The sequence below is a fragment of the Capra hircus genome, chromosome 5, assembly GCF_001704415.2.
Source record: "Capra hircus breed San Clemente chromosome 5, ASM170441v1, whole genome shotgun sequence".
In the NCBI taxonomy this organism is placed as follows: domain Eukaryota; kingdom Metazoa; phylum Chordata; class Mammalia; order Artiodactyla; family Bovidae; genus Capra; species Capra hircus.
The window spans coordinates 17,553,899-17,842,256 of record NC_030812.1 but is presented as its reverse complement, the minus strand read 5'-3'; the positions used below and the strand labels follow the sequence as shown (position 1 = coordinate 17,842,256).

Sequence of the window (288,358 nt, the reverse complement as noted above, 5' to 3'; positions counted from 1 at the left end):
CAGGATTTGAAACAGCTCAACTGTAAAGTTGTACCACAAGCTAAAAATAATATGTACTGATATCAAGGATTTGTAAGGGATTCAGTTCAGTTCAGTCACTCAGTTGTGTCTGACTCTTTGCGACCCCATAAATCACAGCATGCCAGGCCTCTCTGTCCATAACCAACTTCTAGAGTGTACTCAAGTTCATGCCCATCGAGTTGGTGATGCCATCCAGCCATCTCATCCTCTATCGTCCCCTTCTCCTCCTGCCCCCAATCCCTCCGAGCATCAGGGTCTTTTCCAATGAGTCAATTCTTTGCATGAGGTGGCCAAAGTATTAGAGTTTCAGCTTTAGCATCAGGCCTTCCAATAAACACTCAGGGCTGATCTCCTTTATTTTTTATTTTTTTAATTTTTATTTTTACTTTATTTTACTTTACAATACTGTATTGGTTCTGCCATACACTGACATGAATCCACCACGGGTGTACATGAGTTCCCAATCCTGAACCGCCCTCCCACCTCCCAACCCACATCATCTCTCTGGATCACCCCTATGCACCAGGCCCAAGCATCCTGTATCCTGTATCAAACATAGACTGGCGATTCGTTTCTTACATGATAGTGTACATGTTTCAAAGCCATTCTCCCAAATCATCCCACCCTCTCCCTCTCCCACAGAGTCAAAAAGTCTGTTCTATACATCTGTGTCTCTTTTGCTGTCTCATATACAGGGTTATCATTACCATCTTGTTAAATTCCATATATATGTGTTAGCATACTGTATTGGTGTTTTTCTTTCTGGCTTACTTCACTCTGTGTAATCGGCTCCAGTTTCATCCATCTCATTAGAACTGATTCAAATGTATTCTTTTTAATGGCTGAGTAATACTCCATTGTGTATATGAACCACAGCTTTCTTATCCATTCATCTGCTGATGGACATCTAGGTTGCTTCCATGTTCTGGCTATTATAAACAGTGCTGCAATGAATATTGGGGTACATGTGTCTCTTTCAATTCTGGTTTCCTCGGTGTGTATGCCCAGCAGTGGGATTGCTGGGTCATATGGCAGTTCTATTTGCAATTTTTTTAAGGAATCTCCACACTGTTCTCCATAGTGGCTGTACTAGTTTGCATTCCCACCAACAGTGCAAGAGGGTTCCCTTTTCTCTACCCCCTCTCCAGCATTTATTGCTTGCAAACTTTTAGGATGGACTGGTTGGACCTCCTTGCAGTCCTAGGGACTCTCAAGAGTCTTCTCCAACACCACAGTTCAAAAGCAACAATTCTTTGGCACTCAGCTTTCTTCACAGTCCAACTCTCACATCCATACATGACCACTGAAAAAACCATAGCCTTGACTAGATGGACCTTAGTTGACAAAGTAATGTCTATGGTTGGTCATAACTTTCCTTCCAAGGAGTAAGCGTCTTTTAATTTCATAGCTGCAATCACCATCTACAGTGTTTTTGTAGCCCCCCAAAATAAAGTCTGACACTGTTTCCACTGTTTCCCCATCTCTTTCCCATGAAGTGATGGGACCGGATGCCATGATCATCGTTTTCTGAATGTTGAGCTTTAAGCCAACTTTTCTACTCTCCTCTTTCACTCACATCAAGAGGCTTTTTAGCTCCTTTTCACTTTCTGCCATAAGGGTGGTGTCATCTGCATATCTGAGGTGATTGATATTTCTCCTGGCAATCTTGATTCCAGCTTGTGCTTCTTCCAGTCCAGCGTTTCCCATGATGTACTCTGCATAGAAGTTAAATAAGCAGGGTGACATTATACAGCCTTGACGTACTCCTTTTCCTATTTGGAACCAGTCTGTTGTTCCATGCCCAGTTGTAACTGTTGCTTCCTGACCTGCATACAGATTTCTCAAGAGGCAGGTCAGGTGGTCTGGTATTCCCATCTCTTTCAGAATTTTCCACAGTTTATTGTGATCCGCACAGTCAAAGGCTTTGGCATAGTCAATAAAGTGGAAATAGATGTTTTTTTCTGGAACTCTCTTGCTTTTTCCATGATCCAGCAGATTTTGGCGATTTGATCTCTGGTTCCTCTGCCTTTTCTAAAACCAGCTTGGACATCTGGAAGTTCATGGTTCACGTATTGCTGAAGTGTGGCTTGGAGAATTTTGAGCATTACTTTAGTAGTGTGTAATAGATTCGATTTGGTTAAACACAAATTTTTTATATGGGAAAGAACTGGATGGAATCAGACAGACTAAAATCAGATAGACTATTGGTCGTTAAAATCTCATTATTACAGAAAATTGCCATACTAGATTACTTTGCGTTATTTTAGACAGTTTGGAAACATGAAACTTATCTTCAAATATATCTCAATTAAAGATCAGTTCAGTTCAGTTGCTCAGTCCTGTCCGACTCTGAGATACCATGGACTGCAGCACTCCAGGCTTCCCTGTCCATCAGCTACTCCCAGAGCTTGCTCAAACTCGGACTGAGTGGTTTGATTTCCATGCTGTCCAAGGGACTCTCAAGAGTCTTCATCAGCACCACAGTTCAAAAGCTTCAATCTTCAGTGCTCAACTCTCTTTATCATCCAACTCTTACATCCATACACAACTACTCGCTAAACCATAGCTTTGACAAGACAGACCTTTGTTGGCAAAGTAATGTCTCACCTTTTTAATATGCTGTCTAGGTTGGTCTTAGCTTTTCTTCCAAGGAGCAAGCAAGAGTGTTTTAGTTTCATGGCTACAATCACCATCTTCAGTGATTTTGGAGCCCCCCCCAAATACAGTCTGTCACTGTTTCTATCGTTTCCCCATCTATTTGACAAGAATTAATGGGACCAGCGGCCATGATCTTCATTTTTTTGAATGTTGAGTTTTGAGCAAGCTTTTTACTCTCCTCTTTCATTTTCATCAGGAGGCTCTTTAGTTCCTCTTTGCTTTCAGCCATAAAGGTGGTGTCATCTGCGTATCTGAGGTTATTGATATTTCTCTTGATAATCTTGATTTCCAGCTCGTGCTTCATCCAGCCCAGAATTTCACATGATGTACTCTGCATATAAAAATAAGCAGGGTGACAATATGTAGACTTGACATACTCCTTTCCCAATTTGGAACCAGTCCATTGTTCTATGTCTGGTTCTAACTGTTGCTTCTTGACCTGCATACAGATTTCTTAGGTGGCAGGAAAGGTAGTGTGGTATTCTCATCTCTTTAAAAATTTTCCACAGTTTGTTGTGATCCACACAGTAAAAGACTTTGACATAGTCGATACAGCAGCAGTAGATGTTTTTCTGGAACTCTCTTGCTTTTTCTGTGATCCAACGGATGTTGGCAATTTGATCCCTGAATCTTCTGCCTTTTATAAATCCAGCTTGAACATCTAGAAGTTTAGTTCAGGTACTGTTGAAGCCTCACTTGGAGAATTTTGAGCATTACTTTACTAGCGTGTGAGATGAGTGCAATTATGCGATGGTTTGAACATTCTTTAACATTGCCTTTCTTTGGGATTGGAATGAAAACCGACTTTTCCAGTCCTGTGTCCACTGCTGAGTTTTCCAAATTTGCTAGCATATTGAGTGCAGCACTTTCATAGCATCATCCTTCAGGATTTGAAAAAGATCAGCTGGAATTCCATCATCTGCACTAACTTCACTTCACATTCCAAGATGTCTGCCTCTAGGTGAATGATCACACCAGTGTGGTTATCTGGGTCTTGAAGATCTTTTTTGTATAGTTCTTCTGTGTATTCTTACCACCTTGTCTTAACATCTTCTGCTTCTGTTAGGTCCATACTGTTTCTGTCCTTTATTGTATACTTCTTTGCATGAAATGTTCCCTTGGTATCTCTAATTTTCTTGAAGAAATTCTAGTCTTTCCCATTTTATTGCTTTCCTTTATTTCTTTGCATTGATCACTTAAGAAGACTTTCTTGTGCCTCTTGCTGTTCTTTGGAACTCTACATTCAGATGGGTATATTTCCTTTTCTTCTTTGCCTATTGCTTCTCTTCTTTTCTTGGCTATTTGTAAGGCCTCCTCAGACAACCATTTTGCCTTTTTGTGTTTCTTTTTCTTGGGGACGTTTTTGATCACAGACTCCTGTACAATGTCACAAACCTCCATCCATAGTTCTTCAGGCACTCTGTCTATCAGATCTAATCGCTTGAATCTATTGACTAAAATAGATTCAACCGTATAATCATAACAGATTTGATTTAGGTCATACCTGAATGGTCTAGTGGTTTTCCCTACTTTCTTCAATTTAAGTCTGAATTTGGTGATGAGTTTATGATCTGAGCCACAATCAGTTCCCAGTCTTGTTTTTGCAGACTATATAGAGCTTCTCCATCTTCAGCTGCAAAGAATATGATCAATCTGATTTTAGTATTGACCATCTGGTGATGTCCATGTGTAGAGTTATCTCTTTTGTGGTTGGAAGAGGGTGTTTGCTATGACCAATGTGTTCTCTTGGCAAAACTCTCTTACCCTTTGTCCTGCTTCATTTTTCATGCCAAGGCCAAATTTGCCTATTACTCCAGGTATCTGTTGACTTCCTACTTTTGCGTTCCAGCCCCCTATGATGAAAGGATATCTTTTCTTGGTGTTAGTTCTTATAAATCATGTAGATCTTCATAGAACTGTTCAACTTCAGCTTCTTCAGCCTTACTGGTCAGGGCATAGACCTGGACTACTGTGATACTGAATGGTTTGTCTTGGAAATGAACACAGATCATTCTGTCATTTTTGAGATTTCACCCGCTGCTGTTGCTGCTAAGTCGCTTCAGTCGTGTCTGACTGTGTGCGACCCCATAGACAGCAGCCCACCAGGCTCCCCCATCCCTGGGATTCTCCAGGCGAGAACAATGGAGTGGATTGCCATTTCCTTCTCCAATGAATGAAAGTGAAAAGTGAAAGTGAAGTTGCTCAGTCGTGACCGACTCTTTGAGACCCCATGGACTGCAGCCTACCAGGCTCCATCCATGGGATTTTCCAGGCAAGAGTACTGGAGTGGGTTTCCTTTGCTTTCTCCTAGATTTCACTTAAATATTGAATTTTTGACTTTTTTGTTGACTATGAAGGCTACTGCATTTCTTCTAAGGGATTCTTGCACACAGGAGTAGATATAATGGTCATCTGAAATAAATTCACCCCATCTGGTCCATTTTAGTCCACTGATTCCTAAAATATTGATGTTCACTCTTGCCATATCCTGTTTGACCACTTCCCATTTACGCTGATTCATGGATCTAACATTCCAGCTTCCTATGCAATATTGTTCTTTACAGCATTAGACTTTATTTCTATCACCAGGGATACCCATAACTGGCATTGTTTTTCTTTAGCTCCATCTCTTTATTCTTTCTGGAGTTATTTCTCCACTCTTCTCCAGGAACATATTGGGCACCAATCGACCTGGGGAGTTCATCTCTCAGTATCATATCTTTTTGCCTTTTCATACTGTTCTTGGAGTTCTACAAAACAGCTAATTATCTAATTAATTTATTATGTTTAACTAGTTTTGCCTCTTAAACTGCATGGTATCCTTAAAGAGTGTTCTATTTTCAGCCATTCTTTAAAAAAAAAAAAAATTCAATTAGGACTTCTGAGTGAGTGTAGCCAAAACTTTCTTTTGTTCCTCTTGGTCCTTGACCAATATCCTGAATTTACACAACATGATGCATACTGACTGGTGACTGGCCTTTTGCTGACTCAGCTCCAATTAATAGTAAATACAGTTGGAGAATCTGTAACAAATAGTGGAACACACAGACATTATTTTATTCCTTTGTCCCTTGACCCTTTAAGCTGAGAAAAGTGCCAACAGAAATATAGCAGAGCACAAGCATTCACTGCTTGATATGCATGGGCTTTTCTTGTGTGATCTTTTCTGAATGGCACAAAGGGAATTGCTTGAGATATTTAGGCAAAATATGCATGCTCAAGCACTGGAGTCTCCTTGTATCCTGAAAATTATATTTTGTTTTGTTTTTAAAGATGATTAGCTCCTTAAAGGATAAAAGGACATATTAAACATCATTAAGTGAAGTTTACAAGTTAAATATGTTAAAAGAATATCTGGAAGCCAAGCACACAGGCTTGGAAAAGGACTCATCATATAGCTTAGGTCCATGTGAACATAAAACTTGTAAAGAAAATTCTCCTCCTCTCTATTAAAAAAAATAATGAAACCAAAGTAGGGGATGACAGGCTAATGGTGGAAGTTGAGACAGGAAATGAGGTTAACTCTCAGGAATTAAGGTCAAAGAATGAAGATGGAGCTTCTCTGGTTGAAACTCTCTTCAAGCAGAGGGAGCATCAAAGGAAAATTAGAGAGGTCTCTCCAACATGGAACCCCAACTCCAAAGGAAGATAAAGCATTGCCTCCAGGAAATATGCAACTTAGACTCAGGCCTCCCTGGGCCTGGCACCTGGAATCTGTGGCAAGAGATGGTGGTGGTAATGACAACATTTTTTTTAATCAGTGGGACAGTTGGTAGCTGTGGAGGATTTCCAGTGGCACGTGATAGAATTACTAGTGGCAGGACCACCAGCCAACAGTTTTGAAAGATAAAGAGCATTGGAGTCTGGAAAAGTGCCCCTGGCCCCCCACAGTGCGTAGTAGCACTGACAACTTAATTTACGATCACAGGGCTGTAACAGTGTTTATGGAGACTAACAATGATCAGTTCTCTAAATGTTGCTTGATTCTGATGATTAATCTTAATCTAAAGTAAGCAGATAAAGCCTTAAAATTTTTTTTAATTGGAGTATAGTTGCTTTACAATGTTGTGTTGGTTTCTGCTGTACAAAGAAAAAAATATGTATATATATATACATATATATATATATATCTCCCCACCCTCTTGAGGCTTCATCCCACCACCTACATCCCACCCCTCTATGTCATCACAGAGCATGGAGCTGAGTTCCCTGTGTTATACAGCAGCTCCCCACTGGTTATCTATTTTATATATGGTAGTGTATATACGTAAATGATATTCTCTCAATTCATCCCACTTCTCCTTGCCCTCCATACCTGTAAGTTTGCTCTCTACATCTGTGTCTCTATTCCTGCCCTGAAAATAAGTTTGTCAGTACCATTTTTTTATTCCATCTATATGAGTTAATATATGATATTTGTTTGTTTTCTTTTTTTTAAATTTTTATTTATTTATTTATTATTTTACTTTACAATACTGTATTGGTTCTGCCATACACTGACATGAATCCACCACGGGTGTACATGAGTTCCCAACCCTGAACCCCTCTCCCACCTCCCTCCCCATATCATCTCTCTGGGTCATCCCAATGCACTAGCCCCAAGCATCCTGTATCCTGCATCGAACCTAGACTGGCAATTCATTTCTTACATGATAGTATACATGTTTCAATGCCATTCTCCCACATCATCCCACCCTCTCCCTCTCCCACAGAGTCAAAAAGTCTGTTCTATACATCTGTGTCTCTTTTGCTGTCTCGCATACAGGGTTATCATTACCATCTTGCTAAATTCCATATATATGTGTTAGTATACTGTATTGGTGTTTTTCTTTCTGGTTTACTTCACTCTGTATAATCAGCTCCAGTTTCATCCACCTCATTAGAACTGATTCAAATGTATTCTTTTTAATGGCTGAGTAATACTCCATTGTGTATATGTACCAGAGCTTCCTCATCCATTCATCTGCTGATGGACATCTAGGTTGCTTCCATGTCCTGGCTATTATAAACAGTGCTGCGATGAACATTGGGGTACATGTGTCTCTTTCAATTCTGGTTTCCTCGGTGTGTATGCCCAGCAGTGGGATTGCTGAGTCATAGGCAGTTCTATTTGTAGTTTTTTAAGGAATCTCCACACTGTTCTCCATAGTGGCTGTACTAGTTTGCATTACTTACCTCACTCTGTATGACAGACTCTGGATTCATCCACATCACTACAATTGACTCAGTTGCATTCCTTTTTATGGCTGAGTACTATTCCATTGTACCACATCTGTATCCATTCATCAGTTGATGGACATCATGTCCTGGCTATTGTAAATAAACTCTTAATCCAACTTAAACAGACAAGTTCCATCACAAGTTTAGATTCCTGGGCTGCTAAGCATGCATTTCACATAGTTAACTAGATAAAGCTATAGACAAAGCACACCAGATTGGTTGGGAGAAGAGGCCCTAAAATCAGGCTAGGTTTGGATCTTATTCTGCCATTCATTAGCTGTTTGACTTTACTTGCTAAATTTCTCTGTGCCTCAACTTCCTTATCTATATCCTGCAAACAATAGTGATAATGTCTTCAAGGGATTGGTAGAATGATTAACACCTATAAAAGACTTAAACCAATTCCTGGTACTAAGTAAAAATTAAATAAATACTGGTAATTATTATTACATGCCTTATCAAGGAGAGTTTATAAGGCCTTCCTTTCTGACCCTGTCCCCATTAAACTAAGACCCTAATAAAAGTACTAAGGAATGGGGGACAGGACCATATGTGATTCAGTGATAAATTCTCAATAGTTTTGCCTTTGTGTGGCTTGTTTGAGTGTGTGGGGGGGGTAAGAGAGATACCTCTGTTCTTTCCTTCTCCTGGCTGTGGCCTGGGAAACGAGTAGATAAGAACGCCATATTTTGCATTGTAGAAGAAAAAGATAGATGATAGAATTACCTTGGTAATGTCCTAGCTCCTGGGTGAGTGGTATGTTTGCCTTTCCCTTTGTTCTGACTTTCAGAGTTGCTGCTTTAATGAAACAGTTCAGATTGAATACATTTATTCTGGAATAAACATTACTAAATTTGGAAGGAAGGCAGTTTGAAACTAATGGAAAGTGACAAGAGCAAAATGCAGAATTAAAATTACCAGTACTTATTACATAGGGAAAAGAGGAAGTCTGAAATCAATGCTACTTCATAATATAATACTGATGTGTAATTATTTCTAATTTTATGCATACTTAATCAAATACTCATGGGCTAGATGAGTCTCTATTAATTATTAAGAGAGTACACACAAATGAAAATTTTATTAACTGAGATCAAATCTTATAAAGAATCACAAGGTACCTGAGTGAGATAATTTGATTTCCTAAAAACAAAAAGAATTCAATGAAAACTAAATGTGAGGGCTTGGTAAATAACTTACAGCATGAAATGACTATAATGCAACCACTAAAATATGCTGTAGCTCAATATTTTTGAAATCTAAATATGTCCATGATATATATTCTGTGATTAAAGCTAATGGCTTTATAACATTAAACAATTTTAAATATTTAAATTTAAAGGATAGGGCAAGATTTTGTGTCTCCCTGTAATTCTATGTGTATGTCTACTAAACATTTTGGAAAGAAATATATAAAAAATGTTAATACTGTTCATCTTTGGATGACAGGATAAACAATATTTCTCTTTGAAATTATTTGTCATTATTACCATAATTTAAAGTTGTGTAAACATATATTTGAATGCTTGGCAAAACCATCAAGCTCAATGGAATAATTTAAATATAATACCATAAAAAATAGTAGGTAGAACAGTCAGGTTTGACTGGCTAAAAAATTCCTTTTGAAAGTGCCTGAAAACAGTGGGAAAACTGTTGAGTTCAGGGTAATGCTCTAGTCCTTGGTCTGCCATGAATAGTTTATCAAGAGCCTGAAAAATTACTTTCATTCCACTCTAAGCTTTCTGCAGTGTAGGAGACCTGGGTTTGATCTCTGGGTTGGGAAGATACCCTAGAGAAGGGAATGGTAACCCACTCCAGTATTCTTGCCTGGAAAACCCCATGGAACAGAGGAGCCTGATGGGCTACAGACCATGGGGTTGTAGAGAGTCAGACACGACTGAATGATTAACATAACATAAATATATATTTATTATGAGTTTAAAGAGAAAAAGCTAGAAGGCAATTTCCATTTTTAAAGTAGTTTGGTTGAAAAAGTTAAGCTTACTCATATATTTTAAAATCTGATTCTGCATCCATATAAATCATTTTTGAAGAGCAGTTGAAATAGTGACCAAAAGAGATGGCAAATCTTAGGGGAATAAGTTTGCTATTTTAATATGCAAACTTGAATCAAATTATATTTTCAAGAATAATGAGAATATGAGAACATTTTTGCATAGCACACTAACCAACATAACAAGCACAACAGAAAATAAAAGAATCTCCATTTATAAGGAAGTTAGTTAATTACCAAAATCCTATACTGTTGAAGATATATTTGCTATTTACAAAGATATTTTATCTAAATAAGAGGAAGGGCTCAGTTTTGACACATATTTTCCACAGTCAAAAGTGGGATGCTTTTGTGGAAGAAAATAAAAAATCATTTCTTTGGAGATAGGGTCCTTTGTAATTTGGGTGCGTTGTAGAAACATGGGTCACCATTTTGGGTACCCTAGATCACAAGCTCTGCGAAGTCAGTAACTTTAATGTTTTTTGTTAATAGCCTTATCACCAATTTCTGGAGTATAATAAGGGATGAATAAATATTTGTTGGATAAATACCTGGCATGGTTTTCCTGCCCACATAATGGCAGTGCTAGAAAGAGAAACAAAATGACAATGTCATTCAATTTAACCCAGCCTAGTTTCATAACCAGGAGTAAACAGAGGTTCACTCACAGAGCAAAGTTAACCAGACAGATATTTAAAAATATTTATTAATCAAGTAAAAATTCTGTGAGCCTTATAGCATTATGCTGATACACAATGCATTACTCTAATATGGAAATCTTAGGCTAACCCAAACCAGACTCTCTAAAATGGAGGAATAGCTGAAATCCAGGAGACTTAAGATTTGAAATAACTCAAAATATCATGTTTTGATCATTGCATTGTACTGCTTCTTTTTCTGAGGAGAATGTAAGTAATCTTCCCAACAACTAAATTATAATAACAAATGTGGTAAGATAACATTAGACTAAAACACTACCTTGCTCTTCTGTTCTTCTTCTTCTTTTTTTTTTTTTTTTTTTCTGTTTAAGTCACGAAGTTGTGTCCTTGGGATCCCATGGACTGTAACCTACCAGGCTCCATGTTGCTCTTCTAGATGGCCCTAAATTAATTAGAGTAATAAGAGAACTTCTCTGATGCACTTTTAATCAAAGACTTGATGATCCAGACCACCTCTTGATAGACTGCACAAAAGTTCTGTGAGACTCACAGGAAGTTAGCATGCAACCTAACCAGGATCTGGTCTCAAGCTGTGTCCTATGGCATCAAGAGGTCATAGAGTCCTGCTGGGTTTAGAATGGACTCAAGATTTTATGGTCATGCCTTCTGAGAATATTTTCTGTATTTTATTCTATATATGTTGTAAAGGTACAAATTCATCAAAAGTCATAACTGCACCTTATTTTGGTTAGACATTTGTCAATGTCACTTTGACAATACATTTTTTTAAATTGTGGTAAAAAATATACAAGCTAGTCTTTTAACAGATTTTTAAGTATATAATACAGTACTATTAACAATGAACACCATGGTGTACAGAGGATCTCTAGGACTTTTTCATCTTGCAGGACTGAAATTTTATACCTACTCAACAGCAACTTCCATTTCTTCTTCCCTCAGCTCCTGACAGCCACATTCTACTTCCTGCTTCTATGAGTTTGAGTACTTTAGATAATTCATGTAAGTGGAACCATGAAACATGTGTGTATAATTTATACCACATCTGTAATGATGTGTATATGTAAAATTATACCAGAATTCTGCCGGGGTCCAGCCCCGGTGGATCCAGGGTAATTCGAAGGGGAGACGGAGTAGGCATCCTAGGAAAAAACTTATTTAATTACAGATACAGAGAGAGATTAGAAACGGATAGTGTAATAGGAAATATTAGTGGAGAAAAAGAGGCTGAATAACTTGGTTTACATGGGATACCAATAAAATTCCAAGACAAGGAATTTGCACCATTTACATTGGGCCACCGGTGCCACTTGAATATCGGAAGGTGCCCCTCCTTGGGCTCCTTCTCACGTGGAACTTAAAAGCCAGGGCAAGTAAGCAGACGTGGTGAGCACCCACGCTCCAGATGGGAATTCAGCCAGAAAAACGGGGAGCAAGAAAGAACGACACGGGGGAATCAGTCTTTCCAGAAACTGATCCGATTTCTTTATTTTTTAGGTTTGCTTATATACCCTTTGTTACACATAGAGACAAATGGAAATTTTAAAGTCATGCAGGGGTCAGCAGTCCTGATCTTTATCAAAATCAGGTGCTTCACATAAATGTATAAAAAAAGGTCTTAGGGGTTTTACATCATCTTATGGCCATGAGGCCTGCTTACATTTTATGATCCTTTCTTTCTGATAACCAAAAAACTTATTTTCCCGGGGTGATTTTTCTTAAACCAGGTACCACACTCTGAAGGTACCAGATAAAGTTGCATTCCTATAGGGTGAGGGTGTAGTGAGTTACAACTAAGAAAGGAATTTATTTAACCTAAGGTTAACATGATTAATCTTAAAGATTAATACTTATTTCTCCTATATGCTAGTTATATTCATTATAAGAGCAGGGAATATGGAGATTTAGCAGCAAACATCAGCTCAACAAATGAAAACCCTTTACTAATGTTCCCCTTAAGATCTATTTAGTTTTAAGAAAGTGATAAAGTTACATTTTTGCATAGCAAGGACACAGTCATTTATAACAAAGTATAGTGATCTATAACAAAAGAGAAAATTCATTAACTCAAAAGGTCTAGTATTGCTAACATCAAAAACTACTCTGTTTCCTTTTCTATATTCCAAATACATTAATATATTCCCAGGTGCCTAAGGATATGGAGGCCTGGCTGCAATCATTGACTCAACAATGAGAAAAACCCTATGCTAATTAAGAATTTCAAAATACTCCAAACTCTCTGTGCTGTTTTTGGTTGAGAGGTAGTAAACAATCATGTGTGTAGTGGCAGGAGTGTGGATAATCCTGTCACACAAGCTAGTCTGCCAGCAGACAGGTTTGACCTGAGACACCCTTGTCACCCCAGGAATTTTTATTGACTGCAGCTGCAAGTTTACTCCTTTTCTGAGAGAACAGGTGGGGAACAGCCCCCCATAAAGTCAGAGGTGTAGGTGAGAGCATGAAACAGTAAAGTAGGTAGACTCTGGTTTTGGGGGTAGATGCTTGGGAACAGGGGGTTTCCTGAGGCTTGATCCCGCCTTTGCGTATGCCGAAGCCTCCTTCCTCATGACCTTTGCCATGGGCGGAGTTCCTCACACTGGCTCCCGGCAGAATTCAAATCAAAATAAGTGAGAAAAGTGGGAGAAAAGTGTTAGCTGGGACTGTAGAAAAGCTAACCAACAAGATACCAAGTAGGAATGCCTTAATTACTCATCTGTATATCCCATAGAGCAGCTGAAGTGAAGAAACAGCACCCAGATGCTAGGAAAGCCAATTATAGTCATCATTCAAAAAACCAGAAAAATGAAGATGTTCCAAACGATATGAATAAGGTTAAATTATGTGCCATTGAAAGGTCCCCTGGAGGCAGACCCATTCATAAAAGGAAAAGAGAAGACTCACCATGGGATCTACTGTCTTTAATATCCTATGCACTTAAGCAGAAATTTGCATTCCAAGAAAGATTCCTTTGAGAAAGAAAATAATTTTGGGGAGTCTTCTCCATTTTCTAGTCCAGAAACATCAAGGGTGCACTTATAATTTTGGACATCATATCTCAAGTCAGAAGTAAGCTGGACTAAAGGAAGAACCAACAAACCCAGCAGGCGTAGGCCAAGCCATGAGCAACAGGGCCTGTGTCTCTTCCTCGAAGGCAGGACTGCAGAAGTATACCTGCACGCCTCTCCCTGTACATGAAAGGGTCACATCTCCTGCTAATGAAGTTAAATGTAGTCCATACCCTGGGCTATGTTAGTGCAAAGGTCTGAAGGATCTTAACCTGGCTCTGGTTTTATAAGATCCAACTGTTAATGGGCTACTGATGATGGCTACGTGTGTGGATCTTTTTCATTTTTTCCCACATATGTTGGGCTTCCCTTGTGGCTCAACTGGTAAAGAATATGCCTGAAATGTGAGAAACCTGGGTTGGGAAGATCCCCTGGAGAAGGGAATGGCTACCCACTCCAGTATTCTGGCCTGGAGAATTCCATGGACTGTATAGCCCATGGGGTTGCAAAGAGTTGGACACGACTGAGTGACTTTCACTTCACTTCGCTTCATATCCCATAAATCCCTGCTCTAGTCAATCTATGACTAGAATAAATGTATACTTATTTACTTACTCAAAAAATCATAAATAATTTAGTCATAAAAGCAGTTCATTTGTTTTTTTTTTATAACTCACCTGTGCGGAAGACTAATTCACAGATTTTAATAATCACAGTCTTAAAGCAGAAGTTTATTTATTACAGGTGATGTAGTGGATAAATACAGTAGGTCAAGGCATAACTATCAAATAACTGAAAATTATTATGACTAACACAAGCAAGAAAATTAAATTTATTAAATTAACACAAAGATGTGCAAAACATATTAAACCATCATCCTGCCTTCACAAAGTCTGGGAATGAAGGCTGTTTTGGGTCTTCAGCATCAAAAACTAGAAATATTCTCTTGCCTATTGATTTTAGCTACAGCAAGCACTCATAACCCTCAGTCTCTATGTGGCTCTCTTCAAGTGTCATACTTCAAGAAAAAGAACTGGATTTGCCTAACATAGATCAGACATTCCTGCCTTTGGTAAACTGGCCAAGTAAGTGTTTCAGGTCACAGGGTGGTGACATTGACAGAACCATGAGGTAAAAACTGAGCCATTGGCCCAATCTGTATCACTGCAATGGCTTATCCTCCTGGTCAGAGCATGTTCTCTTGGAGTAGAAGAGGATGCTGACACTTGAAGAGTCTTCTCAGAATATGGCTTGGCCACAGTTGGGTTTGCTCTAAGACTAAACCAGGTGAATTTATATCTCTTAAATTGATTTGAATAAACAGAATATAGTTTGCTAAATCCTACAGCCCTGACCTATGACTCAGATTTAAAATACCATTCCCTCCTCTTCCCGCTTCCTCCAGTTTCTGTTATAGAAACAGTGGCCATGTTTTCTTTGTTTCATTTTTCTCAAGGTTACTTCATGGAGAGCTGTCTCCTTATTGACTTACGCAGTCCTGTGTTTAGCTCAGTAGATGTGAAAGGACTACATCTTGTTGGCTCATTGCTCATGCTAGCAATTATTAGCCCATATTGTGACAAACATTTCCTAAACAATGCATGATTGTATCTATCTCTTTTAACCCAAAATGGTATATTTTAAACTTGAACACAGCCTAACAGCTCATAATTCTTAATTTTTTAACTTCTATTAAATAGAAATATCAGAAAAGATATATGGCCAGATGTTTTAGTTATCTGTTAGTTCATAGCATATTATTCCAAAAGCTAGCAGCATCAAAAACAAACATTATCTCACTCTCTCTGTGGCTTAAGAATTCAAGTGCAGCTTAGTTGGGTGCCTCTGGATCAAGGATTTTCATAATGTCATAGTTAGGGTGGCAGATAAGACTGTGATTCTACTTGATGGCTCCACGTGGAGAGGATCTGCTTCAAACCTGCCTCAGTATCATTACTGATCGAATTTAATTTTCATGGGCTACTGAACTAATGGCCTCAGTTTTTTTACTAGCTGATGGGTAGAGGCCTCCCTCTTTCTCTTGCCATATGAGACTCTCCATAGAGCAGCCCAAACATGCCATTTGGCTTCTGTCAGCAAGCGAGAGTGTAAGAAAGATCACCAAGATAGGAACCATAATTTCTTTGCAACCTTATCTTATAAATGACATCTCATCATCTTTATGAGAATCACTTAGATCCAATCTAAACTTAAGAGGAAATATTTATATAAGTTTGCAGATCCCAAGAAGCAAGAATCATTGGCATTGGAAGGTGAAGTGTTAACCACAGGACCACTAGGGAAGTTTCCCAGGAGCAAGAATCATTGGGAGCCCTCTTAGAGTCTGCTTATGACACCAGGGAAAACCAGACCTGTGATTCTTGAAATTTGAATTACAGGTACATTCTGACATTTAGCAAACAGAAGGAAAATCAGAAAATAGTGCACAACAAAGTAACATTAAAACTAAGGATAGACTTTGGATAAAAATGAAAAGCATTTACTAATATGGTTTTACAAACCAGGAGAGAAAGGGGTTTGATTTCTGAGACATATTTTCAGTCACAAGCATGAGAAATTTTACACCAAACATTCACTAGGCCACAGATTTCTGTACAAGTGTTAAGAATGTGCCTAGTTATACTCTACAAGGGCTCTTCCCTGGTGGCTCTTCCCTGGTGGCTCAGATGGTAAAGCGTCTGCCTACAATGTGGGAGACCTGGGTTCGATCCCTGGGTTGGGAAGATCTCCCAGAGAAGGAAATGGCAACACACTCCAGTACTCTTGCCTGGAAAATCTTATGGACAGAGGGGCCTGGTAGGCTACCATCCATGGGGTCTCTAAGAGTCGGACACAACTGAGTGACTTCACTCACTCACCCTCTACAAGAATAACTGTGCATCATGACTTGTGGTTACCAATACAAATAGTTAAGTAAAGATATTGACAATTCAGAAATGACCTTGGTCAACACAGGAAAAAATGTGAAAAAGTATTAAATAATTTTAACAAAGAAAAGCTCATTAGAAAGTGCAATAATTTAAAAAAACTTACAATAACACCAAAGCAAAATATTTTTTAGGCAAAGGAGTTTAAGACCAATGGCTCTAAAAGAGACTAGCCAATTATACCTCTTCATAATGAAAAACAAGGAGGATAACCAAATTCCTTAACAATTAAGAATGTTATATTTAGATATACTAATCTTCTTAATTAGCGCGGTTGGCTGAGACCCGGCGCACTAAGCGCGGCCGAGAGGAGTTACCCCATGTCCGAGGTCAGGGGTGGCGGCCGAGAGTGCCAGGCTGTGACGGCACAGGAACGGCTGAGAGGAGCTACCCAAGTCTGAGGTCAGGGGCGGCGACCGGGAGGTGCTACCCTGTGTCCAAGGCCAGGGCTGCCGGGAGAAGCCACCTCATGCCCGAGGCCAGGGGCGCGTGCAGGAGGAGCCACCCCGAGCCCAAGGCCAGGGGCGGCTGGGAGGAGCAACCTGAGGAGCGGCAGCTGCGTGGGCACAGGAGAGCCTAGAGGAGCTATCCGACGCTGAAGGTCAGGAAGGGTGGCGGTAAGGAGATACCCCTCGTCTAAGGTAAGGAGCAGCGGCTGTGCTTTGCTGGAATGGCCGTGAAGAGATAACCCATGCCCAAGGGAAGAGAAACCCAAATAAGATGGTAGTGTTGCAAGAGGGCATCAGAGGGCACACACACTGAAACCATACTCACACAAAACTAGTTAATCTAATCACACTAGGACCACAGCCTTGTCTAACTCAATGAAACCAAGCCATGTCTGCGGGGCAACCCAAGAAGGGTGGGTCATGATAGAGAGGTCTGACAGAATGTGGTCCACTGGAGAAGGGAATGGCAAACCACTTCAGTACTCTTGCCTTAAGAATCCCATGAACAGTATGAAAAGGCAAAATGATAGGATACTGAAAGAGGAACTCCCCAGGTCAGTAGGTGCCCAATAGGCTACTGGAGATCAGTGGAGAAATAACTCCAGAAAGAATGAAGGAATGGAGCCAAAGCAAAAACAATACCCAGCTGTGGATGTGACTGGTGATAGAAGCAAGGTCTGATGCTGTAAAGAGCAATATTGCATAGGAACCTGGAATGTCAAGTCCATGAATCAAGGCAAATTGGAAGTGGTCAAACAAGAGATGGCAAGGGTGAACGTCGACATTCTAGGAATCAGTGAACTAAAATGGATTGGAATGGGTGAATTTAACTCAGACAGCCATATATCTACTACTGAGGACAGGAATCCCTCAGAAGAAATGAAGTAGCCATCATGGTCAACAAAAGAGTCTGAAATGCAGTACTTGGATGCAGTCTCAAAAATGACAGAATGATCTCTGTTCATCTCCAAGGCAAACCATTCAATATCACAGTAATCCAAGTCTATTCCCCAATCAGTAATGCGGAAGAAGCTGAAGTTGAACTGTTCTATGAAGACCTACAAGACCTTTTAGAACTAACACCCAAAGAAGATGTCCTTTTCATTATAGGGGACTGGAATGCAAAAGTAGGAACTCAAGAAACACCTGGAGTAACAGGCAAATTTGGCCTTGGAATGCGGAATGAAGCAGGGCACAGACTAATAGAGTTTTGCCAAGAAAACGCACTGGTCATAGCAAACACCCTCTTCCAACAACACAAGAGTAGACTTTACACATGGACATCACCAGATGATCAACATCAAAATCAGACTGATTATATTATTTGCAGCCAAATATGGAGAAGCTCTATACAGACAACAAAAACAAGACCAGGAGCTGACTGTGGCTCAGATCATGAACTCCTTATTACCAAATTCAGACTCAAATTGAAGAAAGTAGGGAAACCACTAGACCATTCAGGTATGACCTCAATCAAATCCCTTATGATTATACAGTGGAAGTGAGGAATAGATTTAAGGGACTAGATCTGATAGACAGAGTGCCTGATGAACTATGGAATGAGGTTCGTGACATTGTCCAGGAGACAGGGATCAAGACCATCCCCATGGAAAAGAAATGCAAAAAAGCAAAATGGCTGACTGGGGACGCCTTACAAATAGCTGTGAAAAGAAAAGAGGTGAAAAGCAAACAAGAAAAGGAAAGATACAAGCATCTGAATGCAGAGTTCCAGCGAATAGCAAGAAGAGATAAGAAAGCCTTCTTCAGTTATCAATGAAAAGAAATAAAGGAAAAGAACAGAATGGAAAATACTAGAGATCTCTTCAAGAAAATTAGAGATTCCAAGGGAACATTTCATGCAAAGATGGGCTCGATAAAGGACAGAAATGGTATGGACCTTCCAGGAGCAGAAGATATTAAGAAGAGGTGGCCTGAATACACAGAAGAACTGTGCAAAAAAGATCTTCATGACCCAGATAATCATGATGGTGTGATCAATCATCTAGAGCCAGACATCTTGGAATGTGAAGTCAAGTGGGCCTTAGAAACATCACTATGAACAAAGCTAGTGGAGGTATTGGAATTCCATTTGAGCTGTTTCAAATCCTGAAAGATGATGATGTGAAAGTGCTGCACTCAATATAACAGCAAATTTGGACAGCTCAGCAGTGGCCACAGGACTGGAAAAGGTCAGTTTTCATTCCAATCCCAAAGAAAGGCAATGCCAAAGAATGCTCACACTACTGCACAATTGCACTCATCTCACATGCTAGTAAAGTAATGCTCATAATTCTCCAAGCCAGGCTTCAGCAATGTGTGAACCGTGAACTTTCTGATGTTCAAGCTGGTTTTAGAAAAGGCAGAGGAACCAGAGATCAAATTGCCAACATCCAGTGGATCATGGAAAAAGCAAGAGAGTTCCAGAAAAACATCTATTTCTGCTTTATTGACTATGCCAAAGCCTTTGACTGTGTGGATCACAATAAACTGTGGAAAATTCTGCAAGAGAAGGGAATACCAGACCACCTGACCTGCCTCTTGAGAAATCTGTATGCAGGCCAGGAAGCAACAGTTCGAACTGGACATGGAACAACAGACTGGTTCCAAATAGGAAAAGGAGTACGTCAAGGCTGTATAATGTCACCCTGCTTATTTAACTTCTATGCAGGGTACATCATGAGAAACGCTGGACTGGAAGAAACACAAGCTGAATTCAAGATTGCCAGGAGAAATATCAATAACCTCAGATATGCAGATGACACCACCCTTATGGCAGAAAGAGAAGAGGAACTAAAAAGCCTCTTGATGAAAGTGAAAGTGGAGAGTGAAAAAGTTGGCTTAAAGCTCAACATTCAGAACGTGAAGATCATGGCATCCGGTCCCATCACTCCATGGGAAATAGATGGGTAAACAGTAGAAACAGTGTAAGACTTTATGTTCTTGGGCTCCAAAATCACTGCAGATGGTGACTGCAGCCATAAAATTAAAAGACGCTTACTCCTTGGAAGAAGAGTTATGACCAACCTAGATAGTATATTAAAAAGCAGAGACATTACTTTGCCGACTAAAGTCGACCTAGTCAAGGCTATGGTTTTCCCAGTGGTTATGTATGGATGTGAGAGTTGGACTGTGAAGAAAGCTGAGCACCGAAGAATTGATGCTTTTGAACTGTGGTATTGGAGAAGACTCTTGAGAGTCCCTTGAACTGCAAGGAGATCCAACCAGTCCATTCTGAAGGAGATCAGCCGTGGGATTTCTTCGGAAGGAATGATGCTAAAGCTGAAACTAGTACCTCGGCCACCTCATGCGAAGAGTTGACTCATTGGAAAAGACTCTGATGCTGGGAGGGATTGGGGTCAGGAGGAGAAGGGGATGACCGATAATGAGATGGCTGGATGGCATCACTGACTCGATGGACGTGAATCTGAGTGAAGTCCGGGAGTTGGTGATGGACAGGGAGGCCTTGCGTGCTGCAATTCATGGGGTCGCAAAGAGTCGGACACGACTGAGCGACTGAACTGAACTGAACTAAATCTTCTTAAATAAATACTCTGATCTACATACTCAGAATGATAGTTATTTTGGGTGGGGGAGTAGCTGAAAAGTAAATAGAGTAAGAAAATTAACAGACATTGGTAGAACAACTTAATACATCCAATTTGGAGATGTTGAAATCAACACATTCTATTTAAGAATTGGCAGATACTCTTTACAACTAGCTACTCTGAAGGTTCACGCCCCTGCACCCAGATGGCAGGAAATTCTCTTAAATGTTTTATTTCAAGGGGAAGAATGGCTATGAAGTAACTCATTGGTACCCTATTTGGAAATGTGGGGAAAAAATTTTAAATAAACCCTTTCAAATCAATTTATCAGGAAGTTTATAGGAACATAATGATTAAAAGATTTTATGCCCACCCTCACTGCTGCTATTCAACATAGTTCTGGAAGTTTTGGCCACAGCAATAAGAGCAGAAAAAGAAATAAAAGGAATCCAAATTGGAAAAGAAGATGTAAATCTTTCACTGTTTGCAGATGACATCATCCTCTACATAGAAAACCCTAAAGACTCCACCAGAAAATTACTAGAGCTAATCAATGAATATAGTAAAGTTGCAGGATATAAAATCAACACACAGAAATCCCTTGCATTCCTATACACTAATAATGAGAAAGCAGAAAAAGAAATTAAGGAAACAATTCCATTCACCATTGCAATGAAAAGAATAAAATACTTGGGAATATATCTACCTAAAGAAACTAAAGACCTATATATAGAAAACTATAAAACACTGGTGAAAGAAATCAAAGAGGACACTAATAGATGGAGAAATATACCATGTTCATGGATGGATCGGAAGAATCAATATAGTGAAAATGAGTATATTACCCAAAGCAATCTACAGATTCAATGCAATCCCTATCAAGCTACCAACGGTATTTTTCACAGAGCTAGAATAAATAATTTCACAATTTGTATGGAAATACAAAAAACTGTGAATAGCCAAAGCAATCTTGAGAAAGAAGAATGGAACTGGAGGAATCAACCTGCCTGAATTCAGGCTCTACTACAAAGCCACAGTCATCAAGACAGTATGGTACTGGCACAAAGACAAACATATAGATCAGTGGAACAAAGTAGAAAGCCCAGAGATAAATCCACATACCTATGGACACCTTAATCTTTGACAAAGGAGGCAAGAATATAAAATGGATTAAAGACAGTCTTTTTAACAAATGGTGCAGGGAAAACTGGTCAACCACTTGTAAAAGAATGAAACTAGAACACTTCCTAATACCATACACAAAAATAAACTCAAAATGGATTAAAAATCTAAATGTAAGACCAGAAACTAAAATCCTAGAGGAGAACATAGGCAAAACACTCTCAGACATAAATCACAGCAGGATCCTCTATGAGCTACCTCCCAGAATACTGGAAATAAAAGCAAAAATAAACAAATGGGATCTAATTAAAATTAAAAGCTTCTGCACAACAAAGGAAAATATAAGAAAGGTGAAAAGACAGACTTCTAAATGGGAGAAAATAATAGCAAATGAAGCAACTGACAAACAACTAATCTGAAAAATATACAAGCAACTTATGCAGCTCAATTCCAGAAAAATAAACAACCCAATCAAAAAATGGGCCAAAGAACTAAATAGACATTTCTCCAAAGAAGACACAAGGATGGCTAACAAACACATGAAAAGATGCTCAACATCTCTCATTATCAGAGAAATGCAAATCAAGACCACAATGAGGTACCATTTCACACCAGTCAGAATTGCTGTGATTCAAAAGTCTACAAGCAATAAATGCTGGAGAGGGTATGGAGAAAAGGGAACCCTCTTACACTGTTGGTGGGAATGCAAACTAGTACAGCCACTATGGAGAACAGTGTGGAGATTCCTTAAAAAATTGCAAATAGAACTGCCTTATGACCCAGCAATCCCACTGCTGGGCATACACATCGAGGAGACCAGAATTGAAAGAGACACATGTACCCCAATATTCATTGCAGCACTGTTTATAATAGCCAGGACATGGAAGCAACTTAGATGTCCATCAGCAGATGAATGGATAAGAAATCTGTGGTACATATACCCAATGGAGTATTACTCAGCCATTAAAAAGAATACATTTGAATCCGTTCTAATGAGGTGGATGAAACTGGAGCCGATTATACAGAGCAAAGTCAGCCAGAAAGAAAAACACCAATACAGTATATTAACACATATATATGGAATTTAGCAAGATGGTAATGATAACACTATATGCGAGACAGCAAAAGAGACACAGATGTAAAGAACAGACTTTTTGACTCTGTGGGAGAGGGAAAGGGTGGGATGATTTGGGAGAATGGCATTGAAACATGTATACTATCATGTAAGAAATGAATCGCCAGTCTAGGTTCGATGCAGGATACAGGATGCTTAGGGCTGGTGCAATGGGATGACCCAGAGAGATGATATGGGGAGGGTGGTGGGAGGGAGGTTTAGGATTGGGAACTCATGTACACCTGTGGTGGATTCATGTCAATGTATGGCAAATAAATAAATAAATAAAACATTTTTTTAAATGTCAACAAACCAGTGGCCCCAATATACCTAGCAATTCACCACGGTTTATAGAAGGTCGACAGTGGGAAGAACATTGTGCACCACAGGCAGCCAGTGAACCAGAGTTTACATAATTATTTTGTTTTACAATAATATTTTTTTAGTTATTATTTGGAAAAATGTTGACGGGCATAAACAAGAAAATATAAAATCACAAAAACATAGTTAACATTGTGGTATGTTTTCTATTAAAATTTATATGTGTTTTTACATATTAATAAGTGTATGTAAATTTTAAATATTGGTATGTAATTTTTAAAAATTACTTTTCACCTTTCTTTTTCCCACCTATGATGTCATGGTTTTTTTTCTTATGTTACTACAATTTTATCCTTATAAAAATGTCCTTTCAGTCTTTATTCTAAAGACTTTTAGAATATATTTAGTATTCTATTTGTCATTGTAACAAATTAATTAGTTGATTTAATTAGATCATTAACAAAATTTAATATAGTAAAGTAATTAAATATATATTATATTCTTAATTTACATAACAATGTAATTCATTAAATCTCATCATATAATAGATATTAAGCTATTTCCACCCTAAATATTTATTTTGTCTATTTTTGACATTCATGTACTGGTAAATATCTAAAGCAAAAATGTGCTGGTCATTTACAATGACACACACAATCTGTGCTTTTAGAATTCTTTCTTTAGTGAGAACAAAAAGCAGTATAAATAACTGTTTTGATGCGATAAAAGGTAAAGGATAAATATAAATTTCAATGCAAGCATAGGTGATACAGAACTACCTGCCTTCTGCCTGCCTGTCAAGGTCTCACCGAGCTCTCACTTGCTTGAGTCTTCAAGGAGAAATATGAGCTTGTTAGCAGGAGACATAAGAGATGTGGATTTGATCCCTAGGTTGGGAAGATCCCCTGGAGGAGGGCTCAGCAGCCCACTCCAGTATTCTTGACTGGAGAATCTCCATGGACAGAGGAGCCTGGCTGTGGGTGTGCTATAGTCCATGGGGTCGCACAGACTCTGGCATGACTGAAGCGACTTAGCACACACACGCAGAGAGACCATGAGCTTAAAGAAAGATGCAAGCATGGCATTTGAACAGTGATTAACTGTTTTCTTCATGAAACATTCTCCTCTCTTGATTTCCATGACTTAAAATTCTTCCTCTTTTCCTCCTGTCTCTTGTTGGAGGAGGAATATATGTATTATCCATTTGTCTTGCTTCCAGTGGATGGACTTCACTAACATAAACTCCTGGCCGCTTGCCCCACACGTTAACCACTCCTCCCTGTGAAGACTGCAGATTGCGTTATGGTTAAAAGTCACTGGTCAACATTGTATGTCAATCATCTGCTATCACTGAGGATTTGGATGTCTTTTCTTTTCTTTAGCAGACTAGTAGGAGGCAGAGAAGCTTAAGTTATGTTTTCAATACCAAATTAACTCCCGGAAGAACTTTCCAAAGACATAGATGGGAGGTAAGAGAGGAGCTAGGGGATACCAGGACTTTCTAGTCAGTCCATTTAGCTCTCATCTGACTTCAGGAGTTCAAGAGCAATCCAGATAGTATTTAATTTGGTACAGCCATTATGGAAAACAGTGTGGAGATTCCTCAAATAACTGAAAACAGAACTACCATATGAAGCAATCCCACTATTTGGAATATATCTGAGGAAAACAGAATCACTAATTTGAAAAGGTACATGCACCTCAATGTTTGTAGCCATGTTACTTACAATAGCTAAGATATGGAAGCAACCTCAGTGTCCATTAACCAGACAAATGGATAAAGAAGATGTGGTGTATATATATATATAGCTTAGCTGTAAAAAAAGAATAAAATTTTGCCATTTGCGACAACATGATGGACCTGGAGGGGATTATGTTTAGTGAAATAAGTCACAGAAAAAGATAAATTCTGTATGTTATCATTTATGTGTGGAATCTAAAAAATAAAACAAATTAATAAAGATAAAACAGAAACAGACTTACAGATACAGAGAATAAACTAGTGGGGAGAAGGAAGATATGAGGGGCAAGATAGGGGTATGGGATTAAGAGGTACAAACTACTAGATATTTTTTTAAAAGCCAGTATTATGATCTCCACTTTCTAACACTCTTCTCAGTTGCTTCTGAAGTGGACAAACAAAAGGGGGTACTGTGTTATTGACTACCTGAAATCCCAGTAATTTGTATCCCATTTGTAATTATTTTCTGTGTGCCATGAGAATTGGTGGTTGGTTAGATATGGAAGGTGAGAGAGAACTAGATGCTAAGAGAACCTTTGCAAGAGAAGTGGCAGAAAGCAGTGAATATCATAATTCTGTTCTCTGAGCTTAAGGCATCTGTGGGACTTCAAATGGAGACATCAAGTAAGAAGTTAAAAGAAGAGTTACAGCCTTGTTACACAAGGTGCCAAAAATTCATTCCAGAATACACATTTCACAAGTTAAGAAAGTTGGTTTACAGATTACTAAAGGCAACACAATGTAGTAAGAAATAGCCATAGTCTCATAAAAAGACCACCATATCCTAGAAGAAAAATTTAGGAATTAGAAATATTTAAAGCATTTCATTAATTTGAAAATCTGTGTGATGTGAGGAAAACCAGCAGTGACAATGTTTGCTGATATCTGTTTCTTTAAAATGAGACTGATATTCAGTCCCATTTCCCTCCTCTGCCCTAATCTCCACAGCAGTACTGAAAATGTCAGTGACTTGGAAGCCTACATAAAATATTACCAGGCGAGGTAAAGGAAATGTTCCAGATTATAATTTAATCTGTGAACTCTGACAGTGGGAAGCATGCCAACTTTTAAAGGATAATTTATGAGTCAAAAGCAAGCAGGAAAGTAACGAACAAGTATGTGAAAGTATTAGCTACTAAGATAAAATATATCTTCCAAGAGAAGTGTATTTGCAGTGGGTGACAACCTTCCTTATCATTTTTATCTTAATAAATATGTATATGTTCATAGCACTTTGTCATGTAGCTAGTTCAGTAAAAGCTACACACAGTGTGTCATATAAAACAGTTATATGTCAACCCAGGCTTCTGTAAGTTTTCAAACCTTAAAGGCCAGTTTGCTATTTCACTGTGCTGACAAACTTGTGTTCTTTACAAATACTATAAAGAAAATCTTCAGGATTTTAAAGGAGGGAATGAGAAATCACATCCAATTGGGGGACCAAAGAAGATTTTAGAGAGGAGTTGGAACTTGAACTAGACCATCAAGAATTCTGACAGATGAGTCTGTGGCAGAAAGAAAGGGACTGGAAATATAAATGTTTCTCAAAGTACATTAAACACTGTAATGCAAAATTGATATTTTGAAATTAGTTATTTCTCTTTTCTTGCTACCTTAACACAAGGCATTTAAAGCAGCCTGAACTCTTTGGAACCAGTAACCCAAATGAAAATCAGCCCCAGATCCATCTGGGGAATTCATGGCAATCAAGGGCCCCATCAGTTCCTCTGTATCATGCTTCTCTTCTCATCCTTATTTTCAATATGGTTCTGACTCAGCCCTGGTTCTTATATGAAGCTACATGTTTCACCTATTGGATCTGAGAATCTATATTCAATATCCCTGACTTTAGTTATTGATTCTCTTTAATTGGTTTTTGACATTTCAGTTCAGTTCAGTTCAGTCACTCAGTTATGTCCGACTCCTGTGAACTCATAGACTGCAGCACACCAGGCTTCCCTGTCCATCACCAACTCCCAGAGCTTGCTCAAACCCATGTACATATTTTGACATATACACCAATGGTAAAGAACCTGCCTGCCAATGCAAGAGATGTAAGAAACATGGGTTCAATCCCTGGATCAGGAAGATCCCCTGGAGGAGAGCATGGCAACCCACTCCAGTATTCTTGCCTGGAGAACCCCATGAACAGAGGAGCCTGGCAGGATGCAGTCCATAGGATCACAAAGAGTTGGACATGACTGAAGCGACTTTGCAGCAGTCGCAACCCTGTTACACTTCCACTCTAGACTGTCTCAGGCAGGATGGTTCACCTTTGTTTTGGGATCCACTCCCAGGGCCAAGATTGGTTGGTAGCCATGGGATCCGCTCTCAGTGCTAAGATTGGTTGGTAGCCAGAGTAGCTTAACACAAATCCACGTGAAGGATTTGGATAGTGTCAACTGTCACATGGAAGTGACTTTTGTTTCATTGTTATTATTTTTCTGGTAACATAAAAAACATATGTTCATTGGAGGAAAGTATAAAAAAAGAAAAGAAAAATCAGCTGCAGTTCTACTCTTCAAGATAAACACTATTAACCTGTTGATCTATTTCTTTCTAGTACTTTTTCTATATGTTTGTTTATATACATATTTTTAAAACTAAATTTGTTTCATAGCACATACACAGTTTGTGTTTGCCTTTACATACTTACCATTTTATCATGATCATTTTCCAGTATCATTAGATAGTTTTAGCTCAAAAAAATGTTTTTTCATGGCTGTATATTTCAACATAAAACAATAACAAAATGAAACTATAATATTAGGCATTTATGTTTTTTTTTTTAATGAGAAACACTGCTATCCAGTGGGCTATGTAGTGCAAGTCACAATCAAGGGACTAAAGGTATAAATCTAAATGTACTAAAAATAACACAAATTCTATACTTGAATCTTGGAAAAGATCCTTAGGGAATCAATACAGAAGTCACTGAAAATTTCTGTAACACTCTCTAATCATTTCAGTCTATGCAAACATCCTGTTTTTTCTTAAAGTTTTACCCACTAAATACATACAGCCAGAGTATTACTGTGATATTCTAATGGTGATTTTCTATTTAGCTCATTTTAACTTCATCTATTATTTGGAATTTTTCTGTAAGAAAGACAAAAACTATTAAGGAAATCAAATGCAAAGTTTAAAAGCCTCTTGTAGAAATTTCAGATTATAACATAAATAAGTACTGTAAATGTAATGTACAACAAAATAAATATAATTAACTCTGTATATTATATAGGAAGCTTATTAAAAGAGTAAGTCCTAAGAGTTCCCATCATCACAAAGAAATAGTTTTTCTCTGTTCCTTTCAAAAAAAAAAAAAAGCTATCTACAGTGCGATATTCATAATGTTATTTACAATAACCAACATATGAAAACAATCTTAGTGTCTATTGGTGAATGACTGGAAAAAGAAGTTGTGATAAACATTATTGCAATGGAATATTACTTGGCAGTATAGTCAGGAAATCCTACCACTTGCAAAAACATGGATGAAACTTGAAGGCATTATGCTAGTGAAGTAAGTCAAACAGAGAAGGACAAATACTGTACAATTTCACTTATACATGGAATCTAAAAAAAATTAAAAACAAACCCAAACTCATAGGAAAAGAGATCAAACTTGAGGTTATTGGAGGCAGAGAGTGTGAGGCGGGGGAACTGGAGGAAGGTGATCAAAAGGCACAGACTTCCAGCTGCAGATACAATGAACAACGTGATGACTATAGCTAGCACTTCTGTATGATACAAAAGTTTTTAAGTGAGAAAATCCTAAGAAGGAAATTTTCTCATCACAAAAGGAAAATGTTTTCCTCTTTTCTTTTGATTCTATGTATATAAGAAGTTAAATGTTAGCTGAACCTATTGTAATCATTTCACAATATATGTAAATCAAACCACCATGCCCAACACCTTAAAATTATACAGTGATATATGTCTATTTCTCAATAAAAGTGAAAAATAAAATTACATAAAATTACATTTGGTTAGTAGCATACTCTGGAATTTCTGGAGTCAGATAGGGTAAAAGAAAAAGATTTTCAGAGATGTCAAAACTTAGAATTGGCTCACTAGTCCTCCTCAGGGACTGAAATACTAAACACAAAATGTTTTAGTATGTTAAGATGAGAGTTTACTGGATGAGCCAATTTTCATACCAAAATAAAGATCAAGTTAAGCAATCAAACACAAAGAAACTTGAATCCTGAGTCCTGACACTTTTGAAATCTAAGAAAATAAATCAGCAAGTACTAAGTATGGTTGACATGATAAAATCAACCATGTAGGATTTAAGAAGAAATATCTATATATGTGTGTGTATATATATACATATATATTTCAAAGACACCCAACTACTATTAGAAAAGTAATAAGAGAGAGAAGGAAACATTTGTTATTAATTATTCTAATTAGGGCTCTTATACCAAAGAATCTAGGCAATAGATTTCAGTTAGCTCTGCCCCTCAGGAACAGGGAATTTAAACTCTTCAAACCTCAGATATATCCTTCACAAGGCTGGAATAATGATAGTAACCTACCTTATGGAGTGCTTGTGAGGACTAAATGATGTAATAAAAATTATGCTCTGAGATCTAAGACTGAGGATTGAATTAAGTTCTCAACAAAAGGTTGATAATGATAATGATTCATTTCTTCAGTCCAGTTTCATAATTCGTCCAATACAATGCAGTGAAGGGCAGAGAATCTAGGAGTTAAGAACTCTCAAGTTTGTATCATTTTTTAACTAGCAGAGTTGCATCAGTGAAGTCATTTGGACTGAATTTTCTCATTTTAGTACGTTTTTAATCCCTCAGTGTTCAGACATACTGCGCCTCTTTATGCAGTATAAAATTAATGAATAATCAGTTATCTCTGGAAAGCAAAATACATGCCACGTGACAACAATCTCACTTTTTCCCATAAGTAACAGAAAAAGTTTAGTTGAAAAAAAAAAACACCGGTAAACTATTAAGAAAAAAATATATCATTTTTCAAGTATTTGAACATTACTTGCCACACTTAGGTTGATTGAGTCATACAGATTTGAACAGTTTACATGTATGGTAGAAGTTAAAATCTGTTTTGACATTTTATTGGCCTACTGTTTGAGAATTTTTAGAGTAATTCCTCATAAAATCTGATAGGAAACAATCGTTTTAAAGAACTGCCTCTTGAAACCTTGCCCTTTTTTATCCTAATGAAAACACTGTACCTCCCTGATTGTTTAGTTTTCACCAACTTACTTGAACAGGCACACTTGCTTCCAGAAACACTTGAAAATATTGACTTTAATCACACATTAATTGAGGAAAAATTCAACTGAGAAAGTGACTCAAGAAAATGAACAAAATGTAGAGAGTTATCTCAAACAATCCTAGAGAAAAAAAGTTCTTTTAATACAAATTAAATTAATTTTGAAAGTTGTGTATATGTGTATGCTCAGCTGTGTCCAGCTCTCTGCAGCCTCATGGACTGTAGCCCTCCAGGTTCCTCTGTCCATGGAACTCTCCAGGCAAGAATACAAGAGCAGGTTGCCATTTGCTCCAGGGGCTCTTTCTGACTCAGGGAACAAACCCACGTCTCTTGCATCTCCTGCATTGGCAGATGGATTCTTTACCACTTCCCTGGTGACTCAGATGGTAAAGGATCTGCCAGCAATGCAGGAGACCTGAGTTCAATCCCTGGGTCAGGAAGATCTCCTCCAGAAGGGGATGGTTACCCACTCTGGTGTTCTTGCCTGGAGAATTCTATGGACCAGAGGAACCTGGCAGGTCAGCCCATGGGGTTGCAAAAAGTCAGATTAGATTGAGCAACTAACACTTTCACTTCTTCTTTACTACTAGGGCTACCTGGGAAGATTGAAAGTTAATAGACAATAAATGGAAGACACACCACAGTTTTTGGTTTGAGATTTTTAAAATGTACATTTAGTTGGAGATGGTGGTGGTGGTTTAGTTGCCAAGTTGTGTCCAATTCTTGTGACCCCATGGACTGTAGCCTGCCAGGCTCCTCTGTCCATGGGATTATCCAGGCAAGAATACTGGAGTGGGTTGTCATTTTCTTCTCCAGGGGATCTTCTTGACCCAGGAATCAAACCCAGATTTCCTGCACTGCAGACAGATTCTTTACCAACTGAGCTACAAGGGAGGCCCAGCTGAGGATATAGAATAAGATATATAGGCAAAAGATCATCTAATTTCTTAGGAAAATATTTAAAGAAACATGCAAATCTTATGGTATTTCCCCTTCAAGTTTGAATTACCTTCCATGGGAAAGCAGTGTGAGTTTATTTTTATTTGGGAAATTTTAAATTACTCTGGTACTACTAGAGTCAAAGTAAAAGAAAACTGAAAAGTAGAAAGTAATCATTCTCATCATAAAACACTTTCTTTTTGTATCATTTTAAAAATTATGCTATACCTGTAAATATTATTTTACAGAGTTGGGTGAATGTTTCTGTTAACACTTCTAATTTTCTGATTTTTATGTCAGTGAGACTATATTATTTTTAATTAAAATTTATGTGTAAGTAACTAAGGAATAACATAATTATTTCATTAAGTAAGATATACACCAAATTGTGGATGAAAAAAAGTAATTCATCTTACATGAAAAATTTTCTAAGTTACACAGGAAAATTTTCTTGTTGAGAGAAGGCTGGCATTAGAATAAATTACTGAGGTTGGCTAGAGATTATAAATCTTTGGAAATATTTATATGTCAAATAAACAATGATGTAATGTGCATATTCTTCACTTTGCATATATGTCAATATAGATAAATAAATAAACATGTACTTATTTATTATTCATATGTTTCTCACTTCATTTAAGCTTTTGCTCAGAAATGAGCATCTTGAAAAGATTTACCCAAATCATTCTATTTAAAATAGTCCCATTACTTTACATTACTTTTGTTTGTAGCACTTTATGGCTATCTAATATTAATATTTTATATTTATATAAATATATATTTATTTTATATAAATATATATTTTATATTTATTTATACACTTATTTTGGAGAAGGAAACGGCAACACACTCCAGTATTCTTGCCTGGGAATTCCATGGATGGAGGAGCCTGGAGGCTACAGCCCATGGATTCGCAAAGAGTCGGACACGACTGAGCAACTAGCACACAAATACACTTATTTTTTCCCCCTCTCAATAATATAAGTTCCATGTTAGTAGAGACTTTGTTTTGGGCTTCTCTGGTGGCTCAGCTGTAAAGAATCTGCCTGCGATGCAGGAGCCGCTGGAGATGAAGTTTCTGTTGCTAGGTAAGAAAGATCCCCTGGAGGAGGGCATGGCAACCCATTCCAGTATTCTTGCCTGGAGGATCCCATGGAATGAGGAGCCTGATGGGCTACAGTCCATAAGGTAGCAAAGAGTTAGAGGCAACTGAAGCATCTTAGCATGCAGGCACAAGGACTTTATTTACTAGTGTATCCCAGAATCTATTAAAGTGACTGGAATACAAACGTGATCAGTAAAAATATATTTGACTAAATGAATGAAAAACTGTCTTCCCTAGTAAAGGTTGTTGTTGAGAGCCAGGATGCTCACATTCTCCAGCAAAATATTTTGCCTTGTAAATAGCTGGCTTATAATAGATAACTAATGAATTTTATTTTAATGCTATAAAAATCCTTAGAGGAGAAAGATAATATGGCACTATGTGGGAAATATTTAGAGTTCTCATTTCCTAAGATGTCACTTATCTAATATAGGCATGTCGTATAACCTAATGTAATGTTCAGATTTCTCCTATGAGGTCAGATAAATTCATTTTCCAAATGATGAACTACATGAGCAAAACTATACATATTGATATTTCTCAGTGCTTGACTTTGCCTCTTATTGAAATTCCTTTTCAGTGGAACTATCTGCTTCTGGTCTCTATCCACTCCTCAACAACACCACTACTTCAAGAGCTCGGGAAGGCTAAACAACATTTCATGATCTAACTTGGATTATCAAATTTTAATCTCTGTGCAACCCTCTTTTTAGTTTCCATTTTATATTACGGATCTGATCAATTCCTTAGCTTACATTTCTCTCTCTCTCTAAACTTAGAGGTTAATATTAACTATATTAATAGGCATCAATATTAACTTATTAACTATTAATATACAGGCATGAAGTTCCCTTTCATGTCTTACTTCTTATATTTTATATGATATATTATCTCTTCAAATTCTAACTAGCATAATTAGATAATTGGGGATAATACATTCAAATTACTTTTATTTAAAATATATGTTTCTAAAAATAATTTTAACTTTAAAACAGAAGGCATTTGATCATAGATTAAACTCAGAACATGATCTGCTCATTAAGAGCCAATGTTTATTTACACATAAACACTTTCTAAATTAAATAATTACTTGGTTATTATAGCAAAGCTAAATTAGAATTAATTTTACTTACTGTTGGGTTGGATTCCCTGGTGGTTCAGTGGTAAAGAATCCACCTGCCAACACAGGAGACTCGGGTGTGATCCCCAGGTCGGGAAGATTCCCTGGAGGAAAAATTGCAGCCTACTCCAATATTCTTGCTTGGGAAATCCCTTGGACAGAGGAGCCTTGTGGTTACAGTCCATAGGGTTGCAAAAGAGTTGGACTCAATTTAGCAACTAAACAACAATTGGATTACTCTTCTAATAATTTTTATTTGTCTAAATTATATTACAGCATTACATGTTCTAGTAATCTAAATTTTTCTTTCAAGCAGAGACCTATTTACTATCATATACACTGCTTTTTTCATACTACTAGATTTATTATCTGTTGTTAATGTGTCGCAACTAGTATTACCTGCCAAGTGAAAAAAATAAGAAAACAGAGATTCAGGGAAATAAATTATTCAAACACTGGCAACATCTTTTATTTTCCTCTTAGTTACACAACTGTGAAAAACAGATCCTATATATAAGTGAAGTACGAAATTATGTTATCTTTATATTTTTAAACAATATCAATCACACCTTGTCTCTTTTTGCATCTGTTTTAACACTAAAATCAACACTTTCTCACATCATTACAGTCTATTTTTCTAATAGCTTTAATTTTCCAACAGTTTTTCCAGTTATCTACCACTGCATACCAGAAAAACTTAAAGCTTGTGGCTTAAAGCACCAACTGCTTTATTGTATCTCAAAATTCTGTAGGTTGACTGGGCTCAGCTGAGAAGTTCTAATGTACTACATCATGCTGACTGGGGCCACAGTCATGCTGAAACTGCACATCTCATATTGGACTAGAACACAGGTACCAGGACTCAAATCCAGGCAAAACTCAGTCTAAGACTTGAACCCATGAGCTGGGACTCAAACCAGCCAGAACCATTGTCTTTTATTTGAGATCACACACCTGGTCTCAGAACATAATAAATGTTCTTTATGTCTAAAGATGTTCTTTATATCCTAAGATGTTCTTTATGTCTTGGGCTTCCCTTATGGCTCAGCTGGTAAAGAATATGCCTGCAATGTGAGAGACCTGGGTTCGATCCCTGAGTTGGGAAGATCCCCTGGAGAAGGAAAAGGCTGCCCACTCCAGTATTCTGGCCTGGAGAATTCCATGGACTGTATAGACCATCGGGTCACAAACAGTTGGATACAACTGAGGGACTTTCATTTTCACTTTCTTTTATGTCTCATTGAAGAATGAATTCAGAGAGAGGCAAAGTGACAGATGAGTAGAGCATTTATTTAGAGAGGAACACACTCCACAAACACCTTGTGGGCCATCTCAGAAGACAAAAGGCCCCCAAATATATTAGTTTTTATGGGCTGGATAATTTCATAGGCTAATGACTTGGAGGATTATTCCAACTGTATTGGGGAAAGGGAGGAGATTTCTAGGAACTGGGCCACTGCCAGTTTGGGGCCTCTTATGGACTGTGAAGAAGGCTGAGCACGAAAGAATTGATGCTTTTGAACTGTGGTATTGGAGAAGACTCTTGAGAGTCCTTGGACTGCAAGGAGATCCAACCAGTCCATTCTGAAGGAGATCAGCCCTGGGATTTCTTTGGAAGGAATGATACTAAAGCTGAAACTCCAATACTTTGGCCACCTCATGTGAAGAGCTGACACATTGGAAAAGACTCTGATGCTGGGAGGGATTGGGGGCAGGAGGAGAAGGGGATGACAGAGGATGAGATGGCTGGATGGCATCACGGACTCGATGGACATGAGTCTGAGTGAACTCCGAGAGCTGGTGATGGACAGGGAGGCCTGGCGCGCTGCGATTCATGGGATCACAAAGAGTCGGACACGACTGAGCAACTGAACTGAACTGATGGTTGGCTTAGGAACTGTCATGGCACTGGTGTGTCACTTAGGATACTAATGCGTTACAATGAGGGTATAATGAGGCTCAAGTTCTACTGGAAGTTGACTCTTCCACCATCTTGGGTCTAGTTAGTTCTAACCAGTTCTTGTCATGCCCTATGGCTATGTCATTCTTTTAAGGTTGTGCCCTGTCCCCTTCTCTCCTGTTTCAATCTGGGGGCTCACTTGGGCTGGAATGTGCCAGGAGGCTCACTCACATGGCTGACAATTGATCCAGGTTATCAGAAACACCATTTTTAACAGTGAAGATTAATACTCCACTATAAGAGAAAAATCTCTAGATGGTGGAATTGCATGTGATTTTTATTTTCTTTTCTTTCCCCTTATCTGTAATGTCTAATTACCTTGTGCACATATATTGCTTTTGTGGCAGGACATTACTCAGTAATCATTATTCATAATAGTAAAAAGTATCTTTCTAAATCAGATTAGCATTGTATATACCAGCAAAAAGTAAATAGTACAGTATTTAAAGAGGTAAATCACAGGAACTTTATATATAGTTTAGAAGATTTAACAGAAGTTTTTAAAGAGTGCTCTGTCCTTTAAGTAGCATGAACTCTGTAAAAGTTAAAATGTTAATTCCTATCTTATAATTAAATAATATTTAAAGCATATCTTTTTTTCCTTCCTTCTCCTTCTCTTTCCCTTCCACCCACCTAAGTATAGAGTAGGAAGACATTTCAGTGCTTTTTAAATTTTTCTGCTAATTTTTACATTGAAAAGAACAAAGTTAAGAATATCCTTAATAATCAGGTTTAGGGACAGATGGCCATACAAAAATAACCAAGTTTGCCAAAATGATGGCAAAAATGCCACATTTCTCTGAACATTGTCACTGAGCAACAGGAATAAAATTCAAGGTTTTTATGCCCCCTTCCTCAGAGCTGAAGGGTGTGGTGAAATAACAGTATGAAATCAGTTAGTATTTTCCCTATTTATTTCATTTGGATTAGTTAAACTATAGACTTACATGAATAATTTGACCTCTCTCTTAGTAGTCTAGTCTTTAAAAACCCACCAGAGAAGTTCCCTGGTGGTTCAGTGGCTAAGACTGCACTCTCCCAATGCAAGGGGCCTGGGTTTCAACTAGATCCCCACATGCTGCAACTAAGTGTTCACAAGCCACAACTAAAAGATCGTGCCAGTGCAACTATGACCTGGCATAGTTGAACAAAGAAATTTTTTTTCCAAAAACAAAAACCAACCCCACTCCCACTAGGCTGTTACTCTCTTTTCCTCAGTGCTATCAAAATTGTTGTTGCTATTGTTGTTCACTAGCTTTGTTCGTAGTGATGCTTCCTAAGGCTCACTTGACTTTGCATTCCAGGATGTCTGGCTCTAGCTGAGTGATCACACCATCGTGGTTATCTGGGTCATGACGATCTTTTTTGTATAGTTCTTCTGTGTATTCTTGCCACCTCTTCTTAACATCTTCTGCTTCTGTTGAGTGAAGTCGCTCAGTCGTGTCCAACTCTTTGCGACCCCATGGACTATAACCTACCAGGCTCTTCTGTCCATGGGATTTAGGCAAGAGTAAATTTACTCCAGGCAAGGTACTGGAGTGGGTTGCCATTTCCTTCTCCGGGGGATCTTACCAACCCAGCGATCAAACCGGGCCTCCCGCATTGCAGGCAGAGGCTTTACCATCTGAGCCACCAGGGAAGCCTGCTGCTTCCTTCTGTTCGGCCCATAACATTTCTTTTTTTTTTTTTTTTAATTTTTATTTTTACTTTATTTTACTTTACAATACTGTATTGGTTTTGCCATACATTGACATGAATCCACCACGGGTGTACATGCGTTCCCAAACATGAACCCCCCTCCCACCTCCCTCCCCATAACATCTCTCTGGGTCATCACCATGCACCAGCCCCAGGCATGCTGTATCTTGCACGGGACATAGACTGGCGATTCTATTCTTACATGATAGTATACATGTTTCAATGCCATTCTCCCAAATCATCCCATCCTCTCCCTCTCCCTCTGAGTCCAAAAGTCCGCTATACACATCTGTGTCTTTTTTGCTGTCTCGCATACACGGTCGTCATTGCCATCTTTCTAAATTCCATATATATGTGTTAGTATACTGCATTGGTGTTTTTCTTTCTGGCTTACTTCACTCTGTATAATCGGCTCCAGTTTCATCCATCTCATCAGAACTGATTCAACTGTATTCTTTTTAATAGCTGAATAATACTCCATTGTGTATATGTACCACAGCTTTCTTATCCATTCATCTGCTGATGGACATCTAGGTTGTTTCCATGTCCTGGCTATTATAAACAGTGCTGGGATGAACATTGGGGTACATGTGTCTCTTTCAATTCTGGTTTCCTCGGTGTGTATGCCCAGCAGTGGGATTGCTGGGTCATAGGTCCATAACATTTCTGTCCTTTATTGTGCTCATCTTTGCATGAAATGTTCCCTTAGTATCTCTAATTTTCTTGAAGAGACATCTAGTCTTTCCCATTCTATTGTTTTCCTCCATTTCTTTGCACAGATCACTTAGGAAGGCTTTCTTATCTCTTCTTGCTATTCTTTGGAACTCTGTATTAAAATGAGTATATCTTTCATTTTCTCTATATTGTGGAATGTGAAGTCAAGTGGGCCTTAGGAAGCATCACTACAAACAAAGCTAGTGGAGGTGATGGAATTCCAATTGAGCTATTCAAATTCTAAAAGATGATGCTGTGAAAGCGCTGCACTCAATATGCCAGCAAATTTGGAAAACTCAGCAGTGGCCACAGGACTGGAAAAGGTCAGTTTTCATTCCAATCCCAAAGAAAGGCAATGCCAAAGAATGTTCAAACTACTGCACAATTGCACTCATCTCACATGCTAGTAAAGTAATGCTCAAAATTCTCCAAGCCAGGCTTCAACAGTATGTGAACCATGAACTTCTAGATGTTCAAGCTGTATTTAGAAAAGGCAGAGGAGCCAGAGATCAAGTTGCCAACATCCGCTGGATCATGGAAAAAGCGAGAGAGTTCCAGAAAAACATCTACTTCTGCTTTGTTGACTATGCCAAAGCCTTTGACTGTGTGGATCACAACAATCTGTGGAAAATTCTTCAAGAGATGGGAATACCAGGCCACCTTACCCACTTCCTGCAAAATATTTATGCAGGTCAAGAAACAACAGTTAGAACTGCACATAGAACAACAGACTGTTTCCAAATCAGGAAAGAAGTACATCAAAGCTGGATGTTGTCACCCTGCTTATTTAACTTATATGTAGAGTACATCATGTGAAATCCTGGGATGGATGAAGCACAAGCTGGAATCAAGATTGCAGGGAGAAATATACATAACCTCAGATATGCAGATGACACCACTCTTATGAGAGAAAGTGAAGAACTAAAGAGCCTCTTGATGAAAGTGAAAGAGGAGAGTGAAAAAGTTGGCTTAAAGTTCAACATTCAGAAAACTAAGATCATGGCATCTGGTCACATCACTTCATGTCAATAGATGGGGAAACAATGGAAACAGTGACAGACTACTTCTTTGGGCTCCAAAATCACTGCAGATGGTGACTGCAGCCATGAAATTAAAAGATGGTTATTCCTTGGAAGGAAAGTTACTACCAACCTAAACAGCATATTAAAAAGCAGAGACATTGCTTTGCCTACAAAGGTCCATCTAGTTAAAGCTATGGTTTTCCCAGTAGTCATGTATGGCTGTGAGAGTTGGACTATAAAGAAAGCTGAGTGTCAAAGAATTGATGCTTTTGAAATGTGGTGTTGGAGAAGACTCTTGAAAGTCCCTTGGACTGCAAAGAGATCAACCCAGTCAATCTTGCAGGAAATCAGTCCTAAATATTCATTGAAAGGACTAAGGCTGAAGCTAAAGCTCCAATACGTTGGCTACCTGATGTAAAGAGCTGACTCATTGGAAAAGACCCTGATGCTGGGAAAGATTGAAGGCAGGAGGAAAAAGGGATGACAGAGGATCAGATGGTTGGATGGCATCACTGATTTGATGGACATGAATTTGAGCAAGCTCTGGGAGTTGGTGATGGACAGGGGAGCCTGGCATGCTGCTGTCGATGGGGTCACCAAGAGTCAGACATGACTGAGCAACTGAACTGAACTGATTGTTTTTCAGTCGCTAAGTCAAGACCAACTATTTGTGACCCCATGGACTGCAGCACATGAGGCTTTTCTGTCCTCCACGAGTTCCTGGAGTTTGCTTAAAGTCATGTTCATTGAGTCAGTGATGCTGTCTACCCGTCTCATCCTCTGTTGCCCTCTTCTCCTTTTGCCATCAATATTTCCCAGCAATCAGGGTCTTTTCTAATGAGTCAGCTCTTCGCATCAGGTGGCTAAAGTATTGAAACTTCAGCTTCAGCCTCAGTCCATCCAAAGAAATCCCAGGGCTGATCTCCTTCAGAATGAACTGGTTGGATCTCCTTGCAGTCCAAGGGACTCTCAAGAGTCTTCTCTAGCCCCACAGTTCAGAAGCACCAATTCTTTGGTGCTAAGCCTTTTTTCAGAGAAGGCAATGGCAACCCACTCCAGTATTCTTGCCTGGAAAATATCATGGATGGAGGAGCCTGGTAGGCTGCAGTCCATGGGGTCACGAAGAGTCGGACACGACTGATCGACTTCACTTTCACTTTTCACTTTCCTGCATTGGAGAAGGAAATGCCAACCCACTCATGTGTTCTAGCCTGGAGAATCCCAGGGATGGTGGATCCTGGTGGGCTGCTGTCTATGGGGTCTCACAGAGTCGGACACAACTGAAGCGACTTAGCAGCAGCAGCAGCCTTTTTTATGGTCCAACTCTCACATCTGTACATGACTACTGGAAAAAGCACAGCTTTGACTATATAGGCTTTTGTCAGAGAAGTGATGTCTCTAATTTTTATATGCAATATAGGTTTGTCATAGCTTTTCTTCCAAGAAGAAAGTGCTTTTTAATCTCATGGCTGTAGTCACTGAACATAGTGATTTTGGAGTCCAAGAAAAGAAAAATCTGGCAATGCTTCCACTTTTTCCCCTTCTATTTGCCATGAAGTGATGGGACCAGATGCCATGATTTTAGTTTTTTGAAGGTTGAGTTTTAAGCCAGTCTTTTCACTCTCCTCTTTCACCTTCTCATGAGGCTCTTTAAGTTCTCTTTTGGTTTCTGCCATTAGAGTACTTTCATCTGCATGTCTGAGGTTATTGATATTTCTTCTGGCAATCTTGATTCCAACTTATGATTCATCTAGTCCAGCATTTCCCATAATGTACTCCTCATATAAGTTAAATAAGCAGAGTGACAATATATAGCATTGCCGTACTCCTTTCCCAATTGTGAAACAGTGTTTCCATATAAGGTTCTACCTGTTGCTTTTTGACCCACCTACAGGTTTCTTGAGAGTCAGGGAAGGTGGTCTGGTACCCTCATCTCTTTAAGAATTTCCCATAGTTTGTTGTGATCCACAGTCAAAGGTTTTAGCATAGTCAATGAAGTAGAAGTGTAGATATTTTTCTGGAACCCCCTTGCCTTCTCCATGATCCAAGGAATGTTGGCAATTTGATCTGTTTCCTCTGCCTCTTTGAAACCCAGCTTGTACATCTGGAAGTTTTTGGTTCACATGCTGCTGAAGTCTAGCTCTAAAGATTTTTAGTATAACCTTGCTAGCATGTGAAATGAGTACAATTGTAAGGCTTCTTAAATTACTCCATCTTTCAGCTTCCTCAGCTATAAAATAATGAATTACATCCTTGGATGTTTTCTAACTTTGAAATGATTTTACTCCAGATATGAGAAAGTGACAGTAGCTGTGACTTCCTAACAGGTCTTGGTTCTTACTCTTCACTCTGCTCACATCCTCTCTCAGTACCCCATACACAGTTCAACTCAGTGTCCTTTGTTAATTTCTATTAAGCTAAACCAGAGAAGGCGATGGCACCCTACTCCAGTACTCTTGCCTGGAAAATCCCATGGACGGAGGAGCCTGGTAGGCTGCAGTCCATGGGGTCGCTAAGAGTCGGACACGACTGAGCAACTTCACTTTCACTTTTCACTTTCATGCATTGGAGAAGGAAATGGCAACCCACTCCAGTGTTCTTGCCTGGAGAATCCCAGGGATGGGGAAGCCTGGTGGGCTGCCGTCTATGGGGTCGCACAGAGTCGGACACGACTGAAGCGACGTAGCAGCAGCAGCAGCATTAAGCTAAACAAATTTTTTTATTTAAGTGATAAATTAGTTCAGTCAGTGGTTAATTGAGAACTTTGAATTTACTAAAATATTTCTTTAATCCCAGTAATCAGTAATTTTAAATCTCCAATGAAATATGGGCTTCTATCCTTTTGATTTTGGTCAAAGGACTTCCAAATACTCAGGAAAGGCAACTACAGGCATTTAAAAGAGAAATTACTCATTTTAAAATCAGAAACTGGTAGGAACTTCTGAGAACCAAGAGAACAGTCTTTTGGAGAAATCATAGGAACTATAAGATTAAAATGTTATTTTTTTTAAGTACTATTGTGTCTTTTAGTTCATGTTGGTAAAATTAAAATCTCTAAATCTTTTTATTCATTCACACATTAACATTCACTGTATTAAGTACTAAAATTTATATTAAGTACTAGAATATGGAAGTAAGACATCCTCATTACATATGTGAAACTTAAAACTTCTTCATTTATAGAAGGGGAGCATCTTCAGAAAAGATCAATTAGCAACTTGTCTGTTTCTATAATGAAAACATCTCCAAAATGTGCTAATAGATTTACAAAGCCGTTTAAAAAGGATGTTAGTGAAAAAAGGTAGAGATGAGAGCCATTTAGCTTGTCCTGAGGAGGTATTTTCTATATTTAGAGTATTGTCAATGAATACAGACAATGTATTCATTGTCTGTAAAAATGATCTTTGGAGGGGTAGAGGTGAAAGGAGAGAGTTTATGTAGACAAGCTGACAAAGGAACGTTTCTTTGCAATTCTGTATTAAATTTCAGTTTCTCTATTGAACTAACTGCCTTTATTACTGAGGTCTCCAGTTCCTTCACTGCATCTGTACTTTGTTATGTGACTTGATTGCAAAAGATGGCTAAGCTTTATGACACCAGCTACACCTCAGCAAAGTGTGTGTCCATTATTCCTTGACAGGGCTCCTTCCCAAATCCCTGCCATAACGTTTGGTTGGATGAGTCGTAGACATCAAAGATCCCTACCCCCATGTTTTAAAATCTCTTCCTTAAAGTTTAGTTCCCAGGTAGTCCATCTCCCCTTGATCCTTTTCCTTTGATCCTATGCTGGCTCCAAACGGCCATCCAGAGTTGAGGATCTCCCAGACTGTTTTATAGTCCTATAGGGAGGTATTAGCCTCTTATCACAGAATCTTTCCCAGAGAATTTGCCAATCCAATCATAACATTCTTTTCTTCCCCTCAAAATCTCCACCCTAGTATAGGGATCACATTGTGTATCCATTAAGAAACCATTACATAGCCTCTCGCTGAAGCTAAAGTGATGAGAGTGTGAGAAGTAATCTTTACTGAAAATAACAAGATTATAGGAAATCCAGTATTTGAGAAAATCTTAGCCATTGCCTTGTTGAACCAAACAGAGGAAAAGACAGATGCAGAGTACCCAACTTGGGTAATAAAAAGCTGCTGTCAAACTTTTACAGAAAGGAGACAATCTTAATTTTATCTTTGTCTATATCTCTGAGATAAATATTGCTGAGCAGCAAATGATGCTAACTCTCTGTTATAAAGTCTGAATGATAAACAGGGACATTGAGAGTACTGAGCAATTTTATTTAAAGCCCTGATATACAGGAAGTGGCTATTCCAATTCAGACAAGATTCAACACAGATATGAAAGATGGAGAAATGAATGGAATAATTGAGTAATTTTAAAAGAGATTTGATCTCTTTAATCTGTTTTAATCTCTTTAGAGATCTTCTTTGGCCACATATGCCTAAGGATTTTACCAGAGAATTAAAAATGGAGGTTCCAAAGGACTTCATTGTTTAGAGCAGGTTGTATTTATAGTTATTCCAGAGGATGAGATGGTTGGATGGTATCACCAATTCAATGGACATGAATTTGGGCAAATTCTGCCAGATGGTGAGGGACAAGGAAGCCTGGTATGCTGCAGTCCATGGAATCTCAAAGAGTTGGACACGACTTGGCAACTGAACAACAACAACATAGTAACTTACATACTTTTTCAAGTCTTAGTGTGTATTTGTTTAGTTTCAAGATATTCTTACTTTTTAAAATAAAATCCCAAGCAAAATAAGTCTACACTAAAGGCAGTTAGGTAATCTGATAAAAACAAAAGAATGACTAACATTCACGAGTTCGGAATACCTGGAGAAGCAGAGCCCTCTAAGAAGAGTATTTTAATACAACTGATTCTTGCTGAGTTGTGCCGCAAGCTTTCATGGACCCTGCTATCAGTTGGTCAATAGGAGTAAATTTTGTACAGTAATTTGGGTTGTTAGTGAGCTAAAATGTTTATGTAACTCCATTGTCACTGAGAAGATTTCTGGTTCTCTAAACAAAACTGTAGGACAGGAATTATACGTAGCAATAAAAATTAGCACCACTTAATATAATTCTAAAAGAAATAGATTCAGAACACAGATTTTAAAAGTGCCTTAGTTAAAATATTAACTAAATCAATAGTGGAACTGAGAACTTAATGCATCCTAAAAGTTATTCTAGACTTAAGGTGTATTTGTTTTCTCCTGATTTCAGATGTATGAGCCACTCTTACTCAACTCCTTAAGACCCACTTCAAATATCACCTCTTTGCTGAAGCTGTCTTTGTTCTCTCTCTGCAAATACATGCCCTTGCTCCAGCTGTACTCACTGTTCTCTACATGGACTCTTAGAACACTTTGTACATAGCTCTGTCATAATTTATTGTTAGAGTGAGTTGTTGTTACATATTCCTTTCCCACTAGCTGTGAAATTATCTAAGGCATGGACAGCATTTTATTAGTATGTTTATCTCAGTACTTAATACAGTGTCTAAAACTGAGTGGTCACTAATTAAATATGAAGTTTGGTGGAATGGTGGATCTGCAGCCAGTTACACTAAAAAGTGACCGTGGATAACACTAGCAGCTGCCACAGATAACATTTGTTAGCCATAAAAATTCTACACGTGCATCATTCCCCATGCACATCTGTATCTTCAAAATTCTCTGTGGATTATATTCAGCCAAAAGACAAAATGCCTACTGACTTAAAATAAACAGACTTCTCTTCTGTTAAGGGCTCTTTAAGCAAGTCACAGAATTTGATGCCTTTATACAGCTATGGAAATAAATTATAAAATGTAATATTAAATGGATGGTATGTCTGGATCAAGCTTTTAAATTGTATTTTATTTAAAAGTGCTATGATTCATCAGGAAACAGATCAACCACTAAGAAACAAACAAATGGAAAAAAAACGTGAGCAGCTACTGAAGCACCATATATGATGGGTCATGTTCTTCAGAGTACCTGATAAAGGGTTTTAAAGGGCTGCTGACTGATGACTAAAGGAGTTCATCTTTATTACCCTTGTAAGACTAAAAGAATATATTGCTGTTAAATAGTGGCCAGCTGACAACAGGGAGTCTTGAAGTCTTCTACTGACTTTATTTTGAAGTACCCTAACTAAAGTTGCTTACAAAAACCTAGCTCACTTGTGGTAAAGTTCCAATAATCATGAACACATGGTGATCATTAGACTCACTAGAAATAAAGTTTTCCTTTTTGTGCGTGTGTTTGTAACCATTTGTTTATAGCACTATTAATGTAGTATTTTTATTGGTGTGTGTTTAGATGGAAACTATGAACATTTTGGTTAGGTACAAAAGATAAAGAATTACTTTGTAATTTCACTGATCTTTTCAGTCTAGCCCACACACAAGAGGGAACACTATCACAGATATCCTCAGCTAATGAAAGGATTACAGTGTAGAGGAGGTACTGGCTTAATACTGAAGTCTAATTTTAAATATCCTGTCATGTTGGTAATTAAACAATTATTCCTACTAGGAAAACAAGGGCATCCCTCATTCACCAGCAAGACATTAAGGATAGCATCAATATCAATCAATACCAGAAGGCTTTTTCCTTTTTTTGTAACAACTGAGAAGCAGATTTTAAAATGTATACAGAAATGTAAGAACTCAGCATATCCAGCACAGTCATGAGAAAGGAGACTAAAGTTGGAAAGCTTATATTACCTGATCTCAAAACAAAATATAAAGCTACAATTATTTGAGGGCTTCTCTGGAGGCTCAGTGGCAAAGAATCTGCCTGCCAATGCAGGAGACTCAGGTTCGATCCTTTGGTCAGGAAGATCTTCTGGAGAAGGAAATGGCAACCTACTCCAGTATTATTGCCTGGGAAATCCCGTGGACAGAGGAACCTGGTGGGCCACAGTTCATGGCACTGAAAAAGAGTTGGATACAACCTAGAGACTAAACAGCAACAACAATCATTTGAATAGTTTTGTACTGGCATATGGATCAACAGATAGATAAATGGCAAAACAGAGACTGCAGAAACTGACTTACACTTTCAGTCAGTTTTTTGGTTTTTGACAAAGGCTCCAAAGCAATCTGTAAGAAATGAAAATCTTTTCAGCAAATGGTGTTAGAAAAAATAGATATCCATATGAAAAGAATATACAAAACTTTAACTCACACTGTTTGCAAAAATTAATTTGAGATGGATCATAGACCTAAAATGTAAAAGAAAACATTATAAAAATTTTATAAGGAAATATAACAAAATACATTTGTGACCTGGGGGTAGACAAAGATTTCTCAGAAAAGGCAATAATAACCATAAAACAAAAAATGACAGCTTAGAACTAATCAAGACAATAATTTCTACTCATAAAAACATATCATGAAGAAAATAGACAAGATGCAGAATGTGAAAAAGTATTTGTAAAACTTACGTCTCCTAATGAACGGGTATCCTTTTATAACCATATCAAGAGTGTGGTGGTTTTCTTTGCAGTTAATTGATAGGAATTTAATGAGAAACAGTAGCCAGGCCAGCCTAGGTCCAAGGAAGTCCAGGTGGTTGAGCCCATGCATAGCCTCTATCCTTGTCACCATGGCCACTTTTTCTCTGAGTTCACTGAGGAACCACTGAGGTGGTTGGGGAAACAGGCATCTAGCCAAGAAGCAAGACTTCAGTGGAGAGAGCAAGTCAAGAGACTGAACTGTTTAGATTGCTTCATTTCCTCCATTAGAATATCAAGAGCTTGAAGCACTTGTCTCACAGAGCCCTCCTGTAGTTCAGAAACACTCCCTACCCAATAACATAAAAGCAGCCAAGCCTGCTGCTCTTCAAAGGCAGAAGGGAGAAATGACATAGGGAAAGGAAAACAAAAAAAAAAAGTCTTTTTTTTCTGGTTCCAGGGGAGAAAAGGAGGAGACAAAAAGAAAGTTAAGCATGAACTGAGTGTATGACAACATCCTCTGGTCCTCATCTTCTGACTTAGTTTAAGAAAGAAGACCAGGTGATTTAAAAAAGTGAAGGCAACATGGGGGTAGGGAAAGGACAGTGAGGCTATTCTTCAATCTCTTAAGTTATGGAAAGACTTTACCTTGTGTATGCCAAAGATGGAGAAGCTCTATGCAGTCAGCAAAAACAAGACCAGGAGCTGATTGTGGTTCAGATCATGAACTCCTTATTGCCAAATTCAGACTCAAATTGAAGAAAGTGGGGAAAACCACTAGACCATTCAGGTATGACCTAAATCAAATCCCTTATGATTATACAGAGGAAGTGAGAAATAGATTTAAGGGACTAGATCTCATAGATAGAGTGCCTGATGAACTATGGATGGAGGTTCGTGACATTGAATAGGAGACAAGGATCAAGACCATCCCCATGGAAAAGAAATACAAAAAAGCAAAATGGCTGTCTGAGGAGGCCTTACAAATAGCTGTGAAAAGAGAGGTGAAAAGCAAAGGAGAAAAGGAAAGATATAAGCATCTGAATGCAGAGTTCCAAAGAATAACAAGGAGAGATAAGAAAGCCTTCTTCAGCGATCAGTGCAAAGAAATAGAGGAAAACAACAGAATGGGAAACTAAAGATCTCTTCAAGAAAACCAGAGATATAAAAGGAACATTTCATGCAAAGATGGGCTTGATAAAGGACAGAAATGTTATGGACCTAACAGAAGCAGAAGATATTAAGAAGAGGTGGCAAGAATACACGGAAGAACTGTACAAAAAAGATCTTCACAACCAATATGATCACATGATCATGGTGTGATCACTCATCTAGAGCCAGACATCCTGGAATGTGAAGTCAAGTGGGCCTTAGAAAGCATCACTACAAACAAAGCTAGTGGAGGTGATGGAATTCCAGTTGAGCTATTTCAAATCCTGGAATATGATGCTGTGAAACTGCTACACTCAATATGCCAGCAAATTTGGAAAACTCAGCAGTGGCCACAGGACTGGAAAAGGTCAGTTTTCATTCCAATCCCAAAGAAAGGCAATGCCAAAGAATGTTCAAACTACTGCACAATTGCACTCATCTCACATGCTAGTAAAGTAATGCTCAAAATTCTGCAAGCCAGGCTTCAGCAATACGTGAACCATGAACTTCCAGATGTTCAAGCTGGTTTTAGAAAAGGCAGAGGAACCAGAGATCAAATCCCCAACATCTGCTGGATCATGAAAAAAGCAAGAGAGTTCCAGAAAAACATCTACTTCTGCTTTGTTGACTATGCCAAAGCCTTTGACAGTGTGGATCACAATAAACTGTGGAAAATTCTGAAAGAGATGGGAATACCAGACCACCTGACCTGGCTCTTGAGAAACCTATATGCAGGTCAGGAAGCAACAGTTAGAACTGGACATGGAACAACAGACTGGTTCCACACAGGAAAAGGAGTGCATCAAGGCTGTATATTGTCACCCTGCTAATTTAACTTCTATGCAGAACACATCATGAGAAAGGCTGGGCTGGAAGAAGCACAAGCTGAAATCAAGATTGCTGGGAGAAATATCAATAACCTCAGATATGCCGATGACACCACCCTTACGGCAGAAAGTGAAGAGGAACTAAAGAATCTCTTGATGAAAGTGAAAGAGGAGAGTGAAAAAGTTGGCTTAAAGCTCAACATTCAGAAAACTAAGATCATGGCATTTGGTCCCATCACTTCATGGGAAATAGATGGGGAAACGGTGGAAACAGTAGCAGACTTTATTTTTTGGGCTCCAAAATCACTGCAGATGGTGATTGCAGCCATGAAATTAAAAGACACTTACTCCTTGGAAGGAAAGTTATGACCAACCTAGATAGCATATTGAAAAGCAAGAGACATTACTTTGCCAACAAAGGTCCATCTAGTCAAGGCTATGGTTTTAGCTGTGGTCATGTATGGATGTGAGAGTTGGACTATCAAGAAAGCTGAGAGCCAAATAATTGATGCTTTTGTAGTGTGGTGTTGGAGAAGACTCTTGAGAGTCCCTTGGACTGCAAGGAGGTACAACCAGTCCATCCTAAAGGAGATCAGTCCTGGGTGTTCTTTGGAAGGACTGAAGCTAAAGCTGAAACTCCAATCCTTTGGCCACCGCATGCGAAGAGTTGACTCATTGGAAAAATCCTGATGCTGGGAGGGATTGGGGGCAGAAGGAGAAGGGGATGACAGAGGATGAGATGGTTGGATGGTATCACTGACTTGGACATGAGTTTGGGTGAACTCTGGGAGTTGGTGATGGACAGGGACGCCTGGCGTGCTGCAGTTCATGGGGTCACAAAGAGTCAGACACGACTGAGCGACTGAACTGAACTGAACTGAATGCTCTTGTGGGAAATGGCAACCCACTCTGGTGTTCTTGCCTAGAAAATTCCATGGACAGAGGATGGTGGGCTACAGTCCATGGGGTTGCAAAGTGTCAGACACGACTGAGCAACTAACATTTTTATCAGCTTCTCTGGTGGCTCAGTGGTAAAGAATCCGCCTGCAATGCAGGAGACTCAGGAGATGCAAATTCGATCCTTGGGTTGGGAAAATCGTCTGGAGGAAGGCATGGCAACCCATTCCAGTATTCTTGCCTGGAAAATCCCATAGAGAAACCATAAAGTTACAGTTCAGAGGGTCGCAAATTGTCAGACATGAAGAGACTTAGCCCAATCCTCTTGTACTACTCTGGGGCTGGGCCATACTTACTTGATGTTCTATGAGATAGGTGAGATAGGGGTCTTAGAAATCAACTTTCTCAAACCTTTCCACCTTGAGTGACATGGGTGAGCATTGACAGAGGGCTTGCCACCGAGCCAGTTGGAAGGAGCACAGTAATTCCTGGCAGAGGCTTAGGATTGAGAGAGAGAGGACATGGAAGCACCTCTTAATTCTGCAGCCAGAAGGATATGAAGTCGCTAGACAATGCCATTCAAAATCCAGCCAAGACAAGAGGTGCCAGTTTACAAGTTATAATATATTAGTTACAGACCAGAATTGGAGACTGCTCTGAGACCAAAGGTAGCCAGGCATGCCCCACAGTTATTCTAAGTCTTCTTTTTCTACACAATTTTGGGAATTCCTTACACTTTTCCTTGGTTAGAATATTTGTTTCCTGAATCCCATTTGTTTTCATTCTCAAAATTTTCTGGAGCCTAGTAGTTTCCAGAAGAGGTATGTTTGGGAGGAAAAGTTTCTGAGAAATTGGGCATCAGAAAATGTCTTTATTATATACTTATCCCTCAATTAACAGTTTTCATTTATTTCTGAAGACCCTGTTGCTAAGTAAACAGTTATTAAATGAAAAACTAGTCCCATTAATTTAATGGGGAAAGCAATGATACATTCCTTCCCAATACAAAATGCACGTATTTTTTTCACATATAGAAAAATATATCAATTGAGCAATAAGAATGTTTCAATTCAGCTCAGTTCGGTCGCTCAGTCATGTTCGACTCTGCGACCCTATGGACTGCAGCATGCCAGGCCTCCCTGTCTATCACCAACTCCCAGAGTTTACCCACACTTACATCCATTGAGTTGGTGATGCCATCCAACCAACTCATCCTCTGTCATCCCCTTGTCTTCCCACCTTCAATCTTTCCCAGCATCAGGGTCTTTTCCAATGAGTCAGTTCTTTACATCAGGTGGCCAAAGTATTGGAATTTCAGCTTCAACATCAGTCCTTCCAATGAACACTCAGGACTGATCTCCTTTAGGAAGGGACTGGTTGGATTTCCTTGCAGTCCAAGGGACTCTCAAGAGTCTTCTCCAACACCACACTTCAAAAGCATCAATTCTTCGGTGCTCAGCTTTCTTTATAGTTCAACCCTCACATCCATACATGACTGCTGGAAAAACCATAGCTTTGACTAGACAGATGTTTGTTGGCAAAGTAATGTCTCTGCTTTTTAATATGCTGTCTAGGTTAGTCATAACTTTCCTTTCAAGGAGTAAGTGTCTTTTAATTTCATGGCTGCAATCACCATCTGCAGTGATTTTGGAGCCCCAAAAAATAGTCTGACACTGTTTCCCCATCTATTTGCCATGAAGTATTGGGACTGGATGCCATGATCTTAGTTTTATGAATATTGAGCTTTAAGCCAACTTTTTCACTTTCCTCTTTCACTTTCTTCAAGTGGCTCTTTAGTTCTTCTTTACTTTATGCTATGAGGTTGGTGTCATCTGCATATCTGAGGTTATTGATATTTCTCCCAGCAATCTTGATTCCAGCTTGTACTTCTTCCAGTCCAGCATTTCTCATGATGTACTCTGAGTATAAGTTAAATATGCAGGGTGACAATATAAAATGTTTATATAAAAATATTAAAATGTTTATATAACTAAATATAATAACTTGAAAGTGAATAAATGCAAAATGTAGTATAATACACATTTATTGTGCTCACCAAGACATGAAAAGTAGATTTGACAGTGGTTGGTGGCTGGTGGAAGAAAGTACAAGGAAGTAATTCTTCAAGACTTTGGTAAAATAAAGCTATGTATAAGAGCACTTTGAAATACATAAACATAATATAACATAATATACATGCTCTGCAGGGTCATAGAAAATCTCCTATTTGTCCTTCTTGGTTGCTTATTTATATTTAAGAATGAAGCCCTAAAATGCTGACAGGGGTGAGATGTGTTGATTGGGGGATTATGGCCATGTGGTAATTGTAGATGTTTGTTTTAGGATCCTCAAACTATAGAATCTGTGGCACTTTTAGACTGGTTTGTTTCCTCAGAAAGTACTCCTCCAATCTTTGACTAAGGAATGCATATGATAAATGGCATAGGTTTAGCTGTCAGTATTATTTGAGTTAAATATAGGAAGAGGGTTGGGATGTCATAGCTCACTCTGTATGCTTTCAATTAATCATCAAGTCTTTAGTATATGTCTCTAAGTATAGTGCCAGTTGGATTCAGTTTCTCCAGAAAGCAAATTTCTTTTCAAATACCAGGATGCAGGAAAGTAGACACTAGCAAAAGATAAGGATGGGATCAAGATGCCTAACTACCTGTTAAAGAGACTTCCAGCCTTTCTATTTTCCTCGGTAACTAATGTCTATGATTCCTGAATCTTTATGATGCTATGACACTCTTTTGTGTCATGTGACATCTCTCTTAGAAAAAGATTTCTTCTTTGATTAAATCAGTTACCAATTCATCCATCAGATTTCCATCTTCAAAAATTTGTCGATGTATAATATTTTATGTTCCATTATCTCCCATTCCTTTTCCCCGTTCTAATTCACACATTGTTATTACTTTACAGTAGTTTTGGAAACAGAGAGGGCAAACATGAATTCATCTGTAATCTTTAAGAAGAAATTTCCTTCTCACTCTTTTTCGCAGACTCGGTAACAATTTGCTCATATCAAATGACTTTGAGTTAAAATTCCAGTAGAGACTGAAGAGTAAATGTGATGGACTAAAGTGACAAAAATTAGAACCTATGAAGTGTTCTAGTTGACCTGAAAGTGAGATTTGGGATAACATGTTATTAGGAGTTCCATTATTAGTAAATGATACCATACTGATTAACATGTAGAAGGAAAAACTTCAGATGCAAGTAGGTAAAAAAAAAAGTGAAAGTCGCTCAATCATGTCTGACTCTTTGCAACCCCATGGACTGTAGCCCACCAGGCTCCATTGTCCATGGAATTCTTCAGGCAAGAATACTGGAGTGGGTAGCCATTCTCCTCCAGGGGGTCGCCCCAACCCAAGAACTGTACCTGGGTATCCTGCATTCAATTTAGGCTCTGCCATTTATTAGCTGTGGGACCTAGAGAAAGTTGCCTTGGTTTCCTCCTTTATTAAGTGAGGATAACTAATGCCTTCTTGATTTTTTTTTAATAATATCAAATGCTTAACTGAATACCTCACTCAAACACAGTTCTCTATGGTAGTTATTAAATTTGGCTACCCATCATAATATTTTGTACTCCTGAAGAGTTTTACATTTTATAGTACCATTATTCTCATTGTTTTATAGAGGATATATATGGTACATACAGTACATACACACTATATTAGTGTGAGTATATTATGCAGTATACAGTACAGGTGACCAATTTGAAGAGGCACTAGCAACAAGAAACAAAGAAGGACTGGAATCTAAAGTTTCATCTTTGAAGCCACCTTTTCCTATCCTTTTCTACGTGCCAACCACATTGTAAAGATATTTCTATAGTGCTAGCTGATCTATGCCAAAAGACAAAACACAATAAAATTCATAGTTGAGATAAACTTTTGAGTGCTATGAAGTGCTGATGTTATAAACAGACACTTCACCTGGCTTTTCCATTGACTGTATTCTCTTCCTCTCTGTGATCTTCTCTGGGCTTTTAGCCTAAGGGTATCTTCATAACTACAGGCAAACTTCCGCAAGAATCCTTGACCAGGAATAACATGTGTAGTATCATGTTCAGGTATTTTCTTGAGGTCCCTCTGGGTGTCAAATCTAGCAAAGAAACCCTGAAACAAGAAACCTGCTGGCCCTTCATTAAAATCAACTATGCTGAAGTTCTAAATCTAAAACTTGAACACCAAAAGGAAAATTATACATATTAAAACCACTTTTCATCATTATCCAAACTAGTTAAATTCCCTGTAATCCACGGAATAGAACTGTAGTATCTATGCCTGACATCTATCTATACCATCATGGAGTTACTAAAATAATTCTCTTATGCAAAACCCTGTTTTAAATGCATGTAAGAATTACAGATTTTAAAATTAAAAAAAATAAAAAATAAAAAATAAAGGTTCCTCTTTTTCTTTTTTAATTAAATTAAATAAATCAATTGATTTGGGGCTGTGCTCGGTCTTTGCGGCTGCATGGGCTTTTCTCTAGTTGAAGTGAGTCCCATCTACGTTGCAGCTACACTACAGTCTAGTGCAGGCTTCTCATTGCGGTGGCTTCTCGTATTTCACGTTTCGAGGGTGAAGCCTTGTTTCAGGGCTTCACCCTGAAATCTAGGGTGCCCAGGCTTCAGTAGTTGTGGTGTGTGGGCTCAGCAGTTGCAGTTCCTGGACTCTAAAATGCTGGTTCAATACTAATAGCTGTGGCTCACGAGCTTAGTTGCTCCATAGCCTAGGATCTTTCAGGACGAGGGAGCAAACCTGTGTCTCCTGCATTAGTACACAGATTATTTACCACTGAGCCACGAGGGAGACACCCTCAAAACATTAAAAAAAAAAAACTCTAGGTTTAGCATGACGACAGGATTAAAAGGTTAAAATAATTTTTTTCAAATAAATTATACTGAAAATTTCAGTGAGAGGAAGAGAGAGGAGCTCTGCACATGCATGAAATGCTACCTAAATTAATAATATTGCATGCAAACACAAGCACTTTTTGTCCTATTTTAACAACTTTCGATAGTTTGACTCATCTGTACTTATTTTGACACCTTCAATTAATATCCAGATTTATGGCCTGAAAATTTCTTCTGGGCATAGAGAAACCTTCTTTTGTCTATTTGAAGACAGGGTAATAGATTTTCCACCTCATTATCTTTAATTATATAGTTTGTCTTCTCAGTTATTTGCAGGAAGAAAATGATTACAAGGCAGTTACTTATAAGAGAGTCTTTAAAGACTTCAAGGAAAGGGATCAGGTTTGAGACTGAGTTTAGTATCTTTTAAGGCCAGAAATAGACTGAAGATTTTTTTTCTAGCACATTAAACTATAATTTTTAAAATTTCATAGGTGAAAACTAAGTTGGTATCTTATAGATATGGGGGTCCAGTATAATCACATGAATTTTTCAAAAATGGGGAATTTTCTTGGCTGTGATGAGAAAGATGCAACAGGCAGGAGGATCAGTGAAATGAAACATGGGGAGGACTTAATAGCAACATTACTGGCTTTGAGGATGGAGGAAGGGGAGCACAAGTCAAGGAATTAAGTGACCTCTAAAATCTGGAAAAACAAAGAAATTAATTCTCCTCTAGAATCTCCAGACAGGAACATAGCTCTGCCAACACCTTGATTTTAGCCCATTGAGACACAGGCTTCTGTTTGATTTCTGATCCACAGAACTGCAAGACAATAAATTTCTGTAGTTTTACATTATTATGTTGGTGGTAATATGTTATGGCAGCAATAGAAAACTAACAAACAATCTTTAATACATTTTATAATCTATGCACTTCTTTAGTGTTCCAACTGTGTTGAAATAGAAATTGTCTTGGTAAAAAGATTTTCAATACAAGAAAGAGTAAGTAATTGAACATTTTCAAAATATGACAGGTCTAGGAGTCAACAGCTTTATACACAAAGTCTTTGCTCACAAGAAGGCATACAGTTATATTCATGACAAGTAAGTTCTAAAACTCAAAAGTAACCAAGTTCTGGGGAGTTAATGTACCGTTTGAAGACTATAGTTAAAAGTATTATATTGCATACTGGAAAGTTGCTAAGAAAGTAGATTTTAAAGGTTCTCATGACAAGAAAAATTTGTAACTATGTGAACTGATGGATGTTAACTAAATTTATTGTGGTAATCATTTCACAACATATTCAGATATCAAATCATTATATTGTACATCTTTGTTGTTGCTGTTGTTCAGTTGCCAACTTGTGCCCAACACTTTGAGACCACATGAACTGCAGCACATCAGGCTTCTCTGTCCTTCACTATCTACCAGAGTTTGCTCAAACTCATGTCCATTCAGTCAGTGATGTCATCCAATTAAAATGTCCATCCTCGGTCCCACCCTCACTCTCCTGCCCTCAATCTCTCCCAGCATCAGGGTCTTTTCCAATGAGTCAGCTCTTTGCATCAGGTGGCCAAAGTATTGGAGCTTTAGCTTCAGCATCAGTCCTTCCAGTGAAATTTAGGGTCGGTTTCCTTTAGGATTGACCGGTTTGATCTACTTGTTTTCCAAGGGACTGTCAAGGGTCTTCTCCAGCACCACCATTCAAAAGCATCAGTTTTTCAGTGCTCAACCTTCTTTACATTCTTGCTCTCATATCCATATATGACTACTGGAAAAACCATAGCGTTGATTACATGGACATTTGTCGGCAAAGAGATGTCTCTGCTTTTTAGTATACTGTCTAGGTTTGTCACAGCTTTTCTTCCAATGAGCAAGTATATTTTAATTGTATACCTTAAACTAATACAATGTTATACATCCATTATATCTCAATAAGCCTGGAAAAATATAAAAATTCAAAACAAAAAGTGTTTTCATAATGTAAAAGATTTAATCTTATATAACTTGTAAAACAATATGCAATATCTCTTGTCACAAAGGAACTACTAGATTAATTTCCTTTACTAATTCTAAGATTCTATATTAGTCATGGCTAAGTCCCAAGTGATGGAATATTTTTATCAAGGCTTAAATAAATGATTTAATTAAAGCTGTTTGTGACATGTAGTAGATACCTCTCAATTTCAGGACTTTTGTGTATGAATAAAATGAAATATCAAGATTCACAAATATCGAAGAAACCCATCAACATCTGGAAATTAAAATCATGGGAAGAGATAGTATAATGACAACAAAGGAATGAAAAATTAATCTGCTGGGAATGTTTGCTTTCTGGAAACCAAAGGCAATTTTCCTCCAAAGTGAGAAATGTTTTGAATTAAATACAAAAACAGCATTGAACAAAACAACCTAACATAACCAAAGTGAAACACCTGTAAACTTAATAAACAATATTTTTATCATAATATTACACTTGTTAGCATATTAGAATTCCAGAATAAGGCACCAAGCATTTTTAGATCTCCAGTGTACACAGCACTCTGCTAGGTATTGTGGTTGATTTAGAAAATCTAGTCTCTGACGTTAAGGAAGGAGTCAAGATAAGAGCAAGCAAAATGACAGAGAATTACTACATGGCTATCATTAAGAAGTATATGATATTAAAATGATGTAGAAGACTGATAAGAGTAAAACAAGAGACAGGGAAAATGAGATATGCAGCCATACCCAGAAGTAAATTGGGTTGCCAGGTGCATGATGCAAATGGCTATGTGCTGAGAAAGCCACTGTTAGAGAAAAAAATATTTTCCCTGCCAGCGCTCTACATACATGTGTGTGTGCTAATTCGCTTCAGTCATGTCCAACTCTTTGCAACCCTATGGACCGTAGAATGCCAGGCTTCTTTGTCCATGGGGGATTCTCCAGGCAAGAATACTGGAGTGGGCTGTCATGCCCTCCTCCAAGGGTTCTTCTCGACCCAGGGATTGAACCCACGTCTCTTAGGTCTCCTGCATTTGTAAGCGGGTTCTTTACCTATAGCACCACCTAAGAAGCCCTCCCAGCCCTCTAAGGCGACTTAAGCTTTTACCATTAATCTGACCCAGAACATACTTATTGAATACCACACACCAAGTTGCATGGGTGCTGGTGCAAGTATTTTCTTTTCTTCCTCATTTTTTCAGTTTTGGGTCATTTTAAAGATGATTGTTTCCTGGAAGAGTAACATAGAAAGTCATCAACAGATGCTAACACAAAATTATTACTTGTAAGTCCCTTCCCTTCCTCATCCCTAACTTCACTGAAGAATTAAAATCAGCTTTTAGGTATGTTCCAACTATCCATTTTCTATGTTATTGCTAGATATAGTCTGAAATCATAACTATCATCATATTCTCATATTTACTATTAAGTGACCAGGCCCTAAAGTATTCAGGCCTGAAAAAGGCCCTAATAGCTGAAGTGAAACTAAGAAAAGTTTAGACAGTGCTGGGGAAGAATTCAGAAAATGACTAGCACTCGATCACTTTTATGATTCTGGTAAAAGAGATAACAGGTAATAACACAAAGGATAATGAGTGGATGAACATATTTTTAAAGTATCAATTTTGGTAGAAAGATAAGAGTTGTATTTGATATTAGCATGACTGATCTACAGAAAATTATTGAGAGTTTGGAACTTAGGGTAAACATTTAGCCATTAATCCATACAAAGCTGATAGTTCATCATGAGAAAGGAGGAGTTTCTGAAAATAATAAATGTTAAGGGAAAGGAGGAAAAACTATGACATTAATTCCTGGGAATTTCTAAAGGATTATAGGGGAAAAAAGGAATCAGAGAAAGAGTATTCAAGGAAAAAATGATAGAAGAAATGAATGCTATAATTTTGCAATAGGGCTTAAAAAATTCTATTTTATTTGCAGTCAGAGTTTATGTATGGGATGTTGTAACTAAAATAAAGTGTTCTGTGAAATTCTTTCTGATTCTCCTTTGGGTCAGGTAGGTTTTGATATTAAGCAGGCTAAATGGTTCCAATTCTTCTTTTCTGAGAATTAAATAAACCAGAGCAGCTTTTTGGACTGTTTATAAAAGAAGAAAATGAGCTGCCAAGATACAGTTAATAATATTGTATATCTTTGAATTTGTCATGGAGGAACTTTTAACAAGCCTTAGCATGACATCTTATTTTGGCATAACCCAGCCAGATAACTTCCCAAATTTCTTATTCTTAAAACGGCTCATTAGTGTGAGCTGGTAGCCAATATACAGCAATAGCACAGAAACATTGCTTATTCAGCCACAGAGTTGCTTTAAGTGATTTTACCTACTGACTCATTAAAATGAACCATGATAATCCAATCTTTTTATTTACAATGAAGTAGCTAAAGGCTAAAGGTGTTTTAGCCTCATGACTATACATAGAATTGACTGCAAAAACAAAACAAAACAATCATTTTGTGATGTTATCCATAAACCCTGCAAGAAAAGACAGAAATCAAGGAATGAAAAAGCAAAAGAAGAAAGTTTACATAGTCCTTCAATTCTTAATTTGCCATTATCAACGTGTTTCAGAGGTTGGAATGCCCAGGGAAGGCATATACTGCCATCCTCTTGTCCATGCTCACCATCATTGATCACTCTCCTCCTTTCTGCTGAACAGGGATGAACTGGCATAGAATTCTAGGTAGCCACTATCAACTGATCTGAGCTAGCATACTACTTGAAAACAAATTGCCATGCTCACAGCATTCAAAAGTTATCCAGGAAAAGACTGAAAGTGATTCAGTTCAGTTCGTGTCTGACTTTTTGCGACTCCATGGACTGCAGCATGCCAGGTCTCCCTGTCCATCACCAACTCCTGGAGTTTATTCAGACTCATGTCCAATGAGTCAGTGATGCCATCCAACCATCTCATCCTCTGTCATCCCCTTTTCCTCCCGCCTCAACCTTTCCCAGCATCAGGGTCTTGGCAAATGAGTCAGCTCTTTGCATCAGGTGGCCAAAGTATTGGAGTTTCAGCTTCAACATCAGTCCTTCCAATGAATATTCAGGACTGATTTCCTTTAGGATGGGCTGGTTGGATCTCCTTGAAGTTTAAGGGACTCTCAAGAGTCTTCTCCAACACCACAGTTCAAAAGCATCAATCCTTCAGCACTCAGCTTTCTTTATAGTCCAACTCTCACATCCATACACAACTACCAGAAAAACCATAGCTTTGACTAGACAGACTTTGTTGGCAAAGTAACATCTCTGCTTTTTAATATGCTGTCTAGTTGGGTCATAACTTTTCTTCCAAGGAGTAGGCCTCTTTTAATTTCATGGCTGCAGTCACCATCTGCAGTGATTCTGGAGCCCCCCCCCCCCCAAATAAAGTTTGTCACTGTTTCCATTGTTTCCCCATCTATTTGCCATGAAGTGATGGGACTAGATACCATGATCTTAGTTTTCTGAATGCTGTGTTTTAAGCCAACTTTTTTTACTCTCTTTCACTTTCATCAAGGGGGATTCTTTTAATGCATTTTGGGGATAGTATATGATCATAGTTTCATGAATCTTTAATCAAGAAGAAGGGCTCACTATTATCTCTCCTAGCTATCTATCATCTACTCATTCACCCATCCTTCAATCAATCAGTCTTTTTGTCCACATCCCCTTAGCAGAGGCTCCTGTGAATTATTGCTTTAGAAGAGCTTAAAATTGTCATTTTGAGTTTCACTCAAATTATTAATTATATTACATGAACTCTATTTAGATGTGAAGAATTCCTAATTACACTTGTGATGGTCTTATATTGGCCTTATTGCGATTTTTTTTTTAAAGAGAAATCTCTGCTTTATTTCATCTAATCTGCAGCATCCTCTAGGGCCAATTCTTTCAATTCCTAAGACATAAGAAAAGCACAGCTGCCATGTATGCACTTGTATTTACCTGGAATGTTGCAAACATGTGATTTGCAGTAACAGGAGTTAGGAAGACAATAGGCAAGTCACTTAAAAATATGCCATGAGCCAAAGCTAAGCGATCACTTACTCTTCTTAGGGGAGAAAGAAAGCCTTGATAGAAGAGGTGATGTTTTCCAGAAAAATAAGGTTAGAGGTCCTTCAGCAGAAGGCGGAAAAAAGGAGGGGCTTGATAGTTGCTGTCAAAAGTATTCAGAGGACCCATGGGATACAGAGGCGAATAATGAAATGAATCTCATATGTAAGAACAGATGTGAAATAACTTTAGGTCCCAAGATAAAGTGTTTGGATTTTTATGCAGTAAATGAGTCAGTAGAGATTTGTTAAACTGGGTAGTAAACACATAATCAGATTTGGAGTGGAGTAACCTTATTCTTTTTATCAAATTTGTTTTTTCTTCTTTTATTATTATCAGAAAAGAATATTTATGTTTAAAATTATAAATATAGATAAGTATAATAAAATCACAGAAAATAAAAATCAGCTACAATCCCATCCACTCAGAGATGAATCTCTGTTAAAATTTTGTCAGCTAATATAAAGTACTTTTCCCCATGAATTAGGATGAATATAAATATCCATGTGATATATTTAATAGTAATTATACTATTATTAAATATAATTATATCTTTTAAATATAATCATATTTATATCTAAATATAATTATGCCTTTTAATGAATATTATACATAGCTTTTTTTAGTCTACTTTTGTCCACCTAATACTATACTGTAAACATCTTACCACTAAAATAACATTATTTTCAATTTTTCAATACCATAACCAATACTGAAATGGTGGTTCTCTGTATTTATATTCTTTAATTAGTGAATTTTTTGCTTTATTGACTATACCAAAGCCTTTGACTGTGTGGATCACAATAAACTGTGGAAAATTCTGAAAGAGATGGGAGTACCAGACCACCTGACCTGCCTCTTGAGAAACCTATATGCAGGTCAGGAAGCAACAGTTAGAACTGGACATGGAACAACAGACTGGTTCCACATAGGAAAAGGAGTACGTCAAGGCTGTATATTGTCACCCTGCTTATTTAACTTCTATGCAGAGCACATCATGAGAAACGCTGGGCTGGAAGAAGCACAAGCTGGAATCAAGATTGCCGGGAGAAATATCAATCACCTCAGAAATGCAGATGACACCACCCTTATGGCAGAAAATGAAGAGGAACTAAAAAGCCTCTTGATGAAAGTGAAAGAGGAGAGTGAAAAAGTTGGCTTAAAGCTCAACATTCAGAAAACAAAGATCATGGCATCTGGTCCCATCACTTCATGGCAGATAGACGGGGAAACAGTAGAAACAGTGCCTGACTTTATTTTTTGGGGCTTGAAAATCACTGCAGATGGTGACTGCAGCTATGAAATTAAAAGACGCTTACTCCTTGGAAGGAAAGTTATGACCAGAGACATTACTTTTCCAACAAAGGTCTGTCTAGTCAAGGCTATGGTTTTTCCAGTAGTCATGTATGTATGTGAGAGTTGGACTGTGAAGAAGGCTGAGCGCTGAAGTATTGATGCTTTTGAACTGTGGTGTTGGAGAAGACTCTTGAGAGTCCCTTGGACAGCACAGAGATCCAACCAGTCCATTCTCAAGGTAAACAGTCCTGAATAGTCATTGGAAGGACTGATGCTGAAGCTGAAAGTCCAATAGTTTGGCCACCTCATGCAAAGAGTTGACTCATTGGGAAAGATTCTGATGCTGGGAGGGATTGGGGGCAGGAGGAGAAGGGAATGACCGAGGATGAGATGGCTGGATGGCATCACCAACTCAATGGACATGAGTTTGGGTAAACTCCGGGAGTTGGTGATGGACAGGGAGGCCTGGCGCACTGCAATTCATGGGGTCGCAAAGAGTCGGACACAACTGAGCGACTGAACTTAACTGAAGAGCAGTCTTATTCAACCACTCAAAACTATTTGTTGAATGCCTTCTATTTGTCTCTAAAAACTAGGATATGAAGGTATATGGTTTAGCAAATGATCCCTGGTCCCTGATCAATTAGCCTCAATCACTTCTTTCTGAGTATTTGACCAATTTATCATGATAAAAGTTTTTAAAATACCCTGTACTTTTCATTTGGTTCTGAAGACATCTTTGTTCAATAGCAACATAACTTTAGCAACATATCATTCAAGCTAGTTTATATCTACTGATGGTTTCATCCATTTTAACATTAAATTTATTAATTGCCATATCAAAGAATAATTTTTATAACCTTATGACAATACTCTTGAATATATCTTATAAGATTGGAATACTGTCCTCTTCTTGAGTAAATCATGTTATATATTAACAAAAAACACTTATTTCACCTGACATACTACATAAAGCAGATGTGCTTGCTGGTAGATTTTTGAAAAGATGAATTGAACATTTGTATTTGTTAATATTTACACTGTATTATCCAGGAGAGACAAATATAAGCAGAGAAAATGCATCATGTTTGAAAAGGAAGGGACTCTGAAAGAAACAGATCTTGATTTTGAACCCCTTTTCTATTCATTCCCAAGGTGTTTAAGATAAAATTTCCGCAAATTGCTTACTGTTGTTATAACAAATTACCACAAAAACTTCATGGTTTAAAACAAATAAATGTATTCTTTCAAAGTTCTGGAGGTCAAAAGTCTAAAAGAAAGGTATTCTAAGGCTACATAACTTCTGGATGTTTCTGAGGAGAACCTCCTTCCTTGCGCATTCCAGTTTCCAAAGGCTGCCTGCTCATGGTCCCTTCCTCCACTCAAAGCGCACCACAACAACCTCTTGCATTGTTAGTCTCATTTCTGCTGCTGACATTCTTGCCTCCCTCTCATAAGGACACTGATTATATTGGATCCATCCAGATAAACTAGGCTAAACTTCCACCTAAAGATGCTTAATTTAATCACATCTATAAAATCCCTCTTGACCATATAAAGTGACATCTTTATACATTCCAGGGATTAGGTTATGGGAATCTTTGGGGTGCCATTACTCAGCCTACCACAAACACTATACTAGGGAATTCTAACTAATTGGAGAAGACACGCAGCTAATCCACACGCTTATTTACTCATCTTTAACCTGCTGCTTTCATAGAAAACAGTTCATTGTATGGATACACATTTGGGCAAGTACAAGTTCCTTGAACCTTATGTGTCCTTCACTGATAAATAGAACCAATGCCTACTTACTCAGAGATGTCCTGAGAACTAAAGGACATAGTGTGCAAAGAGCTATTTCCATTCTATCATGTAAGAGTATGTGGGTACTGTGCTAAAAAGTAACTCTTGTGGGCAAAAGGGATAAACTTGGTGCTTTTGCTGCATATTTGCAGCACACTGAAATTTTATTCCAATCACCCTGAAATTACTTGAATTAACTTGTGTACTTGAAAAGAGAAAGATAAATAAAGTAAATAATATATGCCATTCTACCCAATGGATACATGAAAGAGTGACTATAGGCTACTTGATTCTGCTCTTACTTAGGTTCTATTTTCTCATGTCTTCCATAGCATGAGTCTCTTGGGATCAACTCTTTAAATATATGTACTCTTTCAGATATTACTGCAGTTATTCATTAAATGTTTGTTTTTACACTACGAAGTAAATTTGAAGTTTAACACAATACTTAATGTAGTCAGTGTTCAATGTATGACAAGTATTATTATCATGCAAATAAATACTTGTTTTTAAAAAAAGTGCTCACCAATAAACTGGCAACATGTAAGGAGAGAGAATAGACTAGTGGAAAGAACAAATTTCAAAGTTGGATACATCTGAGTTCAAATCCTAAATTTTCCACTAGCTATTTCTTTGGATATTTTACTTAACCTCTTTAAACCTCAGTCCTATCATTTTAAAAAGAGAAATTGTAATCTAATCTCTTTTAGATGTGAGGATCAAATGAGGACTATACTTAGACACCTAGAATAGTTTCTGTCAGTAAACGATAATTATTATAGCCTAAATAAATATTTTCTTAATTTAAGTATATTTAGCAAACAACTTTCTGAATAATAAATATAGATATCATAGATGGAAACAACAGAATTATTTAAATTCCATCTAATCACCTAGATTTCTAAAGTATATGAGTTTAAAGGATCTATGGCCCATTAATAGTTTATTACTAAGCGAATTTTGAGTACTTGTACTGGTGAGGCTATTTAAGGCACAATCACTAATGTACCTTAAGTGAAGGGGTTTACAAGAATACAAACAAATACTAGTAGCACAGTTCTTAATGTTAGCAACAGCACAGTCAACCCACATTCTAGATCTTCTGAGACTGGGAGATGCAATCAGTTCAGTTCAGTTCAGTTCAGTCGCTCAGTCCTGTCCGACTCTTTGTGACCCCATGAACTGCAGCATGTCAGGCCTCCCTGTCCATCACCAACTCCCGGAGTTCATTCAGACTCACGTCCATTGAGTCAGTGATGCCATCCAGCAATCTCATCCTCAGTCGTCTCCTTCTGCTCCTGCCCCCAATCCCTCCCAGCATCAGAGTCTTTTCTAATGAGTCAACTCTTTGCATGAGGTGGCCAAAGTACTGGAGTTTCAGCTTCAGCATCATTCCTTCCAAAAAAATCCCAGGGCTGATCTCCTTCAGAATGGACTGGTTGGATCTCCTTGTAGTCTAAGGGACTCTCAAGAGTCTTCTCCAACACAGTTCAAAAGCATCAATTCTTCAGCGCTCAGCCTTCTTCACAGTCCAACTCTCACATCCATACATGACCACTGGAAAAACCATAGCCTTGACTAGACAGACCTTAGTCGGCAAAGTAATGTCTCTGCTTTTGAATATGCTATCTAGGTTGGTCATAACTTTTCTTCCAAGGAGTAAGCGTCTTTTAATTTCATGGCTGCAGTCACCATCTGCAGTGATTTTGGAGCCCCAAAAAATAAAGTCTGACACTGTTTCCACTGTTTCCCCATCTATTTCCCATGAAGTGATATGCAATTGGCTCTACCAATAAGGTATTTGGTGTTCCTTTCTTCAATTACTGTGGCTTGATTGACTCAACTTCTCTATTTCCACAAAACATTTAATTTGGAAACTACTCAAGCCACCACATAGCTGCTTGGGTTTCCTCTTACTGAATCACCTTAAAATTATCTCTGATTCACAACAGCCAAGACATGGAAGTAACCTAAATGTCCATTGACACATGAATGGGTAAAGAAAATGTGGTACATATATACAATGGAATACTACTCAGCCATAAAAATAGAATGAAATAATGTCAATGTCCAATCCCTAAACTGTCTGTAAGCCTCAAGGCATCAGTAGGAACTGCTTGTTCCTTTCCCACTTGCTGATACATGGAATCTTGGGCCTACATTTCTATATCTCATCATTCCAGCTATGCCTTAAAATAGCAAGTAAAATGTCTCCCTCACAGGCCCTATCCTTTGACCTACACCTCATTCAGCCTTGGCTCCTTTAGATTTTCAAAGATTTGCTTCTCAGGAGTGTTCCTACATGGGACCCCACATATAAACTAAATTGGAAGGAGGATAACTAAGGACAAAGGAATAAATATCAAAAGAAACACACCAAAAAGAAGTGAGCACTGTGCAGAGGAGAGAATTATTAAACAAATATACTTTACAGGATCATAATATGGTTACCTGAGTCCCTAAAATCTTCACAACCTCCCACAGTTACCCTTGGATATTCTGATCCTAGGGACATATATTCTAGGAAGGCAATGTCCTAAGCTGTGGGCTCTGAAGACTTAGCCTGCATGGTAATTAATTTACTTTTTTCATTTTTAATAATTCTCTGGCCTATAATCAAGTATTTCCTCTTTTACAGATCTTTATATTTATGCACTCTTCAAATTTTCACTTTGTCTGGTGTTCAGTTTTGTTTGAAAAGAAATGCAAAGAATTTTTGGAACCCATGTAGATTCATGAAAGAAGAGTTTTTAGGCAGAGAGAATGGGAAGTGTAAAGGCCCTGGGGTGGGAGTTCAGCAAGAAAGCTGGCTGAGATGGAATGAAATGGGTGAAGTGGAGAGAGACAGGAGATTAAGCCAGGAGGAGGGTCATGTAGGACTTTTAAAAGCACATTAATCAGACTTTTTTTTTTGGCAGATTTTTGAGAGAGGATACAAAACTCAGAAAATGTGAAGAACAATTCCTTTATTCCCACCTGTTGAGCAGGTTTACCAGTTCCAATTTGTCTTTGATTAATGTCAGACTGACTTTGGGAAAACAAAATGTTGGTTTCAAAAAGGTTTTTCTTGATTACAAAGCACTGAAAATGTGTTTAAATATTAAAAAAAAAAACTATCAGTGAATTTTATTTAATTTCATGTAACAGGAAATCCAATGCAATGGGTTTAAGAACAAAAGGAAAATAACTACTTCATCTTGACTGGGGACCAAATGATGTCACCTGGACCCAGATTCTGTTTGCTTCTGTTAATTCATTGTGCTCCTTTCCTGTCAGATTTCATGCCCTTCATGCTCTAACTCCAGACTTAGATGGTCTTTCAATCAAAACTAATGGAAAAGAGCAAGAGATTTTAGGAAGTTCCAGCATCTTACTAATTTTGACACATATAATTCCTGAACTTATGGCTACAAATAGCAATGGTACAGGGGATGAAATGTACTTCTTTCAGGGTGGCTCAATTTCTCCCCTCCAGCAGAGCATCCTTGAACGAATCTCCAAATGGCAGTACCAGAAATAGGGCGAACTGATGTTGAACAGCAGGCACAACCAAGGAAATGTCCATTCTTTTGTGTAGTCCATATTCCCATTCGATCATATTCAGAAAAGCCCTGCCTACATAATAAACCTGTGCTGCTGCTGCTGCTACTGCTGCTAAGTCACTTCAGTCATGTCCAACTTTTAGCGACCCCATGGACTGCAGCCTACCAGGCTCCTCCGTCCACTCTCCTCTACCTTCCCAAAGTATTAATAATACCACTTAAAGTCTCATTCATTTACAGCTACAGCTAGAAGTCAAAAATATGTTTAGTGCACAGTCTTCTCAATCAGGCCACTCTGATTCCTTTGTGCCCAGAGAACTAATGCTAAATAGTACATTTAATGGTACGGGGAGGGAGGTGGGAGGGGGGTTCAGGATGGGGAACACGTGTACACCTGTGGCGGATGCATGTTGATGTATGGCAGAACCAATACAATGCTGTAAAGTAAAATAAATAAATACATACATGTATCATTAAAAAAAGAAAAGAATAATAAAACACACTTTTCCCCATAGGTTATCATTGGAGAAAGGGAATGACAAAAAGCAGTTTCTGGTACATAACTTACATTGCATCTTATGTGAAGGATAAGGTAAGGACCCCTCAGCCTAGAAATGAAATGCAGTTTCTTGGTCAATGAGTCTGGCTGTTCTAGACCTGCTCTCTGGAATTATCTTTGTTCCATTGTTGAGGAGAAAATGGTTAATCACAGGTCAATAAACCACTTCTCTCCCAGCAGAGATAACAGGAAAAAATGATTTTCACTGGATCTCCTTACACACAGCAATTCCCTACCTATATAATGTTTTAGTAGGATATTTCTGATCCGTTTTTCTTATTGTGCACAAATCTGAAACTTGTAGACTTTAACCTATATCTGGTATTTACTTATATTTTTTGATATAAAATTGTTGAGAATAAAGTAACATTTATGATTTGTATGTGTCTGCTTTGACAACTCAATCTATTGAGTAAACACAACTGTTTTCCATGACCACATCTGAGATGCCTCTTGTAATTCTTTATCAATGTACTTTAACTTCAGGTTCTGGAGTCTGAGGATTATTTTAAGGTTTGAGCAACCTCAACCTCTTGTTTGTAGGGCCTGAAATTTCTCTAATAATAAAATTTATTTAAAATCTTGGTATACTTTTAACTATTTCCATTCACTCTATATGATGGGGTAGTAAGCAAAGAGATATCAAGAAGAATCATTCTTTCAAACAGGAAATCACCCTTGGATTTCCTGTCTTTTAGAAATTGACCATGGCCACCTTTGTGGCTTGAATTTTGTCCCTCTAAAAATACACTGAAATTAGAAATCTCTGTACCTAAGAATGTGACCTTATTTTCAAATATGTTTGTTGCAAACATAATTAGTTAGGATGAGGTCACACTAAAGTGGGTCCTTAATCCAATACTATAGATTAAGAGGAAAGGAGACAAAGACACACAGACACACAGTCACAAGAGAAGAGAGAGAGGGGAGAGAGAGAATGCCACGCCGTATGAATGCTGGCAGAGATTAAAATGATACATCCACAGCCAAAGCACATAAAAAAGGACTGCTAACAACTGCCAGGAGCTAGGAGGAAGTTATGAAACAGATTTTCCTTCAGTGCTTCCATAAGAATCAACTCTGTCAACACTGTGATTTCAAATTTCTAGTCTCTCGAACTGGGAGACAATCCATTCTGTTGGCCAAGTTTGTGCATCTTGTTACAGCCCCAGGAACCTAATACAGCCACAATGCACTGCCAATCCCTTTGGCCTTGAGCTGAATGTCCCTTTTCTTAGTATCTGTGCCTCTGGATTGCATCTTCTCAACGGGAGTAATTTGTTCCCACCTCAGGCAATGTTTGGTTAAATGGAAGAATGTGAAAGGGGCCTGAGATATTAGATTACAATTTCATCTATCATTCTTGGTAAGTCTCCCAGCTCTGATTTTGCTTGAGTCAATTTTAGTTTGGGGCAGAGAACCTGGAGTGTTGACCCTTGCCAATCCTCCTACTGTAGCAGCAGCTATCTCAGGCTTCAGAGTGCATGTAGACAAGGTCCTTTTACTAAAATAATTCTCTGATCTGGTTGCAGAAAGAACGGATACACCTTAAGACTTTCTTGTTCTAGTTGATTTTTCAAAACAAAGACTCTTATCATGTTGACTTTTCAAAACAAAAATTCTCTTACCTGTTGCCTTGTTCAGCACAAGACACTCAGTTTAGCCAGTTGTCTTACACTTAAAACTGCTAACTTCCAAGATTTGGATGGAGAGACCCATGCTGCCCTTTAGGTGACTTCATGAGTTTGGCCAGACTACACAGAAGGTCTAGTCCCTGTTCCAAAGTTGGCACAACGACTCAGATATAGCCTAAGTTGTTTCCACTTTATTGTCTTTTCAGATGCATTTTGACCAGGTCTCCAACAAGATCTCTGACCCAGTTTCCTGTCTCTGTGATCTGCCTACTCTGTCCTGACTCCGTTCTTAATAGGACCTCTTGTTATGGTGGGAAGGTGGCTGCTACAAATATAAACTCAGATTCTCTCATTTTAAGCCAATAAAAGCCTCAGTTGGAGAATTTCGAGCATTACTTTGCTAGCGTGTGATGAGTGCAATTGTTCTGTAGTTTGAACATTCTTTAGCATTGCCTTTCTTTGGGACTAGAATGAAAACTGACCTTTTCCAGTCCTGTGGCCACTGTTAGTTTTCCAAATTTGCTGGCATATTGAGTGCAGCACTTTCACAGCATCATCTTTTAGGATCTGAAGTAGTTCATCTGAAATTCCATCATGTCCACTAGCTTCGCACTTCAGGATTTCTGGCTCTAGGTTAGTGATCACATCATTGTGGTTATCTGGGTCATTAAGATCTTTTTTGTACAGTTCTTCTGTGTATTCTTGTCATCTCTTCTTAATATCTTCTGCTTCTATTAGGTTCATACTGTTTCTGTCCTTTATTGTGCCCATCTCTGCATGAAATGTTCCCTTGGTATCTCTAATTTTCTTGAAGAGATCTCTAGTCTTTCCCATTCTATTGTTTTTCTCTATTTCTTTGCATTAATCACTTAGGAAGGCTTTCTTATCTCTCCTTGCTGTTCTTTGGAATTTTGCATTCAGGTGGATATCTTTCCTTTTCTCCTTTGCCTTTTGCTTCTCTTTTCTCAGCTATTCGTAAGGCCTTCTGAGACAACCATTTTGCCTTTCTGGATTTCTTTTTCTTGGGAGTTTTGATCACTGCCTCCTGTACAATCTTACAAACCCTCATCAATAATTCTTCAGACACTCTGTCAGATATAATTCTTTGAATCTATTTGTCACTTCCACTGTATAATCATAGGGATTTGATTTAGGCCATACCTGAATGGCCTTGTGGTTTTCCCTATGTTCTTCAATTTAAGTCTGAATTTGGCAATGAGTTTGTTCTGAGCCATAGTGAGCTCCAGGTCTTGTTTTTGCCAACTGTGTAAAGCTTCTCCATCTTCAGCTGCAAATAATATAATCTATCTGATTTTGGTTTGATCATCTGGTGATGTCCACGTCTCAAGTTGTCTGTTGCGTTGTTGGAAGTGGGTGTTTGCTATGACTAGTGCGTTCTCTTGTTATTAACCTTTGCCCTGCTTCATTTCGTACTCCAAGGCCAAATTTGCCTGTTACTCTGTGTATCGCTTGACTTCCTACTTCTGTATTCCAGTCCCATATGATAAAAAGGACATATGTTTTTGGTGTTAGTTCTAGAAGGTCTTGTAGGTCATCACAGAACCATTCAACTTCAGCTTGTTCGGCAGTAGTGGTTGGTGCACGGACTTAGGTTACTGTGATATTGAATAATTTGCCTTGGAAATGAACAGAGATCATTCTGCTGCGTTGAGATTGCACCCAAGCACTGCATCTTGGACTCTTAACTATGAGGGCTACTCCATTTCTTCTAAGAGATTCTTGCTCCCAGTAGTAGATATAGTGGTCATCTGAATTAAATTTGCCCATCCGGTCCATTTTAGTTCACTGATTCCTAAAATGTTGATGTTCACTCTTGCCATCTCCTGTTTGACCACTTCCAATTTGCCTTGATTCATGGACCTAACATTCCAGGTTCCTATGCAACCTTGTTCTTTATAGCATCAGACTTTACTTCCATCACCAGTCATATTCACAACTGGGCATTGTTTTTGCTTTGGCTCAGCCTCTTCATTCTTTCTGGAGCTATTACTCTCCTCTTCTCCAGCAGCATATTGGGCACCTACTGACCTGGCAAGTTCATCTATCAGTGTCATATCTTTTTGCCTTATCATACTGTTCATCTAAACCTAATTAACTCCCAAAGTCTCCACCTCTAAATACCATCACATTGGAGTTAGGGCTACAACATATGATTTTGGTATAAACATATTCAGTTCACTTCAGAGTGAAAGAAGTCAGACAAATATATATAAATTTTTAAAAAGGTAAACTAATCTATAGAGACAGAGAGCAGTTTAGTAGTTTAGGGACAAGGCTAGAAGGGAGGGATGAAACTGGAAAGGGGAAAAGGACATGAGGAAATTTTGAGGTGGTGACAAATAGGTTCACTAACTGTGGCGATTCTTTCACAGGCATGTTATATTGTCAGAACTTAAATTATCCAATTTAAATATTCTACTTTCCATGAATATTTTGGTTATTTGTTGGGGCCCTAATAATCTTCCTAAGAACCCTCTGGTAGCTGTCTTTTAGTGTGCATTATATGTATTTGTCTATAAAACCTGGAGTGGGATTACTAGGTATGGATATTTACATAACCCTGAAAAGTTCCCTAAGGCTTCTCAGGTGGCGCTGGGGTAAAGAATGCACCTGCCAATGCAAGAAACAGAAGAGATCGGGTGCAGTCCCCGGATCAGGAAGATCCCTTGGAGGAAATGGCAACCTATTTCAATATTCTTGCCTGGAAAATTCCATGGACAGATAAAACTGGTGGGCTTCCGTCCACGGGGGAGCAGAGTTGGACATGACTGACCAACTGAACACAGCACAAAAAGTTCCCTTGGGCTCCTTTGCTCCTGCCTTAACCCTGTACTTTTAGGCATCCTCTATAAATGACTTTATCTGAGACTTCACATAAATGAAACTGCACATAATGTACTTTTGTGTATGGCTTCATCTGTTCAGATTCATCTATGTAGTTAAATATGTGATTTTTTTTTGTAATTGCTGAAACTTATTTCACTGTTTGAATATTACAACCTATTTACCCATTCTGTTGGAAGTAAACATTTAGTTTACTTCCAGTTTTGTGCTACTATGAATAAAACTCCTATGAACATTTGCATTATGGTCAAAGAACATCATCTTTTAGAATTTACTCAGGCCCTTTGAGGCCTGATAGTCTACTTCTTTCGTACCACACTGTTTATTTGCCCTGTCTCCATTACATTTCACTGGCATGAGCTTTATTCTGATGACAGGTCAAATTTTTTGCGTATTTATTTTAAACATAAGTCTCATAATTATGTTTATTTACCCTAAAAATGAAAGTCACTCAATTGTGTCTGACTCTTTGCAATCCCTTGGAACTCTCGAGGCCAGAATACTGGAGTGGGCAGCCTTTTCCCTTTTCTAGGGGATCTTCCCAACTCAGGGATTGAACCCAGGTCTCCCGTATTGTGGCGGATTCTTTACCAGCTGAGCCACGAGGGAAGCCTGAGAACATTGGAGTGGGTAGGTAATCCCTTCTCCAGGGGATCTTCCCAATCCATGAATCAAACTGGGGTCTCCTGCATTGCAGGCGGATTCTTTACCAACTGACCTATGAGAGAAGCCTTATTTACCCTACTGATGTCTTAAACTGATGTTTTGAGTATTTGAGTAGATACTAAACCATTAGCAAGACTTCATGTCCCTTTGGATCCTACTTCCCTTTACTGCTTTAAGTTGGAAATATGTTTTCTTTATTGGAGTAAACCTTACAGTAGGTAAAGCTTCCTTGGTGGTTCAGATGATAAAAAGTCTGCCTGCAACACAAGAGACCTGGGTTCGATCCCTGGCTCAGGAAGATCCCCTGAAGGGAATGGCAACCCACTCCAGTATTCTTGCCTGGACAGTTTCATGGATAGAGAAGCCTGGTGTGCTATAGTCCCCAGGGTTGCAAAGAATTGGACATGACTGAGCAACATTTAGTAGGCATGAAATCTGGAAGAGAGGATGGAGGAATGAACGTGGATCTGGTGTTCAGTAGACCACTGGACTCATAGGTCAGGTGGTTAGAGAAAATCTGGGCTAGAGATTCGGAATCACATATAGCCAAAACCTGGGCTTCCCTTGTAGCTCAGCTGGTAGTGAATTCAACTGCAATGCAGGAGACCTCAGTTCAGTTCCTGTGTCAGGAAGATCCCTTGGAGTATGGATAGGCTACCCACTCCAATATTCTTGGACTTCCCTGTGACTTAGACGATAAAGAATCTGCCTGCAAAGTGGGATACCTGGGTTCGATATCTGGGTTGGTAAGATCCCCTGGAGGAGGGATGGCAACCCACTCCAGAATTCTTGCCTGGAGAATCTCCATGGACAGAGGTGCCTGGCAGGCTACCATCCATGGGGTCGCAGAGCAGGCACGACTGAGCAGCTAAGCACATAGACAAAACCATTGCTCCAAGAAGTGGGGAAGGAAGGGTAGAAGAGTGAACACTAAAATTTAAGGTACAGGCAGAGAAAAAGCCTGCAAATTATACTGTAGAGTCACCAAAGGTAACGGTGTCATACAGAGAGACCACTTAAAATGTACACACTACATCTACTTTCAGGAATTCATTTTACAGATACTGCTATTAGGCTAAGGTATAGTTTTGTTGACAACCTAGTACTGCTGATTCCACTTCCAAAGGGCAGTCACTTGGCTTGCCAGGGCCCACCAAAAACAGGGCTCTGGTCAAGAATGGCTTTGTGGTTACAAATCTTTCTTTGGCCTTTCAAACCTATGCAGAATTCTACCTCAATTTTTAGGCACTGATAGCTCTCAAATAGCTCATACTACACTGCCTGCAACTTTACAAAATAAGAGGCTCACTTGACTTACCTGTCAAGATGGCCACCCGTTAATCAGACTATGCTCCTAATATCAGAAATGGAAGCCACAGGAGAGGAAGGAATAAAGAAGACTGAGTTTTAATCATGGAAGTCTTTAAGAAAGGGCAAACTAAAATGGCTTGGTAAGGGGTATTCTGTTCAATGCAAAAACATGAAGGTAACAGGTTCTTACAGAATATAAATGCTACTTGATGGGAAATATGCTTCTATAACAGTCACAGAATTCACCAAGAAAGTAGATTCTAAAGCACATGAATTTGCCTGAAATTGTCTTCAGAGACGTTTAGGTATATTTCATCTTATACTGCTTCCTAATGGCAGTGAAGAGCAAGAATGAGGTAGTATGCTATTAAGGTGTCTAGTTTTAGAGTTCTTATTTGTGCATTTTAATAATTTATTAAGTAAATTTATATACCTCATATTTAATGAATATATTTTATTTTTTTTTAGTTTTTTATTATTTTTTTAGTTTTTTATTTTTTAAATTTTAAAATCTTTAATTAACAACACATTAAAAAGATCATACACCATGACCAAGTGGGCTTTATCCCAGGGATGCAAGGATTCTTCAATATCCGCAAATCAATCAATGTAATTCACCACATTAACAAATTGAAAAATAAAAACCATATGATTATCTCAATAGATGCAGAGAAGGCCTTTGACAAAATTCAACATCCATTTATGATAAAAACTCTCCAGAAAGCAGGAATAGAAGGAACATACCTCAACATAATAAAAGCTATATATGACAAACCTACAGCAAACATTATCCTCAATGGTGAAAAATTGAAAGCATTTCCCCTAAAGTCAGGAACAAGACAAGGGTGTCCACTTTCACCGCTACTATATTTTATTTTAGATTATTTATATACCTTATGGCTTAGATGCCTATGGAACATCTAATCTAATATTAAATTTCTAGTAATTTGTTTGTAATCATTGATATTACACATGCTGCTGCTGCTGCTAAGTCATTTCAGTTGTGTCCGACTCTGTGACCCCATAGACGGCAGCCCACCAGGCTTCCCCATCCCTGGGATTCTCCAGGCAAGAACACTGGAGTGGGTTGCCATTTCCTTCTCCAATTACATATGCTAATACATATATAAATCACATACAACTGCAAGTCTGAATTTTGCAATTACAATAACTAGTATCTATTATTCACTATTGTCCCAAGTAATTGAAATGTTTAATATAAATATACAGTCTATATTGGCTGAACTTTTACACAAACCAATTTAGAAACATCATAGAATTAAACAAAACCTCTGACATGTAAACATTGTGTCACGTTCCTGAAACAGATGTTGATATCTGATAAAAATTAAAAATTGCTTGTTGGAAAGCTGTCCATAAGTTTCATTTTTATCAAAACTAAAAATATATTGATTCTTCAGCTTTTCTAGTCTGACAATGCAACATGATCAAACTATGAAAGTGAAAAAGTGCTAGTCACTCAGTCATATCCGACTCTTTGTGACCCCATGGACTGTAGCCCACCAGGCTCCTCTGTTCATGGAATTCTTCCAGGCAAGAAAACTGGAGTGGGTTAACTTTTCCCTTTTCCAGGGGATCTTTCTGATCCAGGGATCAAACCTACATCTCCTGCCTTGGCAGGTGGATTCTTTACCTGCTGAGCCATCAGGGAAGACCATCGAACTATAATCAAATATAATAAAGACAACAGTGAATAGATCTGTATCACTGGTTACATGGCTGTTAAAACTGTTTCATTCTTTGAGACACATAAAAATAATTTAGCCAATCACATCCAATAATTTTCATGGCTGAAAAAGAAAATCACAAAATACACTGAGCGACGTTAATTATGGTTGTGGTCAAAACTTTTGTAAAGGTTATTTACAGTGTGATGGCTGGGCATGCAATATTTATAGATACTTGCCAATTTATTACAAAAGGAGATATATATCTATTGCAATACATACATAAACATATATACAACATACACTACATATATATACCTCCTTTTAATAACTTTATGAGGAAAAGTATTTTCCCCAACCTGCAGATAAGGAAACTGACGACATACGGGTTAAACTTCTCCTAAGCTGTACTTTTTTAGCAAGGGTGGTACCAGTATTTGAATCCAGGTAGATTCATCATTCAGACTAATTATTTCACTACACTGACTTCCAACTGTGCATATGTATAAAATTTCACATGTGAATTTAATTATCTCATTTTCTTCACTGAGTTTCTGTGACTTTGGGTTGTAAATGTATCACTCTTAGGAACTAAGTTAACACATTGGGCTTCCCTGGTGGTTCAGATGGTAAAGAGCCTGCCTGCAGTGCAGAAGATCCAGGTTTGATCCCTGGGTCAGGAAGATCCCCTGGAGAAGGAAATGGCAACCCACTCCAGTATTCTTGCCTGGAAAATCCCATGGATGGAGGAGCCTGGCAGGCAACAACTCATAGGGTCGCAAAGAGTCAGACATGACTGAGTAACTTCACTTTCTTTCTTTCATTTCTCATATCATTGCTAATAAAACTACCCACCAGCTCTTCTTTGTGGGGGCTGAAATGTTTTGAATTGCTATTATATTTTTTCATTTTAACACTAAAAGGCAATTCAGGTTAATGTTTTAAAAGGTATCAATTTAATACTGAATACTTAGAAATACAGTACACACAGATGCCATAGAAATATAAAATGAACAACTAGCAACTATTTTATGAAACTTTAACATGGATGGTGACATTTTCCAACAAATTAAACTACAGACAAAGGTACCAGATATATTTGAGGTTTCATTTTAAATACCATTTAGTCATGCAGACAATTAGGAGGTTTTTAAAAAAATAAATATGACAAATATATGGATTTCTGAAGTATAAATTGACATACAAATCTATATATTTTCATAATATTTTTCATTAAAGCATCTTTAAAGAAGCATTCTGGAACATGAAATTGAGAGCTCAAATTAGATGAAAGGCAAGAGGTTTTATAGACGTTAGTAATTCACATACCAGATATCTACATAAAGACAAAGTTGCAAACATATTTGTTTTATCCTCCAAATTTTCAACTTTATAAAAATTACTTACTGGAATTTATAAGACAAAATTCCCAATTCTGAATGTTAGTAAGGAAACACATATAGGATATGAAAATTAATTCTTCCTTCTGAGAAGCATATATAGAAGCACACAAGGAACAATAATGAATTAATTCTTCCTTCTAGGAAGCAGTGAAGGAAAGTGTAGCATAATTACCCCACGGGGATTGTCAAAGCTTTTCTAGAACTCCAACAGAGTAGGTTCTTTTGTAAAACAGCAAGAACTAAAACTACATCCCCTTACTAATACATAAACCTATGAAAAGCTTCCTTTTACAAACTTATAGATGCTTACAACTCTGAAACAAGTTAGTGAACTGGGCTAAAATATCCCTACACTCCATTTCCCCAAAATGGCAGCTCCAAAGGAAAAAAATATTCATTCCCTTTTTCACCTGAACAGCTTGAATAAAATTTGTATTATGAATTTAAAGAGAAGAAATAATCTTATACATAAGCGAGCTTGATGGAACTTCTAGGTATCAGAAGAACATATTCCTTAATGAAGTTAAAGCATCAGAACTTAATTGGATTATATCACTAGTTTAAACATTAACATGGGAGACAGAAGAGGATTTTCTTGAACTAATTTAGACTAGCGGTCCTTAACCTTCACTATGAATTAGAATCACTCTGAGAGCCTTTGGAAAAACTGAAGCACAGCCTGACAATAAGAAATTCAGATTGCACTGTTGTAGGGTGGATCTAGATGATTCTAATATGAAATGAAGGTTTAGAAACAATGATTTGAAAAAATTATTAATTACAATGAATTTGATTTCAATAAACTTCAAAATATGAACATTTTCAACATGAGACATTGTTTTAAGTTCTAATATGGAGATCAATTTTTTTCTGTAAAAATCATTGGACAATATTAATATATATTTTGAAATAGTTACATAATTTTATTAAAATATTATTCTAAGTTTTTATTCTGGTCTGCTGTCGTAAAAGATTGCCTTCTACTTTTCACAACTATCCTCACTTGATATTATAAACATTAAACTCAAACTTCTCAAGATATGTGCAGAGAATGTAATAACAATTTCATTTTTCAAGTCATAGTATATGAGGTATTCTCCATCATATATCCAGAGTAACAAAGCTGTAATTTAAACACTGAAATTAGGTATTGCTTTAATGAATCAAAGATGAGCTACCACTGTTGTCAGTGCTCAGTTTATATTGCCTAAAAAATAAACTACGACAGAGCCTCAGAGAACCTAGTCAGAGTGGGTCTTTAATGCAGACCATGTTTCTTATGATCTATTTATAAAATATTTAAGAAAAAAGTTAGGAGAATATGGTTTTTGAAACATTAGAAATTATCTCAAAGGAACAGAAAGTTTTTGAAATGCTACATTAGTAGTTACTATTCCAGGATGATAGCTTGAGCTTTAACATTTTAAACTAAAACCAACTATATGAGTATTATAAAATGCATTTTAACTCATGAAAAACAATCAGATTTAAATTAATAAATTGGATTTATATCTATTCTTCAAACAATTTTCAGCTTTAAATGTGCTAAGACCAGCAGACTAATTTGCTAATCCTATATTAGGCTAATTAACTTTTTTTCCTAGCTGGACAGCAGGCCAAAAGTGATGAAATTTTGGTTAAACTCTACTAAATGCCCTGGAAGCCTGGCATGTTGCAGTCGACTGGGTCTCAAAGAGTTGGACACAACTGGGCAACTGAACGATAACAAATAATATATGTATGCAGAGAAAAAAAAGCAATAGCAATTTATTTTCCATACTTGATGGAATTAAAACAGTGCTAAAATTTTTATTAAAGCTCAGTAGTCAAAATAAATATTTAATAAAAATATACATCATAACAAGCTATCAAGAACTTAGTGTTTAAAAATAAACTTTGTCACATTGTTTTTGCCTTCAGTTAAAACTCAATTTAGGTATCTAATTAAGATGTGTTTTGGAAACAAAATTAAAATTCAAGTAACTCTAGAAAGATAACACTAACATGAAAGAGAATCTTACTACATTTTTAACTCAAAAGTTTAATAAAGTTATACTTACTGGGATTTCTCAATATGACTATGACCCTAAGAAACAGGAATAGTTTGGGAAATAAAAGTCAGAGTCAATGATTATGTGGTGATTGTGTGGTTCATGCTGTGAAACTCAGTACATAAAAGAAATGAAAGTCTAGTATAAATGAGCACCATCAGAAATGTGTGTATATATACTTATTTAAAACTTCTCCTGATTAAAAATTGCCATATAGATAGGGAAGTAAAGGACAAGCACACAGTTATGAAAATATTAATACATTCTAAAGCTAATATGTCATATGACTTATTTGAAAATGTTTCATCTGGCTTTCCCTCTAAAAATCAAAAAAGAATACAAAGTAAAGAAAGCCAGCCAGTATTCTTTTGTAGTGCAAAGTCCCTTAGTTAAATAGAAGGTTACAAAGGAAAAAAGTATGTGTTCAATAGTGTTTTCAACTCACAGTCAGACTCCAATAGTTAAAGGAGAATGTGGTTAGCTAATCAATGTGAATTCACAGAATAAACCAGCACATGTTAGATTTGCCACCATGGGATTATCATTCTGACCTCAGATTATTTTTAACTGAGAGTAGTCAATATTATTCTGCTGAAAGAATCTACCTTCGATAAGAAAAGATAGATTTGCCACCTGTGATTACTATTTCTGCTACAGTCCCCCAAACTCAAAAAACTACTGTCAAATATAAAACATATTCTGGGGTAATGAAAGGGTCTTTAATGAAAATCTTATTTTGATACTACACAGAGGCAGTTCATGAGAGACTCTTAGTATGCTCACTATTTTTCAAAGCTCTCAGTATAAGTAATCACATGATATAGACTGAAGTTCTTTGAAACCGTCACATGATAAAGAATAATGCTATTCACCATTTAAAATACGTTCAATCTCTTCTAGTCTTTTTAAAGCAGCAACTCTTTTCTTTTCAATTTCTTTGATTTCTTTTGTTGTTTTGTGGGGAATTTCTTTGTCTGTACTTTTTCCTAATTGTTTGCTGGCTTTAGACTGACTCTTATTGTCATTTGTTTTTATTATTTGGGTAGGTCTGGGCTCACTTTTTATTTCTTTTACATTTTCAGTTGGAATTTTATCTCCTTCGACACCTGAAGTCTTACCAGCTGGGAATATAGGTTGTTCTACAAAACTAGATGAAGAAATTTTATCCCTGACTATATTCAAGTGGCGTTGAATATATTCTTCATGTGGTGCTAATGCCAATGTTTCAACCAGGCATCTTTCAGCTTTTAATAAGTCCTTCTCTTCAAAATAAACAACACAGAGATTGTGTTTTCCTTGCACATTGCTTGGATCCATCTCCAAAATCTTTTCAAAACACTTTTTTGCTCCACGTATATCTTTCTTTTGATTCATCAGGATGTCTCCCTTTAAAATGAGACCCTTGATATGATCAGGATAGTATTTGAGTAATTCTTCCAAGACTGGCAAAGCCATTAATTCCTTTGCAGTCTGAGAATACAGGAGAGCCAGATTAAACAGAGCACTTCTGAAGTCAGCTTGTAATTTTATGGCTTTCTTCATCCATATCTCTGCTTCAGAGTCCTTTTTGTCATCCATGGCAAGCATTCCCAAATTGAAATAACCATTAGCATCTTGTGGCTCTTCATTTATATAGCTTAAAAGTCGTTTTCTCGCTTCGGGTCTGAGTCTAACTTCTCCTAAGAATTTTTTTAAAAAGAAAAAAAAATTATATCATTAGCAAATGAGTAAGTCTGAGGTAAAAAATGGAGGTGCAAATATTTAAATAGATTATAAAAACATAGCATCAAAACAGGTAATGGACAGGGAAGCCTGGTGTGCAGCAGTCCATGGGGTGGGTCACAAAGGGTCAGACACGACTGAGTGACTGAACTGAGCATCAAAACAACTAATTGATGTATCTAAATTAAAAAGCAGAAAGCAAAACCCTCAAAGTTTTCATAAGAAAGTGTGTTTGATGTACTGGATTGATAGCACATTACAAGTAGTAAGAGTTCCTCTAAAAAAGGGTGAAATATTTCCTGATAAGTTTAGATTCTAACTGGGAGTTGAAGAAGAATAGAGAATTAAGAGGAAGGTGCATGGAATTTGAAAATAGAGACATATATTCAATCATGATTCTGTTAATATTATGACTTTACTCACTAAAATAATTACTTGTCTGGGTTAACCTATTGAGTCTTCTAAGAATTACATGAGATACATACAAACTGCTCAGCAAATAGTAACTATATTGGATAAACAAGATGTTTCATTCTTACTAAATTAGATATATTTTGTATGTTACTTAAAATTTTTTAGGAAATTTCAAATATAAAAAGAATATCATTATATCTAAAGCCTATAAATATAAATTAAGATTCAGGAAGCAAATATTTATTGAGATGATTTCTACTGCAAGTAAGTACCAAAAAAATTTCAGCTTCTACAACTACACACCCCAGGGTTTAATTTTGTGTTAAATTATAGCTACCTTTACAAAAACATTAGTTTTCCAAATTAAGCTTTTCTGAATGCCAGGCATAAAGATCTTTATCCTTTTATTTGATAACATGATGATTAAAGAAATCTGAAATAAATCAGTAGGCTTAAGTTCTTGTCTTGGACTACTTACTAACCTAGACATATGAAGTTAGTGTAGTTATTACATTTATTTGGTCCTCACTCTTTAATCTATAAAATAGATGACTGATAAAAATAAACTCAAAGACTCTCTTTAATTATAAAATATGATTCTTACATTTTTTGCAAAAGTTTTATGAAAGTATTTAATAATTAATATAAAGATTTCTCCAAACATAAAAATTTAAAAAACTATAAATTATATATACTGCCTTCTGGAGCAGAACTAAAATTCTGGTATATCAAAGATCCTCATTTATTGTGATGAAAAATTTGGTTTTGGTAATTTATATAAAATATAGGATATTATAATATCTGAGAAAACAGTAACACTGGGTATAACATGACATTGAAAATATTTGGACTTATAGATCAAGGGAAAATAGAATACTATTTTGTTTAAAACATATAATGCTCTTGACACCCTAGAAATAATTACTTAAAACTTTTTTTTTTTTTACAAATTCAGATTATTTGCATAGTATGATATTTATGCATACGAAATATACTTCTAGGTATAAAGTGACAAAATAGATGAATAAAGTATTGCTTAATAGACTGTCTGAGAAGTCATTTTTAGCATATACCAGAGAAATTAACATTTAGAATGACACATATGCTAGGGTATATTACCTGAAAGGTTTACGTCAAGTATTTAAAATATTCTTCTTATAACTATTTATGCAGTTTTGATAAAAACCATCCATTCATAAAATGTTTGCTGGGGTAACATAATATATGACTTTATTATATTTCAAACTAGAGTATGTTTAAATATAGAGAAATTTTGAGAAAACATACCTGATTCCTGCATTAATATAGCAGAATTGAATAACGCTAGTTTATGCTTTGGATTTAGTTCTAAAGCATGATTAAAGTTTTTCAGCGCCTCATTTGGTTCCTTAAGTTCAATATGAACAATCGCCAGGTTGTACCAAAGATCTGCATTATTTCTGTCCAGCTCTAGGGCTTTAAGATATGCTTCTTTTGCTTTGATAGGTTTATTCATTTTTAGAAGCAATTCTCCTCTGTGGAAAAACACAAGTTTTACTTATACTATCATGTCAGTCTGTAGATACTATTTTCACAAGTTTTAAGCTTTTCCACATATTCACAGCTTTCGTTTTAATTTAGGTTCTTAAATTTTTTTTTTCAAAAATAACTATCTGAAACTGTCCTTAAACCGAAACAGATTAATTTTGCACATTTGGTTTGCTATGTTTTCAAATATTATTCAAGAAGGAAAAAACATGCCTGACTTTAGAGGGTAAGATATCGGGAGGTATCCAAGAAAGGGGAACAGAAAATATATCCTTTGAATATATCTTGAAAAACAGCAGACTAGTCTGCATAAGAAAAATGATAGCAACTAGAGTGGGAGATCAATTTGTCAGAAGATGAGTAGCATCTGGAGAAGGAAAATAAACATAGCAGTGATGGGGAAATTCCAGTATTCAAATCTTTGTTAGCAATGTCTAACTATACAAAAAGCAGAACATTTAAAATTGTTTACCCCTTTTAATTATTTAGTTTTCTTCAATGAATTCTTAAAAGAAAGGAATTAAAAAGCTGATCTGGTAGCATGGAAGGGCAATACTGCCACCTGTAGTTACTTTTGAGGAACACATCTGGAAATGATGATCGGTCTGAAAATCATTCTAGTAAGGTTACATTTTCTGTTACAGAACTTAAAAAGTCATTTTTACATATGTGCAAATCAATTTAAGTACTGATATAAGAATCAACTTTATTTTAATACTACTCTTTCCTAAAATATTAGCATAGGCATTAAGTCAAATGAACTATTAATATTCAAACTTCCTAGAATAAGTGTCCAAAATATTATTTTTAAAATAAATGCAGAGATTATTAAGCAATTCTTTATAAGTTAACTTAAGACAGGTTTTATATATTGATACAACCCCAGTAAACTTAGTGAATTTCAGCAAGTACTAGATAATGCTGAAGAAAGACAGCTTTCAGCTTATGAACAGATTTTATTTCAAAAACTTAAATTCTGAATGCATTTTCCAAATAAACAATGTGATAAATTATAATTAGGTTTCTGGAGCAGGCTTCAAAACAAAGTTTAAAACAATTTTTTCTCAAGTATAACACAAATGATAACATTTACATGACAAAATATCTTAGATTCTGACACATTGCCAAATTTTTTGTTTTTTACTACCAACTAAAGTTTCTTTGTAATAAAGCATAAATAACCAGTCAATTCTTTTGATAGCTGGATATTATAATTATTTCTTAATTATTTTATATATAATGATTCCATAATTATACAATGATTTCTTAATCTATAATAATTAAGAAGTAACAACTTCTTGCAAAAATAACAATTATTTTGTTACAATTAAGAAGCAATCATAAAAGGTAAATTTTGGCTGTTTTAGGTAAAAACGAATTTGGTGTTGAGAAGCAAAAGAAACCAATGAGCTTTTTCTACCCTTCCTTTTGTATAAATAAACCTAAGTTTGCTGCTTTAAGTTATGGATTCTCTCTCTCTTTTTAAATATAAATTTATTCATTTTAATTGGAGGCTAATTACTTTACAATATTGTACTGGTTTTGCCATACATCAACATGAATCTGCCACGGGTGTACACGTGTTCCCCATCCTGAACCTCCCCCCCACCACCTCCCTCCGCATATCATCCCTCTGGGTCATCCCTCTTGTCAACTTAAAATTAAATTTGCTAGTCTAAAACAAGCTATGTTTCTATGCTCTTGGTTGCCAACTAAGATTTACTAGAAGAAAAAAAAGCCAAATTACTGAAGATAGCCTAAATGTATATGCAGATGAAGCTTCCATCTTTTATAGTGAAAGCCTAAAGCGAACTACAATACCTGCTAATGTAAGCCTGCTTGAAGTCTGGCCTCATGCTTATTGCTTGTCGGTACAGCTGATCTGCTTCTTCTAGTCGGGACTCATTTGCTCGGATCAGGTTGGCCAGATTAATATAAACATTTAAATGGTTAGGTGCAATTCTGGCTGCGTATTTTTTACCAGGAATAATCTATTAATAAAAAAACAAACATTTTTATAAGTTGATATTTCAGTACCAAATAAAGCTAACTGCTATATTAAAATAAAACATAAAAATATGAAATAACCTGCAGTATTCACGAAATATAAGTAAAATAATGCTTTGACGCAATGATGGATGTATTTTTTCATTCATGCTAATCTCAGTAGATTATCATTAGATTTTTTTCGTATATGCGTTATTTTATAAGCCATATAAGTCAGAACTTCCACAGGCTAGAGTCCCTTAGTATGCTGCAGTCAGACCAGGAACAGAACTCAGGTCTTTTTCCTCAGTCTAGTATATTTGTTATACCATGTCAACTTTCAAGTTGTCAGCAAAATGTTTCCTGGTTGTGACAGTGGGGTAGTTAACTTTACTTCAGAGCTTTACTAATTCCTCACTTGTTTGCTGGGGTTAAGACATAAAATTATCAATTAACTCTAAAAGTCATAAGGTATAATATATGTGAACCCCAATTCTCAATGAATACAATAAATTATATCTGATAAAAATCCAATGAACACAATTTAACTTTAGAATCTTAGGACTGAAAGAATTCTTAATGTATCATGTGGTCTAAGTGTTTTTAAAACATTTATCAAACTATCAAAATCAAACTATAAACTCATTTCAATATTGCTGCAGTATTAATACAAACTACTACTGAGAAAATTAGAGCCCAATGTAAACTATCTTTTCTGATTACACACAGCTAATAAAGGGCAGTGTCAGATTTTGTAACTTTGTCGTGTGATATCCAAGAAATCTTGTACTTGTGACGTTATAGCAACTGACAGGCACAGATATATATCCACTCATTTTATCACTTTGCTTTGTTCATTTATTTTTTAATAGGAGTTAATGTTTACTGCTTAATGTACATAAATAAAATTCTTTTCATTTAAAGTCATTTAAAGTCATAGATAACATAATAAAAATATCTAAAACTCATAATTTCATAGATTTAGTTTTCATGACTATGAGCTTTTTAAATTAAGTGAGCTAGATAGGTAAATGCAATTTTTTATAAAACAGTAATAGATGGTTCACTGGACACCTTAATTTTAATCCAAATAAAGATAAAGATTTTCCATCTGGATAATTCTATTCAATACAAACATCCAGCAGACATGACACAATAGGAATAATTTTCGACAACTTACTTGAGGCATCAGCGACTTAGCTGTCATATAAGATTCTTCAGCTTCTTTGGTTCTATTTAAATTTTTGTAAGTTCTTCCTACATTCATGTGGGCACCAATATCATCTAAAATAAAAGAAAATCATTTGTTGGCAGATACACTAACTAGTGTCCAGTGTAAATTACTTAGAAGACATGTTTCGAGCAACAACTAGGCAAAAAATGCGAAAGCAGGCAACAGGTCCTGCTTTCTCCTTAAAGCTCTTCTAACACAACTTACTATAACTTATGAGGCAAGGCTACACTAGAAGACTGTTATAAAGTACTGGAAGAACAGAAAATACACATGACATGAAAAAAACTATCTGAATGGTTTCTGGAAGGGTTAAGAGACGAGACAGGAGAAATAAATATAATGAAGGAATTTACTTTTTTTTTTTTTTCCCTCTTCTCCATATTTTACTGTCCTATACTAAGGCTTACTTCTATTTCCTTAATCACATGGCTTTGGAATTCACTCAGAAAGTATGGCTCAACTCTAAAAGTGAAAAGGGTCACCATGATTCCCACAATAATCTCAAGTATTATAAATTGCAAATATGCATCCATGGTGGGAAAGGGGCAAACAGACTGAAAAACTTTGAAACTTTTAAAAAATTTTTGTGAATATGGTTGGAGTGTAAGTTATCAGGATTCTATAGTATTATTTAAGATGCAGCAGCCCAGCTCCCTTAAATGATGATATATTACCATATAATTTAATTAAAACTTTTAAAAAGGTTGTGTTAATATCAGAATGTCAGGAACTTTTGTCTCATTTTGTGATACAGAAAATTGAGCCCTCAGCAAATTTGTTCAGAGACAGAAAAATATGCAATTCAAATTACAAAGATATGAGGGTTCACTGTACACTGGTTTCAAGATATACTCTCCAGTAAATATTTTAAAGGTTTGGAATAAAGATAGAAAGAAGGGAGATCTTAATTTAGACAAATTTTACTCAACATGAATCTCTAACAGACATGACAAGGTTTCAAATTATGATTACTACTTGCCTGTGACACCGATGATGATTTTGCATTTGTGGAATAGTTCTCTGCCTGCAACTCCCAGGACACATAGGGGCCAAGCATATATATCTTAGGCATTCCCCTAGGAGGAGAGTAACAGTCCTAAGATCTTGCTATATTATGTTTCAGGTTGGCAATTGTGTGCACTGCACAAAAGCTGTTAGATGCCATACAGCTTCAGTTAGAGAACTAAGGGACAAGATTAGGGGAAAAAAGGTTGATTTTTTTTGTTTTTAGATACATTACTGAATCTCATGGGGCTTCAGTAGGGGGTCAAGTCAAAAAAAAAAAGAAAGAAAAAATGCTTCCCAATACTGGCTGCATTCAGAATACTTGTGTAGCTTTGAAAAATTCAGCTATCTTATCCCACTCAGTTCTATCAGAACAGAATCTTCAAAAACAGGACTGCAAAAATGTTTTTTAAAGTTTCAGAGGCAATTCTGATGTACAGCGAAGGTTGAAATGCACCGCATTACCAAGAGTATACAGAGTTTTGCTCTTAAAAAGCTCTTTTTAAAAAATTTACTTTTTATTGAAGTATAATTGTATTACAATGTTGTGTTAATTACTGCTGTACAGCAAAGTGACTTAGTTACACGTATATAAGCTTTCTTTTTCATATTCTTTTCCACTGTGGTTTATCACAGGATATTGAATATAGTTTCCTATGCTATACAGTAGGATCTTGTTTATCCAAGCTCTTTATTTTTTTTAAACATCAGATAAATCTATACCAATTACTCTAGAGATCAGAAAGTTATCCAGAAAAAACTAAAGAGTGTACAAAACCTGAAAAAATTAAGTATAAGTGAAAATTTAATCTAAGAAAAGAATAAACTGAAAGTTTAAGTAAATAAAAGTGCAATTAGGTCAACTAAGTATTTAATATATCACTGAAAGGAGCTCCAATTAATCTTAGAAAAGAAAGAGTTTATCCATTAGGATGAAAGACAAGGCAAATTACTACACACTGGTCAGGTTCTTAGAATTATGGCAAGGAGATATCGATGGAGACTTCAGACACTCAGTAAGGCATCCTTACTTTCTCAAGGAACAAAGATAGCAATTAGATAGCTTTTAGCATCAAAAGAACTATATGACATATCTAAAGGGAAAAAAATGAAAAAAGCACAATTTTTAAAGCAAATTTCTTTGTAAGTTACAAAGTTTTAAGATTCCAGGAGGAAACAGCATTACTATTAAAGTAAATTTAAATTTGGAAAAAAAAAAAAAGGTAAGCAAGCAGACAAAATATTAAAATCAGTTACATTTGAATGACTAAGAAGCTACAGAGTTTCAAAAAACCTTGCTATTGTGAGTGCACTATCCAAACCAAGAGCAGCATGAATCTAGCAGTCTGTCTTTAATTCAAGGTAAAGGAGGACTGGCAAATATCAGGCAACTCTGTGCCGAATAACTCTTCAGCTACGTATTCCTGCACTGATAGCCTAGGCATCTGTGTTGCTTTCCCATTATCTCCTATGCACAGATTTGTCAATTTATTTAAAAAGATAAATTATAAACATCTAGAAACTTCTGAAAACTTAAAAAATCATTCCCTTCTTGATGGCATCAAATCTGAACTACAGGCCCATGATTGTTTTCTGATAATAAACAGTGTCAAAGATTTGCTGGAGTTAGATAAAAATGAAATTACTGATTTCAAGGCAAAAATAAACCACAGGGGAAATCCGCTGTTTCCTGAGAAAAATCTACTCTCATAACGTATTTATGGAAACTTTAATTCTATTTGCAAAAATTTTAGCTTGTGAATTGATTTTTTAAAAACACCTGTAACCATCAAAACAAACAAACAAAAACCCATAATCAACTGTCTAACATGCACGTCGCCTGGTCAAAAACCACTCTGTAGTTTATATTCTTTTTCTGGCTAAGCAAGAAAAGCCTTCAGATTGAATGTCTTTTTTTTTTTTTTTTTTAAGCTACTTTAAATGTTAAGAATTTCTACTCACTGTGATCCTACACTTCTCTAGGGTTTTAAATACTACCTACATGCTTGTTACTTCAAATCTTTATCTTTAGTCCTGACCATTCATTCCCCTTATCTCCAAACTTACAGATCTGTCTCCATCTGTACATCTAATAGGGACAAAAAGACTTGATTTCCTCCTCTCCATGTTGTTTCACCTGTCAAATCTATCTATGAAGAACATAGCTGAAAAACACAGAATGAGCCAGAAGTCTTTGAATGCCAAATTCAATGTTTCTAAGATTATGCACTTTTTCATTGTAATAAATGAAATAAATACAATGAAAATACATTACAAATGAAATATAATAAATCACTGTAATAAATGATTTGCCTATTTTTCTAGCTCACTGCTTATTATTAATAGAAATAGCAACTTTGAGAGGATGGTAGGTAAGTCATACTAAAGGAGATAGGTTTAGTAAGTATCTCAAAAACCGCCAGAAGTGACAACTGAAAATGAGAGGAAAAATGATTTTAAACTAAACATCCATAATTACATCCACTGATAAAGAACTCACCTGTCAATGCAGGAGACACCAAAGACGTGGGTTTGATCCCTGGGTTGGGAAGACTCCCTGGAGGAGGGCATGGCAACCCACTCCAGTATTCTTGCCCAGAGAATTCTATGGACAGAGGAGCCTGGAGGGCTACAGTCCATGAGGTCGCAAAGAGTTGGATATGAATGAAGCTAACTAGCACTCTAGCTGCTGCTGCTGCTGCTAAGCTGCTTCAGTCAGGTCTGACTCTGTGCGACCCCAAGGACGGCAGCCCACCAGGCTCCTCCTCCCTGGGATTCTCCAGGCAAGAACACTGGAGTGAGTTGCCATTTCCTTCTCCAATGCATGAAAGTGAAAAGTGAAACTGAAGTTGCTCAGTTGTGTCCAACTCTTAGCAACCACATGGACTGCAGCCTACCAGGCTCCTCCATCCAAGGAATTTTTCAGGCAAGAGTACTGGAGTGGGTTTCCATTGCTTTCTCCAACTTAGCAATAGCATACAGCTCTAAACACAATTTCATTCAGTTTCAACAATATGATGAGATAGAAATTACTATGCAATTTAGGATAAGTCTGAAGGGGCCTAAATACCATCCTTAGTCTCGAAGTCCCTGCATGCCTGACATAAAGATGACTTTGCTTTTCTAAAAACTCCCAGAATGAACCTAAAAGGCTTTAGAAAGCAATGAATTAAAACTGCCAGAGTTAGTGACTGCTGACTGTGTATACAACTGCGCTAGATGACGCAGTAGGTGTGAAGATGAGCCAGATGTTCACGCGACCCCTAGGGAGCTCCACAGTTCAAATGTAACACACATATTTTAAATGAATAAACATTTTAAATAAACATTTAAATACCAGGTATCACAGGAAAGATACGAAAGTTGTAAGGAGTCCTGAAGATGAGAAACATTTGCTCTAATTGGAAAGACAGAAGGGTTTCTTTTCCCCCTCTAATAAGATCACTGACTCGATGGGACATGAGTCTGAGTGAACTCCGGGAGTTGGTGATGGACAGGGAGACCTGGCGTGCTGCGATTCATGGGGTCGCAAAGAGTCGGACACAATTGAGCAACTGAACTGAACTGAATTGAAGAGGAGAAGCCATGTGAGATGGGTTGCAAGAGATGCATAGGATATGGTGGACGGTAGATCGGATGGAAAGGGAGAAGAGAGGAATTCTAAGTTCAAACATGTTCTAGGTTCAACATGAACAAATGCAAAAAGGTGAGGAAGCCCACCACACATGCCCTGTATTTCAAGAAAAAACTAAACTGCATGAAGAGCCATGGGAGATAAAATTGGAAAGATGGCCAGACCATCAGTTATATATTTCTACAACATTCTCTAACTAGAATTCAGCTTTGCCTTGGGAAAACTGGTAGTTTTTCCAAGCGATGACTGTGATCTTTTTATCTTTTGCAACACTGGGCCTGGAGTTAAGTGTCCTCCTAGAACCATACCACTTGCAGACCACTGCCACTCTTTAAAACCACTCCTTTCTGAATTTCAGGTCATTAAACTCTGTTAACCACTATCCCTCCTTATTGTAGTGACCAATTGCAAGCTTCTGGTTCCTTGTTATTCTCACCTTCTCTCCAACATCATACAGTTGTCAAAATTCTTTCGTGGTTTCAAATCTACGTAAGGTGTATCTTCTAATACTTGCTTTGATATCCTTTTTTCCAATTATTTTCACCCTCATTCTCCTTTAACTAGTCAATTCAATGGTCACAGTCTTGTCCAGCAGAAGCAAAGGGAGCCATGCACAGCACCCCCACCCCGCCAAGTATATTGAGAACTGTGTGTGTGTGGAAGTACTCTTTGGTTATCATGCTGAATGGAAAGTAATGAGTTTATTGGGTAGGTGGGGGCCATATTTGGTACATACCCTGCAATACAGACAGTTCTGCATGCTTGAAAAGCCAACAGCATTTCTACTGAAAACAAGCAATGCTCCAGCTAGATCCTCCTCAGAAACCAACAATTTCAGATCTATAAACCACTGATCTGATCATCTTTTCCTCATGTTTCACCCTCTCTCACATCTCTTCATTACCAGCTTAGACTATGTCTCAATATTCCCTTAACCCTTTGTTTAGTAACACATCTGACAAAATCCTAATCCTGTTTAACCAAATTCTCTGTGCCTGCCTATACTATATATATAGTAGTGGGAGAAAAACATAACCACATCAACTGGTTAAAGTGGAGAGTGAAAAAGTTGGCTTAAAGCTCAACATTCAGAAAACGAAGATCATGGCATCTGGTCCCATCACTTCATGGGAAATAGATGGGAAACAGTGGAAACAGTGTCAGACTTTATTTTGGGGGGGCTCCAAAATCACTGCAGATGGTGATTGCAGCCATGAAATTAAAAGACGCTTACTCCTTGGAAGAAAAGATATGACCAACCTAGATAGCATATTCAAAAGCAGAGACATTACTTTGCCGACTAAGGTCCATCTAGTCAAGGCTATGGTTTTTCCAGTGGTCATGTATGGATGTGAGAGTTGGACTGTGAAGAAGGCTGAGTGCTGAAGAATTGATGCTTTTGAACTGTGGTGTTGGAGAAGACTCTTGAGCGTTCCTTGGACTGCAAGGAGATCCAACCAGTCCATTCTGAAGGAGATCAACCCTGGGATTTTTTTGGAAGGAATGATGCTAAAACTGAAACTCCAGTACTCTGGACACCTCATGTGAAGAGTTGACTCATTGGAAAAGACTCTGCAATACAGACAGTTCGGCATACTTGAAAAGCCAATCCCTGGATGCTGGGAGGGACTGGAGGCAGGAGGAGAAGGGGACGACAGAGGATGAGATGGCTGGATGGCATCACTGACTCGATGGACGTGAGTCTGAATGAACTCTGGGAGTTGGTGATGGACAGGGAGGGCTGGCGTGCTGCGATTCATGGGGTCGCAAAGAGTCGGACACGACTGAGCAACTGAACTGAACCTCAAGAAGGGTGTTACAGCTGCTTGGCAATCACACTGCATTTGCCTAGTCTATATATTTTCCTAGATCTTCGTTTCCCAACATGTGATTCATGGGCTAAGTATCACCTAGGAACTTATTAAAAATGGAGAACCTCAGGCCCTACTCTAAATCGCTATACACGAGAACATGCACCATTAGATCTCCAGGTGACTCACACACACAATAAAGTTTCTGAAGCCATGTCCTAGATGACTACTTCAGACTCTCTCCTGGTCTTAGATCTCCAGAACGTCCTCTCCCTTCCCCACACTCTACTGTTGATTCTGCTTTCTATGTCACTGAGAAAACAAGCAAACAAAGAATAACTTTCAGAAGTTATTTGTCTATTATTCACCTGCCTATCTGTATCCGTGTTTCTATACTCTGCTTTCTCTGTTACTATATGGTAACTACTGGTTCAGCTGACTGAAATCCTCATCCTGAGTACCAGATCCTAATTATCTATTCTCATCTATTCAAGAACACTGATCCTTTACTCCGTTCCCCAACCTTGAATTACTACTTTGCAGAGCTTCAATGCACTAGTCACATACATGCCTTGTTTCTTTCATCTTTAAAACCAAAACCAAAAAAAAACCCCCCAAAAAAACAAAAACCCCCAGCATCCTACTACCCTCTCTTGACCCCATACTCAACACCAACATTTCTTATCAGTTTTAATATCAACTGTCCCAGTTCTTCTTCTACTCTAATAGGCCTTTGTATCTATCACTCCACCAAAATTGCTCATCAGTGCCATCCAACAAATCTGTTTTAAAAACATCCCTAAATGTCTGATATAAATAGCTCTAACATATAACCCAGTCAAAAAATAAGCCAGCACCAAACATAGTATTCAAGTCAGTTGGAATAAAGCTTGAAAATAAACTCCACCTACTTTCTACAAATATAATCAAATTTTCAAAAAGAAAACAAACTATTAACAACAGCTTTATTAATCAACAATGCTTACCTGGCTGAACATGCGTAGCCTGTAAGAAGTATTTCAAAGCTCTCTCAAAGTTTTTTTCATTTTCCAAAGCATGACCCACATTATTCCATAATTTGGCATTATTTTTATTTACCTTAAATACAGAAGGACAGATAGAAATTAGTTAAATTTTAAAAAATGAGTCTAATTAACACAGGTTTTGTTTGGTATACTATTAGGAAAGGAGTACTCCACAGAAATGTCTATGAATGGATGAAGGTAGTTCAAAGGTACAAACTTCTGAGTTATAAGTAAGGTCTAAGGATGCAAATATATAGAACAGGGAATACAGTTAACAGTACTACATTGCATGTTTGAAAATTGATAAGAAAGTAGATTTTAAAAGTTCTCATCACAGAAAAAAAAGTAACTCAATGAAGTGATGGATGTTAATTTATTCTGGTAATTGTTATATACATATATATCTAAAAATAATTATATTATACACTTTAAAGTTAAGATGAAGTTATATGTCAATTATATCCCCAAAAAACTGGAAGTCATTCAGATTTCAGAAAAAAAAAAAAGTGCAGGTACGTGTATGTGCATATGCATATGTATAACTCCATATATATAACTCCAATTAACACAGATAACTGTCTGATATATTATTAGGAATAGAGTGTTGTATGGAGATGAAGAAGGGGTCAAAATGAAAACTGCTTCATGAAATTTAACCTCTCCTCCCCTTCAACATCAACATGCTAAAACTTCAGTTCATCTATTTTATATATTAAAATTTTACTTCATCAAAGCATAGAGTTGTTTGAAAATTCCTGCTCTATTATTTATAGTCTTTTGGGAAAGAAGGAATTTGCACGAGAGAATATGTTTAAACACTGCACTGATGACTTATTTTGAGGCTTGACATAAAGCTATTTATGCAATCTATTAGAGTAATGGGAACTGTGCAGAGTACAGAAACAGCCAAAAAGGAAATTAAGAGTTTAAAGATTTGAAGAAATGGAGCAACTGAAAAAAATCTTTGCTTATAACTTTTACAGAAAACAAATCATATGATTTTTAAAAAGAACTTTTCTCATTTATATTGTCCATTCCATAGAGATGCACCATCCCTCCTTTCTGCCAGTTCCTATCTTTCCTATAGTTTTATAACCATTGGCTATCCTCAGTATGATAGGGTGCCATTTTCTGCCATGTATTTTATTTCATTGAATCTAAGATGCCACCAGTTACAAGGCTCATCGTTATCATAAATATCATTAAGAAACAAAAAGGTCACTAATTGTAAGATGCCTTTCAGTGTAAGATTTATTCTGATTTCAGACATGTTAAAAGGTTACAAAAAAAGTACACCTTAAGAACAAATGAAACAGAGTATTCACATTTAAACATTTTATCATTTCAGTGTCTAACAACTGTATAGCATTTGGGGAATTATTCATATATGCTCCAGACATACAACTAAATACTATTCAGAGCACTGGTTATGGTATAATTATACAAGGAACAAATTATTTTTACTAATTTTTTGGTGAAGTATTTAACATTGAGAATTGTCAAGTTAAAAGTAAAGTTAGAACACCGTAGCAGAAATGGCAATAAGAAATAATTGGTGATATATTTTGAATAACATTTTACCTTCAAGGCTGACATAAACAGCGTATATTCAGACTCCCAATCCCAATTCCTGTGGAGTGTTTTTAAGGCATGAGTGAATATCACCAAAGACAGACAAACCCAGGATAACTTTTTAAACACACTGTTTAAGGAAGAAAAAACAGAACAAAAAAACATTGTCTTCATCACCAAAAAGAGGTAAGAAATATGTTAAATATCTCTAAATGTTGTGTTTGAATTTACTCTAAAGACTAGGGACTGTTCTAATAATCATCCAGCTTGAGAGAGAATAACACCAAAAAAATTAAATATTATAAACAGTACTGTATAAAGCTCAATGACAAAAAACTGATAAACCAGATTTTTAATTGTGACTTCTTAAGAGTTCTTTTGTATCATTACCTATAACCTGAATACTCTTAGTTGTGTTTATAAAGGGTCAATCTCATCCCTGGCTATATTTAAAAACATTACCGCTTACAATATACACCACAGGTTATCATGATATCCTTCGAGGAATCTTACTCTTCTGTGTGTGTGTGGCTGTGCTGGGTCTTCGTTGCTGCGTACAGCTTTCTTTGGTTGTGGTGTGCAGGCTTCTCAATGTGGTGGCTATTCTTGCTGCAGAGCATGGACTCCAGGGCATGTGGGCTCAAAAGTTGCGGTGCACGGGCTTAGCTGCCCTATGCATGTGGGATCTTAGTTCCTGAACTAGACTGAATGTGTCCCGTGCATTGGCTGAGGGATTCTTAACCAGTAGACCACCAGGGAAGTCCCAGAATTTTACATTTTAAAAAGCTAGAACTATTCATTAAAAGTCATAGTAAAATTAACCCTTTATAAAATAGAGGCAAATTACTTACATAGCTTTAGGTTAATCACTTGGGACACAATCTGTCACTTACAAAATGATCGTTATACTTCAATAATCACTATGATCTTATTTGGTATTAGTAGTATTAATGTTCTTTGAGCTTTTGCTTTTTGCCTCAGTTACAGAGTTCTGTTTCTTTCATTTTGATAGATCCACTTAATCAGGATAAGAATGCATGGATCAGAAGGACCATGGACATGAGAGATAGTCAGATATAAATTTAAATCAAGACTCTGCTGTTTACTAGCTGTGTGGTATTGTGTAATTCAGGTAACTAATATGAGCTTCAATTTTCAAATGTGCCAAATGAAGTTAAGGGATGTCTAGATTAAACGAGAAAACACATCTACATAGTGTATTACAGAGCTGGCACACGGGAGGCACTACAAGATTGGCAGTGATTATAACTGGATACATCTATGAGAAAGCTTAGAGTGAAAACTGTAGTAATGGATGAGATCGTTAGGGAGAACATGCAATGTGAGAAAAACAGCTATTTGTAAAACTCTAAGAAATAAAAAAACATTTAAAGAGCTGGTACAACAGGAACAATCTGAAAAGAGGTTGAGGAGAAATGAGCACAGGTGGTGGAGAGTCAGGACAGAGACTTTCACAGCTGCCAGGGAAATACACTTTAAACCAAGCACTGATTAGATTTACCCACCAGACTCAATGTGTTACACGACAGTAAAGTGATGAAGACAGAAGTCAATTCTGTGGGTTGAAAGGGGACGGGAAAGTAAGGAAAAAGAAAGTGACTATTTTTTCTATATACAGTCAGTGATTATTCTGTTCCTTAGCAGTGAGTTTAAGGCAACTAGAACATGGTGGTTTCTATGAAGCAAGAAATTGCATATTGCTTTCTATATGCACTTTACATGTATTAATCCAATATGACTCATTTAAGAAGACTGTATCTTAGTTCATTACATATGAAAGCAGCAATGATCATTTGAAACTTTAGTCTTGATAATGTTCTTTGTAGCATCTGCATCTGAATGAAAATCTCTTATGTGTTAGACTGTAAAATAAAATTATAGAAATATGAGGAAAAACATAGATAAGGTAGGAGTTAGTGAGCTAAGAAGACTCTCAATGTGAAAAACAAAAAGGTATAAAAGATAACATAAAAACAGAATAAACATTTTAAACACTTAAATGCATCATACTAAATTCTACAGTTAGTAAGCATTAAATGCACTAACATTTTCATTCACCTTTTGTTTGATATTTTCTGCCATCCATGGGCTACCAAAATACAGAACCCCATGCTAGGAACATATAGTACTCGCTCAGCAACAACAAATCCAACTGGGAAAAAAAGATTTGATGCAGGAATAAATGGTAATGCCATTAAACAAAGCGCCTACAAAGAGAAAAAAGATAATTTATTAAATTAAATAATATACCCACATCAACAGTCAAATCCAAATATTTAATCATTTAATCTGGACAATGTACTGGTGGATCAATTTTAATAACACTATAAAGAATACTGATTTAAACATAAAGGAAACTTAAGGATGGTAACAATAAACATGAGGATGTATGTCAGCAAGGTGAGATGAAGTCTTCCTAAATACCAGAGCTTACACCTCAGCCTCATCAGATAAAAAATGTATGGCAAACCCAATACAGTATTGTAAAGCAAAATAAAGTAAAAATAAAAATTAAAAACAAAACAAAAAATATATCTAAAAAAAATTAGTAATTTTTATATATCTAACTAATGTGCGCAAAGAGTCATACACGTGTGACTGAGCAATTAACATTTTATGTAACTTATGTGCCCGTGGTAAAAATAAACTGACAGGAAAAGATATCAGTACTACTATGTGTAAGGTATACTGGAAATTGATAAGCTATGTTTCAGACAAGACAGTAGACTACTTCTACATGTTACTTCAGCGTTGCTCTGCATAGTATTCTGATGGGTCACATACATTTAACAGACTTAGTATATGTATAAAAATAAAACTGGCCCCTTTAAATAGTCATTTATTCCATAAGAATTTCTAAATTTCCAACACTGTGTACTGTGTTAGAAATAAACATCACAAAATGCTTAGATGTTTTTGCCATTTTGAAAATGGGATGGCATATGGTTTCCAGATTACAGTCATTGCAAAAGATAAGACAAAATAACTAGCACACAAATAACTTATGGAAAGAAATAAGCTGGTTGTCAGTAGGATATCTGTTTCCATGGACATCTGCTTCCATATTCTGTTACTCTGATTTGTTTTATAGTACCTTGTGCAATAAACACATTGTTTTTTCAATTTCAGAAGTCTGAGAGTCTTCTAACAGTTTGAGAGGAAGCAATGCTTTTTATTATACTTTACTACTGAAAATCGATGTAGAGATGTAAATAGTGAAAAGAATACTTTCTCTATGAATCACAAATTAATAATTTGTAATGATCCAACACTGAATCTGAAGAAAAGCACTACCATCAAACTGCTCACTATTATCAATTTATAAGTCTGAAATTTTAGTGCTTTTTAGTCAAAAAGGTAAAACATTAAGTGTGCATAATTCACTTTCCACTTCCCAGAAATGTTTGACAAAAACAACCAGGTAGCTGTGAAACAGAGGTATTTGTCCCTAAATACACGATCCTCTTTAAAAAAATTCCCTGTTAATTCATGGATACCCTAAGGCAATTTCATTTGAAAGAATAAAAAGTGTTAAATTCATCCAAAGAGGCATCATGGATTGATGAATAAGTTACACAAAAAAAGAAAAGCCATCTCTCAAAAAAAAACTATTGATTCTTCAATAAGAAATGTCTCAATGATTAACTTACTCAGATGTTCTAATACACTGTTAATGTATGCCAACCAAGTTAACTATAATGCAACATCTTCTCAGAGAGTGGAAAGAGCGAAGAGTTCTGGAGGCAAATCTGTTTCACTTTTTATAATAAGGTAAAGTACTCCAATCACCTTGTGACTCCATTTTTTAAAATAAATAAACAGGATTATTAACTACTTATACTATTGAGATAAACATGACATCTTATTTATTAAGTGCTTAACATACCTGGTGCTTGGTAGACATTCCTTTGGTCTACTTACCTCTTTCAGATATCTTCAAATAATATGACCATTAAAAACAGTATTTTAGTTTTATACATACATATTAATTCATTTTCAGACTATTTTCTATTATAGATTATTACAAGCTATTGAATTTTTTATGTATAGTACCAATTGTTTGTATCTGTTAACCCTATACTCCTAATTTATCCCACTTCTTTCCCTTTCCCTTTTTTACATTGCTAAATTGCTAAGAGTCCTGTCCAACTCTTTCGTGATCCCATGGACTGTAGCCTGCCAGGCTCTGTCTACGGGATTTCCCAGGCAAGAATACTGGAGTGGGTTACCATTTCCTACTCCAGGGGATCTTCCTGACCCAGGGATCAAACATGCGTCTCCTGGGTGTTGCACTGGCAGAGAGATTCTTTACCACTGAGACACCAAGGAAGACCCTTCTCCTCTGGTAGCTAAGTTTGTTTTCTACAGAACTAACACAGTATTATAAATTGACTCTATTTTAATTTCAAAAAATTTAACAGTATGTTTAGGACTATATTTAAAGCAGTTATACCTGAAGTCATAAGGGTTCCTTTTTTATACATATAAAATATAACATAATTAATGTAAATCTATGTTAACTTCATTGGCAATATCCTTTCTATTTTTTATTCAGTTTGCACCATACAAATTATTTTAATTGCCAAAACTTTCTATTTAACTACTCTTCATTTTGCTTTTTAGTAGAAACTCACTTTTGGATGTATTCTACCATGTATGCGCTTCATTTTTATTTTTGTGAGCTGCAAAGCACTATAAGACAAAGTCCCAAAGCAAAAATAAATCTGTATCATCATAAATTCATGATCAACTTCAAATTAAATCCTTAAGACTGCTCAAGATTCTAGGTTTCTTTGGTAGGCTCACTCTCACTCTCTTTTACTATTTTCAATCTTGACTATTTTTCTCAAATTTCTGACCTATGTCACTTTTAGGAGGTGACTACACTACCAAACTTTCAGAAAAAACAAAAGCGATAAAACAAGAATTTCTTTAATTCTCTGCTACTAAATCTATTAACATCTACATTCATGACCATTTCCATCCTTCCTATAACCTAAGCAGTGTTTCCATCTATCTGAGGCCAAACCTGAGCTCTATACCTCTAATCTTACTATCAATCAGCTTTTCTTTCATTTACCTAATCACTTTCTTATATCAACTTTCTATGCTAAAAATGTTCTTGCCTTTCCAACCTTAAAAATCTTCTCCTTTGAAAATATTATCTTTAAATTATCTTAACCATTCATTATGACCCTTAGGTATAAAACAAGTTCCCATATTCTTAGGGAAAGATTTTTGTGGACATGGATTACAAGCAGTCGGTTGTAACCTCACTTAACGTTTCAACTCAAAGAGCATGTTTTTGTATGCAAATCCATTAGTGATATCTCTGTGTATAAAGGTCAGCCAACTGAGTACTCCAATGAACGTGATTCTAAAAGCCAACCAAGCAAGTCTTCCCCCCAATATCAACCCACTTCAGCCTCAAAAGGTCCATCAATTCCAGGTCTCTATGCTTCCCTCAAGCCCTGATCCCCCAATAAAAGATCAGTTGCTTTGTTATACTTGAAGCCATTGCCTGACTGGCTATCTTCTCTAAATTAGACCTTGTCTCCTTCTTTGAAATATTCAGTTAAATCATTCCTAAAGGTTACCTACATTAGCAACCTTCCCTTCCTCATCTTCTAATCAAATCACTCCACAGATAAAAATTTAAGTAACTACATAAAAGAAATCAAATTCAACTGATCTCATTCACTACTTGACAGCAACTGTTGGTGTCAACCATTCTTTCCAGAACGTTTTCCTATCTTTCTGTCCATTTGGTCTATTTCCTATTTGGTACTCTTGCCTGGAAAATCCCATGGATGGAGGAGCCTGCTAGGCTGCAGTCCATGGTGTCGCCAAGAGTTGGACATGACTGCGCAACTTCACTTTCCCTTTTCACCTTCATGCATTGGAGAAGGAAATGGCAACCCACTCCAGTGTTCTTGCCTGGAGAATCCCAGGGACAGGGGAGCCTGGTGGGCTGCTGTCTATGGGGTTGCAGAGTCAGACACGAGCAGCAACAGCTATTTGGTTTATTTTCCTTTACACAATACCTAAATATGGAAGCTTTTCAAGAGTGACTGAGATATAGCCTTCTTCTCTATTCAGCCTCTTCAACTATATATTGAGGGAAAATTAAGAACAAATAGTCTAAGGCATGCATTAGGTGTATGAATTAACTTCTATGCATCTAGAATGGTGATAGCTAGTTACCACCTCTAAGAGATGTAACAAAATCCCAGTTGAGAAAGGCTGCTCTATAACCTCTCCAAAGGTCGTCTTCTTTACATCTTGCTTTCAATTACTATCTCTATGGCAACTGTCAAATTACTCTGTGGCAATTTATCAAATCTCTATGTGTATCTCAGGCTTTGCCACAGAAGTCCAGGCACAAAGCGCCATTCAAAATCTCCGTTAGAAAATTTCAGACACCTCAAACTCAACAGGTCCATACTAGTAAATATGATCTTTCTTCAAACCCTATATTCTTTTAAATTTCTCTAGAATGTGAGTTCTTTGGTAATGGGGGCCCTGTATTTCTTTTTACCATCTCAGTGGCTAAAATGCTACCTGATACATAGGCTACAAATCAAAATCTTTATTGAATGAATAAATGAATCTAGTGGCTGCAGCCAGAATACACTTGCCAAGTATTAAAGGCACTTTCTGGCATACAGTAAAATCTTAAGAAAATGTTCAAGATGATTATTTTCTTCCATAATTTAAAGAGGCAACACAATTATGAGTAAGAAGTGAGGGCAGAGCTAAGAGAACTGGAAACAGATCTCATAAAAACAAAAAAGACTTAATAATCAGAATTCTCTGAACACAGTAAGAAATACCTCAGGGAGTAATGAAAGTTTTGGCAATGAAAAATAAAGAGCTATGCATTTCTAGGGGCTTATCTTACATGATCCTCTTTCCTGTGCCAAGAAAACAAAGAAGTATACATTATACTGAATAATTCATTTCTTTAAAAGGGTGTATAACCTAGTGGGGTAAAGGTAAGAAATATAAAAAAATAATGCTAAAAAGGATGCTCCATGATTTCAGAGTCCCCATCAAATTAGGGAAATTCATAATCACTCTTTGTGTCACATGCTGAATGTGCAGCATTAATTAAATTCTGACATAAAATTATAGGATAGCCTAAAATAAGTTCATAAATTAGGATGACATGAATAAAGACAGACAGCAGTTTTACAAAGATGCTTCTGAAAAACTAAAGGCACTCAATTAATAAACTAATCCTGTATTTAGTATTATCTGAAAATTTAAGAAACTTTCTTACCATTAAAACAGTCTTGGAGGAATTACTAGGATATCTGAGACTAAATACTCCCAAAGCTCCCAAAAAGCAAAAAAAAATAAATGTGGCAAGATTTCGAACATCTAGAAATGACTCTATCAGTGGTATTGTTCCCATGGTCCAATCACAGCAGAGCTCTGAAGGATTTAATAGAAGCCAAGCATTCACAGGAAGCAGGTAGTTAAAAGTTAGCTGCCTTGTAGGAGTTGGGCTTACAGCAGCTGGGTTATCAAACCTGTATAGAGAATGAAAAAAAAAATTACTGAAATTAAAACACTTTAAACACAAAGTTAATATATAAAAGATACAAATACTGAACAATAATAAAAACAGCATTTTACATGTAATCTTGTTAAAGACATAAACTTTTTATGGATACCTTAGATTCTTGCCTGAGTTCAAATTTCTTTATGAAATGTCTAATTAAGAGGTATGATATTTATGAAGAACTATTTGAGGGGCAAGTAGGTTACCTATTTCTAGTTTATTATGAGAATGATTCAGACAGGTATTCTATAATATTACGACATGCTGCAGAAATGCTTTTATTAAATTATGGCTTTCTGCTTCAACATCATAAGAAATGTTTTGTATGATTCATTGCTGTATGTGTTGTATGAATGCTTCTGAGAACACTAATGTTTTCCTTTAAGAGATGTTTCTTTCATCACCAAATGCTAATGAGAATTGTTTTCTAGAAAGAATTACTATGTTTTCTCTTGTCACAAACAGAGAAAACTAAATCACCTATGCGCTTTTTCTTTTTGACTTCTACAGAGCTAAAAACCAAATTCTGGTACAGAGTAGTAACTGCACAGCCTTATGGAACATTTTATTTGTGCTCTACTTAATACAAACTTATATCCTAGTTTATATAGGCCGTGATGTATTATTAGTCTGTTTACCGCAAACTAAGTCATATCATTTTTTAAAAGTACATTTAAATTAATCATTTCAGATTTTTAATTCTTTACACTATGTTTTAAATTGTATTAAGATATCTAAATTGTGTTAACATACAGTTGTTTAAATCTTCCCTGGTGGCTCAGTTGGTAAAGAATCCGCCTGCAAGTTAGGTCCAATCCCTGGGTCAGGAAGATCCCCTGGAGAAGGGACTGACCACCCACTCCCGAATTCTTGCCTGAATTCCATGGACAGAAGGAGCCTGTGAGCTACAGCCCATGGGGTCACAAACAGTTGGACATGACTGAGTATTTCCTTCCTCTAACAGAGTTGCTTAAAAACCCAATTCTTATTTTAAAATGAGTAAGTCAAGGAAAAATCAATATCACTAATCTGACTTAGTCTGCTTAAAAATATCAACTGGTGAGAAAAATGAATTATTATTTGAACAAGTAATATTTTCTAAATTGTCATGCTGTGCTAAGTCAGTTCAGTCGTGTCCTACTCTTTGCAACCCTATGGACTGTAGCCCTCCAGGCGCCTCTGTCCTTGGGATTCTCCAGGCAAGAATACTGGAGTGGGTAGCCAATCCCTTCTGCAAAACTTTCATACTTCAATATATGCATGTATGAAAAATACTAATTCTTGAAAGTCAGGATTTGAATTCTCAACATGACCAACAAAACTGAACACAAAATCTTTTCCTGTCATCTACTTTTCAGAGTTCATTTAGAAAAATTAGCTGTTTATTTAGGATAAATTATTTGCTAATTGAACTTTAAAAGAATACATGTCAAAGCAAGTCTAATCATATTACAATCAACCTCATAGGATAACAGAATAAAATTTATGTAACACGAGTACATATACACATTTTAAAATGCTTATATTTGGAAAATACAGTGTTAAACATAACATACTCCATATATCCATCCACATATATATAAACAATAAATACATTCACACCTATAAGGCATATTTTCATATTATAGAACTAGAGATGCAAAACAGTTGATTCAAATTCCCTAAAACAAATGATAAACAGGAAACATTAAGACTAAGGAGTGAAGAAGGAAATACAAAATATCTATCTACAATTCAATCTGTTTTCCACACTATTATGCTTAAATGAGTTTTTAGTTTAGCATGGCTAGACTCAGAAGTAAAAATTCTGGAAGTAAAAAGTAACTATTCTTTATAGAAAAAAATGCTATTAAGGATAATTATTATACAATGGAATATTACTCAGACATAAAAGAACAATGAAATAATGCCATTTACACCAACATGGATAGACCTAGAGATTAGCATACTTGGTGAAATAAATTAGGTAGAGAAAAACAAATATGATATCACTTATACATGAAATCTAAAAGATGATACAAATGAACTTATTTACTAAAAAGAAAGACTCACAGACACAGAAAACAAATATATGACTACCAAAGGGGAAAAGGTGAGGGAGGGATAAATTAGGAGCTTGGATTTAACAGATATACCTTACTATATATAAAAGAGATAAACAACATCCTATTGCGTAGCAAAGGGAACTATATTCAATATCTTGTAATAACCTATAGAGGAAAAATATTGGGATTTTGTTTTTAAAAAAGTTTTTGCATGTAATGTCAGTCACTTGAATACAACTATGAATAGGCAACTTTATAAATTTTCTTTTAAGCTTTGGATGAGTGAGGTGAAATGGAAAAATGCTATGAGAGCAGGAAAAAAAAGATAAGAATGTTAAAATTCAGTATAACTTTTGCTTCTAGCTTTAAACAAACTAAAAAAATGGAAAATTAAAACTTCCTTTAACTTTCTAAGCATCAAGCAAAGAAGGACAATAACACTTGATTGATAATAAAACAAACACAAAAAACAGATGAGGGGAGCCCTATCTAAAGAGTTTAGAACTTGGATAGATTTTTAGTCTGTGCAGCAGCAAGAGAGAATCTGAGTAGAGACCATTTGCATCCCTAAATTGAGAAGATGGAGCTGGGAACCCTAGAAATCCAGGGGGGTTAAAATTAGCAAGCAGAAAACTGTTGAGAAAGATAACTCATATCTGTAAAGGTTCTCTCTCCAGTTTTCAGTACTAATGAGAACTGATCAGCATATATATACAGAAAGAAATACCTAAAGACAGTATAGTGGGTTGATTTCCGTCTCCCCAAAGTTTATGTCTACCCAAAACCCCAGAATGTGACTTTATTAGCAAGAAAGTCTTTGTCAATGCAGTTATAGTAAAGATGAGGTCATGCTGGATTAAGAGTGGGCCCACTATCCAATGAGGGCATAGTGACCCATCTAGTACTCTTCCCTGAAGAATCCCCATGGACAGAGGAGCCTGGCAGGCTGCAGTCTACTGGGTCACTGCACGACAAAGCACAGCACAGCACCATCTAATGACTGATGTTCTTATACAAAGAAGAGAAAATACAGAGAAACAGACGGGGAAAAAGGCTAGGTAAAGATGGGGCAGATTACAGTGATATAGCAACATGTCAAGGAATGTCAAAGATGGCCAGCAACCGCCAGAAGCTAGGAAAAGAGGCATAGAACAGATTCTTTCCCAGAGCCTTCAGAAGGAACCAGCTGTGCCTGATACCTTGATTGTTGGACTCTGGCCTCCAGCACTGTGAGAGAATAAATCCCTGCTCTTTAAGCCACTCAGTTTCTGGTAAATTATTACAGCAGGTCTAGGAAAATACAGTTTGGAAAGTACCTTCTGAAAGGATCAGATATAAGCTCACAACTAGGAACAGTTCTTCAGCACCGGAGTGGAAATCCTCATAATGCAAAGTCTATCAAGTGGAGAGGTCAGAAGGGCCTTGTGTCAGCAAGGGAGCAAAATTAGCCCTATCCTAAATGTTGCTATGCTTCCCAGGTGGCTCAGTGGTAAGAACCTTCCTACCAATGCAGAAGTGGGTTCTATCCTTGGGTAGGGAAGATACCCTGTAGAAGTGTTAACTCACTCCAGGATTCTGGCCTGAAAATCCCATGGACAGAGGAGCCTGGCAGGCTACAGTTCATGGGGTTGCAAAAAGAGCCAGACACGACTTAGCTATCAAATAACGACAAACACTGCTATGGTCTCCTAAAACAAAGCTTAAAAACAAGACTTGAAGATGAAACATCTTTCAAATAACTTACATGCATCTGAGAACAATGCTCTACAATATTTGTAGGAATACATTAGGTAAAATCAGATACAGTACCTATTAGAAAAATTACCAAGCATGTGAAGAGGTAGAAAAATACAATCCGTGAGGAGAAAAATTAATTCAATCTAAACTGACCAAGAAATTACACAGATGATAAGACCAGTGGAAAAGGACATTAAAGTCCTAAAACAGTTAGAAACATGGGATACATACACATACACACACACACAAAGCTCAAACAGAACTCAAACAGAGATGAAAATGTCTGAGATGAAAAATAAAAGAAATTAAGGACAGATTAGACATGCAGAAAAAAATTAGTAAGCTTGAAGCTACAATGGAAGAAATTATCCAAAATGAAAACTGGAAAAATAGCTTTGGAGGGAAGAGGAATAAATACAGAGTAACAGTATTACTTCAAGAAGCCTAAAATACATGTAATTGGTGTCCCAGAGGAAGAAGGGAGAGGAAAGAAAAAATGTTTCAAGAAGTTTATAACTGAAACAATTCTAAAATGTACATGAAGAAAGACTTACATATTCTAAAAAGCTAAATTAACCTAAGCACAAGAAACATGAAGATAAAACAAATAGCAACTGAAAGCTTACAACTTTTGGCCATTTTCACCCAAACTGTGGTGTTAAGATAAGTCCTGAAGTTGCAATGTGCAGCATCATGACTGTAGTTAATAATACTGTATCATATATTTGAAAGCTGCTAAGAGTATAGATCTTAAAAGTTCTCATCAAAAGAAAAAAAAAACTTTTTGGTAATTATGTGTGGCGACAGATGTTGACTAAATTTATTATGGTAATCATTTGTGTGTGTATGTATATGATTAATTACGTTGTACACTAATACAATGCTATATGTCAATTATGTCTCAATGAAAAAATACAGAGAAGAGAAACAAAGATAAAGAGAAACTATTAAAAGCAAGGATTGAAAAAAAAAGACATACTACATGCAGAAACATCAAGATAAGGATGAAAAGATTTTCCGTTTAACGTAACACAAGCCACAGAATATAGAGTAATATTTTTAGATTAGTGAATGAAAATCAGCATTGTAGAATTCTACAAGGAAAATATCGTTCAAAAACAAAGGTAAAATAAAGGTATTACATATACCAAAGCTTAAAGAATTCATCACCAGCACGGTCCTACATGGTCAAGAAATGTCAAAGAAAGTCCTTCAGTCAGAAGGAAAAATGGTACCAGATGAAAATCTTGATCTAACAAAGGAAGAACACTAGAAATGGTAACTCTAGAGGGTAAAACAAAATTTTTTAAAAATTTAATCTCTTCCAAAGATAACTGTTTAAAGTAAAAATTAACAATGTATTGTGGCATTTATAATGTATACTCAATAAAAACATATGCAAATAGCACAAAGGCTATGTTATTATTTAAAATGTTTATATATAAACTTATTCATTGTATATGTATTTGTACTATATACACTGACATTTATCATTTATAGACATATAATTATAATATTCCTTAATAATAAATTGTGATAAACAAATGATGTAAACCAAAAAAAACCCTAAAGCAATCACTAAAAATACACAGCAAAGATTTATAGCTAATAAGCCAACAAGGAGATAAGAACGGAGTAATACAAAATATTCAATTCAAAACAGAGAAAAAATGGAACAAGGAACAGATGAGACAAAGAGAAAACAATTAGCAAGATGGCAGATTTACAGCAAACTGTATCAGACAACTGAACCTACCATTTAAAAGACAGATTATCTGACCAAACAAAAAAGGAAGACCCAACTATATGTAGCCTATAAAAAATCTACTTTAAATATAAAGATATAGACAGAGTTAAGAGGTAAAGAGATGAAAAAAGATAAACCATTTATCACTAACAAAAGACAGCTGGAGTAGTTATATTAACATAAGGAAAAGTGAATTTCTTAGTAAAGACTATTACCAGGGATAAAGAAGCTCATTTAATAATGATATAAGGATCAATTCATCAACAGGACATCAAAATCCTAAATATTTATATACTTTATTGTAGAGTTTTACAACAAATACAGGAAGCAAAAATTGACAGAACTGAGGAGAAATAGACAAATCAGTCAGTTTGTAACTCTGATCAGTTACAGTCAGAGATTTCAACATCCTTTTCTCAATACCTAATAGAACAAGTAGACAAAAATGACTAAGGATATGGAAGACTTAACACTTAACCAACTGGGGGATCATTATCTTGACTGATGCTTCCAAGAGTGTACATATATGTCAAAACCTATTAATCTGAACAGTTTAAATACATGAGGATTCTTAAAAAGTATAAATTATAACTCAATAGAGCTGTTAAAAAACCTTAATGCAAATCAAAAACTTTCTGCAACATTTGCAATCACTTAAAACTCAAAGTTAAAAAAGGAAAAAAACAAAAAGAACCAGAATTTCATACCTGGTGAACACTGGAAGTTGCGACTGAATAACCTGGACTCTAATCACAACAAGTAACAGTGTACTGAACATCAAGACAATGAGTTTTATTAGTGTCTGCAGCATAGACAATGGAATACTACCCTTTCCACGAAGAAACTGTCCAGCAGTAGTACATAACAATGGCAAAGTATACTAGAAAAAGAAAAAAAAAAAAGTAAAAAATAGCAATTTACTGTAATGTTTTCAACAACTGTACTTTCTAACTGCAAGATTAAATAAAAACTGACTATAATTATAAAATCAACATGGAACTGGTGGAACTGATAATGAATAAAACTGAGCCGAACAGTCTTCTCCAATAATGAATTATACTATACAGTATTACTGGGTGCTTTCCCAAACTGCCCAATAGTTCCTTTACTGAAACTTAAAAATCTGTCCTTAAAAAACTGAAGGTGTAATATAAAATGTTAAGTAATATTCAGTGGGTATGAAGGTAAAACATGCTTACTTTTTGCAAATTTTTGCTAAATATTATTGATAAAGCAATTTATATGATGCTACATTTAGAAAATAAATTCATTAGAATCTGATTCAAATAGTATAAAAGACAGCAACAAGGAAATTTATATTTCTCCTTACCCCTTGGGCAATAAATACTTCATATACACAGCAAATTCCCACAACTGTTATTCCTTGTTCTTTACACAGTGTTGCAACAGCCACTAAAAAAACTGTCAATGCAATTGGAGTCCACACTTCAATTCAGGAACAAAAGAATATAAACACACAAAAACAATTTTATAATATCATAACAGAATAAGACATCAATTAGATATTACTGAAAAACTTCAAATGTTGTAAGCAATTTCTGCTTTATATATTCAAAACAATACATTAAAATATATAATTTAATTGAGTTTTACAGTTAAAGGAAAAGTATTGAATATCAGACATTTACCTATGGAATTATCTGGTCCTTTTGATTTAGTATATGACAAAAATGCAGCTAGAAAAAAGATAGATGACAGAAGTTCTGCTCTTCCTACAACACCTGTTACCTAGAAAGGGAAAGGCAGGGGGGTCCATATTAACGAAAAGCATTTTGAAATTTTAACTATATATAATTGCAACAGCAGTTTAATTAGAAATTAAGCTGCTATAACTTATCAAGTGCGTATTTCTGTTTTATAGGTATTTCTTGAGTGCCCTCATGTGGTGAATTTGTGTATCTTACATAAAAATGTATTCATCACTAACTATAATAGCTTTTATTATTTTAACTATCAATACTTATAGACTCCGAGGAAGTTGCAGAAATAGTAGAGGTCCTGTTTACCCTTTACCCAGCTTCCTTCAATAGTAACATCTTACAAAATTATATAGTATACCATCTAGACTTAGTTCTAAATTTGTTTTTAAATACAAGTGTTCTTAAAATATAAATGTATAATAAACTCAATACAATGCATCATATCTCACAAATAAAACCTGGAAAGTTTAAAAAGACAATACATTTAAAATATCCTTTTAAACTCAAAAAAATTTCAATATAAAATCCCCCCAAACTCCCTTTAAAGTGTTCTGAACTCACTATAAAACTTAAAACAACCTATCATTTTTGTAGATGTATAGAAAAATGTTCAGTTAGATACCAAAAGGTTCAGGATATTGGGAGAGACACACAACACCCCTGCAACACACAAACACAACTCTGCAAAATTTAAACACACAGACTACTGTTTCAAACTAAAAGCTTGTAATAAAACAACTGAATAGAGTCCTCCTTGCTCTGTTGAGAGTCAATTCTGGAGTTTCAAGATTACCAAATTAAGTAAGGTTATAATTTGAATATGTGTTGATCAAAGCATACTGGCAATAGTAGAGACAGTGCGCAATTTTTAAACACATGGTAATAAATAATATGAAATTACTGAGCATCATTTGTTAGGATGTCTGCTTATATGTGCATGTATTTTGATACATTTGCATGCCTTACATAAGTTTCTTATTATTTTCTGTCCTTTGAAACACAAACAAAGCCAAGTTGACAAATACTTAAAATCTTCATTCATAAAAAAAAAGTTAGCAAAGAAAAGAACTGTATTTATTTATATTTTACATTGCTAAAGTTGAATAATTACACATTATATGTTTATGTTTCAAAAATTGTTTTAAATTGAAAAATTTTACACAATAGGAAAGCTACATCCTGTGCACTAGGAAGGTAAGACACTGTACCAAATTAAGGAGTCTTTAAATACTTGAAGTCATGGTTAATTTTTTTTCCTTAAAAACATATACCATCATAGTCATGTGTAGGAATAATGCAAAAAATAAATTTTACTTACTGCTTCTGTGTGTATTGGGTGCACTGCAAAAAGTAAAGAGGCAATCATACTACTCTGGTTATTCAGAAAAAGTCTGCAGACCTTAAGAAATATCACACTAACCACAGCATGAAAAATCATATTTAGCAGATGATATGACATTGGTGTTAGTTCACTGAACAGATAATTTAAGCGAAATGTCAATACTGTTAAAGGACGGTAAGACTTGTGGCTTCTCTCCTATAAGGAAAAAAACAATCATTGATTACTAAAGTATCCTGGTTCTTCTGGATACATAAACTCATATCTGCTTTTACTACTAAAGAATCTACATTTGGCTGAGAAATAACAATAAACTAATAAAAGTCTCAAGAATAACATAAACATAAAAGATAGCTTTATGTGGGTTTTTGTGTGTGTGTTTGTGTGTGTTTTCCTATTTTCTCTGTCCAAAAACAAGGTAATTTCCTCTTTGATATATAGTTGAGTTCAGTTCAGTTGCTCAGTTGTGTCTGACTCTGCAACTCCATACACACACATATATATACATACACACACTGATATATAGTAATCAAAGAATAGAAGAAAAACATTTGACTACTAATTCAATACACAGATTAAGAAAATAGGGTAATAGTGGCATTAATCAAACTGTAGTACAGGATTTCCCTCCAAAGCCTGTTTCCCAAACTACTACCAAAAAACATTCATGTAACTGCTGGCTAGATTTTCAAAAGGAAACATAAGAATAGAATGATCACCCAGTGCCATTTAAATAACAATGACTCAAAAAGGTTGCCTAGTTGTCTTATGAAAAAATACCTCCATAATGTATAAACCTGAATATATTAAACCAAAAACTCCTAAGTACTACACAGGGAGTGATATAAGAGAAAAACTTTCTTAAAGAATAGACACCTTTGCTATTGTGGTCTCTACTTGTAGCAGATAAAAATTTTATGTTAGGTACTGAATTTCTTTATAAACTAAAAGTTACATTTAACAAGAAATATTTTTACTCCAAGACAAAGTCAAAGCAGTTGAATAAAACACACAAGTTAAAAAGATACAAAATATTATGCTAGTCATTTTTTCATAATTTTATACAAAGGCATCCACACTCACATTCCTTGCTCTCCTACCTCTACCGTATTTCACTATAACCCTGTTTTATAGCTATAGACTTAAGCCTGCTCATCCCCAATAGGGAACACTGGGAAGCACAAGAACCAAACATTTCCCATTCTGAAATTATGAACATTTAAATATCTCCATCTGTACTGACTACATACAACATGAGTGCTACCTACCTCAAATGTTTTTCTCTTTCTTGCCTAATTCCTGTACATCCTTCAGATTTCACTTCAAACATACAGAAATGTTTTTAAGCCAATGTACTGAATTGAAATCATTTATACCAGAAAGCAACTTTAAGGTCAAAATCTAATGTCATGATTAAAACCACAGTAGATACTAGCATAATTTGGGGCCAGAGGGTATGGGTACAGGGGAATGAATTATCTAGAAAATAATGTAGTAATTATCAAGAAAATAATATCATGACAGGACCATATTTTCCCTTTGTTATCAAAAGACATTTCTTCTAAAAGCTAGAACTGGGTGAGAACAGAAAGGCTGCAGGAAAATAAATAACCTGCTTCTTTATTAAGGAAAAAAAAATACTTGTTTGTGACTAAAAGAATGAAAGATTCCATACCCCTTCTTGAGAAGTTTCCAAGTTTGGAGAATTTGGAAAGGGGCCATGAATGACAAATTAACAAAAAGAGTGTTACATGCTATGTTTCAACAACTATGTGCTACATATTACAGACAGATTAATTAATGAATCCTCAAAGTTTATTCTTTTATACATCAGGAAAATACCTCATTACCTAAAAGCTGTGTCCCCATCTACTTCACACAGCTTTTATATTCTACAACTAAAATTAGAATCCAGTCTATATGATCCTAAGCTGACAGGTGTTTGGTCCTTAACAGTTTAACACTGACCTTCAAAATAAAGTTACTAGCAAAGGAAAAATACCTTCATATAAACAACCTAAACTTTTGGGTTCTCAGTATAAAATCAAAATAATTATTAAATATGAGATATGGCACAAATTAAAATTTTTAATAAATAATTTTTTCTGCACAAAAATAGTTAATATGTGTACTTTCCATTTTTATTCAATCTGTAATGAAGCTATATAATTTTTAAATGGTTAATGCTTAGTTGCTCAGTTGTGTCCAACTCTTTGCAACCCCATGGACTGTAGCCTGCCAGGCTCTTCTGTCCATGGGGATTCTCCAGGCAAGAATACTGGAGTGGGAACACTGGGAAGCATAAGAACCATGCCCTCCTCCAGAGGATCCTCCCAACTGAAGGATCGATTCCAGGTCTCCCACATTGCAGGTGGATTCTTTACCAACTGAGCCACTAGGGAAGTCCTTTAAAATGGTTAAATATACCACAAACAGTTATCTCCTTTGCTTGACTCATAAGAAAGAAAAAAGAAATGATGTCAATTATCAAGAAATAGTTATGTATTGCCCTTATTGTCAGAGAAGGCAATGGCAACCCACTCCAGTACTCTTGCCTGGAAAATCCCAAGGACAGAGGAGCCTGGTGGGCTGCAGTCCATGGGGTCCCGAAGAATTGGACATGACTGAGCGACTTCACTTTCACTTTTCACTTTCATTCACTGGAGAAGGAAATGGCAACCCACTCCAGTGTTCTTGCCTGGAGAATCCCAGGGAAGGTGGAGCCTGGTGGGCTGCCGTCTATGGGGTCACACAGAGTCGGACACGACTGAAGCGACTGAGCAGCAGCAGCAGCCCTTATTGTTCTCCTAATATGTTTGTTTTTTACACACATATATTAATTTTAAAACATTTAAGCCAAGGTACACAATCAAGGAAAGTATCAGGTACTCCTTTAAAAAAGACAATCACGTTTTCCACTTCCTATCTAACGTATTACAAATATTCATCTTATATGAAATTTCTGAGGAAAAACTAAACTACTGAAACATTTTAAAATCTGAGATACATATAAGTAATTCATACTTACTTCAGACATAGGGGTCCCCCAGAAATCATTTTGAAATAAAGTTTTTAAGGGTGTAGATGGATGCAGGTCTTTATTATCCAGTATTGCTGAAACATCGTCAAAAACAAAACCACAAAACAGGCTGTTCCAATAGCAAACAGCAACCACACCAACTATTAAGGTTACTTCTTTGAGGTTAATATCAGCCATCTTTTCCATAAGCACCTGTGGACAGGATCTGGGGAAAAGAACATGAAGATACAATGAAATAGTGAAGTTGCTCAGTCGTGTGCGACTCTCTGCCATCTGATGGACTGTAGCCTACCAGTCTCCCCCATCCATGGGACTTTCCAGGCAAGAGTACTGGAATGGATTGCCTTTTCCTTCTCCAGGGGATCTTCCCGACTCAGGGATCGAACCCAGGTCTCCTGCATTGTAGACACATGCTTTATCATCTGAGCCATCAGGGAAGTCCTCTGAGGCACAAGGGAAGCCCAAAATGAAATAAACAACATTTTTTTTTAAATAAGTACAGTTTTAATAGAAGGATAATAAGTAAAATAAAGACAGAATGTGAATTCTCACAGAGAAGTAATTCTTTAAAACTCAGTTCAAAAACCATCCACCTAAGGAGTACATCAAGGCTGTATATTGTCACCCTGCTTATTTAACTTATATGCAGAGTACATCATGAGAAATGCTGGGCTGGAAGAAGCACAAGCTGGAATCAAGATTGCCGGGAGAAATATCAATCACCTCAGATATGCAGATGACACCACCCTTGTGGCAGAAACTTAAGAGGAACTAAAAAGCCTCTTGATGAAAGTGAAAGAGGAGAGTCAAAAAGTTGGCTTAACGCTCAACATTCAGAAAACGAAGATCATGGCATCTGGTCCCATCACTTCATGGGAAATAGATGGGGAAACAGTGGAAACAGTGTCAGACTTTATTTTTCTGGGCTCCAAAATCACTGCAGATGGTGACTGCAGCCATGAAATTAAAAGATGCTTACTCCTTGGAAGAAAAGTTATGACCGACCTAGATAGCATATTCAAAAGCAGAGACATTACTTTGCCAACTAAAGTCCGCCTAGTCAAGTCTATGGTTTTTCCTGGGGTCATGTATGGATGTGAGAGTTGGACTGTAAAGAAAGCTGAGTGCTGAAGAATTGATGCTTTTGAATTGTGGTGTTGGAGAAGACTCTTGAGAGTCCCTTGGACTGCAAGGAGATCCAACCAGTCCATTCTGTAGGAGATCAGCCCTGGGATTTCTTTGGAAGGAATGATGCTAAAGCTGAAACTCCAGTACTTTGGCCACCTCATGCGAAGAGCTGACTCATTGGAAAAAACTTTGATGCTGGGAGGGATTGGGGGCAGGAGGAGAAGGGGACGACAGAGGATGAGATGGCTGGATGGCATCACTGACTTGATGAACGTGAATCTGAGTGAACTCTGGGAGTCGGTGATGGACAGGGAGGCCTGGTGTGCTGTGATTCATGGGGTCGCAAAGAGTCGGACACGACTGAGTGACTGAACTGAACTGAATAAGCATTAGTAGACCACCTCTCCATATTCCAAAGGTAGAAGGAAATGGCAACCCACTCCAGTACTCTTGGCTGGAAAATTCCATGGATAGAGGAGCCTGGTAGGCTACAGTCCATGGAGCTGCAAAGAGTCAGACAGGACTGAGCAACTTCACTCACTCACTCACTCACTCTCTTTCATGTGTGTTTTCATACCTCTATTACAGTTCTTTATCACATCAATAAGCAGAGACATTACTTTGCTGACTAAGGTCCGTCTAGTCAAGGCTACGGTTTTTCCTGGGGTCATGTATGGATGTGAGAGTTGGATTGTGAAGAAGGCTGAGCACCAAAGAATCGATGGTTTTGAACTGTGGTGTTGGAGAAGACTCTTGAGAGTCCCTTGGACTGCAAGGAGATCCAACCAGTCCATTCTGAAGGAGATCAGCCCTGGGATTTCTTTGGAAGGAATGTTGCTAAAGCTGCAACTCCAATACTTTGGCCACCTCATGCTAAGAGTTGACTCATTGGAAAAGACCCTGATGCTGGGAGGGATTGGGGGCAGGAGGAGAAGGGGACGACCGAGGATGAGATGGCTGGATGGCATCAGTGACTCAACGGACGTGAATCTGAGTGAACTCCAGGAGTTGGTGATGGACAGGGAGGCCTGGCGTGCTGTGATTCATGGGGTTGTAAAGAATCGGACACGACTGAGCGACTGAACTGAACTGAACCTTCCCTGGTGGCTCAGACGTTAAAGACTCTGCCTGGAATACGGGAATGGCAACCCACTCCAGTACTCTTGCCTGGAGAATCCCATGGAGGGAGGAGCCTGGTAAGCTACACTCCATGGGGTCACAAAGAGTCAGACAGGACTGAGAGACTTCAGCTTCATGTTCACATTCTTTAGCTAACTAGATAGCTAACTTCTTCAGCTGTCACAGGTCAGTTACCTGGGAAACGAAGATAACTAAGGAAAACCTGGTATGATATGTCCCAGCAAGATCTAAATGAATCCTTGTGGGAAAACAGATACATACTTAAAAAGACAATGATCATGAATTTTCTAAAATGTATATAAATCTTAGATAAAATCTTGATAAAATGTAGATAAATTTCAGTACCTTATGAATCTGAAGATCAACTATTACTTAAATCAAGAGTCCAAAATTGTAGACTGAAGTCTTGCTCAGATTGATCAAGTCTGAAATGTCTGTCTGAATGCCTTTAAGCTCACTGTATACTAGCCAGTTTACTACAGCTCCATTATCTTTCACTGAAGTTGAGTTATTCGATGGATTTGTTATCTGCTTGGCCCCTAGGGTATAGAAGCAGTTTATGATCCAGATATAAACCACTGTTTTTCTTTTTCCCAATGTAACAAAAGCCTTCAATCTACAGACTGGCCTTCATTCATACATGACAATGTATAATTTAAGTCAATGCTTTAAAAAGAATCCAGTAAAACAATGCTTATAGAGGAGAAAGAACTATATGACCTGGAGGTTACTGAAGAAACAACCCTATTATAAAAATAAGCATGCTGATGATTTACTTTTCTAGTTTGAGTAGTGTCATTAGCATAACTTTAGTTTATCACTTGTGGAGAGAACCTTCTCCAAATATGTAAACCATCTTAACCTGTGAATATGTTACCTTATAGCAAAATAGACTTCACAGGTGCAACTAAATTTAGGATTTTGAGATGAGGATATTATCCTGGACCATCTAGGTGGACCAATTCAATGAAAAGAAACCTCACAAATGAATGAGGGACACAGGAGAGTCAAAAAAAAAAAAAAAAAAGCAGAGGTCAGAGTGATATGATGGTTAGCTGGGGGCCACAAGTACAATGGCAGAAGCTGGAACAGGCAAACAAACACATTATTCATTAGAGTTCCTCAAAGGACTACAGCTTGTTGAGGATTTCTGACTTCCAGAACTGTAAAATAATAAATGTTATTTTAAGCTACCACATTTGTGGCATGTGTTACAGTAGGAACAGGAAATTAATGTATCATTCACAGAGCCAAAAGATCTGGAACCTGAGATAAATCTGTAGGAGTTCGGGTCAGATCAGAGAAGAACAACAAGAGACATCAAATCAGATGCAAGATTTGTATAAAAATGCATACACAAGAGCCTATGAGAAGGTATTAAATTATTTTAGAATTAAGAAAAATTTAGAAAACATTAAACTTTTTAAGTGCTGCACGCAATATGCCAGCAAATTTGGAAAACTCAGCAGTGGCCACAAGACTGGAAAAGGTCAGTTTTCATTTCAATCCCAAAGAAAGGCAATGCCAAAGAATGCTCAAACTACCGCACAATTGCACTCATCTCACACACTAGTAAAGTAATGCTTAAAATGCTCCAAGCCAGGCTTCAAAAGTACGTGAACTGTGAAGTTCCAGATGTTCAAGCTGTATTTAGAAAAGGCAGAGGAACCAGAGATCAAACTGCCAACATCCTCTGGATCATCAAATAAGCAAGAGAGATCCAGAAAAACATCTACTTCTGCTTATTGACTATGCCAAAGCCTTTGACTGTATGGACCACAACAAACTGTGAAAATTTCTTCAAGAGATGGGAATACCAGACCACCTGACCTGCCTCTTGAGAAATCTGTATGCAGGTCACGAAGCAACAGTTAGAACTGGACATGGAACAACAGACTGGTTCCAAATCAGGAAAGGAATACATTAAGGCTGTATATTGTTACCCTGCTTATTTAACTTCTATGCAGAGTACATCATGAGAAACGCTGGGCTGGAAGAAGCACAAGCTGGAATCAAGATTGCCGGGAGAAATAACAATAACCAGATATCCAGAACTGTTGCCTGGCAAATCCCATGGACGGAGGAGCCTGCAAGGCTGCAGTCCATTGGGTCACTAGGAGTCGGACACGACTGAGCGACTTCACTTACACTTTTCACTTGCATGCACTGGAGAAGGAAATGGCAACCCACTCCAGTGTTCTTGCCTGGAGAATCCCAAGGATGGGGGAGCCTGGTAGGCTGCTGTCTGTGGGGCTGCACAGAGTCAGACACGACTGAAGCGACTTAGCAGCAGTAGCAGATATGCAGATGATACCACACTTAGGGCAGAAACCGAAGAACTAAAGAGCCTCTTGATGAAAGTGAAAGAGGAGAGTGAAAAAGTCAGCTTATAACTCAACATACAGAAAACTAAGATCATGGCATCTGGTCCCATCACTTCATGGCGAACAGATGGGTAAACGATGGAAATTTTATTTTAATAAAGTCTGATTTCCCAAGTAGGAAAGCAGAATAAAAATACTGTAAAACATTCAAGATCTCAAAAATGTACCTCCAACAATTCTCCTCTCAGGAAACTAATAGAAGACTTACTCCAATAACATGAGGAAGTAAGAAACACAAAGACAGGGAAATCAGGAGATAGGAAATCAAGCACAAGAGAGTGACAAAGGAAATACCCAAACTACAGCCATTCAACCAGTAATACCCAGGCAACAATAGAATCGGTCAGCAGGCTATTGAATGACAGTCTCAAGAAATAATTTACAGAACACTTGATGAGTTTAAACAGAGTGAAGAATGATTTTACTTTAATATCATGTGTGTCGCTAATTCAGAACAAAACAACTCACGACATTCACCATCAGGTAGTGAAAATCAAGTCTTGTGTATGGGTCAGAAACCTCTCAGGTCACCTCCCTTTCCATAATATTAAATTATTGACCATGCAATTTCTGGATTTAAGACTTTTAGTTGAAAAGTATAAGAATTTATAGCCAAGTTTACAAATATTGAAATTTTTATAAGACCAAGGGAGTTGTCATAGTTTTAAGTATAGTTTTCTGGCTTTATAGAAGTTGTTTAAATTTTGAGAAAGTTTTGCTTGTTAGGTCAGGCATCTGAAGTCCCTGAATAAAAATGAAAACACTAAAATTACAAATGCAGCTTTAAATTAGGTAAATCAAGCTTTAAATGTAGCTAAGAGCATTTAGTCCTTTCTACCTCTTGTGGTCATATTCTTCAATAGGTTAACCTGAACTTTAAATGGTACTGTCAGGAAAGCCAGATGGTAGGTCCCAAAGCACATGCACTTTTCAAGTTCTTGCATACTGCATTTTTTTTTTACTATCAACCAAGCAAGGTAAACCCAGAAACAATGTGGGAGAGGTTATAAAGGGTCAAGACAATAGAATTTTTGAAGATTCTCCAAGGAAGCATATTATGAGACAAAGGGAGGAGAGCTATTTCTCATATATGTCCTGAGTTCAGTTCTGGAGTCATCTTGGGTTTTGTATAAACGAGCCATCTGCAAGGAAAGAGGTTAGGGCAAAGTGGGAGGGCTACATAAGGACATAGAGAGAGGGCAGCAAGATTCACTTTACTGTAACAATGTAACACATCCCTGTTGCATGTTAGTTGTAGGAGTGCTATAGACTGGATGTGTGTCTCCCCCACCCACAAATTCATGTTAAATCCTAATGCCCGATGTTATTTGGAGGAGGGGGCCTTGGGAAGGTGGCCAGGTTATGAGGGTGGAGCTTCGTATTATTATAAGGGCATTAATCCTACTAATGGATTTAAGAGATCCAGTGCTCCTTCTGCCATGTAAGCACACTGTGAAAAGATGCCTGCTATCAACCAGATCCTCACTAGACACTGAATCTGCTATGCCTTGATTCTGGACTTCTCAGTCTTCAGAATTGTGAGAAATTCCTATGGCTTATGAACTGCCGAATCTACGGTATTCTGTTGGCAGCACAAACAGACCAAAAGGAACTTCCAGTTCTTTTCCTAGGCACAAAAGCATCTTCACACAGATACACAGTGTGAGTGGATGGAAAGACTAATTGGCTTACCAAATGCGGTGTCACTATATCCAAAGAATACAAACGCAACTGACCCCTCATAAGCACAGTAAGAACATAGAAGACAATGTAATTCCTTTAAAATTGTACTGAGTGCTCACTCTTCCATACCCCGACAACACAATCATGGAAAAAAGAAATCTATAGGACTATTTTATGACATATTTATATTATATGAAATCTGGGAGTATTTAGCCTGGAGAGGAACATCTCAGCTCAGTAATTTCATGATTATATCTTCTTCAAAAGTAAACCTTTGGCTTGCATGGTCTGTATTCACACTGACTCCTACTAATCTTTCCAGTCTCTTCATGTTGAGAGAAGACAAGTGTTTGCTTGCTGCACACTGAGTCCTCTCCATGAATGCAAGGCAAAACAAAACATTTTCTGTACACAGTAGAGACTAAATTTTTCAACACCATGCTTTACGTTAGAAGCTGGAACAGTAAGTTACTATTCCTTTTCTTGATAAGGCAGCATAAAAGGGATGGAAATTACATCTAGAATGTAGGTTGGCTGGTACAGAGAACAGAAGTAGCAATTATAAAAGGCAAGTCTTTCTTGTGAAGTGATTCTGGGAAGATAAAACTGCTCATAAAACCAAAGAGATGAAACAAGGCAGATTTAGGCAAGCGCTCCTATAGTAAAGCCATTTATTAAACTGTCAGATAATTTCCTTCTCTTGGTGAAAATTGAGTGATTTAGAAAACTATAAGAAAAAAAATAGTGGGTTTTAGGGATTTTCCTCAAAATTATACATAGGGAGTGACTGAACTAGAACCTGAGTTAAATTTCTTTGTCCACAGTTAGGTACAAACATACTACAGTGCATTAGAGCCTAGACCTTAGTTAACTCATTTCCTACTGCATCCCCAGTGTCTAGCAGAGTGAATAAGCCCTAAAATACTGTTAGAATGAGTAAAGTGTATTAAAAAGTAGAGACATCACTTTGCCTACAAAGGTCCGAAGAGTCAAAGCTATGATCTTTCCAGTAGTCATGTACAGATGTGAGAGCTGGACCATAAAGAAGGCTGAGGATCGAAGATTTGATGCTTTCTAACTGTGGTGCTGAAGAAGACTCTTTGAGAGTCCCTTCGAGAACAAGAAGATCAAATCAGTCAATCCTAAAGGAAACCAACCCTGATTATTCATGGCAAGATTGATGCTAAAGGTGAAGCTCCAATACTTTGGCCACCTGATATGAAGAGCTGACTTGCTGGAAAAGACCCTGATGCTGGGAAAGACTGAGGGCGGGAGGAGAAGGAAGTGACAGATACGACGGTTGGATGGCATCATCAACTCAATGGACATGAGTTTGCGTAAACTCTGGGAAATAGTGAAGGACGGAGAAGCCAGGCATGCTGTAGTTCATGGGGTCACAAAGAGTCAGACATGACTTAAGAGACTGAAAAACAATAACAAAGTTATAAAATTAAAGCGAGATTTTGCATTTAATCAGTACTGCAATTGAGATGTGGGTTGCAACTTTAGTTTCATTAATTATTACAAAATTACTTAGGTTCTCTGAACCTGTACTCATTCAGTTTTGAAAAATGAGAATAAAACTTACTATTAGGCCAGGTACCTTAAATGTGAATAAGAAAGTGAGGAAAGGTAAAGGCAGAAAAGACTAAAACAGACAGAACAAAAATAATAAATAGAAAATAACAGTTGTAATGAATGAAAAAACAAGAACAAAAATAAGGTGCTGCAGCAAAAATAACAGATTACTACTATAAAAGCAAGTATATAGTTTGAAGCAGAGTAAATGACATACGTGCTCCAGAAACACTAGCTTTCCTCTCTGCCTCCCCCTGCTAAATTATGAATTGAAAACACTGAACATGAAGAATATTTAATTCAAATTCTTGAGTAAACAAAGTTATGTAATCAGAATACATATTTTAATATAGACAGCAAGACAGAGGAATAAGCACATTACAAGTATTGGTCTCCAGCATGCAAGAGAAAGCCATGTATCAGTTACAAACATATCCTTTAACCAGAAAGATTTGTGTGCAATCATACTATTCAAGTCTGAGCAGAGTTCTTAAAACTCTCCAAGCCTTGGTTTCTTAACTTAGTTGGAAAATGAGAACAATATAAGCAACTATTTCACTGAGTTATTATGAAGATTAAATGAAATAATGAATAAGCTATGGTAATCAAAACAGTTTGCAACTAGCATAAAAACAAAGACACAGATTAATAGAACAGACTCAGGAGGCCAGAAATAAACAAAAGAATCAAGAATATACAATGGGGAAGGAATAGTCTCTTTAATAAATGGTTTTGAGAAAATAAAACCACAAGCAAAAGAACAAAACTAACCCGTTTTACTTGACTCACAAAAATCAACTCAAAATGGATTAAAGAATTCAACATACAATCGACAACTGTAATCCTTCCAGTAGAAATAGGGGATAAGCTCCTTGACATTTGTCCTGGAAATGACTTTTTGGATTTGGAACCAAAGCACAACAAAAACAAAACAAAAACAAATAAATGGTCCTATGTCAAATTAAAACATTTTCAGATAACAAAGGAAATCCATGGAATGGGAGAATATATTTGCAAAAATAGATATGTAAACAGGTTAATATTCAAAATAAAAACTCATACAACTCAATCACAAAAAACCAAAACCTGATTCAAAAATGGCACAGGAACTTCTTCCAAAGACATATAATGGCCAACAGGTATATGAAAAAGTGCTCATAATCACGCAAAGTCAGGGAAATGCCAATCAAAACTACAATCAGAGTTATCAATTACTTCACACCTGGTAAGAATGAGTATCATCAAAAAGACAAGAGATAAGTATTGGTGGCAAAAATGTAGAGAAAAGGGAACACTTATGTATGGCTGGTGGGAGTGCGAACTGATGAAACCATCATAGAAAACAATGATACAGGTTTCTCAAAAACTTAAAAACAGAACTACCATACTATCCAGCAGTTCCACTTCTGGGTATATATTTGAAGAAAACTAAATCACTCTTTTGAAGAGATATTCATTCAGCGTTACTTATAATAGCCAACCCATGGAAACAACCTAAGCATAAATGCATGGATGAAAGGATGAAGAACATGTATGAATAGTATGGACGCACAAGGCAATATGAATCAGACACACACAAAAAGAAATCTTTCCATTTATGACCTCATGACAACATGGATGGAACATGATGGCATTATGCTAAGTGAAACGTCAGAGAGAGAAAGAAAAACAACTGTGATCTCCTTTATATGTGGGATCTAAAAAAAGCAAACTGACAGAAACAAAGAACAGATCTGTCAACAGGCACCAACTTTCATTTATAAGATAATTTATGGGGACATACGGCATAGTCAAAAAAGGGTTAATGAACAGTGTTTGGTATACCATCTTCTAGTAAAGGACCAGACAAAATGATCACCATTCTACAAATCCGATGAATGTCTCTAAATGGATCACAAAATTATGTTATTTTCCACTGAACGGTTTGGAAAGAAATTATTTTCAAAAGTAAACAGGTATCAATTATAGTTAGCAAATAAAGAAAGTGCTTCAAATTTTAAAAAGATGGATGCACTGGTCCAAACAGTTGAAAATATATTTAGCTTTCAAGTCTACAACTTAAGAAAGTTTTCCTAGCGGTGTATCACATTCCAGAATGGTTGAGAGCAGCCCGATGAGCAAAACTTGCACAAAGAAAAGCTGCAAGCGTTTAAGAAGGCAGTTGTCAGGGAAAACCACCCTTGGTCACCAAGCAAGTGACAGCAACAGGGCTGGTGAGTACAGAGCAGCCTTCCCTTTCTACCTCCTAGCAGCGGCCTGGGCAAGTTCTAACCTCTCCTCTCTGGAACCTTCGCTCAATCTTCTAGTCCGTCAACCCGCGAAGATAATGGGGCTACAGGTAAGGCGGCGGAGGTCGAGGGATGCGGTGTCCTCTCCCCAAATTCTCACTCCGCCCCCTGCCAAGCTCGCGGCCCCCACTCCACTGTACAGAGACAGACTATGAAATCGAAGAAGCTAAGACTTCTGCCTTTTTACAGAGGGCACCACCCAGGGCGTCGCCAGCAAACGCCCAAGGAGAGGGCGGCGTCTTCCCACCTCTTCAGACTCTGGCCGGGCCCCTCGGCCCCAAAGGCAGGAGCTTCTCTCACCCGGGACCGCTCCCGTTAACTCCTCCCCGCCACTAACCAATAGCCCGACCTCACCTGGGAGCAGTTCCACCCGGGGTTGACTTAGAGAAACCTCGGGAAGAGCGGCCCGGCGAGCGACGCCACCGAAGGCACAGTCATGTTCGGCCTCTTTCAGGTCACCAGCGCAGACACGCCTCGGCCGCAGCGCCTCCCGCCTCCGGGCGGTCCCCCCGCACCCCGGTGCCGCCGCAGCCTCCCGCACTGCACGCCGGGAACGGCCTACCTTCACTTCTCAGAGACTTCATCGTCCCAAAAGTCCCGGCCTCCAAGCAGAACTGCATTTTGGGATTTGGAGTCCTCACCTCACGCCGTCACTTCGTCCATAACACACAGTGCAGGGAACTCGCGCGGGAATCTGAACGTAAAGCATCACCCACGGTCGTGAAATGTAGGCATCGCTAGCATCCGGGCTCTTGTTGCGGCCTCGGCGGGGTGGGGAATGGTGTCGCCTAGCAGCCGCTGTCGCTATTACTCGCTCCGGACCAGTTGGCGGGATCCAGTGTCCGATAGGAAGGGCGCTGGAGAGCGGTCAGGTTTGGCGGCTGGGCCGGGCCGAGTGGGTACGGTAGCTGAGCGGCCGCCGCTGGTTGCCAGGTTTGGTGTAGGTAGGTGGATCCTGGTGAGCGCAAACCGAGTCTCTTCCCACACAGGTTCTTTAACCTTCGGGGCCCAGGTAGACAACAGCTCAGTTTCCCCGTTCCTTAGCTTCCTGTCCGCAATCTGTTTGCTTGACTTTCGCTGCAGCCCTGATTTCCCAGGCCCAACTGCACTCGTTTCAGTCGTATATTTCCTCACTTTTTTTTTTTCCTTAAATCCTAGTTTTTGTTTCTCCGAATCGGGGCTCAATTTCAGCCTTTCAAGCACCCCCGCGCTTGGCACCATTAGGTGTTCGAGGTGGTAAGGGGTCGTGGAGGAGCGAGACTCAGAATCTTAGTTCTGACTTAGATTAGTTTAAGCATGGAAGCCTTCGTAATTATTTGACCTATAAAATATCTGATGATTTTTTGCAACTGCTGTACTTTTCATACAGGCTATTTAATCGACATATCTGTTACACAATTGAGAAGCAATAACTTTTTGCAAACTCCGTAGAGAGTTGTAACAATGTGATCTGTAACAACTTTAAATTACTGTAAAGACAGTAATGCTACTTACCTTGTAAATGCTAATACCCACTTGTTTTGTTACAGAAGGTAAAGCACAGTGAAAGAATTCAAGATGCCACCTAATATAAACTGGAAAGAAATAAGAAAGGTTGACCCAGATGAGCTGCCTCGTCAAGAAGAATTGGCAGATAATTTATTAATTTCCTTATCCAAGGTACTTAATTGATAAAGCATAGATACATGTATACAACTATGATTAAATTGTCCCTGAAATCACTGAATGGTAACAGCTGAAAGAATTCTTATATTTTGTTTAAGGATTATAAAATATGAAATTGTTGCTTTTCTCTTACTTAGGTGGAAGTAAATGAGCTAAAAAGTGAAAGTCAAGAAAATATGATACACCTTTTTAGAATTACTCAATCATTAATGAAGGTTTGTATGCAGTACTTTAATAGTAGCTTTGACTATTAGAGAAAGCTTAAGAATCTCTTCTTAGATAAGTTAATCTCTAAAGCACTTTGTAAAATCTAAATGACAGCTAAAGTTCCTAAAAGAATGTGTAGGGGAAACAGAACAGTTGTGTTTTAAAAAGCATAGGGATGTCTTACATTAGTGAGTGAAAGTTGCTCAGTTGTGTCTGAGTCTTTGTGACCCCATGGACTATATAGTCTATGGAATTCTCCAGGCCAGAAAACTAGAATGAGTAGCCTTTCCCTTCTCCAGGGAATCTTCCCAACCCAGGGATTGAACCCAGGTCTCCCTCATGGTAGGCAGTTCTTTACCAGCTGAGCCACAAGGGAAGCCCTAGAATACTGGAGTGGGTAGCCTATCCCTTTTCCAGCGGATCTTCCCAACCCAGGAATTGAACCAGGGTTTCCTGCATTGCAGGCAAATTCTTTATCAACTGAGCTATCAGGGAAGCCTGTTTTATGTTAATTATGTTATAATTTGTTAGAGTAGCCAACCGCTGCAGGGATTTGTTAGGAAGAGATTTAGATGTGAGAATACCTTTTACATGCTGGGAGGAATTGGGGGCAGGAGGAGAATGGGACGACAGGAGATGAGATGGCTGGATGGCATCACCGACTCAATGGACATGAATTTGGGTAAACTCTGGGAGTTGGTGATGGACAGGGAGGCCTGGCATGCTGTGATTCATGGGGTTGCAAAGAGTCGGACACAACTGACCCACTGAACTGAAATGATACGTTTTAAGAGCTTTGCTTTGGCTCAGCAGGTAAAGAATCTGCCTGTAATGCAGAAGACCTGGGTTCAATCCCTGGGTTGGGAAGATCCCCTGGAAAAGGGAACGGCTACCCACTCCAGTATTCTGGCCTGGAGAATCCCGTGGGCTATATAGTCCATGGAGTCGCAAAGAGTCAGACACGACTGATCGATGATCACTCACTTTCATACCTTATAAAGGTCAAAGACTGTTGAGTAGTTTTAGGTAAGTGGAGGCAGTGGTAAAGTGTTAACGAGCTTCTAGTGCTGGTATGCATACGTGCTAAGTCACTTTAGTCATGTCCGACTCTTTGTAACCCTGTGGACTGTAGTCTGCCAGGCTCCTTTTGTAATCCTCTGGACTGTAGCCTGCCAGGCTCCTCTGTGCATGGGATTCTCCAGGCAAGAATACTGGAGTGGGTTGCCCTGATCTCCTCCAAGGGATCTTCCCGACTCATATCTTTCATGCCTCCTACATTGGCAGGCAGGTTAGTGCCATCTGGGAAGCCCTCTAGAGCTGAAAGTGAAAAGTGAAGGTGAAAGTCACTCGGTCCTGTCTGAATCTTTGCAACCCCATGGACTATACAGTTCATGGGATTCTCCAGGCCAGAATACTGGAGTGGGTTGCTTTTCCCTTCTCCAGGGAATCTTCCCAACCCAGGGATTGAACCCAGGTCTCCTGCATTGCAGGTGGATTCTTTACCAGCTGAGCCACAAGGGAAGCCCTCTAGAGCTGAAAGTTACCGTAAATAAAAACTGGGGATAGGAAATATGCATATTCTTTACATTTGAGGAGACAAGTGCAGAAAGTTTACAGCAGGTTGTAGAAGAAACAGATGTTGGGTATAGTTTGGAATAAGCTGTCCAGGGCCTTAAAGGCATATCTTACGCTCAACAGTTAGAAGCCGTTAAAGGTTTTTGAGCTATACAGTTGCCTTCAGAAGGTTAAATTAGTTATATTAAACAACACATTAAAGAGAATTGAAGCAGTTTAGACATAACATTATGTAAGAAGTTAGACATAAAATTATGGGCTAGAGTAATGAAAATTAAAATAGAAAAAAGAGATAGCTTAAAACATTACAAAGGGAAAGTTGCAAAGCTTGATTTCAGACTTGAAGGAAAAAGAGGAATCAAAGATGTTTCAAACTTCTGGAAATCTAGAAATTATAGCCTTAGGTAAGAAATTCACCTATTCATTCAGCAAATACTTGCAGAATGTCTCCTTGTGCCAGGCACTGCAGGCCCTAAGTAGTAGGACAGTAAATAAAACTAAATTCTTATATTTAGTGCTTATATTCTGATGTAAAGGCATACTGAAATAACTTTTTTTAATGTTTAGATGAAAGCTCAAGAAGTAGAGCTAGCTTTGGAAGAAGTTGAAAAAGCTGGTGAAGAACAAGCAAAATTTGGTAAGTGCCTTAGAGAAAGGATTACTGTGGTGTTAAAGAGTGGCTTCCATTTATTCACTAAGCAATAGAGAATCAGCTTTAATATAGAGTTTATAAAATGTGTATAGTTATTTTGAAAGGTTTTTTTAGAACTCCTGTTTCATGGAAAATGTATGAAATAGTTACTTTCTCTTGCGTTACCTTATTTTAAATATGATAGACTTTAAAAATTAATTTTATTATTTTGTTGAAATTTATTTAAAAGTTTCTTTTGAGACCTAACCAATTCAAACATTTATCTTTTTTAATAGAAAATCAATTAAAAACTAAAGTAATGAAACTGGAAAATGAACTAGAGGTATGTTCTTTTGTATTCCTTAGGGTATAATTGTCATAAATATTATCATTTTCAATTATTATTTTCAGATTTTTTCATTATATTTGGCTGGAAAATCACTGAAATGATACTGTGTTTATTATTATTTGTTCAGTATATATTTTACATGCCTATTTATGTACCTTAAATTCTATTAAGGATTGTATGTCCAATTGTGAACAAAATAAAAATGTTGAGTAACCTCATGGAGCTTACAGTCTAGAGAAATATACAGAGAGATTACTATTACTGAGGTGTAGTGAGGCATGTTGGAATTTGAGGAAATTTGAGTGACAGAAAGATAGGAGAAGAGAAGCTTTTTGAAAAAGCCAAGAGCCAAAATGTGAACATAAATGAATACATTGAAATTATGGAGATTATTGGAAAGAATGTGATACAAATGGATTAGTCTTTATAAGGAGGAAGGACCCTTTTTCCTTTGCACTTGGAAGGAAGGAAGAATGGATGTTTACAGAAGCTTTTCATGTTGGTAGGTTTAGTGCCTGGAATTTGAGAGGATGAAGAGGTCATCTGCTAAGAGTGGAAGATGTGTAGTCAAACTTTAAGGAAGTCGGATAAAACCTAAAATATATGGAGAATGAACTGGAGATTTCAGGATCTGGAATGTTCAGATCTTGGTTCTTTCACATATTATCTCTATGGATTCAGATGGTTTTATTTTTTATTCTTTATTGTATATCCAGCTTCTAGGGAATTACCAGTCATTCTTAATAAGTACTTGTTAATTGAATTATGAGAGCTTCCCCAATGGCTCAGTGGGTAAGGAATCTGCCTGCAATGCAGGAGATGTAGGAGATGCGGGTTTGATCCTCAGTTCATGGTATTTTCCCGGCCAGAAAAAGTGGGCTACAGCCCACTTTGGTATTCTTGCCAGGAAAATCCCATGAACTGAGGAGCCTGGTGGGCTATAGTCCAAAGGGTCATGAAGAGTCAGACGCAACTAAGCACAAGCACAAGTGAGTTAACGGAGTCAGATCAAGTCTGTGCTAGTGTTTAGCAGGGCAACTGCTACAGAATAGAAGAATAGGGCAGGTGGAGATATTGGTTGAAGCGGTGATTATAAAAAGCTAAATAGGCAAGGAAATCAAGATTGGGATGTTAGGGAGAGATTAAGGAGAAGAGGAGTCAAGGCATTAAAGGGTCTTGTGAGGTAAAAGGGCAGATGTTTTGTGAATAATTGAAGAATGTTTCTGCTTGGACAAGGTCCTGGTGTGGGGATGGGAGTGTGAGACTATAATGCAGACAAGAAGAGAGTTTTAAAAGAGAAAGTCCAGAATGAGAGTTACATATGTGTAGCAATTGCTTGGGGACTTTTGATGGAAGACTGTGAGCCATGTGCCAAAATTTCTCAGTGGATTTTGTGAAGGATTGACTGAGAAGTTGGTAGTTTGCTACTACCATGAATAGGTAGTGATAAGAAAGCTGGCTATCATGTGAGAATCAAAGCAGCAGGAGGAGTTTTTACAGGATGGCGCAGGAATGATAGCCTAGAAATTATAGTTTGGCATAAATCAACACCTTTTCTTAACCCCTAGGTATATGAGATGTGAAAGAATAAGCATTTCCAATCTGAAAAAGTTCCAAATAAAGTAGTGTACTAAAAGATAAGAGCCAAACTATAGCTAAAGCAAGGAGGTAGAAAGGATAAGTCAGTGGAAAGGCTGGGGAAATAAAATACTAGTTTATCTTGGAAGAAGATTTTCTTTGAGAGCATAATGGGAAGCTTTTTTAGGGAGGTAAAGAGTATGAAAAACTTGGTTAACATGGAAGAATAAAGGAACTGAATGGCAGGGAGATGACTTAGAGACAGATTAGAGGACCAGAGGATTTTTGGTTTTCGACCATGACCCAAAGGAACTGGAATATGAAGAAAATGTATTTAGTCTGCTGCAAGATTTTAAAGGTAATCTAAGTCTGGATGTCTAATATGATAGCACTAGCCATGTGTGGCTGTTAGCATTTAAATTAATTACTGAGTTAATTAATTACAACTTAAATTAAGGATTCATTTGTTTAGCTGCACTAGTTGCATTTCAAGTGCTCAGTAGAAACATGTATATAGTGGCAGTGCAGAGAACATTTCCATTATCCTAGGAAGTTCTCTTAGATAGCACTGGTGTAAATATGAGTCAGTGATATGAGGGGAAGGGCTGCTTAAAAGCTCCATGGGTCAGTGACTAGCGTGGAGGCTCAGGTGGATTCTGGTGTTGTTTCAGAGCTCTGATACTCAGGGAAAGCCTAAATAGTTCATTGCATAGACCATTATATGCCTTTGTAGTTTACCCTGATGCCTGTGGCTCGGCTATAACAGGATCTGAGTGATTGACACTCAATTCTTTGTAGCTCTGGGTGGCTTAGGAAGAGCTTAAAGGGTTGTCTGTGAGCTAAAGCCTAAATAAGCTCAATAAAAATGGTTCTTCAGCAGCTTGATTTTAAACACTTGGTGCTGATTATAATAAAATTTAAAAGTCGAAATAATTATTTGTTTGCTGTTGATTCATTTGAATCTCCAAATGTAATGGAATTAATTTATACTTTCGGTTTCTTGCTTTCAGATGGCACAGCACTCTGCAGGTGGACGTGACACTCGGTTTTTACGTGATGAAATTCGCCAACTTGAAAAGCAATTGGAACAAAAAGATAGAGAATTGGAGGACATGGAAAAAGAGTTGGAGAAAGAAAAGAAAGTTAATGAACAAGTGAGGCACATTTTTCCATTGACTCTTAACTGTTCAAGTTACCAAAAAACACTGCCTGTTTATACTTTTTATCATTTTTAGTAATGATGCCAAGTTTTGTGTTTTATGTATTTGTAGAAATTGATCTATATGTATTTCTAAGGTTTTATATCATAGCTGTTGTTGTCATCATGTCTTTAAATGGATCAGGTATTTCTAGTGAATGAATATGACCTAGACATTAATTTTTTATATATGGAGATATCTTTTTCTGCAGATGTTAAGAATTCTTTACATAAAGTTGATGATTTGGCCTGAATACTGATAGGAAAATATTAGGCATTCAAAATCAACTGATTTTCTTATTTGTCATAATTTGGGAAAAAAGAAATTTGTATTTATATTAGTGGTAGACTTGGAAATTAATCTTTAATGATATATTCAATAATAATCAAATTTTTTATTTTCAGGCATACGTCACTTTATGTAATATAGAGGTTCTTAAAGAGTGTTAATGTCACCATTTTGTAAATCAGTTCATATGTTAAATCATAATGTGTCATCTTTTATACAAGCATGGTTTATTATTACCTCTTCTGTTATACTTGTTACTTATAAAATAATTCAATGTTCACTTAAGTTTAGTTTGAGGAAAAAATTACATTTTTGCAGATAAATTTATATTTCCTTAAGAAAATAGTATGTTTCCTTTTTATGCCTCCACTGTCACTGACTTAGTAAAAAATTTGGTGTATATATGTATTAGTTGTCCCATCCCTGATGTCCAGAAGCTTTTTGTGTCCTTTATAAGGTCAATGTTGTATCATGTCCTGATAATCTTATTTTGTCCATTGTTCTCTTGGAAATAGATTGTCATAAATACAAGTATGACATTGATTATGAGGTAATTTTGATATTTAAAAAGAATTCATCATAGACTGATATATAGGAAAAAACATTCCGATTCTTTTTTTCTTTGGCTGTGCCACGGGACATGTGGGATTTTGGTTCCCCTACCAGGGATCAAACACACGACCCCTGCATTGGAAGCATGCAGTCTTAACCTCTGGGTCTCCAGTGAAATCCTGAATTCCCATTCTTGATGTATCTATTTCATTAGGTAGTTCAGAAGTAATGTAAAAGTAAACTATTAATATATAGTTTTTGCAGTGAAAAAAGTGTAGATTGATGCCACCTAAAGGTGACGAATGGTGGCTTAGTGGTAAACAATCCACCTGCCATCACAGAACATGTGGGTTTGGAGGATCCTCAATATGTCAGCAAATTTGGAAAAGTCAGCAGTGGCCACAGAAAAAGGTCAGTTTCCATTCCAATCCCAAAGAAAGGCAATGCCAAAGAATGCTCAAACTACCGCACAGTTGCACTCATCTCACACACTAGTAAAGTAATGCTCAAAATTCTCCAAGCCAGGCTTTTGCAATAGGTGAACCGTGAACTTCCAGATGTTCAAGCTGGTTTAGAAAAGGCAGAGGAACCAGAGAACAAATTGTCAACATCCTCTGGATCATCAAAAGAGCAAGAGAGTTCCAGAAAAACATCTATTTCTGCTTTATTGACTATGCCAAAACCTTTGACTGTGTGGATCACAATAAGCTGTGGAAAATTCTGAAAGAGATGGGAATACCAGACCACCTTCCCTGTCTCTTGAGAAATTTGTACGCAGGTCAGGAAGCAACAGTTAGAACTGGACATGGAACAACAGACTGGTTCCAAATAGGAAAAGGAGTATGTTAAGGCTGTCTGTTGTCATCCTGCTTATTTAACTTATATGCAGAATACATCATGAGAAACGGTGGGCTGGAAGAAGCACAAGCTGGAATCAATGCCAGGAGAAATATCAGTAACCTCAGATATGAGGATGACACCACCCTTATGGCAGAAAGTGAAGAGGAACTAAAAAGCCTCTTGATGAACATGAAAGAGGAGAGTGAAAAAGTTGACTTAAAGCTCATTCAGAAAACTAAGATCATGGCATCTGGTCCCATCACTTCATGGCAAATAGATGGGGAAACAGTAGAAACAGTGTCAGACTTCATTTTTCTGGGCTCTAGAATCACTGCAGATAGTGATTGCAGCCATGAAATGAAAAGACGCTTACTCCTTGGAAAGAAAGTTATGACCAACTTAGACAGCGTAATAAACAACAGAGACAATACTTTGCCAACGAAGGTCCATCTAGTCAAGGCTATGGTTTTTCCAGTGATGTGAGAGTTGGACTATAAGGAAAGCTAAGCACCGGAGAATTGATGCTTTTGAACTGTGGTGTTGGAGAAGAGTCTTGAGAGTCCCTTGGACAAGCAAGGAGATCCAACCAGTCCATCTTAAAGGAGATTAGTCCTGGGTGTTCACTGGAAGGACTGATGTTGAAGGTGAAACTCCAATACTTTGGCCACCTGATGCGAAGAGCTGACTCTTTGGAAAAGACTCTGATGCTGGGAGGGATTAGGGCAGGAGGAGAAGGGGATGACAGAGGATGAGATAGTTTGATGGCATCACCAACTCAATGGACATGAGTTTGAGTAAACTCCAGGAGTTGGTGATGGACAGGGAGGCCTGGCGTGCTGCAGTCCATGGGGTTGCAAAGAGTTGGACAAGACTGAGCAACTGAACTGAACTCGAGAAGGAAATGGCAACCTATTCCAGTATTCTTGCCTAGAAAATCCCATGGACAGTGGACTGTGATGCACTACAGTCCGTGAGGTCACTGAAGAGTTGGACATGACTTAGTGACTAAATAACAACAACAAAAGTGAATAATAAGCTCTTAGCGAATTATCTGTTTAGTTGACTCAGTGAAACATAACTATAGATATCTTATCATGCAGGATCCTACTTATGCTGTACAGTAATAGAATTGCTTAGGGAGATTTCTGTGTGTGTCTTTTTCTAGGCTGTTGTTCTCTGTCTAGCCTGTGTATTCATCAACTTCTCATCACTGATACCACTCACTGTTAGCTAATCAAAACTATCTTGTCGATTCATATCCTAGACTACTATCTTTATTCTTAGACACACACACAGACAACTTGTTCAGTCGCTAAGTCGTGTCTGACTCTTTGCAACACCAAGGAATGCAGCATATCAGGCTTTTCTGTCCTTCACTGTCTCTCAGGGTTTGCTCAAGCTCATGTCCATTGAGTCAGTGAAGCCATCCAATTATCTCAGCCTCTGTCGCCCCCTTCTCTGCCCTCAACCTTTCACAGGATCAGGGTCTTTTCCAGTGAGTCAGCTCTTTGCATCAGGTGGCCAAAGTACTAGAGCTTCAGCATCAGTTTTTCTAATGAATATTCAGGGACAACTTGAATACATAGTTGATATACCTTTCCAGCCACTAGGTTCCTTGAAATAGAATATGGATATGAGTTGCTTTGGCAATTTGTTTTTGCCCTTTGCCAGTCATTCAGTTTTACTGAGTGTTTATAGCATGCGAAATACTAAGGATACAGTGGACATACTATTCTGTTTCTTAGCCATATTCACTGTCAATTACAAAGATAATATAAGATAGTAGGATACTCTGGGGATACATTCCGATATAAGAATGCTGTGGGATACTATGGAAAGGTATACATAAGTCAGTCTTTTTTTTTTTTTTTTGAGTTTGAATTTTTAAAAAACAGGTTTTAAATTAATTTATTTTGGGCTACACTGAATCTTCATTACTGCGTGGGCTTTCTCTAGCTGCAGTGAGTATGGTCTACTCTTTAGTAGCATTCTGTGGGCCTCTCATTGCAGCGGCTTTTCTTGTGGAACATGCATATTCCAAAAGGACATCTGTGGATAGGAAATCATGAGAGACACTGGGTAGATGATAAGAGTTTGTGGGTCATAGATATTGAAGCAATAGAAGTGATTGGAAGGCTGAATTCTGAGGCATAGAAATGTCTAATGGCATAGAAATGTCTAATGAAATAGAAAGAGTGCTTCAAGGAACAGCCCAAGAAAAGTATCAGGAGTATGATGTTTCAGAAACCAAGGAAAATGAGCATTAGTAGCGTAAACAGTTTTGCCTTTAAGTTCTTGACGCGTTTGCTTGTTAAATTTCCCAGTTCAAAACAGGATAGGACTGTTCCTTAATTCCCAGATGATACTAATGATAATGGTAAACTTGTAAAATTTGTAAGCGTGCATCACTTCAGTTGTGTCCAACTCTTTGCGACCATAGGGACTGTAGCCCTTCAGGCTCCTCTGTCCATGGGATTCTCCAGGCAAGAATACTGGAGTGGGTTGCCATGCTCTCCTCCAAAGGATCTTCCCAACCCACGGATTGAACCCCTGTCTCCTATGGCTCCTGTACTGCAGGCAGGTTTTTCACTGCTGAGCCACCAGGGAAGCCCCCAAATTTGTATAGCACATTGCATTTTATTATGAACTTTCTTTAAACTTTTTATTTTGAAAACTTTATCTTCATGAAGATTTTAGGAAAAGCAGTGAACACTCGCATACTCTTTATATAGGCTCACCAGTTAACACCGTGCTACACATGCTTTATCTGTCAGTGTCTTCGCACACACAGACTTACTTCCCTCCCTTCCCCTCCTCCTCTTGCTTCCCTCTCTTCTCCTTTCTTTTTTGGTGAGCCATTAGAGTTAATGTGAGATAGCATGGTACTTCTTATTTAAATATTACAAATATTATGATATTTTATTCTTAAATATTTCAGTATATTTCCACTGAAAGGAGAGGTATTTTTCAATATAACTACTTATATAATTAGCATACTCAGGAAATGTAGTATCAGTTCAGTGCTGTTTTCTAATAGATAGTCCATAATCAGATTTCCTCTGTTGACCCAGTGATATCTTTTTAGTTTCCCCAGCCAAAATCCAAGCATCCATGGTTCTTTTTAAGCATTATGTTGTACTGCTTTGTATTTCTAAGTAATTTAATGCTCCCTGAGAGCGAAGTCTTTTAGCTCTGATGATAGAACTGCAAAATGGTAGAGACCTTGGATAGAAGACTGCTCATTAATAGGTTTTAGGCTGAGGAATAAGAGTAATGGTTTTGTTTTCTGTATCCTTTGGTTAGAGTTTTTTGTTTTTTAAACTCAACCTGCTTAATCCTTCCTAGCCGTAGTTTTCAAAATTTTGGCTAACTGTTCATGTCTTGGGTCAACATGAAGTCCTCAGTAATTAAACATTCTCTGCTTTATTGACGAGAAACTGAAAACCTGACATTACATTGAATTACTGCTGAATTTTATCTTTTTTATTTGTTTTTTGGTATTTTAGTTGGCTCTTCGAAATGAGGAGGCAGAAAATGAAAACAGCAAATTAAGGAGAGAGGTTGGTAAAAAAATTCAGTAGTTGTGGTGGTTCAACAAAGATACTTATTAAAAAGCTTCCATAAATTAATTCTGTAACCAGAACTGGAATTGTCTAAGTAATTGATGTTTTTGAACTGTGATTTTTATGATGTGACTTTGTCTTAGGGAAATAGAAAATAAATAGAAAGGTAAGGTCCTTAAGTACTGCATTCATTGGTTAGATCTCTGTGGGTAAATCTTACTTTCTTTTTTAAGCTGTTCTCTGCTAATTTGCTAACTCAGTATGTGAGTGGATTTCTGCCTTACTTCCTCTTATTTTATCTGGCGTTCTTTTAAAACTTTTGTTTCTTATGAAATCTTACAAATTCTGTTAATTATTTGGTTCTTCTGAGCCAAATAATGTACATTGTTTATAATGAATTTTATTTTTTAATATAATGAAAATTTTTTTTGCTTTGGTTGGTAATTAATATTCTTGCTTTCTTTGATTATCCAAAATAATATCTTATTCTCCTAAAATTTCTTTTTTTTCCTTTAATTTCTTATTATTATACTTAATTATATATTATCTTTCTCATTTCTAATTACCTTCTTCTTGTCCTTTTCTGGAGAACAAACGTCTAAAGAAAAAGGTGAGGCTTTAAGTGTTGTGAAACCTTGGGATTTTAAAGGTCTGTTTTGAGATTATTTAGAGGGTGAAATTTTGTTTCTTTGGATAGTTTTTTTAAATAGAATATTGTGTTTGATCTACCTTCAGAATGAACAGCTTCGTCAGGATATTATTGACTATCAAAAACAAATAGATTCGCAAAAAGAAACACTTTTATCAAGAAGAGGAGAAGACAGTGACTACCGATCACAGTTGTCTAAAAAAAACTATGAACTTGTCCAATATCTGGATGAAATTCAGGTAAAATGAATGGAAGTCAGTTCAAAGCCATAATTTTTTATAAAACTTTCATTATAATGTAAATCTAGTATTTAGACCTACATTTAAATATATTTAGTGTAAATCTGCAAATGTGTATTTGTAAAACATGAAATAAATTGCATCTTTGGAGTTCCAAATCTTGCAAATTAATTCTTGTTATATGTCTATCTTGTGCATTTCTTAAGAACTAAGATTCTTAGTTACAGTTTTCTTGATACTTGATTTAGTTGGTAAATTTGATTTAGTTGATACTAAGTATCTATAAAGTTCCATTTTCTCCAGCAAACACTTATGATTCCATTTAATTTTAATTTTAATTTGTTTTATTACATTGTTTTTAACTATAATGCCTTTATCTTTCCTAGACTTTAACAGAAGCTAATGAGAAAATTGAACTTCAGAATCAAGAAATGAGAAAAAATTTAGAGGAGTCTGTCCAGGAAATGGAGAAGATGACTGATGAGTATAATAGGATGAAAGCTGTTGTGCATCAGACAGATAGCATGATGGATCAGTTAAAAAAAGAAAATGATCATTACCGGCTTCAAGTAAGGATTCTTGTTAGATTAACTTATTTGGACAGACTTCATATTGCTTCATTACTGTTTATTTGAAATTGGAAAGTACTTTAACTTTCTAGGATATGAGATTTTGTCTTATGGTCTAGTATACCATCTTACACTGTAATATGTTACCATGCTGATACATTTGCCTCTATATGGTTTTCTAGTTTCCTTACACATACCTTATACTTCTTGCCATGTATGGGTGATATCTGAATGAGTATATAGACAGCAGTCCTGGAAAGCTATTAATTTGGGGAATTTTCTACTAAAGACTCTTGGAGGTCCTGTGAATCATAAAGTTTAATTTTACACCTTAGAATAAATGTACTCTGCATGTCATAGAAACCAGTATATTGTTCACTACTTACACAGGATTAAACTTGTTAAAAAATAGAGTAATGCTTAAAAATATAATTCAGTCAGTTTAGTTCAGTCGCTCAGTCGTGTCTGACTCTTTGCGACCCCATGAATGCAGCACACTGGGCCTCCCTGTCCATCACCAACTCCTGGAGCAAAAAGTACTTTTTTACAACTGTAAAGATGCACAAACCATTTAATGTCACCCTAGCTACTGCTCCAAGAATGAATATGCCTTTAAGTATATATGTATATATGTGCATGTGTATGCTTATCACTGTGTATAATGCATGTATAAATGTTCAGTTGTAATAAATATGTTTGTGTTATACTGTTTTACAACGTTTATGAAATAGTTGTTGCCTTTTAGGTGCAGGAGCTTACAGATCTTCTGAAAGCAAAAAATGAAGAAGATGATCCAATCATGGCAGCTGTCAGTGCAAAAGTAGAAGAGTGGAAGGTGCTTGTTTTCAATTGCTGTAATAGCTTTTAATTTTGGATTTCAATTTTTAGTCTTAATTTTCTTTAAAGGCTTTGTACTGGTTAGTGGCATTTTTATTAGGCATTTCCAAAGGTGTATAAAATGTCTTAGATAGAAAAGTCTTAAGAACTGTCATGTGTAGACCTCTAGAGTTGTTTTTAATCATTCAATTTTGGGGGAGAGACATTAGTAAATGTATTCTTCACTTTGTTTTTGCTTAGTATCTTTTAAGTTTTAGTTTACATCAATACATATAGTATTGCTTTGTTCTTTTTAATGACTGTATGACTGTAATTTTTCTTTGTAGATATGCGTCTTTCATTCATTCAGGGTATTTATGCTTCTTCATGTCATTTTAATGTTTTCTTTTTAAAGATTAGTTGTATACACTTTGTAATTGCAGGGAAGTAGTTATATCTTCTTGTTTGAGGTTTGGGTTTTGAAAACTTGACGTTGTTTAAATGAAAAGATTGAATTCCTTAAAAAGAAAAAAGCACAGTGTATATCTTTGAATCACTTCTTATTTGAACTTCAGGCTGTATGCAAAAGGGACAATGGTATTCCAATTGTTGCTATTTTCTCACTTCCAAGATTTTTTTGCCTGTATTTTCTTGATCTGCTAATGGTATATATTGAAGTATTGATCATAAATGAGAAATGGTTTATTAATTTTGCTGTTATGTAACAAACCGTATTTTGTTTATTTCTAGTTAATTTTGTCTTCTAAAGATGATGAAATTATTGAGTATCAGCAAATGTTACATAGTCTGCGGGACAAACTGAAAAATGCCCAGCTTGATGCTGATAAAAGTAATGTTATGGCTCTACAACAGGTAAAACTTTCTCAAAATTTAATTTGTCTTTGAGTTTTATTGAAGTTGGAAGTGAAACTCTGAACTGTCTTTCATTTATCTCCTGTGCCTAATCTAGTCACTGGCCCCTTTGGGTAGATAATAAAGTCTTCAGAAGTTTCTTATATCATCCACTCCTAAGCAAAAATTATAATTAGGTTTAGAGTTAGGAATAGAATTATTTTGTGTGTTTTTCTCTGTTGATGCAGATAATACATTTATTGTTTGGGAATTATTTATAAGGAACTATTAGAAACTTTTAGAAATTTAAATATCCTAATACTCTTACTAAACTTTATTATATACTGGGTTTTAGTGCTGAAATATGATGTACAATGTGAAATAAACTAAAATATGGCTGTAATTTGTACTGCATTAAATTTTTATATTTAGTACCAATGTATTCATATATGCCTGGTAGTCCAGTGGTTAGGACTCAATGCGTCCACTTCAGGGGTCATGAGTTCGATCCCTGGTCTGGGAATTAAGATCTTGCAAGCTATGTGGCATGACCAAAAATAAAAGAAGGAAAGGACAAAAAGGAAAGAAGTTACACTTGCATAAACTGTTTTCTCTAGTCATAGTCTAGAAGAAGGAAGGAAATTTTGGAAGTATTTGGAGAATAAGGACAGTTGCAAAGGACAAGATTTTCATATGAAGTGTACTATAAGGGTGAAAGTGAAGTTGGGTAAGGGGAAAAAAGCACAAGGCAAAATGGAAACATAAAATGATAAAAAGATAGTTGGATATGAGGGAAAATATCACAAAAGAAGTCATAAGTCACAAACATTAGAGAGTTCTAGAATTTTTGTTTGTCAGAGTGCTAGCCCTTGTATTATCTTTAAGTACTAGAGAGACTGTAGTATACCTACAGTGATTAGTGTAGTTGAGGTATACAAAATAGTAAGAGTTTTGACTTATAAAAAAATACATTTTAAAATTCTGTTGAATAAAACAAGACCTACCTTCTTCTTACTAAGTTGCTCAGTTGTGTCTGACTCTTTGCAACTCCATGGACTATACTGTCCATGGAATTCTCCAGGCCAGAATACTGGAGTGGGTAGCCTTTCCCTTCTCCAGGGGATCTTCCCAACCCAGGAATCGAACCCAGGTTTCCCACTTTGCAGGTGGATTCTTTACCAGCTGAGCCACAAGGGAAGCCCTCTTACTTCTAAATTGTATATTAATATTCAGAAAGTGAAAATATGTGATATTCAAAATATTTTATAGGGTATACAAGAGCGAGATAGTCAAATTAAAATGCTCAGTGAGCAAGTTGAACAATATACAAAAGAAATGGAAAAAAATACATTTATAATTGAAGATATGAAAAATGAGCTCCAAAGAAATAAAGGTAATTCAATATTTTATAAGTATGTAGTTATTTTAGATACCATTAAATTTTAAAGAGTTTTATTTTTATTATAATGGAATTATGTTATAGCAATAGATATATTGTTGATTTTTCTCTATTTGAATTTTATCATATTTAAAAAAAATTTTACCTGATATTATTAACTACTTTACATGTGATACTAGTGTGTAAACTTGTAAATGGTGGCAGTATTTTCTATAGATTTTCTCTGATGAAAATTACATCAACCTCTTTTGCCAGATTGGTTGTATAAAAGAAATGAAAAATGGTGATAGTATTTATCCTCCTTTTTGTAATCAACAGAGAATGAAAGAAAATAAACTTTTGATAAGTGTAACAATGTTGCAGAGATTTTTCAAAAGTAATTGACTTGTCAACATTTAAATTAATCTTATGCAACTTGATAATGTCATTTTCTCCCTACCCTGGGTCATGCAGGCTTACCTAACTCATCAAATCTTTTGAAAGTAAGTCCTTACAACATCATTGATCCTGTATTTCCATAACACTACATGCTATAGTTATACTAGAGCACATGAATGCAAACTGTTCATAATTCTGTGACGTAGTAAGTCCATTTATTATGATTGCCAAGATTAAAAAATAAGACATGGGAAATAATGAGTGAGTCTGTGTGTGTGTTTTTGTGTAAGTGAAGTAACGGTGTTGGTGGTGTTGGTGAAGGTGTGGTGGTAATTTAGATAGTGAAGCAAAAGCCTCACTGAGGAGATATTTAAACAAAGACTTAAAGGAACTGAGGGAGGGAACCATGCATATGTTCCTGAGGGGGGGCAAATAAGCTCAGGGCTCTGAAGCAGGAGTGCATGGTGCATGTTTGAGGGACAGTAAAGAAGCCATTTTGCCTGGAGTGGAGTGAGCAGGTGGGCAGTCATTGGTATACAGTCAGAGAGCTAAGGCTGTATCACATGGGGCCCTCCTTACAATTCATTGCAAGGACTTTGGCTTTTCTTTTAAGTGAGAATGGATATCAAGGAAAGTTTCTGAAGAAAGGAATGATGTAGTTTGACTTGGACTGTGTTTGCCATAGACTTGAGGCGTGGTAAGGACAGAAGCAGGGAAACCTGCTTGCAGTAAATCTATTGCAGCAACCTGGGGAAAGGTGACGGTAGCCAAAAGCATGGAGGTAGCAGTGAAGTTATATATAGTCAGTTCTGGATGCATTTTGAAGGTGATGGAAATGAAATTTGCTGACAGATAAGATGTAAGAGGTAAGAAAGTTATCAAGGTTTTTGGTCTGAATGCTGGGGAGGACTGTGGAAAGAGAAGGTTTAGAGATGATCGGATACTTAGTTAAATAAGACTTGTTAAGTGAGAGATGCTTATTAGACATCTGAGTGAAAGTGTTAAGTAGGTGGTAGTGGTGGTGGTGGTGGTGGTGTAGTCGCTAAGTCATGTCTGACATTGGTGACTCCATGGACTGTTGCCCTCAGTCTCCTCTATCTGTGGGATTTCCCAGGCAAGAATGCTAGAGTGGGTTGCTATTTCCTCCTCCAGGGGATCTTCCTGACCCAGAGATCAAACCCAGTTCTCATGCAGGCAGTCTCCTGCATTGCAGGCAGTCTCCTGCATTGCAGGCAGTCTCCTGCATTGCAGGCAGTTTCTTTACTGACCGAGCCACCAGGGAAGCCCATTAAGTAGGTACTTGTATATAAAAGTCTCAGCTTCAGGAGGATAGTCTAGGCTAAACATACCAATTTGGGAACTGTATGCATAAAAATGGTAGTGGAAGTCATGAAGCTGGCTGAGATGATCAAGGGGGAAGATAGAGATTGTTGGTTAAGAAGAAAAATCTTAAGACCAAGCTCTGGGATGCTTCTACCTTAGAGCCTGGGGAGATGACAAGGCACAAAGAGACTGAAGAGAAAAGACCAGGGAGATGGGAGGAAAACCAGCAGTGTAAGGAGCTCCGAAACTCATGAGGAATGTCATTAAGGAAGAGCATAGGCAGCCGTGTTCAGCGCTGTGTTCATTGCTGCTGCTAAGTCAAGAGGAGCACTGAAAATTGACCACTGGATTTATCAGTGGTGGTTTTTAGTTCAAGAGAAAATACAGAGATGAAATAGGGCAAATATAAGACTTCTGAGGGCTATTTCTGCAAAGGAAAAGAGAGAAATAGAGTGGTATCTTGGGGGAAGAAGGGTAAAAAGTGTTTTTTAAATGGATGAAATAATCATGTTTCTAAGTTAATAGGAAAGATCCGTTGAAGAAGCAATTCATGAACTGATGAAGCAGGGGAATGAGAGAAGGACTTCTGGACTAATAGCCTTGAGGAGGCAATGGGATGGGACCTAGTGTTCACTAGAGTAGCAAGCTTAGGAACACAGAGCGTTACCCATAGTAGCAGGAAGAAAGCTAGAGTGTATACATGGAGTTGAATGTGGTTGGGTAGATGTCCTGACAGTAAAAACTTCTATTTTCTCAGTAAACAAGTAGAGTTCTCAGATGAAACTGAGGAGAGAGGCAGATGTATTAGAAGTTTGAGGTGAAAGAAGTAAAGAGAAGGTATGAACTGGTCATCTGAAGAATGAACAGACTCGGGAAATGTACTGTGATCATTGAGCACCATCAAGGTCCACTGGATATTCTTATTTATATGTGTGTCTGTATTATGTATGTATGAGAGTTATATTTTGCCAGTAGCTTAAATTACTTTAAAAGGGTGATAGGTATTGTGGGGTTTGCATATTCTGGTCAAGAGGAGGAAAGCTGACAGTTGATCTCTGCTGTCAAGTAAGGAGGAGGTCTTATTTAATGACACTATGTTGGTCTGTAGTCATATGACCCCTAAAGCCTACAGAGGGGTATATACTACATAGTCTCTTTGTCTTGACTTTAACATGTATTTGTCAGTTAATGGTGTTCCCCCTTCATTGATTTGGATTAGTTTTAGCTCTCAGGAGCATCTGAAAAATGGTAGCAAAAATCATGATGGAAGTTTATTTCTCACTTGTGTACTGATCTAGAATTAGGTGGTCTAGGGTACTGCCTTCATTTGCCTCATGTAAAACAGGACCTTACCCTCACATCCAGTCCCAAACAGTGAGAGAGAGCAAGAGGAGGCAAGAAGCAAAGAGCATGTACTGAAGGATAGGCAGTAATTTACTGCGGAAGGGCCATGCAGCAGAAGTCCTTACAGACTGCAAGGAGATCAAACCAGTCAGTACTGAAGGAAATCAACCCTGAATATTCATGGGAAGGACTGATGGCTGAGGCTGAAGCTCCAGTATTTTGGTCACCTAATCGAAGAGCCAAGTCATTGGGAAAGACCTTGATGCTGGGAAAGATTGAAGGCAAAAGGAGAAAGGGGTGGCAGAGGATGAGATGATTAGATAGCATCACCAACTCAATGGACATGAATTTGAGCAAACTCCAAGAGGTAGTAAAGGACGGAGGAGCCTGGCGTGCTGCAGTCCATGGGGTCTCAAAGAGTCAGACACTACTTAGCAACTGAACGACAATGCAGAAGAAAGGGAGAATAGATTTTGGGGACAGCAGACTCTTCCATATTCTCCAGAGAGTAGGGCTCACTTCTTACAAACACGTGTGATCTCCCACTCTAGACCAATGCCTTATATAAGTATAAACCGTATAATTCGGTAGATGTTTACTATATAAGAGTGATTATTGGCAGTAAATTTTAAAATGATGGGAATGCTTATTTTGGTCTTAGCAACAATTTGGTAAGATGTACAAGTAGGAATTTTTAGCAACTAGCTACAGTTAGGTTTAATTGCAAGTGATAGAAAAAAAATTTCAGATGTAACAGTGCTTTAAACAGGATGGAAATGCACTTTTCCATAATATAATCAAAGTTGAGGCAACTTGTATAGGGTTGGTGTGCTAGTTGTACAAATACCAGATACCAAATCCCTATTATCTTGTTGCTGTGCCTATCTCAACATGTGGTTTCCATCTCATGTTATAAGAAGACTGTGTGAGTCTGGCTGGAGCCCTAATGTACATATTCCAGCTGGCAGGCAGAAGGAAGGAGAAAAGAAAGTTTCACTCCTCTCCTTTAAAAAACATTTCCTGAAAATGTGCACATGGTCTTTCTGTTTATACCCTTTAGTCACATGGCCACCCTTGGCTACTGAAATATAAGTGGAAGTTTAGTCTTTATTTGAAGTGGCCATGTGTCCAACTAAAAGACCATAATTCTATTACAGTGGACACAATGGGCCACAATGATCATTCCTTGTAAAGCAGTGCTTTCCAATCTTTTATAATCCATACCCTTTCAGCTAAGAAGATTTTCTTAGAATCCTTTTTAGTTTTATTAATAAAACTGAATTCAGTTCAGTTCAGTCACTCAGTTGTGTCTGACTCTTTGCGATCCCATGAACTGCACCATGACAGGCCTCCCTGTCCATCAGCAACTGCCGGAGTCCACCTAAACCAACGTCCATTGAGTCGGTGATGCCATCCAACCGTCTCATCCTCTGTAATCCCCTTCTCCTGTGCTCAATCTTTCCCAGCCTCGCGGTCTTTTCAGATGAGTCAGCTCTTCACATCAGGTGGCCAAAGTATTGGAGTTTCAGCTTCAACATCAGTCCTACCAATGAACACCCAGGATTGATCTCCTTTAGGATGGACTGGTTGGAACTCCTTGCAGTCTAAGGGACTCTCAGAGTCTTCTCCAACACCACAGTTCAAAAGCATCAGTTCTTCGGTACTCAGCTTTCCTTGTAGTCCAACTCTCACGTCCATACATGACCACTGGAAAAATCATAGCCTTGACTAGACGGGGACCTTTGTTGGCAAAGTAATGTCTCTGGTTTTTAATATGCTGTCTAGGTTGGCCATAACTTTCCTTCCAAAGAGTAAGCATCTTTTAATTTCATGGCTGCAGTCACCATCTGCAGTGATTTTGGAGGCCAGAACAATAGTCAGCCACTGTTTCCACTGTTTCCCCATCTATTTCCCATGAAGTGATGGGACCAGATGCCATGATCTTTGTTTTCTGAATGTTGAGCTTGAAGCCGACTTTTTCACTCTCCTCTTTCACTTTCATCAAGAGGCTTTTTAGTTCCTCTTCACTTTCTGCCATAAGGGTGGTGTCATCTGCATATCTGAGGTGATTGATATTTCTCCCTGCAATCTTGATTTCAGCTTGTGCCTCTTCCAGCCCAGTGTTTCTCATGATGTACTCTGCATAGAAGTTAAATAAGCAGGATGACAATATACAGCCTTGACATACTCCTTTTCCTATTTGGAACCAATCTGTTGTTCCGTGTCCAGTTCTAACTGTTGCTTCCTGACCTGCATACAGGTTTCTCAAGAGGCAGGTCAAGTGGTCTGGTATTCCCATCTCTTTCAGAGTTTTCCACAGTTTATTGTGATCCACACAGTCAAAGGCTTTGGCATAGTCAATAAAGCAGAAATAGATGTTTTACGGAACTTTCTTGCTTTTTCGATAATCCGTTAGATGTTGGCAATTTGATCTCTGGTTCCTCTGCCTTTTCTAAATACAGCTTGAACATCTGGAAGTTCACGGTTCACATACTGCTGAAGCCTGGCTTGGAGAATTTTGAGCATTACTTTACTAGCGTGTGAGATGAGTGCAATTGTGTGGTAGTTTATTTTATAAATATAAATTTGTAATATTAAATGGTCTTTTTAAAATGACATACCACTCTTCCTGCTTCCCATATTGGAATCAGTCATTTATAGGAGTAAGTAATCACTTCAGTTCATTGATGATTTTAATTTTTACCCTGTAGGAGCTTCAACACTTTCACAGCGGACTCATTATATGAAAATTCAGTCTAAGGTTCAAATTTTAGAAGAGAGAACTAAAGAGGCTGAGAGAACAGCTGAACTGGCTGAGGCTGATGCTAGGGAAAAGGATAAAGAGCTGGTTGAGACTTTGAAGCGATTAAAAGATTATGAATCCGTATGTATTTTTATCTTGTCAATCACGGAGCCACTTCAAGTGAGACTGTTCTGTGCCATTTGCTGTGTGCATTTAAAAACATTCCAGAAGTATCTTATGATAAAGGTTATGCTAACTGAGTTACACTGAAGTTTTCAAACTTCTGTGTAGCATTAACTTTTTGGCAGGAAAATTGTTTTCAAACCATTTGGCTAAAGGCTTTTGCCCAGATAATCAGCTTTGCTGAGGCACCTGGATTCGATTCTTTGTAATCTATGCCATTGTACCACCATGTGACACCACTGATTGTATAAAAGTTGTAATTGGGGTGGGTTTGCTACATTCTGTGCCAACACAGCTTTACTTTGTACTTTTTATATTTTTAAGTCTGGTTACTGCTATATCACACAACCGATAACCTACTTATTCTAATGGTGTTGCTGATTCTCCCTTACTGTTCTTTTTCCATATGTTGTTAAGTGTTTAATATGTAATATTCTGAGTTGCTTTACCATTAGGATGCTGTACTGGGAAAGGTCAATTGTTCCATTTCCTGTTGTTATTACTCCTGGATTTGTTTTTTAAAAGTAGCATTAAAAAAACACAGTTTAAAGATATAAATCTTAGTTATTTGTGCACTTCCCCTCAACTTAAGAAAACAAATTTATGAACTTGAGAATTTATTCAAATAAACAACGTTTTATTTAAATCACATTGGGTATTTTTCAGGGAGTTTATGGTTTAGAAGATGCTGTTATTGAAATAAAGAATTGTAAAAACCAAATTAAAATAAGAGATCGAGAGATTGAAGTATTGACAAAGGAAATCAATAAGCTTGAGTTGAAGATCAATGATTTTCTTGATGAAAATGAGGCACTTAGAGAGCGCATGGGTAAGGCATCTTTTAAGATAGGGAATTTGCTCAACCCTAATTGGCAAGTCATTTTTTGTTGTTTATTTTTATTTTTAATAATTGGATACTCTTTTTTCCCCAAATAATTTTTCCTATAAAAATATTTAAAATTAGTAAAAGTGGAACTGTTCCAATTGAAGTGGGATTATGGATTTGATGGATTAACTATTTGATGGCGAAATAGTTGGCCAGATCTGGAGCGTTGGTATATTCAGTCCAAGATCTCCTCAATAATAATTGCTCGTTTAAAAAATGAAAGTCTACTAACTTAATACCATATATTACAAGTTACCTTTATTTTCAACAAAAGTAGTTTGTTAGTTTGCAAAGTGCTCTAACTTCAGATGAATGTTGGAAACATTTAGAAATACTATTTAATCCTTTTTAAGACTTTATTTGATAAATACTTGAATTTTATAGTTTAGATTGTTTTATTAGGTTGAGTATTTAAGGTTATTACTGATTATAAGAAGTAGTAAATGTAGCTTGAAAGTTTGTATGTTGATATCAGTAAATAGTTCACTAGTGAATAGTTCACTAGTTTGAATGTTATGACAGTAAATTTCTACTTGAAAATGAAAATAATGTTGTAAATAATGATTTAATTATACTTGCTACTAAGTCGCTTTAGTCGTGTCTGACTCTGTGCGACCCCATAGATGGCAGCCCACCAGGCTCCGCCATCCCTGGGATCCTCCAGGCAAGAACACTGGAGTGGGTTGCCATTCCCTTCTCCAGTGCATGAAAGTGAAGTTGCTCAGTCATGACTGACTCTTAGTGACCCCATGGTCTGCAGCCTACCAGGCTTCTCCATCCATGGGATTTTCCAGGCAAGAATACTAGAGTAGGGTGCCATTGCTTTCTCCTTAATTATACTTGGTAGATACCAATTAATGCTCTTCTAGGGTCAAAGTGATCATCTGTAAAAACTATTCTCCAGAGGAAAAAAAAGTTAATATTTTATACATACTATTTATTTGTAAAAGATTCTAAGTAGGACCCAGAGTCATGCCAGGACCTCAAAGTAGACTTAGTCTAATCAGTTTGACCTATCAGATTATGGCCAACTTCAATCTGGATGTTTGTAAAGATGACTGAACTATATAGATAGTAGTCACAAACATCAGACTTTCTGTATTTTAAAGGCCCCAAGTCTTGCTTCATAATTATTGAGACAATCTTGATATCTGGTTTTCAGAGCATGGTGGCATCTTAGTAATAGGAAAATAGGAAAGAGGCACGCTGAGAATGTCAGTCTAGTCTTGATAATATAATTGATATTAATAATGACTACTCTGTGCTAAGCACTGCTATAAATACTTTATTTGGGTTAATTTTATTATACCCCTGACAGTAAGCCAAGAAGAAATACATATATACATACATACATACATACAATATTATCCCTACAACTAGTTAATAATTAAAAGTGGGAATTGAACCCAACTGTTTTATTTCAAAGCTTCTGTTCTTAATACATGATAGTACCACTATGATAGTCCAACATGGAGAAGACAGATCATAATATGTTTTTGTCAGGATTTCCATTAAAAATTGTGATAAAATTGTAGCTTATACAGTTCAAATACCTGAAGAATTCTTACACAAAAAGGACCCCGTTCTTCAGTGATGCTGGCTAAATAGATTATAACCAGTTGCTTGATGATAACCAGTTGTTATATGCAGTGTTTTTATAGCTCATTTGAATATTAATATGATTTTAATCATATTGCCTTTTATTTTAGGCCTTGAACCAACGACAATGATCGATTTAACTGAATTTAGAAATAGCAAAAGTTTAAAACAGCAGCAATACAGAGCTGAAAACCAGATTCTTTTGAAAGAGGCAAGTGCAGTAGTCAACTGGTTATTTTCCTGGTTGAAGCAAAGAGAAATACTAATAGTTTATACCTTGTAGATTGAAAGTCTAGAGGAAGAACGACTTGATCTGAAGAAAAAAATTCGTCAAATGGCTCAAGAAAAAGGAAAAAGAACTGTCACTTCAGGTATACTCTGTTACTCCAAACCTGTAAAGAATTATTGGAAAATGAATTGTGTGGCTATAGAATTTTCTGTAAGTTGGAAATATTATTTTTATATTCCTGTGGTTTTGCTACAAGTTTAATAAATGAAAATAATGGCCTGATGACAGTGTATGCGTGTCATTGAGTTCAGTCCTAAATCTGAAACAGTTGAAAAGAATAATAAGTGAACAAAATACAAACTTCAGAATCATGGACTTTAGAAAACTTTATAGTATAATCTTACTAATTTCTAGTCAATCACAATATGTTGTGATTAGTAATTTGTTAATATATTATGTTAATATTTTTTCCTTCCTCAAAAGCTATGCACTGAAAGCTTTATTTGTACATTATTCTTTGCTAAATGAAAGTAATGTTTTATTGAATAAAAACTAACATCTTTTTTTGTTTTGATTTATCTTACATGATATAAAGAGAACAGTTGGATTAGTTTTTTAATAGCTATTGCTTTTTTGTAAGAAGACCATAGAGACAGAATTTTTTTTCTAACTTGGCCCAAGCTCACAAGTATCTATGAATAATGTAGATTTTTTTTTTTAGCATTATGCTCTCAATAGTACATCAAACATTTCTTGAAGGGCAAAACTTTGTAATTTATTAATATATATTAAGCAATTTAGTAATCATTCATGATTCTTTAAGTATATATCTGTTAACTATTTTGGCACTTATTAATATGTCAAAAAGAATGATAGAGAAGATAGAATTTGTATTGTTTCTCATTAATATCTTATTAAAAGTGGCATAAAGCAGGCAGTTATAGAAGAGGCTACATGTGGATCCAGGATCTTGGAAATAATTATTTTACCTTTTGTTTGAGTTAGAACGTGATTTAGTTTTTAAGAATTAAACTATTGGGGGCTTACCAGTGGTTAAGAGTCTGTGTTTCCACTGCAAGCGGTGCAGGTTTGATCCCTGGTCTGGAAACTAAGATCCCATGTGCTGTGAGGCATAGCCAAAAAAAAAAAAAAAAAAGGCACTAAAATATTGGAATAATAAAAGAGTTATTTTTGTTTCTCATTTGTTAATTTATTTGTAGGATTAATTGCTGAGGACCTGAACCTAACTGAACACTTTTCTCAAGGGAATAGAATGGGAGAAAGAAAATCTGATTTCATGAGCCTCAAAAATATGAGTGAAGGACAGTCAAAGGTAAATAGTAAAGTATTACTATGATGAAGAGAATGAATATTATTATCAGGCTTTCATTTCTTTCCCTGTTATCTCATTTTGGAAATTGCTTCTTTTTATACTTATTAAGAAGTCTCAGATAGATCCCAAGATTAATGAAACGTTGTTTACTCTGAATACAGATTAGGAGTTCAGATAAAGTAGAGCTGCCACACAGGAGACCATCATTCAATATTCCACAGTCATGTCAGAATGAGCCAGAAGAGAATATGACCATGGGATCATTATCGAGAATGTTATCTGAAATTCACCAGCGTGTAGAAAGTGAAGTGAATCCTTTTGTCTCTTTAACTACACATTCTTCATCTGTACAAGTGAAAGATGATATTTCACCTCCAGAAACTATTACAATAAGGGAGATTTTTAAAGCACCCTGTCTACAATCTTTAAGAAATCTAGAATCATTAATCAGTACCTTTAGTAGAGAGAGTCATGAAGAAATAAACGAATATTTATGCTCTCTTTCTGATGAGTCTATGAAGAAAATGACAAGAAGCCATCAGGCACTTGAAAAGACTAATTTCACACAAAAAAGTGATTCATCTTTACGAGCCTTATCAACAGCTTCAGATTTAATGCAGAAGTTATCACTTAGGCAAAAATCAGCAATATTTTGTCAACAAATTCATGATAATAGTGCTGGCATGGATAAATCACAGGTAGCAACATCAGAAGATGAACAGGTTCATACCCCAGTCAACTTTGCTGATACCAATTTGAAAGAAAATATAGGAAAAAGTGAAATACCCTTACAGACAGAGATCTGGAAAGGTAAACTTGAAGTTAATGTTCCGGACCCTGTGCCAATTACTGCGCAATCAAAATTACCTCAGATAGATCCGCTTGAAAATCTTATAGAACAGCTACGGACAGAACTAGTATTTCTTAGATCTCAGGTGAGCTATCCTCCAAATAACATTCCTGGGATTTTTTTAAAAATTCATTTTTATGGCTTTCTAACAAAATTCTATAAGTAGCAGTTACAATAATTTTTCTGTTTGCACATTAACACTAATTTATACACATTCTTTTAAAAATCTAAAAATGCAGTACGTTTGAGGTGAACTCATTAACTTGCCTAATTTATAACTTGTTTCTTTAGAATGAAGTCATAGCACGGGATTTATTGATCAAAGAAGCACAGAATAGAAATGCAGAACTAGAGCTTGAACGTCATAGAAGCCAGGCAGAACAGGTAGTGTAAAGGCAGATCATTAAAAGAGATGATTGTGGTGCTAAAGGCAAAAACTTTCATTATCTGTTTCCCTTTTGCCATAGTGTTGCAGGGAGGGAGAAGGTGGGAGGGGTGATCATTACCTGTTTCACCTTTTAAATTTTATTTTTATGACTGTTGCTGTCTCTGTAGCTTGTTTTAGGTATTTTAAACCTAGGTTGATCAAACTTTTCTTTAAACTTCAAAAGTGTAAACTATTGTAATATTTTTTTAAAAAAACAATTTTCTCTTTGTTTTGTTTAGAATGAATTTCTTACAAGAGAACTAATTGAAAAGGAAAGAGATTTAGAAAGAAGTAGAACAGTAATAGCGAAATTTCAAAATAAATGTAAGTCACTGTTCTCTCTTATTTTTCTTTACTTTCTTTACCTGTACTGAAAATTATGGGTGTAAAGGACTAATACATTCTGTTCCCTAGTCTGTTTTAGCCTTAACAATGTCTATAATGTATCAATGTCAATCTCTCATTTATTTGGTTTGCCTTGCTTGATTTCTTTTTTAGAAAATCTTATTAATCTGAATTTATTGTAATGATAAATGAGTCTATTTTTTCTCTTTTGTCCTCTAATGAAAGTGAAGTTAGAAATAAATGTAGAAGTTTTAATATAAAGTGAAAGCAAAGTATGCTTATGATTTATTTATTTCATCCATGAGCTATATATGTATATGTGTATTATTTAAATAGGTGTCCAGTTTTATTTAACTATTTACCCATTGGATTTATACTTGAATTTTTTGTACATTTATTTGTATTCACATTTTATAAATGGGTTATTTTTGCTATATGTGAAATACTTGTCATCTTTATAGCATAGTATAATTGTAAATTTATATCTAGTATAAATTATAAGTTATAAATCTCATTCATTCAATAAATATGTCATTTTTAGTAAAAGAATTAGTTGAAGAAAATAAACAACTTGAAGAAGGTATGAAAGAAATATTGCAAGCTATTAGGGAAATGCAGAAAGATCCTGATATTAAAGGAGGGGAAACATCTCTAATTATTCCCAGTCTTGAAAGACTAGTTAATGTAAGTTATTTTTATATTAATAGTTTTATTTTGTTGTTTCATCTCTTTAAAAATGTTGTTCCACTTTCATTGGTCTCCACAGCTTCTAATGAAACATTACTGTCATTTGAGTCATTCCACTGTATGAAATGTATAGTTCTCAAACTAGTTCAAAACTTTCTCTTTTTATTTTGTATTCACATTGTGACTGTAATGTGCCAAAGGGGTGTGTGTGTGTGTGTGTGTGTGTGTGTGTGTGTGTGTGTGTGTGCGCCTTGTTTGGGGTTTCCTGAGCTTGTTCACTTTTGTTATTCACCACAATTGAGAAATTTTCTGCCATTAATTTCTTTATTTATTTTTTCTGTCCCATTGTCTCTAGGACTCCAGTGATACATGTTAGACTTTTTGACATTGTCCCACAAATCCTTGAGGCTCTGTTCATTATTTTTTCATAAAATTTTATCTTTTTTCTCCAAGTTGGATAATTGCTATTGATTTATCTTCAAGTTCACTGATACTTTGTCTGTCATCTCCACTTTTTGTTAAGGGTCATGCTGAGACAAAGGCAGCAAGATGAGTAAAATCATATGTAATCTCATAGAGAGTGTGATCTGGGATTTAACTCAAGGCAGTAGATTTCTAAGACTAAGCCTTTACCCTAAGGAGATCAGAACAGTCTACATGAAGTTAATAATTTATACGAATTCAAAAGGGATAGCAGGAAGAAATAGGCAGAAGGAGGTACTCTGACAGATGACAGAGTAGTCTAGTTAGTTATTTTGTTGATAAATAGCATCATGTTGTCTATAAGGCCTTTCGGAAAATGAGATTAAATTAGTGATTAGGGACCCTGAAAAATATCCTGTAGTAATAGAAAGTAAACTTAAGTGCATAACAATTATCTGATCTAAAGTGCTATTCTGATGATCTCTTAGACAAGATACTGTTATGTCATTGAATGGGGCATATCAATCAGAAAAAAAGAAAAATAATGACCCAGAAGAGAAGCAGATGAAGTCTATGGAGGCAGTGGTATCAGGAATGCTAAAGGCTGTCAATTAAAATAGAAAAAGTTTGAATTTTACTGGGCTGTTTATTTGGTCACTAAATAGAGTTCCCCTTGTAGAGCAGAGTTTGATCTGAGACATAGTATTCGAAGTAGGTTGGTGACTTCAATATTTGACATTATTTTTTTTTTTATTCAGAACTCTTGGATAAGACTTTTATCATATTTTGCTTTTGTTATCTTGTATGCTTCAACTGTATGGAAAGGAAGCAGTGAAAATTTTATCTGATTGAATGTAGTAGCTATTTCATTCCATTACTTGTATTTTACTTTAAGATGCTTCATGGTTTCAAAGTATTTACATATAAATTATCTCATTTTGACTGTATAAAAGCTTTGTGAAGCAGACAGAGCTAACATTACTTCCCCTTCTTTAGAGATAAAGAAGCTAATATTTAAGGAATTTTAAGTCAGTTGTCCAGCTAGCAAGAGATTGGTTTATATTTGAACCCTAGTCATCTTGTTCCTGTTTAGTTGTTTTTCTGGTCTACCAGTCTACCTGAGTTAGTTTAATATTTGTTAATTGTTAGAATGAGGTGATCAGTATGCTTGGTAATACTGATGTAGGTTAACTGGTATTTTATAAATTTGTAAGAGATAGAGTTGGTATACATTATTACACATGGGAGTAGTATAATGCTTAAATGTAAGTGTTATTTAAACATAGATTATTATACTGTGATTTTAGTGTTTTTCTTTACATTTCTTCAATATAATTTAAATATATTAGGCTATAGAATCAAAGAATGCAGAAGGAATATTTGATGCTAATCTGCATTTAAAAGCCCAAGTTGATCAACTTACTGGAAGAAATGAAGAATTAAGACAGGAGCTCAGAGAATCTCGGAAAGAGGCTATAAATTATTCTCAGCAGTTGACAAAAGCACATTTAAAGGTGAGAATTTTTTTTAAATATAAGAAAATGCTAAACTTATGAACAAAGGTTTAATGTGAAACATTTATTTTTTTAATGACTATTTTATGAGAAAATGCCTCTTGGATTAATTCTTTCTATATTAGAAAAGCTTCTGTTTGGATTTTTAAAATAGAATTAGTGGAAAAATGAGTACCTTATAATGTAAAAATGTTTGTGTGTTAGTTGCTTAGTCGTGTCTGACTCTTTGCGACCCTATGGACTGTAGCCTGCCAGGCTCTTTCTGTTCATGGGATTTTCCAGGCAAGAGTACTGGAATGGGTTTCCATTTCCTTCTGCAGGGGATCTTCCCTGACTCAGGGATCGAACCCCGGTCTCCTGCATTGCAGGCAGATTCTTTACCGTTTGAGCTACTAGGAAAATATAAAAGGATACAGAGATTTTAAATGTATTCTTAGGCATCTCTAAGCAGAAATTACATTATAATTTAATTAATACCTGGCAGAGCATTCATATATCTACTTGTTAAAGTTACTCTTTAGGAAATGTAAGTTACTGCTTTTTAATTTGTCTTTCTTTTTGTATAAGAGATGAGACTCTCATTTCTGAATTGTTTGTTTCCAGATAGATCATCTTGAAAAAGAAACCAGTCTTTTACGACAAACAGAAGGATCAAATGTTGTGTTTAAAGGAATAGACTTACCTGATGGGATAGCACCATCTAGTGCCAATATTATTAATTCTCAGAATGAATATTTAATACATATCTTACAGGTACTGAAAACTTTATATGTGAATAGCAAAATAACATCATCCGCCGTTTCTTTGAGTTCTTAGACTATTAACAGTGAGATGTATTTTTATTGAATGTTGATGTTAGATGGAATGTTATGAATAAAAGCAGTTCGTTCTATTCATCTGAATGAAAAGCAGGCATGCCATTCATATGAAATATATGATTGACAGATAGAATAACATGCAGCTACTATAAGGTAGTAACGTATAAGTAAAGTGAGCTCTTTTATCTATTCCTGCTTGGAAAAGCAATTCAGATGAATAAAATCTGACACAGCTTTTTGTGTAATGATTAGTATTGTTCCTTTTTTGTGTGTTAACTACAAGAAAAACTTTTAAGAAAAATTGTCTTAAAATTGTCTTTTATTTCTTTCTTCCCTTTGCCCTGTAAGGTTAGTTACTCCGTTAGCAGATCAGAGAGGATACTGCTTGCCCTGTATTGGTTTGTCAGCTTTGCTGTCTATGTTATAGTCATAGAATGGCCTAATGAGAGTCGCTTTTCATTTTTCCATTTGAAGTGTGTGTTAATAACCATAAAATCTCTTACTTTGCAAATATAATTACAAAAATGTGTTGAGAATCAATGAAAATAAGTTTTTCATTGTAAGCACTGCTGTTTCCCTTTCCTAAGTAATCCACTTGTGAATATACTTGAGTTATGCTTATCAAATGCTTGTATTTGTAAATTACATTACTTAATCCTTGAGTCGGAGAAGGCAATGGCACCCTACTCCAGTACTCTTGCCTTGGAAAATCCCATGGATGGAGGAGCCTGGTAGGCTGCAGTCCATGGGGTCGCTAAGAGGCAGACACGACTGAGCGACTTACCTTTCACTTTTCACTTTCACGCGTTGGAGAAAGAAATGGCAACCCACTCCAGTGTTCTTGCCTGGAAAATCCCAGGGACGGGGGAGCCTGGTGGGCTGCCGTCTATGGGGTCGCACAGAGTTGGACACGACTGAAACGACTTAGCAGTAGCAGCAGCAGTAGTAATCCTTGAGTATTAGAATTGAACTGTTTATTGGATCATTACTTCATAATTCATGTTGTGTCATTATTCTTAAATTTCTGATTTTAACATTCTTCCTGACTTTATTCTTCTTTACTTCAGGAACACTGTCAATAAGTAGTGTTGTCAATAACAGTATGGCCTTGTCATGTTACTTGTGATGATTCATTATTTTTTCATCTTTGTGTAAAAACACACACATAAAAAAAAACACATAGAAAGCATTGTCGTAGATTATCAAACACAGATTGAAAATCTGAAAACCTGTTCAAAGTGGCAAAACAATACTTGAACTCCCAGTCCTAAGGTAGCATAGCATGCTGGAAGTAGCAAGGTCTCTGGAGTTAGCCAGACCTGACTGCAGGTGTTAGATCTGCAAATATGTAAGGCATCTGGCACCAAGCTTGGTGTACATCTCAGAAAATGGTTACCAGGCCTAGTACTAATGAGTTTGTTAATGTTAAATAAGTTACTTATCTTTCTGAGTCTCAAGTTTCTTCATCTTCAAAATTTAATAATTGGAGAGGACAGTTTGAGTGAGGGTATGAATGCATATGTTCACTAAAGGGTATGTGGGGCTGAGTAGCTAGAGGCAAGTTTGTAACCACTGCATCTGATCATTTGTATGGTTACTGTAACTATTACAAATATATGATGATACAAATAATCTTACCTGTTTCATAGCACTTCTCTTTTACATATATTATCTCATTCCATATGCCATAAGATGTTCAAAATAATCATAGGAATGATCTGGGCTGCTTACGGATTTGTTGTGGATTATCTTTTATATATTTTTCTATAATCTTGTCAAAATATGAATTTATGCTTTCAGATTTGAAATATATCCTGATGCTTTTTTCATTCTCATTTCTAAACCAATTTTTAGGAACTAGAATATAAAGAAAATAAGTTAAAGAATTTAGAAGATTCTCTTGAAGACTATAACAGAAAATTTGCAGTAATTCGTCATCAACAAAGCTTATTATATAAAGAATACCTAAGGTATAGGTGTTAGCAAAACTTTATAAATATAAATATAGCATATTCTTATTAAAGTTAAGTAACAAAAAATATTTAGATATTTTCTTTTCCTTTTTCCTCCTGCCTCTTCACCTTTGCTTTGTGTTTTAGTTCCTTGTGATAAAAATTCTGTGATAGTAATACTTTTTCATAGAATTATTAATAACTTAATTATGTGAAATAATTATGTGAAAATGCCCAGATCTGAGTATTTTGTGAATATTATGGCACATATGAAAAGTTCGTGTCAGCAGTCAGTAATTCTTTTTCATCACCAGCATCATTATTCATGTGTTTTCGTAGAGAACTAGCCTGTTTCTTCTTATCTCTGCCGTCTCATCTGTACTAATGAACTAATAGCTTTAGTAATAATTAGAATATCTGATCAAAGGTTGTTTAAACACTAAGAATGATTATGCTTTAATCCAACAAGAAAGCCAAAAGCTAATTATAGGGTTGGTCATGTTTGGGAATCTTCTAGTGTATGTCATGTTATCTCCTATGATGGTGCAGGAGTTAGGAGTTCAAGGAAGATGGAACCATGTCCATTGAAGAAGAGGGGTGTTTTCACACAATTCTTTGTTTTGATTTATAAAATTTTTTCTAGAGGACTCCAGCAGACTTAGATCTCATTAGCCAGAATAGTAAATGAGCTGTCCAAGTCATATGTCCAGGTTTGAACCATTCAGTGCTGACACCTTAAGTGGTTTATGCCAACCAGATTGGAGGTCTGGATAGGCAACAATATCTTATACACCTTCTTTAAGTCTAATGATTGCTCACTTTGTATGGATTCTAAATATTTCACAATTATTTAACACTCAAATTTAAGAATAGGGTCAGAATACCGAGACTTGATTTCCAAAGTAAGTTTGAAATATTGATTATTTTCTTAATTATCTTCTGTTTTTAATAAAATGTTTACAAGATCCATTATCATTATATTGTAATAGTTATAGAGTAGTAATTTGTAGTTTAAATAATTTAATAAAATAATTTATTTACTTTCAATTTATTAAATAATAATAATAACTTCCAGGATTAACTCTTTCAAGTGGGATTTTAACTTGTGTTATCATATGTCGATTAGTTATAATTTCTCTTGTTTTATGGTAACTAAATTTCCATTATCTAAAGTTATCTCTTCCTATAGATTTACTGTATTGCTTTTTTTTTTAATCCTTTTAAGTGAAAAGGAGAACTGGAAAACAGAATCTGAAACAATGAAAGAGGAAAAGAAAAGACTTGAGGATCAAATCCAACAAGATGCTATAAAAGTGAAAGAATATAATGTAAGTAAAGCACTTTTAAAGTCAATATGCAATATTATTCAGACTAAGATAGCTAGATTCAACAAGTAATATAAATGTGACTTTGTGCAGAATTTGCTGAGTGCTCTTCAGATGGATTCAGATGAAATGAAAAAAACACTTGCAGAAAATAGTAGAAAGATCACAGTCTTACAGGTGAATGAAAAGTCACTCATCAGGCAATATACAACTTTGGTAGAAATGGAGAGACAGCTTAGAAAAGAAAATGGGAAACAGAAGAATGAATTGATGTCAATGGAGGCTGAAGTTGGTGAAAAAATTGGACGTTTGCAACGTTTTAAGGTATGTCTGAGTTTTTCCAACTTTGAAAGTTTTCAGACAAGAAGGATGCTGCTGCTGCTAAGTTGCTTCAGTCATGTCCAACTCTGTGTGACCCCATAGACGGCAGCCCACCAGGCTCCCCTGTCCCTGGGATTCTCCAGCTAAGAACACTGGAGTGGGTTGCCATAGTATGATCAGTAACTATCACCTGGATTAATAGGAAACAGTTATTAACATTTGACCATAATCGCTCCATCTGTTTTTTGTAAGAGTATTTTAATTGCAGACATTTCTCCCCTTAGTATTTTAGTATGCATCTCTTTGAAAAAAGTCTTTTTCTGTTTACATGACCACAGTAACCTTATCATCCTTAACAAAATTGACAACAGTACTTTATATATTGTCGAATGTCCAGACCACATCCGCATTTTCTTAGCTGTCCCTGGATCCAGTCAAGGACTCTGCATTGTCCTTGGACGTTTCATACCCTAAATCTTTTTAATACAGACTCTCCCCCTTTTCTTCTCCCCCTCTCTGAAAAATATTGACTGTTTAATTATATTCTGTCATAATTTTATTTGTTCCTCTAACCATTATATTTACTAAAAGTTATCTTTGTAGCTGTGGTTATATTCAAGGAAACATTTTTGGCAAGACTACTTTGTACTTTGTAAGTAACACTTTATATGGTATCATTCAAGAGGTGGAATGTCTGGTAGTCCCATTTTCATGACTGATAACTGTGTTAAGGGGGAGACAGCCATATATCTCTGTTTTTAAGTGGTTTAGTTAACTCTTTGGTAATGTTTTGATACCATGCAAATAATCAGTTCTTTATCAGTCCTCTAATGGTTTTAACATTCATTGGTAATTGTTGCCTGACCCAATTATTTCATCAGGAGTTGCAAAAATCATGATTTTTCTAGTTTATTATGTACTTTTCATTTATTAGCAGATATTCTTTTATAAAATAAACAGCTTTTCGTCGTAAGCCGAACCTCTTTGGTTATCTCGAAATATGGTTCCTGCTGTCAGACGTAGTTTAAAGTTTCTTTACAGTTCTTATTGTCTTTATAATATCTCTCACTAAGGATGTGTCATCAAAATAGCATATTCTATAGTGATGTGAAGTAATTCTCCTTTGTGGGTTATGATATACATTTGCTGTGGTTAGGCTCATTTATTTTACATTTGTTTTCAACTTCAGGGATAACTTTTAAAAAATTAAATTTGAATATATAAAGTATTTACACAAAAGGTGTCGTCAGAGAAATCTTACTTCTGTCCTTGTACCTTTTGCTTCATTATATTCCACCCGTTCGCCTCTTTTGTTGTTGTTTAGTGGCTAAGTCGTCTCCAACTCTTTTGTGACCCCATGGACTTGTAGCCTGCCAGGCTCCTCTGAAATCTTGCATGGGATTTCCCAGGCAAGAATACTGGAATGAGTTACCATTTTCTACTCCAAGGAAATCTTCCCAACCCAGGGATTGAACCTGTGTTTCCTGCATTGGCACGTGGGTTCTCTACCACTGAGCCACCTGGGAAGCCCTTCACCCTCTTAGCTGCTGCTGCTAAGTCACTTCAGTCGTGTCTGACTCTATGCGACCCCGTAGACAGCAGCCTACCAGGCTCCCCTGTCTCTGGGATGCTCCAGGCAAGAACACGGGATTGGGGTGCCATTTCCTTCTGCAGTGCATGAAAGTGAAAAGTGAAAGTAAAATCGCTCAGTCGTGTCCGACTCCTAGTGACTCCATGGACTGCAGCCTACCAGGCTCCTCCGTCCATGGGATTTTTCCAGCCAAGAGTACTGGAGCGGGTTACCATTGCCTTCTCCCTTTAGGTAACGAAAAATCTTTCTGTTTCCTTTTGCAAGTGTTAGCAAAGACACAAAAAGTGGCATGCCATATGTATTATTCCACATCTTGCTTTACATCTGATCTTATAGCTTATTTAAGTATGCATATATTCATTTGACATGTCGGGATTTATATAGGAGCATGTACATCTTCCCTGGTTGCTCAGTAGTAAAGAATCCACCTGTAGTGCAAAAAACATGGGTTCAAGCCCTGGGTCGGGAAGAGCCCCTGGAGAAAGAAATGGCATCCCACCCCAATATTCTTAACGGGAAATCTCATGGACAGAGGAGCCTGGTGGGCTCTAGTCCATGGAGTAGCAAAAGACTTGGACACGACTTAGTGACTAAACAACAATGTAAACCAAAGAATTCAAAGTAAAATTAAAATGTTATTTGAGTTCCTTGCCATCTCCTTTTAAACATAATAATGAGTGAAATTGTCATGCAAATAAACCTATCTACAATATGAAATGTTCTTATTTTTGTGTTATAGTTTGTAGAATGTTTTTCTTGGAGTATTACAACTATGGCTAGTATTTAAGATAGACGGAAGAAAGTACTGGAATTTTCTTCCTCTTCAGCCTAAATTTTTGTTTGTTTTGGCAACACTTTGAAAGCCAAAAAGAAAAGGGGGGGATTTATTTTTAAAGATGGGAAACATGATCTTCCTCACCACACAGCAAAAGTGAAACAGAACTCTGGGATTCCTTTGGAAGGAATGATGGTAAAGCTGAAACTCCAGTACTTTGGCCACCTCATGTGAAGAGTTGACTCATTAGAAAAGACTTGGATGCTGGGAGGGATTGGGGGCAGGAGGAGAAGGGGACGACCGAAGATGAGATCGCTGGATGGCATCACTGACTCGATGGACGCGAGTCTGAGTGAACTCTGAGAGTTGGTGATGGACAGGGAGGCCTGGCGTGCTGCGATTCATGGGGTTGCAAAGAGTCGGACACGACTGAGCGACTGAACTGAACTGAACTGAAGGTAGAATAGGGGATACTTATATTCTGTAGAGAAGTTTTCAAAATGAAATCTGAAGAACTATTACAAATATTTTCCCCTCATTATTCTAATTCAAAATGAAGTATAACCATAAATAATTTTTTTTTTTTTTTTACTTTTTGGCTCTGCCAATTGACTTGCCAGATCTTAGTTCCCTGACCAGGAATTGAACCCAGGCCACCACAGTGAAAGTGCTAAGTCCTAACATTGGACCACCAGGAAACTCATAAATTCTTTATCTTTCTCATGTCATAAATTTGGTTTTCTGTTCAGACATTTTTTTTTGGTGTTAATACAGTGTCTTTAAGTAGCGACTTTTATAGCTCTATAACTAAAGAGTTGAAGATAAAGCAAGTAATTTAGACTTTGATATTATTTATTCTAGATAGCTATGATTCAAAGTTTTTTTTTCCCTATATGTTTCTTTTCTGTGAACAAAAGAATTTCTTTACTTTTATAGTGAGTTTGTTTAATTATAAATAATCAGAAATAGCGACTTCCCTGGTAGCTCAGTGGTAGAGAATCTGCCTGACAGTGCAGGAGACATGGTTTTGATCCCTGATCTGGGAAGATCGCACATACTGTGGAGCAGCTAAACCTGTGTGCCACAGCTATGGAGCCTGTGATCTGGAGCCTGGGAGCCACAGCTACTGAAGCCCGCATGTCTTGGCGCCCGTGCTCTTCAACGAGAGAAGCCGCCATAGTGAGAAGCGCACAACTAGAGAGTAGTGCCTGCTTGACACACTAAAGAAAAGTCCTGTGCAGCAACAAAGACCCAGCACAGCCAAAATTTTTTTTAAAAAGGAGAAAAGCAGAAATAGCTAAACTGTAAATATTACCTGCAGGGATGCAAATTTTGCCTTTCAGTTTTCAAAAGACAAGTTTTTTTAAATCTTATAAAATTTTAAAAAGCCATCCAAAGATATATTCTAAGTGATACGCTTTCTTGCTGCTATATATACACTTTTCTCAGATTAACTGAATTTCATTTAATTATGACAGAAGTTATAATTTAAGATTATAACTCAAAGATTTTCAATGTCCAAATATCATTTCTTATATGAAAGTAATAATTATTGCAATATGTTTTTATACAGGATACCTCTAATTTTTTTAATGATTCTGAAATCTGTTTTGCTTTCAGCTATATTATCTCAAAAGGGGCTAGTACTTTACCAGAAAAAAATACAACACTTCAATTCAATGTATCTTTATTTACATAGGAAATGGCCATTTTCAAGATTGCAGCACTACAAAAAGTTGTAGATAATAGTGTCTCTCTGTCGGAACTAGAATTGGCCAATAGACAATACAATGAACTGACTGCTAAGTACAGAGACATCTTGCAAAAAGATAATATGCTTGTTCAAAGAACAAATAACTTGGAACACCTAGAGGTAAGTTGATGTGATCCTTAAACCTTGTGATATTAGCCTCTTTTTGTGTGTGGGGGGGTGATATCTCTAGGTACAGAATGATTTCTGGACAGCTTCTTCCAGGTCATCTTCCTTAGCTTATTTGCATAATTTAGCTGAATGAGACCCCTTAAACCGGGCACTTGAAAAAAGAACGTGGAACATATAGGATAATGTAATCAAAAGAGAAAGTGTTATTAAGCATCCACCACTTTCTCTTACCCTGATCTCTGATTCCCTCATGGCCCATAGTTTCAGGGGATGAATGTAGCAGAGAGTAGATGAGACATAAATCGCTCTTCCTGGACCATGGATGACCTCTGCAGATCCGTAGCCTTTCTTACTGTCTGGAAAGAGCAAAGTGGCCTGGAATATCTTGGTTTAATTCAAGGAGTCTATGAAATAACCCTGGTGGTTCAGGTGGTAAAAAGTCTGCCTGCATTGCAAGAGATCCGGGTTTGATCCCTGGGTTGAGAAGATCTCCTAGAGAAGGGAATGGCTACCCACTCCCAGGATTCTTGGAGAATTCCACGGATAGAGGAGCCTGGTGGGCTACAGTCCATGAGGTCGAATAGAGTTGGACAGGACTGAGTGACTAACACTTTCATGAATAGGATCCAAGACCCTTTATAATTCTCTTCTAGCCACTTGATCTTCATATGTTGTACATTAAGCAAAATAAGCGCCTGTTTTTGTTTCTCTTTTTCATCAAAAATAAGAAACTATGTCTTTTGGTTAATTTTCTTTTATGATACTCTCATTGAAGTAGAATGAAATCTAAATCTTCTGGGTTGAAAGCTCTCACTTGCTTAGGGGGACATATTCAAGAAAATATTCTGAATGGCTTTCAGTGGCTCCTACACAATTATCTGTTTTTGTTGTTCAGTTGTTCAGTCATGTCGAACTCTTTGCGACCCCATGGACTGCAGCATGCCAGCCTTTCCTGCCCTTCACCAACTCCCAGAGATTGCTCAAACTCATGTCCCTTGAGTCAGTGATGGGTGATCTTGACCTTTGTTGTCCTCTTCTTCTCCTGCCCTCAATCTTTTATTTTTTCTCTTGCTTTCAGTCTTTTATAATGACACAATTATCTGAGTCATTATTTATTAGTATTAACTACAAATAATCATGATCAGTTTACTTTTTATTATTATTTTTGTTAAAGAGAGATGATTATGTTAATTTTGTAGAAAATTCTGCATATTTAGGTGTGATAATAATCTCACCTTTCCCCATCTTTTATGTCTGTTGTCCTCTCTTCTCTAACATTAAAAAGTTATAGATACGAAATCTGCAGATAACATATCAAAGGAATAATTTTTAACTTTTAAAGTTTATTTTCCCAGATAACATTTTTTATTTCTACTCAAACCTTAAAATTTTTTCTATTTGTAGTATATCCCTTTCTCTTCTTTACTTCCTGTATCTCAGTTATAATTCTGAACATATGTACCTCTCTACTGGCAATGTCTTAGTTTTATTCTTTACCATTATTATTGTGGTAACGATTCAGTTCAGTTCAGTTCACTCAGTCGTCTCCAACTCTTTGCAACCCCATGGACTGCAGTATGTCAGACTTCCCTGTATCACGAACTCCCGGACCTTACTCAAACTCATGTCCATTGAGTTGGTGATGCCATCCAACCATCTCATCCTCTGTCATCCCCTTCTCCTCCCACCTTGAGTCATTCCCAGCATCAAGGTATTTTCCAATGAGTCAGTTCTTCGTATCAGATGACCAAAGTATTGGAGTTTCAGCTTCAGCATCAGTCCTTCCAATGAATATTCAGGACCGATTTCCTTTAGGATGGACTGGTTGGATCTCCTTGCAGTCCAAGGGACTCTCAAGAGTATCCTCCAACACCACGGTTCAAAAGCATCAATTCTTCAGTGCTCAGCTTTCTTTATAGTCCAGCTCTCACATCCATAGATGACTACTGGAGAAACCAAGGCTTTGACTAGACAGACTTGTTGACAAAGTAATGTCTCTGCTTTTTAATATGCTGTCTAGGTTGGTACAGACTTTTGTTGGCAAAGTAATGTCTCTGCTTTTTAATATGCTGTCTATGTTGGACATAACTTTTCTTCCAAGGAGCAAGCATCTTTTAATTTCATGGCTGCAATCACCATCTACAGTGATTTTGGAGCCCCCAAAAATAAAGTCTCTCACATTTCCATTGTTTCCCCATCTATTTGCCATGAAGTGATGGGACCAGATGCCATGATCTTAGTTTTCTCAATGTTGAGTTTTAAGCCAAGTTTTTCACTCTCCTCTTTCACTTTCATCAAGAGGCTCTTTAGTTCCTCTTTGCTTTCTGCCATAAGGGTGGTGTCATCTGCATGTCTGAGGTTATTGACATTTCTCCCGGCAATCTTGATTCCACCTTGTGCTTCATCCAGTCATTTATCATGACGTGCTCTGCATATAAGTTAAATAAGCAGGGTGACAATATACAGCCTTGACATACTCCTTTCCCAATATGGAACCTGTCTGTTGTTCCATGTGCATACTTCCATGTTACATCCTACTTGCTGCCACCAGAATGGTCATTCTAAACAGGACTCTGACAATGCCCTTCCCTTCCTTAAGGGAAGGTTATGAAACTGTTGAGTATCCATGTTGGCCAAAAGTGAACATGGCATAAGGTAGTACTCAGAAGTTTAGGATATACAAGACATACAAGCATATCATTTCATATACTGGATATATAAGATTTTGATGATTATTTTAAAATAATATTTTATATGTGTGTTTGTTTATATAACATATATACATGTGTATGTCTATATTTGTATTACATACAAGGAAACTTTTGTTAAAAAAATAGATGGTGAGGTTTAAGAGATTGTTATGTGAAGTTAAGACAATGTCACTTCTGTGGTATTAGTCTGAATTACAAGGTCCTTTCTCAGTGATGTTGCTATTTTATTTAGTGTGAAAATGTATCCCTGAAAGAACAAATGGAGTCTATCAGTAAAGAACTGGAGATTACCAAAGAAAAGCTTCACACTATTGAACAAGCCTGGGAACAAGAAACTAAATTAGGTAAGTATTATGACTCTGATAATATAAAATAATTAAGATCTAATAGTGAATATTTTTTTCATTTAAACTTCTCTTTCTATATCAGATAGATAAAAAGGAAGTTGTTTGATAAAAAATGAACTCTCTGCCTAACTGTTTAATTTAACAGGCAGTTGATGAATACCATGTTGTACTAATCTCTACCAAGATTTGGTTTTTAGTTATTAAATTGGATTTTTTTCTAAGGAAATCATATGTGCTAAAATTTGTGAGTTAACATTAGGTATATTGAGCCCTTTAAGAATTAATGCAGATGATAATTTTGAAATATCTATATTTTAATGATAGTATAATGGGCTTTTTCACTGTGTGTGAAGTTATATTAGCAATATATCATTTGATATTTTTAAATTAAAGGATGACCTTGAGCATATTGCTCATAGTTTCACTACTATATCAATTTTGTATTACCTTATACATGTTTATATATTTTATATACTTAAAATTATAATAAACATTGTATGCTATGTTTATTTAGTAGATACAAAATATTCATTATATACTTATAAATATTCATGCTATAAAGTACTGTGTTTGAGGGATTAAATCACCCGCTTTTCTAAGTTTTGCTATTGCTTATTTATTGCTGCTGTCAACATTTTCATGTGTGTCTAACAGAGATATTATTGTCTCAAAGGATATTAACTTCTATGTGGCTCCTGCTAAGATTTTCCATATTAATTTTTCAAATGGTTTTCCTAGTTCATGAGATGTAAGTTATTTTGTCTTACTAGCATTATGCTTTATGCTTTCCAAATAAATTTGCTCCTTTGGGTAAGGTGTTTCTTTTGTTTTCTATACCTTGGAGCTCTAATGTTTTTCAAGGTTTCTGTTACTGTTAAATTGTTAACAGACATAGTTTAGAGGCTTGACATTGGGAAGTCTAAAATAAGCTACTTTTAGAAATGTGATTTTTAATTCGTGCTCAGAGGTTAAAGCGTCTGCCTCCAATGCAGGAGACCTGGATTCGATCCCTGGGTTGGGAAGATCCCCTGGAGAAGGAAATGGCAACCCACTCCAGTATTCTTGCCTGGAGAATCCCATGGACGAGGAGCCTGGTAGGCTACAGTCCACGGGGTCACAAAGAGTCAGACACGACTGAGCGACTTCACCATCACCATCAAGAGTTTAAAAGTGAATTGACTTTCGTCTAACTCTTAAATGAAAGAAGATGCAATTTTAACTAAGATAGAGAAAAGAATATTATATACAGTTTCAGTAAGCTCTTTGTTCATCCTGTCCTGTGTCTCTTTAATAAGTGCTGAATTCCTTATAGAAATTCCTTAATTTCAAATGCTTTAATCTCTCTGATACATGGCTTTATATCACTGAAGTTTTAAAAGCTTTTATTTCCTGTTGCCTTTCCTTATCTCTTTGTTTATAAGTGTCACTTTATTACTTCTTTTCATGCAGGAATTGATTGGAGTTGGCTGTTCTCCCTAGGACACTCCAAATACAGGAGTATCTCTTTTCACTGTCAGAGTTTAGCACAAAAGAAAATGGAAAGGGGTATTATGTTCTTTGTATATTTATATTTACTGCAACTTTTTTTCTGTCCTTCATGGTGCTTAGTTGCCTAAATGGTTCCATAATGTTTTCCTAACACATTTAGCTTTTCAGTAATGTTACTATAAGTTATTTGATCACTGCCTGCAGCAACTATTCTAAAATCATATACTATTTTAAAGAAACATACAGGACAAAATGAAGTACTTCTTAAAACTAACGTAGACACTGAAACAACTTGCCTGGTTTCAAAACAATTTATGTACTTTTGAGCAAACTCAGTTATAGAACTCAAGCTTGAAAAGCTAGAAAGATAGGAGAAGGGCATTATTGTAAAAGACAAAATGAATCACTGCACAGTTCCTTAAAATAATTGACTTCCCTGAACATAATGATTAATTGACACTCTAAAAAATAAAACTCTACCAAATTTTGTCTTTTTCCTGGAGCACGTCTGTTATGCGTAACAGAAATACTCATTTTCTCTTCTTAAAAAATGACATTCCTACATGATACCTTTTCATTCTAAATTGGGGTAGTTTTTTTCTTTTCTTTTCATTTAACCACAAACTTTTGTGTCAAAAAATAAGCTATACAACTGCATATATGAGATGAGGGTGTAATAACTAATAAAATTAAATAAAATAAATAATTTGAGGATGGTCCAGTGATCAAGATTCTGTACTCCTACCACAGGGAGTCCGGGTTCGATCCCTGGTCAGGGAACTAGATCCCATATTCTACAACTAAGAGTTCTTATGCCACAACTAAAAGACCACACATTCTGCAACAAAGATTGAAGACCTGTGTGTGGCAACTGAGACCTGGTACAGCCAAACAAATAAATAAATATTTAAAGATTGTAAAATAATGGGATTCTCCAGGCAAGAATACTGGAGTGGGTTGTCATTTCCTCCACCAAGGGATCTTCCTAACCCAGGGATCAAACCCGCATCTCTTTCATCTTCTGCATTGGCAGAAAGTGTCTTTGCCACTAGCGCCAACTGGGAAGCCCATTCAGTTCAGTTCAGTCGCTCAGTCATGTCTGACTCTTTGCAACCCCATGTATCGCAGCACGCCAGGCCTCCCTGTCCATCAACAGCTCTGAAGTTCACTCAAACTCATGTGCATGGAGTTGGTGATGCCATCCATCCATCTCATCCTCTGTCATCCCCTTCTCCTCCTGCCCCCAATCCCTCCCAGCATCAGTCTTTTCCAATGAGTCAACTCTTCGTATGAGGTGGCCAAAGTATTGGAATTTCAGCTCTAGCATCAGTCCTTCCAGTGAACACCCAGGACTGATCTCCTTTAGAAGAGTCTTCTCCAACACCACAGTTCAAAAACATTAGATATATACAAAGGCCAAATAATATTCAGGGTTAAAGAAGATATTTGGTGAAATCGTTAAATCACATGGCTTCAGGTTTTACTTTTTGACTCTTTAAGACTTCAAAGTCATTGCACTTGCATTCACAGAGTCATACTTCACTGTATTTCTTCTTATACCTTGTATTTCTCAGTTAACAAAATGTATTTATTTGCCCTTTTTTGACTTCCTACTTGTGACACCTCCCACACTACGTCTTTCACGTTGTTACTTCTATACAGACATACCTTGGACATACTGCAAGTTCAGGTCTAGACCAGCACAACAAAACAAATATTGCAGTAAATGAGTCACAGAAATTTTTTGGTTTCCCAGTGCCTATAAAAGTTATGTTTACATTATACTATAATGTATTAGGTGTGCAGTCGTATTATATGTAAACAAATAATGTGCGTACCTTAATTGTAAGGCTCGGAGAACCGCACTCTGAAAAGGACACTCAGGGACAGCCTCTAGTGGACTGACAAAGTTTATTATCCAATTGTGTAGTTTTATAATTTTCAGGGAATAGAGCATAAGACAGACTTGCACGTAGCCATTTCAGATAAACATCAAAGCATTTAAGCATAAAACACACAACCCACCACCCAAGCCATAGCATAGCTTTGGCGAAACTCTAAAGGGAGTCTTATCAGGAAACAACAGTCCTTGCTCTCAGAAACAGGTGGTCAGAAGGAAGCCTTTGAACGCCTCAAGGCCGGGCTTATAACCCTTGTTATCCGTTCCCAGCCTCAGGCACTCAGTGAACGCTCATAACCCTTTGTTACGCTCATTCCAGCTTCCAACCTTCATTAAGAGTGGAGCAAATACATTTTCAGTATTTGCTCAAAGCCTTCCAGCTCCTCCACACTTAATGCTAAAATACTTTAGTGCTAAAAAATGCTAGCCATCATCTGAACCTTCTGTTTGTCATAGTAGTAGCATCAAAGATCACTGATCACGGATCACATAGCCAATATACTAGTAATGGAAAAGGGTGAGATGCTGTGAGAATTACCATTGTGACACAGAAACACAAAGAGAGCAAATGGTACTGGAAAATAGCACCAGTAGACTTACTCGGCCCAGGCCTGTTGCCACATACCTTCAATTTAAAAACAAAAAGGAAAAAATGCAGTTATCTGCCAGGCTCAGTAAAGTAAAGCACGCCTCTCATCCTATGAAGAATAATTTTTATGATCATTTGATTGATGAAACGTGGAAGTTCCAGAGAGATTAAATGGGGTAGGCAGCATACAGACAAGATGTAACAGAGCTACGACTAGTGCCCGGGTCTGTCATAATTCAAAAGGCTCATGTGTTTTCCACAGAACCATATTGCTTCCTTATATGATGTCTAAAATGTTGGGGATAACATTTTGATAAGAAGAGCATGAGATTTACCAACATATTGTTGTATTTAGGAAATGAATCTAACATGGATAAGGCAAAGAAATCTGTAACCAACAGTGAGATTGTTTCTATTTCCAAAAAAATCACTATGCTGGAGATGAAGGAATTGAATGAAAGGCAGCGGGCTGAACATTCTCAAAAAATGTACGATCATGTGAAGACTTCACTACAGCAAATGGAAGAACGCAATTTTGAATTGGAAACCAAATTTGCTGAGGTTTGATATTATAATTTTTATGATACAGTTAGAGAGTAAATAATTATTCATGGTAGCCGTCGTATTATTGGAAGAGGTTTGTTTGTAACTCTGAAGTAGCATATTAATACAGTGCTTGTGTTTCATGTAATGGATAAATAATGTAGCTTTATATCTGAAATGTTTAAAAAGAAACCATGTATTTCTGTGACTGAGTTCTTATTTCTTACCAGCATTACAAAATTTAGATTTAATGTGCAAAACGATGTTATTTGCTTGATGGAATTTCCTTCCATTGTCATCCATTCATTTAACACTTATTATTCCCGAGTGCCTGTAACATGCCAGATGCTGTGTGGGAACTGGAGTTATGGCACAAAATAAGAAAGACAGTAATCTCTCCTCTCAGGGACTTCATTCTAATAGAAAGTTTTAGACTTTTTTGATATGGTCAAAATTATTAAATTGGTTAGCAATAATATAGTCTGCAAATATTCAACAATTTACGATGAAGTAGTAGTCTTCCTTGAGAATTAGTAAATTTCTCAGGTCATTCATGTTATTTTGTTTTAACCAAGTTATTAAATAATATATTAAGATTTTATTAATATTAACTGTATTTATTTATAGATAATATAATTGAAGTAAAATATAACAAGCATTTTAAGTAAATTAAGAGTATCATAGATTCATATCTTACTAGATTGTGAGTTGACCAATATAAATGACTTGGTGGGTTGACATATAACTAGAGTTTTCCTAATTTGTTCCTGGCTTTTTCTCTTCTTATCATCTTCAATCTATTCTTAATACTTGACACCCAAATTAGTGTATCTGAACTAAAATAAAGAGGACTGCAGGATGCTTTAAAGGTATATTAAAAGGAAAACTTCACCAGAAGCTAATGTTTCTGAATGTCTTTTGTTATTTTCCCAGCTTACCAGAATCAATTTGGAGGCACAGAAAGTGGAACAGATGTTAAGAGATGAGTTAGCTGATAGTGTGAGCAAGACAGTAAGTGATGCTGACAGGCAACACATTCTAGAATTAGAGAAGAGTGAAATGGAACTAAAAGTTGAAGTATCAAAGTAAGTGCATGTGCAGGTTTTAGTCATTTGGTTAGCTGTGTCCATGTTAGTCACTTGGTTAGCTGTCTTCACTGTACTTTGTGTTATGAAACCTCATTACAGTGATCAAGGGTAATATCCTTAGTGGCAGTTGATGCTGGTTTCTTTTTATATAGAACTCTGTTAAGTAATATTGACTTCCCTGGTGGCTCAGATGATAAAGCGTCTGCCTACAATACGGGAGACCCGGGTTCAATCCCTGGGTCGGGAAGATCTGGAGAAGGAAATGGCAACAAACTCCAGTATTCTTGCCTGGAAAATCCCATGGATGGTGGAACCTGGTAGGCTACAGTCCATGGGGTCGCAAAGAGTCAGACATGACCAAACAACTTCAGTTTCACTAAGTAATATTAAGAAGATTGATATTTTACTGACATAAATAAGAATATTGGAGAGGAAATAACTTCTCAAGATTTAACATTTATCAGAGTCCAGTATTACAGAAAACACAGAACTTGGCATCAGGACCCTATGAGATCTATTTTTTTTCACATACTAGTATTTTTTTGGAAGGAAGAGTTGTGGCATTTATTTAAGCTTAACTTACTAAGAGAGTAATAGTATATCTACTTATAATAGGGTTGCTGAAAGAACAATTCAGATTTTGATTCAGTTTGCATATCTTGGGTGTCTACTGTGTACTGTGTGTGGGCCCATTCGCTAAGTCATGTCTGACTCTTTGTGACCCCATAAGCTATAGCCTACAGGCTCCTCTGTCCATGGAATTCTCCAGTCAAGAATACTGGAGTGAGTTGCCATTTCCTTCTCCAGGGAATCTTCCCAACCCAGGGCTCTAACCTGCATCTCCTACACTGGTAGGTGGACGAGCATCTGGGAAGCTACACACTGTGTACTGTGCTTTGTATTAAATATTTATTGAATTATCCCAATCCACTTAATAATCCAAATAACATCTGTTGTTTTCATTTTACATAAAGAAACAGTTTATTCTCTTAGAATTCAAAATATATGTAGGAGGAAGTACTATACACCACGTAGATGCTTGTGTTCATTTGTTTGTAATCATGTCTTAACTGCTTTAGAGTAGTATGAGGATCCTTGAGTTGATTCATCAAGCTCAAATAATTAGTAAAAAGAGTTACAGCTTACCCATAAAGTTATAGCCATTGTTTTGGAACCTCGTTTTGGTAATATCACTCATTTCCAGCCCTTTCACTATGAAGGACTCCTTTATTCTTCTTATGTCATGGACCTCATCTTTTTTAGTAAACTAAGTTATAATTAATCATTTTGTTATATTTTAATTGATTAAGACTCATATAACTGGCAATGAGAATTTCTAATCAATATGAGGAAAACAGACTTATCAGTTACACTGAACTAAAATTACTCCAGTCCAAAGTAAAATGCATTTTACTTTACCTATTTAATCTTATCACAGTAGTCATATAGGACATTTAATAATTATCATCAAGCTCCCCTCCATTTTTGGTAATTGTAATAAATGTATAATCTTTTTTACATTTCTGCTAACTTATAAATTAAAATAAAGCCAATCAAAGCATTCATTGATTGACCTTGAAAATTTAAATTTCTGTAATCTTAACTGTACAGTTTGTCAAGTAAGCCTAACTAATACCTTATTCCAGCTATACCAAACCATGGTAACAAGTGTCTCATGAAAAAATTTGTGAGAGGAGTTTGTTGGCCATTTATGTTTAGAAAATGTATATGTACAGATTGAGATCCTTTTTTACTTTAGAACTTCTCAGAGCATTTGATATGATACTGTGTATATGAATTTTCAAGGGAGAAGAATGTTGGGAATGGAGTGGTTAAAACCTGTTAACCTCTCATGAATTATGTTTCATGAAATACTTCAGGAAACTTTAGTATTTCGTAAAAAGAAGAGATGCTGCAAGCTAACAGCTTTTCCACAAGGGTCTAGAAATTGGAAAATCTAGTATTTACTTAGAGTATGTACCTAATCATGTCTGAAGTATCTTATTACTTCCTAGACTAAAAGAGATTTCTGATATTGCCAAAAGGCAAGTTGAAATTTTGAATGCACAGCAGCAGTCCAGGGAGAGGGAAGCAGAGTCCATCAGAACACAGCTGTTAGACTACCAGGTATGTGCGGTATTAACTCTTATGCATAGAGGCTTTTCTTTTCCAAAATTTACATTAGATATTTGGGATTGTTTTTGTAGTCTTAAACAGGATATATCAAATAGAGGCTCCTGTTTTCATTGATTGTAACTTGATTAGAAAAACTTTAATTTGAAATGCCATTGATAACACAGGAAAGCATTTAAATGCTTACAGATGCATTGTGCAAACTGCTGACCACAGTTCAGACAATGGGGAGAAACTGTCTTTCATAACGGTATTGGTTTTTGTATTTATGTATAGGTTTCCACATATTCTCACATTATAGTTTTTTTAGGATTAAAAAACTACCCGTTGTCTACATTGGTATTATTATCAGTATTGTTATTTACATATGGAATTTTAAAAAAAATTTAGTAATATTCCAACTGGTATGTAGTTAGGTGCCAGATTTAGATTTTAAGTAAGTTTCATTCTAGTTCTTTTTCTTCTGCAGACTTTTGCAATTTATGTTAAAGCAAGGTTAGATTTTTGTAGATCTCATGTAGCATATGTTTTAAATTAGTAAATTCTGATTTTTAAGTCCATAATAAGTTTCACTGGTAAAACTTGAAACTTACTACAAATATTTATTTTTTATATTAGGCACAGTCTGATGAAAAGGCACTAATTGCCAAGCTGCACCAACACATAGTCTCTCTTCAAGCTAGTGAGGCTACTGCTCTTGGTAAGTTAGAGTCAGTTACATCTAAACTGCAGAAGATGGAGGCCCATAATTTGCGCTTAGAGCAGAAACTTGATGAAAAAGAACAAGCTCTCTTTTATGCCCGTTTGGAGGGTAGAAACAGAGCAAAACATCTGCGCCAAACAATTCAGTCTCTACGACGACAGTTCAGTGGAGCTTTACCTTTGGCACAACAGGAAAAGTTCTCTAAAACAATGATTCAGTTACAAAATGACAAACTTAGGATAATGGAAGAAATGAAAAATTCTCAACAAGAACATAGAAGTCTGAAGAACAAAACACTGGAGATGGAATTAAAGTTAAAGGGACTGGAAGATTTAATAAGCACTTTAAAGGATGCCAGGGGAGCCCAAAAGGTAAAACACTGATTTTAAGTTCAGTATTTTCAGAAGAGTTACATAATAATTTTGAGTTAATAATATGTGCCTATGTGGAAAATGCTTAATATATGAGCAAAATTCCAGATATATTTATTAATTTAGATTTTATAAATTAGGAGTTTGAGCTATTGGAATATCTGTTTATAAATAAAATGAGACTCCTCTAAGCCATAGTTTCAGTAGAAATGCTTAGATTGTAGTATCAAAGAATTTTAAACACTCTAGGAAAGTATATATTAATTAAATACTAATTGTAATTATTCTTAAACATTATAGTGATTAAACAAGTAGTAGGCCTACATTTATTTTTTAATGTAATTTTGTTTTTACTCTTATTTGGAAGGAATTAATGAAAAATAATTATTTTGAAATTAAATTTTATTCTCTAGGCTAGAAACATTTGGGATTTTTATTTATGAAAGTAAAACCAATGTTGCAATTACACACAAACACTAAGGACCCAACAAATACATGAAAGTAAATGAATAAATAAATGTGATTGTTAGTGATATCCATTTCGGCATCTTTTTAAAAATGTTTTATGTTAAGAGTCTACATATTAAAAAAGTCTATAGAAATTCTAAATAAACTTTTCTTTTTATTTTAGAATGTCCATTAATTTGAATTGAAATCATTAAAATCAGTAGAGAAATTCATTATTTATTAATATAGTATTAACATTTGTATATGTAATTTATAAATATTTAGGTAATCAGTTGGCACACAAAAATAGAAGAACTCCGTCTTCAAGAGCTTAAACTCAGTCGAGAATTAGTCAAAGATAAAGAAGAAATAAAATATTTGAATAATATAATTTCTGAATATGAGAACACAATCCGTAGTCTGGAGGAAGAAATTGTGCAGCAGAATAAGGTTTCATTTTATATTTATTTTGGTGTTTCATTGCTAAGATTTTTAATATAACAACATTGCATTGATGACTGCCTTATTTTCCTAATCAAGTATAGCTTCTATTATTATTCTTATAAAATATTGTTTCTTATTTTTTAAACTATTCTAAAAATACATTATTCATTTATTTAGTTGCATTAGTTGTCTTAAAAGGAAGAATTCATAAACAAGTTTATTTGTTAAGTTAATTTTTGTTTCACTATTGGTTATTTGAATTCACCTTTACAAGTTTCTACTGGCTGTCACTGAAGGAATAAGGCAGCTTGGTATAGAATAAAGAACAGAAGCTTTGGAGACGGATGCAGTTCACTAAGCAGATGCTTACTTGCCTTAGAAATTTTGTTGTTCCTTCTGCTTAAATTGTTCTTACCTAAGATACCAGTATTACTTACGCTTTCACTGCCTTCTGATCTTACCTCTAATGTGTTACCTTATCAGTGAGACCTTCACTAGTTACCCAACATACAACAGTAAATTTTATCATCAAGATTCCTTAAATACGGATTACCTAGTTTCATTTTACTCCATAGCACTCATCGCCCTCGGACATATGACATACTTACTTGTTTACTATCTCCCCCTCAGTAGAATATAACTCCTGTGGTGAAGGGGACTTGGTTTTGTTTATTGCTGTGTTCTCATTGTCTCAAATAGTACTTGCCACATAGACTGTGTCATTAAACATGCTTTGGATGAATGGATGGATGGATAAATGGATGGGTACATGGATGGGTTGAAATCCTGACTCCACACCTGCCTGTCCTTGTGATCCTAGGCAAAAATTACTTAATCTCTGAATTTTCTTCCTTTTTCCTTAAAATGAAAATAATAACAGTGACCTCAAATGGTTGTTGTGAGGATTAAAGAAGAAAAATGTATGTAAAAGTTCTTCTCATAGGCCTGGTGAGTGTCTCTGTGTGTGTATGACCCAACTATCCTTCTTTAGTTTCATGAAGAAAGACAAATGGCCTGGGATCAGAGAGAAGTTGAGCTGGAACGTCAACTAGATGTTTTTGACCGTCAGCAAAATGAAATACTAAGTGAAGCACAAAAGGTATAAATGATTAATTCTGTTTGCTACTCTATAGCAGGACCTATAATGTTAACCAATAGAAATATTTTCTAAAGTTGGATGGAATTTTATTTTTATTTTTCTGTTTTTTTTTTTTTTAATTGGAGGATAATTGCTTTACAGTGTTGCATTAGTCTCTGGTACACAACAGTGTGAGTCAGCTATCTGTATACATACATCCCCTCCCTCCTAAGCCTCCCTCCCAGTCGCCACATCCTACCCCTCTAGGTTGTCACAGAGTACTAAGGTCAGCTCCCTGTGCCATACGGTAGTTTACCAGTATCTATCTATTTTACATGCGGTAGTATTTATACTCTTTCAATTCATTCCACCCTCTCCTTCCCCTGCTGTGTCCACAGGTTCATTCTCTACATCTGTGTCTCTATTCCTGACCTGCAAATAGGTTCATCAGTACCATTTTTCTAGCTTCCATGTATATGTGTTAATACACGATATTTGTTTTTCTCTTTCTGGCTTACTTCACTGTATGACAGACTGTAGGGGTCATCCACATGACTACAAATGACCCAATTTTCTTCTTTTTTATGGCTGAGTTGGAATTTTAATTGATGATATCTTTTTATGTGTCAACTATAAGTGGAATTTAACCATGTCTTGTCATATAGTTGTAAAAATTAATATTGTTATTTCCAATGTTACAACTGCTCTTCTTTAAAAAAAAATCTATTTCTCAATAGTTTGAAGAGGCTACAGGATCAATGCCAGACCCTAGTTTGCCCATTCCAAATCAACTTGAGATTGCTCTAAGAAAAATTAAGGAAAATATCAGAATAATCCTAGAAACCCAAGCAACTTGCAGATCACTGGAAGAGGTAATTAGAAGAATTTGCATATTGTTGTTGTTCAGTTGGCAAGTCTGACCCCAAGTCTGACTCTTTGTGACCCCATGGACTGTAGCATGCCAGGCTTCCTGGCCCCTCACCATCTCCTAGAGTTTGCTCAAGTTCATGTCCATTTCATTGGTGATGTCATCCAACCATCTTATCCTCTGTTGCCCTCTTCTCCTTGCATTTTGTTAAGTGTATTATTGGGTATACTTCTGGAATTTTATAAGTAATATTTTTAAATGAGGATGAAGCATAAAATGATGAATCTGTTGCTTATTCTACTCTACTTTTCTTTAGTCTTTGTTTTGCCGATAAAGAACAGTAGGTATGGCTAATTTGAAATCACTCTTCTTTTAGTCATTACTTATCACTTTTGGGCACACTTATCAGATGCTACCATGAAAGGAAACCAAAAGAGCATTTGACTGTAGCTTTATGAGCAATGTGTTTCCCTCCCTTCAATGATCAAGAATTGTTTTCATCCTTGTTTATTTTTATGTTTTATTTTGAAGCATATGTTCTAAACTCTGGATCAATTTTTTTTTTAATGAGATTTATTTTCTGGTATTTTTAAAAATTCACAAGACACATTCACATTCCTTAGTGAACTATTTTTCCCATCTTCAAAGCACTCATCTTATTTTTGAAATTCTGGTTATGTCCAAGTTTATAACACGTGTCCCTTACTTTTATGAGCATCAATTTCAAGTATCATAGCTAAAAATCAAGCAAATATCTTTATAAAGAAAAGTAAAATCTGAAACATTTCAAAAGAAATACAAAATAGACTGTGACCTTATTAAGACTTATTGACTACCAACCACACAGAAGATCTTGTTAAACTTTAAGGTCCTTCTTATACCTTTAATAATAATCACAATAATTTTTTGAGTGTTAGGAGGTACACTGTGGCTCCACAGAAATGCTGTCGGCACCTGGAGAGGCCATTTATCTCCACTGTTACTACCATTCTTTCTTTCTGTGAAGCCTCTAATTTTACTTTATTTTAACATCTCTTCTGATTTTGACACTGACAGTTGGTTTACTGTCTGCTTCTCAACCTCTTTCTTTAGTTATGGAAGATCTGCTCTTCACAAGGTTTTTTGGCATTGCTTTTACATAGGTGCCTCTGGAAAGTTTTTTTTTTTTTACATCTCTTTAGCTTACTTTTATTTATTTATTTATTTTTATTTATTTTATTTTTTTTTTTATTTTTCTTTCTTTCTTTCTTTTTTTAGTTTTTTATTTTTTTAATTTTAAAATCTCTAATTCTTACATGCGTTCCCAAACATGAACCCCCCTCCCACCTCCCTCCCCATAACATCTCTGTGGTCATCCCCATGCACCAGCCCCAAGCATGCTATATCCTGCGTCAGACATAGACTGGCGATTCAATTCTTACATGATAGTATACATGTTAGAATGCCATTCTCCCAAATCATCCCACCCTCTCTCTCTCCCTCTGAGTCCAAAAGTCCGTTATACACATCTGTGTCTTTTTTGCTGTCTTGCATACAGGGTCGTCATTGCCATCTTTCTAAATTCCGTATATATGTGTTAGTATACTGTATTGGTGTTTTTCTTTCTGGCTTACTTCACTCTGTATAATCGGCTCCAGTTTCATCCATCTCATCAGAACTGATTCAAATGAATTCTTTTTAACGGCTGAGTAATACTCCATTGTGTATATGTACCACAGCTTTCTTATCCATTCATCTGCTGATGGACATCTAGGTTGTTTCCATGTCCTGGCTATTATAAACAGTGCTGCGATGAACATTGGGCTACATGTGTCTCTTTCAATTCTGGTTTCCTCAGTGTGTATGCCCAGCAGTGGGATTGCTGGGTCATAAGGTAGTTCTATTTGCAATTTTTTAAGGAATCTCCACACTGTTTTCCATAGTGGCTGTACTAGTTTGCATTGCCACCAACAGTGTAGGAGGGTTCCCTTTTCTCCACACCCTCTCCAGCATTTATTGCTTGCAGATATTTGGATCGCAGCCATTCTGACTGGTGTGAAGTGGTACCTCATTGTAGTTTTGATTTGCATTTCTCTAATAATGAGTGATGTTGAGCATCTTTTCATGTATTTGTTAGCCATCCATATGTCTTCTTTGGAGAAATGTCTATTTAGTTCTTTGGCCCATTTTTTGATTGGGTGGTTTATTTTTCTGGAATTGAGCTGCATAAGTTGCTTGTATATTTTTGAGATTAGTTGTTTGTCAGTTGCTTCATTTGCTATTATTTTCTCCCATTCAGAAGGCTGTCTTTTCACCTTGCTTATATTTTCCTTTGTTGTGCAGAAGCTTTTAATTTTAATTAGATCCCATTTGTTTATTTTTGCTTTTATTTCCAGAATTCTGGGAGGTGGATCATAGAGGATCCTGCTGTGATTTATGTCTGAGAGTGTTTTGCCTATGTTCTCCTCTAGGAGTTTTATAGTTTCTGGTCTTACATTTAGATCTTTAATCCATTTTGAGTTTATTTTTGTGTGGGGTGTTAGAAAGTGATCTAGTTTCATTCTTTTACAAGTGGTTGACCAGTTTTCCCAGCACCACTTGTTAAAGAGATTGTCTTTACTCCATTGTATATTCTTGCCTCCTTTGTCAAAGATAAGGTGTCCATATGTGTGTGTGGATTTATCTCTGGGCTTTCTATTTTGTTCCATTGATCTATATGTCTGTCTTTGTGCCAGTACCATACTGTTTTGATGACTGTGGCTTTGTAGTAGAGCCTGAAGTCAGGCAAGTTGATTCCTCCAGTTCCATTCTTCTTTCTCAAGATTGCTTTGGCAATTCGAGGTTTTTTGTATTTCCATACAAATCTTGAAATTATTTGTTCTAGTTCTGTGAAAAATATGGCTGGTAGCTTGATAGGGATTGCATTGAATTTGTAAATTGCTTTGGGTAGTATACTCATTTTCACTATATTGATTCTTCCGATCCATGAACATGGTATATTTCTCCATCTATTAGTGTCCTCTTTGATTTCTTCCATCAGTGTTTTATAGTTTTCTATATATAGGTCTTTAGTTTCTTTAGGTAGATATATTCCTAAGTATTTTATTCTTTTTGTTGCAATGGTGAATGGAATTGTTTCCTTAATTTCTTTTTCTACTTTCTCATTATTAGTGTATAAGAATGCAAGGGATTTCTGTGTGTTGATTTTATATCCTGCAACTTTACTATATTCATTGATGAGCTCTAGTAATTTTCTGGTGGAGTCTTTAGGGTTTTCGTGGATCAATTTTTAGTTTATTTCTTTTTGTGGGTGGTTAAAGGGCTTGAAGGTAAACTAGGAATTGTTTCTTAGTTTAATCTAGGTCTTAAATTTGGTTAATAGATGTTCAGATCTCTATTAAATTATACAGAAAATAGTATAAACTGAATATATTTAGATGTCAACTAAAATGAAAATCATATTACTATAAATACATTTGAAATAATTTTTTAAATTGTACATTTTTAAATCAACCAAAGAAACTTAAATTGTCTTCTATATTGTAAATTTGTCATTTATGTGAATTGCCACTGAGCTATTTGATTTTTGAGTATTTGCTTAATTCTATTGAGGAATATATACTATTTTCTGTTTTGTTTTGAGAAGCTGCACATTTTATAATGGAGATCCATTGACTCAGACCACTAAAATTCCAGCTTTTATACTTTGTTGACTTCTATGGGTTACTCTTCTGATGCTCTAATGAGTCAATGAATCAAAATAAAAGAAATGATTTATTACATTTTCTTTATAGATCTATCACCACCCCCATTTCTATTTCTAAAACTATAAGATCTAAATAAAGTATTGTAACTAAATTTCATTTTCATCATTAACAATGAAGTTTCTAGCATATATAATAATCTTATAAATAAAATATGCATATAGATAACTGCTGTCACATAGAAATACAGTTTAACCTTATTAAGACTCTTGAGAGTCCCTTGGACTGCAAGGAGTCCATCCAGTCCATCCTAAAGGAGATCAGTCCTGGTGTTCTTTGGAAGAACTGATGTTGAAGCTGAAACTCCAACACTTTGGCCACCTGATGCAAACAGCTGACTCATTTGATGCTGGGAAAGATTGAAGGCAGGAGAAGGGGATGACAGAGGATAAGATAGTTGGATGGCATCACCGACTCAATGGACATGAGTTTGAGTAAATTCTGAGAGTTGGACAGGGAGATCTGGTGTGCTGCAGTCCATTGGGTCGCAGAGTCGGACATGACTGAGTAACTGAACTGAACTGAAAGTAGCATTTGGCTATTAGTGCGCTTCCCTTGTAGCTCAGTTGGTAAAGAATCTACCTGCAGTGCAGGAGACCCCGGTTCGATTCCAGCATTGGGAAGGTCCCCTGGAGAAGGAGATGGCAACCCACTCCAGTATTCCTGCCTGGAGAATCTCATGGACAGAGGAGCCCGGCAGGCTATAGTCCATGGGGTAGCAAAAACTGGACACGAGTTAGTGACTAAACCACCACCACCAGTCTGACTAAAATTCAGGTGAAGCATTTAAAAGAAAAAAAAGTATCTTTTTTTAATGATTTATCATTACAGAAACTAAGAGAAAAAGAATCTGCTTTACGGTTAGCAGAGGAGAATATTCTGTCAAGAGACAAAGTGATAAATGAACTGAGGCTTCGATTGCCTGCCACTGCAGAACAAGAAAAGCTTATAGCTGAGTTCAGCAGAAAAGAGGTGGAACCAAAATCTCATCACACATTGAAACTTGCTCACCAGACCATTGCAAATATGCAAGCAAGGTTAAATCAAAAGGAAGAAGTGTTGAAGAAGTATCAACATCTGCTAGAAAAAGCCAGAGAGGTATTTGATTATGTTATGCTGTCTTATTTATTATGGTGTTTTTTAGACAAATGCCAAATACTATTCTGCCCTTAAGTGGTGTTTCATTTCTTGTTTTCAAATGATTCTATTCAGGTATTGTTACTTTCACGTGATTGGATTACAGATCTGTCAGTAAAACTGGCAGTTTGTGTTATTGACTGAGTAAACCAGTAATGGCGTTCATGGTGAAACTGATTTCAAGTTAATAAGTAAAGATTGAGGCAGTAAGTTAGAATGAAATCCATCACACTGCTATCAGTGAAAATCAAATTTGCCAGAACTTTAAGGGGTAAAAAAAATCTAAAATTTAAAAATTGCTAGAAACAAGTTAAAAGATAATGAATCATATTATTCTAATATTAAGAATAAGTTATACTCTAAGGCTAGGCTTGTCAGTTTGAACATGTGCTAGGGAAATGTATGCACATGTTGTTCCTTCCCTCTCATAAGGATTTTAGTATATTAAAGATAAAATATTTAAGACTTTTAGAATGTAAATTTATATGAGTCACAATGTAAGCTATAGTTTTCATTTGTTATAAAACAGGAACAAAGAGAAATTGTTAAGAAACATGAAGAAGAACTTCATATTCTTCATCGTAAATTAGAACTGCAGGCTGATAATTCACTCAGTAAATTCAAAGAAACAGCTTGGGTAAGATTACAGTTTGGGTAAGAGTCTAGGAACTTTGTTCTATTCTTTATTGATTTTTCAGACCATACAGTTGAAAATTTAGCTCTGTTTTTGGGGAGAGGGGATTGGAAGCCATCCTACTTTTTTTTTTTTTTTTGCCAGAATAATCTGAAAACACAGCTCTGATCATTTTTTTCCCTAGACCTAGATTTGTTATAGCTTACTGCTGCCTAGAAAATCATGTTTATATTTCTTCCTCTGACCTCTGTCTGTCTTTTCAAATCTGTACATTATTAATTTACTTGTATCTAACTGCTTTCTATGTTCTTATTTCAGTTTATTCTTGCCTCTTGGCCATTGTATTCTGTATGTGCAAAATGACCTGTCTTTCTTCTCCTAACATGCAAACCTTACCTTCCTCAAACTTTAACTCATTAATTCAATCAACATTTATTTATTCATCCTTCCCTACATGTAGGTACTTTGCCAGATGCTGGGAATACAAAGAATAAGATCTCTATTTCCTGTCTTCTCTAAGCCTTCATTGCCTTCATTACATTTTAGATTTGAAATTGTTTTGCTCATTTAAGGAACCAAGTTAAAATTATGAGATAAGTATGGCATTGCATTGTACCTGCTCATGGCTAATATAATGATATTTCATAGGATTTAATAAAACAGTCTCCCACTCCAGTTCCTACCAACAAGCATTTTATTCGTTTGGCTGAAATGGAACAGACAGTAGCAGAACAAGATGACTCTCTCTCCTCACTTGTGATCAAACTAAAACAAGTATCTCAAGAATTAGAGAGACAAAAAGAAATCACTGAATTAAAAATCAAAGAATTTGAAAATATGAAATTACGGTAAGTCTTAGAAATATATTGTAAATATAGGAAAATGGGAATAATGATATAATAAATATAAATGTAAGCATTTGTTATATCATGCACTGGTCTAAAAATATTGCCTATATTATCTCATTTTATCCTCAGTACTACTGATGATATGGGATAGTCACTCCATTTTGCAGATAGGAAGCTAAGCTATAGAATGCGTTAGTAACATGCCTAGGAGAAGATGAGAAAGCCATGATTTGAATCTAGTCAGTCTGACTCAAAAGATTCTTGTGTAGAATCTCATCTTTAACCTTTGAAATTTTCCTTTTTATTATCTGTAAAGGAAAATGACAGTACTTACTCTGGCTCTTTCAAGGTGGTTATATGAAGGCCAAATGATGCTATATATGGAAGTAGTTTGAAAATTGTAAAGTAACATAAATACAAAACTTTTATTTATATACCTGTAATAGTTTGTGGCCCCACTCCAGTATTCTTGCCTAGAGAATCCCGTGGACAGAGGAGCTTGGTGGGCTGCTCTCCATAGAGTCGGACAGAGTCGGACACAACTGAAGCGACTTAGCAGCAGCAGCAACAACAGTTTGTGGCATACATTTAAGGCTCAAATATTTGTTGAATGAAATATTAATCTTTTTTATTAACCACATCAACAGTGGAGGGCTCAAAGCATTCTCTATGTTAGAAATTCTAATATACATTGTTCAATCATTTATCAGAGTATAAATTTTGAAACTAAAATAGGTACAGGAGTTCCCTGGTGATCCAGTGGTAAAGAGTCCAGCTGCCAGGCAGGGGACCAGGATTCAGTTCCTGGTCTGGGAATACTGCCCATGCAGCAAGGCAGCAGCACCCATGCTCCCCACCTGCTGAGCCTGTGTGCTGGAGGCTGCAAGCCTCAACTGTTGAGCCCAAGTGCTGCAACTGCTGAACCTTGCGTGCTCTTGAGCCTATGTTCCACCATGAGAAAAACCACCTCAATGAGATGCCCACACACAGCAGCTAGCGAGTAGCCCCCGGCACTCACCGAAAGCCCGCATGCAGCAGCAAGGACCCAGAACAGCCATAAATCCATCATTAAATAAAATAGGCTTATATTTAGGTATTTTGTAATCACTGTAGAACTATCTCTGATGCTCAGTTTCTTATCTCAAAAAAAAAATGAGAAAGTAAACTACTTGACTTATAATTCTATTCCATCTCTGAGGTCCTTATTAGAACCTTTGATTCTTTATTCATTTATCCAAGATGCTTCTGACAAAGCTAACACTATTTTTGCTTTATTAAGAAGCTGCCACTTTAAATGAATTATTCTCTAAGAGAAAAGAGAATTAAAGTAGCATGTGGTACATTTTCAATCTGTATTTCCTCTTTCTGTTAAACTTTGTACATGAGATGCTATTTTTGATATATTAAGTTTCTGTCATATTTTAGAGCATAACATTTCTCTCATTTCTGAATCTGATTCTTGGATGTTGAAAATAATCAACGTTTGATATCTCCTTGTATATTTACTATTTCGCCACCTGAAACACTTGAAGTTGTTGTTTTGTACTTCTGTCATTTTAGCCTAAAGTTAATACTTTTATTCTCTATGTGCACAGTGGTATGCATATTTTAATGCGTCTTAGGAAATTATAGTTCTGTGTGATTTCTTTAGTGAAACCTTATATTTTTACAGTTTGATGATTATTTAAAGTGCCTAAGATTTGCTAGAAGAAACAAATCTCAGATTGTTTAATACTGTACCTGTTGATAGTTTAACATACCTTTCTCTCACTGAACAAAGTTTAATAATTTGAATCTCGATATTGATGGCCTTATTAATATAGTATCTATGTAAATACAGTGAACTGGATGTAATGATGTAATTCCATTTATAAGACTAATATTGAATAAGCAGTAGGATTAATTGAATTTACTAAGTCTTTGTGCATGCATGCATGCATTTAGTCACTTCAGTTGTAAAAAGTCTTCAGTTTCTACTATAATATCTATTTCCATATACAGCTACAGAGTTATAGACACAGTACTGGTGACTTTAAAACCATATACAAATTAAGAGTACACATGGATGGTTTCTGTGAAAGTTTATATTTTGTCTTTGTAAATGTCACTATAGGGCAGTGATCTTCAAGCAGGATTTTGCTCTCCTCTGCCCTCAGGGACATTTGATGTAGACATTTTTGATGAATGACTAGGAGGTACTACTGGCATCTTGTGGGTAGAAGCAAGGAATACTGCTAAATGTTTTAAAATGCATAGACAGTAACCCCCACCCCCAATGAAGAATTATCCAGCAAAAATGTCAATAGTGCCATGGTTGCTGCTGCTGCTGCTAAGTCACTTCAGTCATGGCCATGGTGGAGAAACCCTTATATAAAGGAAGCAGTTGCGTCTTGCAGGAACCATAATATTTAAAGTGTTATTTTGTTCATTCTCTATATTATTCCATCTAGAGCCATAAATTACTGATGCAGTTGTTGGAAAAACATAGTAGGCAGAAACTGGAAGAAAGTCTATTTTACGTTAAGTTAAATAGTAGTTAAGTAGAGTAAAGAATTGTTCCTCTTTCAGGATTTGGATCGAGACTTAGATTTTTAAGGATACTGAGGACCAAACATTTGTTCTTTGTAAAATTTGTATCAATCAAACTGTTAAGTGCAGCAACTGCTACTGCTACTGCTAAGTCACTTTAGTCGTGTCCAACTCTGTGCGACCCCATAGACGGCAGCCCACCTGGCTCCGCCGTCCCTGGGATTCTCCAGGCAAGAACACTGGAGTGGGTTGCCATTGCCTTCTCCAGTGCATGAAAGTGAAAAGTGAAAGTGAAGTCGCTCAGTTGTGTCCGACTCTTAGCGACCCCATGGACTGCAGCCCACCAGGCTCCTCCATCCATGGGATTTTCCAGGCAAGAGTACTGGAGTGGGGTGCCATTGCCTTCTCCGAATTGCTGCAACCACTCTACTAAATACATACGTTTCCTGTATATTAGGCTCCAAGAAAATCATGCAGATGAAGTGAAAAAAATTAAAGCAGAAGTAGAGAATTTGAGGTGTCTTCTGGTGCAATCACAAAAGGAGTCACAAAGTTTAAAGTCTGAACTTCAGACTCAAAAAGAAGCAAATTCAAGAGCTCCAACAACTACAATGAGAAATCTAGTAGAAAGGCTAAAGAGCCAATTATCCTTGAAAGAGAAACAACAAAAAGTAAGTAACAATAGAAAGTTAAAACATGTGGTAGAATGCTGTTAGTGAAGATTTGTAAAAGATGATAGCATGCATCTCTCTGTTGTAATAAAAAGTATAAGCATTATCTTAAGCTGTTAACAAGGTTGGGTCTTTCAAGATAACTCTTTTAGAAAGCCCTATAAATTGGTGGTGTTTTTAAGTTCAAATATAGTCCAACTTGGGCTTTCCTAGTGGCTTAGACAGTAAAGAATATGTCTCCAATGTGGGAGACCTGGGTTCGATCAATGGATTGGGATGATCCCTGAAGAAGGAAATGGCTACTCACTCCATGGAGAATACCATGGACAGAGGAGCCTGGTGGGCTGCAGTCCATAGGGTCATAAAGAGTCAGACACGACTGAGCGACTAACACATCTATGCATTGTCTAACTTATCTTTCTATGTTATCAGTCTGATTTGTGGGTTCAGTTCAGTTCAGTCGCTCAGTCGTGTCCGACTGTTTGCGACCCCATGAATTGCAGCACGCCAGGCCTCCCTGTCCATCACCAACTCCAGGAGTTCACTCAGATTCACGTCCATCGAGTCAGTGATGTCATCCAGCCATCTCAATAAAGAAAAATCTTCTTGAAAATATTTTCTCTCCTTTTCTGTTAAGATGCTCTGTTACTGAGGCCATTTTAAACAATTTAAATAATTGAAAAATTTTAAACAATTCTGGGGATTAAGAGGGAGATAGGATAAGAGGAGGAAAATTAAAGAAGGAGATCTCAGAGACAGTGCTGTGAAAAGGGGTTGGTCAGTGGATTAACAGGTTGATTAGTTTGTTTTCTACTTATCTCAGATTTTGTATATAATTAACTGTTTTAGAAGGTGCTACTGTTTTTCTGTGTTAGCTCATGAAATTTATTGGCAAATTTTAAGTCTTTTCTAATCTTGTAACTTTGTCTTCTTAAATTCAATTAATTTCACATGGAAGCATGTATTAAGTGAGTAATTTAAATAAATATTTCAGCTTAGAATTTTGAGAACAGAACATGCCTGGGTTGGGTAATGCAGATTGTTTGATTTAATGCTAGATTTTCACAATTATCATTATTAAGATTTTGGATTCTTACACTCAATTTGGGAAGAACTGAGTTCACTTACTAATGGAAATCAGTTTGAAACAGCTGGATTGTCTATGAACACTGATTAAACACATGGTATTAGAATAGTTTAAAGTAATGAATCTTATGTGTATTTTATATTACACGTTTCTCATATAAAGTGTCACTGTTTAAAAATTATGTATGTTTTGGAATTTTTAGGCACTTAGTCGGGCACTTTTGGAACTTCGGGCAGAAATGACAGCAGCAGCTGAAGAACGTATTATTTCCGTGACTTCTCAGAAAGAGGCAAATCTCAATGTTCAACAAATTGTGGATCGACATACTAAAGAGCTAAAGGTGAACATGAACGTGTGCATTCATATAACAGAATTCCCACTAATTCCTGTTGGAAGAAAATTCACTTAGATATATAATAATTTTGATAATGAATAAGAAATTTATTCTAATAAATAATTAGTGCATAGATGTACACATTTTGAACACTAAATATCTTTACCATATTCACTGAATATTGTCTTGAAGGTTAGTATAGAGTAGTCCATTATAAGACAGTCCTCAATAGAATTAAATTTAAGAAACATTTTTCTTAGGCTTTTTAAATTCTGTATTGATAAGTGAGATTAGTTTTTGCTAAGTTCATAATATGACTTAATTGACTTTCCTCTTTTAGCCCCTGAAATAGTTTATGGAAATTATGTGGTCCACATTTAATCTATAGGGCTGCCCAACATTAATGCCTTTTCTTTTTTAAATTATTTCTTAATTTTTGACAGTGTATTATTTTCTTACCCAGTTATTAGGTTTGTTACTGTATGAAAATTTTTTTTTCTAAAATGTGTACATTTAATTGTGATTTTTAAATTTCTTTACATAGAGTGTCATACAGTTTGAATAAAATGAAAAATTTTATGTTTTATTTTGTAAAACATATAAAATATATAGTTTTTTTAAAACATATAAAAACATATAATTTTTATTTACTTTTGGTTTTCATGTATACCCTTTATCACCATTAAACCATGTAAGGACTGGATTTTACTCAGATTTTTTAAATCTCCTATTGGACCTATTGAGATTATTAGCATATTTGGTAATAAAAATCCAGTAAGTCATAAATATGTAAATAGGTATAGCCCTGTGATGATCAGTCCCTTTCTCTTTGTCGAAATTTCTGCTCTGAATTCCTCAAAAACTTCCAGTCATTTTTCCTGAAACAATTTTTGACTTTTCCAAGGGAGTTTGTATTTTGTGTAACTGCTATACTACTGCTAATTTCCTATTAGGGCTATTGATAATCCCTTTGGGCCTGTAATAATTTATTCAACAAAACATATATTAAGGACAAATAATCCCATCTATGTTGCTATCTAGGACAGCTTGGAACTCCTTTCTAGTGGCTTATGTATACTGTCTAGTATTGTGAGCTGCCCTTTTATGTCTTGTCTTTACAAAATAGAATACAAACTACTAAAAGATTTTTGTTTTCTGCTGTTCTTAGGCTTCACAGGATTTTTTAAAAATGCTTTATACAGTGATATTTACTTGTTCTTCTAATAAATTAAATCAGCCAGAATGAAACATTTGCTTACTTGATGAAATTTTGGTTCTAGGTGTTTGCTGAAGATGAATTGCTTTAGACTGTTTTTTTATGTTTTGTTTTTTCCCTGAAGGTAGACTTAGTTCATTTGAAATGAGGATAGAAGAATTTATATAGTTTGTGGTGGGTTTTTTTGCATGTGTGTACTTAAGAATTTAGATTGAAACTTTCTTATTAGTAAGTATTAGTGGTGTACTTTATTATTATTGCTTTTATCATTGATATTTGCTGAAGATTCATAATTTACACCTTTCTTTGTCTTGTGTTAGTCACAAATTGAAGATTTAAGTGAAAATATTTTAAAACTTAAAGAAGCTCTTAAAACAAGTAAAAACAGAGAAAACTCACTAACTGATAATTTAAATGACTTAACCAGTGAACTTCAAAATAAACAAAAAGCCTATGGTAAAGTGCTTAGAGAGAAAGATGGAGTTGATCAAGAGAATAATGAACTGAAGAGGCAAATTAAAAGATTAACCAGTGGATTACAGGTAGTCTTATTTGTAATAATGTTTTGATTTATAATAGACAGGTAGTAGTTTATTTCCACTTTTTCATTTTTTCTATAATATTTGCTGAAACTAGCTTTCAAATCACTGTGATTAATGTAGCCGCTAATTCCTTCAGTGACCTCTATTGTATTAGTAGTTTTAAAGTAGCATATCTTATTAAAATATGGAAGTAGTTACCATGTTATGCTTAAATATCAACAGTGTCATTTAGAAAGTATGGTTAGCTGTAGTCTCAAAGTTTCTACAGTTGGAATATTTATTGTGTATTTTGTTTGATACTTTCATGCTTGTTTAATGTAAAACTACATCTTGGTTTTTAGGGCAAACCTTTGACAGATAACAAACAAAGTTTAATTGAAGAACTCCAAAAGAAAATTAAAAAGCTAGAAAGCCAACTGGAAAGAAAAGTGGATGAAGCAGAAATGAAACCTATGAAAGAAAAGGTATGTGAAGAGATGTACTGATATGTTTAAGGTAGTGATAGTTAAATGTGTAGTTGAAGACTAGGTAATTTGTTGATCTGTAGACCTGATACATATACCATAAGTGGTACTAGGTAACATAGAGGCATTCAAGGCAAGTGTCTGTCCTTTAGGAATTTACTAGTCTACTTGAAGAGACACCAGTACGTCTTCCTCAGAAATTACTCTTCTTTCTGACATTACAGTACACCCAAAATCCCTTTATACCATATATATTCAGTTGTATTTATCACTTTTCCCAGTGTAATTGTTTATATAGATTGGTTTGTACAGACCTTTGAGAAAGAAATCTGGGCGTTTTTATCCTTCATTCTTGACCCAGATGTGTCCTATTTAATCCTTCAGTGGACTGGATTATTATTTCAGAGTAAACAGAGGGACTTGGGTATATTCAGTGTTTGCAGTAACAATCAATAACCAACCCACTCATAAATTGATTCTGTAGTGTGAAAAATAGCTTGAAATTTTCTTACAAGTTAACTAGTAAACTGTTTTGTAGTAAAAAAAGTTATTGATAGAAATAATCCAAAGAAGAACTCAAATTGGCTAAAATCCATGTAATTAAACTTGTAAATAATTTGTTATTACTTACAGAGTGCCAGAGAAGAAGTAATTCGGTGGGAAGAAGGTAAAAAATGGCAAACCAAAATAGAGGGAATTCGAAACAAGTTAAAAGAGAAAGAGGGGGAAGTCTATATTCTAACAAAGCAATTGACTACTGTGAAGGATCTTTTTGCCAAGTGAGTTTAATGTAAAACTAATTAATTATGTATACTTTTTCATTTACCTGAAAGTTATATAGTTTTTGTGTACTTGCTAAAATGAGAAATTCTCCAGCTTTATCATTTATTATCTATATTTCACTTTTTATTTTTTTAAAAATATGTGTTAAATATATTTTAACAATTTCTAAGTGGAATTTAGTTAATTTAGCTCATAGCAAATAGAGAATGATCTCGTTTTTGTACAAACATACATCTTATAATAAGGAAGCTACAATTTAATAAATTGAACAAGCCAGTGAATGGTACATTTTCATGATTCTGTATTAAATCCCACAGAGCTGATAAAGAGAAACTTACCCTGCAAAGGAAACTAAAAACAACTGGCCTGACTGTTGATCAGGTTATGGCAGTGCGAGTGTTGGAGTCAGAAAAAGAGTTAGAAGAATTAAAAAAGAGAAATCTTGACTTAGAAAATGACATATCATATATGAGGTAAGCTAATACATTAAAATGCAGAAGCATATAATAAACCATACATATACCATAAGTGGCACTGGGTAACATACAGAAGTTCAAGACAATTCCTTTAGGAATTTACTAGTCTACTTGAAGAGACAGCAGTAACTCTTAGTCAGAAATTACTAATCATGGCCCCACACATCAGAACTAGACCCAGTTTCCCCCACAGTCAGTCTTTGGCATCAGGAAGCTTCCAGAAGCCCCTTATCCTTATCCCTCAGAGGGAAGACAGAATGAAAACCACAGTCACAGAAAACTAATCAAACTGATTACGTGGACCACAAACTTGTTTAACTCAATGAAACTATGAGCCATGCCATGTAGCACCACTCAAGACAGACAGGTCAAGGTGGAGAGCTCTGACAAAACATGCTTCACTGGAGAAGGCAGTGGCAAACCACTTCAGTATTCTTGCCTTGAGAACCCTATGCACAGTATGAAAAGGCAAAACGATAGGACACTGAAAGAGGAACTGCCCAGGTTGGTAGGTGCCCATATGCTACTGGAGAAGAGTAGAGAAGTAACAGCAGAAAGAATGAAGCGACAGAGCCAAAGCGAAAACAGCGCCCAGTTGTGGATGTGACTGGTGATGGAAGTAAAGTCTGATGCTGTAAGAAACAATATTGCATAGGAACCTGGAATGTTAGGGCCACGAATCAAAGTAAATTAGAAGTGGTCAAGCAGGAGATACAAAAGGTCAACATCGACATTCTAGGAATCAGTGAACTAAAATGGACTGGAATGGGTGAATTTAACTCAGATGACCATTTTATCTATTACTGTGGGCAGGAATCCCTCAGAAGAGATGGAGTAGCCATCATAGTCAACAAAAGAGTCCAAAATGCAATACTTGGCTGCAGTCTCAAAAACGACAGAATGATCTCTGTTCATTTCCAAGGCAAACCATTCAATATCACAGTAATCCAAGTGTGTGCCCTAACCAGTAATGTTGAAGAAGTTGAAGTTGATCTTTGCTATGAATACCTACAAGACCTTCTAGAACTAACACCCAAAAAAGATGTCCTTTTCAATGTAGGGGACTGGAATGCAAAAGTAGGAAGTCAAGAGACACCTGGAGTGACAGGCAAGTTCGGCCTTGGAGTACAGAATGAAGAAGGACAAAGGCTAACAGAGTTTGGCCAAGGGAACACACTGGTCATAGCAAACACACTCTTCCAACAACACTAGAGAAGACTTTACACATGGACATCACTAGATGGTCAGTATTGAAATCAGATTGATTATATTCTTTGCAGCCAAAGATGAAGAAGCTCTATACAGTCAGCAAAAACAAGACTGGGAGCTGACTGTGGCTCAGATCATGACCTCCTTATTTCCAAATTCAGACTTAAAGTTTAGAAAGTAGGGAAAACCACTAGACCATTCAGGTATGACCTAAATCAAATCCCTTATGATTATACAGTGGAAGTGATAAATAGATTCAAGGGAATAGATCTGATAGACAGAGTGCCTGAAGAACTATGGACGGAGGTTTATGACATTGTACAGGAGGCAGTGATCAAGACTGTCCCCAAGAAAAATGCAAAAAGGCAAAATGGTTGTCTGAGAAGGCCTTACAAATAGCTGAGAAAAGAAGAGAAACGAAAGGCAAAGGAGAAAAGTAAAGATATACCCATTTGAATGCAGAGCTCCAAACAATAGCATAGAGGGATAAGAAAGCCTTCCTCAGTGATCAGTGCAAAGAAATAGAGGAAAACAACAGAATGGGAAAGACTAGAGATCTCTTCAAGAAAATTAGAGATACCAAGGGAACATTTCATGCAAAGATGGGCACAATAAAGGACAGATATGGTATGAACCTAACAGAAGCAGAAGATATTAAGAAGAGGTGTCAATAATACACAGAAGAACTATACAGAAAAGATCTTCATGACCCAGGTAACCATGATGGTGTGATCACTCACCTAGAGCCAGACATCCTGGAATGCAAAGTCAAGTGGGCCTTAGGAAGCATCACTACAAACAAAGCTAGTGGAGGTGATGGAATTCAAGTTGAGCTATTTCATATCGTAAAATATGATGCTATTAAAGTGTTGCACTCAGTATACCAGCAAATTTGAGAAACTCAGCAGTGGCCACAGGACTGGAAAAGGTCAGTTTTCATTCCAATCCCAAAGAAAGGCAATGCCAAAGGATGTTCATACTACTGCACAATTGCACTCATCTCACATGCTAGCAAAGTAATGCTCAAAATTCTGCAAGTGAGGCTTCAACAGCACATGAACCATGAACTTCCACATGTTCAAGCTGGATTCAGAAAAAGCAGAGGAACCAGAGATCAAATTGCTAACATCTGTTGGATCATAGATAAAGCCAGAGATTCCAGATAAACATCTACTTCTGATTTATTAACTATGCCAAAGTCTTTGACTGCATAGATCACAACAGACTGTGGAAAATTCTTAAAATGATGGGAATACCAAACCTGCTTTCCTGCCTCCTGAGAAATGTGTTTATAGATCAAGAAGCCGCAGTTAGATCTGGACATGGAACAACAGACTGGTTCCAAATAGGGAAAGGGATACGTCAAGGTTGATATTGTCACTCTGCTTATTTAACTTATATGCAGAGTATATCGTGAAATGCCAGGCTGAATGAAGCACAAGCTGGAATCAAGATTGCCAGGATAAATATCAATAACCTTAGATATGCAGATGACACCACCCTTATGGCAGAAAGTGAAGAAAAACTAAAGAGCCTCTTGATGAAAGTGAAAGAGAGTGAAAAAAGTTGACTTTAAACTCAACATTCAGGAAACTAAGATCATGGCATCCAGTCCCATAACTTCATGGTAAATAGGTGAGGAAACAATGGAAACAGGGAGAGGCTTTATTCTGGGGGGCTCTAAAATCACTACATATGGTCACTGCAGCCATGAAATGAAAAGACGCTCACTCCTTGGAAGAAAAGCTATGGCCAACCTAGATAGCATATTAAAAATCTGAGACATTACTTTGCCCACAAAGGTCTGTGTAGTCAAAGCTTTGTTTTTTCCAGTAGTCTTGTATGAATGTGAGAGTTGGACCAATAAGAAAACCGAGCGCTGAAGAATTGATGGTTTTGAACTGTAGTGTTGGAGAAGACTCTTGAGAGTCCCTTGGACTGCAAGGAGATCCAACCAGTCCATCCTAAAGGAAATCAGTCCTGAATATTCATTGGAAGGAATGATGTTGAAGCTGAAACTCCAATTCTTTGGCCACCTGATGCGAAGAACTGACTCATCAGAAAAGACCCTGATGCTGAGAAAGATTGAAGGCGGGAGGAGAAGAGGACAACAGAGGATGAGATTGTTGGATGACGTCACCAACTCGATGGACATGAGTTTGAGAAAGCTTTAGGAGTTGGTGATGGACAGGGAAGCCTTACATGCTGCAGTCAATGGGATCTCAAAGAGTCAGACATGGCTGAGTAACTGAACTGAACATAATTGTGTTTTATCTTAAACTTGAGTTCTGGTTATTCTTTTCGCATGTGAGTAGAGATGTTTCTGGTTCTTTTTACATCACATAATACAGATTATATTATTGAGCTTCTGAATGTTATATTCTGCGACTCTGGATCTTGATTGAATTCTGTGGAAAAGGCAGTATTTTTGTTTTAGCAGGTCTAGATAGGCTCAGCCCCATTTTTTAACCTGCTTTCCGTGGGCTGTGGTTTCAGTACCATTTTCAAAACTTTTACAGTGCTCTTTTGCTTTGTTCTGCCTGAGCACTTCCCTATTGACAGTCTGGCATGTTGGCTGTCTTCTCTCAGATTCTTTAATGTTCGGATTAGGATCAGATGCATTCATGCATGCTCAGGGGTGAGCTCAGTACTTTATTAACTACTTTATAAGATTCCTTTCTAGAGCTCTTTTCTTCTGTCATCTCACTGATACATTTGGTTTCTTTCAGGCTCCTCTTTTTGGTTGTTGTTGTTTTGTCACTAAGTTGTGTCCAGTTCTTTGCAACCTCATGAACTGTAGCCCAACAGGATCCTCTTTCCATGGGATTTCCTAGGCAAGAATACTGGAATGGGTTGCCATTTCTTCCTCTAGGGGATCTTTCTGACCCAGGGATTGAACTTGTGTCTCTTGCATCACAGGCAGATTCTTTAATGCTGAGCGTCCAGGGAAGCCTTTTTGGTACTTTAAGGCACATTCTGAGGCTTTAGTTGCCCGGTTATACTGTGCACTTCAGCTGTTGTGCTCTTGTCTGCATCTAAGCCAGCAGCAAGAGAGCAAAAAAGGGGACATGTGGTGGTGGGGTCCCTACTTTGCCTTCCCCATTTACTAATCACAACTCTACCAATTGGGGAAGATTCATCTCCCTAAAAATTTTGGCTCCTTTGAATTTCCTTTGCAGCCTTTGCCACCACTGCCTTGGGATTGCCTGAGGGTTGAGATAGGAGAGTGCATAGGAGAGAAAAATAAGGAGGGATTTTTGCAGTGCCTAAGAGTATTAAGTGTTCTTAAGTGCCCTTGCTCCTGCTCAAGCTAGAACTTGAAGCCTTGCTGATGCTCATCTTCATGTTTCAAGCTGTGTTTTATTGAGGCTAGGAAATAATAGAGGAAAGAAAGAAGTAAATTCATCACCTGTGTGCTGATAGTTCAAATTCCAGAACTTTATCCCAGTCTGTACAATATTTACTTTTCAAAGTCTCCATGAGCTACCTACATTCCATTTCCTTCCCTTCTAAATGACTGTTTCTTAAATTCTTCAGAATTTTTCTTGATGGTGAAGAAAAAAGTGATTGAAAATTTTCTCTTCGTTTTGACACCTGTTTATAGCCACTGTCTGGACCTAGCTTCCTTGTTTTTCTTAGTCTAAGCATATATTCAGAATAAAACCAAGTCTTTTATTCTTTTTTGCAGTTTTCAGAAGGATCAAAAAATTTTACTTTTGAAACCTTCTAATACTTCTAGATATTTAATAGCTTCTTTTCTAGTATGAATAGTATGACTCTGTGTAGGCTGAAATAATTGAGAAGACTTTATAAAAGAGAACTTCAACTTGTCTTCTCTCTCAGTTCAAATGTGAATTTGTGAATGTTATGAATCACATGTAGCTATTAAAGGGAGAAAGGACATTCCGAAAAAACAGAACCCTAGCAGAGACATAGGGGGAGAAGTGATCTTTCTTGTGTGGGTAAGAGTGGTTGTATTATCCTCAGTAAGGGAAAACTCCTGGACAACTGTGCTGAACAGATGGGATTGTGCCAGATAGTGGAGGGCCTTGTATGTCATGCAGATGAGTGTAAACTGAAAAAAACAGGTTATCTGGCCCCACTAAGAACCTATTAAAATCCTTGAACTTTTTGAAAAGCACATGAATATTATGAAATTATTATGTAATGTTTTAAAAATAGTAGGTATTTTTATTCAGTTATCTTACACAATCCCAAAATAGATGTATGTTCTTTACAAATGTTAATGCATTTCTTTAAATCAAAATACGCTTTTTAACTCTTACTTTAAAGGAGGCTAGCCATGAAATCCTCTGTAGAGGATCATTTTATAGAATAGTCATATCCCAATTTAATTTTTGTACAGTTTTGAAGTTTTGTAGAATTTAAAATACAGTGTTAAAAATATATTTTTCTGTATTCTAATGTAATAAAACAGTAAAGAGTTGGCAGTTTGAATAATAAAGAGTCTGTGATTATTGTTCATAGGACTCATCAAGCTCTTCCTCGAGATTCTGTTATAGAAGACTTACGTTTGCAAAATAAATACCTCCAAGAAAAGCTTCATGCTTTAGAAAAGCAGTTTTCAAAGGATGCATATTCTCGGCCTTCAGTAAGTGCATATCTTTTCATTGTTTTAATTCTAAAGTTTAAAAGTGAAATAATTTCTGCCTTTATCTAGCTAGAAATAGTAGATCCTTCTCATTAATATTAATATAATAAATCCAGCTTTTGTTTTTACTTGGTAAAGATATATGTTTTCTTTAATTCTTTTTACATAATATAAATTTGTGGTTCTTATACTTTGCATAAAGCTTCATTACACATGATTTCTGTAGATTTTAAATGTAGTTATGAGTTCTGTTGTAACAAGAACACATAGTTAGATAAATTAGGAAGATACATTATAACATTGTATCCATTTATGTGTGTGATACATTTCTAGTGTGTCTTTATAGTCTGATTAATGTAGAATTATTTGTTGTATCTTATTTTAAAACACTTGTGTGTATATTTTTATTATTTTTATTATTTTTTTCCTTTTCTTTTCCTGTTTCTTTTCTTCTGTCTGCTTCAAGCAGAATCTGTTATGTGACACAACTACGCTTTCTCCTCTTGCTGCCAGTGTTAATAAATACAGGCATAATATTTTTCACAAAAAGAACACTTTACACAGGAACCAAAACAATCGCATAACAGTACTGAGAATTAAAAATAAGAAAGAAATAGATGTTAGTGCCAACTTACATCATCAGGTACCTAGACATAATCTACAGTATTACAGTAATGAAGAAAAACACAAAGCAGAAGATATTGTAGGTCCTATGGAGTTAAATAAATCTGAGTCAAGAACAAACAATACATCAAGTCCATTTAGGTCAACTGAAGGTACCTTGACCGATTTTAACCCCAATTTTGAAAATGATCCAAATCCTGAAGTTCAGCAAATTAATCAAGACTGCTGTGAAAATGAGGAGCAGGAAGATAAAAACAGGGAAGAGAAAGCTAAGCAAGATGAGAAAGAAAAGGGACACATAACTGAAGAAGTGAGTCACGGCAAGCACATGGATCCAGCAGAATCTTCTGGAGAGGACCGTGGCTGGGCCACAGGGGTGGCTGCCCTGAATCAGTGTGCTGAGGAGGGTGCACAGGCACACTCTGAAACCAATGCGCCAGTCCAGCCAAGAAATGAAGTGGCCCAAGTTTGAGTACATGGCAGTCCTTTATTTCTCTGTTGGCTGAGTTTCCTTATAGCAAGTAGCATATACGTATGGTACAAATGGAAACAAATTGTGTCAGATTTGTAAAAAATATTAACTGTTAATAAACTTCTTAAACCCCAATATTTGACTAGTTCCTACTAAAACTTAGTGGTCATGCATTTCTCTAATTCATTTTAGTATTCTCTGTTTTACTACTGGTATTCACTAAAAAGTATTAGATTAGATAACAGAATAACAAAAATAAGACCCTTTAGAAGTGTTTGTTTTGCCTTAGAAATTCCTAATTCAGCATGTTGTAAAATCTCACTGCAAGTCAAATTTCACTACAGGGAAAATATTGATAAAAATCTGTTATGATGCTCTGTAACATTCTAATATACATAGCAAGTTCCTTTGATGATCTTTTTGCCTTGTATTATAACAGATACTTTTTTATATAATGAGAAAAGGGAGTTTATATGTATTGCCTAGGTATAGTTCTCACAATACTCTGCAGAGAACTATTTCTGTTTTACTTGGGAAGCTTGGAGAAACATCTCTTGTGATCAGGAAGATGCAGAACTAGGATTTATCTGGAGGTCTAATTCTACAGTTAATGAACTTTCTACATGTGCTCTACTTCTGGTCAATTTATATGGCAGTCCAGAGTGAGAAGTTCGTTCTGAGTTGAAATCAAATAGCATTCACTCATTTGTTCATTCCTTTCCACCTTGGATATTCTAGTCACCTAAGTCCTCATTAAATTAGACATTTAAATTGAGAGAAAATGGGCAAAAATGACTTAATTCTTATTTCATTTCCTTTTTCAGGCACATAATGCTGCTTTTTTTTCACTTGATAATAAGTAATTGAGAATTTGAGTATTATCTGTGTATTATCTCTAACTCTCATCCCCTAAGAACTTGACTTTTAGCAGTGTATACCTTTTAATAAGATTCTCCTTCTACAGAACAATTTGTAAGTCTCCCTGAAATTGATTATACAAGAATTTTATTTATTTTACTTTTATAGATGAGTTTTACTAGAATTTTTTTCCAAAAATTTAAACAATCTCAGCTAGCACTTTTGTTTTCTGAGAATAGGAAGAAAAAAATGATCCACATTCACTTACTTGAATAATTGCATCTGTATTTTAGTGAGGAGAACTGTTGAAAAAAATATCTCCATGTAAGATCAGATAGAATTAGTCTTTCCTGTGATCAGATAGAATTAGTCTTTTATTAACTATCAGTGAGGGGTACTGATTATCATTTATTAAATTGCTCTTGTAGACTGAAGAGATAAAGTAAGGGAAATGGAAGAGCTCAGGGATAGGAAACTACAGCTTGCCAAAGTATCAGTGCCTTCACTTGCGAGGTGCAGAAACAGAGGCCTTACAAGGGGTTGGTTTTGCTTAGTGTTAACCTTAATGGTTACAGTTGGAGAAGGCAGGGGCAACCCACTCCAGTACTCTTGCCCAGAAAATCCTGTGGACAGAGGAGCCTGGTAGGCTGCAGTTCATGGGGTGGCACAGAGTCAGACATGACTGAGCGACTTCACTTTCTTCACTTTAACCTTAATAGTAGTAGAACCAGAATGTAGACTTGGATTATCTGACAACGTAGGAACACATTGCTATAGTTTACTGACACCATGAAACATGTCTGTCTTCTTTCCTTGCCACTATGTATGTTCGTATGTGCACACATTCTCTCAGACAGTTAGAAATCAGGTGGATACATGCAGTGTTTCTGCCAGTGTTGTGTTATGTGCTCTCAGCTCAGAATCCCTTTACTTTTCTACATCCTATTCTCTAATTTCTTTACTTTAACTCTGTTTTACCTAAGAAAACTTACTCTTGTTTTTACTTTTTTTTTTAACCAAAGAGCGAAAGTGTCAGAATGTATTTAACCTACTGCTAACTCAAGTGATGTTACAGAGCCAGGTATAATAAATGTATTTACAGAATATTATACTTTAAAAATGATGTATAATATATCAGTATATAATATGATGATGATCATAATAATATCTCTGGAATTATTGACTTGATAGTTAATCAAGCCAAGAGAATAGAATGGGAGAGAAAAAACTAAAACTGTTCTGAGTGCTTTCACAACATTATCTCATATAATGCTCTTTAACAATCTTATAAGTGGTATCTTTACTACTTTGTAGTAAAAAGTAACCAAGCACAGATTTCTCTTTCAAATAATGTACAGTTTAGAATGAGAAATAAATATGAACATGGATAATAAACCCCAAGGTAGATTCATGCCAAAACAAGTGCAAATAAAGTGTTACTGGATTTCAGAGGAGGGAGTGATTATTTTAGCTCCAGGAATGAGGAATAGGTTTCTAAAGGAGGAAGGAATTGAGGCACTTTTTGTAGGCTTGTGTATTCGTCTGCTATGGCAACCGTAACAGAACCCCACAGAGTTGATGGCTTAAGCAACAGAAATTTATTCTCACAGTTCTGAAAACCAGAAGTCCAAAATCAAGGTATCGGCAGAATTGATTTCTTCTTTAGGCTTTGGGGAAAGGATCCTTTCAGGCCTTTCTTCTGGCTCATAGATGGCTAGCTTCTCCTTGTCTTTGTAGTTACTCCCTTCTGTATATATCTGTGTGTCAAATTTTGTTTTTGTGTAAGTACATCAGACATTGGATTAAGGCCCACCCTAGTGACCCTGTTTTATCTTAATTATCTTACAGCCTGAAAGGGCCCTATCTCCAAATAAGGCCATTTGAGGTACTGGGAATTAGAACTTAAACATACAAATTTGGGGGTTTGATGGGGGTTGGGGCACAATGCAATCTATAACAGTCAGATAACAATAATATTTTAGTTTGGACTGAAAGAACCACTGATTATATGTGTGGACATCATTAAATCATATTGACTTTGTTTTCTGTATTAATTTCAAGACACTGATTACCTTTTGTGAGTTTGTTTATGGTTGTTTTATCTAGAGCTCTCGAGTTTTCTCATTCTTTTGAGGAACACTGTTCCCTTTTAGCATAGTGTTTTCTTACCCAGCATGTCTTATGCAGCTTCTATTTGCTATACCTTAAAATACTCCTAACTTCATTTTCCTGAAGACTTCAGGAATAGATTCAGATGATCATTATCAGAGAGAACAGGAGCTCCAGAGGGAAAACTTGAAGTTGTCATCTGAAAATATTGAACTCAAATTTCAGCTTGAACAAGCAAATAAAGATTTGCCAAGATTAAAGGTAAATTTAATATTCTTTATTATAGTTAGAAAGTCTAATGCCTGAAAACCTTTTTCTCCCTACTTAATTGTTATGTTTACTGTGTTAGCTTATGAAGAAGCCAGAAACTCATATTCATGAAATATGGTAGTGTTTACACTTTCTGCATTCACTCATGTAACAGTTATTTGTTGAGGGCCTTCTTTGTATCAGGTACAAAGATACATGTGCTGGGAAACAGCCATCAGAAAAATTCTTGCACTTGTAGAGCTTATATTCCAGCAGGAAGGCTCATAATAGGTAAGCAAGTCAGTATATTATATGTCAGCTGATTTTAAATGCTAAGAAGAAAAAGCACGGTTCATGTGTGTGTGTGCGTGTGTGGTGTTGGATAGGGGTATAGTTGACCCTTGACCTATGAGAGTCCATTTATATGGGGATATTTTTCAATAGTAAATACTGCTGTTTTACCTGATCCATGGTTGGTTGAATCCACGAATGCAGAGAAATTGCAGATATAGAGGACTGACTATAAGTTATACCTCCACATTGTTCAGCAGTCAACAGTATATGGGATTGCTCTTTAAAATAGAGTATTAAGGGGAGGCCTTATTAATAAAATGATATTTTAGCAGAGAACTAGGGGACAGGTAAGGAAGTAGGTCATAAGATACTAGAAAAAGAATTCCAGACAACAGAAGTGGCAAGTTCAAATGCTGTGTGTGTGGCAAGAAGATAGTTGGTGTGTTTAATTAACAGTTACCAAATTTCAAAATATTTGGGAAAAAAAGTAATAAAATATTAGGGTAGCTCTTAAAATATAGTTCAGTTCAGTTCAGTCACTTAGTCGTGTCCGACTCTTTGCGACCCCATGAATCGCAGTGCACCAGGCCTCCCTGTCCATCACCATTTCCTGGAGTTCACTCAGACTCACGTACATCGAGTCCGTGATGCCATCCAGCCATCTCATCCTCGGTCGTCCCCTTCTTCTCCTGCCCCCAATCCCTCCCAGCATCAGAGTCTTTTCCAATGAGTCAGCTCTTCGCATGAGGTAGCCAAACTACTGGAGTTTCAGCTTCAGCATCATTCCTTCCAAAGAAATCCCAGGGCTGATCTCCTTCAGAATGGACTGGTTGGATCTCCTTGCAGTCCAAAGGGCTCTCAAGAGTCTTCTCCAAAACCACAGTTCAAAAGCATCAATTCTTCAGCGCTCAGCCTTCTTCACAGTCCAACTCTCACATCCATACATGACCACTGGAAAAACCATAGACTTGACTAGATGGACCTTAGTCGGCAAAGTAATGTCTCTGCTTTTGAATATACTATCTAGGTTGGTCATAACTTTTCTTCCAAGAAGTAAGCGTCTTTTCATTTCATGGCTGCAGTCACCATCTGCAGTGATTCTGGAGCCCAGAAAAATAAAGTCTGACACTGTTTCCACTGTTTCCCCATCTATTTTCCGTGAAGTTATGGGACCAGATGCCATGATCTTCGTTTTCTGAATGTTGAGCTTTAGGCCAATATTTTTGCTCTCCTCTTTCACTTTCATCAAGAGGCTTTTTAGTTCCTCTTCACTTTCTGCCATAAGGGTGGTGTCATCTGCATATCTGAGGTTATTGATATTTCTCCTGGCAATCTTGATTCCAGCTTGTGTTTCTTCCAGTTCAGCATTTCTCATGATGTGCTCTGCATATAAGTTAAATAAGCAGGGTGACAATATACAGCCTTGACGCACTCCTTTTGCTTTAAAAATGTTTAGGATGATTATCTCTGTTAGAAATTTTATTTTGATATTTGTTATAAATTTATTTTTGGTTTTTGAAATCTTATCCTATTTATTGGAGTCTTTTTCTCGACTGACTGTTTCATTTCTGTTTTTTTAACTTAGAATATTAGCAACATGTTAATTCCACTGGTAATAGTATAATTAATCTATGTCCTATTTCTTATTCTGGTTTTTACAGTGTTAGAACCAGTGTCAGAGCAATTGTTTATTTTTTTGTACCATGTGGATATGGTTCTACATATGTAATTTATGGGACAGTTAAAATCAGGAGTTCTGAACTCAAATTTATTATTGTATACTAAGGCAGTAATGATGGACAGGGAGGCCTGGTGTGCTGCCAGTCCATCGGGTCACAAAGAGTTGGTCATGACTGAGCGACTGAACTGAACTGAAGCAATAATGTAGGAAATATATATTTAAATCCATATATAAAATCTCTTGTATTAGTACACTTTACTTCAACATAAGTCACAGTTCAAAATCCTCTCGTTAGTAGGAAGATCCACTTGTTTACTTAAGCTATACGTTGGAAGAGACTGGTAGTTCCGATGATTTGCCTTTCCATATCAGTGACTACAGCTGTGTTAAACTGTTACATGTTTTCTTTAATATTCTAGAATCAGGTAAGAGACTTGAAGGAAATGTGTGAATTTCTGAAGAAAGAAAAAGCAGAAGTAGAGCGGAAACTTGGCCACGTTAGAGGGGTGAGTATGTGAGAGTATGCCATATGTTTGTTTTAGCTTCAGAAGGGCTATGCTGGAAGTGAGAATAAAAGGTTGGATATGTCATAGCAGTATTGATATGCCTTTACTGGTGCTTCTAGTCTCAGTTATATTCTGCTGCATGTACAGTGTAAAACATCACTCAGCTTTCTCTTTGTTTCAAGTTAATAAATTTCATCATCTGTCACATCTTAACATGCTTTTGATTCCACTTGGACTCTATACCATCTCTTTTTTCTTTGCATCTCCCTCCACATCTTGAAAACATTTAACTTCCAGGAATCTTCCTTCTATTCATTGAGGTAACTACTAACTGCTTCTTGGTCTGATTCTAACATTTTGTAACTACTTTTTATGATATTCATGGCAGCTTCTTAGTTATAATGCTAATATACTAATGTTGGGTTTAAGCTGTTACTTATTAGCTGCATGACTTTAGGAATATCAAATTCTCTGAGTGTTGATTTTTTTGTATGTAAAGTGAAGATTGTAATTCCTCTTTCATAAGGTTATTATAATGAGTTGAAGTAATACAAATTTTGGCTTTAAATGTTAGGAATCAACAATGAGTTTAATAATAAACCTCTTGTATTCTTTGTACTTTATACTGTACTTTCTAAAATATTTGATTAAATAAAAAGTTAACATTTTTTCCTAGTCTGGTAGAAGTGGAAAGACAATCCCAGAACTAGAGAAAACCATTGGTTTAATGAAAAAAGTAGTCGAAAAAGTCCAAAGGGAAAATGAACAGCTGAAAAAAGCATCAGGAATATTGACCAGTGAAAAAATGGCTAATATTGAGATGGAAAATGAAAAGTTGAAGGTAATATTCTTAATGCCATTTGTACAGAATGTTATACTGATACAATTTGTATTAATTTTTAAGGACAGTTTTAAATATAGTATATAAAGTGGCTTTAATGGATGAATAGATATTTTACACATGTGGAAAAAAATATTGGAGACAATGATTAAAGTGTTACAGTAGCATCATGTGGTCATCTTACTATTTCCAGACCATTGGTTCTCACTCTGGCAACGTAAAATAATTAACTGTGTCTATTTTCAAAAATACAGTTGCTTAACACCCTAATTTTGAGATTGACGAGTTATTTGGGGATTGGTCCCACCATTGGTATTGTTGTTTTGTTTTTTAAGTCATCAGTTCATTCTAAGCCAAGATTGGAAACCTCTGCTCTAGATGACCAGTATTAAAGAGAAGAATTTAATTCTAATTGTATCAAATATCAGCTCTAAAACTATGTTGAACTAAGTTTTATGAGTTTCTGGGATCATCATTTATTTCCTCATTTTGATAACGTAGAGTTTTTTAAATTTCTAGGCTGAATTAGAAAAACTCAAAGTTCATCTTGGACGTCAGTTGAGCATGCACTATGAATCCAAAGCCAAAGGCACAGAGAAAATTGTTGCTGAAAATGACAGACTTCGTAAAGAACTTAAAAAAGTATGACTTTCATTATTGACTATACTTATTTTTATGTTAATTAATACATTTTGGGAAAACTGAATGAAATAGTTGATGAGTATCTATTCAGAATAGATATTAAGAGACTTAGGAATTGTGCTTTATGCCCACCATCCTTTCATAGTGAGGAACATTGAAAATAAAAAAATAATAAATTAACAGGCAGTATAATGTAGCAGCTGGGTTTCCCAGGTGGTACAGGGGTAAAGAACTCACCGGCCAATGCAGGAGACAGGGTTCAATCCGTAGGTTGGGAAGATACAGGAGGAAGTTGCAACCCACCTCAGTATTCTTCCGTGGGAAATCCCACGGCCAGAGGGCCTGGCAGGCTGTAATCCAGGGGGTGGCAGAGGAGTCAGACATGGCCGGGCACACATGCACACATAATGTAGAAGCCACACAGCCAGGATCAAGCTTTAGCTTCATTACTTCTTAATTCTGGGAATGAGGGCAATCTACTATTCCTTCTCCTTCTCTCAGTTTCCTCATCTGTAAAACTGGGACTATTAAGTGTATCTGTTTCACAGAGCTGCTACAGGGTTTAAATTAATTAATATTTATGCACATGTCTTAGAATTACACTTGATGTACAAGACAGTATATGAAACTATTTTGTTAAACAGTAGGATTCCTTTCTGTTTAAGACACAGAATATATTCCTTGCCCCAGACAAATGTGTCATTATTTATATGGATGATCCAGTGAATTAATTGCAATTAATATTTTTAAACTAGTTACAGTGGAATCTGAACGCATTTTGAGGCCAGAGTGATACTGCTCTTTGAATGTAGATGTTTAATAATGGAAATAATCTGTGGTACTCACACATAGTTTATACTTATAGTTATGTCTCAGGTATTAAAGAGTCAAAACATCTTTTTAAAAAAATCTAAAGACATAAACTATTCCATTTTCTGTAACTATTATAACAAATATGACAAAGTAACTATGGAGTAAAATATTTTAAATGTATTTTTATAACCTCATTTACTTGCACTGTTGTAATTATGATGACCATATTGCAGTTTTAGAGTTTAAAAAATTCTGGATTTTTTTTGGACTTTTAATCAGCATTTAGAACTTCAGGTTATTTTTCTTTCTAGTTTGTAGTGATAATTTTGAATATATTACATTCATGAGAACAGTATTACCTTTTGACATAACATACTAATTAGCTTTTAATGATAGGAAACTGAAGCTGCAGAGAAATTACGGATAGCTAAGAATAATTTGGAGATATTAAATGAGAAGATGACAGTTCAACTAGAAGAGAGTGGTAAGAGATTACAGCTGGCAGAGAGTAGAGGTCCACAGCTTGAAGGTGCGGACAGCAAGAGCTGGAAATCAATTGTTGTCACAAGGTAGGAACAAGCAGCTTAACATTTGCCAGTTTTATCAGTTCTCATTCTGCCATTATTGTCTTTAAAGAATATGACATTATTCTAACTCACTTAGTTCTTTCATGAAGAACCGTTGGGTGGTTTAACATGATCCTTACTCTTTCTTCCTGAAGAGATTTAACTAATTGGGGTGTCAGGGCATGGATCAGAGCAGAGCTGGGGCTGGGCTGGGGGTGCTGGAGCCCAACAAGTTTCCTGAAGCTACTGTCAACCATGAGCCCAGACTGACGGTGCCCAACTCGTCCTGCTTTTCTCCGTGCTGCGTTCGTTTTCTACCCCAAGTATAAGCCAGGCACAATGGAGCCGTCTTGTCACAAGCTGTGGCATACCAGAGTAGGCTGTGCTGCAGTTTTGGAGTTATGTTCTGGGCAGCTTGGTCTTCAAATACCTTCAACAGATGAATTCAGCAGACAGTTTTAGTGTCTTTCAGCTCTACTTTCTGGCACTTGATTTTCTCCCACCCCTTGAGCCTTTTCTACAAGTATGTGTGATTCCTGCCTATCAAATAAACTTTGTGGCTATGAAGGAGGTTCAGGCTATAATTCATTGGCAGGCTGTAATCCAGGGGGTGGCAGAAGAGTCGGACATGACCGAGCACACGTGCACACATAATGTAGCAGCCACGTAGCCAGGATCAAGTTTTAGCTTCATTGCTTCTTAATTCTGGGAATGAGGGCAACAGGAATTCACTAGCAAATATTCGTATGTTCATTGTCACTACCACCAGGGGTGGTTCACTGTGACTGATGAGTCGCTAAATGGCTTTGGTGTCACTCTCATTTCAACCTTAAACAGCTCCTTCAAGGAGTATGCATAGAAGTGGAGACCAGTGAGATCCTGCCCACGTCCCTCCCTGTAACATCATCCGGAAGGAAGCTGTGTTCTTTACATCTGCTGACCCCATTTCAGAAGGCAGAGTCGTCTTTATCTTACCATATTCTTAGAGTTCCTTCTCTCTGTGCATCTAAGTACGCCCTTGGATGTCTAGCTGCTGTTTAGAATGGACTGGATGTGGGTTTGTGGTCACCGTCACTACAGCTGGGATGGAAATCTTAGCACTGTGAGGCTACAGCAGGTCTCAGAGGGGGCCTGCTGCACTGCACTTGCCCCTGTCAGACAACTCCCAGAAGGAAGGTTTTACAGGTAGATTAGAGGGCCCAGGTGGCCAGACAGTCCTGAAGAAGGGTCCCTTTCTAACATCATAATGAGAGTACTCAGAATCTGCTCTTCCTCCCACCCTATAGCTGTTTCTTGATTCTGTCAGAGGGTTAATGTAAGGGCTGACTGAAATAGTATATGTGATGGTATAAAGGGGAGAAGGAGTCTCTCCTTTTGTCTGCTTAGACTCCAGCAGAGGCTCTCAACCAGCAGGCCTATCAGTTGGGTTCTTGGTTGGTCCTTTATTTCCTGCTATAATCCTGTAGGGATCAAAAGAATTCTAAGTTGCTTTAAGATGTATTTATCTAGCAGGTATTTTCTCAGTACCTGCTACATGCTGGACTCTGCTTTATGTTAGATATATTTCTAAAAGGCCTACTTTAACTAGGTTTCTTCAGAAAGCCAGGTAGCTTCTGGGGCTTGTTGTTGTGTAATCACTGAGTTGTGTCTGATTCTTTTGTGACTCCATAGACTGTAGCCCACCAGGCAAGAATTTCCCAGGTGGAATACTGGAGTGGGTAGCTGCTTCCTTCTCCAGGGGATTTTCCTGATCCCGAGTTCAAACCTGTGTCTCCTGCATCGGCAGGGAGCCTGGTGGGCTACAGTCCATGGGATCACAGAGTTGGACACGACTGAGCGACTGACACACACATTTCTCACTCTGACCTCAAGTAAATTACAGTTCTTCTGTGAGTTAAAGTTGTTCTTTTTTTTTTTTCAATCTGTGGAAATGATAAATCCCATCCTTTTTTTTTCTAAAAAAGGCTCTGTGAAGGTACACACACACACACATTACGAATGTGAAAAGGATTTATAAATTTGAGCAGGGTAATGAGAGACCTTTTAGATCATTTCTGTGTTTTTAGTCTGAAAACTGTATAGGTAACTGAGCATAGAGTAGGCCTCCAATAAACACCTTTCAAAAAAACATAACTTGACAGAAGGCTAATTCTGGTCTGTAGCCTCATATATCCCTAAATCCACCTTAAAAATGGCTCAGATCTGCAGCTGGGATTAGACACCCAGGTCAGTAAAGTGATTTATCTTTTGGTATCCATGCCACATTATGCTTATACTGAAATCTTTATAGTTGTTCTATTATTTACTCAATAAACTAGTGACATCTATTCTGTGTCTGGCTTTATAATACCAACTGCTGAGACAGTCCGGGGTGATGCAGGAGCTGTTTTAGACAGGTGGTCAGAGAAGGCCTCTCTGACTGGCTGGCATTAGAGCTAGGAATTAAATGGAGTGCAGGAGTGCACTTCAGGTATTTCAGCACTTCTTTTGACAGTTTTTGTTAGGTTAACAGTGTTGCCTTCTAAGTTCCTAAGGTTTATCAAATACTCTTTGATGATAATCACTTTGATGTAATATTGAAATAATAATTTTTCTTCCTTGTCGTGTCCTTAACCTGATTTTGCCAAAGTGCTTCTTCTTTTTCTTTTCTCTGGAGAAATCTGAATGTTATGAATGTTGTCTCTTCTAAGATGGAATATGCTTGTGGAAACCGTTTCGGCTCAATGTTTTAGAAATTTCTTTTGGGGTTTTTTTTTTTTTTTTTGAACTATTGATCATTTCCTGAAAGGTAACAAATCTATTCAGATATGCCATTTTTCTTATCCCTACTTTTACACATTCTGTTCCCTCTCCCTGGAGTGTTGTACTGGTTTTGTTCTAACTGGATTAACTCAAGTGTGTTTGTGTGTGTGAGTGAGAGAGAGAGAGAAATGCTTTAGTTATCTTTAAGTATATTCCTAAGAATATCCAGTAATATACAATTTTATATTCTTATGAATTTAATTTCTATTTCTTAGTTTTGTGACTGAAAAAGGTATTAATCTTTTACAGTGGTCAGATTCATCAGGCTCCATCCTTGTTTATAATCTTTGGAAACACCTAAATCCTCAATTTAACTGGCCTGTTAATAAAGGGGTACTTCTCCCTTGCTGTCATATAATGCTAAATAAATATGTAGGAGAAGATTTGACCAGAAGAACCAGTATAAGATATTCTTTATTTTTAATGCAGAAATGTTCAGTGGCTTTTAAATCAGTAAGAGAAATTATTTTCCATGTCTATACCATTTTTCCCTTTATACTTTTAGAATGTATGAAACCAAGTTGAAAGAATTAGAAACTGATATTGCCAAAAAAACTAAAAGCCTTACTGATCTTAAACAGCTTGTAAGACAAGCAACAGAGAGGGAACAGAGAGTTAAGAAATATACGGCAGACCTTGAGCAACAGGCAAGTAATGTCCTTGTTTCACCTTCTGTGTGTGTGTAGGTGTGTATGTGTTAGTTGCTCACTCGTGTCCGACTCTTTATGGTCCCATGGACTGTAGCACTCCAGGCTCCTCTGTCTATGGGATTTCCCAGGCAAGAATACCGGAGTGGGTTGCCATTTCCTAGTTCAGGGGATCTTCCCAGCCCAAGGATCGGACCTACATCTCATCTCTTACATTGTAGGCAGATTCTTTACCACTAGCGCCACCTGGGAAGCCCTAAGTGAAAGTCGCTCAGTCGTGTCCGACACTTTGCAATCCCACCCATCCATTGAATTCTCCAGGCCAGGATACTGGAGTGGGTAGCCTATCCCTTTTCCAGCAGCTCCTCCCAACCCAGGAATTCAACCAGGGTCTCCTGCATTGCAGGCGGATTCTTTACCAACTGAGATATCAGGGAAGCCTTGGGAAGCCCTATCCCTGACATACTTTCCATGTATTTACCAAGTAGTCCTTTTAAAGTATAAAGCACATCATAGCAGTCCACCCTTAGAATCTTCCAGTGGCTCCCATACCCTAGCATAAAATCCTGAAGTCCTTTCATAGCCAGCAAGGACCTACATGATCTGGCATCTGGTTTCCTCTCTAGCCTCATCTTTACTTTCTCTGGTATTCAGTATTCTAGCCACAGTAACTCCTTTCAGTCCTTGGAACAGACCAAACTCACTTGGTTTATCCAGGGCCCTGCTTTTGTTTCCCTTGTTTAGAATACTGTGTCCAAATATTCCCATACCTCACTCCCCACTTGCACGTCTCTCCTTAAATGCAGGCTCCTCAGACCCTCCCAATCCTCGCACTGCGTTCCATTCACTTTCTGTCCTCTTACTCTCTTATTTTTCTTCAGAGGCTCCTCCATCTTGAAATGTAAACCGATTACATCACATCACATGCTCACTGTCTTCCCCCACTGACATTGAGAGAACCACAGGAACATGCAGGAAGGGATTTTGCCTGTTTTTTCCACTGCTGTATCCAGTGTGCCTAGGACAGTGCCTGGCATGCAGTCAGTAGTTCTTCAGTAAATAATTGTTGAGTGAATAGTGGATAGATTCACCATAGATGTGTAATCATGTGTACTTTTGAAAGCTCAAATTCTAAAATTATGCTTTATTGAAACTATGGATCTTTATAAAACCCCGTATTTCCATGTCAAACTTTGTCTTCTAACTTTCATTGTGCACAAAGATTGAGATTCTCAAACATGTTCCTGAAGGTGATGAGACAGAGCAAGGCCTTCAACGGGAGCTTCGAGTTCTTAGGTATATTATTTGTTTGTATGACTACTTTTTCAAAAATCATTTTTTAATGCAACCAGGTTTGCTGTATCTAGAGTTAAGATTTTTCACCCTTGCTCCCTAATTGGTTTATCAGCCTTCTTTCACCCTTCTAATGCCAGTCACTCTTTTATATAATAGATGGTATAAAAAGGATAAACCAGATCCTATTATAGGTGTCGTCTGTAATTTAAACTTTCTTAATAGCATAGAATATATTAAACCTTAGCTTCCAAAGGCAAGTATTAATGGAATGAGAAAAAAAATTCTTTACTTCCAAGGCTCTGTGTAGCACACTCTTGTGAGGCTCCTCCCTCCAAAACTACTCTTGAAAATGACATAAAATTTTAAGAAAAATGTGGATTTTTAATCTGTGATTTCTATTTGAGAATGGGAGCACTGCAGTAGTTGAAGGAGATGGACAAATGTTTACCTTTATAAATATTAGCAAGTTCTAAGCACTGTGTATCACACAGTTAAAGAAATGCTCAGACCTATTTTGTGGTGCAGTGTCTGTTTTGTTTTTTTTTTTTAACACATTATCATTGTGTTCTAGATTAGCTAACAGTCAGCTGGAAAAAGAAAAAGAAGAATTAATCCATCAGATAGAAATTAACAAAGACCAAAATGGACCTGAAAGTACCATATCTGGTAATGTATTTTTTAACATACTCATAGCATGTTAGCTAACCCAAGTTTTTGAATTAGGATATGCCTTGTTTACAGATTTAACTGTCTTCCTAAAAAATCAAATCCTTGATGTAAGTTTTTAGAGCTGTCTCTTTCCTCCACACAGCAGTATTCCCATTGAGCCCTTTATTTGTAATACTGAGTAGCAAGTATTCAAACCTTTCTCCTTGTGTCGCTTCTGGATGTTACAGATTTATCATCATATAATGCTAAGTAATAAATACTAAGTCTCTTGCTTCCAGTTTCTCAGTATAGGCCCTTTGAAGCCCATTTAACATATTCTTCTAAATGTTATTTTCATCTTGTTATTAATTTAAAAACTACCTGTATATAAGCAAACATTGCCTATATCCTTTCTTTTTTCCTTTTACAAAGTCTAACCTTCTAGTCTCTGTTTGCATTCAGAAGTGGTTACTAATCATTTCACTATTCCAGTGTGCTTAGGTAATGTATTAATAAGCAATTGGTAGCTCACAGGTAAAGAATCCCCCTGCAATTCAGAAGACCTTGGTTCAGTCCCTAGGTTGGGAAGATCCCCTGGAGAAGGGAATGGCAACCCACTCCCGTATTCTTGTCTAGAGAATTCCATGGACAGAAGAGCCTGGCGGGCTACAGTTCATGAGGTTGCAAAGAGTCAGACATGACTGAGCAACTAACACACACACACACACACACACACGTAATGTATATACATGGGTACACATATAGTGAACAGTTGATCCTCATTATTTGCAGATTCTGTATTTGCATGTTCACTTACTACAATTTACTTGTAATCTAACATCAGTTCTGTGTGGTACTTCTGCAGACATAACAGAGGAGTGAGAAATTTAAGTTTTATGATGCAGTTTTCCAGATGAGATTCAACAAGGTGACGCTCTGCATTTGTTTCAGCTGTCGTACAGGGATGACCAGAGGATGGAGGCAGTACTGGGGAGTGCAGAGCAGGGCAGGAACCGCTGGTTCTGGGACCAGCTGGACTGGATTGAAAGCTCAGTTCTGATACCTGTTATTGGGGCAGACTCAGGGGTCTCTTGACACTTCTGAACCTTGTTTTCTCTCTTGTAAAACAAAATAGAACAAGTTGTTCTAGGATGAGTTGTTTCCAGAATTTCAGATATAAAATCTATGTGAGATATGTGTGTATATTTTCCCTAAGGACAGTGGTTCAAAATTCACTAATTGATTTTCCATGTTATAGAACTACTGCAAATTATAAGAATCTATTGTTTGTACGCATATTGTACCAGACAGCTTGATGGAAATGCCAGATTCTGTTCCAAAGGATGATAGTAACTTATATCTGAGCAGTTTTTTACTATTTCACATAGCTTTTCAGTATCCTATCAAGTAGCTTTTATACAAAATAGCAACAAGACTATCACATGAGTTGTATCAAACACTATGCTAAATTCTTTACAAGCATTTTATAATTCTTATGACCCTGAATTTTGAGTACTTCTGTCTCCATTTTACCTGCATTCAAAGAGGTTAACCTGTCCCCAAGGCTACAATAGCTAGGAAGCAGCCGAGGCAGGATGAAGCCTAAAGCTATGAAACTCCAAAGTTCCTTGCCATTCTCTGCTATTGGCCACTATACTGCATCACCTTTTGGTGACTAGACATACATGCGTAAGCCTCGTCTGACAACAGCAGCCAGTTTGGTATACTACACCAGACACAGTACTAAAGAGCTGTTAATGCTGCTGACATTTGGCAAGTTCTCTCTAAACTTCAGCATCCCAAGAGGGGATTGCTGAATCCTCATATTCTTTATCTCCTATTTAAAAATGAGGATATCAGTAAAAGATTGTTAAGGCTCAAAAATCAAATCGTTTTGGAAATTTTAAAGCACTATTTAACTTAAGTGCTTATTAACTTTTGGAAAATGCTTATACATCATAACTGGGCTTCCCAGGTGGCACAGTGGTCAAGAATCCACCTGCCAATGCAGGAGACACAAGAGATGTGGGTTTGATCCCTAAGTCGCGAAGGTCCCGGGGTGTAGGAAATGGCAATCCACTCCAGTCTTCTTGCCTGCAAAATTCTATGGACAGAGGAGCCTGGTGAGCTACAGTCCAAGGGTGACAAAAAGTCAGACACAACTGAGCACACACACATACATAATCAGTTTTACTGCACTATTTCATTACCAGTGTGTGTAATATATAGCGTCCCACTGATTAAGACAACTCGCACAGCATTTCAGTGATCAAGAATCAACTCTGTGAACAAAATCATGAGCACTTTATGCAAAGGTGAGGAAAGCTTTGAAAAGTATGAGGAAAATACTTGTCTCCTACTTAAATTAGAGGAGCATTCCAAGGTCACCTTAATAGAATATGCTTCCTGTCCCATTAATGGAAATGTGTTTGCTGACCATTATTTTCTCAAACTTTAGCATTTTAAAAAAGTTTACCTTTTGATGGCTATATGACACATTATATGCAGTTTAACGAAAGTGTTTCTAGCAAAGATGGTTAATTAAAGAAAAACTCCTACTGCAGATCGATTCTCTATAAAATTAGAGATATGTTTAACTCTGGAGGAAATCAATAAATTAAACTAATGCCCTTTTGCTTTCTATGTTTTCCTACCAAAACATCAGGATGTATTCATCTTTGCGTATCCTGCCTAGCACATTCTTCACATAGTACTACACAGTAAATACATCCTGATGCACAGGGAACAGCCAGAGCTGCTGGTAACCGGAGCACTTGGCCACCTTATGGCTATAGCCCCTTCCCTAATCATATACTTATTCTATCATTGTACCTTTAGACCTAAAAAATTTTCTTGGTTCTAGAATTTTCCTCTGCAAATAATGATTTCTTCCATGTAAAAAATTAACCTGACTCTATACTTCTAACACCAAGCATATGTCTCTTTTCTTTGTTTGCTATGGAATTGATATAGAGGTTAGCATACGGAATTCACAGCCTGAACTGTTTCAGCTATAAAAGGCCACATTTTCCAGGCTCTAGTTGGATAAGTTTCTTCTTTCTTTTCTAAAATAAGTCCATTATCTTGAACCCAGAGTGGGAAAAAGCTTAGTCTAATTTTCACTTTGTGGGGGCAGATCCTGATCAACTAAAGGAAAAGGTCAAAGATCTAGAGATACAGCTCAGAACCTCAGACATGGAAAAGCAGCATTTGAAGGTAAGTATTTAATTATATCTAATTATAAATATATTATAAATGTTTTGTGAAAACAGCTGTTGAAAACCATTTTCATGATCACCATCTCTGAGTTTTAACTATGTATCCTAAATATTCCTGGACTCACATTTTATACTTACATTTAAACCTTGATATTAAGGTTTTTATATTCATCTGACTTTATTAAAAATACTATAGAGAACTACCAAAAAATTGAGACAGAACAAATGGGATTCTTTAGAGAGTTATTATTTTTTATTGTCACAAATATAGCTCCTTATTTTAATATTTTCCTAAGTTTTGGGTCACATTGGGATTAGTGTCTTTTTCAATTATTTTCAGAAATGGTTCACATAAAGATATTTGATATGCTTTATCTCTTTAAGACTCTAAACAGAATGAAGGAACATAAATATGAAAATTAACTAGTGCTCACTGGCTATTCTACCTGGTCATTAAAGCTCAAATTGTTTCTTTATTAGATGTTAACTTTTAGCCAGGCAGAAGCCATACAGTTTCTGTGATCATAAATATATTTATAACAGGTGACCACTATTCATTAAAATTAGATACTTGTAAAGAAAATACAAATGACGCCTAAACCAAAGAATTGTAACCAGAATAACTTCAGTGTTGTGAATAACCAAGTTTTTTGACTGCCTCACACTGAGAACATCATAATATTCTTTGGGGGAAAGATTAAATCCCCTCTGATTTAATAGTTGATAAATTATAGTGCCAGAATAGGACATAACTTAGAGAATAATTTGACTTCTGCCTTGTATTTGACTATTCAAGTTTCTTTGGCTTTCATGTTTGTAAATCATTCTCTTTAGTTCAGACCTAAAGAATGTTATTTTTTTCTGTGTACACCTTTAAAAGATAATATATTCTTATTAGGAGGAAATAAAAAAGCTGAAAAAAGAACTGGAAAATTTTGATCCATCATTTTTTGAAGAAATAGAAGATCTGAAGTATAACTACAAAGAAGAAGTGAAAAAAAATATTCTCTTAGAAGAGAAGTTAAAAAAACTTTCTGAACAATTTGGAGTTGAATTAACTAGTCCTGTTGCTGCTTCTGAACAGTTTGAAGATGAGGAGGAAAATCCTGTTAATTTCCCCATATACTGAAAGGCCATCTCTAACTATAGTTTTATTTAACTATTTACTAACTTTGTAAGTTAACATTCCTTCTGGAAATCAAGCAAGTCTGACCTACATGATTTCCTTCCCAATACCTCATAGCTTTACTTAAATTGGAATTTTTAGTAAATAAAATTATATAAAAATTTCAACATATTAGGAAAGTGTATTTTTGAAGACTGTTAGTATGTCTGTCAAATAGGCAATGAGCTATGGTAAATTTTTATACATTTATAATGTTGTACCAAGTTTTTTAAACATCTAAAACTGGGATTTTATATATACTTACATATTTATATATGTGTTAAGATTCTGAAATTATGTCTATATATATGTTATTAAGTTGAGCCATATGTTTTGTTAAATGTCTAGCAATTTTAAATTTAGTTTAAACTATTTAATTTTTAAAGTAATGGTCCAAAATTGTTGGTTTGTCTTTTAAACTACCCATGTACAATGGACTGAATCCAACCTTTGTCCAAGGTGGAGAGCTTATTATTATATTTTTAATTCCAGAGGTTAACATTCATTTGCTGTTTCTAAATAAAAATTTGAATAGATATTTGCAGCTGGAAAATTGATTGCTTCAAATGCTAAAAGACATGTTGCTATATTAAGACACTGAATAATAAACTCAATCTGAGATATTTTTACCTTATAAACATGGCAGAGTATTCAACATTGAAACAGAACAACAATGAAGCTGGTTTTTAATTGCACTTCCAGTTTATACATTAAGTATTATATCTTTGAGCCTACCAAATTTCTGATTGTCTATTTTTGAAAAATGATTAAACAAACACTTAGCATCAAAGGCATACTCATATTTGTTCAGATTCATGTTGATAATAACTGGTTTTGAATTCATATAAGTATCTGGGATCGGCCAACATAAACCAAGATGGTGGCGATGGACCTGAAAAGAAAAAAAAAAGTTAGCTTTAGCCTATATTATCTTTACTCACTTACACATCTTCTGAGTGCCTACTGTTTCCCAGCCACTGGGAGTTATTTAAGGCTCCACTTCATCTAACCCTTTCTTTTTTTTTTAATAGATATTTTTCCTCCTGACATAGTACATATTTACTTGCTTATTGTCTGTCTTCCCCATTAGAATGTAAGCTTCATGAAGGCAGACACACTGTTTTGTTAACTCTGTACTTTCAGCACCTGGAAACATTCCAGGAACATAATCAGGGGCTCCATAAAAATGGTAATGAATAATAGAGTCTGTTGCTAAATACAGAAGGTAGCCAATTGAAAAATATGGGTAGAAGTCATTCTAACTAAAGGGAATAATATGTGACAGAATAGTGCTTTTTGCTCTGGTTGCATTTAGTTAAGAACATACACAATGTGTGTATGTTTGAGAGATGGAAGTGGAGAGTTCTAGAAATTTTAGCAGGTGCTAGATCATGAAAAATCTTAAATGTCACTACGCAAGTGAACAGTATTCTCATTCATTTGTGAAGACAGGACAGGGATAAGACTGAAAGATAATGCTTGGGATGGTGAGAAAAAATTCAAGCATGAATCTTGGTTTAAATTTAAATTTGCAGCCAGTTGGTTGGTGAGAAGTACACAGATACAACAGATGAGAATCTTTCAGAACTGATAATTAGATGTATGAAGTGATGGACAGAGGTGTTAAAAATGATTTCTAAGTTTTTGGCTTCAGTTAATTATTTGGAGTCTGGATTGGTCCAAACTGGATTAGTTCCAGTTTTGAACATTACAATGTGAACCTATATGAAATTAAATAGACAAGTCCAGGACACAGAAAGGGCAAAAAGTGTAAACTAATTCATTCTGTACATATTAACTGTCACCTTGGCACTCTCTCAACAAATTCTATAATCAAGGAAGTTTGAGAAATGCTTTCACATGAGGTCATTATAGAATAGATGATTCAGAGAACACATACGTTCAACATGAATTTCCAAGAAGGAATATGTAGTATGTAGGGTCTTCTAGACATTTTCATCACTTTAATTCTGAAGCACATCTAGAAGAACCAAAGCCCCACAGAATGCATACTGGGAAACAATGTTATTGTATAAAGATGGTGGCACATGAGATGAAGACATTATTGCATATCAGAATTGCTGCAATTTGATGAAGACATTATTGCGCATCAGAATTGCTACAATTTGTAGAGTACTGCAGTGCCACATCTACTTTGTTTCAGGAACATAAAATGACATAACCTTACAAATTATTTTCTGTCATTACCTTGATTAAACAACCATCATTGCAATGCCATACTATTCCTTCAATTTTACCCTCTCTGCAACCATCAAACCAGGACAACAGATCACTGTGCTTCAAGGTAGGTAGATTTCTTATTTGAAATGCTCCATGTGGTATAAGAAGATGTAATGGATGCTTTTTGCTTCCTAACCCTAAAATCATAAATATTTGCCATTAGCCATTCAGAAGTTTCAAAAAGAATTAGAAAATTTCTCTCTCCAAGTAAAAAAAGCCCCTTAAAACACTGAGGGATAAATTTACCAGAAAGTCTGATTCCTTGAAGAGAAATATATTACAACTGCCTTCACTCACAAGTTGGCAGTTTATCCCACTAAGTCTAAATTCTACCTTCAAGTGCTCTATACCAGGAGTTGGCAAACTTTAACCTTCAGACCAAATCCAGCCAAATGCCTGTTTTTGTAAATTGTTTCAATGGAACACAGCCAACCCATTCATGTAAGTACTGTCTATGGTCTTTCAGAGATATGGCCCCCAAAAACTAAATATTTACTATGCAGCCTTTTACAGAAAAGTCCACCAACCACTGCTCTACACCAGTGGCCACAATCATTCAGTGTTTGCCAAATGGCCCCGCTGTATCTGGTAACTTGCACAGTCACTGTCTTAGCTTCTTTTCACCTGCCAATCAATCTGCTTCTGATTCGCTATATTGGATTTTGTTATTACAGCTTTAATGACCTTGGCTGTATCTTCATCTGCCTGTCAACAATACTCCATAGTGCCCTCAGGACTTGTACTCAAATCATGGCATATATTCTGATGCTGCTTATGATAGTCATTGCTAATTCTTTTATTTATTTTACTCTTAGCTGTTATAATTAAACTAATTACCTCACCATGAATGGATAAAGATATAGGGTACACATACAGAAAATGGAACATTAGGCATAAAAAAAGAATGAAATCCTGTCAGTAGTAACAACATGTATAAACCTAAAGGATATTATGCTAAGTGAAATAACAGACAAATACTATATGATTTCACTTAAAAAGGGAATCTAAAAAAAAATAATTCCAAGTTTATTAGTCACTCCTGTAGTGTGTATTTCTTTCAGTTGAACCTAGGAAGTTTTCTTTATAAATGATTACTGTAACTAAACAAGAAATAGGCTTTACTCACCATAAGGATTTCCATTAATATTGGTTCCTATGAGCTCCAGTGTTTGTTCTAGAAGATCTGAGAGCGGCACTGCACTAATTTCCAAAAGGCCAGGATCATCAGGATGATGCCTCAGGACCAGGGCGATCTCAAACTCGTAATTGACTACAGACGAATGCCAGCAGTACTGTTTGTTGTTTTTCTCCACTGGTACCCAGCCTATCATTTAAAGAAACAAGTGAGGTTTTCTTTTTGCATTGTTTTTCTCTGGATTATGACTAAGGTAATTTCAATTTTTGTCGCCAATTTTTTGGATGTTCTGTCACATAAAGGTATCATTCAACATCAGTGCAGATGTTAACAGTTCTACTACTTTGTAAGTCATCCTTTTTCTAATCATAAGGTCTCTTGATTCTGCGAAGGAATTAACCTGTTTGATTATTTAGTAGAGTACCCAGAATTCTTTTAAAAGAAAATTCATATTTTCAATAAGAACTGAGCGCCATTCTAAGACACAGCACTAAAACCTTTTTTCACCTTCTCTCTACCTCCTCTCCAGTTTCAGGGACAACAGACAGATGCAATTGTTCCGCAATTTATTGTATTGTTCCAGTATTTATTGAACAATGTATTGATTCTATATTTATCAAATGCTATTCCCTTCCTAACTTCTGTTGCCAGATTAGGCTTCTTTGTTGTGGAGAATTCCTTACCAAAAAAAAAAACACCCCAAACTATGGCATAAACACTATTATGACCATCACATCTTTGGTATTCATTACTCATCCAGACTACTGTAATAACCTCTTCACTAGTCTACTATCTCCAACTCCCTACCCTACTTTTGTCACAGTTCTATCTCAGGAATTTATATTTAGTTCTGTTGTACTGCTGCTTAATAGTCATCTTTAGGAGAAACTTCACAAAGTTCTTCAGATAGAATACAAAGCTGTTTAAGATGTGACCCCATTACACATCTCCAGCCTCTACTTTTATAACCCAAGTTATAAACATTCCAGCCACACTGAGGTGTTATTTAAAATTTCCAAAAGATGCCATGACCTCTGCCCTTTGTGGAAGTTTGCCTAAGCTAACCTCTCTTCCCTTGCCAACTAACTTCCTGGTTCTTCAGCTTCAGGATAAATGTCCATTCTTCTTAGATGACTCTACTAACCACCAAGATTGAACTAGGAATTCTTCTTCTTTTCTCCAACTGTACCTTGTACATTATTTCCTTCTAGTTCTTAAATCATACTATTACTGGTAGACTTTTTTCCTACTGTCTACAAGATCATCAAGGATAAGGGTTCTGATATTCATTTTTATATTACTAAAATCTAAGAATACTTTCGCACATTATAGGTACTTAAAAACATATGCATATTGTTACCTTCAGTCTAAAAAGTAAAGGCTTATATGATTTAATCGATCATACCATCTATCCTGACAATACTTCAAGGCTATTCCCAAACTCAATGCTTTATTAATTTTTATAGACTATAGGTAGTAAACTGTCCATCTGAGAAAATATTCTAAAACTGAAAGGACAGTCGATATGAAACATCTTTGGTATAAATACCATGAACCACCATATTAAAATTATATTCTAATTTCCAATTGCATGTATCTCATTCTTTTTACTAGTAAACACAAAACTATCTTAGAAGAGATCTAGTAATACCAGGAATGTGTCCATTTTCATCAGGCATCGGATTCCCATTTAACTGTTCTATTTCCTTCGCTGGTATCCAGCACTCTGGAACAGGTTTGAAGTCCTCCTCAACATTCCAAAAAAATTCTAAAAGAATTAAATAATCTTATGTGTGGTGATACTTTAAGCAATATAACGCACTGAACAAATTCAAAGTGGGAACAACTAATGAGCCCCATCAAATCAGGCACCATATTAATTAGTCTCCATTCATTACCACCACCACAATTCTCAGGGTTAAGGTACTAACACTTCAAGTTTCCAATTTTGAACCCACCATTTGTAACAGTAGGTTAACAGTCTATAAAGCAGCCAGTGTTACAGTATGTATATTCATGGTGAATTTTTAATGTACTATGAATACAAATATATAAAGATTATATATGAGTGGATATATAATGATACATGTATATATCTACTTAGAGAAACTTAATGTAAAACTATTACTAACCAAATGTGTCATTCATAGTAACTTGTATGTTTTAATAAACTACAATGAAGAATCACAGAAATGTTAGGAAAATATTTTGAAATCTTTTTCAAGAATATGCTTTTACATAAAAAGATACTCACTTGTAATTTTTTTCTTTTCCCAAAGCGCTTAAACTGTAAAGAAGGATATAATGTATAGACCACCACAGCAAGAAATAAGACAAAAATTTCAACTTAAATCATGAATAGCTTTAAAAAAAAAAGGACCCACAAACCTTTCGAGTTTTGTTTTGAATGTAGAAAATTTTTAAATCTTTTCTCAGCTAATTTGTTAGGTTTCCTATCTAGCCGAGCCCAGAGGTATGGCTGACCTAAAAAATAATAAAGAAAAAAAAAGTTTAAGAAGCAAACAAAATTTGGCTTGAAAGACATTTCAATATAACCTTTTTCAATAAACGTAGGGTCATTTCCTCTAAGGGAAACAACCCGAAAGACAAAGAGAAATATGCAGGATAACAAAACAAATTTGACCATTTCAGTAAGGACATCATCCCACAGACATGAGAAACTAGTAATCGTGAGAAACGGAAGCTCTCTCTGCTAACGGAAACATAACCAGAACACCTTCTCTAAAATGTAACTATGTTAAATTATGCTATGAGGGTTAACCTCCAAAAACATGGAGTGAAGCTAGTTGTTTTACATGGCTCTGACCCCTGGGGTCAAGGCATGGAACACTGATGAATAGTGATGGTTTGCAGTCAGGGGTCTGAGAAGTTCCAGGGTACGTACTAGCATTTTTCCTCAACAACAGTGAGACTAAGGAGTTGCACTTGGTCTCAGTGAGCCTCCTGGGGGGCTGCTGCTGGTTACTTAGCAGGAAGATGCCTTCATGACCAGCAAAATATAAAAGTCCTCAGCTGAGACTGCATTTCAGATTCCCTGTTTCTGAGGTGTTCCCTGCCTACATCAGTGGTGGTCCCTAATTTTAAAAAGTTTGTCTTTCCTAGATTTGTCAGGAAGGTAGGGGAGGCGTCAGGGGAGGACCATAGATGCTCTCACCAGGTCTTATCAGACCCTTCAGATAAGGCAGTGGCAACCCACTCCAGTACTTTAGCCTGGTAAATCCCATGGACGCAGGAGCCTGGGAGGCTACAGTCCATGGGGTCTTGAAGAGTCAGACACCATTTCGCAAAGAGTCAGACACGACTGAGTGACTTTACTTTCACTTTTCACTTTCATGCCCTGGAGAAGGAAATGGCAACCCACTCCAGTGTTCTTGCCTAGAGAATCCCAGGGACAGGCGTCTAGTGGGCTGCCATCTATGGGGTCGCAGAGTCAGACACAACTGACATGACTTAGCAGCAGCAACATCAGACCCTTCACTGTGACAAGAGTCTTTGGTTGTGATGTACATCCTTTTAATGCCCTTACTGTATCGCCTATCCTGTACCTGTAATTAACTGTGGATTTACAAGCACTGTCACTCTGGGTTCTCGAAGTTTTCTTTAGCAACCCAGTTTTCTTTAACTGCCACCATTATATTGATAGTAATTACACAATGTGATGCATACTTCAGTTTCTTAGTATAAATATGTGCCTGTGTGCTAAGTCGCTTTGGTCATGTCTCACTCTTTGTAACCCTATGGACTGTAGCCTCCCAGGCTTCCCTGTCCATGGGATTCTTCAGGCAAGAATACTGGAGTGGATTGCCTGGCCCTCCTCCAGGGAAATCTTCCTGACCCAGGGATGGAACCCACTTCGCTTATGTCTCCTACATAGGAAGGTTCTTTACCACTAGTGCTGCCTGGGAAGCCCATAATATAAATATAAAACCCTAAAGAAAACTTTGTTTCTTCAAATATATAAATCAGCTATTTGAAAAATTATTGATTACAGTTTGGGTAAGGCATTCTACATTACTTATTAGCTATACCAATAAATAATATGAAGAACCATATTAAAACTACACTGTCATTTCTGTTGAATGAACCTTTTGTTCTTTTTAAAAATAAACATAAAAAATGTACTGTATACCCATTAAGATGGCTACTATCAAAAAAATAGAAAATAACAAGTGTTGGTGAGGATATGGAAAAGCTGGAACTCTTCTATACTCCTGGTAGGAATACAACAGTGCACTTGCTACAGAAAACAGTATAACAGTGCCTCAAAAAAATGAAAAAGAATTACTATGGGATCCAGCAATTCCACTTTGGGATATATGCCCTAAAAACCGAAAGGAGGGATTCTAAGATTTGTGTACCATGTTCACAGCACGGTTCACCTAGTACACACTGACGGATAAACGGTATACACACACAATTATGTGGTATACACAAATGTGTGGTGTTCATCCTTTTATAAAGGAAGGCAATTCTGACATGCACCACAACACGAATGAATCTTAAGGACAATATGCTAAGTGAAATAAGCCAGTCACCAAATGACAAATACTGTAAGACTCCACTTTCATGAGTTACCTAGTCAAAATCCTAGAAACAAAGCAGTGTGTGAAACAAGGTGGGAGGCTGAGTTATTTAAAAGGTGTAAAGTCTCAGTTTTGCAAGATGAAGAGAGTTTTGGAGATGGGTGGTGGTGACAGCAGCGCAACAATGAGAACTGTGCGCACCACACTGAACTGTACGCTTAAAAAGGACCAACATGGTAAACGGTATGTGAATTTCATCACGACAAAATGAAAAAAGATGCACTTCACAAGAGATTTCCTATTATGAAGAACGTATCCAATATGCATTTAACTTTTATTTCTCTTGCTGGAAGTGAGAAGTGATTTCAATATCGAGAAAAAAGAAATCACAGAGATTATTTCTCTCTTTTCAATGCATTTTTTTCCATAACATAGTTGACAATTTCGATTTGAGTTTCTCTTTTAAAGTACATTAAAATGAAACAAATTAGAGACACTGACAACAGTAATAAAACAACTGAATTAGCATTGGGATCAGCAGCATAAGAACAAGCTTTAGGGTCACATAAACCTAGGTCCTATTACCAGTTGAGCCTTCATTAATTAAATGGTCTCAAACAAATTATGTTCTCTGAGCTTTGGTTTCTGTTTCAGTGAAACAGGAGAGGCTTATTGTGCAGATAGATAAAGATAACACATAAAGCATTTATCATACTGTCTGGCCCTTAATCAGTATTAATTAAATACTAAGTTATCTTCCTTTCTTCCCCCAAGAGAAAGATACAATGGTAGAGTAAGTATAATATATCAATTGTGACTTTTTCCCAAGGGTTTATGAAGAGCACTTCAGATATATACAGTTTAAGTGATTAAGAAAAATAAATATTTGTAGCACAGTTTTATTTTACCTTTGTAGTTAGTAACATAACAACATGTTCCATCCACTTTTTCTGTTGGAATTGCATTGTATATATCTGCATCTAATGCCTTGTGACTTACAGTTTCAGTTGCCAAAACTTTAAATGGCTTAAAAGAGAAAAAGAAAACTGGTTTAAGATAAACAGCCTCTATGCCTTCTACATGCTCTCACCTGGAAGTTGTTAATTTCCCTAGTTCCAAGGTATGATCACCAGTTTATCCTTCAAAATATTCTCCTGTAAAGTTCTTACAAATCACCTTCTCCTCCTCTATGCTATCAGAGCAATATATGTTTGTCTACCCAGATTTGTTAAATACAGTTGACTCGACCAACACGGGTTTGAACTGCACGGGACCACTTACACGGCAAATTTTTTTTCCATAGTAAATACTGCACTACTACACACAGTTGGTTGAATCCTGAATGCAGAAGCCTTGTTACGGAGGAAACTTAAATATGAGGGCCAACCACAAGTTATACTCGGATTTCAGGGGATCGGACCCCGAATCCTGGCATTGTTCACAGGCCAACTGTATTCACATGTTTCTTTATCCCCCATAATGAGCTTGACACCAGGAATCATATTCTATGCAGAGCTGTATGCCTAGCTCAGGTGTTACGTGTGTTCATTTACTTGATAATCATTTGCTAAAAGCCTCCTAAGGGGTAAGCACTGTCCTCAGCACTAGGATGGAGGTCAAATGGCACCTGCCTTCGGTGGAACGTTTAAGTGAAGGAGACAACAGTCATAAAATGCATAATATAATGTTAAGTATGTTAAGTACTAAGGAAAAAAATGGGCACCCTTTCAGTTTTATCAGTAATAAACTACGTTTTTAATTTATGATTTGCTTATTCTCAGGAAGCCAAAAGAGCATCAAGAATGGAGGGGAAAAAAAGTTCCAACGAACTTCGTGATTTATTTTCACTTCTGAGAAAGACTATGCCACCGTTTTACAGTCTTTACAGTCTATGACACTTTTATCTGAAGGAAGACCTGTACCCTAGGCCGCCGGAGCGAACCTTGCAGAGAGACCCCCGGGCTGCAGGGCGGCTCTACCGCGCCTGGAAGCGCTCGCGGGTTCAAATGCAGCCTGCGCCGCGGGGAGGAGCCCACCCGCGGCAGCCCAGCGGGCCCCGAGCTCCTCGGTACCTGATGCTCCCTTTTGGTGGAAGGCTCCTCTTTCACCTCCGTCACAAACACACACGGCATTTTCCGCTGCACCGACCCCAAGCGCCTCATGGTGGGTCCTCAAGCGGTGCTAGTGGAGAAGGCCCTTCCGAGCAGCGCCGGGTCCTGACCAGGAGAGCGTTCAGAGGGGTCAGCCGTGTACTCAAGTCGCGAACACGCCGCGATCTGGCCAGGTAGCCGCGCTCCCCATTTCCCCGGTTCCGAGCGTATGACGGGGACGCACGCCCGGAAACCGGCTCCTGGCCGCGGAGCCTTCTGGGAGTTGTAGTGCGGAACCCGAGGTAACTTCGTGTGCCCAAGCTGAGGTACCTTCGCGTGCGCTCTCGAGAGCGTCCCTCAGGGTTCTGATGACCGTGAAAATACAAAGATCCGTTTCTGGTTTCATCCGTTTCTGGTGTGTGTGTTTTAGTAGCCGATGATATTTTTGAAAATTAAATGTTATCAAGCGATAAGTAATGAATTATTTCAGGTGGCTATTTAACATCATTTTGATGAAACAGATTTGCGTGTTCTCTTTAATATGTTCCTGGGGAAAGCACTGTAAAAGCTTAGAAATATCCGGAGACATCGCAGAACGAAATGAAAAGTGATTTCCCAGGATAAAATGTTAGAAAACTCTACAATTAAAATACCTGGGGCCAAGAAAAGAAAGAAAATTACCATTTGGATTACTCCTCATTGTAAGGCATCAGTTCAGTTTAGTTCACTCGCTCAGTCGTGTCTGACCCTGCGACCCCTAGACTGCAGCACCTCAGGCTTCCCTGTCCACCGACTCCCAGAGTTTACTCAAACTCATTGTAAGGCATAATATGGTCGAAATTGGTTCTGGTGGTTTTTTTGTTCCCCCCCTCCCCCCCGCCCCCAGAGTGAGTGCAACGTTTAGCATTAGAGCAGTTCCAAACCATAGGAAAACCAACAACCAGATTTCAGTCTCAATTTTTTCATAGGAATCTCACTTACCTTAGTTAAGTATGAGCTCCAACAGAATCCGAATGGCTTGAGTACTTGTCAGCAATCAACTGCAGAGCTAAAAAAAGCTCTGACTTACTCCTCAAAAGAATTTCGGAGGGTAAGTAATAACAATCAACGGCTGAAAAAATAAATAAACTTTTAGTAATAGTAGCCTTTCTCACTGAAGCAAGTAGTCCGGAATAGGGACTTTTGATTACTGCCATCTTTTAGGTGCTTTGACAAAGCCCGAGTCTCATTTCTATAATTGTTTTATCTGCAGGCATCAAAGTGCCCAGCATTTTCCTGATTTAGCCCTCAGAAAATTAAACTACTATATTTCACTTGGAAGTATCTATGTATAAGGGAATTCCCAAAGAATAAAATATCCCTCAAAAAAAGTCACTGGTTTTTGATTGCTGGATTCAGAGGGGAGGGAGGGAAGAGGAGATCTGCCATACAAAAGTATTTACTTTTTCTTTTACTATCTTTGGCTTTCTCATAAGAAAAATAAATAAAATAAAAAAGGGCCTCGGGGTTGGGGCGGGGCGGGGGCGGGGGTGCAGTGGCTGAAAACACCTAATGGGAGATCCTGAGACCAGAAAGGCCTTAACATTGCATAGTCAAAAACCAGTGACTTTTTGTTACTCCACAGGAGTCCTAAACTAAGAGCTTGTTTCATGGGACTCAAGGGACGACAATGAAATAACTTAAAACTTGCAACTGTCATTTCCCAAACTGCCAGAGAATCTTTTAGGTCCAACCTTCTATCGTTTCTGAAGATCACCTTCCAAAATATTCCACTTGCTGTTTGAAAGTAGCAGCAAAGCTAAACCATGTTTTAAGCACTCTATTTCTAATGCTTTGATTTCATCAGTGCTTGGAGTAAAAAGCCTCTAGCAGAAACGAGGTAGTCCAACACTAGGGGAACCATTGGCCCAGTTCACACTCGCAGTCTGGACTCCCACTCTGACAATGAGCAGCCCGCCACTTTGATTCTCATAAGTCTTAGAGCCAGCAAGGACTGACTACCAGCCCCAGTACTTAAAAGTGGTGTTACAGGATTCCACAATCAGGAAGAAAGACTTTTTTCTCTAATGTGTTAGTGTTCTGACATGAACCAAAAATGAAATATACAGTGCAGAGTATATCTTGGCCAACACACTCAAAAAACAAAATTTGCAGGCCTACCCTGAGTTGTGCAGGCAAATTTCTCATAACTCTGCTTTACTCATTACAGAGAGAAAAGTCATCCTAGGTATGGTCATAGCTTTCCCTGAAAAACTAGAAGGAATTTCACAACAGGAAAGAAATGAAGAGAATAAGGAAAAGGTGGGGGAAAGAGGATAGAAAGAAAGAAAGGAAAGGAAAAGAGAGTTGGAAAAAAAGAAGACAAAATTAGGGCTCCAGGCGTGCTAAAGACTACCAAATTTCACAGATCTATTCACAATGACAAAAAAAAAAAAAAAAAAATCCCCTTGTGGGTTTGTGTTTTTGCTGTTTCTAATGGAACATAGTTGTTCAAAACTAATTTCAAGAGATAAAACATTTTTTCAGCCTTTCTCCTATGTAAAACATGGATTTTCACAATGGCTTTAATCGTATGTTAATGTAATCATGCAATAATAGTGTTTGGTAACAGTATTTGATAATAGTGCAGTGCAGCTAGCTGTAAGTTCCTATGTGGAGAGGAAGTTTATCTGGAGGCAAAGACCACTTAAAGCTATTTTTTAGGGGTGTTTTTCCCAGTAAGCTATGTGCTTGAGATGGGTGCATTGTTATTCTAGAATTAGAAGGTAGGGCAAAACAAAAGTTGAGATATGAGGTTTTTCTATATATCATTGCTAATATTTTCAAAGACTTAGGTTAAGTCTTTATTTTCTACTTCATTTACTTTCAGTGCTGCATGGCTCTTCTTTTTATTTTTGACTTTATTATTTTCCCTTATTTACAATTATAATTCTTTTATAAATTTTAGCATACTTTCTAGATTTTTATTCTAAAGCAGTGTACTCAAGTTCATACCAACTTAGTCTGTTTCACTTAACCAAAGTGAATATATGTCTTGATCTTGTGAATTTCTGATTAAAAGTACAAAGGTATTTAAAAATACATGTTGATCTATTGTAATTTCTCATCTCTATGGCATCTCCTAAATTACCTACTATGAATTTTTTTATTAATTTCTTCTAGGTTCTAGTTTTTAGTAAAGATATTAAGATGAAGAAAGATCTGAATAACTGCTGATTGAAATGTCTCATTCTGGGAATCAGAGTACTTCACTTTACTTTCAACAAATTCTCAAAATTTGCAAGCATCTGGAAACTTACTGCTATAGGAAGAAGCTATTTCCTTTTTAATGATGGATGAAGAATGAATGGACTATAGCTACAAGATGAATAAGTAGTCCAACTTATTTTCAGGTACTATTAAATATCCCAATCTGAATGCTTTTTTTCCCAAATCAGTGGATAGTGGTGAGTACATAATTTTGTTTTCATCTTAAAAGAAATATAGCATATTTACTTATATAAAAATTTTAGTTTTGTTTTCAAATCATACATAGAAATGAGTCTAGAAAATAATTCACTTGTAAAATATTTAATACTTCTTAATTATGAAAGTATGAGCTAGTTTATTTTCCATATTTAATCAGAACATTGAAAGATAAAATATACTGTTTTATTTGTATTAGCTTTTTCCGGTCAATAACTTAATTGAGTAACAGAAATACTGTACAGTATTCACTAAGGTAAACTAGCCTACAGTTAGATGTGAGGTCATTTATGATGAGCAAATAATGAATTAGGTAACAATGAGGAAAATTCTGGAAGTTTGAGTTTGTGTGCTTACTAGCAACCACTTTCAACATTTCTGCAAAGCTAGAGAAGGTATCTTCTAATTTAAATTTATTTAAGAATTATCTATTGTGTAATATACTGTCAACAGGAGGTCAGTTTTAAAGGAATACTACTGATAGCCTGAAAGACTGTGGAAAAGAAATTCTTTTTCCCCTTACACACTGATAGTTCTTATATTTGCATTCCTGCAATTCTTATATTAAAAAACATTGGATTAGCAGCAAGAGAGTTGAAAATGGCAGAAGTTGGGAATGACTGCTATTTCTTTTTTAATTCCACATGCATAAAGGTAAATATTGTGCAACTTATGGTACGTATTCCACATGCTTAAGCTTTTTAGTAGAATGAAGGAGAATATGGCAACAGTTTATTTGCATTGCTGAGTCAAAATTTACTATTTTCCCACAAAATATTGTGCATACTTAAAATATGAAGTAAAACCTTATCATGTATTTTTGATATGTTGAGTTTCTCTGAGGAAATCTGCTAATATTTAAAATTATCTGAAACTATCCTTCTATATGCCAGTTATAAGCCTATGGCTTTTTAATCCTCATGTGGCACTTTTGCCTATATTATGGCTCCTTGAAACATCAAATTACTAATATTAAAGCAGATGATATTTTGGTTAATGTGATTCCAGTCATACATATTCAAATAGTTAAATTCAGCTTCACTATCAAACTCAGTTTAATAAATCTAATTGATTCCTTATTATGGAATTTATTAATGAATTTATTGAATTTTCCTCTGTCAAAGTAATAGTAAATAATTAATATCATGGAAAAGGCAAAAAATAATACAAACTGGCCAAATAAGAATTCAAGTTTATAAAGTTAAAATGGGAAAAAATGTCTAAGTGATTTGGATTAGTGGGTCTCAATGAAGCCAAATAAATGTAGAAATTCAATGTTTGGAGCTTCATGTTCATGTCAGAATGAACCCAGTGAAAGACATGCTGTGTATGGTTTGAAGCATTTCATCTCTGCTAGGACAATGGAATAGAGTCAGCCTCTTAGACTGTAGGAATTAGATCCACTTCCATTACCTGTTACCTTAAGATTAAACCCTGGGATGATGATAAATAATAGAATTTATGTTCTGTGTGGGCAGAGAGTTTTGTCTGTTTCACTGCTATATCCTCAAATTCTAAGTTATCAATAAATAATTAAATGAAAAAAATAATAATAGCAATCACATTACCTTATCTCCCATAATTTTTACAACAGTATGTGAGAAGGGCATTTTACTCCGTTTTTACAGATGAGGAAACTGAGGCACAGAGAGTGAGTAATGGATTGATTTTGTGACTATGGGCAAAATAGAGTCAGGCATTCAAATACTGGTTTATCTGGTTTCTGCCTGCTATCCAGGTCTATGAGATCTACAGACCCACCTTAAAAAGGAGAGAGTGAAGACAGACAGTAAGAAGGTGGGGAAAAATAAAAATAAGGAACAACCCTGAAACCTGTCAAAAAAGGGATGAGCTTAATAGGATATGTTTACTTTTATTCTATGTCACCCACCCCTCTGCAGAAAAAGACAATGACCTGCAGTTTTCCCAGCTGTTGATCTATGTGTAAAAGATATAAGATAAGGAAAAATAGCAGCCCATTCCAATAATCCACATTTGCTTTTGTTGAGATATAATGATGTAAATGTATAAATATATGTGTGTATAACCTAGCACAATGTGCTAAATATTTAAAATTCCACAATAAAAAAGTTTAAACTCCATTCACTTTCCCTCTATAAGCACACTGAACAGTATGTCCCTAATCTGAGTAAGAAAATAATTATCTAATAAAAGTTATGATTAATAGAGATAATCTCTGCAATTAGAATATGGATGATGATTCTTAAAAATAATTCTGGCTTTCATAAGGAAAATTAGATCCCTCTGTCATTAGATTGTGATCAAGAGTGTCACTGACCTTTTTATATATTTATCCTTGTGAAGTTGCTCAGTCATGTCTGACTCTTTGCAACCCCATGGACTGTAGCCTACCAGATTCCACCATCCATGGGATCTTCCAGGCAAGAATATGAGAATTTTATCAGTGGCTTATGGAATGTACTATTTAATCATTAGATTATTTTATCAGTCTCACTAAAATTAGATACTTTGCTAAAATTTAGACTTGATGGTCTTGGATTTGTAGTGTTTTTTAATTTTAATTTGATCTCATACTTTATTTAATTGATCAGTAATCTGTTGTTAAATACTGACATTCATATATTGAGTTTTCTACACTGTTTACTTTTTTCTTTTAGGGTTCCCAGTGCCGATTCCGACACTGTGAAGAGGCCCTTGGCAGTGATACAGTGTGCTCGTTATGGAGAGAGGGAAAATGTTTAGATCCACTTTGCAGATTTAGACACATGGAAATGCAGGTAGAATTATTCAACATTATCATGTTTGTTATAAGCATCTCCTTCCGATAATATTGAACTCTGTACTCTTACAACACAATAGAAAAGAAATTGTTCTTTCCTCCAATGACTTAATTTTAGGCATTTTACACTTTGCTCAACTTAAATTCTTAAAAAAATGGGCAAATGTGTTTGAGGAGTACCCATTGCATCTTTAAATAACAGAGCTTAGAAATGAAGCCTAGAAACACACACAATCGTCAATCAGCAATTACAGTAGTTGTTGTAATGTTGTGTTGCAGCCCATTGTATTTACTGTGATTATGGCATCTCATCATTACATTTGCCTCACCTCCTTTATCTAGCAAAACTGCAGTATTTCATGCTTCTGGGAAACTCAACCTCTTGGTTGTGTGAAGATCAGTTGTATCTTTTATCACAGCAAACCTCGAAATATCAATGGATTATTTTTGCCACCAAGTAGCAGTGAGTATATTCTTTGAATAACATGGTTATACCATATTATAATCTGATTTTGGAATAGCAGCATAGAATCACACATTAAATAAAGTATGGCAAGGTGAGTAATACAGTGTAATCACCAGTGGATGATTTAGGATGGTTATATCAAGAATTATGAGAATGAGCCATCAAGTAACTAACCAAATGGAATGGCCAGAGTTAGTTAAATTTTCTCTGACCGTGTTTCTAAAGTGGACTTTAGTCATATGAAAAGTGAGATGACTGCTGCCCTTACTGGATAGAGGGGAGCTATCTCAGCAACTCATCACATGACTGGAGCAAAGCTAGGAGGTTCTGGCCTCACCACTGCTCCCTGTAAATGTGCAGAAACCTCTCATACATGGGGAGAGCAAGGGCATGCTCTGGTTTGCACGCTTCTGCTTCTAGAAGAGCAAGCTAGGTGTGTGGTTCTTCCTAAGACTTCATTTGTGGGGAAGATGCAATCCCATTGTTGCTAAATAAGTGGCACCCTTCAAACCAACTAAATGCTACTGAGACTCTACTTTGTGGTGAACCTTAAACTAAGTTATGGGAAAGGGGTACAGAAGACACCATGTCCTATAACAGTAAATGGCAAGAACTTTGAGAAGTTGAAAGAGTCAGGTTTCACGGATGCTATAGCTGCTTCACTCTCCTGCTATGGGCACCGTATTTCTTATAATGGAATTATTCTAGAAATGAGTTTACAGAATATCAGTGTTTTGTATTTGAAAATTTGGCTTCAGATAATCCTTGGCAAATGAATGATTAAAAACCATGTCTCTTTGTTATAGTCTTCTGGAAAATGCTGCTCTCAGAGCATTCATCATACATGTAATACCTGGATCAATGTTTTTCTTCACTAGACTGTAAACATCACAAGGATGGGGCTCATAGCTAGTTTCCCTACCAATGCTTAGCACAATGTCGGGACCCAGATGCTCAGTAAAATTGGATGCTTGGATAGATGGATAGGACATATGGGTAGAAGGTAGGAGAAGAAGGGGATGACAGAGGATGAGATGGTTGGATAGTATCAATGACTTAATGGACATGAGCTTGAGGAAGCTCCAGGAGTTGGTGATGGACAGAGAAGCCTGGTGTACTGCAGTCCATGGGGTCACAGAGTCGGACATGACTGAGTAAACTGACCTGATAGATGTATAGATGACTACTGAAGGTAACCTACTGGGATGAAAGTTATTACACCTACTAAGTGGTTAACTTGGTCCCATTGGTTAACATCTAGTGTGATTTTATTTCATTAAGAACATTGTATTAAATTCTCTCTATATAGTGTGCTATCCTACTTCCTAGTGGTCTAGGTGTAAAGTTGCTGTCTTTCAAACTAATTATTTCAGTACTAGAAGAAAGACTGCATCTCTGAGGGCAAAAGAAAGGTAGAATGTCTCTGGAACAAATAGTGAGCTCCCCACTGTAAGACATGTCCTCAGCTAAGTTCTCTGCGGATACATTTCATTATTCTCATATATTAGGCATAGAATCTGGGGGTCAAAAATAGATTCTGGCTCTTCTGGAAGTCTCAATTTCTTCAACACATGTCAAAACTGCTCCTGACTCTTGGAATAAGCTTTCCCCTCTCTTGATAGGGTCAAACCAGATCCATGCACTGGTTTTGGAAGGACCAGATGCTTCTCCTAGCCGTTCTATTCCCATCATGAGAGGAGATAAGCTCTGCTTTCTCTTTGCCACTTCCCTATCATTTTCTCAGATATATTTCTTCACTACATCTATTGTTTGTCTGACTCCTCCCTATAGAATGAAAATTCTGTAAGAACAGGAATCTTTGTTTACTGATAAATCCCAACCACCAAACATAGAAACAGAGTATTACCTTTCACATAGTGGCCAATTCTATTCCAGGAAGTCCTGAAAAGTATTTATTCAGGTTAAGTAAGGTAACTATTTGTTTTCTGCCCAGGCACATTTTTGTGCTTTAGGAAAGATGATTCAGTTTCCAGGCTGTGGGAAACTACTACCCTGGAGGAGGAAATGGCAGTATTCTTTCCTGGAGAATCCCATGGACAGAAGCCTGGCAGGCTACAGTCCATGGGGTTGCAAAGGTCAGACACAACTTAGTGACTATACCACCACCACCACCACAGAAAACTACTAAGCTCACTTGAATTATGTATTGAATTACTGCATCATCTATTCATTCTAAGAATATTTCAATACCTCAAAAGTTATAATGTGATCTTTTATAGACCTAATATTTCCTAAAATATTTCCAGGAACATCTACCTACCAAGGTTCATATTAACCGAAACCAGGAAAATAAATCATCTCACCTTAGATAAAAATTAAGTTACGAAGTTATAACTTTATTAAAATCTACCTTTATGTTTCAGTGGGTACATGTGATTAACAGATTCAGGGTAGGATTATGACAGAGGTTTTTTGGTAGCAAAATACATGGCATTGTGTAATTCATGTATAAGTTTGTGTCCAGTTAAAATAAGATAAAATCTAGGTATTTAAATGCATAAACTATGTCCATCAGAGAAGGCAATGGCACCCCATTCCAGTACTCTTGCCTGGAAAATCCCATGGACTGAGGAGCCTGGTGGGCTGCAGTCCATGGGGTCTCTGAGTTGGACTCAACTAAGTGACTTCACTTTCACTTTTCACTTTCATGCATTGGAGAAGGAAATGGCAACCCACTCCAGTGTTCTTGCCTGGAGAATCCCAGGGACGGGGGAGCCTGATGGGCTGCCGTCTATTGGGCTGCACAGAGTCGGACACGACTGAAGTGACTTAGCAGCAGCAGCAGCAGCAGCATGTGGTCCATATTAAGTAGGTGAGTTGCAGCCACAGCAATGCTATCTAAGTTACCAGCTGTGCTCTTCCAGAATGAGGTGTTTGCCGAAAGCAATTTCCCATTAGTTAATTTGCCATTGTCTGTTATCTTTAAGGACTAAGTTCAATTATCAGGAGTCTGACATTTTTTTGTCTGGACGTGTAAAACTGCCCGTTAGTCTTTTTACAATTTAAACTTTAATCTGCTAACAAATTTAAAAAAAGGTCTTGGACTCTCTTGCAAAAGATTTCACTTAAATATTGCTAAACCAGACATTTTCAAAGGTGGCCTAATCCCTCTGGTTATCATCTCTAAGTTTAGAAGCAAATAGCTATTAACACCAAATGATAGTGCTAAGAAAAACATAGCTCAGTTAATATTTGCTCTAATTATAAGAATTTGCTAGGCATTTCTGAGTACAGTTTGCATTTTCTTTGTGAGCTTGGTCGGTTCTTGTTCTTTCTCCCATGGTACGCAGTAGATGTTAGTGTACCCAAAGTGTTCCTCTTAAGAAACTCCTTAAATTTTGCTAAGGGACAATTTATTCAAAACAGAGTAGCTCAAACATTGAAGCAAATGCTCATCTTCTTGATTATTTGCCATGTTATTCTAAAATGAATACCTGAAAGGATAATTTGATTTTTGTTTATTCTGAGTCACTGTCTTGGAGATGCCTTGGACAACTGACTATTAGACCACAGTAAATGGAGCTTGGGTCGGCCCACTTTACAAGGTCTTGCCTAAATGAATATGTGTACATGACCTTTTCATTATGTCTTAAAAAACCATTGTCTCATGTTTCTTTAAATAATTTAACAAACACCTTGACTTGAATATTTGAGTCAGTAAAACACAGACTAGTTTCGTGTGTGTGTGTGGATAAGACACGTAGTAAGACAACTGTTAATAGTTATAAGAGGAAAAACTGTTCACATCAGTTCTTTCTTCTTTGGGGAAAGGGGAGAGGGGTTGAGCAAGTGTCTTAAACCAAATAACGGTTACCTCTGTAACAATTTGGGCTTGGATGGGAGACTTCTCCTCCTAACTGGACATGTTCTGCTCTCACCGATGAGCACAGTACTTCTGGAAGTAAGAGTAGGTACTCCCTGCTGGCTCAGGTGGTAAAGAACCCATCTGCCAATGCAGGAGATGCCGGAGACTGGATTTGACCCCTGGGTCGGGAAGATCCCCTGGAGAGGAAATGGCAACCCACTCCAGTATTCTTGCCTGGGAAATTCCATGGACAGAGGAGCCTGGCAGGCTACAGTCCATGGGGTCACAAAGTGTCAGACACGACTGAGCACACGCGTGCTTCATACTCAAGTATTAGTTCCCAGGCCTAACGTTTGTTAGTCATGTCTGAGATGTCCACAGACTTTCTTTTTAAGACTTTATAAACTAAAAATGTAACTGATTTTTTTTAATGAAGTAGGATTATGAGAAATGAGAAAATCTCATATTCACAGTTTTCAAATAATATGAGTTTTCTGTGTGGCACCCCTATGCTGAGTACTCTGCATGCCTAATTTTATTTAATCCTCACAAAAATCTGAAAAGTAGTATTCTTACTGTACAGATGAGGAAAATGAAGTCTAGACAGGTTAAATATCTTAGGTGACATAATATATCTCATAACTAGAGGTACCTGACTTCAAACACAATTCTGACTCTAAAACTGCCTAACAACCCCAGCCTTGGCATTTCAAGTATAACCAGTCCTTTTGGTAATTTGAGTGGATCCACCCACGAGACCACCTAATCTGGCTTCCTCCTTCTAAGCGGCAAATGCTCTTCCACCCTACCCCACAGTCTTTCTTTCAAAGCTATTAAGATTGTTTACATGTAATAAAAGATGCCCTTTCCCCTTTGATTTACATTAAACAGTAGAATACTTCTAACATTTCTGATTTATGTGTATTTCCATTAAATAAGTTTTCTTCTTTCTTTCTCTTTTTCTGTTTACTTCTGGCCACACATAGGTGGGGCTCGTTCCCTTTAACCATCTGAATCCAGGAAGACCCAGAATCATAGTTCTCAAACCTGGCTCCCCTTTAGAATTATCTGGGGAGCTTGAAACAACAGCAGTAACTACAATAAAAAAGAACAACCCAACCCATCCCCCCAAACCATTCCTATCACAACTTAGTTCAGTTCAGTCGCTCAGTCCTGTCCAACTCTTTGCGACCCCATGAACTGCAGCAGGCCAGGCCTCCCTGTCCATCACCAACTCCCGGAGTCTACCCAAACTCATGTCCATTGAGTCAGTGATGCCATCCAACCATCTCATCCTCTGTCGTCCCCTTCTCCTCCTGCCTTCAATCTTTCCCAGCATCAGGGTCTTTTCAAATGAGTCAACTCTTCACATGAGATGGCCAAAATATTGGAGTTTCAGCTTCAACATCAGTCCTTCCAATGAACACCTGGGACTGATCCCATTTAGGATGGACTGATTGGATCTCCTTGCAATCCAAGGGACTCTCAAGAGTCTTCTCTAACTCCACAGTTCAAAAGCGTCAATTCTTCTGTGCTCAGCTTTCTTTATAGTCCAACTCTCACATCCATACATGACCACTGGAAAAACCATAGCCTTGACTAGACGGACCTTTGTTGACAAAGTAATGTCTCTGCTTTTTAATATGCTGTCTAGGTTGGTCAAAACTTTCACTCCAAGGAGTAAGCCTCTTTTAATTTCATGGCTGCAATCACCATCTGCAGTGATTTTGGAGCCCAAAAAAATAAAGTCTGACACTGTTACCACTGTTTCTCCATCTATTTGCCGTAAAGTGATGGGACTGGATGCCATGATCTTAGTTTTCTGAATGTTGAGCTTCAAGCCAACTTTTTCACTCTCCTCTTTCACTTTCATCAAGAGGCTCTTTAGTTGTTCTTTACTTTCTGCCATAAGAGTGGTGTCATCTGCATATCTAAGGTTATTGATATTTCTCCTGGCAATCTTGATTCCAGCTTGTGCTTCATCCAGCCCAGCATTTCTCATGATGCATTCTGAGTAGAAGTTAAATAAGCAGGGTGATGATATACAGCCTTGATGTACTCTTTTTCCTGTTTCCTATCACCGCTTAAGCCAACAGTTAAATTCATGAGTGTTAGAGCTGAGCCTTCAGTGTGCTTTTCTAGCTCCAGCTTTTTATTTCAAAAATGTCCAACTGACAAAAATGTTGCAGAATAGTTCAACAAACACCTAACCGTGTACTCTTCACTGGGATTCACCAATTTATCCATTTATTTTCTCTTCTCCATTTTACTTACATATACACAAAAAATGTACAAACATATATTTCTGTCCTTGTTTTTGAACCATTTGAATGTTAGTTGCAAATATCATGACACTTTATCTCTAAATGCATTGACATAGATCTCCTATGTTTAACAACACTCTCAGATATAACCATGGGCTTCTGAAGTGGTGCTAGTCCCACCTACCAATGCAGAGATGCAGGTTCGATGGAAATGGCAAGCTGCTCCATTATTTTTGCTGGAAAATCCCATGGACAGAGGAGTCTGATGGGTGATAGTCCATGGGGCCACAAAGAGTTGGATGCAGCTAAGCACACATATACCTAACCACACTACACACAACCATCACATATAGAAAATTTATTTACATATCCCACTATTATTGAATAATACTTTAGTATTTATCATCTATTTATGTTATTTTTAGCCTTTGGTAAGTACAGACCTTGCTCTTGTGAACATTAAATCAAAATGGACCACAAAGACCTAAATATGAGCTAAAATTATAAAATTCTTATAAGAAACTATAGACTACTCAAACATTTCTTAGTTATGACACCAAAAGAAAAACAAGCAGTAAAAAAATTAGTTGGATTTCATCAAATTAGAAACTTTTGTGTTTCAAAGAATATAATCAAGAAAGTAAAAATGCAACCCACAGAACGAGAGAAAATATTTGCATCTTTTATGTAAGCATTTTATATCCAGAATATATGAAGAACTCTTGCAGCTCAGTAATATAAAGACAATTCCATTACAAAATGGGGAAAGAATCTGAATATACATTTCTCAAAGATATAAAAATGGCTAAAAGATACATACCTCTGAATGCAGAGTTCCAAAGAATAGTGAGGAGAGATAAGAAAGCCTTCATCAGTGATCAATGCAAAGAAATAAAGAAAACAATAGACTTGGAAAGACTAGAGATCTCTTCAAGAAAATTAGAGACACCAAGTGAACATTTCATGCAAAGTTGGGCACAATAAAGGACAGAAATGGTATGGATTTAACAGAAGCAGAAGATGTTAAGAAGAGGTGGTAAAACTACATGAAGAACTATACGAAAAAGATCTTAAACCCAGATAACTACAATGGTGTGATCACTCACCAAGAGCCAGACATCCTGGAATGCAAAGTCAAGTGGGCCTTAGGAAGCATCACTACAAACAAAGCTAGTGGAGGTGGTTGAATTCCAGTTGAGCTATTTCAAATCCTAAAAGATGATTCTGTTAAAGTGCTGCACTCAATATGCCAGCAAATTTGGAAAACTCAGCAGTGGCCACAGGACTGCAAAAGGTCAATTTTCATTCCAATCACAAAGGCAATGCCAAAGGATGTTCATACTACTGCACAATTGCACTCATCTCACATGCTAGCAAAGTAATATCCAAAATTTCCAAGTCAGGCTTCAACAGTATGTGAACCAAGAACTTCCAGATGTTCAAGCTATATTTAGAAAAGGCAGAGGAACCAGAGATCAAATTGCCAACATCTGTTGAATCATAGAAAAAGCAAGAAAATTCCAGAAAAACACCTAGTTCTACTTCATTGACTACACTAAAGCCTATGACTGTGTGGATCACAACAAACTGGAAAATTCTTCAAGAGGTGGGAATGCCAGAACACCTTACCTGCCTTCTGAGAAATCTGTATGCAGGTCAAGAAGCAACAGTTAGAACTGGACATGGGACAACAGACTGGTTCCAAATTGGTAAAGGAGTACCTCAAAGCTGTATATTGTCACCTTGCTTGTTTAACTTATATGCAGAGTATATCATGCAAAATGCCAGGCTAGATGAAGCACAAGCTGGGATCAAGATTGCCGGGAGAAATATCAATAACTTAAGATACGCCAATGACATCACCCTTATGTCAGAAAGGGAAGAAGAACTAAAGAGCTTCTTGATGAAAGTGAAAGAGGAGAGTGAAAAAGCTGGCTTAAAGCTCAACATTCAAAAACCTTTAAGATCATGACATCTAGTCCCATCACTTCATGGCAAATAGATGGGGAAAGAGTGACAGTTTTATTTTCTTTGACTGCAAAATCACTGCAGATGGTGACTGCAGCCATGAAATTAAGACACTTGCTTCTTTGAAGAAATGCTGTGACCAACCTAGACAGCATACTAAAAAGCAGAGACATGACTTTATTGACAAAGATCAGTCTAGTCAAAGTTATGGTTTTTCCAGTAGTCATGTATGGATATAAGAGTTGGACCATAAAGAAGACTGAGCGGTGAATTGATGCTTTTGAATGTGGTGTTGGAAAAGACTCTTGAGAGTCCCTTGGACAACAAGGAGATCAAACCAGACAGTCCTAAAATAAATCAGTCCAGAATGTTCATTGGAAGGACCGATGCTGATGCTAAAACTCCAATACTTTGGCCACCTGATGTGAAGAAGTGATTCACTGAAAAAGACCCTGATGCTGGGAAAGTTTGAAGGCAGGAGGACAAGGGGACAACAGAAGATGAGATGGTTGGATGACATCACCAACTCGACGGACATGAGTTTGAGTAAGCTCTCGGAGTTGGTGATGGACTGGGAAGACTGGCATGCTACAGTCCATTGGGTCACAAAGAATCAGACACAACTGAGCAACTGAACTGAATAAGCTCATGCAAAGATGCTCATTGTAACTAACCATTAGATCAATGTAAGTCAAAACCATGAGGTATCACTCCTATCTATTCAGATGGTTTAATCAAATAGATAATAAGATTTGACAAGATATGGAGAAATTGGAATCTTCACACATTTCAGACAGGAATGTGAAAGTGAAGTTGCTCAGTTGTATCCGACTCTTTGCGACCCCATGGACTGTAGCCTACCAGGTTCCTCCATCCATGGAATTTTCCAGGCAAGAGTAATGGGTGGATCGCCATTTCCTTCTCCAAGATAGGAATGTAGATGATGCAATTTTGGAAAACAGTTTGGCAGTTCCTCAAAAGAGTAAACAGAATTACTGTGTGTGCATATGCAGGTTGCTTCAGTCATTACAGCTCTTCCTGACGCTAAGTATTGTAGCCCACCACATTCCTCTGTCCATGAGATTCTCCAGGCAAGAATACTGGAGTGGGTTTCCATGCCCTTCTCCAGGGGATCTTCCCAACCCATGTCTCTTATGTCACCTGAATTGGCAGGTGGGTTCTTTACTGCTAGAGCCACCTAGGAAGCTCCCAGAATCACCATATGTCCTACTTACTCACTTCTAAGTATATATCCAAGAAATGTGAAAACATACGTCCTCATGAAACTTGTACAACAGTAAATATTCATACTAACATTATTTAAAACAACTAAAAAAGTGGAAACAAACCAAGTGTCCATCATTTGATGAATGGAAAAATTGTGGTATATGCACACAGTGAAATATATTTGACTATTAAAAAACACTGTGATAGGACTTCCCTGGTGGTCCAGTGGCTAAGACTCAGTGCTCTCAATCCAGGGGACCCAGGTTTAATCCATGGTCAGGGAACTAGATCCCATATGCTGCAACTAAAGATCCCTCATGCTGCAACAAAGAGCCAGTGTGGCCAAACAAACAAACATTTTAAAAGCACAACACTGTGGTAAGTTGAAGAAGTCATGTACAAAAGACTACATACTGTATGATTTCATTTCTATGAAATATCCAGAATAGGCAAATCCATAGAAACAGAAAGTATACCAGTGCTTGTATGACTGGCGACATCGGGCAGACATGAACAGTAACTGCTAATAGGTATGGGTTTCTTTTTTGAGGGGATCAAATATCCTAAAATTGATCATGGCGATATTTGCACACCTCTATGAATATACTAAAAAAAATGTTTAAATGTGTGAATTGTATAGTATGTGAATCCCAAGAAAGCTTTTAAAAAATGGGACTAACATTTACTGTTTTGAGTGTTCAGTGAAGCTTTTCTTTGCAGCTAATGACAAGTCTTGGGAATAGGTATTTAGAATAGCTGAAAAGCTCTGTTTAAATCCATCTTTTTCCTTCAGAATTTCTTACTAGTGCTCTCTTCACTGATGCCAGGAGACTTTTTTCAAGAATGACATATTCTTTAACAAAAGTCTAGAAGTGGAGGAAGCAAAAATTTTCAATAAAAATTCTTAACTGCTGACATACTCTATCATGCATAAGAATTCAGACCATTCCAATGTAAACCCCAGTAGCACTTTTTCTAATACCATGTGTATTTGTTTCCTGTTACTGCTGTAACAAATTACCCCTAACCAAGTGGCTTCAACAACTCAATTTTATTAGCTTATAGTTCAGGAATTCGATGAAATCTCTCTGAATTAAAATTAAGGTGTCTCCAGGGCTGCATTCCTTCTGGAGATTCTGAGGGAGAACCTGTTTACTTACCTCTTCCAGTTTCTAGAGGTGTTCATTATTTCTTGGTTCATGTCCCCCTTCCTCCAAGTTCAGAATCAGCAATGGGTAGTCAAGCCCGTCTGACACTGCGTTCCTCTGACCTAGCTTCCACTGTCACACCTGTTCCTCTGCAACTCTCCTCTGCTTCCAAAGGACCACCTGAATAATCAAGTATAATTTGCTAATATTGAGGTCAGCTGATTAGCTGTCTTAATTCCTCCTTCCTGTATAACCTGGTGTATACACAGGTTTCAGCAATTAAAACTTGGACATCTTTGGGAGGCCATTATTCTGCTTATTACAACATGATTTTCTAGGAATCTGTATAAATCAAGGTAATGGAAAAAGCCTTATGGGTTCTTGATGGTTTGATTAATCAGTAAAAGAGGATTTCTCTTTGGGGCAATGTGCTATATAGAAAATTTTGGCCTGAGTAAAGGGTTGTTTGTTGTTCAGTTGCTAAGTCATGTCCAACTCTTTGTGACCCCATGCACTGCAGCATGCCATGCTTTCCTGTCCACCTTTATTTTGTAAAATAGAGAAAAGGCTATTATGGACTGAGGCCTGTTCTCAGGAAATTTTAGGTGAAATAGATGTGGAAATTAAGAATTTGGAATACAATTGGTTGTTTTCAGGGCTTCCCTGGTGGCTCAGATAGTAAGAATCTGCCTGCAGTGTGGGAGACCTGGGTTCGATCCCTGGGTCAAGAAGATCCCCTGGAGAAAGGAAAGGCTACCCACTCCAGTATCCTTGCCTGGAATAATCCCTGGACAGAGGAGCCTGGCAGACTTTCAAATTATTGTGATGGCAAACCCGCTAAAAGGCTTCCCATGACCCTGGACCCCAGATAGATGATCCTTGATTTGGGCGTGGTTTCCAAACTTGACTGATTTTGCAATTATCTGAAACATTTGAAAAATAGCATCAGATTTCCAGGCTTTAATGTTGACCTTCAGAATCAGAAGTTTGGAAAACAGAGACAGAAAAGATGATTTGAATAATTTCTTCAGTTGATTCGATATTTAGCCACATTTGATAACTATTGGCTTAAAAAATAAAGGGACTTGAATGAGTAATGATCGAAGATACATGTGTTCACTTGCTTTTTCTGTTATTTGCTGGTTAGTTTTGAAGGTTACAGAACATTTAAATATGACCTAGAGCTTTGTTCAATCTGACCAATGTGGAGCCAATAGAGAAATCTGAAGGTATTATTCTCACTTCCAAGTCATCAACCCCCAACCACAGAAAACTAGAACCTCTGGATTTTTTTCCTCTCTTAAACGTGTATACTCTGACATTATAAGTTATGTCTTGTATGAGTTTACCTTTGTTAAATTGTCATAATGTGATTAACTAAGTTATGCTTATCCCATAGATGTAATGGAAGAATACAGTAATACTTGTGATCACTTTGTGTTTATACCAAAATATGATATATACCAAATTGGGTTATAATTACTATCTAAAGTCTATGAATTAGCACATTTTCCATATCTTACCAGCAAAATGCTGATTTTTATGTTAGTTTAAAAATCTTTCTAGAAATGAGACGTCTTTTAACAAAATATGCAGTTAATCAAGAGGACAATAGTTAATCATTGAACATGTGCCAAAAGGTATATCTTGAAGACCAAAATGTTGCCTTTTCTCTATAGATATCACACTACAGAAAGAAACTCAGGAAGGAATTCCACCCCCAACCCAAAGTCAGGAACCTCTAAAACCTCAGGAGAATATATCACGACCCATTCACAATCCCTTAGTTTTAAAAACTAACTTTGAGGAAGAGGAGGAGGAAGAAGGTGAACAAAATGGTGAGTAAACCTTTTCTCATATTTATAGCGCACATTTGAAAACCTCATGATATTTTCTGCATACTTGTTTAACTTTTAGAAGTTTATAACTAATATATAAGGCAGATTTTGGTGAGAAAATAGCTTTAATTTTATTAAATATATTAAATTCATTATGTTCTAATTTGTTCAACATCTACACATATGTTTATGATTGTTTGGATTGAAAGTTTTTTGTTGTATGATGGCTAGGAGACAGATCTCATGTTTAAATATGCACAGTTGCTTGTAGGTATACTAATAACATGTTTTATTTGTGTATAGCTTAACACTGATAATATGATTTATATAATCATATAAATGTATATATAACAACATTGTCTATTTATATGTAACAACATTGACATACATAAGTGTTAATCTATCTGTCACATTTAATCCTTGAAGCTATAGAGATCAATAGAGTAGTTTGTAATGTGTAAAGCATTATCATCTGCATTATCCCAGTAATCCTTGCCAGCATAAAGAAGACTAGAATCCAGGTCTTACATTGTAGTCCATCTTATTCCTCCCATATCGCCACAGCCCTGCAGTGCCAATAAGTATATACAAACAAGATAAATATCCAGAAAAACAAACTCTAAGTCTGTCTCTGCCTTGGAATTTGTCCTTGTATGGAGACTCAGAATGTGGGCACATTGAAATGGCTGAAACGTTATATTTTTTTCTGTAGCCATCTTACTACAGAAAGATAGTTAATAGGGAATTCCACCTCTTATCTAGAGTCAGAAACCCCTGAAACCTCAGGAAGATATATTACAACCCACTCATCATCCTTTAATTTTAAAACTAACTTTGAGGAAGAATAGGAAAAAGGAGGTGTGGCACTTTCTGCTGTTTAGCTCTCTGTCTCCCACGCCAACATCCTCCTTCTCCAGACAAACATGATCTCAAATGTGAACCTATATGTCCAGCCTCTCATCTCAAGATACATAATGTATAGTCATTTTTCTCTTGACTGATTCTTTCTAAAACAAAATATAGCAATAAGAAACATTTGTTAGTACACAAACTTGACTTTAAATGTTTTTAAAACACTAATCCATTTATGAGGACAATGTGTGGGATTTTTCATTCTGGTTTGTAAATTTTCAGATTATTTGGCTTTGGGACAATTTAATTTAAAAAAAATATATCCTATAGATGCTTCTAGTTTATGGACAAAGACTCCTGAAGAAATTGAAGAAAAAAGAGCAATAAAGGAGATGTGTTATAAATCTGGTAAGAAATCAAACATTTGTATATTTTCTCATATTTGATGTGAGGAGTACACTAACCATTCATTTTCTTGTGGGAGATTAGGTGAATACTACAGAGTTCATACTCCTTCAGATATTTCATCATCTAAAAGCCTAGCCTCTATAGTGGAAAAAGAGATAGAAAAGTCTTTGGAAAGTGGCAGTGAATTGCAAGAAGGTAAGGAATGAAAAGGAAGCTTTTCAAGGTGGTGAATACTTGGCGTGATAGGCTGTGAATTATTAAGTATGTACTGGAGTCAAATGATAAATAATACATCAGAATTGAGAGTGAGAAGGAAATGATTTTATTGCATAACCTAAATTTAATATGAAAAGCTGCTATTAATGTAATCATATTTTCCCAGAGGAACCAAAGAATGAATAGACCACATAAACCATGGTGACACTACATACCCCATGCAGAAATTCTGGAAATAACTCGGTTTTACCACTTCATTTGTCTATGAAAATAAATCTCCCTATAAAACAAGTGTAGATTTTTTTTTAATATAAGTAGAATGGACAACTTAGCCCTAGAAGGACAAAAGGGAGATCACGGAATAATGTTGGTGGCAGGACAAGCGTGTATTTGTTCATTGAATGAGTGTTTCCTGTGTACCAGCCCATTTCAAGGGCAACACAGGTGAATAATTATAAGGCTGTGCCTTTTATGGGTCTTATGTTCCGGTGAATCTGACTTTTCTGTTGGTGAATGTTTTGCTCTTGAAGGCAAGATAAAAAGAACATTATTTTCTGGATATAAAATGAACTCAGAAAAATCCATGGATGTCATGGGTTTAAGTAGTTTTCTTGGCTCTGAGATGAGCTTAAAAAAAAAGCTTTAAGCAAAATCAAAATTCTTTCCTCCTCTTAGATACCAAAAAGATAGTTGGAAAAGATTCCCAGGATCAAGATGAATATAAGATAAAGAGTAGAATGTCTGTCTTGCAAGTATGTGTGGCAAACCATTTCCATTTAAACATATACAGCAGTAGGTGGCAGCAACATACTGTCAAACGGTAGAACAGTCAAAAAACCCAAGCTGATAGGTGGGAGCCAGCTAGTGAAGGACGGATTGTTCAAATTACACGGACAAGGGCTTCCCAGGTGGTGCCAGTGGTAAGAACCTGCCTGCCAACGCAGGGTACACAAGAGACATGAGCTTGATCCCTGGGTAGTGAAGATCCCCTGGAGAAGGAAATGACACAGACAAGAAAAACAAAACAAGGACAAACATGTTAGCAATGAGGATTAAAAAAGTCAGATATAAAGACAGTTATATGCATTTTCACTTTATATTATGGTTTTAAAAAGCTTTTTATTTTTAAATAATTCCAGTTAATTCATGAACCCTCTTTACCCAGATTTCCCCAAATGTTAGCACTTTACACATTTGATGTTTTCATTCCCTTTCTCTCTCTCTCTCAGTATACACATTGTTGTTATTTTTTTCAAATTGTTTGAGAGTAAGTTGCAGGCTTGCATAACTCTCACACAAATGTGGTATAAATACCAATATCAGAAGATTACTAGTGATATAATATTATTTACAAACCTAAAAATAAAGTTACACCAATTGTGCCGTCAATGTTCTTTATACTAAAATGAAGTCTCCCTGATTTAGAATCCAGTTCAGAATCACAAGTTATATCAGATTACCATAGCTCCTTTATTCTCCTTTTAATATTTTATTTTAAGAGAAAATTATCTAAAAATGTATAAAGAAAATGGAGAGACTTTAATTATCAGTATAATTAGCATTTTTCAATCAGTGAAGTGAGTGAAGTGAAGTTGCTCAGTCATGCCCGACTCTTTGCCACCCCATGGACAGTAGCCTGCACCAAGCTCCTCCGTCCATGGGATTTTCAAGGCAAGAGTACTGGAGTGGGTTGCCATTTCCTTCTCCAGGGAATCTTCCCAACCCAGGGAATGAACCCAGGTCTTTCGCATTGTAGACAGACGCTTTACTGTCTGAGCCACCAGGGAGTAGATCCTAATACATTTTACTCAGTTTATTCATGGTGAGTAGATAAAAACAAAAGAAATATTATAAAATTCATTATATGTCAAGCACAACAACTAAATTAAATATATATATACACTATAGCATTAGATTGCTCACAATTTTTAACTGCCACTTGTTATATTATCCACACAATAAAATAAACTTCCCTTCTGCTTTCCTGATAATTATAAATTGGCTTAAAATGTATATAATTATAAATTTGTTGTTCATCAAATCACTGGACAAACAATACTTCCATTAACTTTTAGATTCTTTACTATCATCATAGATTCTATCAGAAACTTAGATAAGCACCTAATGGTTTCTTAAATGATTTTTTTTTTTTAAATTTCTAGGGGATGGTCTGACAGTTCCAACAAAATTCAGCCGATTTGAAAGGCAAGGTGAAATAAAAGCATCATTGGACAAGAAACCAAGGACTGACATTGCTGCATTTGAAAATGGAGGTTAGTTCATGTATTACTGATTGATTCTGAGTATATCACCATATAAGACATAATTCTGAGTTTTTTTCTCTCATAAGCAACTTGTTTCATCAATGTCTCTTTGACATTTTATCACTGACTTTGGATAAGCTCCTTGAGGCCAGGAATTGTGTATAATCAGTTGCTCTGCAGTAGAATTCCTGGCACATGCAGTACACTTTGTAAATATTTGTGGAACAAATGGCTTTATGTTTAAACAGTTGAACAATTACATGTATAGAGACGTTGTTTATAAAATGCACAGGTGACCGGAAGCTAATATGCTGGGACAGTGAGTCGAGTGTAGCGAGGTAAAGGCAAACTGTGATAAACATAACCTCTTGCAGTGAAGTCTAAGACATAACTGGTAAGTTTTCTTCAAGTTGGGAAAGACTTAATATGATACAGATTGTGAGGGAAAAATGAATGCTTTTGTTGGCCACAAAATTTCAAAATGATTAAGTAACTTGTGTCAGCTACCAGATAGCTAACGTAAACTTACACTGCATTATTAGGAGTACTATAGAAAAATAATTAAATGCAATAAGTCATTTAAAATATTCAGTAGACTATTTGACATATATAGAAAGATGCTGTAGAAATGTCATCTATTATTGTACTAATTCCACTGATTTCTGTACAGGGTAGTCCATACTTGAGAATTATTTTTAAACAAGGTTACTTGAAAACAAGTATTCTATGTTAAGAAACAGAAACTTGTATGGTGAAGATCTGAAATTAAGTGTTTAAGTACATTTTAAAGCACCTGTGGATATTTATCCTGGAAAATAGATCTTTAGGGAACATGAAAATTGCTTTCATATACCTGAGGATATTATATGGAAAGCAATTATATTTATTGAGTATCTCTGAAGTGTGGTAAAGATTGTTAGATGGAAAATTGTGTTGACTGTGAATTTTCTTACAATTACCCGTAAGTGTACATACTAAATATTCATATACATATATATTAATCAAAACATATATGATATGTATAGAGATGGCAATAGTATCACTGAGAAGTATTTAAATGGTGTTTTAGAGGAGGAGTATGCTGTATTGAAAGATAGCTTTGTACAATTGTCTGCCATTGTTGCCACTGACAGTAAGTTATTGCCCTAGGAGGTGACTGCTACATTCCACAGAGAATCATATTTCTTGGAGTAGATGAAAATGAAGCTTTAACCGAAGAGAAAGAAAGCACCATATCACAATGTTCAAATGCTAAAGGTAATGAGCCAGTCTATATTTTGATCCATTTGTGATTTGTATAGATAAGTTCAAAATGTAAAATTTGATTGTATTATATAGTTGTAGAAACCAAGACAAGAGGCAAGGTAATAAATAAAAATACACACCCAAATATACTGGATAGGAGTTAGGGTCCCTCAGTATGCAGTCCTGGCTCTATCAATAATTATTTGCCTGTGGAGCTTTATTTTTCTTACCTTTAGTTTCCTTATAGGAGAAACTGGCCTGTTGGGCTACACAATTTCTGAGAGTCTTGCTAACTCTAAAATTATTGGTTCTCTTCAATGGTAATATCCAGCCCTCTTTGTTTTTTTTGTTTTTTGTTTTTTCCCCCAGCTTCTAATATTCAGTATGATTGAATTTTCTTAGAAGGCTTTTGTGAAGATATATATACTGAGAAGAGCACTAATCTCATGCTGACTTCCCACTTTAGGATTATTACTAACTGTATCCTGAGAATAATCCAGAGATATGTTAATATTGTACATCTCTATAGGTTTATGCTGCCTCTACCTTGCTAAGAATCCCCCAGCTGGGACCTTGGCTGGGCAGCTCTCTAAGCCACAGACAGGATAGCTGTCCTGTAATTAGAGGACTTCACGTATTCTCCATATAAGTGTTAACCAATTTTATCTACTGTCTTCTCCATCATTAAATAAATATTCTCAAAGACAGGAAAAGACACATGTGATCAAACTCTTCCTATGGAAAATGATATGTAAATCTCTTCTCCTCTCTTTTGTTCAGTCCATCAAAAAACACACCTCTAACTACACAAATAACGGTAGCCATCATTCTCATGTGGCTGTTTACACTGAAGTTAATCAAAATTAAATACAATTTTAAAATTCAGTTTTTCAGTTGCACTAGCCGTATTGCATGTGCTCAATATTCACAGGTGACCAGTGGCTATCATTTCAGATGGCACAGATTTAGAATGTTTCCGTCATTGTAGAAAACTCTATTGGATTGTTCTGCTCCAAAGCTTAGAACAAGTGAAGTGTTTTACAGATATTTCTTCATCCTTGGTTTAAATTGGCATACTTGGAACTTCCCGAATGGTCCAGTGGCTAAGACTCTGTGCTCCCAATGCAGGGGCCTTGGGTTCAATCCCTATATGCTGCATCAAAGATCCCATGTGCTACTACTAAGACCAGGCCAGCCAAATAAATAAATGAAATCAGTAATTTTTTTTAATTGGCACCTTTTATATAAAATTGATAACCCCCTTTTAAAAATTTTTTTTTGTATGGAGGTGTTAAAAATATTGCCATAAATACATGTTTACCTATTGAAGATAATGGCTGTATTTCAAATTTTTAATGTTTTGATACTGACAGATTTGGAGGACTCAATTTGCTAACTAGGGAATTTCAGTGGTGGGTTCTAAAAATTAATATGCATATATATTTTTTAAAGAGCATAGATGAGCATGTATATGCCCATCATATAATGCTTGCAAAGTGACATACCAACAGAAATACTTCTTTTTTTTAAATTAATACTGACATTTTATTTTCTTAATTTGCTTTAAAAGATAACAAGGACAGCCCTCATCTAAAGCGTTCCCTAACTACCCGACTAGTACCTACAACGCATGTATTAAATGCTACTGAGAATATCAGTATGAAGTGCAGAGAGGACCTCTCTTCAAGTGAGACATTAGCTCTATCACTTTTTGGCCTTAGATATATTTGTCTTATCATGGATTTGTTTTGCTTATTTGAAACAGAATTTTTAAAAAGAAAGAAAAAAGGATGGTTTGAAAATAATTCAGGATTAAGAATTTAAAGACACAATAGTCTTCTACTACTCTGACAATGAATTGTGATGTGGGTCCTAGTAAATTAAATACTTTCCCATTGGTTTAATTTAGATATTAAAATTGATAATATAATACTACGTTCTTAGAAGATTCATTAGTATGACATGTTAAATTTAACCTGTGGCAGGATTCATTGACAGATTTTTTAAATTATCTTTCAGATTATTTTTCTTGATTTCACTTCTCCTTGCCATTTATACTCTAAGCCTCTTCTCTTGATACAATCAAGACTCATGAATCTTCTTTCCCTCCCTCCTTCCTTCCTATTTCATTTATTGAACCCCTGTAATATTCTTCAACCCCAGCTGGGCAACGAAGAGAACCATGATGGTTTACCTCAGAGGAGATTAGTTCAGTGACACTTGTGAAAAATACAGTTTCCAAATTCTAGGAAGGGGAGCATGCGAGTAAGGAATGGAGCATGATGTTTGGAGAGGAGGCAGTGAATCAGGGCTTTACTGAAGGCTTCCTGCTTAGGCTGAAGATGGGAGCTAGGGCAAAGAGAGATTTATCAGCCCACTATAGCGAGCTAATGTAATCTACATAGTGATTTTGATGTTCATTTTTACTCTGGAGAAATGTACCTTAGAAATTCTTGGAAAATTGAACTTGTATATAAAATTTTCCATGTTAAAACAAGCAAACAAGAAGTGAATAATTTAGTAATATCAGCACTAACAAATTCTGATTATTGAGTCTTGTTTCACCAAACTACCCATGACCCCAACTTAGAACAACAAGGTAATATTCACTAAAAGTATTTTACACTAATCCAACTTCTTAAGAAGTAGTAGTTTGGGCTTAAAAAGTAAAGAAAGATTTATGTTCACAATGACAATTCTAAAACTACTAAAAATAACATAATCAGGTATATAGTTATATTTGGATTATAATTTTTATGTTCTTTTAAAAGGATCCACATATTTCTTTGGATGAAAAGCATTTTTCCTCCAAAGGAATGTTACTTATTGAAAGTTTTCTCATCAATCAATTTGATGAGAAAAATCAAGATGGAATATTTTTGGTACTTAAAAATAAATCACCGTTTGTTCTAGAAAGTAAAATATTAGGGTGGTACATTTTTTCCCCCCTTGCTTGACGTGTGAATGCACCGATATGTAATTAGGACCTACAGTAATTTTCAGATGAAAGCATCTCCTTAAAAACTGTAAAAACTTGTATCTTCTTTAAGTGAATGATGTCCACCCAGTAATGAAGCCTCATTTTAAAGGTGTGAAAAAAAGAAAATGGATATATGATGAACCAAAGAACTTTCCTGGCCCCGGGATGCGGAGAGGTAACGTATCTCTATATTTGGTATTCCTGAATTATAATTTGAAAATAGATTAAATAATATTTTCTAGCCAACAAACTAGTCACTATCATGCACCATGTTATTTGAGATGTCATTTCCTATAAGTCTAGTTCTTTTAGCTTACATTATCTTCCATCATGCTATTAAACATCTAAAGTGCAATGCATTAATTACAGGTGTGAAACCAGCTTGCATTATCCCTTGTTCCCTTTCCCCTTTCCTTTATTATAGCAGTGCAGCCTTCAAATCCCAAAAATAAAATGAGTTACCATCGGAATAATAAAAACAAAAATTCTGAGAATGCATCCTATATCCATGTTCAGAGAGGTGCTGTCAGAACTGTCTCATTGAATGCACCTCCCCATGGCAGGCCTACACACGGGTCCTACAATAAAGCTGATGTTAACAAGGAACCCAAATTCAACCTCTGTTCAGGTGAGATTCCACACTTACATAGGCTCTTGATTCATGTCTGTGATTTGCATCCCTGTGAGATGTCCTGATGGTCCAACTAATCTTAGCTGCTCCCCACCCCCTTCTCTTTCCAGGCCATCACCACCATAACATCTTAGAAAACTAGTGAGAGGATTTTTGTCCATGTGCAGGAGTACACATGATTTAAAGGATATTGGAGAGGACGTGTTAGGTGCAGATGGCTTGTCACTGACCCTCTCTAGAGTTTTGTCTCAGAGCACTGCACGCTGTTCCCCCTGGATGGCTTTATTTCACTCTTGAGGATTGGTTTTGAATGGTTGACATTTTCTTGTTCCACCAACTGCATTGTTCTATTATCACTTTCTGGCTAGTGCTTTGGTTTTCCTTTAGGCCTTCATGATTACTTTCTGAAAAGGTTAGTTTGGGGGTTAACTGCAATATTTTTGACAACTGCTCATCTCTCCCACCCATGTCCAGATTGCTTTTAAATCATTCCATCATGTAATAGGCCAAGTCATAGTGTATGTGTCAGGAAGTACAAGGCCTTGAGGGAGGAGGGAACCAGATTTCTTTTTTAATCTCTTGTCTCAGATGAATTTAGTTCTTTTAAAGCTGGGCTTTGGTTTTCTCAGTTTAACAAAAGGTCACTCAACTCCCTGTAATTTTGTTTGTATGTGCTTGTTTTTGCCTCTAGTCAGTGGAGTTCTGATTGTTGTATATTTCTTGAAGCACAAGTGAAAAACTCTGTGTCTCTCTTTGGTCCTCCTTTTACAATTTACATAGAAGCTAGTTTTTAAATTATTTTTTCTTCTGTTTGTTTTAGAATAGAATCATGTATGAATTTATATACATGATTATTTATATTTACTACTGTTGTTGTTGTTTAGCCACTAAGTCATGTCCAACTCTTTTTGCGACCCCATGGACTGTAGCCTGCCAAGCTCCTCTGTCCATGGGATTTCCCAGGCAAGAATAAAGCCTTTTACTTCTATTATCATTTTTTTATTATTTTACTGTGAGTGGACATTTTTGTGAAGAATACAGTGACCACCAGACAGTTAGATGCGATTGTTTAGATTTGTATTTAAGGGGCCTCAGACCTTCCTTTCCTTCTTTCCTTCTCTCCTTCCTTTTAGTCCCGCAAATATTCACAGAATTATATGTAAAATCACAGTAAAGCAAGACAATGAAATATTTTGATCACATACATATATCATACTTTAGCTTAGCCTCATGGGAGCAATTCTTATTTGAGGAACTGAACAGCCAATTAAGAGATGTATAACCATGGTCATTGATAACTTAAATGGTCTTAATAAGCTCACTTGTATCCCTGATTCCTTACCCTTGAAATGGCTTCACCTCTGAGAATAATAACTTTGAAATATGCCTGGAATATGATTTTAACATTATAAAATATTTAATTCCTGTTTCCTTATTATCTCAGATAAATATATGTCAACGTCATATAATGGTTCAGTGTGGCGAAAAAGAATTCCTTTTTCAAAAACATATTCAAAAAATGAAAAGATATATACAGGTAAATATTTACTAGTGGTTTTAATGTATCATATAACTCTAAAATGAATGACAAGTTTTAAGCTCAAGGAACATATTTTAGAAAATTTTCGTGATATATATGAATATAATTACTTGGAGTTTAGAAGAGATCTCATCTACTACAATTTTTTTTTGCCTTTTATTTATGTATTTAATTGGAGGATAATTGCTTTACAATGCTGTGTTGGTTTAACTTTACCTTTTTTTAATTGGGTTTTTCTTTGCTTATTTTTATTTTATCAGAAACCTTTTGATATATTTCTCTCCTTAGCCAGAAGCATAGTAGTTTCAGCAATTATATAATGTTAAGATGCATTCTTTGTTGAATTACAAAGCAATATATAAGACCATATTTTGACACAAAATATTAAAGCCCTGCTATATCCTGGCTAGTGAGTACATAATGGCTAATGCAGGTTGACCGGGCACCTAAGTTGTAGTTTCCAGCCTGGGAGGTTCAAAGTGACTCTGGTCTCTATTTTGTGCTCTTTGCCCTGGGAGGGTGTAGGGATTCTGGGTACCTCCTGAGGGTAAAGGTTTATAGTGGCTCCAACCTCAGGTTCCAGATGTGGTCCTTTTACTAAAATGCTTGGTGTCTAATCCCAGCTTATTCTGAGGCTGGCTCAGTAGGTTTGGAAGATCACACAGGATAAGCTGGTTTCAGTTACTTCTTAGAAACATGAGACTTTCAGAAAAACTCCTAGGTAGAGAGTTCCTACCTAAATCAGTAGCCTAGAACTTTCAGAATCATCTGAAATTCATAAAATATTATACAAGAGATTCCCAGAAAAATCAGAATATATCCAGACTAGAAACTGTATACTTCCCAAAATAAATACTTCTAAAGCAGTATTTCCCTATAAACTCTTCACTGCAACTGTGATGCAGTATGAAGACCTGTATATATATTTATAGGTCTTCCCTAGTGGCTCAGACAGTAAAAAAAATCTGCCTGTGATGCAGGAGACCTGGGTTCTATCCCTGGGTTGGGAAGATCCCCTGAAGAAGGGAATGGCTACCCACTCCAGTATTCTTGCCTGGAAAATTCCATGGACGGAGAAGGCTGGCAGGCTGCAGTCCATGGGGTCACAAAGAGTTGGACATGACTGAGCAACTAACACTTTCATATATATTTATACTGGAGTCAATCACTTTTCTTTTTTTCCCATCTCTTCATCATATATTACTATAGCCGAATGCTACTGTGGTGCTATATGTTTATATTTCATCTTAAGTTCATGTGGGCCGCACTTAATTTTGTGAGGAAAGAAGTGAAAAGTCAGTGAAAATCCCAAATAAAACTACCAATTGTTGAGCCATGTCTTTTTCTCCCATGATTTCGTTGTGGGTGGGATGTTTCCACCCCTGTCCCAGGGACAGCTCCTGTATTCCAACAGCCTCCACATACATAGTTAAACATGAATCACCAAAGGTTTTGGAGGGGAGAGGGGTCACTTCAGAATATGAAACACGTACCATCCCTGTATGTGACAGGGGAATGCAAGCTAACAAAACTGCTTTAATTCTTTCAATTTTGGAGAGCATGGAGGAAGGTATGCGAAACAGACAGCAAGAGAACAGAAACTTTGTGGAGCCAGCTTACTCCGTACTAGTCTCTCCTCATTTTCCACCACCTCCAGCTCCACCAGGGCCCAGTGGTAGAAAAGTCAATGACAGAATTTCCCTTGAATTTTTAAGAATCAGAGCACAGAGAGGACCTGCAGTGTACTTCTCAGATGCAACCTAGAGGGAAAAACTGGACAGAATTTCTCAATGCCCTCTGGTGATGTGGTTGCAGGGAGGGTAAATCTGTCTAATGCTAGAGGGTTGGAGACAGAGCCTCTTGAGATTGCCAAGCTCCAAGGTTGCTTGGGAGGGCATTACATATTCCTGTGAGTTTCAAGTGAGAGTGAGTTTCTGGGAGAGAGGACTCGTGGATGTACACAGAGTCTCCTGGCTGGGACTAAAGGGATAGCATCAGAAAGATGCCTTTGTGGTTGGGTTCTCTTCCAGGGGAGGACTCAGCTGGAATCACAACAGATTTCCAGGGAGTTGATTAGAAACCAGGCCATCACTCACTGATCAAACCCTTGTTACTTGAAGGATGGTCTGAGGGCCACCAGCAATAACATCACTTGGGAGCTTGTTAGAAATATGGAATCTCTATCTCAGACTTACTGAATCAGTATGGCTGCATTTTAACAAGATTCCCCAGGTGATTAGGATACACATTAAAGTTTGAGAAACCTTAGACTATGTTATCTGGGCACTGTTCCCCAGCATAGGACCCAGACCTTGTTGAAACCCGAGATTGTTGAGATGACATTCTTTTCCTAATGGTCACACAGCAGCAGCCATTGTCCCAAGTTCCAACCCTGCACGCATGTGTGCTAAGCCACTTCAGTCATGTCTCTTTGCGACCCCGTGGACTGTAACCGATCAGGCTTCTCTGTTCATGGGATTCTCCAGGCAAGAATACTGGAGTGGATTGCCATGCCCTCCTCTCGGGTGTCTTCCCAACCCAGGGATTGAACCCAAATCTCTTATGTTTCCTGCACTGACTGGGTAGATTCTTTACCATTAGCACAACCTGGGAAGCCCAGTCCCAACCCTAGAAATTAGGATAAACAGCAGGAAGGTAAGGGAGGGAAAAACAAAAACAAAACCAACCCTGGGAAAGAACTTCAAATTTGAATGTGATTGAAAGATACATGTGAAATAACTATGGAACCACTGAATTTGGACTAAGTTTATAGGCACAGGACTAGATAAATTTTCGACCTCAGGCTGAATGGGAATTTAGAGTCAAGAAATTAAAAAGGCTTCTAACAAAATAAAATTAGTTTTCTTATTTGCCTAAGGTTTGGCTGGGTAATGTGTAACCCCTAAACACTTCCCCTTTCCAGTTGTTGTTTTTTCCCCGGAATAGGGAGAGAAAGGTTAGCTTGTGTTTTCTCGCCTGCGCTTCCTGCTAGGGCACAGTGGAGAGATCGCAGCATTTCCCAGTGGACAGATGGACTGTGGAGAGAGGAGGCAGAAAATACAAGCTGCCACTAGTCTGTTCCTCTGAGGAATATCTGAGCGCCAAGGCCAGAGAAGTGTGAATGGGTGAGAGGAGCCCTTTGGGAAAATGTTTGTGGATGCTCTGAGGATAATGCAAGAGGAGAGGAAAACGCGTCTGTGGGAACTGAGGAAAGGAGCTGAAGGCAATTAGAGGTGTCATTGTCAGCCTTCCCTTGAGGCCACATGTCCTTTCCGATAGGGATATAGCTGGTTGACTGGAGGTGCCTGTCTGCACAGAAGGGAACATTCTTTCTCTGCATTCTGGGTGCCCCATGGTGCAGCCTTCTGTATAGTAGTATTTCTATTCCTTTCTATCCTCCCCTCCATCTAAATTCAAATCATAGCAAGCTTTGGAAAGAAGCAGAATTAATTTGAATGGTGTTCTGAAAATTTATGAATTAAAACAAGCCTAGTTTTTGTTTTGTCCTAAGATATATGGGACATAATTAACAAAAGAAACGCAAAATGTTTGTACCCTGAAGAATGGTGAAAAAGAAAATAACTGAAATGTGTTTTGTGTTTTATTATTAGAGCCAAGAAGAAATGGGAGCAAGTAAACCTGGAGGTTGAGAGAAGAGAAAAATGAGAAAAGAGAAAAGTGCCAGGAATCATCTGATTTACAATCAAAAATGAAAATTCAAAGAATGAGATACTCAAGTACTCCATACTGTATACTGGATAGCCAAAGATGATAAAATGCAAATTCTGAAAATAAGATGCAGGAAGTACATTGTGCTCTTTCAAAACTGATAAAAATGCAAATTACAAACAGCTGCCTGTGTATTTGTATAGGTCTGGGATTCATTCGATGCATTGCCACAAACATTTAATAAAATTTAAAAGTTTGACAATTAAGATCACTCTTTAATTGTAAACTAAGTTAGATTGCACAGATTGAGGAGTAAAATTGTGCCGTTGATCTCTGTTTTGCAATATTCTTTAAGGAAGAAACCTCACATTTTCTTTCTTTACCTAGATTTTAACTGGGCCCTCTGTGATAGTTACAGATAAAATGTAAACATTCAGTGAAGTCCCAGGGTTACAGTGTGGTGATAAGTATGAGAGGAATTCTAATAGATATACACTTTGATGTGTTATAGAAAGAGACAAGGTCTGGTTTATCATTCAGGGCCGTTGCTGAACCACGTCTTTTATTTGGCAACTACAAAATCTACCTGCTGGAATGTGCTACGTTCAGAACTGAAAAACAAATATTTTCCAACCATGAAAACAAAAATTATATGATCATACTGGAGAAAAGGACTCATAAAAGAAAAAAAGTGAATTAATAACAGGGTATCCCAAAAGTCTGAGTGAGCTTTTAAGGTTTCAGAAACTCCAGAAGTATAAATGCTTATGAATGTAAGAGAGAGACATCATTTGAAAACTTATTTCCATTTTGTTTGTGCTCGTTTATAATTGTGAATCTTGAATAACAAAATTTTTTTATTTAAAAAATTTCATCTGCAGAGTGACTGAAACAAAAACTTGAAATTAAAAACTTATTCTTCAAACTTAAAAACAAATATGAGAGCAATATAAATAATTAACCTTTCAAATGTCATGTTGGGAAATTTGTAACATTTGTACTCCCATGTTTATGAAAGTTCAGAACTTCACTAAGACTTTGGAACCCCCTGTATTTGTATTTGCTTGTGTCTTATGGTTACTGGTAGCCTCTTGTTCAACATTTATTGGAGAAGAGAGGCAATCAGGACTCTTAGAAATATTTTATTTTTAAAACATTTTCTAAAATCACTGCAGATGGTGATTGCAGCCATGAAATTAAAAGGTGCTTACTTCTTGGAAGGAATGTTATGACCAACCTAGACAGCATATTAAAAAGCAAAGACATTACTTTGCCAACAAAGGTCAGTCTAGTCAAGGCTATGGTTTTTCCAGTGGTCATGTACGGATGTGAGAGTTGGACTATAAGAAAGCTGAAGAATTGATGCTTTTGAACTGTGGTGTTGGAGAAGACTCTTGCGAGTCCCTTGGATTGCAAGGAGATCCAACCAGTCCATCCTAAAGGAGATCAGTCCTGGGTGTTCATTGGAAGGACTGATGTTGAAGCTAAAACCCCAATACTTTGTCCACCTGATGTGAAGAGCTGACTCACTTGAAAAGACCCTGATGCTGGGAAAGATTGAGGGCAGGAGGAGAAGGGGACGACAGAGGATGAGATGGTTGGATGGCATCACCGACTCAATGGACATGGGTTTGGGTGGACTCCAGGAGTTGGTGATGGACAAGTAGGCCTGGTGTGCTGCGGTTCATGGAGTCGCAAAGAGTTGGACGTGACTGAGCGACTGAACTGAACTGATGCTGTGATTCCAACTTGTGGAGTAATAGGTCCTAGTTTCTTTCTTTTAATGGAGCTATGTCTCCACATTTTCAAAAACTTGAGGATGTAGTCTCTTTTTTTTTACACATAGATATAAAAACTGGGCCAGCAAAATATCCTGGTAAGAGAGACTTGAGAGGGAGAAAAGAAAAGAGCTGAGTTGAAATGCTGTCTATTAATCGATGGAGGAAGAAATGCTTACAGACTCTTAAGTGTACAAGTAGAGCTTTTAAGCTTAAATTCCATAATGCCCCTGGTTGGGCAGTTGCTTTTTTGGCACATAAAAGAGCTTTGATGAATTTTACTGGTGTTCAATGATTCTATTCATTTCAAAATGCAATATAATTAAAATAGCATTTATTGGAAATGTAGTATATTAGTTTGCTGGGGCCACTAAGTGCAGGCAGCTGCAGCGGGCCGGCACCGCTGAGAGCTAACCCACGTCCGAAGTTAGGGACAGCGGCCCAGAGTGCCAGGCTGCAACGGCGCAGGAACGGCCTGGAGGAGCAACCCTGTGTCCGAGGTCAGGGGCGGCAGGGAGGAGACACCCCAAGTCCGAGGTCAGGGGCAGCTGAGAGAAGCCACCTTGCGCCAGAGGCCAGGGGTGGTGACCCTGAGGAGCCACCCCGAGCCCCAGGCCAGGAGCGGCAGCTGGGAGGAGCCATGCAAGGAGCTGTGGCTGAGCAGGCACAGGAGGGCCTAGAGGAGCTATCCCATGTTGAAGGTCAGGAACGGTGGCGATAAGGAGATACCCCTCGTCCAAGGTAAGGAGCAGCGGCTGTGCTTTGCTGGAGCAGCCGTGAAGAGATAACCCACGCCCAAGGTAAGGGAAACCAAGTAAGATGGTAGGTGCTGCAAGAGGGCATCAGAGGGCAGACGCACTGAAACCATACTCACGGAAAACTCGTCAATCTAATCACACTAGGACCACAGCCTTGTCTAACTCAATGAAACCAAGCCATGCCTGCGGGGCAACACAAGATGGGTGGGTCATGATGGAGAGGTCTGACAGAATGTGGTCCACTGGAGAAGGGAATGGCAAGCCACTTCAGTATTCTTGCCTTGAGAACCCCATGAACAGTATGAAAAGGCAAAATGGTAGGATACTGAAAGAGGAACTCCCCAGGTCAGTAGGTGCCCAATAGGCTACTGGAGATCAGTGGAGAAATAACTCCAGAAAGAAAGAAGGGATGGAGCCAAAGCAAAAACAAAACCCAGCTGTGGATGTGACTGGTGATAGAAGCAAGATCCGATGCTATAAAGAGCAGTATTGCATAGGAACCTGGAATGTCAGGTCCATGAATCAAGGTAAATTGGAAGTGGTCAAACAAGAGATGGCAAGGGTGAACGTCGACATTCTAGGAATCAGCGAACTAAAATGGACTGGAATGAATGAATTTAACTCAGATGACCATTATATCTACTACTATGGGCAGGAATCCCTCAGAAGAAATGGAGTAGCCATCATGGTCAACAAAAGAGTCCGAAATGCAGTACTTGGATGCAGTCTCAAAAACGACAGAATGATCTCTGTTCATCTCCAAGGCAAACCATTCAATACTGCAGTAATCCAAGTCTATGCCCCAACCAGTAATGCTGAAGAAACTGAAGTTGAATGGTTTTATGAAGACCTACACGACCTTTTAGAACTAACACCCAAAAAAGATGTCCTTTTCATTATAGGGGACTGGAATGCAAAAGTAGGAAGTCAAGAAACTCCTGGAGTAACAGGCAAATTTGGCCTTGGTATGCAGAATGAAGCAGGGCAAAAACTGATAGTTTTGCCAAGAAAATGCACTGGTCATAGCAAACACCCTCTTCCAACAACACAAGAGAAGGCTCTACACATGGACATCACCAGATGGTCAACACCGTAATCAGATTGATTATATTCTTTGCAGCCAAAGATGGAGAAACTCTATACAGTCAACAAAAACAAGACCAGGAGCTGACTGTGGCTCAGATCATGAACTCCTTATTACCAAATTCAGACGTAAATTGAAGAGAATAGGGAAAGCCGCTAGACCATTCAGGTATGACTTAAATCAAATCCCTTATGATTATACAGTGGAAGTGAGAAATAGATTTAAGGGCCTAGATCTGATAGATAGAGTGCCTGATGAACTATGGAATGAGGTTCATGACATTGTACAGGAGACAGGGATCAAGACAATCCCCATGGAAAAGAAATGCAAAAAAGCAAAATGGCTGTCTGGGCAGGCCTTACAAATAGTTGTGAAAAGAAGAGAGGTGAAAAGCAAAGGAGAAAAGGAAAGATATAAGCATCTGAATGCAGAGTTCCAAAGAATAGCAAGAAGAGATAAGAAAGCCTTCTTCAGTGATCAATGCAAAGAAATAGAGGAAAAGAACAGATTGGGAAACACTAGACATCTCTTCAAGAAAATTAGAGATACCAAGGGAATATTTCATTCAAAGATGGGCTCGATAAAGGAGAGAAATAGTATGGACCTAACAGAAGCAGAAGATATTAAGAAGAGGTGGCAAGAATACACGGAAGAACTGTACAAAAAAGATCTTCACAACTCAGATAATCATGAAGATGTTATCACTAATCTAGAGCCAGACATCTTGGAATGTGAAGTCAAATGGGCCTTAGAAAGCATCACTACCAACAAAGCTAGTGGAGGTGATAGAATTTCAGTTGAGCTGTTTCAAATCCTGAAAGATGATGCTGTGAAAGTGCTGCACTCAGTATGCCAGCAAATTTGGAAAACTCAGCAGTAGCCACAGGACTGGAAAAAGGTCAGTTTTCATTCTAATCCCAAAGAAAGGCAATGCCAAGAATGCTCAAACTACTGCACAATTGTACTCATCTCACATGCTAGTAAAGTAATGCTCAAAATTCTCCAAACCAGACTTCAGCAATATGTGAACCGTGAACTCCCTGATGTTCAAGCTGGTTTTAGAAGAGGCAGAGGAACCAGAGATCAAATTGCCAACATCCGCTGGATCATGGAAAAAACGAGAGAGTTCCAGAAAAACATCTATTTCTGCTTTATTGACTATGCCAAAGCCTTTGACTGTGTGGATCACAATAAACTGTGGAAAATTCTGAAAGACATGGGAATACCAGACCACCTGACCTGCCTCTTGAGAAATCTGTATGCAGGCCAGGAAGCAACAGTTAGAACTGGACATGGAACAACAGACTGGTTCCAAATAGGAAAAGGAGTACGTCAAGGCTGTATATTGTCACCCTGCTTATTTAACTTCTATGCAGAGTACATCATGAGAAACACTGGGCTGGAAGAAGCACAAGCTGGAATCAAGATTGCCGGGAGAAATATCAATAACCTCAGATATGCAGATGACAACACCCTTGTGGCAGAAAGTGAAGAGGAGCTAAAAAGCCTCTTGATGAAAGTGAAAGAGGAGAGTGAAAAAGTTGGCTTAAAGCTCAACATTCAGAAAACGAAGATCATGGCATCCGGTCCCATCACTTCATGGGAAATAGACAGGGAAACAGTGGAAACAATGTCAGACTTTATTTTTGGGGGCTCCAAAATCACTGCAGATGGTGACTACAGCCATGAAATTAAAAGACGCTTACTCCTTGGAAGAAAAGTTATGACCAACCTAGATAGTATATTCTAAAGCAGAGACATCACTTTGCCAACTAAGGTCCCTCTGGTCAAGGCTATGGTTTTTCCTGTGGTCATGTATGGATGTGAGAGTTGGACTGTGAAGAAGGCTGAGTGCCAAAGAATTGATGCTTTTGAACTGTGGTGTTGGAGAAGACTCTTGAGAGTCCCTTGGACTGCAAGGAGATCCAACCAGTCCATTCTGAAGGAGATCAGCCCTGGGATTTCTTTGGAAGGAATGATGCTAAAGCTGAAACTCCAGTACTTTGGCCACCTCATGTGAAGAGTTGACTCATTGGAAACGACTCTGATGCTGGGAGGGATTGGGGGCAGGAAGAGAAGGGAACAACAGAGGATGAGATGGCTGCATGGCATCACGGACTCGATGGATGTGAGTCTGAATGAACTCCGGGGGATGGTGATGGACAGGGAGGCCTGGTGTGCTGCATTTCACAGGGTCGCAGAGTCGGACACGACTGAGCGACTGAACTGAACTGAACTGAACTGAACTGGGGCCACTATAACAAACTGAGTGGTTCAAACAACAGAAATTTATTGTCTCAGAAATCTGAAGGCCAGAAGTCTGAAAACAAGGTGTCAGTGGGTTGGTTCCTTCTGAAGGATCTATTGCAGGACTCTCTTCTTGGCTTACAGATCACTATCTTTCTCTTTATGTCTCTTTATATCAAATTCCCTTCATATGCGTTTCTGCGTTCATATTTCTTCTTTTATAAGGATACAGTCATGTTGGATTAGGGCCTATCTAAATGACCTCATTTCAACTGTGTAGACCTTATTTCCATTAGGTCACATTCTGAGGTGATGGGGTGCTAGACTTTGCAAAACATATGAATTGGGGATGACATAAAGGCGGCTCTGGGACACTTCCATGGGGATGAGTAGTTCTTAGGTGATAAATCCATTCAAAGACTCCAATCTCCCTAAACCTTTGAATCCCCTCCTCTACAGTAAATCAAGGCAGGTCTGGCATTTCTAGCATACTCATTCTAGACTACATTTTAGTCCCTATTTAAACCAACCGACAAACCAAACTATTAGAATCCTTTCTAACACCCTGAGCCGCAACCAAGTGCAAAATCTCTGCTTAGTGGGAGAGCTTCAACAAATTAGGCTTGATCTAACTTTTTGTTCTTCCCATGATTATTCTGCATCTTTAATATTCATTCCCACATGAATTCCCTCAGTTTTTGCCTGTATAAATTAGAAAACTCAAGTAGTTACTTTGACGTGTAGCATACATCCTCAGGTACCACACACTGTACTTTAGGAGCCTGTTGGGACTTGAGTCTAGTTATAGATGGAGTAGCAAAGAGATATCGTGAGGGTGGATCCTGAGAGAATCAGCATATCTGGCATGGCAGCTATCTCAAGGTTAATTTCAAATGGGGGTGGAAAGGCTGCTCCTACTGTGGGGTAGAGAGACTGCTTCTACTGGCGAAGAAGAAGATATCAAAATTTAGGGGCTCCATGTTCCCAGCTTCATTAGAGTCTTCCTACATATTCCAATTTCAATTTTCAGGATTATGTTCCTTCCCAATCAATGCCATCATTGTAACAGTAAATAACCTATGAGCCTGGGAACTCAATTTGCACTGTATTAATTCAATCATTATAACAATTCAGTCACTTTAGGATGAAATTTTGGGTCTGTTTTCCAGCACTCTCAACACTGTGCCTATAAGCAATAGAACATTCATTCAGGGCAAACATAGAACTTTTCTGGTCATTTATTGATGTATGAGGTAGGAATTTACATTTATGTAAATTAAAAATGGACCACCTGACCTGCCTCTTAAGAAACACATATGCAGGTCAGGAAGCAACAGTTAGAACTAGACATGGAACAGCAGACTGGTTCCACATAAGAAAAGGAGTATGTCAGGCTATATATTGTCACCCTGCTTATTTAACTTCTATGCAGAGTACATCATGAGAAACACTGGGCTGGAAGAGGCACAAGCTGGAATCAAGATTGCTGGGAGAAATATCAATAACCTCAGATATGCAGATGACACCACCCTTATGGCAGAAAGTGAAGAGGAACTAAAAAGCCTCTTGATGAAAGTGAAAGAGGAGAGTGAACAAGTTGGCTTAACGCTCAACATTCAGAAAATGAAGATCATGGCATCCGGTCCCATCACTTCATGGGAAATAGATGGGGAAACAGTGGAAACAGTGTCAGACTTTATTTTTGGGGGCTCCAAAATCACTGCAGATGGTGACTGCAGCCATGAAATTAAAAGATGCTTACTCCTTGGAAGGAAAGTTATGACTAACCTAGACAGCATATTGAAAAGCAGAGACATTATTTTGCCGACTAAGGTCTGTCTAGTCAGGGCTATGGTTTTTCCTGTGGTCATGTATGGATGTGAGAGTTGGACTGTGAAGAAGGCTGAGTGCCGAAGAATTGATGGTTTTGAACTGTGGTGTTGGAGAAGACTCTTGAGAGTCCCTTGGACTGCAAGGAGATCCAACCAGTCCATTCTGAAGGAGATCAGCCCTGGGATTTCTTTGGAAGGAATGATGGTAAAGCTGAAGCTCCAGTACTTTGGCCACCTCATGTGAAGAGTTGACTCATTGGAAATGACTCTGATGCTGGGAGGGATTGGGGGCAAGAGCAGAAGGGGTCAACAGAGGATGAGATGGCTGGATGGTATCACCGACTCGATGGACGTGAGTTTGAGTGAACTCCGGGAGTTGGTGATGGACAGGGAGGCCTGGCGTGCTGCAATTCATGGGGTCGCAAAGAGTCAGACACGACTGAGTGACTGAACTGAACTGAGATTAAAAATTTACATAAATGCATGACACATTTGCATTTGTAAGTGTAAAGAAAAATGCACATGACAGTTGTGAGTTTGCTTTATTCAGGGTCTTATTTGTGGGTTATCGCTGGGGAGATACCGTCTCAGTACCTCTGAGTAACCAGCTCTGAAGAAGTAGAGGAGAAGCCAATATATACTTACATGAACTTTTTGGCTAGGATAAATGTAATCAAGCATATATATATCAAATCTTAGTAAAAGATTACTGCTAATCACAAAGAACAGGTATCTCACAATGATTTTAGAGCTTTCCTGTGTATGGGATGATGCACAAATCTGGGATTATTGAAGTTCTTCCTGAGATGTTTATCTATCCAGTGGCCTGTTTATTCCAAAGCTCAGCATGTCTCTTCCTGTTTTCTCCATCCTGAATTCCTCTCAGGGCATGCTGTGTCAGTGCACAAATGCAGTGGGTTGTGATTTAACCCTTAATATGACTACTCCGTGTTCCTAGGAGGCAGGAGGAGAAGGCTGGACAGAGGATGAGATGGCTGGATGGCAACACTGGCTCGATGGACGTGAGTTTGAGTGAACTTCGGGAGCTGGTGATCGACAGGGAGGTCTGGCATGCTGCGATTCATGGGGTCACAAAGAGTCGGACACGACTGAGCGACTGAACTGAGCTGAAATATCCAAATTCCTGAGCTCATTTTTTTTTCTTTTGTTCAGTGACATTAGGAGCAATCAGCCAATCTCATATTTGTTAGGTTGACAAAAATGTTTGAAAGTATCATATACATAGTCACATGGATCCTTGCCCTACCTAGGTATTTGATAATGACTATCCAGTGGCGATATTTTTGCATATTCTATTGCCACATGACACCATGAGCTAGCAATGCTTTATTGCTAGAAACAGAATAATCAGTGTCTTCAAAACTAATCAGATTAGAGATCCAAGGGCAGAAAACCAAGGAACAATCCAGGAAATTCATCCTTATGTTCCCATACAGCCACTCTTAGTACCAAAATTTTGATTAGGATTTTCTAGAGAAACATAACCAATAGGGTGTGTGTGTGTATATAGAAAAGAGAAAGAGATTAGCTTAAATAGTTGATTCATGAATGGGCAAAACTTTTGTGCATAAATCTATAAAACATTAATGAAAGTTATTAATAACACCTAAGAAAATAAATAACATTCTAGACCAGGATCATGGATAAACAAACACAATATATTAAAAAATGTCAATTGTCTACAAATTTGATCTAGTCATGATATTATGTGAACCAAAATTCTAACAGGTTTTTTCATGAAACTTGACAAGCTTATTCTGAAATTAATATGAAATTCCAAAGCCTTAAGACTAAGATACTACCAACCGAGAAAAGTAAAGTTTGGGGCTTTGCCTGTCATGTATTTAGATTTTCTCTAAAGCTTTCTAATATTATAAAACTACATTTTAGACCTGAAACAGCATAGTGTTGACATTATTATGATATTTGAGGCAAAATTAAAGAGAAGAGAGAACCTAGAAAACCAACCTACATATCTATGTCAATCTGATCTATGGCAAAAACAGTCCTGTATATCAGTTGAAGAAGAGGTTATTAAATAAATGTTTTGGGAAATTGAGTATCCCCAAAGGAAAAAAAAAAGACAATGGATCCCTAATCTTACACAGAATATAAATTTCAAATGTCTCAAATACAATGTCACAGGCAAAATTTAAACTCTGCAAAAACTACTTGTTGAATGAATACATGAATCTTAGAATATTTAGAATGTACCACTGAATGAAAAGTTTGTTAAGCTTCTATTTACTGCTATGCTTGCCAATATTTGGGTAAAGGAAGGAAGGCAGGAAGAGGAACAGGCAAGCATGTTCAGCTCTTAAAGCGGCAAGAACACGCTAGGTATACTTTCCAAATAAACAAGGGCACGTTTAGAAAAACTAGGCATCAGCGCTCTTGCATTTATCACCTAAGAGGCTGTGTTTTACTTCTCATTTAAAACTCTTCATTTCTTTGATGTAGATAACTTCTTACCTTATGACTATTACACATTTTAATCTAAATTCTCTTAGATTTACTTGAGGGATCCAAATAGCTTGTTTTCCATTCTAATCTTGGTATATATCTATTCTATCTTTAAAGACAGTTTTCTATAGACAGGCTTCTTTCGAAAATACTTTCTGGACCCTTTTACTAGAGGCTGCCATTTGGCCTGGAAATCAATTTTTTTACTTATAATTATTATGTCACAAACTGGAGACTAAACTGCCTGAAAAAATAAAAACCACAACTTCTACTTTCCTCCTGAAAAACTCAGAAGAACAATTTGTACCTTTTGAAAGCTAATCAAAACCGATCATCCACAATAAGGCTGGGAGAATTTTCATTCCAATTCAGTCTGCTTTGGGTTTGCTTTGGAAGGCAGTGTTTGTGGAGATAATTGCTCCTATTGCCAACTTGATATTTATGTTCTTTCCCCCAGGGAAAGACTGCAATAGAACAAATTAAGGGTGATTAGCAAGGAGAGCAGGTAATTGCCAAGGAGTTCAATAAATTCACGTGGGCTTTGGAACCAGGGGACATTTTTAGGCTCCTGGCTTTGCCTTTTGCTAGTTGTTTGACCTGGGAGAAAATATTTAGTCTCTTTGTGGATAAATTCCCTCACTTGTAGTAATAACACCTTCCTGATAGGGTTGTCTTGGGCATTAGAGATCATACATGAAATGCCACGAGTTGTGTCTGGGATAGAGGAGATTTTCAGGGCTTCCCAAGTGGTGCTAGTGGTGAAGAACCCATCTGCTAAAGCAGGAAACATAAGATGCAGGTTCGATCCTTGAGTCAGGAAGATCCCCTGGAGGAGGGTATGGCAATCCACTCCAGTATTCTTGCCTGGAGAATCTCACAGACAAAGGACCCTGGTGGGTTACAGTGCATAGAGTCACGAGGAGGTAAACACAACTGAAGCAGCTTATCATGCAGGCAGAGGAGGCTTTCAACAAAGGATACTCATTTATTATTATTGGAAGTTATCTGACAGGTTATCACTACTTGTTGATCAATGTAATAGAAATAATGTGACCATACTTTCAGAACTTAACCTGATGTCTTCTTTGCCTCATATTGAACATCGACCATATCTGAAAGAGATAGGAATACCAGACCACCTGACCTGCCTCTTGGGAAACCTATATGCAGGTCAGGAAGCAACAGTTAGAACTGAACATGGAACAACAGACTGGTTCCAAATAGTAAAAGGAGTACATCAAGGCTGTATATTGTCACCCTGCTTATTTAACTTCTATGCAGAACACATCATGAGAAGCATTGGGCTGGAAGAAGCACAAGCTGGAATCAAGATTGCCGGGAGAAATATCAATCACCTCAGATATGCAGATGACACCACCCTTATGGCAGAAAGTGAAGAGGAGCTAAAAAGCCTCTTGATGAAAGTGAAAGAGGAGAGTGAAAAAGTTGGCTTAAAGCTCAATATTCAGAAAACTAAGATCATGGCATCCGGTCCCATCATTTCATGACAAATACATTGGGAAACAGTGGAAACAGTGGCTGACTTTATTTTTTGGGCTACAAAATCACTGCAGATGGTGACTGCAGCCATGAAATGAAAAGATGCTTACTCCTCGGAAGGAAAGTTATGACCAACCTAGATAGCATATTCAAAAGCAGAGACATTACTTTGCCAACAAAGGTCCATCTAGTCAAGGCTATAGTTTTTCCAGTGGTCATGTATGGATGTGAGAGTTGAACTGTGAAGAAAGCTGAGCACCGAAGAATTGATGCTTTTGAACTGTGGTGTTGGAGAAGACTCCTGAGAGTACCTTGGACTGCAAAGAAATCCAACCAGTCCATTCTGAAGGAGATCAGCCCTGGGATTTCTTTGGAAGGAATGATGCTAAAGCTGAAACTCCAGTACTTTGGCCACCTCATGCGAAGAGTTGACTCATTGGAAAAGACTCTGATGCTGGGAGGGATTGGGGGCAGAAGAAGGGGATGACAGAGGATGAGATGGCTGGACGGCATCATGGACTCAATGGATGTGAGTCTGAGTGAACTCCGGGAGTTGGTGATGGACAGGGAGGCCTGGCATGCTGCGATTCATGGGGTCGCAAAGAGTCGGACACGACTGAGTGACTGAACTGAACTGAACAATGACCAAATATAATAAAATCTGTATATTTCTACTGGAGAATAGGCAGAAATACAGTTTGAAGTTGTTTTTGAGAACAGATTGATAAATCTCAGACTCACTAGCTCCTTTCCTGAAGTCTCCTGGTGACTAAAAGAGGAACAAATATTTCCCTTTTTTATATTTTTTATTCAAAAACAAATTAATGCCCAATTTATATATATATATACACATATATATAAAACAAAATAAGAAAATAAGTTTGATACATTATACCATTAAAAATTAAATAAGTCAAAAGTTGTAGGAGAATTTTAAAAGATTCTTTTTTATTTTCCTTTTTAAAATTATGATTTAATAATTTATACCCTCCAGGCATGCAGTGCTGGAAAGTTTCTAGCCTAGGGCACTGTAACTGCATGTGCTGTGCTGTGCTAAGTTGCTTCAGACTTTGCGCAACCCTGTGGACTATAGCCTGCCAGGCTCCTTGTCCATGGGATTGTCCGGGCAAGAATACTGGAGTAGATCGCCACACCTCCTCCAAGGGATCTTCCTGACCCAGGGATCAAATCCATGTCCCTTAAGTCTCCTGCATTTGCAGGCAGGTTTTTTACCAGTAGGGCCACCAGAGTCAATTAAGTGATTTTCTTGAGATTTTCCACAGGGAAATGACTTCATTTGCCTCCTCCTGACATACAAAATCTTTTTTCCCTCCATATGGGTTATATTTGAAGGATATGAAAATGCTTTCATCATACTACAAGAATTCTTATTCAAAATAAAATTGTTTTATTATAAAGGTTATTTAAAATTTTAGACAGAACATTTGTTCGTTGGTTGATTTTATGGTTTATCTACATTATGCTTCTTGCATGGGCCTGAATAATCAAGAATGGTTATTTATTATTGGGAAAAAATATTTCTATTGACGTAAGTATATATACTTTTGAATCATCTTCAGACTAGCATTGTGCTGTATAATTTGTAAATTTGACTCTCTGAAACAATATATTAACATGCTATTATAGTAATATCAGAGAAGGCAATGGCACCCTACTCCAGCACTCTTGCCTGGAAAATCCCATGGACGAAGGAGCCTGGTAGGCTGCAGTCCATGGGGTTGCTAAGAGTCAGACACGACTGAACGACTTGACTTTCAGTCTTCACTTTCATGCATTGGAGAAGGAAATGGCAATCCACTCCAGTGTTCTTGCCTGGAGAATCCCAGGGATGGGGGAGCCTGGTGGGCTGCCATCTGTGGGCTCTCACAGAGTTGGACATGACTGAAGCGACTTAGAAGCAGTAGCAGCATTATAGTAATATATGTTAATATATTAATGTGGTATACTAAGGGTTATTTATTTCCAGAAGTGCATAAAATTCAGATTCCACACTTGGTCAGCTTTTGTCCAGTGGTGTGGTGAAAATGTTTGACAGTTGATCCTTAGCAAAAACAGCCACAGTTGGTCTGTTTCTGTGGTGTAAAAGCTCTCACCATGGTTGATTTCAAGCTACCAAATCAAAGTCATAGAATACAGAATTAGGAAGAAATTCACATGACTGACTGTCCTGAGAACTGATGTTGAAGCTGAAACTCCAATACTTTGGCCACCTCACGCAAAGAGTTGACTCATTGGAAAAGACTCTAATGCTGGGAAAGATTGAAGGTGGGAGGAGAAGGGGACGACAGAGGATGAGATGGTTGGATGTCATCACCGACTCAATGGACATGAGTTTGAGTAAACTGTGGGAGTTGGTGATGGACAGGGAGGCCTGGAGTGCTTCAGTCCATGGGGTTGCCAAGAGTCAGATATGACTGAGTGACTGAACTGAACAGACTTTCCTGAGCTGGAAAGAACTCACTTCAGCACATCTCTGCATGTTCTCTTTGTTATAATAAAATAATTTAAAATAATAAAATTTAATCCAGTTCTGAACCAGTTTCAATTCAAGAGGTTTGTGATATCCCATTAACTACATATATTGTATATCATGTGTTTGTTTGTTTATTTCTAGTTTTTATCCTTAAGAATAAAATCATCATGAAGGTAAGGACTGTTTAGTTTATTATTGCTTTCTCTGAGCCTCTAATGATGGCTCACGCATAGTAGGCAATAAATAAGAACTTGCTGAATCAATGGAAGTAGACTCAATCTCTGTCTTGAACAAGATTACAGTCTATCAGAAAATGAAATAAAATAATTATTTAAGGAGAAAAACAGATTAGAACATGTAATAATTAAGACAGTATTTTTCTAAAGTTGAATATTATATTATAATAAAATCCATAATATTATAATTAATAATAAATTTTACCTCTAGCATAGCTATCTATATTTTACTGAAGCTTTATGTGTTGGTTGTGACCAAAAATAAAAAAAGCAATGACACCAACAGTAATAGCAAAATTTTATAGATTGCTTACTTCATAGTAGGCATATGCTAAGTGAATTACATGCATTATCAAATTTAATTCTCATAATAGTCTTTCAAATATGTACTAATTTTACCTTTCCACCTTATAAAATGAGAATGCTGTGATTCCAAATTTCTTAGTAACTTGTTCAAGTCAAGAGCCAAAAAGTGTAGCACTCCATTTTGTACCTAAGTCTTTCTGATTCTAGGATGTATATTCTCAATCTCTATATTCAGTTTTGTAAATGCTTTCTTCTTGATTGTTACAAATTGGTCCTGGAGAGTTCATGGTTTCATTTAGATGACTTGCAAAGTGCAAAAAACCTTTAGGAAAAGGGATGTCAGTGGCTTAGAGGCAGGAAGAACCCTGTCGAAATTTTAGTCAAGCCGAAGAGAATTTTCAGGTCTTCTTGGTTAGTGCCTTTGTTTGTGAAATAGCCAAGAAACCAACTGGATGGACTGGAAAGAGAAAGAGGGAGTGTTGTGAATGATGGGGTTAGAGAGGTGGGTTGTGGAGACAGGTCAGATGGGGGTTTGCGGTTATCTCCAGACTTTAGTCTTTTCTCTGAGAGCCCAGGAGGCCATCTGGAGGTTTTGGGCAGTGGAATGCCACAACCTGCCTTCCATTCCTAAAGGAGCACGGTGGCTGCTAAAGCTAACAGACTCCATGTAGGATGAGAGCCGCAGGTTCCGAGAGACCAGTTATAACACCAGTGAGGGAGCCTGTGGCTCGGGACAGGGAGGTGGTGGAGAGGGTGGAAAGTGCTGGACTGTGATGCGCTCACTGGGTTTATCATGGACTTGTAAGGTTGGAGAAAGAAAGGAGGTAAGGTTAACGCCAAGATTTTTGGTGTGAATAAATTGGAAGGCTAGAGGCTGAAGAAGTTTGGTTTTAAGTTATGTTCAGTTTGAGATGCTTCAAAGAGAATGTCTACGATGACAATTAAAAATGTTCACATCTCTTCTAATAATTCCTATTTTAAAAATTTCCCAAGCCTTATTTCTCAGATTCAGTACTTATAAAGGCAATTATTTACTTATTAGTGAACTTAGAATTTTTATGTTTCCACTAATAGACTTCCTTGGTAGCTCAGATGGTAAAGAATCCACTTGCAATTTAGAAGAACCAGATTCAATCCCGGGGTCAGGAAGATCTCCTGGAGGAGGGCCTGGCAACCCACTCCAGTATTCTTGCCTGGAGAATCCTACAGTCTGAGGACCCTGGAGGAATACAGTCCATGGGGTTGCGAAGAGTCTGACATGACTGAAGCAACTAACACACACACACACACACACACACACACACACTTCCCACTAATAGAAGAGCCAAACCTGAGTTTTAAAAACAGTAAACAAAAATCAAGCTAAAGAAAACATTGGTGTTCTGTACACTAGAGGTCAGCAGTATCACACTAACAGAAAATGAATGGAGGAAGAGATCACAATAAGACAGTTTGGGAACATTTATTTCTAACTCACTGATACTAGCAGCAGGAGTCTTCAGAAATGAAAACAAACAAAGCATAACCTTTTCATCGAAGACATCTTGGATAAAGAAAAAAATAGTTTATTTCAGGTTATAGGGATCCAGAGAAGCTATAATGTAGCTGGAGGGCTTCTATAGTATCTGAAAATAAAAGCATAAAGACAGATGGAGTGGAGGACACTCTGGGGCATATTTTTCTCTGGATGCCCTTGCTGAAACCATGCTAGCAGCAATGAATTGCATTAGGATAGGGAAGACAGAAGCTCGGCTTGTCCCAGTTCAGATTTGGCATTCCTCTCAAGGGCCAGGCTGCAGACTTTAGTATATATGCCTCCTAAGAAAGGTGACACTGCTGCCCGAGGCCCTACTTAAATCAGCTGTAGCTATTGGGCCCAGCAGGTCATGAGTGGTTGAGTCAGGGATGGTAATCTTCCTTCCACTGGGGAATAGAGGAGGATGTAAGAAATAAAACACAAAAAGAATAGTGCCCAAAGAAGAAAGCGCAGTCACAGGAAAACTAATAAAACTTGAGTGTTTGCTGAAAAGGATGAGAAAAAACATTTATTTATTTTAGAAAGGAACACACAGCCTTGTATAAAATAGGTGGTAGATCTATTTGTGTTAGAAAATAGAGTAGGTGCTGATATGGGTAAGCAAACTGTCAGAAGACAATATACTAGATTTAAATTTGAGAGAGGGTTATTATTTATTGGAGAAATTCAGTTATTTTGATAAACAAATTGAAAAGGTGTATGTGTGTGTGTATGTGTCTGTGTAAGAGACAGAGACACAGAGAGAGTATCTGTTTCTCCAGGGATTGTCTTACCTTCTGTGAAACTGCTGTTGGCCAGTGTTCCTGTCGGCTCACTGGTAAAGAATCCGCCTGCAATGCAGGAGCCGCAGGTTTGATCCCTGGGTCAGGAAGATACCCTGGAGAAGGGTATGACAACCCACTCCAGTATTCTTGCCTGAGAAATCCATGGACAGAGGAGCCTGGCAGGCTACAGTCCATGGGGTTGCAAAGAGTCAGACATGACTGAAGCAACCTAGCAAGCAAGCACAAACTGCTATCAAAATCTAAAAAGACATTCAATCAGGATATATTTCTTGACAACAATATTTAACAATATGATGCTCACAGAAAGGCTTTGTTATGTGTCAAAATTCCTGCCTCATTTTTTCTGTGGAATAGGGAAATATATAAATGGTTTATACCTTTCTTACAGGATAAAGGGCAAATGCATTATAATTTACTGCCCCCAAGCCCTGAAGGGACAAATGGACTAAAAAACTATTAATGCCAATCAGGCACACATGAGTATGAAGTTATGTAACTATAACTCATTATTTGCATTCACTTGAAGTTCTTGTTTTATCCTTACTTCATTCATGTGTGAGATGAAATACACACCTTTGCGCCTTTCAATCACACGCCCCTTAGGACTTTGACTAGGGCTTTAGGTACTGATACATTTTGTTTCTCCTTCTTTCTTGGATCATGAAGGCCAGGCTTCCTTCCTCCATCCCACCTTCCTCAGTTCCTACTTCCCTTCCTCCCTTCTTGCTATGCGCCTTGTTCTCTCTGTTCCTGGTGCCTTTCCTTGCGTTTTGCTGCGCTCGCTCTCTCCCACACTTCCTTCTGTCGTCTTGTATCCAGTGAGTATGTGTTAAGCTCACTATACAGCAGACACCATGCTGTATGGCATGATTAGAGAGGTGAAGAGGACATATAATCCCTGCTCCCGAGAAACTCAGCTTCAGTGAGACAGATATCAGCATAAACAACTTAAGTGCTGCTCGATAAATACTATGTCAAAAGAATTAGCCTTTTTTCTGTTGTAAAGCTCATAAATCCAGGAAAGCAGAACATCTATCATTATTCTTGTTTTACACATATGATGAAAGGATTAGAGAACTCAAATGGCACACATCAAAATTCACCATCATCAAAGAGTGAGTAGGATGCATAGAGTATTTCTGTTGCTGTTTCTAGAGTCACCATGCTGCCACTTCAGTCTCATCTTTCATGGTATCTTTTGTTCATGTTTCTCTAGAATACTTGCATTACTTTTTTTCTTGGTGACTCTTATTTTACGTCTAGTTCCTTTCTGTCACCTTCATTGATAGCTCTCTTTCTCAACTACCTCTGTAGCTAATATTGAATAATCTTTTTGCAATAGGGAACCTCATGACTGTCTTTCTCCTGCCTATATTCCAACTGTTAATACAATAGAGAACAGTGTTACTGTTAACAGTGATAATTCAGTGTTACAGATTAGTTTACTAGTTTGCATCCCGTTAAAAGCTAGGGAGATCCCAGCTTTTGGAGGATGAGGTTTATAATAATTTTTTAATTGATAAATTTTATTTTTAGGATAGTTTCAGATTCAGTACAAATTTGACAGAAGGTACAGAGTTCCCATATATTCCCTGCCCACTCCTACCCACCCACACATATCTCACTCTAGCATGGTTCATTTGTTGTAGCAGACAGACCAGTAGTGAAACATTGCTATCACGCAAAGTTTACATTAGGATTCAGTCTTGGCATTGTACATCCTGAGTTTTGACAAACGTATCCACTACTGCAATGTCATATGGAATCGTTCACTGCTCTAAAAAAACTGCTGTGCTCTGCCTGTTCATCCCTTCCTTCAAAACTTTGATCCTTTTACTGTCCCTACAGTTTTCTGATGTTTCAGAGTGTCATATAGTTGGAATCATACAGTATGTAGTCTTTTCAGGTTGGTTTCTTTTATTTAATAATATGCATTTAAAGTTCCTCCCTGTCTTTTCATGGATGGATAGAGTTCATTTCCTTTTTGTGTTGAATAATATTCCATTGTCTGGATGTACCACGGTTTATTTATCTGCTCACCAACTAAAGGACATTTTGGTTGCTTCCAAGTTTTGTTAAGTTCTTTCCTTTCTTAGCACACTAATATTATATAAATATATAAAATGAGATCTTTAGTGGTTGCCCTAGAGTTTGCAATATACATTTGCAATGAATCTAAATTTACTTTCAAATAATACTATACTACTTTATGGATAGTACAAGTACCTCATAAAAACAAAATAATCTTAATTCCTTCTTTCTGTCCCATTTTTCATTGCTGTCATTCATTTTACTTACGGATAAGCTTACATAAACACACACATATATACATCAGCATACACAATATATTTGTTGCTATTATTAAGAAAAAAACTGATTTTAAATTAAGAATGGGTAAAATGAACGTTTGTATTTTACTTTCATTTAATCATTCTCCTCTGCTCTTCCTTTCTTTATGTAGACCTAAGTTTCTGACCTAAATTACTTTCCCTCTCTCTGAAGAATTTCTTTTAACATTTAAAAGGCAGGCCTATGTGTGCATGTGTAAGTGAAGGTCGTTCCATCGTGTCCAACTCTTTGTGATCCTATGGATTGTACTCTGTCAGGCTTTTCTGTCTATGGAATTCTCTAGGCAAGCATATTGGAGTGGATAGCCATTCCCTTTTCCAGGGAATCTTCCTGACCCAGGGATTGAACCCAGATCTCCTGCATTACAGGCAGATTCTTTACCATCTGAATCACCAGGGGAGCCCATAAGGGAGGTCTACTGGTAACAAATTCTCTCAATTTTTCTTTGTCTGAGAAAGTCTTTATTTCTCCTTCATTTGTGAAGGATAATTTTTTTGGGATACAGAATTCTAGGTTGGTGATTTTTTTTTTCTCAACACTTTAAACATTCCACCCATTCTCTTCTTCCTTGAATGGTTTCAGAGGAGAGTTCTGTTCAGTTCAGTTCAGTTCAGTTGCTCAGTCGTGTCCGACTCTTTGCGACCCCATGAATGGCAACACACCAGGCCTCCCTGTCCACCACCATCTCCCGGAGTTCACTCAGACTCACATCCATCGAGTCAGTGATGCCATCCAGCCATCTCATCCTCTGTCGTCCCCTTCTTCTCCTGTCCCCAATCCCTCCCAGTGTCAGAGTCCTTTCCAATGATTCAACTCTTCTCATGAGGTGGCCAAAGTACTGGAGCTTCAGCTTCAGCATTATTCCCTCCAAAGAAATCCCAGGGTTGATCTTCAGAATGGACTGGTTGGATCTCCTTGCAGTCCAAGGGACTCTCAAGAGTCTTCTCCAACACCACAGTTCAAAACCATCAATTCTTCGGCACTCAGCCTTCTTCACAGTCCAACTCTTACATCCATACATGACCACAGGAAAAACCATAGCCTTGACTAGACGGACTTTAGTCAGTAAAGTAATGTCTCTGCTTTTGAATATACTATCTAGATTGGTCATAACTTTTCTTCCAAGGAGTAAGCATCTTTTCATTTCATGGCTGCAGTCACCATATGCAGTGATTTTGGAGCCCCCCCAAAATAAAATCTGACACTGTTTCCACTGTTTCCCCATCGATTTCCCATGAAGTGATGGGACCGAATGCCATCATCTTTGTTTTCTGAATGTTGAGCTTTAAGCCAACTTTTTCACTCTCCTCTTTCACTTTCATCAAGAGGCTTTTTAGCTCCTCTTCACTTTCTGCCATAAGGGTGGTGTCATCTGCATATCTGAGGTGATTGATATTTCTCCCGGCAATCTTGATTCCAGCTTGTGCCTCTTCCAGCCCAGCGTTTCTCATGATGTACTCTGCATATAAGTTAAATAAGCAGGGTGACAATATAAAGCCTTGACGTACTCCTTTTCCTATTTGGAACCAGTCTGTTGTTCCATGTCCAGTTCTAACTATTGCTTGCTGACCTGCATACAGATTTCTCAAGAGGCAAGTTAGGTGGTCTGGTATTCCCATGTCTTTCAGAATTTTCCACAGTTTATTGTGATCCACACAGTCAAAGGCTTTGGCAAAGTTAGCTATAATTCTCATCTTTGCTCCTCTATAGGTAAGGTGTTTTTCTCCTCTGATCTCTTTTAAGATTTTTCTTTATTTTTAATTTTCTAAAGTTTGAATATGACATGAGTAGGAATATAATTTTTTTTCTTTTCTTTTCTTTTTTTTTGCATTTACTCTGATTGATGTTTCCTGAGCTTCCTGGATCAATGGTTTGGCATCTGACATTAACTGGGGGAAAATTCTTAGTTACTGCTTCAAAGACTGCTTCCCTTCCTTTTTTCCTCCCTCCCTCCTTTCTTTCCTCTCCTTCCTTTTTGGTATTCTAATATACACATTTTACATATTTTTAGTTGTCCTACATTTCTAGGATATTCAGTTCTGTTTTTTTGTTTCACTCTTTTTTCCATTTTCATTTCAGTTTTGAAAGTTTCCATTGTCATATCCTTAAATGTGGTGATTCTTTTATTCTTTTACAGAGGCATAATTGACGTAGCATTATAATTATCTTATAATTATAGCATTATAATTGACATAGCATTATAAAATTATATTAATTTTAGGTGCGTGTGTGTGCGCGCTCTGTTGCTCAGTCATGTCTGATTGTTTGTGACCCCATGGACTGTAGCTGCCAGACTCCTCTGTCCATGGAATTTTTCAGGCAAGAATACTAAAGTGCCATTTACTCCTCCAGGGGATCTTCCTGACCCAGGGATCAAACCTGTGTCTCCTGGGTTACCTGCATTGACAGGAGGATTACCACTGAGCCACCTAGGAAGCCCATAATTTTGGGTGTACAACATAATGACTCGCATTACAAAATGATCATTCAGTTAAAATCCAGTTAGGTCCAGTTAACGTCTATCACCATACAGATTTACAAGTGTGTTTTTCTGGTGATGAACTTTCAAGACCCACTCCCCTTTCAACATCCAAGCTACTTTCAAATAATCAATACAGTATTATTAACTGTAGTCATCATGCTGTAATCCTCTCAATACATTTATTTTGTAAAGAGAAATTACAGAATGATCTCCTTTACCCCTCCTCAGGCATCCACAAATTTGTTTTCTATATCCACAAGCTCATTTTTTTAAAAGAAAGACCTCACATATAAATGAGATCATGCAACATTTATCTTTTTCTGTCATGGAGAGATTCTTTTTTCAGTCATTTCAAGTCTACTAATGAGTCCATCAAGAGCTTTATTTCTGTTACAGTGTTTTTTATCTCCAGCATTTCTTTTTGATTCTTTCTTACAATTTCCATATCTCTGCTTACATTATCCATCTGTTTCTTGAATGTTGTCTACTTTTTCCATTAAAGCCTTTAGCACACTCATCATAGTTTTAAAATCCCTGGTCTGATAATTCCGGTTATAGCTGACTCTAGTTTTCAAGCTTGTTCAGCCTTTTCAAATTACATTTTCTGCCTCTTAGTGTACCTTGTAAATTTTGTTGAAAAATGGATATGGTAGACAGTATAAGAGGAGCTGCAGGAAAAAAAGCCTTTTTAATGTAGAGTAAGGTATGGGGGAAGGGTAAGCCTTCTGGGGTCCCTTGATTAGGTCTTGATCTTTTTGTGAGCCTGTGTCCTTGGACTAGGAGTTTCAGTTTTTTGGACTAGATGAGTTTTAGTCTCATCTCCACTTGGATGAGATGGAGTTTCTAAAAGGAGTTTGAGTTGACTATTTTCCTCTCTCTAGATTGGTTAGGCTCTGATAAAACCCCAGCATGTTAGGTTGTAGTAAAGGCTTTGTGAACCTATTTCCAGGGCAGGAATAGAGATGCAGACATAGAGAACAGACGTGTGGGCACAGGGGGAAGGAGAGGGTGGGAGGAATAGGACGATCAGGACTGACGTATATACGTGACCATATGTAACACATACAACTGATGGGAGCCTGCTATGAAGCACAGGAAACAGAACTTGGTGCTCTGTGATGACCTAGAGGGGTGGGATGTGGGGGAGGGAGGTGGGAAGGAGCCACTGATTCACTTCTTTGTACGACAGAAAGTAACACAATATTGCGAAGCAATTATACTCCAATAATAATAGTAAAAACAAAGCAGAATACTCGGGTGTATTTGGTTACTTTTCTTCTTCCCAGCCAGTAACATTTTCTCTGATATTCACTGTGAGGACTTAGTAGGACTCCTGGAGGTAAAACTCCCGCTGTAGGCTTTAACTCTCTGAGTTGTCCACACCAAGCCTTCAGCAATTCATCATTTGCAGTTCAGTTTTTCTCATCCCAGCACTGATTTCTAAGGAGGTTTGTGCTGCTGAGTTTCATTCTGGTACGTCATGATTCTCTATATCTGTTTGTTTCTCTTTCCGATTTTGGGGGCAGTGGTTTTGCCTTATGACTTCACTTTTCTGCCAGATCTAAGAATAGTTGTTAATAATTTCCCTTTGTTCAGTTCTTTTTGACGGGAGTGAGTGGTAACTTCTAATCCCCGTATGTGCCAGACTGGAAACCTGAAACCAGTTTATACTGATTATAACAATGATGGAGAAGGGAAACTGTGTTAATGGTAGTGGGACAGTAATAAGAAGATATTTTACACAAGATTAAAATTTGTGGTTATAATGGACTAGATTTCCCATCAGAGTGAGTCAGCTATAGGATAACTGCTTTAAAATGTTTACATAATTTAGTTATCATCTGAAAATACTTAATCTTTATAAATTCTAATTTCAAGTGATTTTACATACTGCTGTTTTACTTTGTTCCCAAAGTGGAACAAAAGTCCAGAAAGTTATTGTATTGACTAATTTGTGGTCAGATTATTTTAGGAAATTTCACTTATTATAGACTCCCCCTATAGCTGAAAAACTCACTTTAGTCCATTAAAGGTTCAGGTAGAATAGTTAGCTCAGGAGCAACCTACGGCTTGAAATCACTTCTTAATGTGAAAGCTGCTTATATAATTTGGCCATTATTTCTTTCTCTAGTGTACTATTACAGTAGAAAACAGGGTATTCATTCAGTAAGATTAAAAGGGAAATAAGAACAAAGAACAGAATGGGTAAAATGTGAGTCCAGAATAAGCCAGGCTAACTTTTGGACTTCCCTGGCTGTGCGCATTTCCAGGTATGTGCCCTTGGCTAAATGATCCCACTTTTCTAAGCCTCTGTCTCAACACCCCTTCATTACCTGTGTATGGAGAATATCGGGGTGCCTATCTCAAAGGACAGCTATATATGGACTGTTTAGCACTGTTTATGGAAAGTTTTCAATAATGTTTTTGTCCCTATTTATTTACCAGATATCACCGGGCTCCTAATAAATACATGCCAAGCTTTATGCTAGACACTGGAGATTAAATGGCAAGCCAAAATAACCAACAAGCACAGGCCCCTCTTCTTATGAAGCTTAGTGTTGAGGAGATGTGAAAGACATAAACCAAATAACCACATAAATGAATCATATTTTTGTGGTTGTCCTGAAGAGAGCTACATGGAGCTATAACATATAATAGGAATTTGACCTCCTCTGGATCCCAAGGGGCCCTTGGAACATCCTGCTTGTGGACTTTTAAAAAACATTTTGGATTTTTGTCTTGTGACATCTCTTTTCTTTTACCAACATGGGAAAATGGTCACTGGGTTCCTAGAGTGAGGTACTGTAGGTTCTGATCATTCCATCTGAAGATATATAATTTGTAAATGTCATAACAATGGGAGAACATAGGAACGAGCAAAGTTTTTAAACAGTATAATATCTCTGTTCGGAATTTGTGCCTGCTACTTGCTAGTTTTTAATTGTTCCACAGAGAATGGAAGCAATGCCACTTTCTCTTAGTGGCTTGTGTATGAAAAGAGAGGTTGTTCTTTGGTCTTATCACCACTAACCACCCAGTTCATAAAGACCGAGCTGGATGTCGGTGAGACTGGGAACACATTCTCTCTTTTGTTGCAGCTGCTGGGTTGTGTCAGCAGAATATGACCGTTGCTCTGTTGCTGTATCTCTCTTTGTCTAAGATGGCAGGGGACGGAGGACAGCTTACACTTCTCAGCTATTTAAACAAATATTGTAACTATGATAATCAAGATGCATTCTACATAGATTAAAAGTGGATACAATGTTGGATTAAAGTGGAAGAAAAATACATGGGATTGCCTCCAAATTTTCTGTACTGTGAAGTTTTTTAAGATAATGATCTGTTTTATTCATTTTTATAACCCTAATAACTATCAAAATGCCTGGCTCACATCAGATTTTCAGTCAGTTTTTGTAGTACTGAAATCTTCTTAGCACTCTTGGTGTATTCATGTGGATTTTCTCTCATATGAACAGGTACGAGCCAGCCAACAGTCTCCTGTGATCATTCACAAAGGAAGTGAAGCAACAATGGTTTAATATAAGCTCTTAAATCACTTTCTTAGCTGGAAGTTTTGTTCACTTTTTCCCTAATGGCCTGAATATAAGCGAGCATTTTGAGTTTCTGAAAATACTAACTTATCTGCCTTTTAAAATCTAATGGTACAATCAATGACATTTCTTATATTTATATAGCACATTACATTATAAAAGGGTTCCTAATGTGACTTCTCCTTTAACTTCTAGAAACAACTGAAGTAAGGATATTATTTTTCTTTCAGACACCAGCAAACCAGGGTTTAGATATGCAAGTTGCCTCATGATTAATGCTCTACTATACAAAGTTCTAGCATTCATATACAATGATTTATATATTATTTTATATAACCTACATACGAAGACAGCTCTATCAATAAAATAAAAACTCTTTTTTTGTATTGGAAATTATAAAAATATATAAAGAAGAGAATTAAAGTTATCTGTAATCTCACAGTTTCAAGATGACTACTAACATCTAGATATGCTTCCTTCTGGTATGTTTTCTATGTATATGTATACAACTTTTAAGCTAAAGATCATGCGACATACTCAGTTTTGCATTTAGTCTTTTCATTTCTGTATCAGCTCAGTTTGGAATCTTTGACTAAACCTACCTGGGAAATTAAGTTTTATTACCATGGGGCCTAGAATAATAATACCTTGATTATTTCACAGAGGAGGTAAGTCAGGAAGACTTTGCATTTCAGAGTTAATTTTTATTGCTCTAGTGTAGCTTACTGTGTGTTAGACATTATTCTATTATTCCAAGTAGTTTACGTGCATTAATTAATTTAATCCTACATCAACCCTAGTGAATCCTGTGGACAGAGGAGCCTGGCAGGCTACAGTCTGGGTTACAAAGAGTTGGACACGGCTAACTGACTAAGCACATACATGCGCATCGAACTGTAAGGTAAATAATGTTATCGTTACTATTTGGACAGGAAAACAGGCACAGATTAGTTAAGTATTTTACCAAAGTTCACACAGCTAGGAAATAAAAGGGCTGCAAATTCAATCTGAACTGTTTGGATCCGGAGTTCATGTTCTTCACTACTACACTCAACTGCCTCTCAGAGTCCTAACTCTCCTCTAGGTTAGGATTCTGAGGAAGCAAATACTGAATGCCTTAAAAACAGCATTACAAGCCTTGGGACCTTAAATGAGAGTCACTTGTGGCCAAACTGGAGAGAGTGGAATTGCTGGTACATCAGCTTTCTTCAAATGATCAGGGTTAAGGAGCTTAGCAAGAAAGACCTAGATAGACCAGGGGAGAGACCTCACAGCAGCATGGACCAGCAGGGCTGGGGTAAAACCTTCTGCACACACACCTGTTAGGTTGGGAGTGTCAACTGCAGTGATGGTGCCTGCAGACTGATAGACAGTAGGTCTCTCCCCAGCCAGGGAAAGGGTGGCTGGCCTACCGCTCTTTTGTACTCCATGAGCCCTTATGTCTTCTGGGTGATGGGGAAGGCATATGAGATGACGGGAAGAGGAGGTGTTCCAAGACTGTGATAAGAAATCTTTTGCCAATATGTTAGATGGAGGCTCAAGTCAATTCCAATATAATTTAAGTTATGAATAAATACAGTGGGCACAAAAAGATCTACCACACTTATATAACTATTGCTCTATCCTTGAATATTTACTGATATAAATAATGCTGTAATAAACATGTTTGAAATTTCACATTTTAGAGCAAGGATTTTATAAAATAATAAGTCCTCACAATACTGAGCAACAAAAACCTCATACAACAAATTATAAACTGACTCCCTTTA

The 288,358-nt window shown here is 36.9% G+C and overlaps 4 protein-coding genes across 13 annotated transcripts; 2 read left to right on the top strand and 2 right to left on the bottom strand.

Annotated features, from left to right (window-relative positions):
• TMTC3 (transmembrane and tetratricopeptide repeat containing 3) lies at positions 76,195-124,724 on the bottom strand. Of its 4 annotated transcripts, XM_013963720.2 has the most exons (15): positions 124,418-124,615; positions 116,476-116,669; positions 113,851-114,067; positions 110,802-111,020; positions 109,412-109,511; positions 109,093-109,208; positions 108,470-108,642; positions 101,949-102,201; positions 96,725-96,873; positions 94,655-94,775; positions 93,035-93,146; positions 85,545-85,648; positions 84,200-84,369; positions 82,139-82,365; positions 79,580-80,394 (listed from the first exon to the last, which is right to left on the bottom strand). In XM_013963720.2, the coding sequence occupies exons 3-15, from the start codon at positions 114,046-114,048 to the stop codon at positions 79,580-79,582; spliced, it is 2,757 nt and encodes a 918-aa protein (XP_013819174.1). In that variant the 5' UTR covers positions 114,049-114,067; positions 116,476-116,669; positions 124,418-124,615. The 4 variants fall into 4 exon arrangements, with proteins under 4 accessions (XP_005679845.1, XP_013819175.1, XP_013819174.1 ...); XM_005679788.3 differs by lacking the exon at positions 116,476-116,669 and having other exon boundaries at positions 76,195-80,394; XM_013963721.2 differs by lacking the exon at positions 116,476-116,669 and having other exon boundaries at positions 76,195-80,394; positions 109,093-109,184.
• CEP290 (centrosomal protein 290) lies at positions 124,814-218,924 on the top strand. 6 transcript variants are annotated; one of them, XM_013963716.2, is made up of 54 exons: positions 124,814-125,007; positions 125,593-125,722; positions 125,866-125,943; positions 128,078-128,147; positions 128,438-128,484; positions 131,079-131,222; positions 136,454-136,507; positions 137,246-137,398; positions 137,785-137,967; positions 138,713-138,802; positions 139,534-139,656; positions 140,905-141,028; positions 146,791-146,963; positions 147,672-147,834; positions 149,601-149,701; positions 149,774-149,861; positions 150,940-151,052; positions 152,194-152,286; positions 152,569-152,653; positions 153,216-153,358; positions 155,134-155,298; positions 155,902-156,051; positions 157,971-158,086; positions 159,294-159,396; positions 159,487-159,717; positions 163,780-163,953; positions 166,906-167,017; positions 171,353-171,558; positions 172,474-172,625; positions 174,644-174,755; positions 175,380-175,835; positions 176,568-176,732; positions 177,718-177,825; positions 178,542-178,676; positions 183,247-183,513; positions 184,082-184,189; positions 184,835-185,034; positions 188,021-188,234; positions 189,524-189,661; positions 191,192-191,413; positions 191,755-191,877; positions 192,511-192,656; positions 192,978-193,133; positions 198,834-198,957; positions 203,147-203,281; positions 205,664-205,750; positions 206,427-206,591; positions 207,111-207,233; positions 208,443-208,615; positions 211,920-212,061; positions 213,284-213,357; positions 213,929-214,023; positions 217,142-217,221; positions 218,122-218,924. In XM_013963716.2, the coding sequence occupies exons 2-54, from the start codon at positions 125,621-125,623 to the stop codon at positions 218,350-218,352; spliced, it is 7,515 nt and encodes a 2,504-aa protein (XP_013819170.2). In that variant the 5' UTR covers positions 124,814-125,007; positions 125,593-125,620; the 3' UTR covers positions 218,353-218,924. The 6 variants fall into 6 exon arrangements, with proteins under 6 accessions (XP_013819170.2, XP_013819171.2, XP_013819172.2 ...); XM_013963717.2 differs by lacking the exon at positions 152,194-152,286; XM_013963718.2 differs by lacking the exon at positions 178,542-178,676.
• C5H12orf29 (chromosome 5 C12orf29 homolog) lies at positions 217,455-228,668 on the bottom strand. Of its 2 annotated transcripts, XM_005679786.3 has the most exons (7): positions 228,381-228,668; positions 227,217-227,334; positions 224,153-224,248; positions 223,416-223,532; positions 221,756-221,953; positions 220,597-220,766; positions 217,455-219,280 (listed from the first exon to the last, which is right to left on the bottom strand). In XM_005679786.3, exons 1-7 carry the CDS (start codon positions 228,468-228,470, stop codon positions 219,092-219,094), a joined length of 978 nt encoding a protein of 325 aa, XP_005679843.1. In that variant the 5' UTR covers positions 228,471-228,668; the 3' UTR covers positions 217,455-219,091. The 2 variants fall into 2 exon arrangements, with proteins under 2 accessions (XP_005679843.1, XP_005679844.1); XM_005679787.3 differs by lacking the exon at positions 223,416-223,532 and having other exon boundaries at positions 228,381-228,658.
• C5H12orf50 (chromosome 5 C12orf50 homolog) lies at positions 232,205-261,289 on the top strand. The gene is made up of 13 exons (XM_005679783.1): positions 232,205-232,258; positions 234,503-234,622; positions 234,967-235,087; positions 247,203-247,361; positions 248,544-248,621; positions 248,703-248,816; positions 251,000-251,110; positions 252,251-252,358; positions 253,917-254,033; positions 255,397-255,501; positions 255,751-255,954; positions 257,402-257,494; positions 261,109-261,289. Exons 2-13 carry the CDS (start codon positions 234,611-234,613, stop codon positions 261,132-261,134), a joined length of 1,248 nt encoding a protein of 415 aa, XP_005679840.1. The 5' UTR covers positions 232,205-232,258; positions 234,503-234,610; the 3' UTR covers positions 261,135-261,289.

What these genes read in the sequence shown, in the direction of transcription:
- C5H12orf29 (XM_005679786.3), bottom strand. Translation starts at nt 228,470, where the DNA reads ATGAGGCGCTTGGGGTCGGTGCAGCGGAAAATGCCGTGTGTGTTTGTG. An exon ending in TTATGTTACTAACTACAAAG is followed by an intron (nt 224,249 to 227,216) that starts GTAAAATAAAAC and finishes ATTATTTTTTAG; the next exon opens with GTCAGCCATACCTCTGGGCT. An exon ending in TATTAATGGAAATCCTTATG is followed by an intron (nt 220,767 to 221,755) that starts GTGAGTAAAGCC and finishes TTATGATTTTAG; the next exon opens with GGTTAGGAAGCAAAAAGCAT.
- TMTC3 (XM_005679790.3), bottom strand. Translation starts at nt 114,048, where the DNA reads ATGGAAAAGATGGCTGATATTAACCTCAAAGAAGTAACCTTAATAGTT. An exon ending in GGCTACGCATGTTCAGCCAG is followed by an intron (nt 85,649 to 93,034) that starts GTAAGCATTGTT and finishes CTTTTATTTTAG; the next exon opens with ATGATATTGGTGCCCACATG. An exon ending in TATATTAATGCAGGAATCAG is followed by an intron (nt 80,395 to 82,138) that starts GTATGTTTTCTC and finishes AAAAATTCTTAG; the next exon opens with GAGAAGTTAGACTCAGACCC.
- CEP290 (XM_013963716.2), top strand. Translation starts at nt 125,621, where the DNA reads ATGCCACCTAATATAAACTGGAAAGAAATAAGAAAGGTTGACCCAGAT. An exon ending in GGCACTTAGAGAGCGCATGG is followed by an intron (nt 147,835 to 149,600) that starts GTAAGGCATCTT and finishes CTTTTATTTTAG; the next exon opens with GCCTTGAACCAACGACAATG. An exon ending in CGGGAGCTTCGAGTTCTTAG is followed by an intron (nt 213,358 to 213,928) that starts GTATATTATTTG and finishes ATTGTGTTCTAG; the next exon opens with ATTAGCTAACAGTCAGCTGG.
- C5H12orf50 (XM_005679783.1), top strand. An exon ending in TGCTGCATTTGAAAATGGAG is followed by an intron (nt 251,111 to 252,250) that starts GTTAGTTCATGT and finishes TTATTGCCCTAG; the next exon opens with GAGGTGACTGCTACATTCCA. An exon ending in CAAATTCAACCTCTGTTCAG is followed by an intron (nt 255,955 to 257,401) that starts GTGAGATTCCAC and finishes TTATTATCTCAG; the next exon opens with ATAAATATATGTCAACGTCA.